General features: G+C 49.0%; 3 protein-coding genes across 5 annotated transcripts in view; 2 read left to right on the top strand and 1 right to left on the bottom strand.

The window, feature by feature from the left end:
* The first annotated feature begins 71723 nt into the window (after nt 1–71723).
* ARL13B (ARF like GTPase 13B) lies at nt 71724–212533 on the top strand. 2 transcript variants are annotated; one of them, XM_075335121.1, is made up of 11 exons: nt 71724–71819; nt 73223–73403; nt 78244–78314; nt 88625–88874; nt 137560–137665; nt 152208–152410; nt 153355–153466; nt 153804–154047; nt 187335–187451; nt 189157–189225; nt 211219–212533. In XM_075335121.1, the coding sequence occupies exons 2-11, from the start codon at nt 73342–73344 to the stop codon at nt 211293–211295; spliced, it is 1311 nt and encodes a 436-aa protein (XP_075191236.1). In that variant the 5' UTR covers nt 71724–71819; nt 73223–73341; the 3' UTR covers nt 211296–212533. The 2 variants fall into 2 exon arrangements, with proteins under 2 accessions (XP_075191236.1, XP_075191237.1); XM_075335122.1 differs by having other exon boundaries at nt 211373–212533.
* On the bottom strand, nt 105453–131315 carry STX19 (syntaxin 19). Of its 2 annotated transcripts, none has more exons than XM_075335123.1 (2): nt 131139–131315; nt 105453–107538 (listed from the first exon to the last, which is right to left on the bottom strand). In XM_075335123.1, the coding sequence occupies exon 2, from the start codon at nt 107500–107502 to the stop codon at nt 106636–106638; it is 867 nt and encodes a 288-aa protein (XP_075191238.1). In that variant the 5' UTR covers nt 107503–107538; nt 131139–131315; the 3' UTR covers nt 105453–106635. The 2 variants fall into 2 exon arrangements, with proteins under 2 accessions (XP_075191238.1, XP_075191239.1); XM_075335124.1 differs by lacking the exon at nt 131139–131315 and adding an exon at nt 125787–125808.
* Nucleotides 212534–235265: 22732 nt separating the features above from the next.
* Nucleotides 235266–268666, top strand: part of NSUN3 (NOP2/Sun RNA methyltransferase 3) — a 76881-nt gene continuing 43480 nt past the window's right edge. The window contains exons 1-3 of the mRNA XM_075333097.1: nt 235266–235418; nt 242983–243093; nt 248065–248399. Of these exons, the coding sequence (XP_075189212.1) occupies nt 242999–243093; nt 248065–248399 (430 nt within the window). The 5' untranslated portion in view covers nt 235266–235418; nt 242983–242998. The remainder of the gene's footprint in view (nt 235419–242982; nt 243094–248064; nt 248400–268666) is intronic.

Raw genomic sequence — 268666 nt, forward strand, 5'->3', positions numbered from 1 at the left:
TGTGGCTCGTGGCTGTCTGGCAGCTCAGTGTAATAGCACCAGGTCCAGCAAACAGCTATGAAGAGCAGGTATCCAGATGGAGACTTTTGTGAAATGTGCAGAGAACAGCGGGTATGGATGCGCATATACTGGCCTAGGGGGTGGAGAGATAAATTAAGTAAGGTAATCTGCTGGAGATAGAATTGTGGCGCCCCAGGACCTGGTCGCCACAACAGCATTGCCCTTCCAAAGGGTTAATGCTGAGCCTGGAGGTAATTGGGAGGTCCATTGGCCAGCAAGTTTAACATCCAACGCAGTTCTCCCTCCGGCCAGCAGGGGGAGCTCTGAACCTGGAATTCCAGGGAGCCTTCCTCAAGTCTGACCTGAGGGAGGAAGTAGTGGTCAGTCTGTAGAGAGAGGTGATAGTGAGCAGACGCAGAGTGAGCTGTCCTGTGGATCTGGGGCCTAGAGCTAGAGTAGCTTGACCCAGGGAAGCAGGAGTAGCAGAGAGGCAGCGAAGAGACTCGGACATTGGAGTCTGTGGCCACCAGGGCTTAAAATACCCCTGGTAGCCGAATCCGAAGGGCAGGAGAGCTGCAAGCACCTGGCCCATATACATCCCGAACACACAGCTGCAGCATCAGGGCCCGGTGTGGACTCCAGCAGAGAAGCACCAGAGGGGGCCTGCGCAGCCTGCTACAAAGGGAAAGGGACGTACCTCCGGTCCCAGCAGCAAAGAGGGCCATTGCTGGATTCAGAGAAGCAAGGTCCTATCATAACAAAGAAAAGCACAGGAGTAGGCCTCATACTCAGCTGGCCAGAAAGATCACCCCAAGTACTTCCAGGCCGTCCGGATCTTCATCACCACCTGTAACGGTCTCCCAGGGCTGGACTGTTCCTAAAGTAAAAGAGGAAAAGGTAAAGAGACTGTTGTTTGTGCCTGGTTCTTTCATTGCCTGTCGGTCCTGCACCGTGTTAGCCACACAACACCATAGACTTTCACGAGCACCAACAGTGTCCCCGGGGCTCCGCTCCACCTGTGGGGAGCAGTACCACCATCGCTGCTATATCATCACCCCGGAGGCCTCACACAGCAGCGGCGGCTTAATAACCGCAGACCACAGGTGGCGTCACGAACACAAACTTTAATTCAAGCCACATATTTTACTGACACCCACCAGGGCCACGGAGCCGGGCCCAGCCACCACTGACTACCTCCGGACTAGTCTGGCCCGGCACCGGGTGTCCCATAGCCATGGGGTGGGCGAGTCAACTTTGGCGTCACGAACAGGATTTCGTGCCCGGTTTCACCGGGTACTGTGCGCCTGCAGAAACTGTGCTTAAAAGACTGTGTTACTGTTTGCAAACTGCCGCCGCCATTAGCCTCGCCGAGCGCAGGAAGAAGGGGGGCGTCGTGCCTGACAAAGAGCGCGAAGGGAGCGCGCCATCAGATCAGAGCGCTGTTAACCCCGCGCGACCCAGAAGGGAATTTGAAAAGTGAACGGAGCCTGGTAAGGTTCACTAAGGGGGAGGAAGATGTCCGACTCAGAGGGAGAGCAGGTGGCTGCCATAGCCCGAGGCGCCGCAGCACCGGCCGAAGCAATCCCAGTCGCCGCCGCCCCAGCCCCCGCTGTAGCGCCGGTAATGCCGATCACAATGCCGTACATCCCGGGAGCAGAATGGCTGCCGCAGTACTCCGGGGAGTCCCATGCCTTGAGCGACTTCAGAGAAAGCCTGCACAGCTTGTTCCGGGTGTATCCGCTGACTGAGAGCCAGAAGGTGGGCATATTAATGGGGCAGCTAGCCGGCGCAGCCCAGCGTGAAGTGAAGTCCTGGCCTGATACAGATAAAGGGACAGTAACCCAGATACTGGCCAAGCTGAAGAGTACTTTTGACACCCGCACCGCAGCAGAAATAAAGATGAGATTCTTTGGGTGTAAGCAGCGGGCCACAGACAGCATAAGGGACTATGCCTTAAACTTGCAGGAGGCCCTGAAAGCAGTTAAACAGGTGGACCCAGAGAGTGTATGAGAAGGAGACAAACTCCTAACTGAGCAGTTCATAGAAGGGCTCCTGTCAGACGCCCACAGGACCCAGCTGCGTATCATGGTCCTGCAGAACCCTGCTCTGGACTTTGCAAAGTTTAAGGACCAGGCCATCCGGGTACTGAGAGAATCTACACCGAATGACCCAGTACCCCTGCGGCCTCTTGCTATCACGTACCCCGGGGTGGTGCCTGCAACACAAGCTGCTGCAGGGGCCGAGGCGCAGTCCCTGGATAAGGATCCCACTGCAGAGCTCAGACAGCAGGTCCAGGAGCTGACCAAGACTGTAGCTGCCCTTGCCAAGACCGTGCAGTCTCTACAAGTGACCCCATCGCCTGCAAGAATCGAGTTGGCCTCCAGCCCAGATGACGTCCCATGGATGCGACAGAGGAGGATTCCGCCGACCCGAGGAAAAGACACAGACCGGTATGATTCAACAGGACAACCGATCTGCCGCCACTGCAGCCAGGCGGGCCACATTGCACGACACTGTCCTTTAAATGGCCCGAGCCTGGGGCCAGGAGCCAACCCCCAGGTGTAAGGAAGCCCGGCTCAACCCCCAGCCGCAGCAAGTATGTGGGAGGACGACCGGTCCTTCCTATTGTGCTGGATGGGATCCCTTTGAATGCCCTCTTGGACACGGGGTCCCAGGTAACAACCATCCCCTATAAACTGTACAAAAGATATTGGGCTGATTCAGACATTGACCATAGCCCAGATGATGATTTAACAATTGTGGCCAGTAATGGTCAGCCCTTACCTCAAATTGGGTACAAAGAAGTAACCATTAAAGTGGGGCGGGTAGAATTGCCATTTCAGGGGATGATAATTGTAGATATTGATCGCAAAGAATCTGACCCACTGCTAACCATTGGTACAAATGTGATAGAAAATTGTATTGCCGAAGTGATAATTTTGTTGCAACAGGCGTCTGAAACTGCCAGCTCCGGGCAGCAGCGTGCCCTACAGAGGGAGATCAGAGCCCTGGTGAGGAGGCAGCAGGGAAAGATGGCCGGAGGAGAAATTGGCAGTGTGAGGGTAAGTGACCCCCTCCCCATTGCAATACCCCCAAGAAGTGAAATGTTGATATGGTGTCGGGCAGCAATAGGCCTCAAGGGTCAGGATTACCATGCCTTGGTGGAACCGGTGTATTCAGACAGTAGGCCTGGAGTCCTGGTAGCCAGAGGGGTAGCAGACGTCCGCAAGGGGAGAGTGCCCGTCCGTGTCCTGAATTGTGGGGAGGAGGAGGCCAAATTGCCCCGGTACGCCACTGTAGCAAAACTGTACACTGTCAGCAACAATACCATCAAAGCAGTGGAACCCTTGATCCCGTCTGACCAGGCGGAAGACAATGGCTCCAAGGGACGGCTGGAAGACTGGTGCCAAAATTTACATGTGGGCACCGACTCCACCCCCTCACACCAAAAGCATGGGGTTTACCGGGTGGTACAGGAGTACGAGCGGGTCTTCAGCAAACACCCCCTAGATTTTGGGCAGGTGAAAGGGGTTAAACATCAAATCCCCACGGGTGATCATCATCCCATTAAAGAGAGATACCGCCCTGTACCCCCCGCACAGTATCAGCGTGCCAAAGAGATGTTACGGGAAATGAAAGAGGCTGGGGTTATCAGAGATAGTTGTAGCCCCTGGGCAGCTCCACTAGTGCTCGTAAAGAAAAAAGATGGTACCATGAGAATGTGCGTAGATTACAGGCAAATTAACCGCATTACACATAAAGATGCTTATCCACTACCCAGAATAGAGGAGTCACTAACAGCCTTAAAGTCAGCTAACTATTTCTCCACCTTGGATCTCACCAGTGGGTATTGGCAGGTTCCCGTGGCAGAGGCGGACAAGGAGAAGACTGCATTCACGACACCAATGGGCCTCTGTGAGTTCAACTGTATGCCATTCGGGCTCTGCAACGCCCCAGGGACATTCCAAAGGTTGATGGAGTGCTGCTTGGGCCACCACAACTTTGAAACCGTGCTGTTGTACCTGGATGACATCATAGTCTACTCCAAGACTTATGAAGACCACCTGAGGCACTTAGCAGAAGTGTTTGAGTCTTTGTCGAAATATGGCCTGAAGATCAAGCCGTCCAAATGTCACCTCTTGAAGCCAAAGGTACAGTACCTGGGTCATGTGGTCAGCGCAGAAGGTGTGGCACCTGATCCAGAGAAAGTCACCGTGATCAAGGACTGGCCAAGACCCACGACGGTAAAAGAGGTGCGGCAGTTCCTTGGGCTGGTGGGCTACTACCGAAGGTTCATTGATGGTTTCACAAAGATAGCAGCGCCCCTTCAAGATCTCCTGGTGGGCCAGCCAAAGCAGGCTAAGAAGCAGAGCCCTCCATTTGAATGGAGCAGCCAAATAGAAACATCCTTTGTCCGGCTGAAAGGGGCTCTCACGGGAGAAGAAATTCTGGCCTACACTGACTACAGCCAGCCGTTTGTACTGTATACAGACGCCAGCAACGTGGGACTGGGAGCGGTTCTGTCCCAGGTGCAGGGAGGCAGAGAGAAGGTAATAGCTTACGCCAGTAGGAAGCTGCGGCCCACAGAAAGGAATCCAGAAAACTACAGTTCATTCAAGCTGGAGTTCCTCGCTATTGTTTGGGTGGTGACTGAACGCTTCAAGCACTATCTGGCATCGGCCAAGTTCACCATCTTCACGGACAACAATCCGTTGACACATCTGGCAACAGCCAAGTTAGGTGCGTTGGAACAGCGATGGATGGCCCGGCTGTCTAACTTCGACTTTACCATCAAGTACCGGGCTGGCAAGAAGAATAACAATTCTGATGCGCTGTCCAGAATGCCTCACTTACCCGAGTCTGGAGAAGACCTGGATGAGCTCGAAGAGATAGAGTTACCGGCTTTCCATCATCAGGGTGTTTCCCAGTGTGAGCATGCTGTAGGAGTGAAGCGCTCGAGCCAGCACGAGGTCTCGGTCAACCCATTACTCCACCATAATTGGGAAGAGACACAGAACGGTGACCCGGCCGTGCGATTGGTCAAAGAAAAGCTAGCACAAGCTGAGACCCATCTTGGCCCAGATGCTCCAGAAGAAGCCCAGCAGCTGTGGAAGGAGAGGGGACGACTGTTCACCTACCAAGGCAAGCTCTGCAAGAGATATGTCAACTGGCGAACGAATGAACTCGTCTGGCAGATAGTGGTCCCGCAGAGGGATGCTCCAATGGTCCTAGCAGCTTATCATGATAACGCAGGACACTTCGGGTGGAAGAAGTTGGAGACCCTACCCCGTGATCGGTTCTACTGGGTGCACATGAGAAAGACAGTCGAGAAGTGGTGCCGAGACTGTGGTCCGTGTAACCTGAGGCGGAAAGATGATGCCAGCCAGAGGTCTCCCCTACAGCCAATTGTCACGAAGCAGCCCCTGGAGTTGGTGGCCCTGGACCATGTGAAGTTAACACCAAGCCGGTCAGGCTATGTGTACGCCCTCACCATTGTGGACCATTACTCTTGTTTCCTGGTAGTAGTGCCCGTGAAGGACCAGACAGCCAGAACAGCAGCGAGAGCATTTCAGGCATACTTTTGCCGACCTCACGGTTACCCTGAAAGGGTACTGACTGATCAGGGTCCTGCATTCGAGGCAGAAGTGTTCCAAGAGTTCTGTAACATGTACGGTTGTAAGAAAATCCGAACCACACCGTACCACCCCCAAACCAATGGATTGTGCGAGAAGATGAACCATGTGGTTATTGATATGCTCAAGACTCTACCTTTGGAAGAAAGAAACCAATGGCCAGAGAAGTTACCAGATCTGGTAGACTTGTACAACCATATCCCGGTAAATTCGACCAACTGCAGCCCTGCTTACCTGATGCGAGCCAGACCTGGCAAGTTACCTGTAGACTTTGAGATGGGGACTGTGTCACCTGAGGCGGTTCAGGAAATAGAGGATTGGGATACAGAGCGGCAGCAGCAGTACCGTAAGATCCAGGAATGCGTAGAAAGGAGCCTGTCTCAAGCAAGAACGAGACAAGAGCAGCATTACAATCAGACAGCCCCCTCCAAGGTATAGAACATAGAAAATAAAATACCTAACAGAATGTAAATAGTTATGTGAAATGTCTGTAATGTTGTGTATAAAATGCTTTTTGTCTTAGGTGATTAAGTAAATGGACAACTGGGCCACTGGACTATGGGTGGCCAACACCTAAATTGTTCATAGTTAGTACCTGTGTGCTCAACACCCCTGAAGAAAAACCCGTCCGGCGTGCATAGAGTGGGGTCATCAATGCTCTGACGCACGCCCAGAGCCTACGTTGGGGGTTTGATCGCGGCGGGTCCCCCATGGAGCAGTGTAATGGACACCCGGCAGGGAGCCACACTGGACTCTTATAGTAGTGTTTAAGTTGGTAACGTTTAAGTAATGTGCCTCCCATAATGGGATGAAATGTTGTAACCTGTTTTGTTTTGTCTCTACAGTCCGGGAGTACTGAATTTAACTAAGGGGGAGTGTGGCACCCCAGGACCTGGTCGCCACAACAGCATTGCCCTTCCAAAGGGTTAATGCTGAGCCTGGAGGTAATTGGGAGGTCCATTGGCCAGCAAGTTTAACATCCAACGCAGTTCTCCCTCCGGCCAGCAGGGGGAGCTCTGAACCTGGAATTCCAGGGAGCCTTCCTCAAGTCTGACCTGAGGGAGGAAGTAGTGGTCAGTCTGTAGAGAGAGGTGATAGTGAGCAGACGCAGAGTGAGCTGTCCTGTGGATCTGGGGCCTAGAGCTAGAGTAGCTTGGCCCAGGGAAGCAGGAGTAGCAGAGAGGCAGCGAAGAGACTCGGACATCGGAGTGTGTTGCCACCAGGGCTTAAAATACCCCTGGTAGCCGAATCCGAAGGGCAGGAGAGCTGCAAGCACCTGGCCCATATACATCCCGAACACACAGCTGCAGCATCAGGGCCCAGTGTGGACTCCAGCAGAGAAGCACCAGAGAGGGCCTGCGCAGCCTGCTACAAAGGGAAAGGGACGTACCACCGGTCCCAGCAGCAAAGAGGGCCATTGCTGGATTCAGAGAAGCAAGGTCCTATCATAACAAAGAAAAGCACAGGAGTAGGCCTCATACTCAGCTGGCCAGAAAGATCACCCCAAGTACTTCCAGGCTGTCCAGATCTTCATCACCACCTGTAACGGTCTCCCAGGGCTGGACTGTTCCTAAAGTAAAAGAGGAAAAGGTAAAGAGACTGTTGTTTGTGCCTGGTTCTTTCATTGCCTGTCGGCCCTGCACCGTGTTAGCCACACAACACCATAGACTTTCACGAGCACCAACAGTGTCCCCGGGGCTCCGCTCCACCTGTGGGGAGCAGTACCACCATCGCTGCTATATCATCACCCCGGAGGCCTCACACAGCAGCGGCGGCTTAATAACCGCAGACCACAGGTGGCGTCACGAACACAAACTTTAATTCAAGCCACATATTTTACTGACACCCACCAGGGCCACGGAGCCGGGCCCAGCCACCACTGACTACCTCCGGACTAGTCCGGCCCGGCACCGGGTGTCCCATAGCACTGGGGTGGGCGAGTCAGAATGATATTGCAAGTCAGAGGCGGTGCTTGAAATTGGATACAATAGTGTGTGATGGGAGGCTTGATGAGAGAATACCCAATGGCGGTAAGATGGGAACTCATGGATAAATATACTTTCCTGCTAAGATAAGCACAGGGCTGGAGGCTGCAGTCCGTAGCCATGGACTTTATCTGTGCTGGGTATCATAATATAGGGGGACCCTACATTGTTTTATTCATTTATTTTTATACCACGATACTGACCCGCAGACAGCGCCTGTGAGTGGTTGCAGTCAGACGCTCTCACATGGGCTGGGGGCATGTCTGACTGCAACCGATCACAGATGACAGGACGGCCGGTGAGTGGGGAAAGCACTACAAATGCAATGAGCGTAATGCGCAGCACTGGAAGTGAATGCACGACCTGGAAGCAATTTGCCGTCATGACGGATCCTCAGTGAGTACAGTGCATACACTGCAATCCACCATCCCTTCTACCAACATTTCTAATCTCCGGATTCTGGTCACCATAGACTTATATGGAGACAGGATTCCAGACCGGAACCACATTTAAAACAAAAGATAACAGGAACCTGGTTATCTGCGAGTCCGCTCCTCTCTACTTATGAAACAACCACTCACACACCTAGTAAAACACATGAAAAGCCAAGTTTTTCAGCCCATTTTTTTATGCTGAAAACTCCCCCCCTGCCCTTGGCTTATACACAAATACTCCAGTCCCACAAAAAATTATTCTCACCTGTCCTCCGTTCCCACTGTGTACTCTTACCTGCTTCTTGCAGACTGCAGGCACATAGACCTTTCGGTGATCGCGGCAATGTGCATGGACCGCCACTGTTGTCAGCGCTTTACTTCACTTGAATGATTTGCAGTGTCAGCAAAAGAAGTGGCCCCATGTAGCAGCCGTGATCACTGAGGGGGTCTATATGCCTGCAGTCTGCCAGAAGCGGGTAAGAGGACACCACGGAAATGGAAGGCAGATGAGAATAATTTGTGTATTTGTTTATATGTGAACAACAGCATGATTAGGGACAAGTAGGGGACCAGAATGAGGACATTACTTAAGGATGGGCACATTACTACAGGACACAATATGGGCACATTATTACAGGGGACAATATGGGCACATATACAGTGTGGAGAAAAAGTATTTAGTCAGCCACCAATTTGTGCAAGTTCTCCAATCTAAAAAGATGCAGAGGCCTGTAATTGACATCATAGGTGACAACAACTATGAGAGACAAAATGAGAAAACAAATCCCGAAAATCACCTTGTCTGAATTGGCAAGATTTTTTTGTGAATTATGGTGGAAAATAAGTATTTGGGCAATAACAAAAGTTCATCTCAATATTTTGTTATATATCCTTTGTTGGCAATAACAGAGATCAAATGTTTTCTGTAAGTCTTCACAAGGTTGGTACACACTGTTGGTGGTAAGTTGGCTCATGACTCCATGCAGATCTCCTCTAGAGCAATGGTGTTTTGGGTCTGTCACTGGGCAACATGGACTTTCAACTCCCTCCAAAGGTTTTCTGTGGAGTTGAGATCTGGAGACTGGCTAAGCCACTCCAGGGCCTTCATATGGTTCTTACGAAGCCACTACTTCCGTGGTCTGGCAGTGTACTTGGGATCATTATTATGATGAAAGACCCAGCCACATTTCAGCTTCAATGCCCTTGCTGATAGAAGGAGGTTTGCAGTCAAAATCTTACGATACATGGCCCCATTCATTTTTTCATGTACACGGATCAATCGTCCTGCTCCCTTTGCAGAGAAACCGCCCCAAAGCATGATGTTGCCACCCCCATGCTTCACAGTAGGTATGGTGTTCTTTGGCTGCAACTCAGCATTCTGTCACCTCCAAACACGGCGAGTTGTGCTTCTACCAAACAGTTCTACTTTGGTTTCATCAGACCATATGACATTATCCTAATACTCTTCTAGATAATCCAAATGCCCTCTAGCAAACCAGACGGACCCAGACATGTACTGGCTTAACCAGGGGAACACGTCTGGCTCTACAGGATGTGAGTCCCTGGCGGCGTAGTATGTTACTGATGGTAACCTTTGTTACAGTGGTCCCAGCTCTATGCAGGTCATACACTAGGTCCCCCCGTGGGGTTCTGGGATTTTTGCTCACCGTTTTTGTGATCATTTTGACCCCACAGGGTGAGATCTTGTGTGGAGCCCCAGATTGAGGGAGATTATCTGTGGTCTTATATATCTTCTATTTTCTTATTATTGCTCCCACAGTTGATTTCATCACACCAAGTTGCCTATTGCAGAATCCGTCTTCCCAGCCTGGTGCAGGGCTACAATTTTGTTTCTGGTGTCCTTCGACAGCTCTTTGGTTGTTACAATAGTGGAATTTGGAATGTGACTGTTTGAGGTTGTGGACAGGTGTCTTTTATACCGATAAGTTCAAACAGGTGCTATTTTTACAGGTAATGAGTGGAGGACAGAGAAGCCTCTTAAGGAAGAAGTTACAGGTCTGTGAGAGCCAGAAATTTTTACATGATTAAATAATTAATTTTACACCATAATTTAAAAAAAAAAAAAAAAATCTTGCCAAATCAGACAAGGTGATTCTCTAGATTTGTTTTCTCATTTTGTCTCTCATAGTTGTAGTCTACCCATGATGTCAATTATAGGCCTCTCTTATCTTTTTTAAGTGGGAGAAATTGGTGGCTGACTAAATGCTTTTTTCCCCACTGTAATGTAGTAATGTGCCCATCCTTGTGCCCATCCTATAGTGATGCCCCCATCATTTAATAATGTGCCCATACTGTGGTATTGTGCCATCCTTCTGATCATCCTGTGGTATTGTGCCCATCCTATAGTAATGTGCCCCATTTGTGTGCCCTGTCATAATGTGGCCATCTTGTAGTATTGTGCCCATTCTTGCGCTCATCCTGTAGTAATGTCCTATTTTCAACTCCTCTTCTTGTAGCAATGCTAAAAATACAGGGAAAATACTTCATAGGTAGAATGAAATGGGGACACCTCACAAAAATATACATAAACATAAACTGTTAATTAAATCAATTGGTAAAACATGCACAGAGGTTACACTAATTGATGGAAAATCCAGCCCTATACCTGCATGTAACCAAAGAGAAACAAAGTGTACTAATAGTATAGTGAGGGGGAGCTGGAAGGAGATGTAAGTACTTATAAGTGAATCAGTATTGAAGCATATCCAGGTGTAAAAAATAAAAAAAACAAGTGGTAAAGGATGAACTACCTGAATAATGCATAGCTGGATTGCAGGAGCCCCCAAGTGCTGTGTCTCCTATGCCTGATGCGCATTTTGCAGTGGCTTGATCAACAAGGCGCACGTAACATCACAGGAAGACAAAAAATCCCAGCAGTAGTGGTCAGATGACTGCTCTGAGCCAGGGGAGATTGGCTGACAGAAGCGCTGGTAGGTACTTGCTATATACTCCCCTGCACCTATGTAGCCCAATAGTGAAATGAAAAAAAAAAAATAACCCCTTTAAGTTTCTTTAGGACAAAGTCTAAATTCTCACAGCTTTCCTGTTTCGTCACCGCCGGAGTCTGCTCCAGTAACTTCTGCTCCGATCACCAGGCGACGCTGTGTTCCTGCCAAGGATGGTGCTGGTGATGGGAGAGGAGTCGATGCCAGCGGCACCGGTGGGCACAGGCTCCGATCATTCACTGGGCTGGGATATCTTGGGATCTGCAGTACCGCTGGCTGACTGTGGGTGGCGTGTGTCTTCCAGCTGAAGTTGCCAGCGTTCAGCTACAGCCAATGGGAAGACACCACACCCTTCTTATTCCCCCTCCTGTCACATGACCACTGCCAGAGATAGTTCTGATTTCCTGGCTCCTGGTCCGCTCTATTCTGTTTGTGATTCTTGTGTGCTGACTTCTGCGTGTTTTCTGACTACCCTTCTGCCTGCAGTTTTTGTACCTCGCTACCCAATCCAGATTTGACCTCTGCTCCATTTTCTGATTACGTCCTTGTCTGCCGATTCTGTCCCTGTTCTGCTATTCCTGGTTTGACCCTGCCTGACGACTACTCTCATCGGACTGCAGCCTTCCACAGGTAGTGATCTCCAGGGCCCTGTGTAATTCCAAATCCCTGTATAGGGGTTAAAGGGTTTCAGGGTTCTGGGGGTCCTGCTTGGTGAGTGGCTTCCCTCTAGTCTGTCCATTACATCCCCCTGAGTCTGTTGATCCAGGCAGGCATTACATTTCCTTCAAGTACACAGAATGCCCTACAGGCACCAAAGCATACTTGCTACCACTGTGCAGTAGAAGCTTTCAGTCTTTTTTGGGATGAACCAATAGTCTCCACTCACTCACTTTGTACTAAATGATAATTTTTTCCATCAGCCAAGGAGCATCAGAGCAATAAACTAGAGCATCATCTTGACAAAAGTATGAAAAGAACTCTGTTTCTGTACCATGAAATACAGGTACCAGAAAACGTTTTCCAGAATGTTTAGGAAGGCACACGGCTTGGCTTGTTGGGACTAGCTTGGAAGTCTAAGTCAAAATCTTGCTCTTCATGTTTTGAGTCTTTAGTAGAGATGAGCGAACCGGTCGCGGTTCGGCTCGACATCGGTTCGCCGAACGGACGTCCCGTTCGAGTTCGGCTCGTCGAACGTTCGACGAACCGAACTCGAACTGTATAGGAAACAATGGCAGGCAATCACAAACACATAAAAACACCTAGAAAACACCCTCAAAGGTGTCCAAAAGGTGACAAACAACTCACAACACAACACAAACACATGGGAAAGTGACAAGGACATATACTCATGCGAAAACAAAAGAGCTGGACAAGAAAAAAGAGGAGGACACACAGATATAGGCATGGCACGCCCTTCTAAAATCATGTAAAACACCGCAAGGTGACTCCAAGCGGAGTCTCCCTTTTTTTCCAAAAATTGGGCCCCACACACACCCACCCATTCAGTGGCAGCACTTGTGCCCTAGATGTACACTTCACAGCTAGATTTGCATCAAGCACATTCAAAAATACGCTATTCTTAACCGTCCCCAGGATGACACCGGGGTTGGTAGCAAAGTCTTTCCTGATCCCAGCTCTGTTCATCTTGGATCATTTTTAAAAAACACAGCAAGCAAGGGTTACTCCAAGCGGAGTCTCCCTTTTTTTCCAAAAATTGGGCCCCACACAGACACCTTATCAGTGGCAGCACTTGTGCCCTAGTTGCAAACAGGATGTTTTGATTTGCATCAAGCACATTCCAAATCCACAAGCATTTACTCTCCCCAGGATGACACAGGGGTAGTAAATTCCTTCTGGATCCATGACTTGTTCATTTTGATGAACGTCAGTCTGTCCACATTGTCACTGGACAGACGCGTGCGCTTATCTGTCAGCACACACCCAGCAGCACTGAAGACACGTTCAGAGACAACGCTGGCAGCTGGACATGACAAAATCTCCAAGGCGTAACTGGAGAGCTCTGGCCATTTTTCTAGATTTGAAGCCCAAAAGGAGCAAGGCTCCATTTGCAAAATCATGGCATCGATGTTCATTTGGAGATACTCCTGTATCATCCTCTCCAGCCGTTGACTATGGGTCAGACTTGTTGTCTCTGGTGGCCTTGCAAAGGAGGGTCTAAAAAAATTATGAAAAGATTCCATAAAATTGCTGTTACCAGCACCAGATACGGTCCTACTGGTACGGGTAGACTGTTGAAGATGACGAGACCGTCCCATGTTTGTCAAGTTACAACTGGGAGAATCACTCCCTGCACCTGCACGGTTGTTTGGTGGAAAAGCCGAGCTAAGATCGAGTAACAGCTTCTGCTGATACTCCTGCATACGTGCGTCCCTTTCTATGGCTGGAATTATGTCACAAAATTTGGACTTGTACTGAGGATCTAATAGTGTGGCAATCCAGTAGTCATCATCACTTCTAATTTTGACAATACGAGGGTCATGTTGGAGGTAGTGCAACAAGAAGGCACTCATGTGTCTTGCGCAGCCATGCGGACCAAGTCCACGCTGTGTTTGTGGCATAGAGGTGCTAACCGTTCTTTCTTCCTCTGACATCTCCCCCCAACCTCTTTCAACAGAAATTTGACCAAGGTCTCCCTCATCTGCTGAGTCTTCCATGTCCATGGACAGTTCGTCCTCCATTTCTTCATGTTCTCCTGCACCTTCCTCAACATTTAGCCTGCTACTATGCGCCCTTGTTGATCCCTGTCCCCCATGGTCCCATGGCTGCTGCGTTGGTGATGATGAACGTCTGGACCTTGGTGATGTTGTTGTCCCTTGCGCATATGAATCCTCCTGTAGTTCCTCCCCTTCCTGTTGTCCCACCCCCTGACTCCGAATAGTGTTTAGTGTGTGCTCCAGCATGTAAATGACTGGAATTGTCATGCTGATAATGGCATTGTCAGCGCTAAACATATTCGTCGCCATGTCGAAACTGTGCAGAAGGGTGCATAGGTCCTTGTTCTGAGACCACTCCATCAGGGTGATCTGCCCCACCTCTGCATCTCATTGGCCCAGGCTATACGTCATGACGTATTGCACCAGGGCTCGGCGGTGCTGCCACAGTCGCTGTAACATGTGGAGAGTTGAATTCCAGCGTGTCGCCACATCGCATTTCAGGCGATGAACCGGCAGGCCGAAAGACTTCTGAAGCGATGCAAGTCGCTCAGCTGCGGCGCTTGAACGGCGGAAGTGAGCAGACAGTTTTTGTGCCCTGTTCAGAAGGCCATCTAGGCCGGGATAGTGTGTTAAAAATTGCCGGACGACAAGGTTCAACACGTGAGCCATACAAGGTACATGTGTCACCTTGCCCAGGCATAGGGCCGCACCCAGGTTTGCAGCATTGTCGCACACGGCCTTACCAGGCTGCAGGTTGAGTGGAGACAACCATTTATTAAACTCGGACCACAGAGCTGACCACAACTCCTCAGCTGTGTGACTCTTATTCCCAAGACATGTCAAGCTAAAGACCGCCTGATGCCGTTGCGCTCTGCTGCCAGCATAGTAATGAGGGGTGCGTGATTCCTTCTGCGCAGTGAGAACGCTGGTGGCCTGACCAGGCAGGCTTGGGGCAGAGGTGGAGGACCCAGATGAGGTGGAGGAGGCAGAAGCAGTGGCGGAACTTGGACAGACAGAGGATTGACACACAAGTCGTGGGGACGGCAAGACTTGTGCAGCAGACCCTTCACCATCTATCACCATAGTTACCCAGTGCCCAGTCAGCGACATGTAACGTCCCTGTCCATGCTTACTGGTCCAAGTATCGGTGGTGAAATGCACCCGTTCACACACAGAGTTTCTCAAGGAAGCGGTGATGTTTTGTGCGACATGCTGGTGTAGCGCGGGCACACCTTTCTTAGAGAAGTAGTGGCGACTAGGCATCTGGTACTGGGGCACAGCGACAGACATAAGGTCTCTAAAATCCTGTGTGTCCACTAGGCGGAAAGGCAGCATTTCGGTAGCCAAGAGCTTACAGAGGGATAGAGTCAACCTCTTAGCTTTGTCATGGGTCGCAGGAAATGGCCTTTTATTTGACCACATCTGAGGGACAGAGATCTGGCTGCTGTGTGTAGACGGTGTTGAGTAGGGTGTCCCTGGAAAAATGCAGGTTTGTGAGGAAAGTGCAGGCAGAGACATGATGTTGCCTTCATCCAACGTTGGTGCTATCGATGTCTGAGAGAGCTGTACACACTCACTTGTTTCCCCTTCCAAACCAACTGACGATCTACCAAGCAAACTGCCTGTTGCGGTTACAGTGGTGGAAGTTGTGCGTGGAAAAACAGGTGTGACAACTGTCCCCACAGTCCTAGAAGATGAAGAGCGCGCGGATGCACTGGAAGGGGCAGGCGGTGGATGGTTCGTTCCGCTAGGCCGCATTGCAGCACGGTGAGCTTTCCACCGGGACATATGATATTTATTCATGTGACGATTCATGGAAGAAGTTGTCAAACTGCTGAGGTTTTGACCTCTTCTAAGAGAACCATGACAAATTTTACAGATCACATAATTTGGGCGATCTTTTGCTATGTCAAAAAAGGACCAGGCTAGGCAAGGCTTAGAGGGCATGCGACCTGTTGATCCACCCCGACTAGTGCTCAGAGGCAGAGTGGTGGCTGAGGATGCAGTTGTAGACGTGCTACCAGTACTCCGACTCTGTCCAGGAAGGCGCAAGGTAACTTCGTCATCAGTTGCATCCTCCTCCACCACCTCTGTTGACCTCCTCGAGTGCCTGACTGTGGGTTGACAGTAGGTGGGATCTAGAACTTCATCATCAATTGTTGTGTTTGCACTCCCCTCCCCCTCAGACCGAGCCTCTTCTTGCCCTGACCGAATATTTAAGTTGTCATCCCAATCGGGTATCTGCGTCTCATCTTCATTAGTATGTTCCTCATTGTCTATAACCACAGGTATTACAGTTTGTGACAAAGGGTCAACATTATGCTCAGAAACTTGGTCCTCACGGCCTGAATCAGAGTCACAAAGGTTCTGGGCATCACTGCAGACCATTTCCTGTTCTGTACTCACTGTAGCTTGGGAGCAGACCTCTGATTCCCAGGCTATAGTGTGACTGAACAGCTCTGCAGACTCAGCCATCTCAGTTCCACCATACTGTGCAGGGCTGATGGAGACTTCAGAGCTGGGAGAAAGCAAGTTTGATTGGGATGACAACTCAGAGGACTGGTGTTTTTTGGATGCGGTACTTGAAGTGGCTGAGAGGGCACTTGTTGGACCACCTGAGATCCATTCAAGCATTTTCCTTTTTTGGCCATCATCTACCTTTGTTCCTGTTGTTCGTGTCCGTAAAAAAGGGAGCACATCGGATTCTCCACGGTAAGTAGTAGACATCTTACTTTTGCTGGTAGATGGTCTATCTTCAGCAGATGATAATGGAGCTTTGCCACCTTCCCCACGGACAAACCCTTTTTTTCCTTTTCCACCACGCCTCTTCCCCTTTCCACCAGCATCTGTCATTTTGCCACTCATGTTGATTGCGACAAGATTGTGCACTGAAAATGTGGTAGTAAAAATTGAGAGGTGGTGTAGATTGCAGCGGTGGTCTAGCTTTATTAACAGCAGAATAATAAAGAATAAATATCCCTGACAATGCAACTACGGCCCTTAAACTGGCAGCATAAATTGCTAGTATAATGGCTTAGTAACTATCAGTTTGAGTGTGCAATGCAGGCAGATGTGCTGCAAATATCTGTACACTACTGGGACTATACAGAAGTCCAATAGCCACATTTAGGATGACACTAGGTACACTCAGTGTTTGCTAGTATAATGGCTTAGTAACTATCAGTTGGAGTGTGCAATGCAGGCAGACGTGCTGCAAATATCTGTGCATAAGTGGGACTATACAGAAGTCCAACAGCCACGTTTAGGATGACACTAGGTACACTCAGTGTTTGTTAGTATAATGGCTTAGTTATAATGAGTTGGAGTGTGCAATGCAGGCAGACGTGCTGCAAATATCTGTGCACTACTGGGACTATACAGAAGTCCAACAGCCACGTTTAGGATGCCACTAGGTACACTCAGTGTTTGCTAGTATAATGGCTTAGTTATAATGAGTTGGAGTGTGCAATGCAGGCAGACGTGCTGCAAATATCTGTGCACTACTGGGACTATACAGAAGTCCAATAGCCACGTTTAGGATGACACTAGGTACACTCAGTTTTTGCTAGTATAATGGCTTAGTAACTATCAGTTTGAGTGTGCAATGCAGGCAGACGTGCTGCAAATATCTGTGCACTACTGGGACTATACAGAAGTCCAATAGCCACATTTAGGATGACACTAGGTACACTCAGTGTTTGCTAGTATAATGGCTTAGTTATAATGAGTTTGAGTGTGCAATGCAGGCAGAGGTGCTGTAAATATCTTTGCACTACTGGGACTATACAGAAGTCCAACAGCCATGTTTAGGATGCCACTAGGTACACTCAGTGTTTGCTAGTATAATGGCTTAGTAACTATCAGTTGGAGTGTGCAATGCAGGCAGACGTGCTGCAAATATCTGTGCATAAGTGGGACTATACAGAAGTCCAACAGCCACGTTTAGGATGACACTAGGTACACTCAGTGTTTGCTAGTATAATGGCTTAGTTATAATGAGTTGGAGTGTGCAATGCAGGCAGACGTGCTGCAAATATCTGTGCACTACTGGGACTATACAGAAGTCCAACAGCCACGTTTAGGATGCCACTAGGTACACTCAGTGTTTGCTAGTATAATGGCTTAGTTATAATGAGTTGGAGTGTGCAATGCAGGCAGACGTGCTGCAAATATCTGTGCACTACTGGGACTATACAGAAGTCCAATAGCCACGTTTAGGATGACACTAGGTACACTCAGTTTTTGCTAGTATAATGGCTTAGTAACTATCAGTTTGAGTGTGCAATACAGGCAGACGTGCTGCAAATATCTGTGCACTACTGGGACTATACAGAAGTCCAATAGCCACGTTTAGGATGACACTAGGTACACTCAGTGTTTGCTAGTATAATGGCTTAGTTATAATGAGTTGGAGTGTGCAGAGGACAGGAAGGTACAGTGCCAGGATTGTGGGGCTCTGGGTAGAGGAATGGAAGCCTGCCTTTCTATTCCCTCCTAATGGGGAAATGCAGCGAGGAAATCCCTGACCTTAGCTACACAGACGCTGTCTCTGTTTTCAGGACCTGTCACCTATGGCTCTGACCCTGCCGGTATAAGCCCTTAAAAGGACTGATAGAAAGTTCTATCCCTAAGCTGTCCAGCGCTGTGTATGGAGCGCATACAGCAGTATCGGCGATAGGACTCAGGACGGAGCTGCGACAGTGATGTCTGACACCAAGGACGCAGAAGAGATAATGGCGTCCGGACGGGCAGATACTCGTTTTTATAATGCAGGGACATGTGACATGGACATCCTATCACACATGCCGTTGCTTCTCTGGCTAAAAGTCCACTTAGCTGTGTGTGTGTCTGGGATTGGCTGACATGCTGGCCCGCCCCACTACACGCGCGCGCTTAGGGAAGGAAGACAAGAAAAAAAAAAAATGGCGATCGCCATTATCCATACAGCAGTGATCTGAAGGCGCTGTTCCCGCACACTATACACTGAAATTTCATAATAGTGTGAGTCACAGAGTGACTTACACTATTACAGCGGAAAGCCAGCTAGGAATTAGCTGTTTTTTTGCTGCTAGAACCGTTCTCGAACGTTTCTAGAACTATCGAGCTTTTGCAAAAAGCTCGAGTTCTAGTTCGATCTAGAACAGGCCCCAAAATCACTCGAGCCTAGAACTGGAGAACCTCGAACCGCGAACCGCGCTCAACTCTAGTCTTTAGCGGCTGTGTATGACGCACGCAACCGCATGTGACCGCATCTTGCCACGACTCAATTGGAAATGAATAGAACTAAAACGCATTTGTGATGGATCCGATTTTGCGGCAAAATACTGCTGATGTGAACGCAGCCTTAAGAAACACAGTTCACAGCAGGAAGTTGAATTTTTTACTGCAATTGTTAAAGCAAGACAAGCATTTCGATTCTAGACTGTGACAAATGGAAATTTCCGAGAAAACTTTGAAACTGAACTGTTGTGATTGAGTTTGGCACAAAGAAGCAAATTAGACCAATCATCTTGATGGAAGTTGAAGAAAATTTGTAGGTATTGTTCCATGGACTGAATGATTCTCTCAGTTTACCCATTATTTTGAGTGTCATAGGGTCAGAAGTTCATGGAATTTTTTTTAACTCTGGTAGAGTGCCATCTAGAACGTGGAAAGAAATTGCACACCGAGGTCAGACACTGCAAGTTTGGAGGACATGACGCCAGAAAATGTCTTTAAAAAACACTTGAGCCAGTTTCTGCTATTTCATGTATTCCCCTTACATAGTCACTGGTGTGCATACCTTATCTCCCCATAGTGATGTTTTTTTAGGTTTTTGCACCCAGTTCGGACTTAGAATGGTGTTCCAAACGTTATTCCTATTGGAAATTTGCTTATCTGATGTTTAGGGTCCTTATTGTCCCTCTACTATATATCTTATTAAGTGAATTATTGTTTTGTGACCACTCTTAACCCAATGACCTCCAACCTGTACATGTGATATTCTCTCTAGCCTATTGACTATAATTAGGTCTAGAATCCCCCCCCCCACCTTGTTGGGTTCTGGAACAATTGTGAAAGGTAATTGTTTTATGTTGTTATAAAAAACCTGTTTCCTTTGCTGGACCTGCAGGTTTCTGCTCCCCAATATTTCAGGGTAGTTGAAGTCCCCCATAAGACTTCTCTCTGATTTGTTGCCTTATCTATTTGCTTCATGAGGACATTTTCAGCTTTTTACAATACACTTAGAGACTTATAACAAAACCTTGCAGAATTTTATTATTTTTTCTCTTTCCCCTAATCTACACCCATAGGGACTCTACATTTTTATTAGCCTCACATATATTATGACATTGGATAGGTTTAGAGACAATTTTCAAATATTAAAATGACCTGCTCAGCAGATCATTTAACACTTGTGTGACCAGAGAGAAGAATGGGCCCAAGACAAGACTTTCCAGCAGAGTGGTTTTTGGGCAAGATAACATCTTTAAGGCTGGAGTCACACTTGCGAGTGATTTGCGTGAGTTTCGGATCCCACCACCTGGCACGGCGGCACACTCTCCTGAAAGGAGTGAGTTAGCTGCATGTATTTCTATGCAGTTGAGATGCTCCTGTCCGGAGAGCGTCAGGCCGTGCCGGGTGATGGGATGTGAGACTTGTGCAAGTCACTCGCAAGTGTGACTCCGGCCTTTGGTGAAGAATTGAGAGACGAGCAAATATACGTTTAGGTTCAATTATGTGTGATGGTCGCAACTTCAGAGGCATCTCAAGGATCAAAAGACTAAAGCGGGCTTTAAAAGCTACGATTTTGCTATAGCGATCTCGTTGGGGTCATGGAATTTGTGACGCACATCCGGCCGCTGTAGCGATCTCGTAGTGTGTGACTCCAAGGAGCGATTTTGGATCGTTGCAAAAACGTCCAAAATTGCTCCTCGCTGACATGGGGGTCCGCTCCCAATCCCAATTTTCAATACTATCGCTTTGCCGTTGTTGTTCCTCGTTCCTGAGGCAGTGCACATCGCTGTGTGTGACCCCCGTAGGAACGAGGAACATCTCCTTACCTGCCGCCGGCCACAATGCGGAAGGAAGGAGATGGGCGGGATGTTCGTCCCGCTCATCTCCGCCCCTCCGCTTTTATTGGGCGGCCACTTAGTGACGTCGTTGTGACGCCGAATGGACCGCCCCCTTAGAAAGGAGGCGGTACACCGGTCACAGCGACGTCGCTATGCAAGTAAGTATGTGTGACGCGGGTGCGCGATTTTGTGCGCGACGGGCAGCGATATGCCCATTTCACACAAAAGATGGGGGCGGGTCGCATGCTAGCGATATCGGTACTGATATCGTAGCATGTAAAGCCACCCTTAAGCGGGCTTTACACGCTACGATATATCTAACAATATGTCGTCGGGGTCACGTCGTAAGTGACGCACATCTGGCATCGTTTGATATATCGTAGCGTGTGATAGCTACTTGCGACTTTGAACGAGCAAAAATACTCACCTTATCGTTGCTCATTGACACGTCGCTCATTTTCTAAAAATGGAACGTCCGGTTGTTCACTGTTCCCAAGGCAGCAGACATCGCTCAGTGTGACACCACAGGAACGATGAACTGCAGCTTACCTGCGGCCGCCGGCAATGCAGAAGGAAGGAGGTGGGCGGGATGTTTACGTTCCGCTCATCTCCGCCCCTCCGCTTCGATTGGCCGGCCACTGTGAGACGTCGCAGTGACGCCGAACGTCCCTCCCCCTTCAGGAAGAGGATGTTCACCGCCCACAGCGAGGTCGTTTGGAAGGTAAGTGCGTGTGACGAGGTTACAACATTGTGTGACACGGGCAACAAATTGCCCGTGCCGCACAATCGATGGGGGCGGGTGCGATCGCTCATGCGATCGCTCATGAAATCGACTCGTGTAAAGCAGCCTTTAGAGAGGGCATCAGCTCTGCATTTTTTTTTAGCAGTACAGCAGGTGAGAATGAAGTCAAACTGTGAGAAGAGAAAACAATGAGCTTGGTGGAGATTCAGCCTACAGGCCGACTGAAGATATTCCAGAATTTTCTTGTCAGTAAAGATAGTCACCAGAAATTTGGCTCATTCAAGTAAATGTTGCCATTACTTTATAGATAATTTTATGGCTAAGAACTGACAATCCCCAATAGACCAATTCTGGTATGCTAGAGAGAATTTTCTAGAGAATAAGTTGCAGAGATGATTTTTTTGATTCAGAGGAATTTTGAGACAGAACTGCTCTACACCAGTAACGGAGGCATCCACTTCAAGGAAGAACAGACTATCAACATTACAATGATGTAGAACTGGAGCAGTGGAAAAACAAGATTAAAGGTCCTAGAAGGCTTGAAAAGCGGAATTTATCTAGTTCCGAGAATTGGGATCATAAGAATAGTTACCACTTGAAAGTAGTTTTTAATGAACTGTTGGTAACAATTTCCAAAGTCGAGGAGTCTTTCGAGAGTTTTGAGACCAACGGGTTGAAGCAAAACCAAAATAGCAACAGTCCAAGCTTCAATACATCCATAAACTGTAAAACTTTATTTTTCGTTTAACGCTCTATGGAACAAGCATCACTATCAGAAATAGTCCCAATTTATAAGTGCAGTACGGGTTGACGCGTTTCAAAGGAAACCTTTTTACTCATGACCTAACAATTAAATGTGGTCTTGACATGGTATATACGTGTCTCAAGTGACCACACCTTTGCACACAAGATAAATAAACAAAGGACAGATATAATTCTACAATATTGATGAGAGATGTTATATATTTTTGTTTTTATGATAACGTTGTTTTTTTTAATACTTGTATGAATATTTTTAAATAAATTAATGAAAATTATCTATCACATGCACAGGTGTGGTCACTTGAGGCAGGTATACACCACGCCAAGACATTTTATTTTTAGATTATGCGTAAGGAGGTTTCCTTTGAAACGCGTCAAAATGTTTTGCACTTATAAATTCGGACTATATTTCTGATGGTGATGCCTTGTTTTATATTTATATTTTATGGATGTGTTGGATCGACATTTGAAGCTTGGACAATTGTTGATTGTAGTTTGGATCCTTTGCAGCCTTGGAATGAAAGAGCTAATTACGCCTTTTTGTCAAACCAAAATAGCAAAAATCTTTTCTAGAAGAATACACAGATCTCTAGATGACATGATATATGCACAAAATAGCAGTTCATGATTCTCAATGAGACATTTATCTAAAGCAGGCTTTACACGCTACAACAAATCTAACAATGTGTTAGCGGGGTCACGTCGTAAGTGACGCACATCCGGCATCGTTAGTGTTGTTGTAGCGTGTGACAGCTACGAGTGATTGCGATTGAACGTAAAACCGTTCATCGCATACACGTCGTTCATTTCCATAAAATTGCACGTCGGGTTGTTCAATGTTCCCGAGGTACCACACATCGCAGTGTGTGACACCCCGGGAACGATGAACAGATCTTACCTGCGTCCTCCGGCTCCCGCCGGCAATGCGTAAAGAAGGAGGTGGGCGGGATGTTTACGTCCCGCTCATCTCCGCCCCTCCACTTCTATTGGCCGGTTGCCGCGTGACGTCGCTGTGATGCCGAACGTCCCTCCAACTCCAGGAAGTCGATGTTCGCTGCCCACATCGAGGTCGTATGGAAGGGTAAGTACGTGTGACAGCAATTAATCGTTTGTGCGACACGGTCAACAAATTGAACGTGCCGCACATACGATGGGGGCATGTCACATCGCATACGATATCGTATGCAGAATTGAAAGGTGTAACGCAGGCTTTACTTAGCATAAAGATGGTTTTGTTGCAGTTTCTTCAGAACGAAGTGGAAAAGAAATTTGTGTGAGTGTAGGTCTTTCAAGAAAATCACAATATTATAAAGAAAGACTATAGCTTATTGGTACAGGACATCACAAACGTTTTTAGTAACAAAGTGCTGGAACGCAGACATTGTATTGGATAGTTGTAAAGGTATAACTAAATATTCAGAATGATAAATGAGTGTTGAACACTGTCTTCCAATTGTTGCCTTCTTTAATGCAGACTAGGTTTAAATCTCCATAACGATCTAATTTGGTGACAATGTTAGCATCTTTCAAATAGTTTTGCGATGAGGGCCAATTGACAAAGGTGTTTCAGTGTGATTTTATTCAGCCCCTGATAGTCCATAGTTGGGCTAAGAGACCCATCTTTCTTATTTAAAAAGAAGACTCCTAAACTAGCCGCAGATGTAACTTTTGAATAACCTTGCAGCAAACTGAAGAATATGGCAGATATGTATGCAATCAGGAACTTGCAGCAGGCAAATGATTATGCCCGCGCAGCCTACCATATGGGAAAAGGGTACCACAAGTCCCAGCAGAGAGGGCCTCTGTTTTACTAATGCAGCGGGGTCCTGTAGGAGAGAAGAAGAGCGTAGTGAGAAGGCTTGAATACTCACCTGGCCAGAGAGATACCCCTCAACTGCTTCCATGCCAACCAGATCGCTACCATCACCTGTACCGGTTTCCCAGGACTTCACCGGTTGTTGCGGAGTAAAAGGAAGGAGGTAAAGAAACTGCCGTCTTTATCCGTTATTGTCCATAACCCGACCCTGCACCCTGAGGTCCAACGAGTTCCCAAAATAGACTTTCCAAATGTTGCCCCAGGGTCCCGCTCCACCTGTGGGGAGCAAAAACACCTCAGCTGCGCCATCACCATCTGCCCCGGGGAACATGCAGCGCAGTTGCGGCCCACATAGCCGCAAAACCACAGGTGGCATCACAAACTTTATTTTATTGTAAATATAACTCCCATCATCATCCCCTTTATTAGAAAAGACACCGCCAGGCCCATGGAGCCGGGCCCCGCCACCGCTGACATCCCCGGACTAGTCCGGCCCGCTTCTGAGTATCGCCTAAGGGCCTGGGGCAGGGCATGTCAAACTTAATGTGGCGCCCCTGAGGTTACCATCGCCACAGAGGTACTGCACCTCAGTCAGAGGTGTGGCGCCCGATCCTGGGTAAGAAAGAGGCCATCTACCGGTTCACGTACCAAAAACCTGCAGACACCCAGTTGTTAGCTCACACATTAAATCAGGGCCGGGGCAGGTCCAGTAATCATCGACCAGTAATCTGGTTATGGCACTCAAGCCCCATGCACTGTCGGTAAGGGGGTGGAGCTTGGCAGGAGGGGAGATGCAGGAGGAAGGCAGTTAGTTCCAGTTAGTTCGAGTTGGGTCCAGTCAGAGTCAGGAAAAAAGACAGTTAATGGTGATAGTGACAAAGAGAGTTGTGAGGAGACCGGTGAGACGTGAAGACCCTGGGGTCCTGCTCGACCCAGGTGACGCTCAAGGGAGAATCCCATAGACTTAGGGGAAGTGTGCCAGACTCCCCTATGGTCTTGTTCCACAAGCAACATCTCACGGTGAAGGGATTTGGTCGCAAACGAGGTCCCAGTCCCTAAACTAGGAAGAGACTTCAGGACTTTCTAGTAATACCGGAGGCCAGGGTGGCTGTTTGCATCTTTGGGCCACAAGCAGCAAACAAACCCTCTGGAAGGGGTCACAGAGGATCAGGAAGACAAGCAGGCAAAATTCCCTTTGAAGGTCTGTGGCCCCTGGCTCAGGGCACTGTGGAGGCGCAGGACAGGCGGGTGAGAGTCAGCGCAATTGAGATGACAAGGAAAGGCAAACAAAGGGTGTTCCCGTACTGGCCTCAGACTTACTTGGGATCGGCGGAGGCCCATCACCGGGAATCCCAGCATACTGTGGGTGGACTAAGCTGGCTGTCAACCTGGAACCGGTACAGTGAGTAAAAGGCTGTTGTTACAAAAGCCTGGTGTCGTCTCCATTCCTCCTGCATCATAACCTACCATCACAGACTTTCCAACGGTTGACCTGGGGTCCCACTCCACCTGTGGGGAGCAAGAACACCTCAGCTGCGCCATCACCACCTGCCCCGGGGATCACGCAGTGCAGCAGCGGCCCACATAGCCGCAAAACCACAGGTGGCGTCGCAAACTTTATTTTATTGTAAATATAACTTCCCTCATCATCCCCTTTATTGAAGAAAGACACCGCCAGGGTCACGGAGCCGGGCCCCACCACCGCTGACATGCCCGGACTACTCCGGCCTGGGTCTGAGTATCGCCTAAGGCCTTAGGGCTGGGCATGTCATATGCAATCAGGAACCTGCAGCAGGCAAATGATTAATGGCAGAGACTTATGAAATCAGGAACTTGCAGCATGCAGATGGTTGATGACAGAAATGTATGAAATCAGGAACTTGCAGCAACTGCAGCAAGTAAAATGCAGGATAGCAGTTATGTAAAGGTAAAGTGGCTACATATTTCCAGAGATGATTATACACAGGAATAGTAAAGAGGAATAATAATCAGGGACTTAGTTTAAAAAGACACTAGCATGAACAGCACCAGTGTTCACAAGGGTACCATGACGGAGAGTGGTCTCTCCTATTTTTGGTGTCAGGAGCCAAAGAGGAGCTAGCCTCTAGAGGGAACCTTTGAGCTGTGGATTAGGAAGTCATTTTGGGAACCACAGCATGGACCCTGTGTTGTGTTTGATCTTCCTTAATCCCTTTTAAGTTTGCCTCATTGGTTTGTTTGCTTTTAATCCTTCCTGTAGTTTGGAGTACCTTGTATGATTACTGTGGATTTTCCCCCTGTCTGTCTTTTCCTCTCTGTGTGTTTAACCTAGAGCCAGAATAATGTTCTCGCTGCACTGCACACTATACAGGGCTGTGTCCAGGGACATACAGGAATAGGAACTTGATCACCGCATGGGGTGAAAGAACTTGTCTCGGGACGTCAGGGAGCTCAGGGTTGCTTAGGGTGTCAGGGGTTGCCCCTCCCTATCCTTCCTTAGTAGCAGTGTTTCCCTGTCCCATCTCACTTTGCGCTAACCTTGGTGGAGCGTGACAACCAGGAAGTACTCTGAAGTGGTACCTGGGGCTTACTGTCAAACAAGGCCAACCACACCATCAGAGGCTCTGGTGAAGGCTGGGTAGGCACTTAGTCACGCTATGCTCAGTGTAAGCCTGGTTCTGGGATTAGTGGGTACACTTCTCTCTCTCCCCTCCATCACTGTACCGTGACAGTGGTAACCAAGCCCAGTCACCGTACCTGAAGTGGCAGGGTTGAGAGTGCAATAGCACCAGGAGTTACAGGACTGAGCTCGGAAGAAGTTGCAGATTGTGGAATAGTAGACAGGAAGTTGCTGCAGAGATGATTAGAGAACTGATGGAAGTGGATGATAAGGCAAACTCCTGTAATACACATGATATCTAAAGGATACATTTCCGGAATATTCAGACTCCACTCGCTGCCTGAGACGACCTTAAAAGAACTTGGGTGATGACGTGAGAGTTGTTTTCCGGATTACAACAGTAGCAGGGTATGGACTAGCACAGAGGAAGCTGGCCATAGGGAAAGGAAACCAGCTGGGTTAGGTGAGTAAAAAGCCAATCTGCCATTAGTAGTGCAAATTAGTCATTATGTTACACAAGCAGCAAAAGTAACTCTCCAATAGGAAAGTTAGACCAGACACTGCTGCTCTTGGGATTGACCCCCAGCGATGAGACATTTCTGTCATTTCAAACAGATAGTTGACCCCCTTTACCTGACAGCACATTCTTTTTTATACAGTATATACAAGTGCATCTCAATAAATTAGAATATCATAAAAAAGTTAATTTAATTAATTCAATGCAAAAAGGGAAACACATATTATATAGAGTCATCATACACAGCATGATCTATTTCAAGTGTTTATTCTTGTTAATGTTGATGATTATGGCTTAGAGCCAATGAAAACCCAAGAGTCATTATTTTAGAAAATTAGAATTACCACAAAAGACATGCAAAGGCTTCCTAAGCATTTAAAATGGTCCCTTAGTATGGTTCAGTATGCTACACAATCATGAGGAACACTACTGACTTGACAGATGTCCAGAAGGCAGTCATTGACACACTCCACAAGGAGGGAAAGCCACAAAAAATTCATTGCTAAAGCAGCTGGCTGTTCACAGAGTGCTGTATCCAAGCATATTAATGGAAAGTTGAGTGGAAGGAAAAAATGTGGTAGGAAAAGGTGCAGGAGCAACCGGGATAACTACAGCCTTGATAGGATTCTTAAGAAAACGTACACATATACATGTACGTGTATAGTGGAGCTGTGGGGACATTATACTGTGTATAGTGGATCTGTGGTCCCATCATACTGCGTGTAGGGGAGCTGTGGGCCCATCATACTGGGTGCAGGGGAGCGGTGGACCCATCATACTGGGTGTAGGGGAGCGGTGGGCCCATCATGCTGTGTATAGGGAAGCTGTGGTCCCATCATACGGTGTGTAGTAGGGGAGCTGTGGTCCTATCATACGGTGTGTAGTAGGGGAGCTATGACCCATCATACGGTGTGAAGGGGGCTGTATTTGAAGACTCAGGAGACATTGTTAAATGTTAAGTGGACACTTAAGAAGCATTATTTTTACAGGGGCATTCAGGGTATTGTGCACTGGGGGCATTATTACTTTCTAGGGTCAAATGTGGGCACTTTTGTAGAGCACTTGCCAAGGCAACAATATTTTACAAAGGGGCAATTTTACCATGTAGAGGGTACAAAGGAGGCATTATTACCATGTAAGGGGCACAGTGGTGGCATTACTATGTGGGGCAGTCTGATTTTGTGCCACACAGCAAGTACAGTAATAGGGGCACATATGGCAGCAGCGGCTCAGTATTAGAGTATCAACGGGATGAGGGGTTTATGCAGGTTGAAAATAGACGAGGACAGTTCTGGAAATGTGAGAAGTCAGATGGGTCTTTGTTGTAATCTATGCAGACAAGCCCTGGCGGGAGAAGTCATGTTGGTCTGTGCCAGAAAGAAAAGACGAGAAAAGTGAATGGGGCCATCAGAAAAAACATTAGCTGTAAGCCACTATCTGTAACTGTACTGTTATCTCTTACATGTACTGCAGACTGGTATTTGCCACTATATGATCACCATATGCTGGTAATATTGCTGTTGGTCTTTGTGTAGATATATTTTCAGTAACAGCGCGGTCATGTGCTGAGATTCCTGTATACCCACTGTTAAGGCGCACTACCATAGTTGTTTCCTGGTTACGAGCCCATTCAGATGTTTCGCCCCCCCTGAGCTGAACCACTAGCTACGCCTCTGACAACGCCAGAAGCGTCTTACCTGGGCCAAGGAGAAAAAGAACTGGACTGTTCTCAGTCGCCCAAGATGTTGTTTTCAGATGAAAGTAAATTTTGCATTTCATTTGGAAATCGCGGTCCCAGAGTCTGGAGGAAGTGTGGAGAGGCCACAATCCAAGCTGCTTGAGGTCTAGTGTGGAGTTTCCACAATCAGTGATGGTTTGGGGAGCCATGTCATCTGCTGGTGTAGGTCCACTGTGTTTTATCAAGACCAAAGTCAGCACAGCCATCTACCAGGAAATTTTACAGCACTTCATGCTTCCCTCTGCAGACAAGCTTTTTGGAGATGGAAATTTAATTTTCCAGCAGGACTTGGCACCTGTCCACACTGCCAAAAATACCAATACCTGGTTTACTAACCACAGTATCACTGTGCTTGATTGGCCAGCAAACTCGCCTGACCTAAACCCCATAGAGAATCTAAGGGGTACTGTCAAGAGGAAGATGAGAGACACCAGACCCAACAATGCAGACGAGCTGAAAGCTGCTATCAAAGCAACCTGGGCTTCCATAACACCTCAGCAGTGCCACAGGCTGATCGCCTCCATGCCACACCACATTGATGCAGTAATTCATGCAAAAGGAGCCCCGGCCAAGTATTGAGGTATTTACAGTACAGACTTTTCAATATGTCAACATGTCTGAGCTTAAAATCATTTGTTCAGTTGGTCTTATATGATACTAGAAATAGGCCGGAAGCTATCGCATCGGGAGTGCGGTGAAATGAACATCTGTCTATGCTTAGTGGTGCTGACAGGAGCAGTGGACACGTGTCACACTGTTTGCGCTTTCCAACATGTCTGTTGTATGCCATCCCTCTGCATTTGTGTATTGTATGTGTAGCGCCCCTGAGACCCTCAGGGCACTACAAGGAACTGCATCCTCTTGGGGATGCAGGACCTACCCCCTGGGACCTGGAGTACCAATACCGATTCCACCAAAACACGACCAAAATCCTAGTTTTCCACTCCACACTGGCCATAGAGGGTTAACCATGTAAGGGGATGGTCGCCATGGGAACGAGTCCCTGGGTATAGCCAGCCTGGTGGGAGGGGTCAGTCAGTCGGTAGTGAGGAGAGAGACTGGGAGCACACAGGAGAGGTGTGTGGACATGCCTGTGCTGGGTCCGTGTAACGGTGACCCCGGGGGCACAAGAGAGAGGTCGCCAGTACGGGTACCGGAGATACCGCTGGGACCAGAGCACACACGGGGCACAGGGCCCTAGGTCAAGTGCAAGTTTTAGACTGTTTGGAAAATACCTGCCTGGTGAGGACACCTTCACGGACTTCACTGAACCAAATAATCCGGGGGCATCAGCAGTAAACTAGAATCGGCGTTCGGACACTTACCTCCCCACAGGGTCCGCACTGCCCGCCATACAGAGAAGGAGACTTTACCCCCAAAGGGACAGTTGGGGCACCCCAAACGCTCCACGCTACGGGGACCCAATCAACTGAGAGTGCCGGGGACAGAGCAACCTGGGTCACTACATTGGCACTGGTTCTCCAAGGGACCTGAACCAGCAACCCCTGGGTCCACAGTGAGTAAAGACTGTTAAAGACAATCTGGTGTGGTCTCAGTTATTGCCCCCGTTACATCTCCCAGGCACAGCCCTCCCTTTGGAGGGCCTACCATCACAGCTGCCACTACCAACAGCCCTGGGAGTACCCACATTCAGCAGCAGCGGTTCTCCATCCTTAACCGCAACCCGCAGGTGGCGTCACCTGACCAAAAATTCTTATCTCTCCTGTAAATACCCCCCATTAACAAAAGGGGCCCAGGGCACGGAACCGGGCAACAGCCACTAGAGTGATATTCCCATTTGTTACTGCCCGGGACCGAGTACCCCATATCCCTGGGCGCTACCTATGTGTTGCGTCATTTGACCTCTTTCACCCCTGTGCACTGTCTATTCCTTGTTGTGCGCTGGATATTGGTCTTTGGTGTTGTGTTTCTTGAGCTGTGTTCACTATGTGCTGTCTCCCCTGTGTGCTGTGTGTGTGTGTTTACACTATATTGTCTCTTGTTGTGACTATAATTGGAGGTAGTACATTGTTTTGTGAAGTTTGATGTGTGTGTGATTGTTCTGCATGCCATCCTCCTCTGCATCCGCTGGACTCACACATCAGAACACATACTCACACATCTGAACACACACTCACACATCAGAACACACACATCAGATGACAAACACATCAGAAGACAAACACATCAGAACACACACATCAAAACACACATCAGAACACACACACACACACATCAGAACGCACACATCAGATTGCACACATCAGAACGCTCACACACACATCAGAATGCACACTTGTACCGCCCCTGCAGCAGTCGGATTGCTCGGATCCGGGGTTGCTGTGGCTCGAGAGTCTCCGGACCTGGGGGCTTGCGGCCACTCAAAAATGAAAGGGGGTTATTTACAGAGGATTAGTGTTCATGACGCCACCCGTGGTTCGCGGTAAGGGGAGTACCGCCGCTGCCGATGGGAGTACCCAGGGGAGATGGAGTGGGGCAGCCAGATGACATTCTCTCCACGGGTAGGGGAGGCCCCTGGACTCTGGATGGTGGAGGTGTAGGGGAAGTGTGGTGCAGGCCAGGTGGGCAGACTCAGGGGAGAGCAGCGTACTCACTCAGACCGTGTGGATGTTGGTGCGACCATTAAGCAGACTCTGACACAGGAGTAAACCAAGTGTCTGGGTGCCGCTGTCACTCTGGGGAGTTCGTCCGGGAATCCGTCCCCGTTGGTATTGCTGGTGGTCTGGAGCCTGCCTCCATGCACTAGTGTTTAGACGTTTCTGAGTAACCCCTCGGCCTGAAGCTGTCGGGGTCCCACTCCCTATGGTTAAATAGTGGAGCTGTGCTCTCGATGACTGACACTTGGGATTTCAGTGAGCCACATAAGCTGGAAAGCCCTATCCCCCTCGTTGTGTTGGTGCCTATGATCTCTGAGCTCTTGGGGAAAGCTCATAAAGAGACTATCCTCCACAGGTCTAGGGTCCAGTACCCTGCCGTGCTCGGTACCAGTCCGGTTACTAGATTTTTCGGTGCCGACCGTTCTCCAAAACTAAGGGGTACTTTACATGTTACGACATCACTAGCATCGGCTAGTGATGCCGAGCACGATAGTACCCGCCCCCGTCGCACATGCGATATGTGGTGATTGCTGCCATAGCGAACATTATCGCTACGGCAGCTTCACACGCACATACCTGGTCGGTGACGTTACTGTGACTGCTGAAATATCCCTCCTTCAAGGGGAAGGTGCGTTCGGCGTCATACCGACGCCACCACGACGTCACTAATTGGCCGGCCAATAGAAGCGGAGGGGCGGAGATGATAACATCCCGCCCACCTTCTCCCTTCCGCATTGCCGTCGGGACGCAGGTAAAGAGATGTTTGTCGCTCCTGTGGGTTTACACACAGCGATGTGTGCTGCTGCAGGAAGGACAAACAACATCGTACCTGTGGTCGACCCGACATTATGAAAATGACCGACGCTACACAGATCACCGATTGTCGACGCATTTGCGATCGTTTATCGTCGCACAAAGGATTTACACGTTGATGTCATTACCGGCGCCGGATGTGCGTCACTAACGACGTGACCCCGACGATATTTCGGATGCGATGTCGCAACGTATAAAGTCTGAGCACCCTTCTCCAATACCCTGCAACCGAGTCTCCGACTCCTCTGGTCCCAGACCACTATCTGCGACCTAACCAACGTCTCCCAGGGAGCTACAACTCCCTTACGCCGCCGAAAAACAAGCGATATCGCTGGATGTGGTGAGTGTGTGGATGCAATCTGTAGTGTGATTGTGTGTGTGTGTGTATATGATCTACTACAGTATGTGGCTACTACTTCGCGTGTGTGGGAAGAGCGGTGACGTCACCGCTACTTGCGCACGCGCAGTTCGTGCACGGAAGCCGTGGTGACATGTATGTCACTTGCACAGGAGCAATTCGAACTGCGCCTGCGCAACTGACAGTGCCACAGTGCATGCTGAAATAGGGTTACTGAAACTGATGATTATGTATGTAAAGATGACAGGAGGTGGAGGAGCAATGCTCTGCAGAGGGGTCCAGGGTGATAATCTGAAGGATATATCACTATGACAGGAGATAGGGAAGCGACGTTCTGCAGAGGGGTCCGGGGTGATAATCTGAAGGATATATCACTATGACAGGAGGTGGAGGAGTGATGCTCTGCAGAGGGGACCAGGGTGATGATGTGCAGGATATATCACTATGTCAGGAGGTGGAGGAGCGATGCTCTGCAGAAGGGTCCGGGGTGATGATTGAAGGATATATCACTATGACAGGAGATGAAAGAGTGATGCAGGGGGGTACAGGGTCAAGATCTGCAGGATATATCACCACGACAGGAGGTGGAGGAGCAATGCTCTGCAGAGGGGTCCGAGGTGGTAATTTGAAGGATATATCACTATGACAGGAGATGGAGGAGTGATGCTCTGCAGAGGGGACCTGGCTGATGATCTGCGTTTGCACACTTACCACATCCAGTGATACCACTTGCTTCTGGCCTCGTGATCATCCCGCAGGTCCTAGAAGCTCAACGCAGTGCACAGCGTTGCAGGTCCTTATGCTGCCGAGAAGCAAGTGATATCGCTGGATGTGGTGAGTGTGTGGATGCGATCTGTAGCGTGATTGTGTGTGTGATTTTTCATATATATGTGTGTGTGTTCTCATATGTGTGTGTGCTCTCATATGTGTGTGCGTGTGTGGGTGCGTGTGTTCTCGTGTGTGTGTATGTGATCTACTACAGTATGTGGCTGCTACTGCGCGTGTATGGGAAGAGCAGTGACGTCACAGACAGTGCCGCGGTGCATGCCAGAATAGGGTGACAGACACAACTGGCAATTATGTACAGTCATATGAAAACGTGTGGGCACCCCTATTAATGTTAACCTTTCTTCTTTATAACAATTTGGGTTTTTGCAACAGCTATTTCAGTTTCATATATCTAATAACTGATGGACTGAGTAATATTTCTGGATTGAAATGAGGTTTATTGTACTAACAGAACATGTGCAATCCGCATTTAAACAAAATTTGACCGGTGCAAAAGTATGGGCACCCTTATCAATGTCTTGATATGAACACTCCTAACTACTTTTTACTGACTTACTAAAGCACTAAATTGGTTTTGTAACCTCATTGAGCTTTGAACTTCATAGGTTGGTGTATCCAATCATGAGAAAAGGTATTTAAGGTGGCCACTAGCAAGTTGTTATCCTTTTGGTTCTCCGATGAAGAGTGGCATCATGGGCTCCTCACAACAACTCTCAAATGATCTGAAAACAAAGATTATTCAACATAGTTGTTCAGGGGAAGGATACAAAAAGTTGTCTCAGAGATTTCAAATGTCAGTTTCCACTGTGAGGACCATAGTAAGGAAATGGAAGAACACAGGTACAGTTCTTGTTAAGCCCAGAAGTGGCAGGCCTAGAAAAATATCAGAAAGGCAGGGAAGAAGTATGGTGAGAACAGTCAAGGACAATCCACAGACTACCTCCAAAGACCTGCAGCATCATCTTGCTGCAGATGGTGTCAATGTGCATCGGTCAACAATACAGCGCACTTTGCACAAGGAGAAGCTATATGGGAGAGTGATGCGAAAGAAGCCATTTCTGCAAGCACGCCACAAACAGAGTCGCCTGAGGTATGCAAAAGCACATTTGGACAAGTCAGTTACATTTTGGAAGAAGGTCCTGTAGACTGATAAAACAAAGATTGAGTTGTTTGGTCATACAAAAAGGCGTTATGCATGGAGGCAAAAAAACACGGCATTCCAAGAAAAGCACTTGCTACCCACAGTAAAATTTGGTGGAGGTTCATGCTTTGGGGCTGTGTGGCCAATGCCGCCACCGGGAATCTTGATAAAGTTGAGGGTCGCATGGATTCAACTCAGTATCAGCAGATTCTTGACAATAATGTGCAAGAATCAGTGATGAAGTTGAAGTTACGCAGGGGATGGATATTTCAGCAAGACAATGATCCAAAACACCGCTCCAAATCTACTCAGGCATTCATGCAGAGGAACAATTACAATGTTCTGGAATGGCCATCCCAGTCCCCAGACCTGAATATCATTGAACATCTGTGGGATGATTTGAAGCGTGCTGTCCATGCTCGGCGACCATCAAACTTAACTGAACTGGAATTGTTTTGTAAACAGGAATGGTCAAATATACCTTCATCCAGGATCCAGGAACTCATTAAAAGCTACTAGAGGCTGTTATTTTTGCAAAAGGAGGATCTACAAAATATTAATGTCACTTTTATGTTGAGGTGCCCATACTTCTGCACCTGTCAAATTTAGTTTAAATGCGGATTGCACATTTTCTGTTAGTACAATAAACCTCATTTCAATCCAGAAATATTACTGAGTCCATCAGTTATTAGATATATGAAACTGAAATAGCTGTTGCAAAACCCCAAATTGTTATAAAGAAAAAAGGTTAACATTAATAGGGGTGCCCAAACGTTTTCATATGACTGTATGTAGATTCTAATTTTCTGAGATAATGACTTTTGGGTTTTCATTGGCTGTAGCCATAATCATCAACATTAACAGAAATAAACACTTGAAATAGATCCCTCTGTGTATAATGACTGTATATAATATATGGGATTCACTTTTTGTATTAAATTACTGAAATAAATTATTTTTTTGATGATATTCTAATTTATTGAGATGCACTTGTATATAAAAAAATTGTTTACAATTATCAAGTCTTTTATATGGTGAACTCATTTGCTTTTGTCATAACGTTTCTTGCAGTAATTTCCATCTGGCATATAAATCCTATGTAAATAAAATGCAATTCACTGCGACTAGTTTAGTAAACAAATGGTATAAGTGAATGACATAATCAGGGCTGTCAGTACAATGACTGTGTTGTTAACAACCTTCTGTTATTACTACCTTGTGTTGTGTTAGGTATCACTGTAGCAGCCGGTGGAGGAAGCGACTTCACTATTCACTCACATTCTCTTCTTATATATGGTAGATGCCTGGGAAAGTAGAAAGTTACAGATAGTAATCTGACATTACACATACAGCAATCACAATCCAAAATTTAATTAAAAATCCTCCTTAAACAATCTATACAGAAATTCACAAGCTCTAAAAATCTCTAAAAGCATCCTTTCTAAAAAAAAAAAAAAAAAAAAAAAAATGAACTTTGGAACAGTGTGGTAAACACAAAGATGGCAGCAAAGAAATATTACATCTGAAAATACTGTATATCAAGCAATATGATAAAAAAAATATACAGTCATATAATAATAATAATCTTTATTTCTATAGCACCAACATATTCCGCAGCGCTTTACAATTCAGGAGGCTCATATACATATACATATCATATACATAAACATATGCAAACAAGTAACAATTATAGAAGATACAATATTTAAAAGGAAAAATGGCAACCCTGCTCGTGTGAGCTTACAATCTACAATGAGATGGGGGGAGGGGCAAGGTACAAGTGCTTATTTACAATGACAATCCAGCCAGCTCATCGGGGATAGATAAAGGCTTCCTGGACCAGTTGGCCAGAGCCTTGAGATGCATTTGGGTGCCATGGAGTTTGACGTGGGGTTATGTTCTGAGAAGTTGTAGAGGGATTAGGAGAAATTAGTTTGGCTAGGGAGTGTGATAGGCCGCCCTAAAAAGATAAGTTTTTAGGGAGCGTCTGAAGCTGAGTAAGTTGTGATTTGTCCTAACTTCTTGGGGTAGAGCGTTCCAGAGGTTTGGTGCAGCTCGGAAGAAGTCTTGGATTCGGGAGTGGGAGGTTCGAATTAGTGTGGATGTTAGTCGAAAGTCATTTGCAGAGCGTAGAGAACGGGTGGGGTGATAGACAGAGAGGAGGGTGGAGATGTAGGGGGGTGCTGCACTGTGGAGAGCTTTGTGGGTGAGAACAAGCAGTTTGAATTGGATCCTGTGATATATGGGCAGCCAGTGCAATGACTGGCAAAGAGCAGAGGCATCCGAGTAGCGGTTAGCCAGATAAGTGACCCTGGCTGCTGCATTAAGGATGGACTGTAGAGGGGAGAGTCTAGTTAGGGGGAGACCAATTAATAGAGAGTTACAGTAGTCAAGGCGAGAATGGATCAGGGCCACGGTGAGGGTTTTTGTCATTTCCATTGTGAGAAAGGGGCGGATTCTAGCGATGTTCTTGAGGTGCAAGCGGCAGGTGCGGGCAAGAGATTGTATGTGGGAGGTGAAGGAGAGATCAGTGTCAAGTATAACACCCAGACAGCCGGCCTGCAGCCTAGGACTTATCATTGTGCCACACACAGAGAGGGAGATGTCAGGTTTAGGAAGGTTGGGAGATGGAGGGAAAAGCAGAAGTTCAGTTTTGGAAAGGTTAAGTTTCAGATAGAGAGCAGACATGACATTGCAAACTGCAGTCAGGCAGTCACTTGTGTTCTGTAGTACAGCGGGGGTAAGCTCAGGGGATGAGGTGTATAGCTGTGTGTCATCAGCATAAAGATGGTACTGGAAGCCAAATCTGTTGATGGTCATTCCAATTGGGGCAGTGTAGAGGGAGAACAGAAGAGGGCCAAGGACTGAACCTTGAGGGACCCCAACAGTGAGAGGGAGAGGAGAAGATGTGGAGCCAGCAAATGATACGCTGAATGAGCGGCCAGAAAGATATGAAGAGAACCAGGAAAGAACAGTGTCCTTTAGGCCGATAGAATGGAGCATAGAGAGAAGGAGATGATGGTCAACAGTGTCGAAGGCTGCAGAGAGGTCAAGAAGAATAAGCAGAGAGTGGTCACCGTTACGTTTTGCTGTCAAAAGGTCATTGGTCACTTTGACAAGGGCAGTTTCTGTTGAGTGTAAAGGGCGGAAGCCAGACTGTAAAGGATCTAGAAGAGAGTGAGTGGAAAGGTATTGGGTGAGACGAGAGTAGACCAGGCGCTCCAAGAGTTTAGAGATGAAGGGGAGATTGGAGACTGGTCTGTAGTTGCTTGTGCAGGACGGATCAAGGGAAGGTTTTTTTAATAATGGAGTAATAATAGAGTGTTTGAGGGAGGAAGGGAAGATACCAGAAGAGAGAGAGATTAAAGATTTTAGTTAGGTGAGTGGTGACAACCGGAGAGAGTGTCTGGAGTAGGTGTGAGGGGAAGGGATCAGTAGGGCAAGTGGTGGGATGAGAAGAAGAGAGGAGCCTGGAGACTTCCTCCTCTGTGACTGGGTCAAATGTGGAAAGTGAGCTGGATGGGATATGGGGAGGGATGGGATTCACAAAGCTTGGTGACTGGGAGCTGATCTCTTGGCGGATGTTTTCTATTTTCTCTATGAAATATGAGGCCAGGTCATCAGCATGAAGGTCTGTGATAGGGGTCTGTGCTTTGGGACTGAAGAGGGAGTGAAAGGTGTCAAAGAGCTTTTTTGGATTGTTGGCTAGTGAGGAGATAAGGGTGGTGAAGTAGGTCTGTTTGGCGAGGTGAAGGGAAGAGTTGTAGGTCCTTAACATGAACTTGTAGTGGATGAAGTTTTCTGGTGTGCGGGATTTCCTCCATAAGCGCTCGGCACTCCTAGAGCATCGCTGGAGAAATCGAGTTTGTAATGTGAGCCAAGGTTGTTTTACTCGGTGTTTGGAGGTTCTGAGGGTGAGGGGTGCTACTTGGTCCAGGGTGCTTCCGAGTGTGTCATTGTAGTGCTTTACAGCCAGATTAGGACATGAAAGTGAGGAGATAGGGGACAGTGATAAGTGTAGAGAGTCTGTAAGTGTTTGAGAGTCAATGGCCTGTAGGTTTCTGAATGTGTGATAGGTGGCAGTGTGCTGGGGTGGGCGAGGGTTTGTGAGCTTGAAGGAGAGGATGTTGTGGTCAGAGAGGGGAAGAGGTGAGTTGTCAAAGTCAGAGATTGAGCAGAGGCGGAAAAAGACCAGGTCAAGGGTGTTACCATCTTCATATGTCTCAGAGGATGAGAGCTGTGAGAGGCCAAGGGAGGTGGTGAGAGATAGAAGCTGGGATGCAGATGGGGAGGAGGGGCTGTTAATGGGGATGTTGAAGTCTCCTAGGATCAGGGTTGGCAATTCAGAGGACATGAAGTGTGGCAGCCAGGCTGAAAAGTGGTCAAGGAACTGGGTGGGTGAGCCTGGTGGACGGTATATGACAGCTACTCTGAGGGGAAGGGGATGAAAGAGTCTGATGGTGTGGACCTCAAAGGATGGGAATGAGAGTGATGGAGCTGGGGCGATGACCTGGAAAGTGCATTGTGGAGACAGCAGTAAACCGACTCCACCACCCTGTCTGTTTCCAGGTCTTGGTGAATGGGTAAAGTGTAAACCACTGTGAGAGATGGCAGCAGGGGAAGCAGTGTCAGAATCCGGAATCCAGGTTTCAGTTAGGCCTAGTAAGTTAAGAGAGTTATTGAGAAAGAGGTTGTGGATGTAAGGAAGCTTGTTACATATGGACCGTGGATTCCAGAGAGCACAATTAAAAGAGGGAGGTGAGGGTGTACAGGGAATGTTAATAATATTATCAGGGTTTCTATGGGAGGTGGTGGAGGGGGTAAAGTTAGCATGGGGTGGACCGGGATTGGGAGAGATATCACCTGATAGAAGTAAGAGTAGAAGGAGAAAGGTCAGATGGTTTTTGGACGCGTGGCATGTCTTTTTGTGTGATACCCTGGAGCATGAAGGATTGAGGTTATTCAGATAGGTGAAAAGAGCCTGGGAGCTGTACATAGGAGAGGGGAGGAGAGAGGGGCTGATGTGGATGAGTGATGATGGAGGGGGGACAGGGCGGTGAAAGTGGACAGTAAAGGCATATAGGATGATAGAGAAATAATAGTCATGTTCGAAACAGAGTGTCAAGGATTAGTTTACCTGCCTCCTGCCCTGACTAACTGCCATTGAAATAACTGCCCAGCACTTAGCAACTTTGGCACTTAGCAAAAGATGTCACGCATGCAGGCACCCCTTAGAACAGCCCCAGATATATAGGGCAGACTAGAGGGGTAGGTGAGGGGGATTATGGGAGCTCAGCTTGTTAAGGACAATTAACAAATGCTGATCACACCAGGGAATGATTAAGGAATCAAAGGAAACAGAACATTTGACCCCCACCCGGACTCTAGTTTACACAGATTCACAACTTCCACCATCAGATAAGGCTGGTTTCACACTACGTCTTTTTAACATCCGTTGAAAACATTTTTTTAGCGGACAAGCGGATCCAGTGCAAATGCGTTTTCATTTCAATGCATTTGCAATGGACTCGCGTTAACATCCGTTCACCTGCGTTTGCCTGCGTTATAGTGAGGATCCAGTGACTTGCAGTTTTTTAACATGTTTCAAAAACGCTACTTGTAGCGTTTTTGAGCTCCGTCCAAATACTGCAAATTGCTGGATCCTGACTAAACAGCACGTGAACGCAGGTGAACGCTGGCGTGCTGATAGACAGGATCCTGCTTTTGTACTGAGCATGCCCAGAAAGTACTGAGCATGCCCAGAACCAGTCTCGTGTGATCTGTCTCTCCTCCTCCCTCACCCTCTCTCTCTATCTATGTCTTTCCCCCTTCCTCCCCTTCCTCTCTCCCCCGCCTGAGAGATGCGGACACTCGTAACCAAGGTAAATATCGCGTAACCACTTCTCTTAGTTACCCGATGTTTACGTTGGTAACGTGTGCAGGCAGCCCTGCTCCTAGCAGCTGCAGACACTCGTAACCAAGATAAATATCGGGTATCCAAGGCCGATGTTTACCTTGGTTACCAGCGTCTGCAGCTGTCAGAAGCCGGCTCCCAGTCTAGTTCCCCTCACTCCCGATCACATGACTCCAATGCCCGCCCCTAAACATCCAGTGCAGGATCCTGCAAAATAACAGATGCGTTTGCATACGTTATTTGCTGTAAAAGCAGGATCCGTATTTCCGCTAAAATAACGTTAAGTACGGATGTTAAATAAACGTAGTGTGAAACCAGCCTAAGATGTACAAGGAGGCAGCTACAGTCATACATCAGTGAGTATTAAACATAATGTAAAAATTATATAGCATATATCACAGCAAGCAGAGATATACAGTTAGGTCCAGAAATATTTGGACAGTGATACAAGTTTTGTTATTTTAGCTGTTTACAAAAACATGTTCAGAAATACAATTATATATATAATATGGGCTGAAAGTGCACACTCCCAGCTGCAATATGAGAGTTTTCACATCCAAATCGGAGAAAGGGTTTAGGAATCATAGCTCTGTAATGCATAGCCTCTTCTTTTTCAAGGGACCAAAAGTAATTGGACAAGGGACTCTAAGGGCTGCAATTAACTCTGAAGGCATCTCCCTCGTTAACCTGTAATCAATGAAGTAGTTAAAAGGTCTGGGGTTGATTACAGGTGTGTGGTTTTGCATTTGGAAGCTGTTGCTGTGACCAGACAACATGCGGTCTAAGGAACTCTCAATTGAGCTGAAGCAGAACATCCTAAGGCTGAAAAAAAAGAAAAAATCCATCAGAGAGATAGCAGACATGCTTGGAGTAGCAAAATCAACAGTCGGGTACATTATGAGAAAAAAGGAATTGACTGGTGAGCTTGGGAACTCAAAAAGGCCTGGGCGTCCACGGATGACAACAGTGGTGGATGATCGCCGCATGCTTTCTTTGGTGAAGAAGAACCCGTTCACAACATCAACTGAAGTCCAGAACACTCTCAGTGAAGTAGGTGTATCTGTCTCTAAGTCAACAGTAAAGAGAAGACTCCATGAAAGTAAACACAAAGGGTTCACATCTAGATGCAAACCATTCATCAATTCCAAAAATAGACAGGCCAGAGTTAAATTTGCTGAAAAACACCTCATGAAGCCAGCTCAGTTCTGGAAAAGTATTCTATGGACAGATGAGACCAAGATCAACCTGTACCAGAATGATGGGAAGAAAAGAGTTTGGAGAAGAAAGGGAACGGCACATGATCCAAGGCACACCACATCCTCTGTAAAACATGGTGGAGGCAACGTGATGACATGGGCATGCATGGCTTTCAATGGCACTGGGTCACTTGTGTTTATTGATGACATAACAGCAGACGAGTAGCCGGATGAATTCTGAAGTGTACCGGGATATACTTTCAGCCCAGATTCAGCCAAATGCCGCAAAGTTGATCGGACGGCGCTTCATAGTACAGATGGACAATGAAATAAGCATACAGCCAAAGCTACCCAGGAGTTCATGAGTGCAAAAAAGTGGAACATTCTGCAATGGCCAAGTCAATCACCAGATCTTAACCCAATTGAGCATGCATTTCACTTGCTCAAATCCAGACTTAAGACGGAAAGACCCACAAACAAGCAAGACCTGAAGGCTGCGGCTGTAAAGGCCTGGCAAAGCATTAAGAAGGAGGAAACCCAGCGTTTGGTGATGTCCATGGGTTCCAGACTTAAGGCAGTGATTGCCTCCAAAGGATTCGCAACAAAATATTGAAAATAAAAAAAAATTTTTTGGGTTTGGTTTATTTGTCCAATTACTTTTGACCTCCTAAAATGTGGAGTGTTTGTAAAGAAATGTGTACAATTCCTACAATTTCTATCAGATATTTTTGTTCAAACCTTCAAATTAAACGTTACAATCTGCACTTGAATTCTGTTGTAGAGGTTTCATTTCAAATCCAATGTGGTGGCATGCAGAGCCCAACTCGCGAAAATTGTGTCACTGTCCAAATATTTCTGGACCTAACTGTATACCAGGAGAGTGAATTCAGCAGCAGAGGGGAGCAGACATTACACTTCAGCAAACACAGATATATACCAGGAGAGTGAATTCAGCAGCAGAGGGGAGCAGACATTACACTTCAGCAAGCAGAGATATATACCAGGAGATTGAATTCAGCAGCAGAGGGGAGCAGACATTACACTTCAGCAAGCAGAGATATATACCAGGAGAGTGAATTCAGCAGCAGAGGGGAGCAGACATTACACTTCAGCAAGCAGAGATATATACCAGGAGAGTGAATTTAGCAGCAGAGGGGAGCAGACATTACACTTCAGCAAGCAGAGATATATACCAGGAGAGTGAATTCAGCAGCAGTGGGGTCAGACATTACACTTCAGCAAGCAGAGATATATACCAGGAGAGTGAATTCAGCAGCAGAGGGGAGCAGACATTACACTTCAGCAAGCAGAGATATATACCTGTGTGAAGAGAGAGAAGATGCATGTTAGTCCAATGCCATTGAAATAACTGCCCAGCACTTAGCAAAAGATGGCACGCATGCCATGTGGAAACGTTTGGGCACCCCTACTAATGTTAACCTTTTTTCTTTATAACAATTTGGGTTTTTGCAACAGCTATTTCAGTTTCATATATCTAATAACGGATGGACTGAGTAATATTTCTGGATTGAAATGAGGTTTTTTGTACTAACAGAAAATGTGCAATCCGCAATTAAACAAAATTTGACCGGTGCAAAAGTATGGGCACCCTTATCAATTTCTTGATTTGAACACTCATAACTACTTTTTACTGATGTACTAAAGTACTAAATTGGTTTTGTAACCTCATTCATGAACTTCATAGGCAGGTGTATCTAATCATGAGAAAAGGTATTTAAGGTGGCCACTTGCAAGTTGTTCTCCTATTTGAATCTCCTATGAAGAGTGGCACCATGGGCTCCTCAAAACAACTCTCAAATGATCTGAAAACAAAGATTATTCAACATAGTTGTTCAGGGGAAGGATACAAAAAGTTGTCTCAGAGATTTAAACTGTCAGTTTCCACTGTGAGGAACATAGTAAGGAAATGGAAGAACACAGGTACAGTTCTTGTTAAGCCCAGAAGTGGCAGGCCAAGAAAAATATCAGAAAGGCAGAGAAGAAGAATGGTGAGAACAGTCAAGGACAATCCACAGACCACCTCCAAAGACCTGCAGCATCATCTTGCTGCAGATGGTGTCAAGGTGCATCGGTCAACAATACAGCGCACGTTGCACAAGGAGAAGCTGTATGGGAGAGTGATGCGAAAGAAGCCGTTTCTGCAAGCACGCCACAAACAGAGTCGCCTGAGGTATGCAAAAGCACATTTGGATAAGCCAGTTACATTTTGGAAGAAGGTCCTGTGGACTGATGAAACAAAGATTGAGTTGTTTGGTCATACAAAAAGGCGTTATGCATGGAGGCAAAAAAACACGGCATTCCAAGAAAAGCACTTGCTACCCACAGTAAAATTTGGTGGAGGTTCCATCATGCTTTGGGGTTGTGTGGCCAATGCCGGCACCGGGAATCTTGTTAAAGTTGAGGGTCGCATGGATTCATCTCAGTATCAGCAGATTCTTGACAATAATGTGCAAGAATCCGTGACGAAGTTGAAGTTACGCAGAGGATGGATATTTCAGCAAGACAATGATCCAAAACACCGCTCCAAATCTACTCAGGCATTCATGCAGAGGAACAATTACAATGTTCTGGAATGGCCATCCCAGTCCCCAGATCTGAATATCATTGAACATCTGTGGGATGATTTGAAGCGTGCTGTCCATGCTCAGCGACCATCAAACTTAACTGAACTGGAATTGTTTTGTAAACAGGAATGGTCAAATATACCTTCATCCAGGATCCAGGAACTCATTAAAAGCTACAGGAAGCGACTAGAGGCTGTGATTTTTGCAAAAGGAGGATCTACAAAATATTAATATCACTTTTATGTTGAGGTGCCCATACTTTTGCACCGGTCAAATTTTGTTTAAATGACATTTTTTGTTAGTACAATAAACCTCATTTCAATCCAGAAATATTACTGAGTCCATCAGTTATTAGATATATGAAACTGAAATAGCTGTTGCAAAAACCCAAATTGTTATAAAGAAAAAAGGTTAACATTAATAGGGGTGCCCAAATATTTTCATATGACTGTAAGTGCTATAGTATAGGGAACCTGTCACATTGTACCCACAGCACAATCCATGGACAGCATGATGACAGTATGGCTGGTTTCAGACGTCCATATTTTAGGTACGTGTGACATCCGTTTTTAACACGGATGTCACACGTACCTATGTTACCCTAATGTGTACTCACACGGACCGTGTGGCCTCGCTATTTCACACGGAGATGTGTCAGTTTTTTCTCCGGCAGCACGGGTGTCACACAGACCGCACACTGATGTGATTCGTGTGACATCAGTGTGACACGGACCGGAGAAAACACGGGTTTTTAAATAAAAAGATTTTCTATATTTACCTGCTCCAGCGATGCTGTCTCCCGCTCCTGACCCCCGCTCATTATTTTCATTGATTATTCACCGCAGTGAGCAGCTGGTAGCAGGAGCATCGCGGGGACAGTGCTGGAGACAGCACCGCCGAAGACAGCATCGCTGAGGACAGTATCGCTGGGGACATCGCTAGTGACAGGTGAGTATCCTGCCAGCAGTGTGTGTGCAGGGACGTCCAGGAGGTCATCGGATTTCTCAATGAACTCTGATGACACCCTTGCGACAACTGCGCTACAGCGAGTGTCACGATGGTGACTTCAAGGGGTTCATGAGAGTTCATTGGGAACTCCGATAACCCCCTGGATGTCACTGCACAAACTGCTGTATACTGACCTGTCACCGGCGATGTCCCAGGCGGTGCTGTCCTCGGCTGTGCTGTCCTCGGCTGTGCTGTCCTCGGCGCTGTCCCCGCGATGCTCTGGCTTCCAAATCCTCGGGCAGTGAATAATCAATGAAAATAATGAGCAGGGGTTAGGAGCGGGAGGCAGCATCATCGCTGGATACAGGTAAATATAGAACATCTTTTCATTGCAGAGACACGAGTTTTACCCAGTACGTGTCACACGTATGCAAACACGTATGGCACACGTATGACACACGTGTGACCATAACTATGATAGTACATAAGGAGAAGGCTGCACATCAAAGTTAGATAATAGTATAATGCTATAAGCATATCGAAAAACATTGAAGCATACAATGAAAAATGCCACTTGCTAACTTGAAAGTGTGAATAATTAAATGCATACCTGCCATGAATATTAGGAAAAAGGAGATATTTAGCAATCGCATTGATCAATGTAACTGAGCCCCAAAACCTCGTCAAGGTATGTCTCTATATTGGGGTCCCTAGCTATATGACCCTAACTGTGTGTCATCTCATTGCAATTAAAACCTGCTGTGTGTGGAGAGAGGTAACCAAGGACTTTCTTATATAGGAGATGGAAAAAACATTGCAGAAAGGGGCGGAGCTGTGTTCACATTCAGAAAAAAACTTCATAATACTAAATAGGATAACTGAAGTGAGCACTAATATATATTATGAGTGCAAGCCAAAAAAATACATAGTACATAAAGATAAGGCTGCACATCAAAGTTAGATAATAGTATAACTATGCGTGTGACTGGTACCTGATTAAACACCGACGTCTGAAACCGGCCTATAGTGAAGGAGAAGGTGAGCAGGAGGATATAGAGGTTTGTTGGAAGAGATTCAGGAAAGGATACATTTTATTTTTTTTAAATCCCTGGTGTTAGTGTGTATATTAGTCCAGTGGGCAGTCTTGCTAGTGATTGACCGTTATCTTTCCATGCACAGTCATACAGAGAAGACTGTCAATCACTAGATCACTAGTAGGACGGCCCTCTATGTGGGTATAATAAATGGTCTCATTAATGTTTTACAGAGCAGCCTGGCCTCTTATATACAGTATTCTGGAATGCTATATACAGTTAGGTCCAGAAATATTTGGACAGTGACACAATTTTCGCGAGTTGGGCTCTGCATGCCACCACATTGGATTTGAAATGAAACCTCTACAACAGAATTCAAGTGCAGATTGTAACGTTTAATTTGAAGGTTTGAACAAAAATATCTGATAGAAATTGTAGGAATTGTACACATTTCTTTACAAACACTCCACATTTTAGGAGGTCAAAAGTAATTGGACAAATAAACCAAACCCAAACAAAATATTTTTATTTTCAATATTTTGTTACGAATCCTTTGAAGGCAATCACTGCCTTAAGTCTGGAACCCATAGACATCACCAAACGCTGGGTTTCCTCCTTCTTAATGCTTTGCCAGGCCTTTACAGCCGCAGCCTTCAGGTCTTGCTTGTTTGTGGGTCTTTCCGTCTTAAGTCTGGATTTGAGCAAGTGAAATGCATGCTCAATTGGGTTAAGATCTGGTGATTGACTTGGCCATTGCAGAATGTTCCACTTTTTTGCACTCATGAACTCCTGGGTAGCTTTGGCTGTATGCTTGGGGTCATTGTCTATCTGTACTATGAAGCGCCGTCCGATCAACTTTGCGGCATTTGGCTGAATCTGGGCTGAAAGTATATCCCGGTACACTTTAGAATTCATCCGGCTACTCTTGTCTGCTGTTATGTCATCAATAAACACAAGTGACCCAGTGCCATTGAAAGCCATGCATGCCCATGCCATCACGTTGCCTCCACCATGTTTTACAGAGGATGTGGTGTGCCTTGGATCATGTGCCGTTCCCTTTCTTCTCCAAACTTTTTTCTTCCCATCATTCTGGTACAGGTTGATCTTTGTCTCATCTGTCCATAGAATACTTTTCCAGAACTGAGCTGGCTTCATGAGGTGTTTTTCAGCAAATTTAACTCTGGCCTGTCTATTTTTGGAATTGATGAATGGTTTGCATCTAGATGTGAACCCTTTGTATTTACTTTCATGGAGTTTTCTCTTTACTGTTGACTTAGAGACAGATACACCTACTTCACTGAGAGTGTTCTAGACTTCAGTTGATGTTGTGAACGGGTTCTTCTTCACCAAAGAAAGTATGCGGTGATCATCCACCACTGTTGTCATCCGTGGACGCCCAGGCCTTTTTGAGTTCCCAAGCTCACCAGTCAATTCCTTTTTTCTCAGAATGTACCTGACTGTTGATTTTGCTACTCCAAGCATGTCTGCTATCTCTCTGATGGATTTTTTCTTTTTTTTCAGCCTCAGGATGTTCTGCTTCACCTCAATTGAGAGTTCCTTAGACCGCATGTTGTCTGGTCACAGCAACAGCTTCCAAATGCAAAACCACACACCTGTAATCAACCCCAGACCTTTTAACTACTTCATTGATTACAGGTTAACGAGGGAGACACCTTCAGAGTTAATTGCAGCCCTTAGAGTCCCTTGTCCAATTTCTTTTGGTCCCTTTAAAAAGAGGAGGCTATGCATTACAGAGCTATGATTCCTAAACCCTTTCTCCGATTTGGATGTTAAAACTCTCATATTGCAGCTGGGAGTGTGCACTTTCAGCCCATATTATATATATAATTGTATTTCTGAACATGTTTTTGTAAACAGCTAAAATAACAAAACTTGTGTCACTGTCCAAATATTTCTGGACTTAACTGTATAAGGGATTACTGGTGGTGGCCACCAAGGAAAAAACCTGGTGACATGTTCTCTTTAATTCAGTGAAAAAGTCTTTTGTGTACATAATACCAGTCAATATAAATGCCAATATAGAAAATGTTCTGTTCATCAATTTATACCAGAGCTGTCCCTGGGTAGTAGGGCTATATGAGAGCTGTCCCTGGGAAGTAGGGCTATAAGAGAGCTGTCCCTGGGTAGCAGTGCTATAAGAGATCTGTCCCTGGGTAGCAGTGCTATAAGAGAGCTGTCCCTGGGTAGTAGGGCTATAAGAGAGCTGTCCCAGGGTAGAAGGGCTATGTCAGTAAAAGAAAACAAACTGCACAAAGTCACTTATTAATATTTTTGAAAAAAATATTTCCAGGTCGTCCTTACATGACAGCACCACCGGAGGTTGCTCCCCTATCCTCTATAGGGACAGGAAACACGCAAGAGGTTAAAAGACCCTCCCATCCCCCACCTACTCAGTGTTTTTCCTGTCCCTACACAGGACAGGGGCATGCAAGAGGACGCGCGGCTTACCGGATCCAGGGAGAGGGGGGCACAGGCCTCTTGTTCCCCGTTCAAGCGGATCCTTCTGCGGCTGAAACCGATGCACTAGTCCCTCAGCCGCGCTGGTATGAGCGGGAGCTCCCAGCTTGGACCGCATCTCCCACCACGGGAGCTCTGGGTCCCCTGCTACAGCGTGCGGTGAGTTCCGGATACGAACAGCCGCACGGCACGTCATTCTCCCTCCGGGTCCACATCACTTCCGGGCGCGGCGGCGTGCGCGGGAGATTTGAACGTTGCAGCGGCAGGGTCGGACCAGGGACGCCGAGGAGACTGTATAGTATAAAGAGGGGGGGATCCGGGTGATCTGTGATTTCTATGCTGTTTTACGGCCATGGATGTTATTACCCGGCCTGACGCCCCCCTGGGGTCCCCCCTGGTTCACGTAAGTCACTTCCTGATTGCCTCACTGGATTCTCAGCTCTATGTGTCCACTGGCCTTATCCTCCCTTATGTCTATTTTAGGGCAGGAACATCTCACCTGTGCCAACGCAAAAGAGGTCGGCCGGCCTGAAGGTGCCCTCTAAGTCAAGGCGCTGCCTGGTCTGCCATGTGAAACTGGCAGACTCTTATGTTAAAGACCTATGCCCTGCCTGTATTTCCACCATAGTGACTGAGGAACAGTCTTCCATTCTGGCACAGATGAGAGGCATGATTCGGGAGGAGGTACAGGCTTCCGTGGTTTCCCTGACTTCCTCTTCCTCCACCTCCCAAGGGAAACGTAAAAGGCCACGATGGGAGTTGGACTTATCTTCCGACGAGGAGGGCTCTCGTTCGTTTTCATCTTCTGAGGACGGCGGCGACCGTTCTTCGTCTCCCACAATGGACTGGAGGAGATATGTCTTCAATGCCGGGGATTCGGATATGCTACATAAAATGGTCAGGAGCACTATGCAGGTGGATGAGCCTGAGGAAGTCGCATCAGTGCAAGATAAAATGTTTGCAGGACTTCGGTCTCGCTGCTCTAGGGTTTTCCCGGTTAATTCCCAGCTGAAAGAGATGATTCTGGAGGAATGGGAGAACACTGAGCGTGGTCTCTTCATCCCTCAAGACTTTAAATCCCGTCTCCCCTTTGATCCTGAGGATGTAGCCTTGTGGGACACGGTGCCTAGGATAGATGTCCCTATAGTCAAGTGTGAGACTGTGACCGGGGTTATCTATGACGGCCGGTATGTCTCGCCCAGGTTGTGCTCACTCCATGATAGAAAGTAAATCCACTATAGGGTTAATGCTGTTTCCCTACAGGCTTAAGGAAGGGTTAAAAGGAAACAGGAACGAGGGCAGGTGTGCCGGGTGTGGGGGAAGTGACCAGAACTTCCTGAGCCCTCTGCTGGAGAGGCACATGTATTTTGTTATGGACTTTTTGTTTGGACATTAAACACCGTGTGCTGTGAACCTTGATGCCTGGATCCCGTGTCTTCTGCTGCGCAGCCGACCGCGCTACCTCACATATGGTGGAGAATCGGCGGGCATGACAGCCGGTGAGGTGTAGCATCCATCCCTGGTGACCCAGCTGCGCATGTCCTGGATTCGAGCGGCTATACTACAGCCCAAACCCGGCGACGCCATGGAGGACATACTAAAGCATTTGGCTCAGGCTAATGCACAGCAGCAACAGGCTAATGCACAGCAGCAACAGACCAATGCACACCTGCTCCAATCCTTGCAAGTGCAGGAAAAAAAACTCCAAGAACAGTTGGATCAGGCCAATGCACGTCAGCAGCAATCCTTGCAAGTGCAGGTCAAAATGCACCAAGAACAGATGGAGCAGGCCAATGCACGTCAGCAGCAATCCTTGCAAGTGCAGGACAAAAGGCACCAAGAACAGATGGAGCAGGCCAATGCACGTCAGCAGCAAGCCTTACAATTGCAGGAAAAAAGGCACCAAGAACAGATGGTTCTCCTGGCCAAGTCGATCCGTGCCGGACCGGCAGCAACAACCCCGGGACCGGGTGACGACGGCAGCGTCCGGAAAGCGGTGAGACAAGCGTTGCAAAAGATGACCCCGGGTGATGATGTGGAAGCGTTCCTGGCGGTGTTTGAGCGGGTGGCCGAGCGGGAAAAGCTGCCGACCCCCCAGTGGGCTGAGGTATTGTCGCCCTATCTGATGGGGGAACCCCAAAAAGCGTACCTGGACCTCGGTACCGAGGACGCCATTGACTATGTGACCCTGAAAGCCGAAATACTGGCTCGGTTGGGGGTGAATACCTATGTACGGGCTCAGCGGGTAAATCAGTGGTTCTATGAGGAAGCCAAACCCGTACGCTCCCAGGCCTATGACTTATTACATCTTGTAAAAAAGTGGTTGCAGCCTGACACTCTGAGCCCGGCGCAAATGGTGGAAAGGGTAGTAGTGGATCGTTTTGTGCGCACTTTACCCGTCACCGTTCAACGGTGGGTAGGACAGGGTGACCCGAGTACCCTGGACCAATTAGTGTCCCTGGTAGAGCGGCATGTGGCTACGCAGGACTTGATACGGGACACTGAGACTTTGCGTACCGCCCGTCGGTCCGGCCCCTCCAAGCCTAGGGCCAAGGACCCACCGCCGACACCGGTACAGGAGTCCGCTACCATCCTGGCTGAGGCCGCGCCCGCCGTTCCTGAGGTCCGGAAGGCCATGTACCCTAAACGACAACTTGTCAAGGGGGTTTCCTTCCCTATTAGATGTTGGCGGTGCCAGCGGGTGGGACATATGGAAGCCCAGTGTCCACTCACCACGGAGCCCATGGATTGTGGGGTTACCCGGCGGGGTTCAATGTATGCTCAGGTGGTGTGTACCGCTGACCTGGTCTCCCCAGAGACAGAGCCCCACTTGTGCCAAATACAGGTGAATGGATGTCCGGTTACAGGATTGTTGGATTCCGGAAGCTTAGTGACCCTTGTGCGATCCACCTTGAGAGCTAAAGTAAAGGCCACAGGACGCACTGTGGGGGTGGTTTGCATACATGGGGACCGCCACGACTATCCCACGGGGATTGTCACCATCACAGCACCTTGCGGTCAGGTGCAACATGAGGTGGGACTTCTTAACACTCTTCCTTATGACGTGATCCTAGGAAGGGATCTGCCCTATTTTTGGACTTTATGGAGGGGACCCCCTAAGTCCCCTCAGATATTGGTCGGTCCGGGACCTGAGCCCTACAATCCTGAATCCGGGACACCTGCCGTAGGGGTCACGATGATAGGGACAGAGTGTGAACCCGATAGGTCACCCCTAGAGGTATTGGCAGGAGAGGCTGAGACGGTCGAGCCCATCCCGGAGTTGGAGGTGTCCCCGGATACGTTTGGGACAGCCCAACTCCAGGACCCTACGTTAATACATGCCCGGAGTCGGGTGACAGTAGTTGACGGGGTGGCACAGCTGCCCAGTGCCCAGGTAAGGTACCCCCATTTCGCTCTTAAGCAGGATTTACTCTACCGGGTAGATGAAATACGGGGCGTAGGGGTAGAACAGTTGGTGGTGCCCCAGCCGCATCGCCGGCGGGTCCTCGACTTGGCTCATAAACACCTGATGAGTGGCCACCTAGGGGTCAAGAAAACGCAGGAGCGAATATTGCAAAGGTTCTATTGGCCCGGGGTCTTTGGGGAGGTAAAACGGTTCTGCGAAACCTGCCCGGAGTGTCAGCTTACTGCACCCCTGACCCATTTTCGCAGTCCGTTGGTACCGTTACCCATTATAGAAGTCCCTTTTGAACGGATAGGGATGGATCTGGTGGGGCCCCTCGTAAAGTCCGCTCGAGGGCACCAACACATCCTAGTGATCGTTGACTATGCCACCCGGTATCCCGAGGCGATACCTCTCAGACATACTGCAGCAAAGCTTATAGCTCGGGAGTTGTTTGCTGTGTTCTGCCGGGTGGGATTGCCCAAGGAGATCCTTACGGATCAGGGGACCCCATTCATGTCTAAAGTGACCAAAGAGCTATGCCGGCTACTCCAGATCAAGCAGTTGCGTACGTCTGTGTATCATCCGCAAACGGACGGTTTAGTCGAGCGTTTCAATAAAACCCTGAAAACCATGCTAAGAAGGGTGATTTCAAAAGACGGGAAAGACTGGGATATGATGCTTCCCTATTTGATGTTTGCCATACGAGAGGTGCCACAGGCATCCACGGGGTTTTCGCCTTTTGAATTGTTATACGGGCGACATCCCCGGGGATTGTTGGACCTGGCAAAGGAAACATGGGAACAAGAGCCCACCCCCCATAAAAGTGTGATTGAACACATTTTGGGTATGCAGAACCGCATAAGCGCGGTCATGCCAATTGTGAAGGAGCACTTACAGGAGGCTCAGGCCGCGCAAAGCGGCCGCTACAATAGACAAGCCACCGTGCGGACCTTTAAACCCGGGGATCGGGTGTTGGTATTGATCCCCACGGCGGAGAGCAAATTCCTGGCTCAGTGGCAAGGCCCCTACGAGATAAAGGAAAGAGTAGGGGTGGTTAACTATAAAGTATTGCAGCCCGGTAGGCGGAAACCTGAACAAATATACCATGTCAACCTATTAAAACCTTGGCAGGAACGGGAAAGCCTGATGGCTGTTTTTTCCCCACCTCCCTCCTCTTCGGGTCGTTCACATCCGGCTCCAGCGACCTCCGGAGAGGACGAACCGGAAGTAAGGATTGGAGAAGCCCTCACCAAGCAACAGAGGCGAGAGGCCAGACGGTTGGTTCAGCAGAACCCCGATGTCTTCTCCGAGCTGCCCGGTAGGACCAGTCTGATACGACATGATATTGTCACCGAGCCCCACCTGAAGGTACGCCTGAAGTCATACCGGGTGCCGGAGGCTCGACGACAAGCCATATCGGAGGAAGTAAAGACAATGTTACGCCTGGGGGTCATCGAAAAATCCCGGAGTGAATGGGCTAGTCCGATTGTCCTAATACCAAAACCCGATGGCTCCTTAAGGTTCTGCAATGACTTTAGGAGATTGAACGAAATATCCAAGTTCGATCTCTACCCCATGCCCCGGGTGGATGAGCTGATTGATAGGCTGGGACAGGCGCGATATTTTACCACGCTCGACCTGACCAAAGGGTACTGGCAGGTGCCACTAACGGAGTCCGCCAAGGAGAAAACAGCTTTTGTTACGCCGGAGGGTCTCTTCCACTATGTTGTCTTGCCTTTTGGGTTACATGGCGCTCCGGCCACGTTCCAGAGGTTGATGGACTTAGTGCTGGAACCCCACCAGGCGTATGCATCAGCGTACCTGGATGACATCATTATTTACAGCTCCGATTGGCAGACCCACTTGGAACAGGTACAAGCGGTGGTGGACGCGCTTCGAACAGCCGGATTGACAGCCAATCCCAAGAAATGTGCATTGGGACTCACGGAAGCCCGCTACTTGGGCTACGTGATAGGCCAAGGAGTGATTAAGCCCCAAATTAACAAGGTTGAGGCGATCCAGAAGTGGCCTAGACCCCTGACCACGAAGCAGGTTAGGGCCTTCCTGGGTATCGTGGGGTACTACAGGAGGTTTGTAAAGGATTTTGCGGGACTATCAGCCCCCTTGACGGACCTTCTCAAAGGCAAGAAGTCCGTCATGGTGCGGTGGACTCCGCAGGCCGAGGACTCCTTCCGGGCCCTGAAGGGGGTCCTGTGCGGACAGCCCGTTCTGGTCAACCCTGATTTCCGGAAGGAGTTCATTGTACAGACTGACGCCTCGGAGGTCGGCCTGGGGGCAGTGCTGTCTCAGGTGGTTCAGGGGGAGGAACACCCCGTCACCTTCTTGAGTAGGAAGCTCACCCCTCCCGAGCGGAATTATAGCGTAGTGGAGAAGGAGTGCCTGGCGATCAAGTGGGCCTTGGAGTCCCTACGCTATTACCTGCTGGGACGGCAGTTTCGCTTGGTGACGGATCACTCTCCACTGGTCTGGATGAGGTCCGCCAAGGAACGGAATGCCCGGGTTACCCGGTGGTTCCTTTCTCTGCAGAACTTCCGGTTTACGGTTGAACACCGGGCCGGTAGGTTGCAGGGCAACGCCGATGCCTTGTCCCGCGGCCCGTGCTTGATGGCTGGAGTTCAACCCCGCACGCTTGAACTGAGGGGGGGGGGTATGTGAGACTGTGACCGGGGTTATCTATGACGGCCGGTATGTCTCGCCCAGGTTGTGCTCACTCCATGATAGAAAGTAAATCCACTATAGGGTTAATGCTGTTTCCCTACAGGCTTAAGGAAGGGTTAAAAGGAAACAGGAACGAGGGCAGGTGTGCCGGGTGTGGGGGAAGTGACCAGAACTTCCTGAGCCCTCTGCTGGAGAGGCACATGTATTTTGTTATGGACTTTTTGTTTGGACATTAAACACCGTGTGCTGTGAACCTTGATGCCTGGATCCCGTGTCTTCTGCTGCGCAGCCGACCGCGCTACCTCACACAAGATTGCTAAAAAGACCTCGATTCCTTTCGAGGATTCCTCGGGGCTTAAAGATGAAATGGACCGCAAGGCCGACGCATTGCTGAAAAAGTCCTGGGAAGCATCCGCCGCTACTATTAAAACCAATATTGCGGCCACATCGGTCACCAGATCAATGGGCTTCTGGCTCAATGATTTGGAGGACCACCTTAGGCAAGGTACTCCTACTGAAAGCATCATCGAGGCATTACCGCTGTTGAAGAATGCTACTGCTTTCTTGGCTGATGCATCGGCCGAATCGGTTGGATTCGCAGCCAAGAACAGCGTTCTCTCTAACACGGCCAGAAGGTCCCTCTGGCTCAGATCTTGGTCGGGTGACCTTGCGTCTAAGCAGAAGTTGTGTTCCATTCCCTTCTCAGGATTGCGGGTTTTTGGACCAGCATTAGATGAGATACTGGAAAAAGCCTCTGACAGGAAGAAGGGGTTCCCTGAGGAAAAACGCAGGTTTTTGCCATATAATAAGCCCTCCTCTTCCCGTCGGCAGTCCTTTTGAGGCAGAAGGGGGTTTACTTCATGGTCCGACAGCGGCCCAAAGCATTCAAAACCCAACCCTGATTACCGACCCAAGTCCAAGCAGCCCTGACGGTTTTCCAGTAGGGGGTCGTTTATCCCATTTTTTGGATGGGTGGAAGGGGGTGACCAGCAATCAGTGGGTTCTCTCCCAAATAGCTCTGGGTCACAGAATAGAATTCTCCCACCATCCCTCACATCGTTTCACGATTATGCGGGGGTCCCCCTCCTCCTTGACTCGTCTTTGGGCGGAGGTCGCGGACCTTTTTCAGAAAGGGGCAATTTCTCCGGTCCCTCACACCGAAAGGTTCCAGGCTCACTATTCCCGTCTATTTTCAGTCAAAAAACCTTACGGCCAGTACCGTCCATAATCGATTTGAAGCCCCTCAATCGTTGGGTCACTTACAAGAGGTTTCGCATGGAACCCATCTGTTCCTCGGTTCCTCTGAGATCCACAGGCTCATTGATGTGCACCATTGACTTGCGGGATGCTTACTACCACCTTCCCGTTCATCCCGCAAGTCGAAAGTATTTACGGTTTGCCCTTCCGAAGAGAGGGGGGTTGTTCCATTTCCAGCTCTGTTGCCTCCCTTTCGGCCTCTCCTCAGCCCCGTGCATTTGTTCAAAAATCGTGGTGGAAATGGTGGCTTACCTTCGACTGAAGACCGTACCCCTGGTCCCGTATCTGGACGATTTCCTCCTGGTGTCAGATTCCGTCCCGGCAATGGAACATCATCTTCATCTCGTTACACAAACCCTGCACGATTTAGGTTGGATAATAAATCTAGAAAAATCAGAATTACACCCTCAGCCACGACGGGTCTTCCTGGGAACTGTCCTGGATTTTACCAGCCAGTCGTCGTTTCTTCCTGCAGAAAAGGTGTCTTCAATCAGTCAGGAGATCGGACGATTTGCGCTACGGCACAGGCCCTCTATGCGGCAGGCTATGCGGATACTAGGCCTCATGACCTCCTGCATACACTGCGTGCAATGGAGTCAGTACCATTCCAGGGCACTGCAAAGAAACATTCTGGCGGTCTCCGTCGGTCACCAGCGGGACTTGGGCCTGCGATTTTCCTTAACAAAGCCAGGAGGTCTCTGGCCTGGTGGTGTGACACGAGCAATCTCCTCCATGGAGTCCAGTGGGTGTTGTCACCGTGTGTCCTGATCACCACAGACGCGAGTCGTTCCGGTTGGGGAGCCAAAGTGGACCGGCCTTTCCTGCAGGGTCCTTGGCCCTCTCGGATGTCGTTCCGGTCCTCGAACTACCGAGAACTGCGGGCTAACCTAGAGGCTCTCAGGCGGAGTCAATGGTCGATCCAGAACAACCATGTGAAGATTCTGTCCGACAACACTACAGCAGTGTCCTTTGTCCATCATCAGGGAGGTCCGTGGCACCCACCTCTACAGCGACTGGTGGACGAGATCTTCCAGCTCTTGAAGACGTCAGCCCTTTCGGTGTCTGCAGTCCACTTGAAGGGGGCAGAGAATACGGAAGCGGACTATCTCAGCCATCACCAGGTTCATCCTTCCGAATGGTGCCTGAACACAGTGGTCTTTCGGAGTCTCACCCGGAAGTGGGGACACCCGAAGATAGACCTGTTTTCTACCTGCCGGAATTCTAAACTGCCTCTCTTCTTCTCCCTCGCACCGGTGGACAGACCATTGGCGGTGGATGCTCTTTCTCAGTTCTGGTGGACTGTTCTGCATTACACCTTCCCTCCGATCCCTCTCATCCCCAGGGTCTTACGGAAGAATCAGAACCGGGCACACGTGATCATAGTAGTTCCCTTCTGGCCAAAGCGGAGTTGGTTATCCCTTCTGGAGATTCTGGCCCAGGATGCCCCGATGATTCTCCCTCTCCAGAGGGATCTCCTATCCCAGGGTCCTCTGCAGCATCAGAACCTTCCACAGCTTCGATTTTCAGCATGGATCCTGAATGGCGGGTCCTGTAGGCTCGGTGATTTTCAGATCCAGTCATAGCTACAATAATGCGCAGCAGGAAGCCGGTCACGAATGCCATCTATAGGAAAGTGTGGAAGACATTTTGTACCCATCAAGGGGCCGGTCTCTTGCCCACGGGCGAAGTCTGTATTGCCAAAGTGCTGGATTTTCTTCAAGTGGGATTTAATAACGGCCTGAAGCCTAGTACCCTGAAGGTGCAAGTGTTGCGGGCGGCGGGGCACTGCGCTCGCTAACGCTCAGGTCCGGCGCTGTGGCTGCTGCTTGGTGGCTCGAGCGGTGGGCCGGATCCGGGGACTCGAGCTGCGCTCCTCGCCCGTGAGTGAAAAGGGGGTGGTTTGTTTGGGGATTTAGTACGTGACGCCACCCACGGGTTGTGGTGAAGATGGGCACCACCGCTGCTGGTGACGGAGATCCCGGGAGCAATGGTAGGGAGCAGCTGGGATGTTGTTTTCCCCCTCCGTGGGTAGGGGTTGGTGGTCCCGGGGCCCGGTGGTGTGACGGGGAGGCAGGGTGAGATGCAGGGTTGCAGGGACAGCGCGGTGCCGGATGGCACGGGTGTACTCACTCAGCAAAAGAGGCACAAAGTCTCCGGTAAACCAAACGGCTGGATGGACGGGTCCCGCAGCAGGCTGCAGTGTCTCTCCCCGGACAGGTGATGGTGGCCGTCTCTCCCTGCACCTTTGTGTACTGTTTTGACTCCAATGGCTTCCCAACGGTAGTCCGCTCCCCGGTGTATAGATACCGGAAGAGCCCGTTTTACCCGCAGGCGCTGGCCCTTGGATTTCTAGCCATTGGCGGTGGCTGTATATCCTCACGGTGTGAGCGGTTGCCTTCAATCGGGACTTGGTTGTTAGGGAACCCCGGGGGTTCCTGTCACATTCAGATTTGACTATTGACGGCGGCTCCAAGCCTGGTCGGGGTCCGATGGCCCTGCCTGGGTGTGCTTAGCTTCACTCCGTTCCCCGGTCCGGTACCGGTGGGCCACCGCCCAGCCCTGGTCCTTACGGCTCTGTGGAGTTCCACCAACTCCTGCAGACGGCCACCACCGTCTGCCAACCTTGCTGTCAGTGTCTGGGCTCCGACCCAGACACCTCAAGTGTTCACTCCTCTCACTTCCACCTCCAAGACTGAACTGTCACTTTTCCCGCCTCCAGGCCTGTGAACTCCTCGGTGGGTGGAGCCAACCACCTGGCTCCGCCCCACCTGGTGTGGACGTCAGACCCTGGAGGGAGGCAACAAGGGTTTTGTGTCTGACTAATGTAACTGTCCAGGGGTGGGGATGTGTGTATGTTTTGTCTGTGGCTACCTGGCTAGTCCAGGGCGCCACATTCCCCCTTGGTAAAATGCAGACCGTCCGCGGGCTGCCCATCCATCACCGGTTTTATTTTTCAAACTGTAAAAATATAAATAACAGGTAAAAAGGTAAACATTTAAAACATAAGCATACTGTAGGTCTTCTTAAACGTTGCACATATAAACATTTTTATAACGTTCCGCTCTCCCACCCAAGCAACCTAGCCCTGATGCTGCCCCTAAGAAGTGGGCAGCACCCCTTTACCCCAGTCCAGGTTCAGGCTGCTCAAGCGGGAACGGGTACGGTAACTCGCACCCAACTGTCACTTCAGGGGGCCCCACGTCCAAGGGGGACCCCTGACCCCCGGAGGATCGCCACCGGTTACGGTAGTGGCGGGCCTGGGCCATCTCTTTCCTCCAGGCCCATCCTCCAAATCAGCCTCTCCGGAGGCGGCAACGGTATCCATCCCACAACATTATTTACAAACCCACTAGTTCGTGGGTGGCCTGCTAGTTCTCGGCCGTGTCCATGAGCAGTTCCTCATGCTGGTAGCAAACACACAGGGTCCCGCCGGGGAAAACTTGCCGGCAACGGCCGGGGTAATCACGGTGTATAATCGGATGAAAACTCGGTTGATTCGGATTGATTCAATTTGCTGAGGGTCCCAACGGGGGACAACAGAGTGCAACGGTGAACTGCTGCCTCTACTTTAGGTCGACCTCCTCATAGACCTTCTCCACCTCGACATCCTGGCAGCAAGGTGGGGGAGGGGACTGGGACTGCGCCTGGAAACTGCGGCCTTCCCTCACATTCACATCGAGGGCATACCAGCCGCTCTCCCCGAAGTGTCGGGTGTAGACTACCAGGTCTCCTGGAAGTAGGTTTCGGCCCGGGTGGCCCGTTGGCAGATGGGCATGTACATCCCGGTGGGCTACAAATACTTCGGCCTCCAGGCCCGGTTCGTATATGAAGCCGTACCCCCGGGGAGGGTCAAATCTCCGGACCTGCCCCTCGTACACTGGGCCTCGTACCCGGAAGGTGGCATTTTGGAGGTGGTCCTTTTCACAGATAGTACGTGGCACCATCTCGGCCCTCTGGCGCTCTCTCTCGGCGATTTCTCAGCCCAGCGGGTTCGTTTCCCTGTCCCAGTACGGGGCTTCTGCCTGCCCCCGCGCACGGGTCGGGCCTTGCGGGACTTCCTTCATGCTGCCCACAACTGGCGCCTTTCTGGAAGGTCCCGCGGTGACGCGGCCTGGGGTGCTGCCTCGCAGCGGCGACCCGGCGCAGCCTCAGACGAGGTTTGGGTTTTGGAAACAGGGGTCCTTACCGGCTGGACCTCCGCCTCCTTCTGGACCGGGCGGACTACAGGAGCCGGGACGGGCTTAGGTGCGGCCACTTCCGGTGCCGACGGCTCTTCGCGGACGGGCACCTCCCGCTGGATCTTCCATGGCAGCGGTGCGGGTCGTCCGCGGACATCGCTTGCAGGCTGGTCCTCCAGGGTGAACGGGCGGAGCTCCGCTACCGGTGGTGGGGGTAGAGGGCCTAGTGGCGGGGCAGCAGCAGCCGAGACGGATAGTGGGGGAGGCAGCAGGGTGAGCGGGCGCAGACCGGGCCCCTCAGCCGCAGCGACCGGTCCCTCGGGGACACAGGGGCGTGGGTCGCTTACCCGCTCCTCCAACTCTGTCTCCACCTCGCGTCTCCGCACGGCCGCCGCCACTTCCGCCATGTCGGCCATCCATCCTTCCAAGAGGGACTGCACTTGGGCCTGCAGGCGGCTGCACATTTGTGTGGTCCGGACCTCCACCCACGCCGCTGTTCCTGGCGTGGGCTCTGGGGTTTCAGCGGTGCCAGATGGACGGGACATCTTGTGCAGCAGTGTTCCAGGAACCAAATGGCTTGCAGAGTCCTGGCGTCCCCGCTTTTATGGCCTCCGTTACATTAGGCAGGTTTTCACCCGCCCCCTCCCTTGGTACTCTTTAGCACTTCCGCTTGTTGGGGGCGGGGCTTCGCTTTCGCGCCTTCCCTGCTCGGGGAAGACGCTCGAGCGGGAAATCTTCGCGCTAAAGATGGCGGCGCTTCAAATTTTTCGGTCGGACGCTGCCGGCGGAGACCACAAGGCGCACTTCTACCGGTAGGTAGATCGGTTCTATCCTGTTCTTGACGCCAAGTTGTCGCGGGCGGCGAGGCGCTGCGCTCGCTAATGCTCGGGTCCGGCGCTACGGCTGCTGCTCGGTGGCTCGAGCGGTGGGCCGGATCCGGGGACTCAAGCGGCGCTCCTCGCCTGTGAGTGAAAAGGGGGTGGTTTGTTTGGGGATTTAGTCCGTGACGCCACCCATGGATTGTGGTGAAGATGGGCACCACCGCTGCTGGTGACGGGAATCCCGGGAGCGATGGTAGGGAGCAGCTGGGATGTTGTTTTCCCCCTCCGTGGGTAGGGGTTGGTGGTCCCGGGGCCCGGTGGTGTGACGGGGAGGCAGGGTCGGTGAGGTGCAGGGTTGCAGGGACAGCGCGGCGCGGTGCCGGATGGCACGGGTGTACTCACTCAGCAAAAGAGGCACAAAGTCTCCGGTAAACCAAACGGCTGGATGGACGGGTCCCGCAACCGGCTGCAGTGTCTCTCCCCGGACAGGTGATGGTGGCCGTCTCTCCCTGCACCTTTGTGTACTGTTTTGACTCCAATGGCTTCCCAACGGTAGTCCGCTCCCCGGTGTATAGATACCGGAAGAGCCCGTTTTACCCGCAGGCGCTGGCCCTTGGATTTCTAGCCATTGGCGGTGGCTGTATATCCTCACGGTGTGAGCGGTTGCCTTCAATCGGGACTTGGTTGTTAGGGAACCCCGGGGGTTCCTGTCACATTCAGATTTGACTATTGACGGCGGCTCCAAGCCTGGTCGGGGTCCGATGGCCCTGCCTGGGTGTGCTTAGCTTCACTCCATTCCCCGGTTCGGTACCGGTGGGCCACCGCCCAGCCCCGGTTCTTACAGCTCTGTGTTCCACCAACTACTGCAGACGGCCACCACAGTCTGTCAACCTTGCTGTCAGTGTCTGGGCTCCGACCTAGACACCTCAAGTGTTCACTCCTCTCACTTCCACCTCCAAGACTGAACTGTCACTTTTCCCGTTTCCAGGCCTGTGAACTCCTCGGTGGGTGGAGCCAACCGCCTAGCTCCGCCCCACCTGGTGTGGACGTCAGACCCTGGAGGGAGGCAACAAGGGTTTTGTGTCTGACTAATGTAACTGTCCGGAGGTGGGTGTGTGTGTGTGTTTTGTCTGTGACTACCTGGCTAGTCCAGGGCGCCACACAAGTGTCTGCGCTCAGTGTCTACCTGGACACGCGCTTGGCGGTTCATCCTTGGGTCGCTCGTTTCATTAAGGCAACGCAACGCCTTAGACCTACGATTCGGGTTTCCTCGCCTCCTTGGGACCTGAGTCTAGTTCTGCAGTTCCTCTGTTCCCCACCGTACCAGTCGGGAGAGGCATTGTCCATTAAGAATCTCACCTACAAAGTGGTGTTCCTGGTCGCTATAACTACTGCCAAACGGATTGGCGAGATCCAGGCGCTGTCAGTATCGCAGCCTTATTTCCAGGTACGAGATGACTGCATCATTCTGAAATCCTGGTTTTTCTCCGAAAGGGGTGTCAACGGCTACCCTCAATCAAGAAATTGTTCTTCCATCCTTTTGCGCCACTCCTGCCACGCCTAGAGAACAGGAGCTTAGTTCCTTGGATGTGCGCAGCGTATTGTTGGCCTATCTGGAGGCAACTAAGAGCTGGAGACTGGACAACTGTCTGTTTATTCAGTTTCTGGGTCCTAACAAGGGCAGGAAGGCTTCCAAGGCTACCCTGGCTAGATGGGTTAAGGCCTTGATCTCTTCAGCCTATTTCGGGGTGGGTCAGGACCCTCCCTCTTCCCTTAGGGCCCATTCTACCCGGGCTATGGCCACTTCTTGGGCCTCTATGGCAGGTGCTACCTTAGCGCAGATCTGTGACGCGGCTACATGGTCTGGTCCCAGTATCTTCTGTAAACACTACAGGCTAGATCTGTCGGCTTCCGATCGTTTAGCCTTTGGTAGGAAAGTACTTCAGGCAGTCGACCCCCCCCCAAATCCGATTCCTTTGGTACTCTCCGGTGGTGCTGTCATGTAAGGACGATCTGGAAAATAAGAATTAGACCTACCGGTAATGATGTTTCCAGGAGTCCGTCATGACAGAACCCTAAAGGTACCGTCACACTAAGCAACATCGCTAGCAACATCGCTGCTGAGGCACAACTTGCTAGCGATGTTGCTGTGTGTGACATCCAGCAAGAACCTGGCCCCTGCTGTGAGGTCGTTGGTTGTTGCTGAATGTCCTGGACCATTTTTTAGTTGTTGCTCTCCCGCTGCGACGCACACATCGCTGTCTGTGACAGCGACAGAGCAACAACTGAATGTGCAGTGAGCAGGGAGCCAGCTTCTGCGTACGCTGGTAACCATGGTACACATCGGGTAACCAAGAAGCCCTTCCCTTGGTTACCCGATATTTACCTTCGTTACCAGCGTCTGCCGCTCTCAGCTGTCAGTGCCGGCTCCCTGTTCTCTGCACAGGTAGCCGGAGTACACATCGGGTAATTAACCCGATGTGTACTGTGGCTAGGAGTGCAGGGAACAGGGAGCCGGCACTGGCAGTGTGAGAGAGGCAGACGCTGGTAACAAAGGTAAATATCGGGTAACCAAGGGAAGGGCTTCTTGGTTACCCGATGTTTACCGTGGTTACCAGCGTCCACAGAAGCCGGCTCCCTGCACACGTAGCAGAGTACACATCGGGTAATTAACCCGATGTGTACTATGGCTAGGTGTGCAGGGAGCCAGCGCTAAGCGGTGTGCGCTGATAACCAAGGTAAATATCGGGTTGGTTACCCGATATTTACCTTAGTTACCAAGCGCAGCATGCTTCCATGTGTAGCGACGCTCCAGCGATCCCTGCCAGTTCAGGTTGCTGGTGGGATCGCTGGAGCGTCGCTTAGTGTGACATCTCACCAGCGACCTCCTAGCAACTTACCAGCGATCCCTATCAGGTTGTATCGTTGTTGGGATCGCTGGTAAGTTGTTTAGTGTGACTGGGCCTTTATATCCCTCCCTTTACCTGTTTTCTATTGTACTGCTTCTTGTTTTACACAGTCTTGTTCCTGTTTGTTCTAATAAAATGGCGTTGTACCCATTCTGTAGTGGTAATTGGAAAGTCACTGAGTAGGTGGGGGATGGGAGGGGCTTTTAACCTCTTGCGTGTTTCCTGTCCCTATAGAGGATAGGGGAGCAACCTCCGGTGGTGCTGTCATGACGAACTCCTGGAAACATTATTACCGGTAGGTCTAATTCTTATTTTTTTATATACAGTATATACTCTATCCTAGAAAAAAATAGTAAAGGATTATTCCCCCCAAAACTCATCACCTATCCAAAGGCTAGTGGATAACTTGTTAATCACTAGAAGTCCAATCACTGGGACCCTAAGAGATCCCAAGATTTGTGCTGCGGTACCCTGAGAACAGAGCTCTGCAGCCCCATCCTGGATGGAGCAGCGATGTACATGCCAGACCTCCACTCCATTCATTGTCAATGGGGCTGTCCAGGGGTGTCAAACTCAAGGCCTGCGTGCTAAATCTGGCTCACCACATTATTTTATGTGGCATGCGAGCTGGGTTGCCAATAAAAACAGGGTGCTTTTCTCTGACGTCCATAGCGTCCGGCAGAAAATGGCACTGGCCATGATTTTTTAAACTGTTCTCCCAGTTTGTACTTTGCATGCGCTAAAGAGGTTGGCATGCACTGTACAAATGGTAGATGCTAGAATGTATAGGGATGCCTGTGTTGGGTTTTGGGGGCCTATAATACAGGGGGATGTCTTAGTGGGATTTGTGGGGTAAATAATGAGGGGGGATGCATGTGATGGGTTTTGGGGGTGTATAATGCCGGGGGGATGCCTATAGTGGGATTTTAAAGGTCTATAATGCTGTGGGGATACCTGTGTTGGGATTTGTGTGTGTGTGCAATGCTGTATGGATGTCTTTAATAGGATTTGGGGAGATACAATACTGGCAGGACTCCTGTGATGGGATTTTAAGGGGTGCGATGTTGTAGAGACGTCTGTTGTGGGATTTTGGGGCAGGGTGCGATGCTTCGGGGGATGACTGTGGTGGGTTTTTGGGGGTCTATAATGCTGTTCGGATGCCTGTGATGGACTTTGGAGTGTGCGCAATGCTGGGCGGAAGCTTGTGGTGGTATTTACACACCAGGAAAAGTGCCCTTAGCCCTATAAGCCAGGGACAGATCCCTTAGCCCTACAATCCAGAGACAGCTCCCTTAGCCCTACAACCCAGGGACAGTACCTTAGCTTTACAACCCAGGGACAGATCCCTTAGCCCTACAACCCAGGGACAGCACCCTTAGCCCTACAACCCAGGGACAGATCCCTTAGCCCTACAACCCAGGGACAGCACCCTTAGCCCTACAACTCAGGGACAGATCCCTTAGCCCTACAATCCAGGGACAGCACCCTTAGCCCTACAACCCAGGGACAGATCCCTTAGCCTTACAATCCAGGGACAGCTCCTTTAGCTCTACAACCCAAGGACAGTTTCCTTAGCCCTACAACCCAGGGACAGTGCCTTAGCCTTACAACCCAGGGACAGCTCACATAGCCCTATAACCCAGGGACAGTGCGTTAGCCTTGGAACCCAGGGACAGCTCCCTTAGCCCTACAACCCAGGGACAGCTCCCTTAGCCCTACAACCCAGGGACAGCTCCCTAGCCCTACAACCCAGGTACAGCTCTCTAAGCCCTACAACCCAGGGACAGCTCATTTAGCCCTACAACCCAGAGACAGCTCATTTAGCCCTACAACCCAGGGACAGCTCTTAGATAGCCCTACTACCCTAGCCCTAGTACCCAGGGACAGCAGTCTTATAGTCCTTCTGCAAGTATCTAAATCCACTAATTCATTGTCTCTGTCCTTTAAACAGCCTCGCACACTGTATACATATGGTAGCTCAGTGCTTAATCTCTATGCAGCATTGCCGCTGAATATGCATTATTGCATCACATTGGAGACTATTATGCCACTGTTATTAATGGGACATTGTTCTTATATGACTAAGCTTTTTTAAGCGATCCATCAAGTGAGATGTACTAATGAGAAGCTATGGACTCCCAGGATAGTGTGCAATAAGTGAATGTTACATTTATCAGGAACTTCCGTACCTCAATAACCATGTTTGAGTGCACCTTATATACAACCAGCTCTGTCCTCACCTATTGTACCATCACCCATTCCCTGTAGACTGTGAGCCCTCGCGGGCAGGGTTCTCTCTCCTCCTATACCAGTCTGTTTTGTACTGTTAATGATTGTTGTACGTATACCCTCTTTCACTTGTAAAGCGCCATGGAATAAAGGGCGCTATAATAATAAATAATAATAATAATACAATAGAATTTGCAGTACATGCAATAATCAGCTCTGTCCTGTATCACTGTAGCAGTTGTGTCTGCCCTATGTTAGGCCTCCGACACACATCCGTTAAAACCACGCACGTGTAATACGGGCCGTTTTTCAGGTCCGTGATCCGTTTTTTTGTCTGTTTTTATGGTCCGTGTGGCCTTTGTATGACCGGCGTATGCTAGCCGTGTGTCGTGTGTAATGCCCGTGTGTGCGTGTGATTTCTAACTGACGTGTGAATGTTTTATCCGTGTGAAATGTTCCGTGTTTAATGTAAAATGTCGTGTTTGTTTACCCGCTGACAGCTGACAGAGTTGCGCGCTGAGAATGAACTCGGGTGAACTTCACCTGACTTCATTGTCATCCCGCGGCTCTGTCTGGGTGTCGCGTACTGATTAGCGGTCACCCGTGAAGGACTCACCGGTGACCGCTAATCCCCTGAGTGACTGAAGTGAGCAGCGCGAATACCGCTGCCGTCACTCAGGTTACCCGCGGCTAGCTTGAGTCCACCCCCCGTGACCGCAACTCACCTGTGACTTCATCGCTGTCACTCGGGCGACTTGCTGTCACAGTTGGAGGATCCAGTGGTGGCCGCGAGTAACCTCAGTGACAGCTCAGTTGATCGCGATACTCACCTCAGTTGCTGCGTGGATCTGACAGGAGCGGCGGTGTTCTTCTGCAGCTCCTGTCACCTTCATGTAGCAGAGCTGGAAGCGATGCGGGACCTCCGTGGATTACGCTGGACATGGATGGTTATTTGGGGCATAATAAATTGGTGAACGAGGGTTTTTTTTAGTGTTTATTATTTCAAATAAAGGATTTTTCGTTGTGTGTGTTTATTTACTAGGTGGGGTGTTTATTTACTGTAACTTACAGATTAATCATGGAAGGTATCTCGGTGAGACGCCTGCCATGATTAATCTAGGACTTATTGGCAGCTATGGGTTGCCATTAACTCCTTATTACCCCGATTGCCAACGCACCAGGGCAAATCGGGAAGAGCCGGGTAGCGTCCCAGAACTGTCGCATCGAATGGATGCAGAATTTCTGGGCGGCTGCTGGCTGATATTGTTAGGCTTGGGGGCTCCCCATAACGTGGAGCTCCCCATCCTGAGAATACCAGCCTTCAGCCGTGTGGCTTTACCCAGGCTGGTATCAAAATGGGGGGGACCGCACGTCGTTTTTAATTATTTATTTTTTTTTTTTACTGCACAGTATAGACCCGCCCACCGGTGGCTGTGATTGGTTGCAGTGAGACAGCTGTCAGTCAGCGTGTGGGCGTGTCTAACTGCAACCAATCATAGGCGCCGGTGGCCGTGGAAAGCAGGGAATACGAGATTGATTAATGAGCGGCCGGCTTTTTCAAAATAGTAAAAGCCGCCGGAGCAGTGTGAACGCCATGCAGCGCCGCGCCGGTGATTGGGGATCGGTAAGTATGAGAGAGGGGGGAGACTGACCGACGGAGAGAGGGACAGACAAGACAGAGAGAGACCGACCGACGGACTGAGGGAGATTGACCGACATAGACAGAAAAAGAAAGAATAGCCGACATCGCTACAAAAAAGCACAAAACGTACACGGAGCATACAGAGATACATCCGTGTCACGTACTTGTGCGCACCAAACCATTGACTTTCATGGTGTCCGTGTGTGCGTGTGCCGTGCAGGAAACGGACATGCTGCCGTGAAAAACGGAAACACATACGGATCACGGACACACGGACATGATGAAAAACACAAGTTTGACCACAAACATAGATTAACATTGGTGCATGTTTGTCCGTGTCTCCGGTACATACGGAAACGGACAAAACACGCATGTTTTTAACGGATATGTGTCGGAGGCCTTAATAAACTAAGTTTTCGGATTGTAAAAAAATGGAATGAAATGAGGATCTATGAGGCTAATATTCCATACTCATTTTATCAATTTACAATCTGCTGTATTACTCAATGGACAGTGACACGAGTAAAGCTTAATCTATGGATTGGCCGCACACACTGATTTGAATAAAACATAACTGTGCATAGTGTATTGGTCATGCCAAATGCTGATTTAATTAAACAAATAAAACAGATCTTCCAGAAAAACTCTTGAGTTCCCAATTGACTCCCATTATACTCGGGATCTAGAATCGAGGCCATCCGACCATTCAATAGCTTGTTACGAGTACTGAGCATGGCAGTGCTGGCTCATCACTACTCGTTACAAGCTCACGAGCATAGTAGTGCCCGCTCATCACTATGCCGCACCGATCAGTGCACTCTTGTTTCTAGTTGCATACATAGTTACATAGGTTGAAAAAAGACCTCGATCAATCTAGTTCAACCTTCCTCCACTAATTTTGTCACTAAATCACTTTTAACCGACAATGTTGTGTCCTGAGGAAATCATCCAGCCCTTTTTTAAAAGCTGTTATAGTATCTGCCATTACTACCTCTTGTGGTAGGGCATTCCACAGTCTGACTGCTCTAACTGTAAAGAACCCTTTACTTCCATTTAATGTATATGCAGCTATAGGATTATGCCGGCGTCACACGGGACGATATATCGTGTGATCGCATAAGCGATCGCACCCGCCCCCGTCGTTTCTGTGTCACGGGCAATTCATTGCCCGTGGCGCACAAAGTCGGTAACCGCCGTCACACGTACCTACCTCCTGCATGACCTCGCTGTAGGCGGCAAACATCCTCTTCTTGGAGGGGGAGGGACGTTCGGCGTCATAGCGACGTCACACAGAGGCCGGCCAATAGAAGCGGAGGGGCGGAGATGAGCGGGACGTAACATCCCGCCCACCTCCTTCCTTCCGCATTGCCGGCGGGACGCAGGTAAACTGTGTTTGTTGTTCCCGGGGTGTCACACGGATCGACGTGTGCTGCCTCTGGAACGATGAACAACTGGAGCACAGAAGGAGGACCGACATTTTGAAAATGAACGTGTCAACGAGCAACGATAAGGTGAGTATTTTTGCTCGTTCACAGTCGTTCGGAGGTGTCACACGCTACGATATGTCACACGATGCGGATGTGCGTCACTAACGACGTGACCCCGACAACATATCGCCCGATATATCGTACCGTGTGACGCCGGCTTTACTCCATCCTAGGTGCATTACTTTACATTTATTAATATTAAATCTCATTTGCCAAGTGTCAGCCCATTCTGACATCTTATCCATATCGTTTTGTAATGTTGTACCTCCAAGGTCAGTTTTTAATATCCTACATAGTTTGGTGTCATCAGCAAAACACCTTACTATCAGTCCCATCCACAAGTCATTAATTGAGAGATTAAGAAGAGTCCTAGCACATATCCCTGTGGTACCCCATGCTGACTATAGCCCATTTAGAGAATATACCATTTATGACTACTCTTTGTTGCCTATCTTTTAGCCAGTTCCTTACCCAACTGCTTATAGTTTCTCCTAGTCCTTGTCCATATCTCAGGGCAGCTAGATATACTATTCCCCTACGGAAAAGCTGGGTGACATTTCAATCAGATTTCACGTTTGTTCAGAATTTTTCCCGTTTCAGATTTTACATCAAATCTAAGATAAAGCCCCCACAAGCAGTACACCCTCCATACCCTAGCCCTATGTGCTGCACATCCTGCGTCAATTCCTTACATTTTTACCCCGCTGTGTACAGGGTTTGGTAAATTGACTTGTAATATGTTTCATATTGTTAGTCAGAGGTGTGGTATCCCATTCCTGGGTAAGGAAGAGGTCATCCACCGGTATGCACACAAAACATACAACACTCTCTTAGCAGCTCCCCACCAGGTCAGGGTTAGGGCTTGGTGCCATTAAAGCTATGTATAGCCACCACTGTTGATGGTACTTCCCTTCCCCTAATCCGACAGAGCCTGGGGTGAAGTCTAGTGAGTGAGGGAGACTGTAGTGAGTCAGAGAGTCGAGAAAGAGCAGTGGGGAGTGAAGACCTGTGGTCTGGAGCTGGTACAGCTCGGTCTAAGCACAAGTGAGCAAGGGTCCTAGAGCCCATGGGACGTGCGCCATACTCCTGTCGCCTTGTTCCACATACGACATACCGGAGTGGAGGGACTTGGCCGCAGACGGGGATCCGGTCCCTAGACTAGAGGAGAAGAACCAACGGGCTAGTAAAACCGGAGGCCTTGGTCACTTAAAGGGCCGAAGTCAAACCCACACATGAATCCGCTGGAAGGTGTCCACATAGGGCCAAGGGATAGAGCTTCAAGCCACCAGACAGGATCCGCCAGCACCGGCTCAGGGCACTGTGTGCGCAGGCGCAGTACAAGCGGGGGAGAAGTTATCACAGGAAGACGACCAGGGAAGGAACATAAGAAAGGTGCACCGGCCTTGACCTCCGAACACGGGATCAACTGGAGCCCATCACAGTGGAACCCACCACTCCAAAGGCGGTCACAGACTAGTCGTGTAACCTTGGAACCTGGTACAGTGAGGAAAAACCTTGTGACTGCATCACTGTGACGCTCCGTTATTCGCCTGCGGCCGCCATCATAGACTACTACTCCCAACTGCCCTGGGGCCCAGCTCTACCTGTGGAGAGCTACAACATGCAAGCTGCGTCAGCATCTGCCCCAGAGGTTCCATCCCGCAGCGTCAGCTCTCTGTGGCCGAGTACCACAGGTGGCGTCACGAACTACAACCATCCCCATCATTTCCCCTTTTCTGCTTTAACTGACACCGCCGGGGTCATGGAACCAGGCCTTTGCCACCACAGCGTCCCAGAAACAGAACCGCGGCCCGGTAACGAGTGCCCCACGGCCCTGGTGCGGGCGTGTCAACATCATCTGAAGATATATGAGCGATGTACCAAAACTGGTGAAAAGGAAAAGTAGCGTAGTTGTCCATGGCAACCAATCAGCTCACTGCTTTCATTTTTCAAACGGCCTCTGAAAAATGAGAGTTAGAATCTGATTGGTTCCACTTTTTTTTTCACTAGTTTTGATTCACCTAGGAGGCTGCTGGGAGTTGTAGTCTCACATGGTTCCCTGTAGAGATTACACAACAAATCCCTGCAGCTCCTATCTGTGATAACGCTACAAGCACCATCACAACGCTACGTCCCCCCTGCTAGCCAATCATCTCTCTTCTACCATCTCTTCCAAAGAATTATTTATGAGACACGTCTCGCTATTGGTAGATTGTTATCAGAATATCTATTGGCCGGGAAAGAGAGAAGGGGCGTGGCTGTGATCCACAGGAAAGTGTTTTTGGGTTACCATAGAGTCTGCAGCTTCCGGTGTGCTGTGTCTGTCTGTCCGTCTGTAGTCAGACATCACCGGCTGTGGAGGACCGGCCGCTGTCAGTTCCCGGGTCCGCGGCTCCCAAGCACGGAGGCTGTGAGGTGGGTCTGTGGACGCTGCATACACTGTCACGTGTGGTGGGTCCCTGGGAAGCTGCGGACAGTGGGAGCCTCAGATACAATGTAGATTAGTTCATAGGAACTTACTGTTATTTCCTGCACAATTGTTTAGTTTTTTTTCATGATCTCTGCCTGCAGTCATCACTTAGAGACCCTGTCTGTGATGATCACACAGCTGTGATACCAGACACTGCCTGTAGTCAGGGGAGGCGCTGTCTGACCAATACAGGCAAGTGTCTTACATCTGAGGGACTAAGGATGCCGGTCTGTGCCCACCCACACGATATCGCAGCGGTCTGTGCCCACCCACGCAATATCGCAGCGGTCTGTGCCCACCCACGCGATATCGCAGCGGTCTGTGCCCACCCACGCGATATCGCAGCGGTCTGTGCCCACCCACGCGATATCGCAGCGGTCTGTGCCCACCCACGCGATATCGCAGCGGTCTGTGCCCACCCACGCGATATCGCAGCGGTCTGTGCCCACCCACGCGATATCGCAGCGGTCTGTGGCCACCCACGCGATATCGCAGCGGTCTGTGGCCACCCACGCGATATCGCAGCGGTCTGTGGCCACCCACGCGATATCGCAGCGGTCTGTGGCCACCCACGCGATATCGCAGCGGTCTGTGGCCACCCACGCGATATCGCAGCGGTCTGTGGCCACCCACGCGATATCGCAGCGGTCTGTGGCCACCCACGCGATATCGCAGCGGTCTGTGGCCACCCACGCGATATCGCAGCGGTCTGTGGCCACCCACGCGATATCGCAGCGGTCTGTGGCCACCCACGCGATATCGCAGCGGTCTGTGGCCACCCACGCGATATCGCAGCGGTCTGTGGCCACCCACGCGATATCGCAGCGGTCTGTGGCCACCCACGCGATATCGCAGCGGTCTGTGGCCACCCACGCGATATCGCAGCGGTCTGTGGCCACCCACGCGATATCGCAGCGGTCTGTGGCCACCCACGCGATATCGCAGCGCTCTGTGGCCACCCACGCGATATCGCAGCGGTCTGTTCCCCACGGGGGCTGCTCTGTTGCCCACCCACGCGATATCGCAGCGGTCTGTTCCCCACGGGGGCTGCTCTGTTGGCCACCCACGCGATATCGCAGCGGTCTGTTCCCCTCGGGGGCTGCTCTGTTGCCCACCCACGCGATATCGCAGCGGTCTGTTCCCCACGGGGGCTGCTCTGTTGCCCACCCACGCGATATCGCAGCGGACTGTTCCCCTCGGGGGCTGCTCTGTTGCCCACCCACTGGATATCGCAGCGGACTGTTCCCCGCGGGGGCTGCTCTGTGCCCACCCATTGGACATAACCGCCCACTCTGCATGTTGTAAGGAAATCGTCATTTTATCTTGATATCATATTATCTAATTTCAGGACTCCCTTTTGGAGGAGCTCATGAAGAGGAGGAAGATGTTGGCTATCAGACGGCAGCCATGATGTTGAGGCCTTAGATCTCCGCAGCAGCACAGACGATTCCATGCTTTGTATCTCCCATGTTTAGCCTCATGGCGAATTGCTGTAGGAATTGGTTTAAACGATGGCGGCAGCCGGTGAGGTGAGATGTAGACGCACGGTGGATCTGGAGATACATAATAATGCTGCGGATATTGTGTGACAACTATGTGCGCAGCATTAAAGAGTGACCCTCGCTTTACTTCCAGTCATAAATCAGAAATATATGTGAAAATTAGAATCTTATCAGAGTAATCTGATTTTGTTTTTCTCCTTTTGGACTGATGTTTCATTCTCAAAATTCTGAGATCCTGGGTAAAATCTGTCTGCAGTGAATACAGGTTCTCCCTTTACTGAGACAGGAGATGAGTCGGTGCTTATAAAGGTCTATAAGGCTGCTTTCACACGTCCGTTTTTTCCTGTGCGGCACAATCTGGCGCTTTGCAGAAAAAACGCAACCGTTTTTTTTTTTGCCGCCGGTTGCATTTTTCTCCGCATAGACTTTCATTAGTGCCGGATTGTGCCGCATGACTTTGCGTTCGGTCCGGTTTTTGCCGGATGCGGCATATTTAGCCCATGCGGCGGCCGGATGGAACATTGCCTGGCACGTTTTTTTGTCCGGCAAAAAAAACTGCATCGCGCCGCATCCTGCCGATGCGGCGCTTTTTCCTATGGATGCCGGATGCGGCGCGATGTGGCAAAAACAGCATCCGGCCACCGCATGCGTTTTTTTTGCACTGCGCATGCTCAGTAGCGTGCCGCAACCGGCAAAAACCGGACGGGCCGCATGTAAAAACTTATGCAAAGGATGCGTTTTTTTTCGCCGCATCTGTTACATAGGTTTTAGAGACTGATTTAGCCGCACTGCTAAAACCGGATGTGTGAAAGCAGCCTAACTGGTTTCAGGAGAACTTGCAGCAGAATGTCTGTCGCCTCCAGCTCCTCCCTCTGCCTCTCCATAGAATTTTTCAAGCACCAACTGCCATCTCCTATCTCAGTAATGGAAAGTGTTCACTGCATTCAGATACTACCTGTTAATTGAGAGTGAAAGATTAAATTCAGGAGGAGAAGTAAGCAGATTTCTCTTATAAAAAATATTACAGTTGTTGCTTATTTTCATGGGTACTACTGATATTTTTTTATTTTATATATTTTAACTCCTCTGGTTTCTGAAATATGGGCCTCTGATTTAGTTTGCTTATTTAAAGGTGTTATGGGTCATATTGTTTGGGTCCGGTAAACCCACAGATCTGTGGCTTCTCAGTACCCAGCAGTGGCCAGATGTAGACATGAACGGAGTTGCAGTACAACGCTCCACTCATGGTGTAGCGGCCATTGCCGGTTTTTGCAGATCAGCTCCTGAAGAGCAGCGGATCAATGGGGTGATGGGATGTGTCATCAGTATCTTATGACCAGAACACCCATTTAATGCAAGTATTTGAGTCTGTACTGTAGATTGATACAAGTGCACACACCCTGATTCACTCACTAGGTTCACAGTAAACTGGTCCCTAAAACACAGGACAGGTTGTATATTACCGGGAATTTTCTGAGCTTTCCTTTATGGCTCATGTCCACTTGCGATTTTCATGTGCAAATTCGATCCAATAAAACATCGGATTGCACTCGCACCAGTGTTAATCTATGGGGCAGTGTCCTCTTGCTTATTTTTCTACGACACAAATCGGGCTCTTGGTGCAATCGCAGCATGTTGCGTGTTGCACCGAGTGTCAGCTCACTCACCCCCAACATCGCACTTCACTTGCATGTTATGCGACTGCAGTGTGGTGCACGCAGAGACAGGCAGCGGAGGAGATGAGGAGAAAGTGTTCCCTCCCTCTTCTCCGTAGCTGTGATGCGATCGCAAGATTACATCAGTCACATGACCCTCGGCTGACACCACAGCAGAGGGTCATTAGCATATCGCTTCCGATGCGAGAGCAAGTGGATATGAGCCCGTATGCGGATCCTCTAGCCACAGTCATCCCTTGTCATACGGAGTGATCATCAATCGTTCAGACCATATGTAGTCAGTTCAGTTTCTGGATGTGACCGGCCGGCTAAATGGGAGCTGTCCCTACACAATGGCTTCTGTTCTGACTTCTGCAGGGCGGCTCCCCAGAAGTGATCAGACGCAATCTGACTTTGATAGATTTAAGGGGTATTCCTCCTATCTCTGCTATTGCTGGTGTATCGCCATTCGTGCTCAATAGATGCCCTGCACTGCCGACCACCACTACATGACTGGAGGAAGGCAGCCACCTCCCTGGATGGGACAGAGCCAAGTCTGGTGACTGCAGATAAGTATAACTGTGTGCTATTACAGCTTAAAGGGGTTGGTTTTCTACTAATAATGGGGACCTCCTCTTATTTGTCATAACTCTTCCTGAATCTTTTCCAATAGACTTCTTTACCTACCCTGATCCTATAAGCTGACCTCTCTGTGGCTCCTACTGTATATTGATATGTTGTTGTCTGAAGACTGGAATCAGACCAACTGAGCAGGGCATGTTACTGGAGGGGGCGAGGCTGCCTCTCTGTGAGCGACAGCAGTCTGGGCACGCACGCCCGGATCACAGGTCACGATGCTCTCAGCCTGCTTTATAGTGAGGTGCTTATATCTGATAACCCCCTACAAAATGCTGATCATTAGATAGGACATCACATCACACAATCTGTACATCACATCGCTTGTCACATGAAAGCACTGCAATGTAAGGCAAGCTGAGAGGAGAGCGCAGTGTGATCTGGGCATGAGTGCCCACCCTGCTATCAATCAAAACGACTGCTGGAACATCATTGCAAACGTGAACAGGGTGCTAGTTGAAAAATACACAATCTGTATGAAGTGAAAGTTGCACACCAAATTCAGAGAAATATGAATAAGCATATCTGCTCTATAGTACATAAAGAAATGAAAAACACAATTAGCCATACGAAAAATTTGAAAAATGTAACATTGCATAACTGCTGAAGATTATTTAAAAAAAAAAACAACAAAACCCAGATATTTAGCTAATGTATTGATCAGTTCATTACTGCCCGATAACCACTTCACGGTAATCTCTTATTTATCTGGTCCCTAACCAAATGTTACCTCTATATGTGGTTGAAACCTGCTTGTGTATGGGAAGCCAGGGACCTGGCTATATAGGAAATTGAATAAACATGGCTAAAGGGTGGGACTGGGTTTCCAAACAGACAATAAATTGCATAACAATCAAAAAGACTGCCCAGATAAATAGGGACCCGATAAATACGAGATTACCGTGAAGTGGTTATCGGGCAGTAATGAATTGATTGATACATTCGCTAAATATCTCTTTTTTTAAAATAATCCTCAGCAGTCATGCAATGTCACATTTTTCAATTTTTTTATTTTTCATATGGCTAATTGTGTTTTTCATTTCTTTATGTATTATAGAGCAGTTATGCGTTTTCATATTTCTTTGAATTTGGTGTGCAGCTTTCACTTTATATACACCCTGCCATCAGTCACAGAGAGACAGCCCTGTCCCCACCAGTGACCTGCTCTGCTGAGGTGGTCCTGTTCCAGTCTCTAGACTGGAAGGATCAAAGCAAAAATATCAACATAGGAATATTCGTGCCACAGAGAGATACGCTTGGAGGAGCAGAGTAGGTAGCAGACATATATTAGGGAAGTGTTAGGAAAAGTTAGGACAAATTAAAGAGGGTCACCTTAGTAGTGGAAACCCCTTTAAATAATTGAGCTTGTGTTGCTAATGAACCAGACCTTTAGCGGTTCAGATTGTACAGTCTCTACTTGAGGCCATGCAATGCTCCCTGGGAAATCATATTCAAATAAGCTCCTCTGCCATGAAAATAAGCTGGCTCCGGCTTTCTACATATGAAAGGTACTTACCCCATATGCCCCAACATCTATAGAGCATTGCCTTGTCTGAGCCTCCCTGCACCAGGGGGAAGAGCTCAAAGAATATTTTTTTTGTTTAACACCCATCTTATCAGCACCTGCTTTCCAAGAATATTCAGGTGTGCTAGGTGGTACCACTGTGCACCTAGCACACCTGAATATTGCGCTGTGCGTTTATACATCCCCGCCACTGCAGGCTGTGTTTAGTCTCCCTTGATGAACTCTCTGTTCAGATTTGAGGGGGAAACGCGTTGGGAGGGCCCTTATCTATTTAGGGTAGTTGCCATACGTGTGTGCTGCCCTCCTCAGGGCGGAAGCAACTGCATGGGGCACAACAGGGGTTAGGACCTCACATTTTATCTGGATCCTGCCTCTGAGCAACCCTCTAATCCGCCTGTAACCTCATCCGAATTGGTGGCGTTTGGTCTGCCCATGGTGAAGATCCATCCTTTTATTGTATATAATTTGTGTTTTTGGAGATCATGTACCCCACTTTGGCCTTGCCCTCACTGACATGTGACTGGTTGTAGAGCACCGGCCTCTGTATTTCCAGTCTCCTGATAATCTCACTCTCGGGTAATCTGTATGATCCGGTGAATTAAGGTGTCAGCACATTGCTAGAGCCCCGGATAGTGAAAGGTGATGGTGGAAAATCAGCCACGTTGTAATTGCATTTGCGAGGATAAGGTTGGTTTCGCTCCTATGTCATAAGAGTGGATTGTATTTGGTAAAGGTGGAAGAGCCTCCTAAGTCAGTAATTTCTGGCCATTCATGAGGGTGCAGCTATACTGGGGCTGGGGTCCGTCACACCCACTCCCTGGTGCAACACAAGGCTTGGGTATTAGAAAAGACACCATAGGTGAGTGACGTATTATAGATTAGCCACATTTAACAGGTAGACATGACCGCTCCTTTGCGAATAAGTAATGAGATTATAATATATTTTTTTTTATATATATAATATATAATTTATTTATTTATTTTTTTTGTAAATATAGTGTGAAAGGTATTTGTGTGTTTCAGTTCTCCATCTTGTGTTCCTTTTTTACAGAAAAGTGACTCTGGTTATGGTGGGTTTGGATAATGCTGGCAAAACTGCAACTGTAAAAGGCATCCAAGGCGGTAAGTCGTGGGATGTGCCCAGCCCATAATATACACTTCTTTTATGTTACCCTTCTACTCTTGTGAACTTCTTTTGCATGTTTTAGCTGTGTAAAATATCATGGCTTCAGTAACGCAAGGTTTGGCAGCGCTGCAAATGTAGGCGACACAAGCTACCGAGTTCAGTGATTGACTGCAGCTCAGTCGATGCTAAGTCACCACTGCTGGCGATCCTCAATAGTAATGTTGGAGAGACAGTGATGTAGACAATGAGGCTAAGTAAAGATCGGCTTGTTGTTTTATACATCGGTGAGAATAGTTTTCAGAAGACAACTCCTTTTAAAGCATCATTTATCCCATAGGATGAGGTATAAATTCGGAGTCATTCAGGGTCCTATGCTGAGATCTTTACCGATCCTCATAGGAAACATGAAACCCAAGGAACAGCTGAAGTCAGATAAGTGGAGATGCTGTGTCTGGGAGTGACACTTGCTGCTCTCAATCTGCCCATTGTGGCTTGATTGTTTTCTCTGAGGACCAGGTATGTTGCCCAAGCCTCTCTGGAGACCTGTGCATGCACCTCTGATACTTATTTCATGCACATGCACCTCGGAGAGTACACCATGCGTAACTGCACATACCGGGACTGGGCATGCACTGGAGTTCAGCAAGGCCGGGTATGTATGACGTGCCTAATCCTCAGGGATGTCACCTAAGCAATATTGCGCAGATTAAGGACACAGTTTTGACTTCTGGACACAGTAGAATTTATCGAGCCCCCAACATTACTTTTCTGTTACAAAAAAAATTGTAAATTCTAGAAGTTGCCATATTTATACTATATTTTACAACTTATCACTTTTTTTTTTCCTTCTCATGGCACTTTTCTAAAATGCAAGCAAAGCTCGGTGGAATCCGTGGGGCCATGGAGATTCCCAGAAATGAACAATAATTTACTCCCCAAAGTGGCATACATGATAGTGCAGGAGATTGCTGAGTAGATATCCTCTCCTGGCACATGCATAGAGGCGCGCTAGATTCATGGATGTGGACTTGTACCTCACTTCCATTGTTTTAAATCAGTCAGGTCTATCGTTGCGACACAACAACGGATCCATCGTTTTTAAAGGTCAACTGATGCAACGGATGTGTTATTTCACAGGAATCTTGTGAAAAAACTGATCTGTCGCGTCCCTTACATCTGCTGTGTGTCTTATTTTATGGCTCCATCGTGATCCGTTTGTGTTTGGGACAGCCCAATGGGTGTGCCAAATATGCTGGGCATGCTCAGTAGAGCGTGACAGAATCCAGCACTGGATTCCGTTGTGTGACGGATTACGGTGGAATCCAGCACCATAGACATCCATTATACCTCTTTATGGATTGCGAATGAATCCTGTGGAGTATGTTTGTTTTTTTTTGTGTTTGCCGCTCCAAAAAAAACATTACATTATGCTTTCATACCGCCCGACGGTCAGTCATTCCACGACTGGTACGTCATGCGGCAGATGCAACTCAGGGCCATCAGTCGCAATCCTTCGTTAATATAAGTCTATGTGGGAAAAAATGGATTCCTGCAAAATATTTTGCAGGATACTGTAGTTCCTCAAGGCGACGGATTGTGACTGATGCAAAACAACGGACGTGTGAATGTAGCCTTAGTAAATGAGGTGCATCTCACGCCAGTGCTTTTTTTTTTTTTTTTTTTTTTTTTTTTTTTTTTAAGTCTGCAGTCTTCTGAATCCCTACAGCTTGTGCATGACATGCTGTCGGGCTTTTCCAGTATTGCTGGCAGTCAAGTGACTGCAGATATGCAATTTACTTCCAGCACATTCTAACTAAGACTTTCTCTGCTGCACTCATTTCACTTTTGCACGCTGTAAGGCAATGTGCTCAAGGGAGATCGTACCCGTGGACTTTTCTGCAGGTATTTCCGCAGGTTCACGCAGCAGCTCCCCGGAATCCGCAGCTATCCATTGCTGCGGTGTATCTGCGGAGTTGTTGCGGTAAACCTGCGGAAACAGTGTGGAATTCCTGCAGGGCTGTGGAGTCGGTAAGCCAAACCTTCGACTCCGACTCCTCAATTTCTCTTGCACCGACTCCGGCTCCGACTTCTACATATATTGCTTATAGTTAGGTGAAAAATGTATTGTAGTACATGAACATGTGTATGTGAACATCAGACATTTTAATAATTTCTTTATCGTTCCTATGGGAGACCCAGACCATGGGGTGTATAGCTACTGCCTCCGGAGGACACACAAAGTTACTACACTCAAAACGTGTAGCTCCTCCCTCCCAGTATATACACCCCCTGCTAGCCAGTCCTAGCCGTTTTTTTGCTTTGTGTCAGGAGGATCACAACACACACATGCATCTTCTTCTTTTTTTTTTTTTTTTTTTTTTTTTTTTCTTCATTTTCATTTTTTCTACAGATTTGGAACAAAAGCGGGTCCACTGGACCCCCGGCATGTCCCTTCACACCCCCCTGGCGGCGGTGCTGTTAAGGTTGATTCAGGGCAAGAGCCCTTCATGCCGCGCTCCTTCACCATCCCATGCTGGGGCTCTGGCTTGAAGTGGGAGCCAACACGGTTCTCACTGCTTTGCAGGAGACCGGCCTCCATCCGCAGCCCTTTGACAGGACCCTGCTGGACGGAGCACTGGACCCCCACCCTACCAGGGACTGGACCCTGCGTCTCAAAGCTAAGTATAGAGACGTTATTCAGAGGGTCCTTCTGCAATGTGGGGCACTTTATTAGGGGGACAGTGTTTGACTTTGATAATGCTGCTTGTACTGTGTTTCCGGCCGGTTCCACTGTTTTTTTCTGTGTACCGCGCCGATGATGCCTGATTTTCGGCCGCATGTTTAACTCTAGGCCCCGGCTTCGGCCGCGGCCTAGTTTCGTCTCGTTCCCCTGCATGTCAGTCATGCAGGGGGACGCTGCAGCACCGCCCGCCGGCCGCTCTGCACAGGGGAGGACACTCCTTGTTGAGGAGATGATTCCCTCCCCTGTACATTTCTTAGCCCTCCGATTCCCGCTCCTGGGTTAACCCCCGCCCTCCCCCCTCACTCTGGCGCCATTTTCTCAGCGTTCTTAGTACGCTGATCGGCGCTGGCTGCTCTGCAGTGCAGAGGGAGTGAATACCTGGCTGGGGGTCCAGGCTTGGAACCTGGGGGGGCACTCACAGCGGCCTGACAAGTCACAACCTCTGGTTGTGCACTTTTATATACTATCAGGGCATCGTGAAGGAGTTAATTCTTTATTATAGAACCTCCTCCTCAGCAGCATGTCTCACTAGGAGCAGAGCTCCAAGGCTGTACACTACATGTTCTGCATGTAAGCTCATATTGCCTGAACCGGCACAGACCCATACTGTCATGGTTCTTAGGTGGTGGTGCCTCAGCCTGGAGTCTCCCCAGGCTGAACCCCTGTCTTGTGTTTTCTACACATTCTAGACCGAGCCCCCCACCTCTGCAGCAGGTCTCACAGAGCGAGGTTGCAGGCTGTTTTTTATTATCCACTGCTGGTAGTCTCGTACGGCTGTACCGAGCTCATAACCGCTGTGGCCCCTCAGCTTGGAGCCTCATGCATGGTCCCTCCAGCTGCTCCGGGTTCGGTGGCTGACCCCTGGGGGAATCTCTTTTTCCAGGGGTCGGCTGTCCCGGCATCCCCTGAGCATGCAACCCCCTTCTCAGGGCGTTTTCTGCTTGCTCAGCAAAGCTCACAGACCCCGTCCTCCTGACAGGGAGACGCAGGGTCCCCTGTCCTCCCCGTCCCGCAGCTCCGATACGAGCTGACCCACTGGACGAGGAGGATGTCTCTATCAGGGGCTCGGACGCTGCTTTACGTACTTTGATCCATCCGTAGATGACGGGGATGCGAATGATTAGATTGCGTCCATTATATTGGACCTCCATCCGCCTGTATCAGGGGAGTATTCCCCGCTGGCAAAAAGGCATCAGTATACCTTTAACAAGACGAGGAGTGTGTTCCTTAACCACTCCAGTTTTCAACCCGCTGCGTCCAAGCCCGCAGCCTGTCCTGCAGATCCCACAGCGGGGTTCTGCTGCCTGTCTCCCCCTCCCATCAGAGGTGGTCAAGGAGTGTACTCATTCGCCAAGCGTGGCCACTCCGGTGTCCAGACTTTCAGCCCGGATAGTTGTATCAGTGGCTGACGGCACCTCTATAAGGATCCCACGGTACATTAGCTTTGTACTGGACCTCAATCCGCCGGAGTTACCTTATCTAGGTGAACACAACGTGTGTTCCTTAACCACGCCAGTTGTCAGGCCCCTGTAACCAGCCCAGGGTCCGCTCTGACAGTCGCTTCCCATGAAGCGTGATTCTGAGGACTGGGTTTCCCCCGTCCACCAATGATGGTCAAGAGGTGGGCTCATTCACCTCAGGTGGCTCAGCCCGGACCGTTATGTCAGTGGCTGATGGCTCCTCAGAGGAGATGCATTCCCTCACAGGGACTCTATGCCCAAGACGGTTGCCTGAACTTCCAGACTTCAGTCTTTCCATCCTCTGCCTAGGTCTGCCATGCTGGACACCGCACAGCGGTGGTTTTGGCTACTTTCCTCGCTATCCGCAGGTGTGGCTTCGGCAATGGAAGGCAGATGCCTCTATAGAGGTTCCTTGCTGGGCTCCCCTTTGGTGGGACCAGTCTCTTCGGACCCAACTAGATGAAATTTAGGAAGCTCTCGGCGACGAGAGTTCTTCCTTGCCACAAACCTAAACCAGGGCAGGAATCAGTTGAGGTTTTGGTGGTTTCCGTTCCTCCTTCTGATCGTCCTCTTGCTCGGCCTTAGTTCATAGAACCAAATGGCTTGAAGCTGCGTCTTCAGAAGACCGCAGGAGATGCTACCTCGGAGTCAGCTTCCTCCGAGCTATCTGGCCACGCCAACCACCTCCTTGGTCGGTGGCAGGCTCTCTCCACTTGGCGACGTATGGTTCTACCACGTCTCCGTTCAGTGGGGGCGAGTTTATATCTCCCATGGCTACAGGATGGAATTCTGTCCACCCGCCAAACAGATTTTTCTGTCAACTCCTCCCGGCTCCAAGGCCGCCGCCTTCTCACAGGCCGTGGCATTTCTTGCAGGCCAACGGAGTAATTGTTCCGGTTCCCGACTGGGAACGGTTCTGAGATTTTTGCTTAAATCTATTTCTAGTCCCCGAAGAGGGCGGTGCCTTCCGACCTGGATCTTTAGCTTTTCAAGCATGGTCAGGTGTGGCGTTTTCACATGGAGTCTCGGTCTTGTTCCGTGTGTTTTTCACCGGATCAATCAAGAACCCAAGGAGATTCCCTAGCAGCCATCGGCATCAGGGATGCCTTTCGGCAAGGATCAATCGCAGTTTCACACCAGCGTTGACTACGTTTTGCCATCGGAGTGGTCCAATTCGTGGCTCTTCCCTTTGGGTTAGCCACGGCCCCTCGAGTATTCTCTTTGGGGCTGCTGTGATTAGGGTCCTGCACCCCTAGGGGTTGGCAGTGATCGTTTGCCCTGGACGGTTTTCTTCTCGGGGTTTCATCCAGCGCAGACTCTTAGTAGAGTACTTCGCTTACTCTCGCCACTCTAATCTATTCGGGTGGCTTGTCATTCTGTCCAGGTCCACTCTGACTTCGCACCAGAGGTTTTCAGGGACGCAATTCGAGACTGTCGGCACTTGTGAAGCTGCTCTTAGTCGATCAGTAGTCCCTCCGGGTCGACGTCGTTCTATCAGACACCAAATAAGGTGCTGGTCAGACGGTGGCGTCAATGGAAGCGATTCCTTGCCCAGTTTCTCCTGCGTCCTCTGAGACTGGAGGGTTTCCGCTGTACACGCGACCTCCCTCCTTCTCGGAGTGGTGGCTTCGCCACTGACCAGGGGCTCCTTGCAGTGGTGGTTTCGGCCACTCTGTCTCAGGGATGCTCCTTCCTAGCCCCGTCCCGGGTGATCCTCACCAGGGTGCTGGTCTTTCCGCCTTGGGAGCAGTATATCTCCACCGTGGAGCGCAGGGCGCTTGGACTCTGTCCGATTCAGCCCTCTGGTTCAATGTGCTGGAAATCAGAGCTGTATTTCTAGCTCTCTAAGCCTTCACCATCTGTTGGCGGGTAGGCACATTCGAGTCCAGTCGGACAACGTGACAGCGTTTTCCTACATCAACTTCCAGGGCGGGACATTCAGCCGTCTGGCAATCTTGGCGGCTCATCATTCTTCAGTGGACAAGGGACTCCTAGTCCACCATATCCGCAGCCCACATCCTAGATGTGAAAACTGCGAGGCAGACTATTTCAGCTGTCCAACCGTGGTCCATTGCGGTAGGCACACTGGTTCATGTTTGATCCCAGCTTCGTCTCTACCTCTTGCCCAGAGTCCTGCGCAAGATCAGTTAAGGGGGCCGTCGGGTCATTCTCATTCTCCAGACTGACCCAGGCAGGCTTGGTACCCTAACCTGCTCCTTCTGTCCGTTGGATTGCCATGGCATCTTCCGGACCGTTCAGACCTTTTCTCAAAAGGGTCCGTTTTTTCCGTCAGAATTCTGGATTCTCAGATTGACGGCGTAGATCTTGAGTCCTGGATCTTGGCGACTTCTGGTATCCTTCCTGAAGTCATCTCCGCTATGACTCGAGCTTCAAAGTGTCCTTTGACCTTTTTAGCCTTGCCGACCCTCCTGTCTGTTTCACAGTCCGGTTTACAGCTAGGACTATCCCTCATAAGGGACAGGTCTCGGCTCTGTCAGTATGTGCCAGCGGCGTATCGTCCGGCTGGCTCCGGTGCGCTCCTTTCAGGGCGCATCTCACATTATTCCGCCTTTCCTGCGGCCTATGGAGCCCTGGGACCTTAATCCGGTCCTCCCGGTTCCCGGAAACCCCCCTTTGCGCCTCTTAGGGAGGTTTCTTTGTTTCATCTTTCACAGAAAGTAGTCTTCTAGTGGCTATAATTTCCCGCCAGAGAGTTCTAGCTGTACTCTCTCGGAGTCACCCCCTTCTTGGCCTTTTGCATCAAGACAAGGTGGTCTCCGTCCGACTCCGGACTTTTTTCCCTGAGGTGGTTACTGCTTCCACCTTATCCGGGGCAATTTTCCTGCCTTCCTTTTGTCCGGCTCCTGTTCATCGTTTGAGAAAGCGTTGCATATCCTGGATCTGGTGCGGGCGCTCCGGATCTATGTGTCTTGCACCGCCGTTATTAGGCAGTGCACCTCTCTCTGGTGCTGACCGCTAGTCAGCGTAGCGGTCTCTCGGCATCTAAGCCGACCCTGGGTCGTTGGCTTAGGTCGGCCATTTCCGAGGACTCAAGTGCCTTCCCCGCCGGGGATCAGAGCACATTTGATCAGACCTGTCGGTGCCTTTTGGGCTTTCAGGCTCCAGGCTACGGCTCAGTAGGTCTGTCAGACTGCAGCTCGAATTAGTCTGCATACTTTTTTCGAAGCTCTATCCAAGCCATGCTTATGCTTTGGCAGACGCGGGCTTAGGCAGACGCATCTTTCAGGCGTCTGTCGCCCATTTGTGAAGTTAGGTTTTGCCTGCTTCTCAGTTGTCTGTTCATTCCCACCCATGGACTGCTTTGTAACGTCCCATGGTCTGGGTCTCCCATAGGAACGATAAAGAAAAAGAGAATTTTGTTTACTTACCGTAAATTCTTTTTCTTATAGTTCCGTCATGGGAGACCCAGCACCCTCCCTATTGCCTGTTGGCAGGTTTCTTGTTCCGGTGTCTTCACCGGCTGTTATTGTTGTAGACAGAGGTTCCGGTTCTTCCGGTTTTTACTCTGTCTCTTCTTGTGGGTGGATGTCCTCCTTCAGCTTTTGCACTAAACTGGCTAGGACTGGCTAGCAGGGGGTGTATATACTGGGAGGGAGGAGCTACACGTTTTGAGTGTAGTAACTTTGTGTGTCCTCCGGAGGCAGTAGCTATACACCCCATGGTCTGGGTCTCCCATGACGGAACTATAAGAAAAAGAATTTACGGTAAGTAAACAAAATTCTCTTTTTTTATGATCCAATAATCAAGATATTTGGATAGAACATAAAATATTTATTGGAATACAACTTTAGAACACAAAAAACTAATAAATTGTAAATATGTAATACACTATGTAATATACAGTAGATTACAAATATATCGTGTGTGTGTGTGTGTGTGTAATATATATATATATATATATATATATATATATATATATATATATAATATATATATACACACACACGATATATTTGTAATCTACTGTATATTACATAGTGTATTACATATTTACAATTTATTAGTTTTTTGTGTTCTAAAGTTGTATTCCAATAAATATTTTATGTTCTATCCAAATATCTTGATTATTGTATCATAAAAATGATTAAATGTCTGATGTTCACATTGTACTACAATAAATTTTTCACTTAAATATAAGCATTATACTAAATATTATTTAGTAAAATATTCAGCACATTCTGCATTGCACTACTGTCCCCAATTTATTATATATTTTAGGAGTCGGAGTCGGTGCATTTTATACCGACTCCGACTCCACCAAAATGAGCTCCGACTCCGACTCCACAGCCCTGAATTCCTGCGGTATCTCCATAGTGGAGGAGCGGGAATTCTGCATGAATAATTGACATGCAGTTACGTACGGCTGTGGGACATCCGGAGCATTTTCCACAGCCACAAATGCCGCAACATTGATACAGCACTCCCCAAATCCCATAGGATAACATGGGAAGTGTCTGTACTTGCGTAAACCTACAGATTTATCTGGAAAATCTAGAAAATCCACGGGTTTTCTGCGGCAAAATCCGCAGTTACTTTCTCCCGTAGCCACAGGGCCTAAGGATTCAGCAGCCTACAGTGACATAAGGTGACTGCAGACTTTTATCAGAATATCGGACAACCCATTTAATAACGATAGTCCCAATAAGTGCCCCCAGCGCCTGCACCTCCTTTACTGCAGACTCTTTGATTTGCATCCAACTTTTTTTTTTTTTTTTTTTTTTTAGCAATAGAAGAGCACTAGAAGCATCTCAATACACAATAGCTGTTGCCTGTCTCTGCCACATCTATAGAGAGGCCAGCGCCACCCTTCACTGGATTGTCAATAAACCTTTACATTATCTACCCATGTTCCTTCTTTAAGGCCATGCTCATTACTGGAGTCATAGAGCAGAGATGAATGGGGGGGGTGTGGGCACCAAAAACACCTAATGGGTTTCCAGTATTGGAAAGGTTTTAGATGTCCGATCTGTGATTTGATGCAGTAAGGTCTGGATCAGAGCTGCAGGGACTGTACAGACGGGGCCACAGTGTGTACGTCCTGACTCCACCTCTTTCTGCAGTATATACATGGCTTTCTTTTACACTGTGTATATAGTTGTTAAAGGGGCTGTCCATTACCTATAAAGCCTTTTATAAATCCTTACCTTTAAGCCCTAACCACTTTTTTTTAATCAGAATAACTATTAATATTCCATATACTTCTCCCTATCCTGCGATTTCCTACTTGTGTTTTTTTTTTTTTTGTTTTTTTTTACTTCCTGTGACGTTTCATTTGTGAGAAGTCTCAAGCGAGCGGTCACAGGAGGCTGGGGCTGCAGTCACTCCTCTGCAGCATGTATCACCCCTCATGAAGCAGGATGTCATTGTGGAAAGGGGGGGGGGAGAACAGGCAGTCATTTACCAGGGCTATTGTTACCTTTGTCCTATGATAACATCCTAGTTCAGTAGAGATGATCGAAAAGTGACTGCATTTTCAGTCTCCACTGCCACCAGTCACAGCTTCAAACAGAGCAGTCTCTTTCCCTGAAGTCAATTGTTACCAGGGAGCGGTGATAGAAGCAGTGTGAGTGACCGCAGCACTACCCTATGATGACCGTTCCTTTGAGGACGGTGATAGAAGCAGGGCGAGTGACTGACAGCCATGACTGAAGAGGCAGTCGCTTTTTGATCACCTCTACTGAGCCAGGATGTTATTAGTTGACAGCGGTGACCGAATCTGTGGTAAGTGACCACCTCACTGTTCTCTAATGATGTTTCATGAGGGGTGATAGATGCTGCAGAGAAGTAATTGCAGCCCCAGCCTCCTGTTTAGGGATTTAATTAGAGGGCAAATTGCAAAAGTGGTTAGGGCTTAAAAATAGGACTACTCCTTTTATGTTTACTGAAGAGCTTGTCAAATGTTTTACTATAGTGACAATGGCAATGAAAGTGTTAAACATTTTATAGAGACAAAACTAAAGTCCAGCAGGAGACCTTGTTCTGTCAACATTTCCCGCGGCTAGCCGAGACGTCCCGTGTCCTCATGATGTGTTGTTCCTGGAACTCGGGGTCTGCATTCTTGACCATTGCTCTTTTGTAACAGAATCTCCACAAGACGTGGCCCCGACGGTGGGCTTCTCCAAGGCCGACATTCGACAGGGCAGATTTGACATCACTATGTTTGATCTCGGCGGTGGCAAGCAGATCCGTGGCATTTGGAAGAACTATTACGCCGAGTCCTATGGAGTGGTGTTTGTTATTGATTCCAGTGATGTCGACAGGATGGAAGAAACCAAGGAGACTGTGGCGGAGGTTCTCCGACATCCCAGGATCGCAGGGAAACCAGTATTAGTGTGAGTAAAGCATCGGTTTATGGTGTTTAATCCTTGTCCCCCTGGAATTTTTGTAGTAGCTGGTTACCATCTTGTGTAAATACTTTTTTGTATAAAATGGTCAGACTTTCTCAGACCTGCTTCATAGATAGCAATAGACAACAATGGACCGATCCACTTAAATGTTTACTAGGGGTGAGCGAACCCGAAGTTTGGTTTTCAGCCGAACACAGACTTTTAGGAAAGCCCCTTCCCCAAAAAAACCCCAAAACTCCAGAGTTCGGGTTCTGGTCCTTTACGCATGAACTTCACTTATGCGAGCATCGCTGTGCTCAGGTGCACTCTGTGCTCAGCCAAGTGCGAGCCGCTTGCAGTGTTTGATCGGCTTGTACTGAGGGTAACAGCAGGATTGGCTGTTGTGTGCGCCAAAAACAAAGGAAAAAAAAACAGCCCCGTAAGTGCTGCTCTTAGGCTGTTTTCACACTTCCGTTGTTTTGTATCAGTTGTGTGACTGATGCAACGGATGCATTGCAGATAGTAGCAAAACTGATGTGACTGTTTAACCGGCGGCCGGCTTTTGTGAGCCGTCAGCTGATTGCCCGGCGGCCGGCTTTTGTGAGCCGTCAGCTGATTGCCCGGCGGCCGGCTTTTGTGAGCCGTCAGCTGATTGCCCGGCGGCCGGCTTTTGTGAGCCGTCAGCTGTTTGCCCGGCGGCCGGCTTTTGTGAGCCGTCAGCTGTTTGCCTGGCTTTTGTGAGCCGTCAGCTGATTGCCCGGCGGCCGGCTTTTGTGAGCCGTCAGCTGTTTGCCCGGCGGCCGGCTTTTGTGAGCCGTCAGCTGATCATTCTGGCCACTGGAACTGAATTTACAGTCCATCAGGGTTTCTTACTGTGCGCATGCTCACAGTAGAAAAACGATCCACTGCACACAAAAAACGTTAATGTGCGTTCCTACCACCTGACATTCAGTCAGTAAACGACTGATCCATCACGCGGCGGTCACAATCTGTCGCTAATGGAAGACTAGGAGGAAAAAACAGATTTCTGCAAAATATTTTGCAGGATACCGTAATTCCTCAAGGCGATGGATTGTAACTGATGCAAAACAATGGAAGTGTGAAAGCAGCCTTATGGCTGGCTCTATGTGGGCCGAGACCCGCACTGCCAATCAGTGATTTCCATTGTAGTTTGTGCCAAATACAAGGTACGGTTCAGCTGCACGTGCAGAACCGCTTTTCCATGGGTTCATGCATCTTCAGTGTTTACTACAGAATTCTGGTGTAGAACATCCTAAGCCACAAAATGTTTGTGCAATTTGCTCAAAAATATTGCGACACTTCATGCCAGTTCTAACCCACTATGCCAATATGACTGTGCAGCACAGGAAGGGGTCAATGCTTTGCCCCGCATGTCAAAGTAATGAAACGTCATAACACTTTAATGGTGTAACGTATTCCAGCTGACCAGATGAGGGAACCCATAGAAGTTCAGTGCGGCGGGTTCATGGGCTTGACCTCTACCCCATTGGAAGTCACTAATTGGGCAGTTCGGATCTCCGCCCACAAGACGTCAGCCATAATAGAATAATTCCGTGGTAGTGGAGTGTTTTTTTTTTTTTTAATTTGGTGCACGCTACATCCGATCATGCTGTTGTTACCCACAGCGCAAGCCGTTCAAATATTGCAGGCGGCTTGCACTGGGCCGAGCACCGAGTGTACCCGAGCACTGCGTTGCTCGCTCAAGTGGTTTGCATACGTAAAGCCTCGAAACTATGAACTCGAGCGCTGATTTGCATGTAAGGTTTGTGTTCGGTGCAAACAGTGAACTTCACTGTTCGGGTTCGCTCGTCTCTATTGCTGACCTGGCTGCCAGAGGCGCACAGCAGTTTGTGAGATGCACCCGCCACTTAATAAATAAGGTGCCTTTCAATGGGGTTTCTTTAAGAATATGATAAAATGGCCCCATCATGTAATTCAGACAGCAGCCGGTCCTACTCGCCTGTCAGGACGGGCTTCATAGTGAAGAATCACAGCTCCTGAGACCTGTGTCCCAACTGTCAGAGCAGCTGTACTGTAATCACATACTGGTGAGGTGTCAGAGCTGTGACCGGAGGAAAGATTATTCTCAGCTCACCGAGGCTAGAGAAGAAATCCTGTGTGCTCAGTGGGCTAAAGAGTGTGAGTGTATGTGTGTGATATATATATATATATATATATATATATAATGTGTGCTTATGATACTGCCACGTATGATTTTTTTTTTTGTCTTCAGGGCCAGTTTTAATACAAACTTGGAAATCCCTTTTAATGAGTGAGGCACATGTTACTCCAGCGATCCTGTCCATTTTTAATGTATCAATGAAATTTAATAAACTCCGCGTTGCCTGATCCAAGAGCCATATTCCCTTCCGGCTTTCTCCTTCTTTGTAACTTATATTCGGCAGGCCAGCAAAAAGAAGGGGCCTATGGAAAGGAGTATGACCATAGTCAGGCTACACAGGGTTAGGTTGTAGTCGTCTACTAAGGATAGACTGGTCAGCATACGACCTATAGACAAAATGTGTTGCCATGGCAACAAGCTACATCCTAACCCTGTGCAGGCTGACCCTATACTCCTACGCCCTTCCACAGACCCCTTGTGTTCGAAAGAGGAGAGTATGGCTTTGGCTCCGGAACCACACAGGGTTTATCTGTAGTTGTGACACACAAGTCTGCATACGAGCTTAATGATGGTGAGGGTTGATGACCACCTCTCTGCAGCGACTGTCTCCACAATCGCTAGTTGACCATCTGGGAATTCTGGTCCTGGGAGATTCCCTTAACACCAGCACCAAAAGATATGGTAACTGGGAAATTTTTATTTATTTGTTTTCTCCCTCCAATTACCTTGTTTGAGTGGAGTGTCAAACATTAAGTCACAGTAGGCTGGGGCTGCACTTGCCTCTCTGCAGCATCTACTGCTCCTCCTGGAACAGGATGTCGTCAGGGATGGTGCTGCAGTTGTTTACTACAGTTACTTACATCGCTGCCTTCTAAAGACATCCTAGATCCTGGGTGATAGATTTTGTGGTAGAGGTGAGTGCAGTGTCAGCACTCTGGTTTTTTTTTCATCAGGGGGTGATGGATGCACTGAGTGACACTAGCGTGACCCCCTAAGCTTCGATCTCCACCCTCAAATGAATCCTCATCCGAGGGTGTTGCTAGGTACTGTGGGACAGCGTTGCTGTCACTCACTATTTCCATCTCCACTCCCTGATGACATATTACACAGAAGATGCGGCTGTGGATATAGAAGCTGGTAGCTGGCGCTGCACACGCCTCTCTCCCACAGCTTCTATCACATGGACCAGAGACACAAGAAGCTATAGTAAGTATATGCAGCGCTACCTCCTAATGACGTCCTGTTTTAGAAGGGGTGATGGACGCTGCGGGGAAGTGAGTGCAGCCCCAGCCTCCTGTGACGTCGCACTTGAGACTGCTCTCAAGCAAAATGTCACAGGAAGTACAGTAAAATAAAAAAAATGTCAAGGGATTAACAGGATATAGGGAGGGACAAGTTTAGGTTATTTTATAATATAGCTAATTACAAAAGTGTTTAAGGTGTAATGAAAAATTGAGAATGGACATTTTATATCCTAGACCATCAGTTTAAGGCAATCCTCCATATACCCTATGGTATGAGCCTCTTGTCATAATCTTCTACTATTACCTAGCAGTTTGTGAAGTGCAAATTTAAAAATATATTTCTTTGTCGCTCCATTGGGAGACCCAGACAATTGGGTGTATAGCTATGCCTCCGGAGGCCACACAAAGTATTACACTAAAAGTGTAAAGCCCCTCCCCTTCTGCCTATACACCCCCCGTGCTCACGGGCTCCTCAGTTTTTATGCTTTGTGCGAAGGAGGCAGACATCCACGCATAGCTCCACAGCTTGGTCGGCAGTAGCTGCTGACCAGGTCGGATGGAAGAAAAGAGGGCCCATAACAGGGCCCCCAGCATGCTCCCTTCTCACCCCACTTTGTCGGCGGTGTTGTTAAGGTTGAGGTACCCATTGCGGGTACACAGGCAGGAGCCACATGCTGTTTTCCTTCCCCATCCCTTAGGGCTCTGGGTGAAGTGGGATCCAGGACCGGTCTCTAGGCACTGGGACCGTGCTCCCTCCGCAGCCCCTGGGAATCTGCAGGATAGGAGCTGAGTATCGTCAGGGACAAGGCCCTGCTACTATGAGGTACTCTGTGTCCCCGTGGGGACCGCGCATGGAGCGCTGGTGCCAGTCACATTACAGCACGGCTGGGTGTGTTAGTGCGCCGGACATGCAGCGCCTGTGCCAGACACTTTCCAGCACTGCTGGGTGTGTTAGTGCGCCGGACATGGAGCGCTTATACCAGACACTTTCCAGCACGGCTGGGTGTGTTAGTGCGCCGGACATGGAGCGCTTGTGCCAGACACTTTCCAGCACTGCTGGGTGTGTTTGTGCGCCGGGGGACTACCGCGCGGCCGCGCTTACTGCCGGCCGCGCTTATAACTTTAGTCCCCGGCTTCTGCGGCCTAGTGTCGTTTATTCCCGCCCACAGGCCTGCCAGTCAGGGAAGGGGCGGGACGCTGCACGGATCGTCAGCGGAGGGCTGGAGCATACATTAGTATCCTCCTCCCTCATCACTCAGTACAGTGGGGCACTGGATTCCCGCACTTTTCTTGGGCACGCCCACGATCTCCTCCTCCCCACAGAACGCCGGCAGCCATTCCTGTCAGCGATTCAGACGCTGGAGAGGAGAGACAACACAGGGAGACCCAGGCAGGGAATCCGGTGACCACACAACTGCTTTGAGCGGTCGGTAAGCAGCACCTATGGTGCTGGCCCCACTGAGTACCGAAGTGTGTGTGTATATATATATATATATATATATTATATATATATATATATTATATACATACTTATAGGCTATACATTGCACTGTACGGTCGCTCTGTTGATTTTTGGCTATATACCCTCCTGGTTGTTCTCAGAGGAGACAACATGTCATCTGCAAAAAGCAAGGGTGCCAAAGCACAGGCGTACTTTGCAACTTGTACCTCATGTACAGCTGTACTACCGGCAGGTTCCACTGACCCTCATTGTGTGCAATGCTCGGCCCCTGTGGCACTTACTCAGCCGGAGCCTCTGCGACTGGTGGCCCAGGTGGATCCACCTGCTACCACTGTCCAGGTGACAGGGACGGAGTTTGCAGCCTTTGCTGACAAACTGTCTGAGACTATGGATAAATGGTCTGCTAAAATACTGGAAGCATTGCAGTCCAGACCGGTGATTCAGGCCCCGGGCTCTATCCAATCCTTGACCCCTGGTCCCCCTCAATTGGAACAGCAAAGTGCCCCTGGGGTATCCCATAGGTCCCAGGATGAGGTCTCTCACACGGACCGCAGTCCCAGGCCGACCAAGCGGGGTCGCTGGGAAGATCCCTCCACCTCATCACACTGTTCAGGGTCCCAACAGGGGGACTCTCTGGAGGATGAAGCGGAGGTATCAGATCAGGATTCTGATCCTGAAGCCGCTCTCAACCTAGATACGCCTGAAGGTGACGCAGTAGTGAATGACCTTATAGCGACCATCAATCAGGTGTTGGATATTTCTCCCCCAGCTCCTACAATTGAGGAGTCTGCTTCTCAGGAGAAATTCCGTTTCAGGTTTCCAAAGCGTACATTAAATATGTTTCTGGATCACTCTGACTTCAGAGAGGCAATCCAGAAAAACCGAGACTGTCCAGACAAGCGTTTTTCCAAGCGTCTTAAGGACACACGTTATCCCTTCCCCCCCCGAGGTTGTCAAGGGCTGGACTCAGTGTCCTAAGGTGGATCCTCCAATCTCCAGACTGGCGGCTAGATCCATAGTTGCAGTGGAAGATGGGGCTTCACTCAAAGATGCCACTGACAGACAGATGGAACTATGGTTGAAATCCATCTATGAAGCTATAGGCGCGTCTTTTGCCCCAGCATTCGCTGCCGTATGGGCACTCCAAGCTATCTCAGCTTGTCAGGCGCAGATTAATGCAGTAACACGTACATCTGTCCCGCAAGTGGTGTCCTTAACCAATCAGGCGTCGGCGTTTGCGTCCTACGCCATTAATGCTATCCTGGACTCTGCGAGCCGTACGGCGGTGGCATCCGCCAACTCGGTGGTACTCCGCAGGGCCATGTGGCTACGCGAATGGAAGGCAGACTCTGCTTCCAAAAAGTTCTTAACCGGTTTGCCATTGGCTGGCGACCGCTTGTTTGGTGAGCGATTGGATGAAATCATTAAACAATCCAAGGGAAAGGATTCATCCTTACCCCAGTCCAAACCAAACAGACCTCAACCACGGAAGGTACAATCGAGGTTTCGGTCCTTTCGGACTGCGGGCAGATCTCAATTTTCCTCGTCCAAAAGGCCTCAGAAAGATCAGAGGAACTCCGATGCATGGCGGTCTAAGTCACGTCCTAAGAAGACCGCCGGAGGAACCGCTCCCAAAGCGGCCTCCTCATGACTTTCGGCCTCCTCAAACCGCATCCTCGGTCGGTGGCAGGCTCTCCCGCTTTTGCGACGCCTGGCTGCCACAAGTAAAAGACCGATGGGTGAGAGACATTCTATCTCACGGTTACAGGATAGAGTTCAACTCTCGTCCTCCGACGCGTTTCTTCAGAACATCTCCACCCCCCGACAGAGCCGAGGCTCTTATGCAGGCGGTGGGCACCCTGAAGGAGGAAGGAGTGGTGATCCCGGTTCCTCTTCAGCAACGGGGTCACGGTTTTTACTCCAACTTGTTCGTGGTGCCAAAAAAGGACGGATCCTCCCGTCCCGTTCTGGACCTAAAGCTGCTCAACAAGCATGTGAAAACCAGGCGGTTCCGGATGGAATCGCTCCGCTCCGTCATCGCCTCAATGTCCCAAGGAGATTTCCTGGCATCAATAGACATCAAGGATGCTTATCTCCACGTACCGATTGCGCCAGAGCATCAGCGCTTCCTGCGCTTCGCCATAGGGGACGAACACCTTCAGTTCGTGGCACTACCTTTTGGCCTGGCAACAGCCCCACGGGTTTTCACCAAGGTCATGGCAACAGTGGTGGCAATCCTACACTCTCAGGGACACTCGGTGATCCCTTACTTAGACGATCTACTTGTCAAGGCACCCTCTCAAGGGGCATGCCAACACAGCCTGAACATTGCTCTGGAAACTCTCCAGAGTTTCGGGTGGATCATCAATTTTCCAAAGTCAAATCTGACACCGGCCCAATCACTGACATATCTTGGCATGGAGTTTCATACTCTCTCAGCGATAGTGAAGCTTCCGCTGAACAAACAGCGTTCACTACAGACAGGGGTGCAATCTCTCCTTTATGGTCAGTCACACCCCCTGAGGCGCCTCATGCACTTCCTAGGGAAGATGGTGGCAGCAATGGAGGCAGTTCCTTTTGCGCAGTTTCATCTGCGCCCACTTCAATGGGACATTTTCCGCAAATGGGACAGGAAGTCGACGTCCCTCGACAGGAACGTCTCCCTTTCTCGGGCAGCCAAAGCTTCCCTTCAGTGGTGGCTTCTTCCCACTTCTCTGTCGGAGGGGAAATCCTTCCTGCCCCCATCCTGGGCTGTGGTCACGACGGACGCGAGCCTGTCAGGGTGGGGAGCGGTCTTTCTCCACCACAGGGCTCAGGGGACTTGGACTCAGACAGAGTCCTCCCTTCAGATCAATGTTCTGGAGATAAGGGCAGTGTATCTTGCCCTAAAGGCGTTCCAGCCGTGGCTGGAAGGCAAACAGATCCGAATTCAGTCGGACAACTCCACAGCGGTGGCATACATCAACCACCAAGGCGGGACACGCAGTCGGCAAGCCTTCCAGGAAGTTCGGCGGATTCTGCTGTGGGTGGAAGCCACAGCCTCGACCATATCCGCAGTTCACATCCCGGGCGTAGAAAACTGGGAAGCAGACTTTCTCAGTCGCCAGGGCATGGATGCAGGGGAATGGTCCCTTCACCCGGACGTGTTTCAGGAGATCTGTTGCCGCTGGGGGATGCCGGACGTCGACCTAATGGCGTCCCGGCACAACAACAAGGTCCCGACGTTCATGGCACGGTCTCAAGATCACAGAGCTCTGGCGGCAGACGCCTTAGTTCAGGATTGGTCGCAGTTTCAACTCCCTTATGTGTTTCCTCCTCTGGCACTGTTGCCCAGAGTGTTACGCAAGATCAGGGCCGACTGCCGCCGCGCCATCCTCGTCGCTCCAGACTGGCCGAGGAGGTCGTGGTACCCGGATCTGTGGCATCTCACGGTCGGCCAACCGTGGGTACTACCAGACCGACCAGACTTGCTGTCTCAAGGGCCGTTTTTCCATCTGAATTCTGCGGCCCTGAACCTGACTGTGTGGCCATTGAGTCCTGGATCCTAGCGTCTTCAGGATTATCTCAAGAGGTCATTGCTACCATGAGACAGGCTAGGAAACCAACGTCCGCCAAGATCTACCACAGGACGTGGAAAATATTCCTGGCGGGGTGCTCTGTTCAGGGTGTTTCTCCCTGGCCGTTTACCTTGCCCACTTTTCTGGCCTTCCTTCAATCCGGATTAGAAAAGGGTTTGTCACTAGGCTCCCTTAAGGGACAAGTCTCTGCGCTCTCTGTGTTTTTCCAGAAGCGCCTAGCCAGACTTCCAAAGGTGCGCACCTTCCTGCAGGGGGTTTGTCACATCGTACCTCCTTACAAGCGTCCGTTAGAACCCTGGGATCTGAACAGGGTGCTGATGGTTCTTCAGAAACCACCGTTCGAGCCAATGAGGGATATCTCTCTCTCTCACGCCTTTCGCAGAAAGTGGTTTTCCTAGTAGCAGTCACTTCGCTTCGGAGAGTGTCTGAGCTAGCAGCGCTGTCATGCAAAGCCCCCTTCCTGGTTTTTCACCAGGACAAGGTGGTGCTGCGTCCGGTTCCGGAATTTCTCCCTAAGGTGGTATCCCCCTTTCATCTCAATCAGGATATCTCCTTACCCTCTTTTTGTCCTCATCCAGTTCACCAATGTGAAAAGGATTTGCACTTGTTAGATCTGGTGAGAGCACTCAGATTCTACATTTCTCGTACAGCGCCTCTGCGCCGCTCGGATGCACTCTTTGTCCTTGTCGCTGGCCAGCGTAAAGGGACACAAGCTTCCAAGTCAACCCTGGCTCGGTGGATCAAGGAACCAATTCTCGAGGCTTATCGTTCCTCCGGGCTTCCGGTTCCCTCAGGGCTGAAGGCCCATTCTACCAGGGCCGTGGGAGCGTCCTGGGCTTTGCGGCACCAGGCTACGGCTCAGCAGGTGTGTCAGGCGGCTACCTGGTCGAGCCTGCACACTTTTACAAAACACTATCAGGTGCATACCTATGCTTCGGCAGATGCCAGCCTAGGTAGGCGAGTCCTTCAGGCGGCGGTTGCCCACCTGTAGGACGGAGCCGGTTACGGCTCTATTATGAGGTATTCTTTTACCCACCCAGGGACTGCTTTTGGACGTCCCAATTGTCTGGGTCTCCCAATGGAGCGACAAAGAAGAAGGGAATTTTGTTTACTTACCGTAAATTCCTTTTCTTCTAGCTCCAATTGGGAGACCCAGCACCCGCCCCTGTTTTTTGTATACACATGTTGTTCATGTTGAATGGTTTCAGTTCTCCGATATTCCTTCGGATTGAAGTTACTTTAAACCAATTATAATTTTTTCCTCCTTCTTGCTTTTGCACCAAAACTGAGGAGCCCGTGAGCACGGGGGGTGTATAGGCAGAAGGGGAGGGGCTTTACACTTAGTGTAATACTTTGTGTGGCCTCCGGAGGCATAGCTATACACCCAATTGTCTGGGTCTCCCAATTGGAGCTAGAAGAAAAGGAATTTACGGTAAGTAAACAAAATTCCCTTCATCGCCTCCATGTGTTAATCAGGAGGCTGTAGAACAGTAAATGGCATTCTCTGAGGCCTGGATCGCAGCGTTGAGGCAGTATATTGGTGTTGATGACTATGGGGGACTTACCACTGTTTAGCAAGAGTGTATATACTATAGTGGACAGGTAACAACCCCTCATATAGCAATGCTTTCCTGACTATGGCATCTATGTCACAGAGGATTTATAGCACTATAGAGCAGCGTTCTTTCTTGTCCTGTTTTTCTTGGCCATGACCAGGCATTAGGAAACTATACAGAACAATACAAGCTTATATCCGTTTGTTAAAGACCTGCAATGTATGGTGGCTAATTAGTGCACAACTTTTATGTACCATTTTCTTGCACTTATTTATTTTTTTTTTTATGCTTTGAGGAATCATGGATAGGACAATATTTGTCTGCTTATTTATTTACCAATGATAGATACATACAGTGCTTTAAATAAAGTATTCATACCCTGTGAGCTTTTCCACTCTTTTCACATTATAGCCACAAAAGTACCGTAAATGTATTTTATGTGATGTACCTACACGAAGTAGCAGCAGGTTTTTGTGAAGTGTGAAGGATTGATGAAGCCTCCCCACAGCATGATGCTGTCACCACCATGTGTGACTGTGGGGATGGTGTTTTCAGGGTGATGAGCAGTGTTGGGTTTCTTTCACACATAGCGTTTTGCATTTAGCTTAAAAAGTTCTACTTTGGTCTCATCTGACCAGAGCAGCTTCTTCAACTTGCTCGCTGTGTCCCCTACATGGCTTTTTGCAAACTGCATATGGGACTTCTTATGGCTTGTTTTCAAAAATGGCTTTCTTCTTGCCTCTCTTCTAGAGACCAGATTTGTGGAGTATACGACTAAGGCCCTGTTCTCATTAGCATATTACATCCGATATCTGCTGCGAGTGTGCACTGTTGGAGATCTAGCCTTTACAGTTTCATAGAATTAGCGGCAGTCTTTTTTTTTTATTTTTTTTTTTTTTCCTTTCTAAATTCACATTACATCTTTTTTTTAAAATACTGTGTTCAGGAGTTGGGTGTAACTAGCCTTACAATTTTTGTGCTGATTTTTGCTGTGTTTTCAGGTCAAGCACGGCATGTTGCATATTTCATATAGGCTTCAGTATTGTAAAATGTTCCTAAAGATTTGAAACCATAAAAATTAGAATATTGAACGCTCAGATCTCTACACTATATAATTACACGTCATCAACACGTTGTGCTGCAGGAAAATGCCTGATCCAAGAGGTCCTGCCGATTAGTCAACAACATGGCAGTCAGATCATTGGTACTGAGTAAGGTGACCAGACCACATTGTCTCAGGGCCTTGTGGTTCTCCGGGCGTGGGATTATTATAGCAGGGGTAAGGGTATGTGCACACGTTGCTTTTTTTTCCGCGCGGAAAAAAACGCACCCTCTGGCAGAGGGGAGAATTGTAAACAATGCTTTTTGAGAAACAACGCATCGAAAACGCATGCGTTTTTCATGCGTTTTTCATGCGTTTTTCATGCGTTTTTCATGCGTTTTTCTAGGTGCGTTTTTTAAGACTTGTCAGTGATAATAAAGTTGGTTGAACACAGACCTTTGGAAAAAAAAACCTGTGATGTCATTTCCTTCTCCACATTCTGTTTGGATAAATGGGAGGGCTTGGAATGGAAGGAGCACCATTTGAATTTTGGAAAAGTTGAAATAAACTTCGCGCACCAAGCCCCTTAGGTACCTATACGTCAGAAAACCCCCACAAGTGACCCCATTTTGGAATCTGCACCCATCAAGGATTTTATTCAGGAGTATATTAAGCATTTTGAATCCACAGCTACTTCACCCAAAATGTTGCTGTAGCAACAATATTCTCACTTTTAGGCCCGTTTCACACGTCAGTGAAAACACTGACGTTTTTCACTGGCGTGTAAAACACGCACATGTCCCTCCGTGTGCCGTGAATCACGGCACACGTGGGTTGTCTAAGTGCAATCCGGGCTCCGTTCTCCGTGGCCCGTGATTGCACTTAGAGATTAACTCACCTGCGCCCGCTCCCGCTCTCCATGGTGCTGATCGCTCCCGCGGTGCAGCATCCGGCCGGCGCTGACCCCCGCAGCAGCTGGTTCCGGGTTGGCTGTGTCGTGCATCATGAATATGCGCGACAATAATGAGCCGGCTCAGAAGCAGCAGGGAGAACGGGCTGCAGAGGACATCGCTGGACGCCGGGAGAGTAAAAATGTTTTTTATTTTAAAAGCACGTTTTTTTCTGGCACGTGTTTCACGGATCACACCACTGCGTGGTCCGTGGGACATCAGTGATGCCAGAAAAAAATGGACATGTCTCCGTGCGGCAATCACGCACACGCGGGTACGCCGCATGGAGACACGTGCAGTGAAAAATCACTGATGTGTGAGCAGACCCATTCATTATAATGGGTCTGCGTATGTCAGTGATTCTGGTACGTTTAAAAAAAAGCACAAACGTCCCAGAATCACTGACGTGTGAAAGGGGCCTAAGGCTATGTGGCCATGATCCAGCGACACGGCGTCTAGTACACAGTGTCAGCCTTCCTGCAGCTGCCCATGCCCACGATTTGGGTTCAGGCTGCTGTGGACTTTAGCTCTATTCTACCTGCAGAGAACACTCGTCTCCGCAGCATAAATTGACATGCTGAGGCTCGGGAAGCCACGCTACCGGTCAGTTTATGCTGCGGAGAAAAGAAGCACAGTGGGCATGGGATCTCCAAAAATCCTTCCACTGTGCTTCTACTGCACAACGCAGCGTTATGGACGCAGGGAAAACACTCAGCGCCCATAACGCTGCAAACCCTGATTGTGGACACACAGCCTAAAAAGCGTCAATGGATGAAGGGATGTCAAATATATAGAACGTCCTACCCCCGCCAGCATATTCTAAGCTGGCACCTTTAGTACCTTTCATGTGGCACTAAAGGGTGCCTAGCTTAGTATTTATCCAATAAAAAAAAAAAAAAAAAATGAAAAAAATGGCGTGGGGTCCCCCCTATTTTTGATAGCCAGTCAGGGTAAAGCAGACAGCTGTAGCCTGCAAACCACAGCTGGCAGCTTCATCTTGGCTGGTGATCAATTTGGAGGGCTCCCCATGTTTTTTTTTTTATTTATAAATAAAGAATAAAAAAAAAAATAACATGGGGTCCCCCCAAATTAGATCACCAGCCAAGGTGAAGCTGACAGCTGGGGTCTGGTATTCTCAGGGTGGGAAGAGCCATGGTTATTGGACTCTTCCCAGCCTAAAAATAGCAGGCCGCAGCCGCCCCAGAAGTGGCGCATCCATTAGATGCGCCAATCCTGGCGCTTCGCCCCAACTCATCCCGCGCCCTGGTGCGTTGGCTAACGGGGTAATAAATGGGGTTGATACCAGATGTGTAATGTCACCTGGCATCAAGCCCAGCAATTAGTGATGTCACGGCGTCTATCAGACACCCGACATAACTAATTGACAGTAAACAAAAGCAAAAAAAGACAACAAAAAATGTTTTATTAGAAAAAACACTCCCCAAATCATTCCCTTGTTCTCCAATTTAATAAAAAAAAATGGGTCCGCAGAAATCCATATGGATGTCCCACGTCGCCTCTGGACCTTCTAGAATATGGGGGCACGTTCAGGAAACGTATCCCCCATTTTCTAGGAGGGCAGACCCTCCATTTGAGGAGAGTGGGTGCAAAAATCTGCACCCACTCTCCCCGGGTCACAGCTGCAGAGTGCGAGCAGCCAGCACAGCTCACACTGAACACTGTGCTGGCTGTCAGCTGCTCTGCTCATGTGACCGGCCAGCGTGCACTGTGAAGGAGGAGGGGGCCGCGGGGGATCAGCGCTGCGACCGGACAGGTATGTATGACACCGGGGGGAATAGGGGGTGAACGGGCAGGGCCTGGGGAACAGTTTTCTGTCGCATGTGTTATTGCACATGCGACAGAAATCATAGGAGCAGGGCGGCCGGTGCGCTACTGTGCGCGCGGCCATGTTGGATTTTCGGGAGGGGGGTCGGGGGTCGGGGGTCGGGGCGGGCACTTTGGCGACACCGGGGGCTTTGCCAGGAAGTGAGGTCAACAGGAAGCCTCTTGACCTCACTTCCAGGTAAATGCCTGCGTTCTGGCGTGCCGACAAAGGCCGCGGACCGCAACAAAAAAGCAGGTCCATGCGTTGTAGCTGCGTTCTGACCCCACATCATTGATTTCAATGGGGGAAGAGAACGCAGCCACAACGCACAAAAGAAGTGACATGCTGCTTTTCTTTCCGCACCGATTTTTGGCATCCAAAACGCTGCGGAAAGAAACGCAGCATGTGCACTGATTTTTCAGCTTTCCCATACACTTTGCTGGGAAAGCTGAACGCATGCAATTTGCCACTGAAACGCTGCGGTTCAAAACGCAGCGTTTCCGCGGTAAAAAACGCATCGTGTGCACACAGCCTAATAGTTTGTTAATGCAGAGCATCGCAATAAGGGATCCTTGAGAACTTGATGATATAACGCTCTCCTGATAAATTACAATTTTTGCCGATTATCTTGATGTTCAAATAGGGGGTACGCTGGACCTGATACACTCATGTGGCATCCTTTAGGAGATTTTGGCAGGTAAATATCACAATAGATATGTTCATGCTTCTTGTTCATACGCTGTTTGATACTAAATAATATTGTTTAGGGCGGGGGTCTCAAACTCAGCTGGGGGAATGGGCCGTACATAGAAAAAAAAGATTGAGGGGTGGTTGCTGCATTCCTTGCAGGACAAAGTGACATTGTTAATGACTCCATGTTGTGTGTTTTTGTTTTTTTTTGTTTTTTTTTCTTCTTCATATACATTTTTTGGATCACTATTTTCAACATTTTTTTGCATGATTGATTATAACAAACCTGCACTTTTTTTGTTTAGGTGTGTGTGTGTGTGTGTGTGTGTGTGTGTGTGTGTGTGTGTGTGATTTGCTCCTCCTGCACCTGTGATGCCTCCACTTAGTGGGGGTTTAGCTGCATCCTGCTAGAGCACTAGTTTTTGGCCTGGGCGATGTACAACTCTTGCCCTTCTTCGCTGTAAGTAATACTTAATTTTTGGAGGATGTTTATTCTTTGTTGCTACTTTACTACCATTTTACAGCACACAAGTTCAGGTCTCCATTGACTTATAAGGGGGTCTAGGGTCAAGTTCGAGTCCCAACCAAACTTTTGTTTAAAAATATCTGGCCAAACCCCACAAGCCTGAACATCCTCAGATCTGCTTATCACTAGAGGTGAGGAAAAGAAAATGTAATTCTGGTATGATAGGTGGAGTTCTGACCTGTAAGACAGCTTACCCATGCGGTGAATGAAGGGTTCGCAGAGTCGGCTCAGCCATTTTTCCCGCCTTCATTTTATTTTTTGTTTCCCTCTTTGGGTTTTCCTGTACATAACTCTTGAGTATGACAGCAGTACAGTCCCCTCTGCATTGGACGGCCAGGGCTTCACTGTGCAAGGACAATGTTACTCCCTATGCCCTGGAGAAGATCGGGGTCACAGACCTTCTCTGTTACACAAGTGTGTGGTGCGTGAGAAGGCAGAGGACTGTCAGCGACTCCAAGCAGGAAGTTTTCTTTCCCACCCTTCCGGCTGTAACATTCCCCATGGAGCCGCACTTGGATTCTTCTTTGGTCTGATCTCTTACCTGAACAAGAAGAATAACACTATGAAGTGCCCTTTAATATTATGCTTAAAGGGAATCTGTCAGCAAAAATTTCGCTCAAAACCTAAAAGATTCCCCCTCTGCAGCTCCTGGGCTGCATTCTGGAAAGGTTCTTGTTGTTATTCTGCCCCATGTGAGACCAAAATAAATACTTTATAAAGTCTTACCTTTTCCTATGCAAATCTTCTTTTTTTATAGTCATGGGGACGGGCTTTCTGGCGTCCGTTATTTTCCCTCCTGGTCCTAATTGCCGTCCCCCATCGCTCCTTTCCATAGCTGATGACACCGCCCAGTGCTCCTGCTGTCCCCGCGCGTGCCCAGTGCCAGTCTCACGGGACTGAGCACTTAGCACAGTGTGACCGCTGGTGACGTGTGCGCAGGCAAGAGATTATGGGCGGCGCTGTGATTGTCATCAGCAAGTACCCGCCCATAATCTCGTGCTCACGCTTTCCCCTCTGCCTCCACCATTCTGCGCAAGCGCTGGCCAGATGACCTCACGTCACCTCTTACCCATCTTTCCCAAATAGATGGGAGGTGACGTGGGGTCATATGGCCAGCGCTTGCGCAGAACGGTGGAGGCAGAGAGGAAAGCGCGAGCACGAGATTATGGATAATCTCTTGCCTGCGCACAGGTCACCAGCGGTCACACTGTGCTAAGTGCTCAGTCCCGTGAGACTGGCACTGGGCACATGCGGGGACCGCAGGAGCACTGGGCGGTGTCATCAGCTATGGAAAGGAGCGATGGGGGACGGCAATAAGGACCAGGAGGGAGAATAACGGATGCCAGAAAGCCCGCCCCATGACTATAAAAAAAAAAAAAAAGATTTGGATAGGAAAAGGTACCACTTTATAAAGTCTTTATTTTGGTCAGAAAGGGGGCACAAGAACAACAGGAACATTGCTAGAATGCAGCCCAGGAGCTGCAGAGGGGGAATCTTTTAGGTTTTGGGCGAAATTTCTGCTGACAGGTTCCCTTTAATAAATGGGAAATGCAGGCACAAATTGAGCAAAAGCTCTCGTGAATAGTGTCTTATTCCTGGTCAGCGGACACACATCTTGGTTAAACATTATTTTTATTCTATGACAAACTTTGTAAAAATATATGTGGCAAAAAATGGCCTATGAAAACATTAAATAAAGTAACAATAAAAAAGACAACAGTCCTGAGCAATTGATGGGTTTCTCCCAGGTTTCTAGAATGAGTGAGCTATCTTTAGGAAAGGCTATCCACATCGGATCAGTGGCAGGCATACTCCCAGTGATGAGCCATTCACATCCAGGGTATGTGCTCAGTCTTTTGTTGAGCTTTTAGAGTGGAAGTTTTTGTGGAAGCTTCTGCTCCAACAACCCCTTTAAAAAGCAGTGTGAACGTCCCCTGAAGGGGTTTTCTGGAGGTTTTTTTTTTTTTTTTTTTTAAAGACTTCTGAGGTGGTGCTCGATGAAAATAACAGGCTCTACAATCATCCTTCCCTGCTCCAATGCTGCTTCTCTGCCGCAGTTGCCCTCTTTGATGGCATCAGTGATGCCACACGACTGGCTGCAGTGCTCACATGTGCTGTAATCACTGGGTGGTGATGCCGATATGCATGGCACAAGCCACTGATACCAGTGATTATGCACATGTGACCACTGCAGCCAATCATGGGGATCAGTGGCTCGTGCCATGGATATCCGCATCACCACCCAGCGATTACACGCATGTGACCACTGCAGCCAATCACTGGCTGGTGATGCTGATATGCATGGCCCAAGCCACTTACCACAGTGATTGGCTGTAGTGGTCACACGCACTGTAATCACTGGGTGGTGATGCCAATATGCATGGCACGAGCCACTGATCCTAGTGATTGGCTGCAGTGGTCATGTACACTGTAGTCTTGATGTCATCACTGCAACAAGGAGTGGAGCAGAAGACTGAGATGCACATGCACAACTGGAGTAGGGGGAGGGTCAGTAACCTATAAGCTTGATATTTTATAATTAATGAAAAAAAAAATTATTCCTAAAAACCCCCTTTTTTATTGGAAAACTTTAACAACCTACACAGCTGCTTCTAAGCATCTGATAATGTGCGGGGGCATACAGAACTATGCGGCAGCATTCTCCGGAGCAGATCCGCGGGGTTGATGCGAATCAGCCCACCACTAATCTGGCACAAGTAGCCTATCCTAAGGTGATCCTGGAACCCCATTTTAACAACCTGGACAACAGCAGCAGAACAGCTTCTTGCATGGGTTTCTCTTCTTGTATTTTACAGCTAGCTTAATCTTTTCGTTGGTCTTCTGGATATACTCCTCCGCGTTCATTACAACCCTTTCTATGTTGTTTAAAGTCTCTCCTTGTTCTTCTACTAAAATAAAAACTTGGAGAAATATGTCTCTTAAATCCTTGATCTGATTCTCCAAAGTAATCAGTTCTTTGTGTCTCTGCTCAATCTCATTGAGTTTCCCTTTGGTAATTTTGACCTCGTGGAGGTGGTTCTCATTAAAGATGTCCCATCTTCCCTGTTCCATCATGTTGTCCAGCTCCACCTCACCGACTTCTTTGCCAGCAACCTCTAGTTGCCGTACGATGAATTTTTTACAATTTGCCTGCTTGCTGATAATTGCCTCGTTATAGCGGATCATTACGGATTGAAAGCTTTGGAACAAGACGGCATGGTGAATTTTTAGGACCCTGGTAACACTGGATGATGGTCCTCTCTCGGTCTCTGTCTTCTGCACCTCCTGTAATAACGTGTCCAAGTGCTTCTTTATTCCCTCGGCTTGGACCTTGATTTCTTGCGTAATGTTGGAGTCCTTTTTTAGGACACTGAATCTTCTCATAGTGGAGACCAGAACTTTTTGTTGTTGTCCAAACTTAGTCACGTGTTCTGATAGATCTTTGATCTCATTTTGAAGTTTCCTTATTTCTTGCAGGTAGACCTCAATGATGGGCTCTCGCTCAAAGACCACAGCTTGTGGCCGGATAACTACATTGCCTTCTCTTTCATCCTCTTTTGCCTTAGACTCTTCCAGGTGTTTCGCTTTTTGCAAAAACTCGGGAAGACGATCCTTCATCTTAAATACTTTTTTGTTTTCTAAAGGGCCTGAGTTCTAGAAAACACCAAAAGCAAAAAAAAAGTTAATACATGTGGCTGGCATCAAAGCCTTGGCTTTTTTTTAAAGTTTTATCATTGTCACATTAGAGGCTGTCAGTGTTAAGAAAATCCACCTGTGTTTGACCCATGTACTTTTTGTATTAAAAAGTGAGTCTACTAATCTATTTCATACCATAGAAATGTAAACCAATGATGGTGCCTCCTCTCTTTCTCTGGCCCGGCGCCTTCGCTCGCTCTCTCGCTCGCCCTGTCTCTCGCTCGCCCTGTCTCTCGCTCGCCCTGTCTCTCGCTCGCCCTGTCTCTCGCTCGCCCTGTCGCTCGCTACGCAATGAAACCACCTATAGCGCCACCTGGTGGAAAACAACGGAGGTAGCATTTTTATCTCGAAAATAGAATGAGATAGAGAGAAAAAAAGTGAATTACAAAGTTGCAGGGCATCAGCAATTCAATACGAATCCACACCTTGCATACAGAAATGCTATGATATGAAACCCATGACACCCCCCCCTCCCCAAAACATTGAATGCTGGTCACGCATATGGCGCTCATTTAACTTTGATGCTCAAAGTGGCCCCCGTCAGCTGCAATGCACATCTGGCCTCTGGACAGCATACTGTATCTTGCGGCACGTTGTGCCATGTGGTAGGTTACACGTTTGCACAGGCATCTGTGATACGTCGTCGTAGGTCCTGCAATGTTGGTGGAGGGGTCGCATACACCTGCTGTTTGATGTGACCTCACAGAAAGAAGTCCAATGGGGTCAGGTCAGGTGAGCATGGAGGCCTCTCCATGCAGCCACCATACCCAATAACTTGTAGGAAGGTCTCCATGAGGTGTCGGTTCACATCCGCAGCCTTGTGAGTTTTACATGTTCTAATCATAGCATTTCTGTATGCAAGGTGTCGATTCGTATTGAATTGATGATGCCCTACAATTTTTTAATTCACTTTTTTTCTATCTCATTCCATTTTCGAGATAAAAATGCTAACTCCGTTGTTTTCCACCATGTGACGCTATAGGTGGTTTCATTGCGTAGTGCATGGCTACTTTACTATACCTAGACACCACTACTATGCCTATAGCTGCCGCCATTCTCAAGTTAATGGCGGTGACAGGATATGGGTGGACACACTGTATAGGGGCCATTTCCCCTACAAGGCCTATATGCTTAGTTTATATCGTCACTGCTGAGTAACAGACTTCTTTTTAAATCCTGTTTTAATCAGGAATACTATTAGGCCCTGTGCGCACGCTGCGGATTTACCGTGGATTTTGCATCGGATTTGCTGCAGAAAATGTGTCTAACATTGCTGCAGTCAATTCCCCAGCAAAACCTATGTGTTTTTTCCAAAAAATTCTGTGTGCACACTGCATTTTTTTTTTTTTTTTTTATACCCGCGGATTTACCCGTGGAATTTCCTTTGCGGAATTAATGAGCATGTCACTTCTTTTTTGCCATAGATGATGGTAAAAATCCGTTGGGACCAATTTGCGGAAAATCCGCGGCAAAAACGTGGGTGCGGGATTCCTTCAGAGGGTCCGTTTTTTCTTAAGAAAAAGTCACTTTCTAGTGCGCACATAGCCTTAACGTCAATGATAAATGCTCCTACAGAGCTTTTTTTCCACTGCATTTTTTTTTTTTTTTCCCCAGCCTGGATCAAATCCATTTTCTCATCCAAAAAACTTTCCCATATACAAAAACAGCACCTATTTCATTTATTTATATATATATATATATATATATATATATATATATATATATATATATATATATATATATATAATCTATCTATATCTTTGTCGCTCCTTATTGGGAGACCCAGACAATTGAGACAATTGGGTGTATAGCTATGCCTCCGGAGGCCACACAAAGTATTACACTAAAAGTGTAACGCCCCTCCCCTTCAGCCTATACACCCCCCGTGCTGCCACGGGCTCATCAGTTTTTATGCTTTGTGCGAAGGAGGTCAGACATGCACGCATAGCTCCACAGCTTAGTCAGCAGCAGATGCTGACTATGTCGGATGGAAGAAAAGAGGGCCCATAACAGGGCCCCCAGCATGCTCCCTTCTCACCCCACTCTTGTCGGCGGTGTTGTTAAGGTTGAGGTATCCATTGCGGGTACGGAGGCTGGAGCCCACATGCTGCTTTCCTTCCCCATCCCTCAATTAGGGCTCTGGGTGAAGTGGGATCCTTTCGGTCTCCAGGCACAGGAGACCGTGCTCCATCCACAGCTCCTGAGGACCATGCTGGATAGGAGCCGAGTATCGTTCAGGGACATGGCCCTGCTACTTTGAGGTACTCTGTGTCCCCGTGGGGACCGCGCATAGCAACACTCCAGCATTGCTGGGTGTGCTAGTGCACCGGGGACAGCAGCGCTGACTGCGTTTGTGCCATTACACACTTCAGCGTCGCTGAGTGTGTTCGTGTAGGGGGACTGCCGCGCTGACCGCCGCTGCCATGGTTATCACTGCGGCGCGGCTGGGACTGTTAGTGCGCCGGGGACTTCCGCGTCGACCGCGCTTATACGGCGGCCGCGCTTATAACTCGAGTCCCCGGCTTTTGCGGCCTAGTCTCGTTTTCTTCCCGCCCCCAGCCCTGCCAGTCAGGGGAAGGGCGGGACGCTGTACAGGACGGCAGCACTGAGGGCTGGAGCATGCTTTGCATACTCCACCCCCCTCACTCTGCACAGTGGGGCACCAGTTCCCGCACTTTTCTGGGTCACGCCCACGGCTCCCTCCTCTCCTCAGGACGCCGGCAGCCATTCCTCTCAGCTCTGCTAACGCTGGAGAGGAGAGACAAGCTCAGGGAGACCCAGGCAGGATTTCTGGTGCCCACACAACCGCTTTGCGCAGGCGGTAAGCAGCACCTGTGGTGCTGGCCCCACTAGTGCAGAAGTGTACTTATAGATTATATGATATAGACTATACTTTACACTGTATGGTGCACTGTTGATTTTTGTCTATATACCCTCCTGTATTGCTCAGAGGAGACAACAGCATGTCGTCCACAAATAGCAAGGGTGCCAAAGCACAGACTTACTATGCTGCCTGTGCAGCATGTACGGCTATACTGCCGGCAGGTTCCACTGACCCTCATTGTGTGCAATGCTCGGCCCCTGTGGCACTTTCTCAGCCGGAGCCTCTGCTAAGGGTGGCCCAGGGAGAACCACCTGTTAACACTGTCCAGGTGACAGGGACGGAGTTTGCAGTTTTTACTGAAAGACTTTCTGAGACTATGGCTAAGATATTAGAAGCCTTGCAGTCCAGGCCGGCATCTCAAGCCAGGGGCACTGTGGAATCATTGCCCCCTGGTCCCCCTCAGTTGGAACAGCAATGTCCTCCCGGGGTGTCTCATGGATCCCAGGGTGAGGTCTCTGACACGGACCGCAGCCCCAGACCGATTAAGCGAGCTCGCTATGATATCCCCTCGACATCATCACAATGTTCAGGGTCTCAGCGAGAGGACTCTCTGTATGATGAAGCGGAGGTAGCTGATCAGGATTCTGATCCTGAAGCCGCTCTCAACCTTGATACTCCTGATGGGGACGCCATAGTGAATGATCTTATTGCGTCCATCAATGAAATGTTGGATATTTCTCCCTCAGCTCCTCCAGTGGAGGAGTCAGCCTCTCAGCAGGAGAAATTCCGTTTCAGGTTTCCCAAGCGTACAAAGAGTATGTTTCTGGACCACTCTGACTTCAGAGAGGCAGTCCAGAAACACCGAGCTTGTCCAGATAAGCGTTTTTCCAAGCGCCTTAAGGATACACGTTACCCTTTCCCCCCTGACTTGGTCAAGGGCTGGACTCAGTGTCCCAAGGTGGATCCTCCAATCTCCAGACTGGCGGCTAGATCCATAGTTGCAGTGGAAGATGGAGCTTCACTCAAGGATGCCACTGACAGACAGATGGAGCTCTGGTTGAAATCCATCTATGAAGCTATCGGCGCGTCTTTTGCTCCAGCATTCGCAGCCGTATGGACACTCCAAGCTATCTCAGCTGGTCAGGCGCAAATTGACGCACTCACACGTACGTCTGCGCCGCAGGTGGCGTCCATAACCTCTCAAACGTCGGCATTTGCGTCCTACGCTATTAATGCTGTCCTGGACTCTGCGAGCCGTACGGCGGTTGCAGCCGACAATTCGGTGGCAATACGCAGGGCCTTGTGGCTGCGGGAATGGAAGGCAGATTCGGCTTCCAAAAAGTGCTTAACTGGATTGCCATTTTCTGGCGACCGTTTGTTTGGTGAGAGATTGGATGAAATCATCAAACAATCCAAGGGAAAGGAAACATCCTTACCCCAGGCCAAACCAAAAACACCCCAACAGAGGAGGGGACAGTCGAGGTTTCGGTCCTTTCGGGGTGCGGGCAGGTCCCAATTCTCCTCGTCCAAAAGGCCGCAGAAGGATCAGAGGAACTCCGACGCATGGCGGTCTAAATCACGCCCTAAAAAGACCGCCGGAGGTGCCGCTACTAAGGCGGCTTCCTCATGACTTACGGCCTCCTCACACCGCATCCTCGGTCGGTGGCAGGCTCTCCCGCTTTTGCGACACCTGGCTGCCACAAGTAAAAGACCGTTGGGTGAGAGACATTTTGTCTCACGGTTACAGGATAGAGTTCAGCTCTCGTCCTCCGACTCGATTCTTCAGAACATCTCCGCCTCCCGAGCGAGCCGAGGCTCTTCTGCAGGCGGTGGGCATTCTGAAGGCAGAAGGAGAGGTGGTCCCGGTTCCTCTTCAGCAACAGGGTCACGGTTTCTACTCCAACCTGTTTGTGGTTCCAAAGAAGGACGGGTCCTTCCGTCCGGTTTTGGACCTGAAACTGCTCAACAAACACGTAAGGACCAGGCGGTTCCGGATGGAATCCCTCCGCTCCGTCATCGCCTCAATGTCCCAAGGAGATTTCCTAGCATCGATCGATATCAAGGATGCTTATCTCCACGTACCAATTGCTCCAGAGCATCAGCGCTTCTTGCGCTTCGCCATAGGAGACGAACACCTTCAGTTCGCGGCACTGCCGTTCGGCCTGGCGACAGCCCCAAGGGTTTTCACCAAGGTCATGGCTACAGTAGTTGCGGTCCTCCACTCTCAGGGTCACTCAGTGATACCTTACTTAGACGATCTGCTGGTCAAGGCACCCTCTCAAGAGGCATGCCAACACAGCATCAACGTTACTCTGGAGATTCTCCAGAGTTTCGGGTGGATCATCAATTTTCCAAAGTCAAATCTGACACCGGTCCAATCGCTGACATATCTTGGCATGGAGTTTCATACTCTTCCAGCGATAGTGAAGCTTCCGCTGGACAAACAGCGTTCACTACAGACAGGGGTGCAATCTCTCCTTCAAGGTCGGTCACACCCCTTGAGGCGCCTCATGCACTTCCTGGGGAAGATGGTGGCAGCAATGGAAGCAGTCCCTTTCGCGCAGTTTCACCTGCGTCCACTTCAATGGGACATCCTACGCAAGTGGGACAGGATGCCGACGTCCCTAGACAGGAACGTCTCCCTCTCTCAGGCAACCAAAGCTTCCCTTCGGTGGTGGCTTCTTCCCACCTCATTATCGAAGGGGAAATCCTTCCTACCCCCATCCTGGGCGGTGGTCACGACGGACGCGAGTCTGTCAGGGTGGTGAGCAGTTTTTCTCCACCACAGGGCTCAGGGTACGTGGACTCAGCAAGAGTCCTCACTTCAGATCAATGTTCTGGAGATCAGGGCAGTGTATCTTGCCCTAAAAGCGTTCCAGCAGTGGCTGGAAGGCAAGCAGATCCGAATTCAGTCGGACAACTCCACAGCGGTGGCTTACATCAACCACCAAGGTGGGACACGCAGTCGGCAAGCCTTCCAGGAAGTCCGGCGGATTCTGCTGTGGGTGGAAGCCACAGCATCCACCATATCCGCAGTTCACATCCCGGGCGTAGAAAACTGGGAAGCAGACTTTCTCAGTCGCCAGGGCATGGACGCAGGGGAATGGTCCCTTCACCCGGACGTGTTTCAGGAGATCTGTTGCCGCTGGGGGATGCCGGACGTCGACCTAATGGCGTCACGGCACAACAACAAGGTCCCAACATTCATGGCTCGATCTCTAGATCACAGAGCTCTGGCGGCAGACGCCTTAGTTCAGGATTGGTCGCAGTTTCGGCTTCCTTATGTGTTTCCTCCTCTGGCACTGTTGCCCAGAGTGTTACGCAAGATCAGGGCCGACTGCCGCCGCGTCATCCTCGTCGCTCCAGACTGGCCGAGGAGGTCGTGGTACCCGGATCTGTGGCATCTCACGGTCGGCGAACCGTGGGCACTGCCAGACCGACCAGATTTGCTGTCTCAAGGGCCGTTTTTCCATCTGAATTCTGCGGCCCTCAGCCTGACTGTGTGGCCATTGAGTCCTGGATCCTAGCGTCTTCAGGATTATCTGAAGAGGTCATTGCCACTATGAGACAGGCTAGGAAACCAACGTCCGCCAAGATCTACCACAGGACGTGGAAAATATTCCTGTCGTGGTGCTCTGCTCAGGGGTTTTCTCCCTGGCCATTTGCCTTGCCCACTTTTCTGTCCTTTCTTCAATCCGGATTGGAAAAGGGTTTGTCGCTAGGCTCCCTTAAGGGACAAGTCTCTGCGCTCTCTGTGTTTTTTCAGAAGCGCTTGGCCAGACTCCCACAGGTACGCACGTTCCTGCAAGGGGTTTGTCACATCGTCCCTCCTTACAAGCGTCCGTTAGAACCCTGGGATCTGAACAGGGTGCTGATGGTTCTTCAGAAACCACCGTTCGAGCCAATGAGGGATATTTCGCTCGCACGCCTTTCGCAGAAAGTGGTTTTTCTAGTAGCAGTCACCTCACTTCGGAGAGTGTCTGAGTTGGCAGCGTTATCATGCAAAGCTCTTTTCCTGGTGTTTCACCAGGACAAGGTGGTTCTGCGTCCGGTTCCGGAATTCCTCCCTAAGGTGGTATCCCCTTTTCATCTCAATCAGGACATCTCCTTACCCTCGTTTTGTCCTCATCCAGTTCACCAATGTGAAAAGGATTTGCACTTGTTAGATCTGGTGAGAGCACTCAGACTCTACATTTCTCGTACGGCGCCCCTGCGCCGCTCGGATGCACTCTTTGTCCTTGTCGCTGGCCAGCGTAAAGGGACACAAGCTTCCAAGTCAACCCTGGCTCGGTGGATCAAGGAACCAATTCTCGAAGCTTACCGTTCCTCGGGGCTTCCGGTTCCCTCAGGACTGAAGGCCCATTCTACCAGGGCCGTGGGAGCGTCCTGGGCCTTGCGACACCAGGCTACGGCTCAGCAGGTGTGTCAGGCAGCTACCTGGTCGAGCCTGCACACTTTCACGAAACACTATCAGGTGCATACCTATGCTTCGGCAGATGCCAGCCTAGGTAGGCGAGTCCTTCAGGCGGCAGTTGACCACCTGTAGGACGGAGCCGTTACGGCTCTATTATGAGGTATTATTTACCCACCCAGGGACTGCTTTTGGACGTCCCAATTGTCTGGGTCTCCCAATAAGGAGCGACAAAGAAGAAGGGAATTTTGTTTACTTACCGTAAATTCCTTTTCTTCTAGCTCCAATTGGGAGACCCAGCACCCGCCCCTGTTTTTGTATACACATGTTGTTCATGTTAAATGGTTTCAGTTCTCCGATATTCCTTCGGATTGATTTTACTTTAAACCAGTTTATAATTTTTTCCTCCTTCGGGCTTTTGCACCAAAACTGATGAGCCCGTGGCAGCACGGGGGGTGTATAGGCTGAAGGGGAGGGGCGTTACACTTTTAGTGTAATACTTTGTGTGGCCTCCGGAGGCATAGCTATACACCCAATTGTCTCAATTGTCTGGGTCTCCCAATTGGAGCTAGAAGAAAAGGAATTTACGGTAAGTAAACAAAATTCCCTTCATTATATTATATTATATTATATTTATTTTCTTTGTCGCTCCATTGGGAGACCCAGACAATTGGGGTGTATAGCTTCTGCCTCTGGAGGCCACACAAAGTATTACACTTTTAAAAAAGTGTAACCCCTCCCCTCTGCCTATACACCCTCCCGTGGATCACGGGCTCCTCAGTTTTATGCTTTGTGTGGAAGGAGGCACACATCCACTCATGCATTCTCATACATAGTTATGACGGATGGAAGAAAAGAGGACCCCGATGGGGTCCCCGGCATGCTCCCTTCTCACCCCACTATGTCGGCGGTGTTGTTAAGGTTGAGGTACCCATTGCGGGTACGGAGGCTGGAGCCACATGCCGTCTCCTTCACCATCCCTTATGCTGCTCTGGGAGAAGTGGGATCCTAAGCGGTCATCCACGTGCTGGGACCGTGCTCCAATCCGCAGCCCCTGGTGGAACCTGCTGGTCCGGAGCTTCTTCACCCCCGGGGACCGGGCCCTGCAACTGGAAGGTACTCTGTGTCCCCATGTGTGGACTGTACAGGGAGGGAGGTCACTCCTTCTCCCCGGAAGCCGCGGTAGTTCCGTCAGTTGTTTTTTCGGCGGACCTCCGCGCCGACCGTGCCTGCTAGTCGGGCACGGCCTTAAATTTAGTCCCCGGCTTCGCCGCGGCCTAGTCGCGCAAAATCCCGCCCCCGGGCCTGCCTGTCAGGGGTAAGGGCGGGATTACCGACATGACGTCGGCTCTGAGGGCTGGAGCATCTTTGCATGTCTCCCCCCACCCTCATTGACCACTTTGGGACTCCAGATTCCCGCTCTTTGCTGGCGCCGCCCTCGGCTCCACGCCCCCCCTGTGAGCTCAGGCAACCAATTTTAGCATTCTGCCGGTGGATGCTACTCAGCGGCACAGCTCTGCAGCTCTGGGGGACCCAAGACAGGGAATCTGGAGGACACGCTCCGCTCGTTAGTGGTCGGTAAGCCACACCGGTCACCCGGTGTTGGTCCCCCTAGGGTGCTGGGATATATATATAGATATATTTATCTGTTCGGAACGGCTATATACCCTTTTCCCATATACCCTCAGTGGACACTCCTAAGAGACAACAGCATGTCGTCCACAAGGAGCAAAGCTACTAAGGCACAGACTTTTTCGCGGCCTGTACCTCTTGTGGGGCTATGTTGCCTGCGGGATCCACCTACCCCCACTGTGATCAATGCTCGACTCCTGCCACGCTTGCTCAGCCGGAGCCTCGGGCACTTGTGGGCCCCTTTGCTCAGGTAGACCCCCCCCCCCCCCTGCTCCCCCTGAGCAGTCTGCAGGGACAGAGTCACCGTTGTTGGCCTCTTTCGCTGAGACACTCTCCCAGTCACTTTCTCAATCCATTGCAAAGTCTATGGACAAATGGTCATCTAAACTCCTGGAGGCATTGCAGTCCAGACCGGGCCCTTCACAGGCCCCGGCCCCTGTTAGTTTGTCTCCTCCAGGCCCCTCTCGGTCCACGCCGCAGCGCGCTCCCAGGATAGCCCCTAGGTCCCAGACGTAGGACTCCTGCCCGGATCGCAGCCCCAGGCCGGCTAAGCGGCCTCTCTGGGACTCTTCCCCGGCCTCCTCACGCTGCTCTGGATCCCAGCCTGATGACTCTCAGGAAGACGAGGCGGACGTGGGAGCTCAGGGCTCTGACCCTGACTTCACCCTTAACCTTGATGCCCCTGAGGGGGACGCCTTGGTAAATGATCTTATCTCGTCCATCAACCAGGTGTTGGATCTCTCACCCCCACCTCCTCCCGTAGAGGAGCCGGCTTCTCAGCAGGAGAAACACCAATTTCGATTCCCCAAACGTACGCGCAATACGTTTTCTGATCACTCTAACTTCAGGGACGCTGTCCAGAAGCCCAGAGCGGTCCCGGACAAGCGTTTTGCTAAACGGCACACAGACACGCGTTATCCCTTTTCATCTGAAGTTAAGGGCTGGGCACACTCCCCCAAGGTGGATCCTCCAGTCTCTAGATTGGCTGCTAGGTCCGTTGTGTCTGTTGCCGATGGCTCATCCCTGAAGGATGCCACTGACAGACAGATAGAGCTCTTGGTGAAATCTATTTATGAGGCCACGGGCGCGTCTTTTGCCCCGGCCTTTGCGGCCGTGTGGGCTCTCCAAGCAATCTCGGCTTGTCTGACTGAGATTAATGCCGTCACACGGAATTCTGCTCCGCAGGTTTCTTCCTTGACCTCTCAGGCGTCAGCATTTTCGTCCTACGCCATGAACGCCGTCCTGGACTCCGCTAGCCGTACGGCTGTGGCTTCCGCTAACTCCAATAGAATCGTCCCTTCAGATCAATATCCTGGAGATAAGGGCAGTATATCTAGCCCTATTGGCTTTCCATCGGTGGCTGGAGGGCAGGCAGATCCGAATCCAGTCGGACAACGCCACTGCCGTCGCCTACATCAACCACCAAGGCGGCACTCGCAGTCGTCAAGCCTTCCAGGAAGTCGGGCGGATTCTGCAGTGGGTGGAAGACACAGACTCCACCATCTCCGCAGTTCACATCCCGGGCGTAGAAAACTGGGAAGAAGATTTTCTCAGTCGTCAGGGCATGGACGCGGGGGAATGGTCTCTTCACCCAGACGTGTTTCGAGAGATCTGTTGCCGCTGGGGATTGCCGGACGTCGATCTCATGGTGTCACGACACAACCACAAGGTCCCGGCCTTCATGGCACGGTCCCAGGATCACAGAGCTCTGGCAGCGGACGCTTTGGTCCAGGATTGGTCGCAATTTTGACTGCCATACGTGTTTCCCCCTCTGGCGATGCTGCCCAGGGTACTACGCAAAATCTGGTCCGAATGCTGTCGCGCCATTCTCGTCGCTCCAGACTGGCCGAGGCGGTCGTGGTATCCGGATCTGTGGCATCTCACGGTGGGTCAACCGTGGGCACTTCCAGACCGCCCAGACTTGCTGTCACAAGGCCCGTTTTTCCATCTGAATTCTGTGGCCCTCAACCTGACTTTGTGGCCATTGAGTCCTGGCTCCTAGCGTCTTCAGGGTTATCTCAGGATGTCATTGTCACCATGAGACAAGCCAGGAAACCAACGTCCGCCAAGATCTATCACAGGACTTGGCAAATCTTCTTATCCTGGTGCTCTGATAACGGTTTTCCTCCATGGCCGTTTGCATTACCCACATTTCTTTCATTCCTACAATCTGGAATGGACAAGGGTTTGTCCCTCGGCTCTCTCAAGGGCCAAGTGTCGGCGCTCTCCGTGTTTTTTCAAACGCGTCTAGCCAGGCTTCCGCAGATCCGCACGTTCCTGCAGGGGGTTTGCCACATGGTTCCACCTTACAAACGTCCGTTGGAACCTTGGGATCTTAACAGGGTCCTGATGGCTCTTCAAAAGCCGCCTTTTGAACCGCTGCGGGATGTCTCTCTCTCCCGTCTTTCTCAGAAGATGGCCTTCCTGGTGGCAGTCACATCACTTCGCAGAGTTTCTGAGCTTGCAGCGCTGTCATGCAAAGCTCCCTTCCTGGTTTTCCACCAGGATAAGGTGGTTCTGCGTCCTGTCCCGGAATTTCTCCCTAAGGTGGTATCCCCTTTTCATCTAAATCAGGATATCTCCTTGCCTTCCTTTTTGCCCTAATCCAATTCACCAGTGTGAAAAGGATTTGCACTCTTTGGATCTAGTGAGAGCACTCCGGTTCTACGTGTCTCGCACGGCGCCCCTGCGCCGTTCAGATGCGCTCTTTGTCCTTGTCGCTGGCCAGCGTAAGGGATCTCAGGCCTCCAAGTCAACCTTGGCTCGGTGGATCAAGGAACGGATTCTCGAGGCCTACCGTACTTCTGGGCTTCCGCTCCCTTCAGGGTTGAAAGCCCATTCTACCAGAGCCGTTGGTGTGACCTGGGCTTTGCGGCACCGGGCGACGGCTCAGCAGGTGTGTCAGGCAGCTATGTGGTCTAGTCTACACACTTTCACGAAGCACTATCAAGTGCATACCTATGCTTCGGCAGACGCCAGTCTAGGTAGGCGAGTCCTCCAGGCGGCGGTTGCCCACATGGAGCGACAAAGAAAAAGGGAATTTTGTTTACTTACCGTAAATTCCTTTTCTTCTAGCTCCTATTGGGAGACCCAGCACCCGCCCCTGTTCCCTTCGGGCTGGTTGTTCTTTTGTGTACACATGTTGTTGATGTTGATTTGTTCTTGGGTTCATGGTCTTCAGTTCCCCGAACATCCTTCGGATTGAATTTACCCTAGACCAATTATAAGTTTTCTCCTTCCTGCTTTTGCACCAAAACTGAGGAGCCCGTGGTCCACGGGAGGGTGTATAGGCAGAGGGGAGGGGTTACACTTTTTTAAAAGTGTAATGCTTTGTGTGGCCTCCAGAGGCAGAAGCTATACACCCCAATTGTCTGGGTCTCCCAATAGGAGCTAGAAGAAAAGGAATTTATGGTAAGTAAACAAAATTCCCTTTTTTTTATTTTTGCAGACTTTTATTCCACTCTCCACAACAAGTGACATGTTGGTTTATGTTATCCTGGCGGGCGCTGGCGACTTAGAATAAAGTTCAGTTGAAGGGCATGTGAAAGTAAACTTGTCAGATATTCTAACTTCACTATGCCAGATACAAGCACAGTCTTCTGCCAAAATACCTAAAGCTCCAGCTGCGAGACCTCATATCCCTTACTGGGCCTCCGACAGGCATTTTAAAGAGACCCTCTCGTGAGCTTCATGTGCCCTAATTACAGCATGAAATGCACCCAAAAATAAGTTTTAAAGGTCTCTGTCAGCACAGGATGAGTGTTCAGACCCAGTGCAGATGATTAGAGCACCAAGACAAGGCAGATCCGCGCATGATCACAACCACCTACTGGTTTTCCATTGATCTACACCCTTCTCTGGCTCTGTAAAGCCAGAGCTGTCAACCAAACTAAGGTCTCGTGCGCGCGTTGCGTCGTGTCAGTGCAGAAAATTCTGCAGCGATTTGACAGCTCATGTGCGATTCAAATCACTGCAGAAACACTGCATAATGGATGCAGTGTTTCTGCAGAAAGAAAAGCCGATTTCATACACTCTGGATGCTGCCCCCACCAGACAGAGTGGGAGCTGCATCCAAAGCGCAAGGAATAATTGACATGCTGCATTTTTAACCCTAGAACGCGCGACCATAAAAATCTACAATAGAAAACAAGTAACCCAGCAGGTCTGCGAGGCCCCAGGTATGCGTTCTAGGGTTAAACGCATTGATTTTGTCAAATTTTTGACATTCAAATCACTGCGTTCAAAAAAGCATCGTGCGCATGGATTATGCACAATCTTGATCGATTGTGCTAAGGACGCAGGACGCATGCGCTTACGCTGCAGTGCTAAACGCAGCGTAAACGTATGAAATTATGCAACATGCGCACGAGCCCTATGGATGGGGGGTGGATATAGAGGGGGAAAACAAGCAGATGGTAAGGTGCACTTAATCGTTTGCCTCCGCCATGATGCACTGGTTGCTTGTACTTACAGAATGATTGTTCAGACCACCTTTAAGCTGGTTCCACGCATCAGACAGCCTGAATAAGGTTCTACTGGAGTGAACTCTGCCACCTCATCTATGCCTATAAGGCTGCTGAGCTTGTATGAGGAGGCCCGCAGCAGGTGCAGACCTTGCTGTCTGTATTCAGACTGAATAATTGCCCTTAGGCCTAAGCCACACGGCGAGAAAAACGTACGAGTGGAGTGCGATAAAACATCGCATTCCCCTCGTACCAATTCTAGCCTGTGTGATAGCTCACATGAGCGATTATTTTCTCAGCCCGAATCGGACCGAGAAAACAATCGCAGCATGGTGCGATTTATAATGCGAGACTCTTTCTCTCGCACCCATTCAAGTGAATGGGGCGAGAGAAAAATCGCACTGCACTCGCGGTACACCGGTGTACCGCTAGTGCAGTGCGAGAATGGCAATAGCCGGCTATGCAGGAGAGAGGGAGAGAAATCCCTCCCACCCCTCCTCAGAGCCGGCCCGCCCTCCGCAGCTGAGGTCTGCTCGCACGAACGGACCTCAGTTGCAAGGGCACACGCATGACACTCGGCTCTGCTGTACTGCCAACACAAGCCGAGTGTCATGCAAGTGGATCGCAGTAGTCCCCGTGTGGCCCCAGCCTTAGGCTATGTGCACATGGTGCGTTTTTGAGAAATCTGCACTAAAATCTGCATGCCTATCCTGAAGCCAGCAAAGTCTGAGATTTCGAAAGTGCTGTGCAAACGTTGCTTTTTTTTTTTTTTTTTCCTCCTTGCAGATTTGGTGTAGAAGAAAAAAAATCTGCAGAATGTCAAATGTTAGGAAAGATTTTCCTGCATTTTTTTTTTAAACCCTTCAAGGCATTGACTTAATTGTAAAAAAAAAAAAAAAAAAAGAAATTAAAAACAAAAATATGCATAAAAACTGCATGTGTTTTTTAGTGTGGTTTTTCTGGCAGAAAGTGCAGATTTGATGCAGAAAATTTCTGCACCACATCTACAGCGTGTATGCTCATACCCTTATGGTTCCCATTCACACTAAAGTCCTGTAAACCTGCCCAAGGATCTAAGGCGCCCGCGGGCAGGGACCTCTATCCTCCTGTACCTGTCTGTGCCTTGTATTGCTTATGATTATTGTACTTGTCCCGATTTATGTATACCCCTTTCACATGTAAAGTGCCACAGAATAAATGGCGCTATCTATATATATATATATATATATATATATATATATATATATATATATATATATATAATTGTGTCTGTCTGTCTGTCTGTCTGTCTGTCTGTCTGTCTGTCTGTCTGTCTGTCTGTCTGTCTGTCTGTCTGTCTGTCTGTCTGTCTGTCTGTCTGTCTGTCTGTCTGTCTGTCTGTCTGTCTGTCTGTCTGTCTGTCTTGCTCCAAAATTGTGTCCTTACGGTGACACAAAGCTGATTGGCCGCTGGGCTCGCCATGGCCCCCCCTCCCCGCACGGATTGGCCGCTCGCCCAGGCAACTCGTCCACGCCCCGCCCCCCTCACGCAATGCACGCTTGCTCTGGCCCCGCACGCATTCCCCGAACCGACCGACACGGAGCCACGACTCCCAGGTGAGTACTGTACCGCCGGGAGCCCACATCAGCGTACGCCGCCAACCCAGCCGACACATACCCTCGCATTGCTGGGGTTGCCGCCGTATGCTGGTGTGGGCTCCCGTGCGACCGGGGGACGGGATACGCTGGTAACCATGGTAGCATAGTTACCAGCGCATCAAGGTCCTGCAGCGGCGGAGCATACACACACGCACGCACACACACACACACATCAGATCACACTCACTCTCACACACACATCACACACACATCACATCGCATCCACACACTCACAACATCCTGGGATATCGCTTGCTTCTCGGCGGCGATACTGTGCGTGCAGTGAACTTCCAGGACCTGCCGGAGGATCACATGGCCAGAAGCATGTGGTATCTCCGGATGTTGAGTGTGAGCGCGTATGTGCAATATCGTAAATGTGTGTGTGCGTGAGTGTATGCGATCGGGTGTGTGTGTGTGTGTGTGTGTGTGTATGTGTGTGTGTGTGTGTATGCGATCGGGTGTGTGTGTGTGTGTGTGTGTGTGTGTGTGTGTATATGCGATCGGATCTGTGTCGGCAGAGGAGCACGGCGTGCTGGAGGAGGCTGGGAGGAGAGAGGCTGATCCTGGGGAAGGCTGGGAGGGGGAGGCTGAGAGAAGAGAGGCTGATGCTGGGGGAGGCTGAGGCTGGGGTAGGCTGGGAGGAGAGAGGCTGATGCTAGGGACAGAAAAGGCTGATGCTGGGAGGAGAGAGGCTGATGCTGGGGGCAGAGAGGCTGATGCTGGGGGCAGAGAGGCTGATGCTGGGGGCAGAGAGGCTGATGCTGGGGGCAGAGAGGCTGATGCTGGGGGCAGAGAGGCTGATGCTGGGGGCAGAGAGGCTGATGCTGGGGGCAGAGAGGCTGATGCTGGGGGCAGAGAGGCTGATGCTGGGGGCAGAGAGGCTGATGCTGGGGGCAGAGAGGCTGATGCTGGGGGCAGAGAGGCTGATGCTGGGAGGAGAGAGGCTGATGCTGGGAGGAGAGAGGCTGATGCTGGGAGGAGAGAGGCTGATGCTGGGAGGAGAGAGGCTGATGCTGGGAGGAGAGAGGCTGATGCTGGGAGGAGAGAGGCTGATGCTGGGAGGAGAGAGGCTGATGCTGGGAGGAGAGAGGCTGATGCTGGGAGGAGAGAGGCTGATGCTGGGAGGAGAGAGGCTGATGCTGGGAGGAGAGAGGCTGATGCTGGGAGGAGAGAGGCTGATGCTGGGAGGAGAGAGGCTGATGCTGGGAGGAGAGAGGCTGATGCTGGGAGGAGAGAGGCTGATGCTGGGAGGAGAGAGGCTGATGCTGGGAGGAGAGAGGCTGATGCTGGGAGGAGAGAGGCTGATGCTGCGGGCAGAGAGGCTGATGCTGCGGGCAGAGAGGCTGATGCTGCGGGCAGAGAGGCTGATGCTGCGGGCAGAGAGGCTGATGCTGCGGGCAGAGAGGCTGATGCTGGTGCAGCATGGGGGATGGAGCACGATGGGGGGTGCGCAGCATGGGGGATGGAGCACGTTTGGGAGTGCGCAGCATGGCGGATGGAGCACGTTTGGGATTGCGCAGCATGGCGGATGGAGCACGTTTGGGAGTGCGCAGCATGGCGGATGGAGCACGTTTGGGAGTGCGCAGCATGGCGGATGGAGCACGTTTGGGAGTGCGCAGCATGGCGGATGGAGCACGTTTGGGAGTGCGCAGCATGGCGGATGGAGCACGTTTGGGAGTGCGCAGCATGAAGGATGGTGCACGATGGGGAGTGCGCAGCATGGCGGATGGTGCACGATGGGGAGTGCGCAGCATGGGGGATGGAGCACGATGGGAGGTGCACACCTCCCCCCAACACACACACACACACACACACACACACACACACACACACTGGGAACCACAAACACCGCCCTACACAGACACCCACACACACAGACAACGCTGCACACACACAACACCCAACACACAAACACCGCGGCATACATAAATATACGCACATACCGCACAACATACCTCCCCCCAAAACACACCACACACACACAAACCGCGCAACACACACACACACAACGCTACAGACACACAGCGCTCCACAAACAACGCAACACACGCAACACACATACAACACCGCTCTCACCCCCCGCCACACCCAGACAACACCCAGAACATGTACAGCCCCTACACAAACACTTGGTAAGTACACACAACAACATCTATATATATATATATATATATATATATATATATATATATATATATATATATATATATATATAACAAAAATCATACATGAACTACACAATACATAAATTCTAGAATACCCGATGCGTAGAATCGGGCCACCTTCTAGTAATAATAATAAGGCCAAACTTAACCGTCCATAAAACACATTCCTTGTATGGAGGAGGCTGTTGAGTTCGGGTCAGGCCATGAATCGCTATTCATTCTCTGACAATGGTATATGGATATTCGATTTCAGGCAAATTTATATGGGGGCCTTCCTGGCTATTCCCCAAATATTGCTGTTGGGGAAGAAAAGGAACCATCCTGCTGAAGCTCCGCAGCTGATCCATTATTCCCATAGCAGATGAGTCTGGCAGTGGAAGTGGAAGCCGGCGGTGCCTCACCCAGCGGAGGCCGGCGGACCCCACCCCCACCCCCCACCCAGCGGAGGCCGGCGGACCCGACCCCCCCCCCACCCCACCCCACTCCCCCTGCGGAGGCCGGCGGACACCCCTCTTCCCCCCCCCCCCCCACCCAGTGGAGGCCGGCGGACCCCCCCACCCAGCGGAGGCCGGCGGACCCCCCCAGCCAACAGACACTTCTCCCTGCACCTGACGGTTTCTCACACAATCATGTTATTGTTGCCTATAGCAACCAATCACATCACAGCTTTTTAGTTTAGTGCGTATGAAAAAAATGAAAGCTGTACCATGATTGGTTGCCATGGGCAACTAACACCATATATATTTCCTCTGATACCCTTCAGAGCATAACCTCATGCTTTGTAAGGAGGGATCCTGTCAGACTACAATCACCGTATCGGACCCGCTGGCAGCCATGTTGCTTCCTCTAGGCCCTGGCAGGCAGTGCTGAGGTGACCACTGTGTGGAGCGATGTGAGGTGTGGTCCCTGCTTCTGAGGCCGCACAGCAGACCCCCGTACACAGACATTGTGTCATTATTACTAATGTACCCCTGCTATCTGTAGAATATCCCAGCAGCTTATTCTCTAGAATAACGTCTAACAAAAGGGGCTGGTGCTATAGAGACACACGACATATCAGGAGCGCGATCCCACCTGCCCAACAGAAATAGTGTCTCTTGCCCCTAGTAACCAATCACAGGCCAGCTTGTATGTTTTAAACTGGTCTGGAAAAATGAAAGCTGCGCTGTGATTGGTTGTTATAGGCAATGAAGCAAAGTTGGTATTTGTTGTATTTTTCTTTCACCGCACAATGTATTATTACTTATGGGGAGAGGAGAGTGGTCCGGTGTGTGGTGTGCTCGCCCAACTGGCACCAGCAGCAGCACATGATCATTTGTATGGACACAGGGACATACGGTGGGCTAAAATTGGTCATCTTAATATCATTATGGAGTTTGAGTGTTGCCAGCAGCACGGTGTTGTTGCTTTGTAGGCAAAGCCCTGTACACATCGGAGTATAACCTGCGCTATGTTATCTAGTACCGGCTGTGTTATACAGCAGGCATCTTCCTCTAACGGCAGAGAATAGAGCAAGCTCTGATCATTGCTGTCTAACCCTTTTAAAGGGAATCTGTCAGCAGGTTTTTGCAACCAAATCTAAGCGCAATTTAATATAGACAGCCCCTGATTCAACAATGTCACTAAGGCCTCTTTCACACATCAGTTTTTTGCCATCAGTCGCAATCTGTTGTTTTGTGGGAAAAAAAAATGGATCCAGCACTGGATCCGTTTTTTTTTTTTTTTTTTTTCCTCATTGATTTGTATTAGCGACGGATTGCAACAGACGGCCTCACGTTTCATACATCGTGCAACGGATCTGTTGCAAAATGGTTGTCCTGTCAACGTCCGCATGAACGTTTTTAGTCTGCATTGAAAAAACGGAGAGCGACTGATCCGACTGATATAATGGATGCCTATGGGCGCAGGATCCGTTGCAATCTATCAATCCGTTTTTTTTCAACCAAGCATGATCAGATGAGGTGTAAATGAGGTTTCTGGTCAGAAAAAAGTGGTACGACGGATCCATGTTTTTACAGGATCCGTTGCATCAGTTTTACCACAATCTGCGACAGATCGGTCGCATCTGTCACAAAACTAATATTGACTGGTGTCAAAAAACTGATGTGTGAAAGAGGCCATACTGGGCTGTTTAGTGTAGTTTAAAATAAATAATTAAATAACATACCGTTTTTTATCAGCAGAAGATTATCACTACAGGACTAGTAAACCTGCTGCCAAGTAGTCCAGCATATTAATCACCTCTGTATTACTGTGTCCCCACCACTGATTAGCAGCTTTCTGTGTAAACTGTGCATAGGCAGAGAGTGACTAATGAGTGGTGTGTGTGGGGTTATATAAAGCTCAGTATTCAGGTAGATCAGCAGCAGAGAAAACTGGGATTGTATTAAAACTGCAGCGACCAACTCAGTAAGTGACACATTGCTAGAATCAGGGTTTCTGTCTCTTATAGGGTAGCAAAAACCTGGTGACAGATTCCCTTTAGGAGCAGAAATTGCTCATCTAATGGGCTTTTAGTTTTGTAAACAAAGTTCACGGAGTACAGACCTCCCCCCTATAGAGTAAAGGCCCCTTTACACACTGCAGCATAGTTAGCGATAACGCTGTAACGTCACCGGTTTTGTGATGTAATAGCGACCTCCCCAGCGACATTGCGGAGTGTGACACGCATCAGCGACCTGGCCCGCACTGTGAGGTCGCTGATCGCAACAAATTGATCAGGAACATTTTTTTGGTCTTGTTTCCTGCTGCGCAGCTTGCATCGGTGTGTTTGACACCGTTACAACGATACCGTTAGCGACTTAGCACCCAGCCCATAGGCGAGCTATAGCGTTCCCTTTCCCGCCTGCTTACCTCCGATTGGTGGTCGCTGTTGCGTTCTGACTGGGCCGCTTTCACTGAAAAGAAGACAACTTAGCGCCTCCGTCCTTTTGTTTAAAAGCTACCTTATTCCTGAGCATGCTGGTTTGCGGATCATTAGAAAGTTCTCCAGTCTGCAATACTATAAAGCCTATATATATTACGGTAAGCATCATTTGGGCGTATCAAATTCTGGTCTTTGCAGCGATCAAATTCTGATCTTTGCAGCGATCCCACTCTGATCTTTGCAGCGATCCCACTCTGATCTTTTTGCAGCGATCCCACTCATATTTTTTTGCGTTTCCATTTTTATTTTATGACCTGTGCAATCATAAGTCACCAATAAGAACGCACTAGCCATCACCAATCGGAGCTGAGGGGAGCGTGTAAAAAGAACACCTAGGTGGCTTCAGCTCCTAACATAGGTGTGAGTCGTCAAATAGCTGCGGTGTGACACGTCCCCAGCGAGCAGCGAGGTCGTTCTGCGGGTCCGTAGCGCTGCTGCGTCGTTGGCCAGATCTGCCGGTTTGTCAGTTCACCAGCGACTGTTTAGAGACTTTAGGGAGGTCGCTATTACGTCACTAAACCAGGGACGTTACAGCGATGTCGCTAGCGATGTTGCAGTGTGTAAAGGGGTCTTAACTCTGGCATTGTGGTGTACGGTATGGACCCCAGTGCCGTCATAGTCATGAGACAATACATTGCATGCTTTGGCTGTGGAGGATAGTTATACAAAAGTAGCTCATTATCGATTTATTTCTAAATAAGTGCAGCCTGAGTAACCTGAGCCGCCGAATACACGAACATCCACCCTGTGCACAAGCCATATTCTCCTAAAGTGCAATAGTAATGGGCTGCCATGCTGTATACTATTATTTACTTTTATAAGTCTTTTGTATGGAATTAAAAGGAACCAGTCAGGTCCTGTGTGCCCCAAATCCACGAGCAGTCCTGCGTGTATATTGCTAATCCCTGCCTAACCGTCCCTGTATACACTAGAATAGATAGAGATCTATAGAAAAAGTATTTCTGAAGATCCTATAGGATATGCTAATGAGGCCAGAGACTAGTCGCAAGGGCGTTACTTCCCTTGGCTAGTCTGTCCCCTTAGTATGTAAGCATACACATGTGGGTGTGCAATCATGCTAATGAATGTGCAGCGTCAGAGGATGGTTGCGCTCACCTCGCCACTGCCATAATGTCCAACTTCTGGATTTTGGCTCAGTGTGCATGATCCCGGACTTTAGGTTATGCGCACTATGAAGCCAGGTGTACGCGTCCTGGCTTAAAACTTGGGTAGTGTACATGATCGAAAGTCCGGGGTCATGCACACTGAGCGTCGGACGCAATGGCAGCAGAGAGGTGAGCATGACTGTCATCTGACGCTGCGTATTCTTTAGCATGTTAGCATGGTCACAGGGGCGTACTAACATGATAATGGAGCTGACTAGCTAGGGGAACTAACGCCCAGGGGACTAGTCCCTGGCCTCATTAGCATAGCATATATTGGATCCATAGAAATACTTTTTCTAAAGATGTCTTTATCTATGCTACTAGATACAGGGACAGTTAGGCGGGGATCAGCAATATGCACCCAGAATGGCTTGTGGCTCCGGAACGGCTTGTGGCTCCGGAACGGCTTGTGGCTCCGGAACGGCTTGTGGCTCCGGAACGGCTTGTGGCTCCGGAACGGCTTGTGGTTCCGGAACGGCTTTTGGTTCCAGGTGCATACTGAACCTTACTGGATCTTTTTAATGCGTAACAAAAATAAATGATGCAAAGCGAATAGATTCACAAAAAGAGCAGAGGAGGGGTAAGAAAAGGACTTAACAAAACAAAAACAAATGGGGTTTGGGGCAATAAAACGTTCACACTTGTCTCGGCTCATTAAGGGTTCACTCTCTCGGCTCAGATTTTGTGTTTGTATGCCCCTTTCGGTCACCGCCTCTGCTGTTTTTGTGAACATATTTGGTTTCTTCAGATTCGTACTCTTCCTGATGAATGCTCAGCAATCTCAAAAGCTTGCTGTGTAAATTGTAACATCCCTCGTTTTATTTTTGTTAGGCATTACAGCCACAAGATTATTATTTTGTTTCTCCCACTGAAGGCAATTGGCAATCCCGATAACCTTCCATAGCAAAACAAAAAAGAAAAAGAATACTAACATATAATGATCCCAGAGACAATATGGATATGCTTTTAAATGATAGAGCCCTATGTATATACTCAGGGTACACGCAGCGTAGTGCTTAAAAGGAATCTGTCACCAGGTTTTTGATCCCCCATCTGAGATCAGCATAACGTAGAGACAGAGACCCTGATTCCAGCAATGTGTCACTTATTGAGCTGTTTACTGTCATTTTGATAAAATCAATGTTTTTTTTCTGCTGCAGCTTTAGCAGTTAGGCCCTGTGCCCACGGGAGAAAGTAACTGCGGATTTTTCTGCGGCAAACTCTGTGATTTTCAACATTTTCCAGATAAATCCTCAGGCTTACACAAGTACAGACACTCCCCATGTTATCCTATGGTATTTGGGGATTGCTGTATCTATGCTGCGGTATTTGCGGAAAATGCTGCGGATGTCCTGCAGCCGCACATAACTCCATGTCAATTATTCATGCGGAATTCCTTCCTTTCCACTATGGAGGTACAGGGCAGGAATTCCACACGAAATCCACACTGTTTCCGCAACAACTCCGCAGATACACCGCAGCAATGGATAGCTGTGGATTCCGTGGAGTTGCTGCCCGAACCTGAGGAAATACCTGCAGAAAAGTGCGCAGGTACGATCTGCCGTGGGCACATGGCCTTATACAGAGCTCATGTATATGCTGGACTACCTGCAGCACACAAAGTAGTCCCGTAATGATAATCTACTGCTGATTACACAGTCATATTTACAAAACTACACTAAGCAGCCCAATAAGTGACACATGACTGGAATCAGGATCTCTGCCACTACGTTCTGCTGCTCTCAGATTAGGTGTGAGCGTGGATTGATTGCTCTCAGTCGGAGAAACACAATAATTACCTTGTAGTTGTGATACCTTTAAATGGCTGTGATATACAACATCCAAAGTACGATGCATATTGTAAGCTACAGGCCCCCCCCCAGTGGTCCACAACCTTCACCACTCCAGCTACAGCTGCCAGCATTCCCTAACAGCTGCGGGCGGTGGAGGCATGTTGGGAGTGGTAGTTTTGCAGCTGGAGTGCACTTTGCATATGGTATTATATTAATATGATCCGGTCACAGGGACTCTCCTGACCTGCCCTCCTCACCTGCCCCTCAGTGGTGACTTACAGCAGACGTCTGCTACAGTGTAGGTTATAAGGATGATGTCTCTGGAAGTTCTCAGAACTGGAGACAAGTTGGTGATTATGGGCCAGGATAGTGTACACTAGTCACCCTTAAGTGGCTGATAAAAGCGGACAATCGATGTGTTGCACATGGGTGTAGTTCTAGTTCTCTGCGCTTGCACCTCCAGGGATACATGTAGTATTCTCTCTTCTGCAGATTGTGCCCTATATTACATCCAGCAGGTATACACAGACGCCTGGCTTACCTCCGTCGTCCTCACTCTGTGTATGGGCAGTCCACATTGTCCGTCACGGTCTCCCTTTGGTGCCTCTGGGTCCCGGGCCGGTGGTGTCCATCAGGCGCAGATCATACAGCGGCAGCTATGTGTGTGACATATTCACGTTACTCCAAGGAGTCTTGTAAGAGCTGAGCTGGGTATATGGAGGAGTGGCAGCCGGACACAGCCAGTCAGCGCTCAGCCATCAGGAGGAATGCTGCTGTGCTGCTCCCATAATCACCACTACATGGAGTATCTGCTCACTTGTTTGTACACAGCGCACAGCTCATGGGGGAGTCATGATGTGAGCTAAGCCCAGGACTGCAGAGAAGTCGGTGGCTGATACGTGGTGCGTTCTTTATTTCACTGTACGTGGCACTTATTTGTGGCATATGTGATGTGTCCATTGTACTGTAAAAAAAAAAAGTATTAAAACAGATATACTTGTATTTACAGAGAAGACAATGGGAAGAACATATGTCATATTGGCTCCTATTTGCCATATGTCTGAGCAGATATCTTTTTATGAGCTTTTTTTTTTTTTCCAGGATGGAAAAAACCTCATAAAGTGAATGTCAGCAAGTGTTTGCTCCCCCATAGAGACCCTGATTCCAGGGATGTGTCACTTACTGAGCTGTTTGCTGTTATTTTGATAAAATCACTGTTTTCTCTGCTGCAGATCTAGCAGGTATACAGAGCTCAGTAATATGCTGGACTACCTGCAGCACGCCATGTATTCCTCTAATGATAAGCTGCTGCTGATTAACTAGTGATTTTATAAAAACTACACTAAGCAGCCCAGTAAGTGACACATCACTGGAATCAGGATCTCTGCCTCTACATTATGCTGCTCTCGGCAAAAACCTGGTGAGAGATTCCCTTTAACTGCTTGCACAACATATGTAAAGGTACATTTTCCAACATGGCAGATCTCAGGTCTTGTGGCAATCAGAGCAGGATTCTGAGAGTGTCCTCCGGTGCCAGTATCAGGGGGCATCTCTGGTGTCTTATGAGGCCCCTGCAAGGTCATGGCAGTTGTTGCAAGGGCCTTGTAAATGCCAGGGGCGTCCAGGAGCCGGCAGTGGAGGGCAGGCTGAGGACGCTCCCCCCGTGTGATGCTGGAGCAGGTTCAGCTCTGCTACATCTGTACTGTATCTCTCAAACGATGCTTATGGAAGTGTAAAGCGTCTCACTTTTTTTGCACTTGTCTGTAATGGTTCCCGGCCATGTCTCCGGAGCAGCAGATACAGCAGACCGGTTGTGCTGGTTTGTGCATGGACAGTTATAGGTTAGGATGAGAACAGAGGCAGTGTTTGTGCCCCGAGTTGGCTCAGATGCTATTAACCGCATGGAAATTCACATCTGAAGTAGGTGCGATATGGGGGTGTACTAATAATTGTTACCCTTCACATGGCCGTGTTTCTGGTACGTGTGGCATCCATTTTTTTTTTCTTAGATGCCACATCGGTGTAGCGTCCCTGTGCGGTCGGTGTGGCGTCCCTGTGCGGTCGGTGTGGCGTCCCTGTGCGGTCGGTGTGGCGTCCCTGTGCGGTCGGTGTGGCGTCCCTGTGCGGTCGGTGTGGCGTCCCTGTGCGGTCGGTGTGGCGTCCCTGTGCGGTCGGTGTGGCGTCCCTGTGCGGTCGGTGTGGCGTCCCTGTGCGGTCGGTGTGGCGTCCCTGTGCGGTCGGTGTGGCGTCCCTGTGCGGTCGGTGGGGCGTCCCTGTGCGGTCGGTGCGGCGTCCCTGTGCGGTCGGTGCGGCGTCCCTGTGCGGTCGGTGCGGCGTCCCTGTGCGGTCGGTGCGGCGTCCCTGTGCGGTCGGTGCGGCGTCCCTGTGCGGTCGGTGCGGCGTCCCTGTGCGGTCGGTGGGGCGTCCCTGTGCGGTCGGTGGGGCGTCCCTGTGCGGTCGGTGGGGCGTCCCTGTGCGGTCGGTGGGGCGTCCCTGGGCGGTCGGTGCGGCGTCCCTGGGCGGTCGGTGCGGCGTCCCTGGGCGGTCGGTGCGGCGTCCCTGGGCGGTCGGTGGGGCGTCCCTGTGCGGTCGGTGGGGCGTCCCTGGGCGGTCGGTGCGGCGTCCCTGGGCGGTCGGTGCGGCGTCCCTGGGCGGTCGGTGCGGCGTCCCTGGGCGGTCGGTGCGGCGTCCCTGGGCGGTCGGTGCGGCGTCCCTGGGCGGTCGGTGCGGCGTCCCTGTGTGGTCGGTGCGGCGTCCCTGTGCGGTCGGTGCGGCGTCCCTGGGCGGTCGGTGTGGCGTCCCTGGGCGGTCGGTGTGGCGTCCCTGGGCGGTCGGTGCGGCGTCCCTGTGCGGCGTCCCTGTGCGGTCGGTGCGGCGTCCCTGTGCGGTCGGTGCGGCGTCCCTGTGCTGTATGTGGCTAATGTTGAAAGTACAGGAGAAGCTTTGTAATTTCATTTTCAGCATCCTTACCGGAAAAACACAGATGACACACGGGGGTGATACAAATTAACACTGGTCAGAATTCACTGTGCCACACACATTTTATACTGATGTATGAAGGGGGCCTTATATAGCGCTATTAATTTCCACTGCACTTTACAAACATCACCATCACTGCCCCCATCGGGGATCACAATTCTCATTTCCTATCAGTATGTCTGTGCAGTGTGGGAGGAAAAAATCACCTATACGTGAGGAGAACATATAGGCTCCTTGCAGATGTTGTCCTTGATGGGATTTGAACCCAGGACCCCAGCGCTGCAAAGCAACAGTGATAGTCACTGAGCCATCATGAGCAACAGTGTTAACCACTGAGCCATCATGAGCAACAGTGTTAACCATTGAGTCACTGTGAGCAACAATGCTAATCTCTGAACTACTCTGAGCAACAGTGCTAACCACTGAGCCGCCATAAGCAACAGTGCTAACAACTGAGCCACTGTGAGCAACAGTGCTAACCACTGAGCCACCTTGCCACCAGTTTTATAAAAAAAAAAATCAAACCGCACATGTACATATATATATATATATATATATATATATATATATATATATATATATATATATATATATATATATATATATATATATATATATATATATATGAAGTCTGATGCATATGGAAACATGTACACACACATGTAAAGCAATACAAATACTGTGTACATATATACCCCCTGCTATACACCTGTACACACGCAGACATACGCGGACAGCAGATGCGTGTTACCAGAGCAGCGCTCTTGGCCCGCTATCGCTGTGCGATCCTACAGACGCCGTGTCCCCATATCTACACTGCCTCTCTGTGCTTCAGCCTTGTCCCAGGAACATTTCTTAGGACATTGACGTAGATGATGATGATGAGGATCCACTCTGTGTCCTTAAGACAAGGCCGCACTTGTCAGGAGCAGGAGAGCAAATGTTTGGGTTTTTTTCCATGTTTTTTTCTGTACACTTTGGTATTTTATGAGAGGAGGGAGACAGAGTGCGGCAGTGATTCTTTCTCTCCATATTTTGCGGTGTTATAGGGGGACGCTGTGCATGTCTGGTAGTGGGGGCTGTCACTGATCTAATGGGGCTGCTGTCCCCCACACTCCGCGCCGTTCATCCCGCAGCCCCCTCTGATCTGTGTGCTGCCCTCCTGTGCGGCCTCTGCACGGCTCTATGTAATCATTGTGCTAGTAATGCAGACTCCGTGCTAGAGGTGTGCTATGTTTATAGCATGTGATGTGATGTGAGGGCGTCCTGTCATAGATTTATCATGATTGAGGTTGAATATTGTTTTGAGCTGCCATGGTATGTGTCGGTGCTATCAGTGCTGTGGACAGAGGCCGCCCTGGACCTGGGGGCAGCTTTGTATTTGTTATCAGGCGTTTGGTGGCATTACCTGTGTCCTGCCCTCTCCTGTGACATTGTGCGGATCCGCTGTAGGCAGGCTGGTATATAGGGGTAAATGACATGCGTGCTGCTCTCACATCCTCCTTACATTACTGTACCTGCTGTTTTTGAGCATTGATGTCTGTGCTGTGGTTTCTGGGCTGAGTGTGTGTGAGGTGACCGGGCTGGTCACTGTATGAATGAAGGCTCAGGAATGAGGACAGTGTCATTCTCCATCATGAACACACACGGAGTGAGAAAACAAACATTGCTTTGTCACACTGTGCCGTCTGCACATGATGCCTGTGTGCCTGGTGTGTGCCATGAATACACGGTAAGCCCACGTATGTACACATTACCCATGATGAGGAACAGGCCACAGCTATCCAAGTAACCAGAGACCAGGGTTGTGACACTGCCTACTGGAGAAACAAGACTGCGGCTCATTTTATAAGTGTTCATGTATTGTAATAGGTGAACCCCCAACTGTAAAATTTCGGTCCGTGCATGGACCTCAAACACTGACTTCTCAGGGAAGTCAGTGTTACTGTTTGGGTTTGGCTACCCAGATAAAACAACAAAAAAAGGTGAAAGGAAGCAAAATAGAGATTAAAACAGGAGCGTTGGGCTATGTGCCCACGCTGCGGAAAATGCGCGGATTTTGCCGCGGATTTCTCGCGGAAAAGCCGCGGATTTTCCGAAAATCTGCAGCAGCGGCACTTCCAAGCCATTTCAATGGCATTTTGGAAATGCTGTGTCCATGCTGCGGATTTTTCCACAGCGGATTTGCCACGGATTTTGATCTGGAAAAATCTGCAGCATGTCAATTATTGTTGTGGATTTTGGTGCGGATTTTGGCTATAGAATGGGGAAAAAAAAAAAAATCCGCGGCAATTTCGCGGTAAATCCGCGGCAAAAAAAAGGTGTGGATTCTACCACACCCATTCTCTGTGACAACATCTGTGATTGGTTGCATGCTGTCATCAAGCCCGAAGTTGGTAATGGGGAGGATTCAATGAGACCCCCCCCCCCCCCCTCATTATTAACCCTGTAAGTAATAAGAAATAAATCCAACACACAGAAAAAAAGAATTTTATTTTTTTTTTTTTTTTTTACAAATTATGGCTGTCATTAACCCATTATATTACCCTTATTGCTGCTGTACCAGGGCAATTGAGATTGGCCAGGTAAAGTTCCGGAATTGTTGCATCTAATGGATGCTACAATTCCAGGACGGTTGCAGGCTGCCATTTTTTGGCTGGGGGGAGGCCTAATAACCATGGAATGCCAACTCCCAGCTGTCTACTTTATCTTGGCTGGGTATCAAAATTGGGAGGGGGGGAAGGGGAGGGGGGATCGCATACTATTTTTTTACAATTATTCATTTAAATAATTAAAAAAAAAAAGCCATACGGGGTGCCTGTTGTTTTAATACATGGCCAAGATAACGCACATAGCTGGAGGCTGCAGCCTGTCGAAGTCTGCTTTATCTGTGCGGAGTATCAATAGACGGGGGACCCTGTGTCATTTTTCCAATTATTTATTTATTTTTACACTCCGCTACCAATCAGACGCCAGCAGTCTGACTGCAACCAATCACAGATGCTATCACAGAGGGTGGGCGGGGGAAGCAGTGCATATACATGAGAGTTAATGATCGGACCCGGAAGCAGTGTGATAGTTGCGGGTTCGCCCATCTCTATTCATGTGATGTCCACTTCTGAAAATAAACGGATAACTTGTCACTGTCAGATTGGTGAGGACCGACCTCTGCCACCCTCTAAGGGACTGAGAGGTCAGTGGTGCCTTAACCAGCAGGCCCTCTTGTGTTTTTTACCTGGCCCAGCGCTCTAGTGGCTTCATCTGGTAATGCAGCTCAGTCCTATTCAAGTGAATGTGACTGAACTGCAATCTCAGGCACAACCACTACAGAATATACAGCGCTGTGTCTGCTAAACAATGGAACACCATAGGCCCTGCAATAACCTGATGGATGGTGGGGCTCAGGGGCAACTCCATATTGATGACTATAAAATAAATATATCAAAGTCCTGGAGAGGCCCCTTATTAATAGTCTGAACGCTGTATATTCTAACGTCCATTATATTTAATGGCTACATAAAGCTCGCTACCTGCAGCCGCCATGAGCGAGAGCTGAGCCGCTAACTACACGTACTTCGCCTGCGCACCGCTCCTGTGCTCCCTCTAGTGGTGAAAATACAGAAAATACAACAGCACAGACTTGTAGCGCTAATAAATCATCCGGATTGATGCTGGAGAGCTATAACAGAAGCGGTGTGGTCAGATGTGACTGTAAGCACCGGAGGATAAGCACCGCACTCTCATATGAAAACAAGGTCATTACATTAAAATCTGGCCTGCAACAAAGAAATGTGGATTTCTTCATTCTTCACCTTTTCGTATTGTTCTGTTTTTTTTTTTTTTTTTTTTTCCCTGAATTTACTGACACCATATACTCTATAGTCATAGTTTTGAGTTATTTATTGGGTCTTTTATTGTGAAAATACGCATTTCTGGAATATAATTCACCAAGCACTTTTTTTTTTTTCTTCTTAACCCTACAGATTGGCAAATAAGCAGGATCAGGAGGGTGCGATGGCAGAAGCCGACATCATAGAGTTTCTTTCACTGGAAAAATTGGTGAACGACAACAAGTGCTTATGTCAAATCGTGAGTGTCACTTCATGCTGTATATACACAAATGTGGCCTCAGTCTTGTGATACGCGCCAGTCCTAGAGGTGGGACCTATAACTTACAGACCATTATGGTATCGCATGTGGACATGATAAAAATAGTAGAGATGAGCCACCCCCCCTTAGTGTTCGAGTTCGGTTCGGCAGACATTCGACCCTCATTAAAAACAATGGCAGGCAAACACAAACACACAGAAAACACCTTCTAAGGTGTCCAAAAGGTGACAAACAACTCCCGAGACACCACAAACACATGGAAAGTGACAAGGACATATACTCATGCGAAAACAAAAGAGCCGGACGAGTAAAAGGAGGAGGAGACACAGAGGCATGTCATGCCCTTCTAAAATCATGTAAAACCCAGCATGGGGACTCCTTCCAGAGTCTCCCTTTCTTCCAAAAATTGAACCACAGACACCCCATCAGTGGCAGCACTTGTGCCCTAGTTGCAAACTTGACATGTTGATTTGCATGAAGCACAAATTAAAATCCACAAGCATTTACTCTCCCCAGGATGACACAGTGGTAGTAAATTCCTGGTGGATCTATGACTTGTTCATTTTGATGAACGTCAGTCTGTCCACATTGTCACTGGACAGACGCGTGCGCTTATCTGACAGCACACACCCAGCAGCACTGAAGACACGTTCAGAGACAACGCTGGCAGCTGGACACGACAAAATCTCCAAGGCGGAAGTGGAGAGCTCTGGCCATTTTTCTAGATTTGAAGCCCAAAAGGAGCAAGGCTCCAGGTGCAAAGTCATGGCATCGATGTTCATTTGGAGATACTCCTGTATCATCCTCTGCAGCCGTTGACTGTGTCAGACTTCTTGTGTCTTGTGGACTTGCAAAGGGGGGTCTAAAAAATTAATGAAACGATTCCATAAAATTGCTGTTACCACCAGATACGGTCCTACTGGTACGGTTTGACTGATGATGACTCGACAGTCCCATGGTTGGCAAGTTACAACTGTGAGATTCACTCTCTGCACCACTGGTGTTTAGTGGAAAAGCCGAGCTAAGATTGCATAACAGCTTCTGCTGATACTCCTGTATACGTGCGTCCCTTTCTATGGCTGGAATTATTTGACCAAATTGTCTCGTACCTGGGATCTAAGAGTGTGGCAAGCCAGTAGTCATCATCACTTCTAATTCTGACAATCCGAGGGTCATGTTGGAGGTAGTGCAGCAAGAAGGCGCTCATGTGTCTTGCGCATCCAGGAGGACCAAGTGCACGCTGAGTTTGTGGCGGCGATGTGAGAATCATGCTTCCTTCCTCTGCCCTCTCCCCCCAACCTTGAACAACAGAAATGTGATCAAGGTCTCCCTCAACTGCTGAGTCTTCCATGCCCATCACCAGTTCGTCCTCCATTTTTTCATGTTCTCCTGCACCTTCCTCAACAGTTTGAGTGCTACCATGCGCCCTTGTTAATCCCTCTCCCCCACCGTCCCATGCCTGCCGCATTGGTGATGCTGGTATCTCTTCCGCATATGAATCATCCTGTAGTTCCTCCCCTTCCTCTTGTCCTACCACCTGACTCCGAATAGTGTTTAGCGTGTGCTCCAGCATGTAAATGACTGGAATTGTCATGCTGATAATGGCATTGTCAGCGCTAAACATCTTCATCGCCATGTCGAAACTGTGCAGAAGGGTGCATAGGTGCTTGACCTGAGACCACTGAATCAGCGTGATCTGCCCCACCTCTGCATCTCGTTGGCCCAGGCTATACGTCATAACGCATTGCACCAGGGCTCGGCGGTGCTGCAACATGAGGAGAGTCAAATACCAGCGTGTTGACACATCGCATTTCAGGCGGTGAACCGGCAGGCCGAAAGACTTCTGGACCAATGAAAGTCGTTCAGCTGCGCCGTGTGAACGGTGGAAGTGAGCACATAGTGACCGTGCCTTGTGCAGAAGCCCATCTAGGCCGGGATAATGGGTTAAAAATTGATGGACAACAAGGTTCAACACGTGAGCCATACAAGGCACGTGTGTCACCTTTCCCCGGCGAAGGGCCGCACCCAGGTTTGCAGCATTGTCGCACACGGCCTTCGATGGCTGCAGGTTGAGTGGAGACAACCATTGCTGAAACTCGGTTTCCAGAGCTGACTACAACTCCTCCGCTGTGTGATTCTCATTTCCCAGACATTTCAACGTAAAGACCGCCTGATGCCGTTTAGCTCTGCTGTCAGCCTAGTAAGGAGGTGTGCGGGATTCCTTGTGCGCAGTTACAATGCGGGTGGCCTGACCAGACAGGCTTTGGGCGGAGGTGTAGGACCCAGACGAGGTGGAAGAGGCAGAAGCAGTTGAGGAACTTCTACATACAGAGGATTGACGCACAACTCGTTGGGACGGCAAGACTTGTACAGCAGACCCTTCTCCATCTGTGGTGAAATGCACCCTGTCACACACAGAGTTTCTCAAGGAAGCGGTGATGTTGTGTGTGACATGCTGGTGTAGCGCAGGCACACCTTTCTTGGAGAAGTAGTGGCGACTGGGCATCTGGTACGGGGCACTGCGACGGACATAAGGTCTCGAAAATCCTCTGTCCACCAGGTGGAAAGGCAGCATTTCTGTAGCCAACAGCTTGCAGATGGTGAAAGTCAACCTCTTAGCTTTGTCATGGCTAGGAGGAAATGGTCATTTACTTGTCCACATCTGAGGGACAGAGATCTGGCTGCTGTGCTGAGACAGCGTTGAGTAGGGTGTCCCTGGAAAACTGCTGGTCTGTGAGGAAAGTGCAGGAGGAGACATAATGTTGCCTTCATCCAAAGGTGTGCTCTCGATGTCTGAGACAGCTCAATACCAGCACTTGTTTCCACTTCCAAAACAACTGACGACCTGCCAATCAAACTGCCTGTTGCGGATAAAGAGGTGGAAGGTCTGCATCGAAAAGCATGTGTGACTGCTGTCCCCACAGTCATAGAGGATGAAGAGCACGCGGATGCACTTGAAGGGGCAGACTGTGGTTAGCCCGCTCCGCTAGGCCATATTGTAGCACAGTGAGCTTCCCACTGTGACTTATGCTTCATATCCATGTGACGGTTCATGGACGAAGTAGTGAAACTAGTGAGGTTTTGGCCTCTACTTAGAGATTGGCGACAAATCTTACAGATGACATGAGTTGGGAGATCCTTTGCGATGCCAAAAAAGGACCAGGCTAGGCAAGGCTTATAGCCCATGCGACCTGCAGAGCCACCCTGACTTGTGCTCAGAGGCAGAGTGGTGGCTGAGGATGCAGTTCTTGACATGCTTCTAGTACTCAGTCTGTGTCCATGAAGGCGCAAGGTCGTCAGTCGCATCCTCCTCCACCACCTCTGGTGACCTCTGGTGACCTCCTCGAGTGCCTGACTGTGGGTTGACAGTAAGTGGGATCTACAACCTCATCATCACCCTGTGTGTTTGCACTCCCCTCATCCTCAGAGCCAACCTCTTCCTGCCCTTACTGAATAGTTAAGTTGTCATTCCAATCAGGTATCTGAGTCTCATCGTCATCAGTATGTTCCTCATTGTCTCCACCAGCAGGTGTTACAGTTTGGGAATGAGGGTCTACATTATGCTCAGAACCTTCTTCATCTGGGCCTGAATCTGAGTCACCAAGCTTGTGGGCATCACTGCAGATCATTTCCTTGTCTGGACGCACTGTAGCTTTGGAGCAGACCTCTGATTCCCAGGCTATAGTGTGACTGAACAGCTCTGCAGACTCACCCATCTCTGTTACCCCATACTCTGCAGGGTGGGTGGAGACTTGAGAGCTGGGAGAAAGCAAGTGTGATTGGAGTGTCAACTCTGAATACTGGAGTCTTTGGGATGTTGAAGTAGAGGTGGAGGAGAGGGCACCTGATGGAGCACTTGAGATCCATTCAAGCATCTGCTGTTTTTGTCCTCATCTACTTTTGGTAGCAATGGTCGTTTCCGTAACAAAGGGAGCACATCAGATTGTACACAAAAATTAGTAGACATCTTACTTTTGCTGGAAGATGGCCTTTCTTCAGCAGATGTTACTGTTGCTTTATCACCTACCCCACGGACACAAACTTTTTTTCCCTTTCCAACACGCCTGTTCCGCTTTCCACCAGCATCTGCCCTTTTGCCACTCATTTTGTTTGTGAACAAATTGGACACTATTGGACATAAAATTGCGTAGCAAAAATGGAGACGTGGTGTACAATGCAGAGGTGGTATAGCTTTCTTGTCAGCAGAGGAACCCTGACTTACTATCCCTGACAATAAAACTATGCCCAAGGAATTTTTCTGAGCTGATTTAGCCAGACGCTGTGATAAACGCTTGCACAGCGCTGGCACAGACCTGCTTAGCAAAAATGGTTATGAACGGCTGTAATGTAGCCCTGAAAAGGGCTGAAATCACAAGTAGTCCCTAATCCCTAAACCAATGTGTAGATTGCACTGTATATCTATAGCGCACTCAGCAGCAGTGGGAGCAGTGACTGTCACCCACCCACAGCACTGAGATAATGGCGGCGATGGGGAAAATGGCTGGGTCTTATAGGGCAAGGACATGTGACATGCACAGCCAATGACACATGCCCTTGCTTGTCTGGCAAAAATCCACTTTGCTGTGTGTGTGTCTGTGATTGGCTGATAGCCTGGCCCGCCCCACTGTACGCGTGGTTAGGGAAAAAAAAAAATGGCAATCGCAATTCTTACAGCACTCAGCAGCACTGATCTAAACCCCGTCCACCCCTGCACACTATACGCTGAATATTGATAATATCATTATTAACAGTGACTGACAGTATTACAGTGAAAAGCCAGCTAGTAACTAGCTACGCTTTTGGTGATCGACCCGTTATTGCACGGTAACTCTAACTGTCGAACTTGAAGCAAATCGAACACCTCCCAAAATCACTCGAATTTGAAATTGGCGAACGGTTTGATTCGAACATTGCTCATCTCTAATAAATAGATAATCCCTTTAATGAGTGGTTTATGACGCAAACTTAGGAGCTGAGCCTGCTGGATATGTGGCAGACGCTGGCTGTGTTACACACTCTGCATCTACCTGTAACCTGTATCCGCTCTGATTGCTGCTGTTAACCATTTATGTGCCACTGCCAGTAATTTGTGATTGCAAAGAGAACTTTGGTTGACATCAGAGCAAAGGGCCTGCTGAACGCTCCCGTGGCCGCCATATTAAGTCTTCCTATGCAGCCCCTGTTTGGGCTGGGCTGAGCTTCAAAGAAGAGCGTCAGTCATCCTATTTGCTTCAATACAGTAGTAATACAATACAATAGTATTGCAGCATCTAGTATGAGTGATGAAACAATTGTAAGTTCAAGTCCTGTAAATGGGCTGAAAAGTAAAGTACAAATAAAAAATGAAGGAAAAAAAGTTAAAATATTTTTTCTTTATCGTTCCTATGGGAGACCCAGACCATGGGTGTTTAGCTTCTGCCTCCGGAAGACACACACAGTACTACACTTAAAAGTGTAGCTCCTCCCTCTGAGCTTATACACCCCCTGATGAGCAGACTCAGCCAGTTTATCGCTTTGTGTCAGGAGGCATACATCCACACATGCATTCTCATCTGATTTGTTTGATTTTTGGAAAGAGTTTGAAGAAAAGCGGGTCCATGTCTGGACTCCCGGCATGTCCCTTCTCACCCCACTGTGGCGGTGTTGTTAAGGTTGATTTCCAAGGCTGGAGCCTTACATGCCACGCTCCTTCACCATCCCTCATGGGCTCTGGCTTGAAGTGGTAGCCAGCACGGTCTCTATGCCTTGCAGGAGACCGGTCTCCATCCGCAGCCCTTCAGGACCCTGCTGGACCGGAGCACTCATCCCCAGGGACCTGGCCCTGCGTCTCGGCAGCTAAGTACCTGAGACGTTTATGTATGGGGGTCCCTGTGCTTTATTGTTTGGGGAGAGTGTGTTTGCTGTGTTGTGTTTTTTGTTTTTTTTTTTTTTTTTTTTTTGACATTGCCGGCGGGTTCTCTAGCTGTCGCACGAGAACCGCGCCGATGGTGCCTGCTCGTCGGCTTCGCCGCTCAAATTTAGGCCCCGGCTTCGCCGGAGGCCTAGTTTCTGTTTCACTGCCCTCGCATGTCACTCATGCAGAGGGACAGGCTCGGCTCCGCCCGGCAGCTGTTCTGCAGCCGTTCTGCACAGGGGAGGGACACTCCCCACTGCTGTGCGTGTCTCCTCCCCTGTAGGTTTCTATGGCCCTCCATATCCCGCTCTCAGATTCACTCAGACGCCGGTCTGCGCTCTGCATCCCTGCTGGGTGCTGTGTTTGGAGGTCCGGGCTTTGGGATCTGGAGGGCACACAAACCGCTTCAGCGGTCTGGTAAGCCACAACCTCTGGTTGTGGACCTCTGTATATACTCTCTGGGGTTCATTCTCTTGCAGAGCCCCCACTCCAGCAGCATGTCTCACACGAGGAGCTAGGCTCCAAAGCTGTATTCAGTATGCACTGCATGTAAGCTCCTGCTGCCTGAACCGAGCATATTCCCACATTGTGATGCCTGCTCTAACCTGGCGGTGCCACAGCCTGGAGTCTCACCCCCATTGGTCTCTCAGGCTTCTCAGGCTGCTCCGGCTCCTGTGGCTGAACCCCCGGCTTGGGTAGAATCCCTTTCTAGGTCTATCTCCCAGTCTTTTGCTGAGTCCATGGGACTTCTGTCCAGGACTTTGCTGAACATGCATCAGCCCCCTTCACAGGGTGCCTCTGCTGCTAGGGGTCTCTCAGGACCGGAGCTCACAGAGGATTCATCATCTGGTCCCAGACCCCGTCCTCCTGAGAAGAGACGCAGGGTTCCCTCTCCTTCCTCGTCCCGCGGCTCTGATTCAGGAGCTGACTCGCAGGATGAGGAGGATGCTTTTACGGGGGGCTCGGAGGTTAACTCCATGTACCCCATTGATCTGTCCGAAAGTGACTCAGATGTTAGTGATTTGATTGCTTCCATTAATTCTGTACTGGATCTCAATCCGCCAGTATCAGAGGAGCAACCCTCTCTGGCAGAAAAGCACCAGTTTACCTCGCCTAAGAGAGCAAAGAGTGTGTTCTTTTAACCACTCCAGTTTTCAGGCCGCTCTGACAAAGCCCAGGGCCTGTCCTGACAAACGCTTCCCAAAGCGTGGTTCTGATGACCGCTTTCCCTTTCCACCTGAGGTGGTCAAGGAGTGGGCTCATTCCCCAAAGGTAGACCCCCCGGTGTCTAGACTCTCAGCCCGGACCGTTGTGTCGGTGGCTGATGGCACCTCCCTTAAGGATTCCACTGACTGCCAGATTGACCTTCTGGCCAAATCCGTATATGAAGCGGCGGGGGCCTCGTTCTCCCCGACTTTTGCAGCAGTGTGGGCTCTCAAAGCCATCTCTGCTTCTCTAGAGGGGATGCATTCCCTCGCCAGGGAATCTATGCCCGAAATGGTTGCCTTAACTTTCCAAGCTTCAGCTTTTTCATCCTATGCCATGTCTGCCATGCTGGAGGCTTCTCACCGCACTGCGGTGGCTTCGGCTAATTCCCTCGCTATCCGCAGGATCTTGTGGCTTCGAGAGTGGAAGGCAGATGCTTCTTCAAAGAAGTACCTTGCTGGGCTCCCCTTTGCTGGGTCCCGGCTGTTCGGTGAACAGCTGGATGAAATTATTAAGGAAGCTACTGGCGGGAAGATTACTTCCATGCCACAAGCCAAAACCAGGAAACCTGTCCAGGGTAGGAATCAGTCGAGGTTTCGCTCCTTTCGTTCCTCCAACTGGTCGTCCTCTAAGCCCTCGGCCTCGTCCACTAACTCAGCCAAGGACCAGAAATCCAACTGGCGCCCAAAAGCGCGTCCACAGAAGACCGCAGGAGGTGCTGCCGCTAAGGCAGCCTCCTCGCGACTATCTGTCCACGCCAGCAACGTCCTTAGTCGGTGGCAGGCTCTCCCACTTTGGCGACGCGTGGTTTCAACACGTCTCCGATCTGTGGGTGAGGGATATCATCTCCCACGGCTACAGGATAGAATTCTCTTCCAGCCCGCCAAACAGATTTTTTCTCTCAACTCCCCCCTGCTCCAAAGCCGCCGCCTTCTCACAGGCTGTGGCATCCTTGCAGGCCAACGGAGTAATTGTACCGGTTCCCGCCCAGGAACGGTTCAGAGATTTCTACTCAAATCTCTTCCTAGTCCCCAAAAAGGAGGGTTCCTTCCGGCCCATCCTGGATCTCAAGCTTCTCAAGCATGTTCAGGTGCGGCACTTTCGCATGGAGTCTCTGCGATCAGTCATTGCTTCAATGACCCAAGGGGATTTCCTGGCATCCATCGACATCAGAGATGTCTATCTGCATGTGCCAATTGCAGTTTCACACCAGCGTTGGCTACGTTTTGCAATCGGAGAAGATCATTTCCAATTCGTGGCTCTCCCCTTCGGGTTGGCCACAGCTCCTCGGGTATTCACCAAGGTCATGGCAGCAGTGATTGCGGTCCTGCACCTACAGGGGTTGGCAGTGATTCCTTACCTGGATGACCTTCTAGTCAAGGCTTCATCCAGCGCGGACTGTCAGCGGAGTGTCTCGCTCACTCTCGCCACTCTAGCCCAGTTCGGGTGGCTTGTCAATCTTCCCAAATCCACTCTGACTCCGACGAAGAGTCTCACGTACCTAGGGATGCAGTTCGAGACTTTGCCGGCACTTGTGAAGTTGCCCTTAGTCAAACAGCAGTCCCTCCAACTGGCGGTGCGCTCTCTGCTGAGGCCCCGCCGTTATACCCTCAGGCGCCTGATGCAGGTGCTGGGTCAAATGGTGGCGTCAATGGAGGCTGTTCCCTTTTGCCCAATTCCATCTGCGTCCGTTGCAGCTGGACATTCTCCGCTGTTGGGACAAGCGGCCTTCTTCCTTGCACAGGTTAGTGGCTCTGTCGCCACAGACCAGGAGCTCTCTTCAGTGATGGCTTCGGCCCCTCTCTCTTCCCAGGGGCGCTCCTTCCTGGCCCCGTCCTGGGTGATTCTCACCACGGATGCCAGTCTATCCGGCTGGGGAGCGGTATGTCTCCACCACAGAGCGCAGGGCACTTGGACTCCGTCCGAGTCAGCCCTTTCGATCAATGTGCTGGAAACCAGAGCCGTGCTTCTGGCTCTCCTAGCTTTTCACCACCTGTTGGCGGGCAGGCACATCCGAGTCCAGTCAGACAACGCGACAGCGGTTGCCTACATCAATCACCAAGGCGGGACTCGCAGCCGCCTGGCAATGTTGGAGGTACAACGCATCCTTCAATGGGCGGAGGACTCCAAGTCCACCATATCCGCAGTCCACATACCAGGCGTGGAAAACTGGGAGGCAGATTATCTCAGCCGTCAAACCGTGGACAGTGGCGAGTGGTCCCTGCACCCGGCAGTGTTTCAGTCAATCTGCCGCAAATGGGGCACTCCGGACGTGGACCTAATGGCATCCCGTCTCAACAACAAGGTTCCTGTTTACGTGGCTCGCTCTCACGATCCTCAGGCATTCGCCGCGGACACTCTGGTTCAAGACTGGTCCCAGTTTCGTCTGTCCTACGTGTTTCCCCCTCTAGCTCTCTTGCCCAGAGTCCTGCGCAAGATCAGAATGGAGGGCCGTTGAGTCATCCTCATTGCTCCGGACTGGCCCAGGCGAGCTTGGTACCCAGACCTGCTCCATCTGTCCGTAGAGGTGCCGTGGCATCTCCCGGACCGTCCAGACCTTCTCTCACAAGGTCCGTTTTTCCGCCTGAATTCTGCGGCTCTCAAACTGACGGCGTGGCTCTTGAGTCCTGGATCTTGACGGCTTCTGGTATTCCTCCTGAAGTCATCTCCACTATGACTCGGGCCCGTAAGTCTTCCTCCGCCAAGATCTATCACAGAAAAGATAGCTGTGGAAAAACAAGCGCAATAGGGTCTTACCCCAATATGTAAGGGGTGGGGATAGGGGAGTCAAACTACTCACCAAATGTAGTTGTGAGAAGCCACAACTACTATAATCGCATATATCAACCGATCCAGGGCTGCAGCCACCAATATGGTAGATAACAGAGAGCACAAGAGAGAGGTGTTCAATGCCGCGCCAATGGATCACTTCAGAAGATGTTCAGATCAGTGTCACTTTATTGTCATTCAGGTCGACGCGTTTCTGGGGCATCTGCCCCCTTCATCAGGACCACCAGAAAAAGAAATAACATCCAATCTGTCCAGTTTAGACAGTGCATACAATATATAGACATAGTGACGTCATAGGAACATCCCTCAAGAAAAAAAAACGATTGTGTATCTTTCACCCGGAAAATGAAAATACAGGTGCTGTGCAATAAAGAAAAAATGGAACATTATGAAGAACCGCTTCTGATCAGTGAATTCAGACCGCAGTTCAACCAAGGGCAAGACCGTGGGAAAAAATAGAAAGGAGCATGCGCCGGAGCCCAGTCCAGATAATGAGCCGGCACAAGTTCACGGGAGGGCAAGAGCGTGGGAACCAAACCCACTACGCATGCTCGGCCCCTATGGGTATCTTCATAATGTTCCATTTTTTCTTTATTGCACAGCACCTGTATTTTCATGGTGAAAGATACACAATCACTTGTGGCGGCAGGTTATAATGCCGTGTCTTCACTACATATGATGTGAAATAAACATATAAGGTTGAGGGTTCTTCTCCCTTCTCTGGGAGACAGCTCACTTGTCTGCACATGAAGCGAGTCAGATTCTCACGGGTCTATACGTACAGAAATGTGATTCTCACGTATAGAGGCAAATGTTTTTTACACACCGGTTTGTTTTTTTTTCTTTTTGTATAAATATGAAAAATAGTTTGTGTCCTTTTACAAGGAAATATGTGTTCATCATCAACTAATATATGCTACATTCAGATGATTTTTTGTATTTTTATGTTAAGGGTAGATAGGACGTCACAGCCTGCAACGTGGCATCCTTTCCCGCTCGTTTTTTTTTTTTTGTTTTTTTTCTTGAGGGATGTTCCTATGACGTCACTATGTCTATATATTGTATGCACTGTCTAAACTGGACAGATTGGATGTTATTTCTTTTTCTGGTGGTCCTGATGAAGGGGGCAGATGCCCCAGAAACGCGTCGACCTGAATGACAATAAAGTGACACTGATCTGAACATCTTCTGAAGTGATCCATTGGCGCGGCATTGAACACCTCTCTCTTGTGCTCTCTAAGATCTATCACAGGACATGGAAAATTTTCCTGTCCTGGTGTCGCTCTTCCGGCCATCCTCCTTGGCCATCCTCCTTGGCCATTCTCCTTGCCGACCCTTCTGTCCTTTCTACAGACCGGTCTGCAGCTAGGACTGTCCTTCAACTCTCTCAAGGGACAAGTCTCCGCTCTGTCAGTGCTGTTCCAGCGGCGTCTCGCCCGGCTGGCTCAGGTCCGCACCTTCATGCAGGGCGCGTCTCACATCATTCCGCCTTACCGGCGGCCCTTGGATCCCTGGGACCTTAATTTGGTTCTCACGGTTTTGCAGAAACCCCCCTTTGAGCCTCTTAGGGAGGTTTCTTTTGTTTCGTCTTTCACAGAAAGTGGCCTTTCTGGTGGCCATAACTTCCCTCAGGAGAGTCTCCGATTTGGCTGCGCTGTCTTCGGAGTCACCTTTTTTGGTTTTTCATCAAGACAAGGTGGTTCTCCGTCCGTCTCCGGACTTTCTTCCTAAGGTGGTCTCTCCCTTCCACCTTAACCAGGACATTACCCTACCTTCCTTTTGTCCGGCTCCTGTTCATCGCTTTGAAAAAGCGCTGCATACTCTGGATCTGGTGCGTGCTCTCCGGATCTATCTGTCTCGCGCCGCTGCTCTTAGGCGGTGCACTTCTCTTTTTGTGCTAACCACAGGTCGGCGCAAGGGCCTCTCTGCTGCTAAGCCGACCATAGCCCATTGGATTAGGTCAACCATTTCGGACGCCTACCAGTGTTCTCAGGTGCCTCCCCCGCCGGGGATCAAGGCACACTCGACCAGAGCTGTCGGTGCCTCTTGGGCTTTCAGGCACCAGGCTACGGCTCAACAAGTCTGTCAGGCTGCCACTTGGACTAGCCTGCATACCTTTTCAAAGCACTACCAAGTGCATGCTCATGCTTCGGCAGATGCGAGCTTTTTGCAGACGCATCCTTCAGGCGGCTGTCGCCCATTTTTGAAGTTGGGTTCTGCCTACTTCTTAGTTTTTCTGTTTATTTCCCACCCAGGGACAGCTTTGAGATGTCCCATGGTCTGGGTCTCCCAAAGGAACGATATAGAAAAAGAGAATTTTGTTTACTTACTGTAAATTCTTTTTCTTATAGTTCCGTATTGGGAGACCCAGCTCCCTCCCTGTTGCCTGTTGGCAATTTCTTGTTCCGCGTGTTATCACCGGCTGTTGTCGTAGACAGAGTCTCCGTTTGTTCCGGTTCCTTCTCTGTTTTTACTTGTGGGTGGCTATTCTCCTTCAGCTTTTGCACTAAACTGGCTAGATCTGGTTCTCCAGGGGGTGTATAAGCTCAGAGGGAGGAGCTACACTTTTAAGTGTAGTACTTTGTGTGTCCTCCGGAGGCAGAAGCTAAACACCCATGGTCTGGGTCTCCCAATACGGAACTATAAGAAAAAGCATTTACGGTAAGTAAACAAAATTCTCTTTTTTTCTTTTTTTCAACCTCTTCTTTCTCAGCTCAGAAATTAAGAAATTCTACAATATTTTAATAAAATAAATACATACTTGGTATAATTATGTCTATAAAAGTCCAATCTAGTTGAAACACTAAAAGGTGGGAAACTGCTGTTGTCAGTCATTAGGGGGCCTGCACCCAGCTCTCTCCCCGCTACTATTATCTGCACTTTACCATGAAATAAAGCACCTTGGAATATTGGATGGTGTATGCCGTGGCTTTCTACTCCTTGGACATTTGATATTATAGCCAATTGGTGCTGCAGTTACTTACAGCTGATCATTAGGGGTTCCAGGTGTTAGGCTATGTTCACACTAGAAAAATGATTTTTCTTAAGAAATTTCTTGAGAGTGAAGGATTAGTTCACCTGCGTTAAAAAACGCACCAAAAACGCACCTGCGTTTTTGGCGCGTTTTCGGTGCATTTTTGGTGCATTTTTGGTGCGTTTTTACCGCTGGTTGCTCCCTGCGTTATTGTGCCAATTATCTATGGCAAATAACGCAGTTAGCTGCAGAAAAGAAGTGACACGCTCATTCTTTTTCTTAAGAAAATCTACTGAAAGAATTTTCTTAAGAAAAAAACGCAGTGTGTGCACAGCTAATTTTGTTTGCCATAGGTTTTGCTGGGGAATGTCTGCAGAAAGGTTACAAGAATTTCTCAAGAAATTTCTGCAGCAAAAACGGACCAAAAACGCAGGTAAAAAACGCAGTGTGTGAACATAGCCTTAGGCTTTGTGCGCACTAGACCGCTTTACCCGCGGATTTGCTGCGGAAATTTCTTGAGAAAGGTGTTAAATCTTTCTGCAGACATTTCCCAGCAAAACCTATGAAAAAAAAAATAGCTGTGCGCACGCTGCGGATTTTTCTCAAGGAAAGTTTCTTGAGAAAATGTTCTCGAGAAACTTTCTTGAGAAAATGAGCATGTTCATTATTTCCTGCGGATTACCCCCGGATTTGCACTTATCCATTCATAAAAATCCGCAGGTAATTCGCGGCAAAAACGCATGCGTTTTTTTTTTTTTCCGCAGATGCAAGAATCTTCAGGTCCCAGAATGTCTCTCAAAGTTTCTTGAGAAACATGACATTTCTAGTGCGCAAAGAGCCTTAGACCCCCAGGTCATCCATAGCACATGATGAGACCACTCTATATAAAAGGAATCTGTAAGCAGGATCTCATCCAGCTAACTGGTTATATGTGTGTGTAGCTCTTTCAAAGACAAGTCCAGCAATACCTGTACATTGCCAGTACATTCCTCCATTACTGAGAAATCAATGTTTGAATTGATTTGCAAATACGGCTGAAGTGCTATTTGTAGATCTGAAGCCTCTGTCACTTCAGCTCCATCCAGTGCTGCCGCCTCCTGATTGGCTTACAGCTCTTTTGCCTGAAATTACAGTGTAGCAGTCATCAGTCAGGCAGGAGGAGGCGGTGCTGGGCGGGGAATAGAGCTGGAGTGACCGAGGCTTCAGATCTACAGATAGTTCTCCGGCTTCAATTCAAACTGTGATTTCTCAGTAATGGAGGAACAGACTGGCCATGTACAGGTATTGCCGGACTTGTCTTTGAAAGCACAATATGTGCATATAAATAGTCTGGGGGTAAAATTCTCTTGACAGATTCGCTTTTAAGTAGTGTTTCTGAATATGGCGTAATCTATGTGGACCCACACCTTTCTTTTTGGGTGTCAGTGGCGCACACTGGTTTCCAGTCTGTTCAGAGCTTTGATGCTGGGTGATGAGTGCACTGATCTGCTCATGGCTCTAATCCCGGAGTCTGAGACCTGTGAACAGTTTTGTACGTTTTGGTAAGTAAATGACTTGTTTACTGCATTTGTTTCACTGATTAATTGATGAATTGATTTTTCAGGTTGAAAATCCAGCAAATTATTTATTTATTTTTTCTCCCCTTTCTTCATGTGTAGGAGCCGTGTTCAGCAGTTCTAGGCTATGGGAAAAAAATTGACTCTCATATAAGAAAAGGTCTTAACTGGTTGCTAGAAGTCATAGCAAAGGATTTTGAAGCACTACACGAACGCGTCCAGAAGGAGACGACAGAACAGCGAGCCCAGGAGGAACAGGACAAGCAGAAAATAGCCGAACGGGTCAAGAGGCTACGGGAGGAACGGTAATGTGCTCCATAGTGCAAGTATACTGTAGTTTTTGTTTTTATGAGATGCACCGGATTATAAGATGCACCCCAAACTTAGAGAAAAAAGTGTGTGTGTGTGTGTAGGGTTAAGACTGTCGGGTCAGTCTTATAATCTGGTGCTGTCTTCCCGGAGGTGTTGCGGGCGGTGGTGGAGCGGGGGTCACAGGAGGCAGGGGCGGTGGTGGAGCTGGGTCACAGGAGGCAGGGGCGGTGGTGGAGCGAGGTCTCAGTAGGCAGGGGCGGTGGTGGAGCGAGGTCTCAGTAGGGAGGGGCGGTGGTGGAGCGAGGTCTCAGTAGGCAGGGGTGGTGTTGGAGCGAGGTCACAGGAGGCAGGGGCGGTGGTGGAGCGAGGTCACAGGAGGCAGGGGCGGTGGTGGAGCAAGGTCACAGGAGGCAGGGGCGGTGGTGGAGCAAGGTCACTGGAGGCAGGGGCGGTGGTGAAGTGCGGCAATGGTGCAGGCAGTGCAGCAGGAGTCCCAGATGCTCTCTGCGGGCACGGTGAGACAGGAGGCGCATCCAGAAACCTTTGGCAGTTCGGGCTTCAAAGAAATAGTCCCCGGATTCGGCGCACGAGCATGACATGACCCACTCAGAGCTGTGAGCTCAGTGATGCGCTGCACACCATAACTGACACCGGGTGCGGCAGTGGAGAATTGGTGCTGGATCCGGGGAAGGTGAGTAAAGCATAGGTTTGTTTTTTATTACAGCAGCCAGGGAACATGTGTTCAATAGGCTGCAAGATGTATATACATGAGCGATCTCCTAATCCAGCTCCTCCCAATGACAGAGCACTCCGATCCATGCAGTTCTGTGATACCTCTTCATTACATGGGATCCTGCTTATGATGGCATACAATCAGTGATGGCAGATCCAGCAGCGCTTGTGTCAGATCATTAATGTCTCATTCATTCTCCTACAGAGAAGAAAGGGAAAAGGAAGAAGCCGAGCGAGAGGGGAGGCAGCCAGTTGATGAAGACACATCTGTTCCTATGGTCAATCCATTCCAGCCTATATCGGCCGTTATCATCGAGGTATGGCATTATTTACAGGGTGTGTAATCTTTCTGCTGCGCTGGACTTTGATCTGGTTTTATGATAAGACGCCATTTTTAGCCTGATTCACAGAACATTCATTGATAGGAACTTGGCAGCGCACAGCAGACGGAGGCTAGGTTTATAGCCGGAGCCGGGATAGCGGTTATATAGGCACACCTGTCCTGCTGAGCACAGTATATACTGTATATATCCCACTGCCTTTTTATCTAACATACGGCAGCTGCACACACAGTATTGCACTTTTTGGATCGCCCTATGTCAGCTCATCACCAATATCCTCTGAAATTTTCCCCCTTCTATTTTCATTTATTAGAATGAAGAGAAAATCAGGAAGGAAAAAGAGAAAAAGCGTCAAAAAATGGTGAATGGACAAAATGGGGTGAACCTTGCACTGGAGCCTAAGGCACACGACGAGGAGATGGAGTCTGGGAGTGACGGCAGTGAGAGCGGCCGGGCATCGCAGGACGGACACTTGGTGGAATCCTACAGGGATGCTCTGGCCCAGAAGCTGGAGCAGGACGACACCAGTGCGGATGCCTCTGAACGGAGGGAATCCGGTACATTAGTTTTCCTATTTATTGTCAGCTTTACAGCCTATATGGACATAGTAAAGGGCCAGCGGGATAACAGTAATGTTCCCAAGTCATATATTTATGGCAACTCCACGGGATGTATATACTACATGCAGGGCTCAAAAACAGGCTATGTCGTGCACCCCTGTATGTGAGCTATCCACTGAAAGCCGCACACGCCGGGGCGCTGTTGTCTTGACACCTGCTGGTACTATTAGTGGCACATACGGCGGATACACCATAATTGTGGAAGATGTGAATACCCCTTTAAAACACCACTCCAGTGTTTTTTGGTTTTTTTTTTGTTTTTTTTGTCACAGCTAGAGTGGTGCCTTAAATCTAAGGTCTTTGATCCTACTCTTATACTTTACCGTCCGCCGTCTTCACCTGCTATCACACTGCTTCCATTGGTCTTCTCCAATTTGTGACCTGCTGGCAGCTCTAGTGTTTCATGGAGCACGCTGGAGGTCACTACTCAATACATGTCTATGAGAGCCTTGTTCTGGCTCTCATAGACGTGTATTGAGAGCTTGTGATGTAACATCTGACTCCCGGCTAGTAAGGCATTAGTCACAAGATTGCACCCTGGGATCGGAGCGATGGTGATAATAGGTGAAGGTGCTGGAGGGTGAGTTATAAGACTGGGGGACAGGGGACTTAGATTTAAAGCACCACTATAGTGCTGCAGAAAAAAGAACAACTCTGAAGTGGTGCTTTATTGACGGCTCTTTTACTGCGGGTGGCCTGGAAATGACCGGATGCCAGAGCATACACAAGGGGTTTCTGGCTACGTGCCACCCATGGAGGTTTTCACTTTTCAGCAGAAGGTGTCCTGTCTTTTTGGCTGAATTCTATAATTATCTATTGACTTTTTTTTTTTTTTTTTTTTTTTTAGGGGGCTCATGAATGCCGGTGGCACTGCTCTAGAGAACTCTCTGTAAAATGAGGAATCAGAAGTTTCATTTACTAAAAACACATTGGCCCCGATTTTCCCCCCCATTGTACACCAGTCTAGATGAACTGTGTGCTTAAGAGGCACGTCTTAAAGGGAACCTGTCACCAGTTTTTTGCCTTATAAGCTGCGGCCACCACCAGTGGGCTCTTATACAGTATACAGCATTCTAATATGCTGTATATAAGCGTGCAGTCTGGTGGTATAACATAAAAAGCACCTTATAATACTCACCTAAACCGGTCGCTGATGGCCAGATGGGAGGCGCTGTTCTCCGGGACCGGCGCCTCCTCTTCTGGCCATCTTGCTACTCCGTGTTCTGAAGCCGTGGTGCAGAACGCGTCTACGTCATACACACTCGCCGGCACTGAGGTCCTGCGCAGGAGCACTTTGATCTGCCCTACTCAGGACCTCAGTACTGGGGAGTGTGTATGACATAGACGCGTCATGCACCACGGCTTCAGAAGACTGAGGAGCAAGATGGCTGAAAGAGGGGGCGCCGGTATAAAGTGTTTATGTTCTACTAGAAGGTGGTCCGATTCTACACATCGGGTATTCTAGAATTTACGTATTGTGTAGTTCATGTATGATTTTTGTTATAATATAATATATATATATATATATATATATATATATATATATATATATATATATATATTGTTGTGTGTAGTTACCAAGTGTTTGTGTAGGGCGCTGTACATGTTCTGAGTGTTGTCTGGGTGTGGCGGGGGGTGAGAGCGGTGTTGTTTGTGTGTTGCTGTGTTGCGTTGTTTGTGGAGCGCTGTGTGTCTGTAGCGTTGTGTGTGTGTGCTGCGCGGTGTGTTTTGGGGGGAGGTATGTTTTGTGCAATGTGTGTTGTGCGGTATGTGCGTATATTTGTGTGTGGGTGTCTGTGTAGGGCAGTTGTTTGTGGTTCCCAGTGTATGTGTGTGGTGTGTTGTGCAGTGCGCGCGCGCGTGTGTGTGTGTTGGGGGGGGTGTGCACTCCCCATCGTGCTCCATCCCCTATGCTGCGCACCCCCCATCATGCTAAATCTCCCATCCTGCGCACTCCCAAACGTGCTCCATCCGCCATGCTGCGCACTCCCAAACGTGCTCCATCCGCCATGCTGCGCACTCCCCATCGTGCTCCATCCCCCATGCTGCGCACTCCCAAACGTGCTCCATCCCCCATGCTGCGCACTCCCAAACGTGCTCCATCCGCCATACTCCGCACTCCCCATCGTGCTCCATCCCCCATGCAGCGCACTCCCCATCGTGCTCTATCCCCTATGCTGCGCACCCCCCATCGTGCTCCATCTCCCATGCTGCGCACTCCCAAACGTGCTCCATCCGCCATGCTGCGCACTCCCAAACGTGCTCCATCCGCCATGCTGCGCACTCCCAAACGTGGTCCATCCGCCATGCTGCGCACTCCCAAACGTGCTCCATCCGCCATACTCCGCACTCCCCATCGTGCTCCATCTCCCATGCTGCGCACTCCCCATCGTGCTCCATCCGCCATGCTGCGCACTCCCAAACGTGCTCCATCCGCCATGCTGCGCACTCCCCATCGTGCTCCATCCCCCATGCAGCGCACTCCCCATCGTGCTCCATCCCCCATGCAGCGCACTCCCCATCGTGCTCCATCCCCTATGCTGCGCACTCCCAAACGTGCTCCATCCGCCATGCTGCGCACTCCCCATCGTGCTCCATCTCCCATGCTGCGCACTCCCCATCGTGCTCCATCCGCCATGCTGCGCACTCCCAAACGTGCTCCATCCGCCATGCAGCGCACTCCCCATCGTGCTCCATCCCCCATGCAGCGCACTCCCCATCGTGCTCCATCCCCCATGCAGCGCACTCCCCATCGTGCTCCATCCCCTATGCTGCGCACCCCCCATCGTGCTCCATCCGTAATGCTGCGCACTCCCAAACGTGGTCCATCCGCCATGCTGCGCACTCCCAAACATGCTCCATCCGCCATACTCCGCACTCCCCATCGTGCTGCATCCCCCATGCTGCGCACTCCCAAACGTGCTCCATCCGCCATGCTGCGCACTCCCAAACGTGCTCCATCCGCCATGCTGCGCACTGCCAAACGTGCTCCATCCAAACGTGCTCCATCCGCCATGCTGCGCACTCCCAAACGTGCTCCATCCGCCATACTGCGCACTCCCAAACGTGCTCCATCCGCCATGCTGCGCCAGCATCAGCCTCTCTACCCGCAGCATCAGCCTCTCTGCCCGCAGCATCAGCCTCTCTGCCCGCAGCATCAGCCTCTCTGTCCCCAGCATCAGCCTCTCTGTCCCCAGCATCAGCCTCTCTCCCCGCAGCATCAGCCTCTCTGTCCCCTGCATCAGCCTCTCTGTCCCCTGCATCAGCCTCTCTGTCCCCTGCATCAGCCTCTCTGTCCCCAGCATCAGCCTCTCTGTCCCCAGCATCAGCCTCTCTGTCCCCAGCATCAGCCTCTCTGTCCCCAGCATCAGCCTCTCTGTCCCCAGCATCAGCCTCTCTGTCCCCAGCATCAGCCTCTCTGTCCCCAGCATCAGCCTCTCTGTCCCCAGCATCAGCCTCTCTGTCCCCAGCATCAGCCTCTCTGTCCCCAGCATCAGCCTCTCTGTCCCCAGCATCAGCCTCTCTGTCCCCAGCATCAGCCTCTCTGTCCCCAGCATCAGCCTCTCTGTCCCCAGCATCAGCCTCTCTGTCCCCAGCATCAGCCTCTCTGTCCCCAGCATCAGCCTCTCTCCTCCCAGCCTCCTCCAGCACACCATGCTCCTCTGCCGACACTCACACACCCGATCGCATACACTCACGCACACTCACATTGACGATATTGCACATACGCGCTCATAATCACAACATCCGGAGATACCACATGCTTCTGGCCATGTGATCCTCCGACAGGTCCTGGAAGGTCACAACAGCACAGTTTCGCCGCCGAGAAGCAAGCGATATCTCCGGATGCTGTGAGTGTGTGGATGCGATGTGATGTATGTGTGAGGTGTGTGTGAGAGTGAGTGTGAGCCGGTGTACACTGTTAACTATGATACACATCAGGTAACCAAGGGACCTTAGTTACCCGATGTGTATAATGGTTAACAGTGTTCACGGGCTCCGTGAAGATCCCAGCATCGCAAGGTTATGTCTGGCGCTGCTGGGATCGTGACGGAGCCGGTGTAGAAGCAAGCGATATCCCAGGATGTTGTGAGTGTGTGGATGTGATGTGTGAGAGTGAGTGTGATCTGATGTGTGTGTGTGTGTGTGTGTGTGTACTTACCTGGTAGTCGGAGCTCCGTGTCAGTTGGGCAAGAGCGAGCGTGCATTGCGTGAGGGGGGCGGGGCCTGCAGAGAGCCGGGGCGAGAGGCCAATCTGTGGGGGGGGGGGGCGGGGCCATGGCGAGCCCAGCGGCCAATCAGCTTTGTGTCACCGTAAGGACACAATTTTGGAGACAGACAGACAGACAGACAGACAGACAGACAGACAGACAGACAGACAGACAGACAGACAGACAGACAGACAGAATAAGGCAATTACATATATAGATAGTTTAATTAATCAACAAAACACCTGACCATCTATTCATGCCACTAAATTCAACTGGACCAACACAAGCAATTGTCCCCAATCAGGAAACAAGTCAGTGGTTCATGGTTAAAAAATTAATTTTATTACATTTAAATAACACACGTTAAAAAACAGAAAAAATCCCGTAGGGACACTATTGATTCCCAGAAACCATGTTACATCCAGACATGAGTGGAGCTATATAACAGGTGCTTCCATAGATATGGCAGAATACCATTACAACAGTGCTGCTAGTAAAACCATACATGCACTAGTATACATATTACATCCATGAGGCTGCCCACAAATATACACAGAGTCTGAAAGCTGCAAAGTATACAATGCCCTGTTATAGCAAGCACAGACAGACAAAAATCAGGCTAATAGTGCTGCTAGTAAACCATACACGCACTAAAACTAACATTCTGTTCATAAACTGCCTATATGTATGAGTCTGAGAAATGCACTGCCCTGCTATAACAGACACAGATAAAGCTATGTGCTCTAATAACAGGTTCTCTCATAGGTGGAATAGAATAGCATAAGACAGTGCTGCTAGTGAGACCATACATGCACTCATATTCATATTAAATCCAAAGACCACCCATAGACAGAACCTGATAGATACACAGTATACCGTGCCCTGTTTAACCATAAAGAACTAAGAGCCAAGCAGTATTCACTGTCCCGCTGTAACAAAAAGGTCATCCCAAGGCTGAAGCCACAATAGCTACCTGATAAGCCTGGATCTGGGTAAAGCGTCCCTGCACCCCAACGCCGTTTCGCCCTTGCTTCTTCCGGGGGCGTGTCTAATTGGGGAAAGGGCTGTCTATTTATAGTGACGCCAATGGGTTAAGTCACTTCACCTGGCCGCTCCCCTGTGATGCTCATTGCAGAGGGTGTATCCCGGCTGCAGACGCTGATCATCGGTCACTCCCACAGGAACCACTCAAGCCGCGCGCGTGGAACGCAAGCTTGAACCGCAAGCTGCGCTCCCATGTGCGCGCGACCGGAAGTTCGGAGGTCCGTGATCCGAGTCTGCGCACAACCATCTGCAAGGACATACGCTCCATATAGTGAGCAAGTAACGATCCCAAAGCTCTATATACAGCTCACTATAGAATTAATAATGAGAAACAACCACTATCGATCCCATTTCATATATAGCCCTATAGATATAAATATAAAACCACTTTCTATATGGACCACTTACATAAAATGACCAATTACTTACAGTTTAAAAATGAACTAGATAAATGGCAAATAGATTGATATCTCCGTCTAAACCAATACATATAAACATGAAATCCACCCTATCAAATATATTATCAATATTATAAGATACAGAATACAAAATGACACATATATGAGTGCAATGATGGATAATAATGTACAAAATACGTGAAAGTCGATGATTAACAATATGTGAACCTAATTAAATAGTATATTAACCCCTTAAGGACGAAGCCAGTTTTGTCCTTAATGCCCAGGCCATTTTTTGCAATTCTGACCAGTGTCACTTTATGAGGTCATAACTCTGGAACGCTTCAACGGATCCCGGTGATTCTGACATTGTTTTTTCGTGACATATTGTACTTCATGATAGTTATAAATTTAGAACGATATTTTTTGCTTTTATTTGTGAAAAAATCGGAAATTTGATGAAAATTTTGAAAATTTTGCAATTTTCAAACTTTTAATTTTTATGCCCTTAACCCAGAGAGTTATGTCACACAAAACAGTTAATAAATAACATTTCCCACATGTCTACTTTACATTAGCGCAATTTCTGAAACAAAATGTTTTGGGGTTAGGAAGTTAGAAGGGGTCAAAGTTCATCTGCAATTTCCCATTTTTTCAACAAAATTCACAAAACCATTTTTTTAGGGACCACATCACATTTGAAGTGACTTTGAGAGGCCTAAGTGACAGAAAATACCTAAAAGTGACACCATTCTCAAAACAGCACCCCTCAAAGTACTCAAAACCACATCCAAGAAGTTTATTAACCCTTCAGGTGCTTCACAGGAACTAAAGCAAAGTGGAATGAAAAAAAGCAAAAAATAAAATTTTACCTAAAATGTTGCTCTACCCCAAATTTATTCACTTTTAGAAGAAATAACACAACAAAATGAACCCCAAAACTTGTTCCCCACTTTCTTATGAGCGCGCCAATACCCCACATGTGGTCAGAAACCTTTGTTTGGACAAATGGGAGGGCTCGGAACAGAAGGAGCAATATTTGAATTTTGGAAAGCAAATTTGGCTGAAATAGATTGCGGGCACCATGTTGCATTTACATGTCCGCTAAGGTACCTAAACAGCAGAAACCCCTCACAAGTGACACCATTTTGGAAACTAGACCCCTTAAGGCTTCTATCTAGGGGTATAGTGAGCATTTTGGATCCACAAGTACTTCACAGATTTTGATAACGTTACGTTGTCACATTGAAAATTTTCATTTTTTTCTCAAAAATGTTGCTTTAGCATCAATTTTTTCACTTTTTCAAGAGGTAATTCCAAAAATTTGACCCCAACGTTTGTTACCCACTTTTTTATGAGCGCGGTGATACCTCACTTGTGGTCTGAAACCTTTGTTTGGAGAAATGGGAGGGCTTGGAACGGAAGGAGCAATATTTGAATTTTGGAAAGGAAATTTGGCTGAAAAAGATTGCAGGCACCATGTCGCATTTGGAGGACCCCTAAGGTACGTAAACAGCAAAAAAACACCACAAGTGACCCCATATTGGAAACTAGGCCCCTCAAGGAATTTATCTTGATGTTTGGTGAGTACCCTGAACCTCCAGGTGCTTTACAGAAGTTTATAACGTTGAGCCATGAAAATAAAAAAATAAAATTTTACCACAAAATTGTTACTTCAACCAGGTAGCTTTTTTTTTCACAAGGGTAACAGGAAATAAATCACCATGAAATTTATTGCGCAATTTCTCCTGAGTTTGTTGATATCTTGTATGTGGTGGAAATCAACTGTTTGGGCACACTACAGGGCTCAGAAGAGAAGGAGTGCAGTTTGACTGCAAAATTGGCTGGAATCAATAGCGGACGCCATGTTGCATTAGGAGAGCCCCTGAGGTGCCTAAGCAGTGGAGGTCCCCCACAAGTGACCCCATTCTGGAAATAAGACCCCTCAAGGCTTTAATCTAGGTGTATATTGAGCATTTTGAATCCACGAATACTTCACAGAATTTGATAAGCTTAGGTTGCCATATTGAAATTTTCATTTTTTTCACAAAAATGTTGATTTAGCGACACATTTTTCACTTTTTCAAGAGGCAACAACAAAACGTGTACCCCACAGGTTGTTATCTAATTTCTTGTGAGTGCAGGGATACCACACATGTGGCCAAAAACCTTTGTTTGGATAAATGGGAGGGCTTGGAATGGAAGGAGCACCATTTGAATTTTGGAAAAGTTGAAGTAAATTGCACGCACCATGTCACATTAGCAGGGCCCCTTGGGTACCTATACATCAGAAACCCCCCACAAGTGACCTCATTTTGGAAACTGGACCCCTCAAGGATTTTATTCAGGAGTATAGTAAGCATTTTGAATCCACAGGTACTTCACAAAAATGTTGCTGTAGCAACAAATTTCTCACTGTTAAGGGGGCTTTACACGCTGCGACATCGCTAATGCGGAGTCGTTAGGGTCACGGAATTGGTGACGCACATCCGGCCGCATTAGCGATGTTGCTGCGTGTGACACCGATGAGCGATTTTGCATCGTTGCAAAAACGTGCAAAATCGCTCATCGGTGACATGGGGGTCCATTCTCGATTATCGTTACTGCAGCAGTAACGATGTAGTTCGTCGCTCCTGCGGCAGCACACATCGCTATGTGTGACGCCGCAGGAACGAGGAACCTCTCCTTACCTGCCTCCCGGCCGCTATGAGGAAGGAAGGAGGTGGGCGGGATGTTCCGGCCACTCATCTCCGCCCCTCCGCTTCTATTGGGCGGCCGCTCAGTGATGTCACTGTGACGCCACACGGACCGCCCCCTTAGAAAGGAGGCGGTTCGCCGGTCACAGCGACGTCGCCGGGCAGGTAAGTATGTGTGATGCGTCTGCGCGATGTTGTGCGGCACGGGCAGCGATTTGCCCGTGTCGCACAACAGATGGGGGCGGGTACCCACACTAGCGATATCGGGACCGATATCGCAGCGTGTAAAGTAGCCTTTAGGCTATGTGGCCATGATCCAGCGACACGGCGTCTAGTACACAGTGTCAGCCTCCTGCAGAAATGTGAGTGTTGTCCACGGGAGAACGCAGCTGCCCATGCCCACGATTTGGGTTCAGGCTGCTGTGGACTTTAGTTTTATTCTACCTGCAAAGAACACTCATCTCCGCAGCATAAATTGACATGCTGAGGCTCGGGAAGCTGCGCCACAGGTCGGTTTATGCTGCGGAGAAAAGAAACACAGTGGGCACGGGATTTCTAAAAATCCTGCCACTGTGCTTCTACTGCACAACGCAGCGCTATGGACGCAGGGAAAACACTCTGCGCCCAAAACGCTGCAAACCCTGATTGTGGGCACACAGCGTAAAATGCTACAGTGGATGAATGGATAGATGTCAAACATATATAACGTCCCACCCCCCTGCATATTCTAAGCTGGCGCCCTTTAGTGCCTTTCATGTGACACTAAAGGATGCCTAGCCTTGTATTTAGCCCAAAAAAAAAAAAAAAAATTAAAATAAATGACGTGGGGTCCCCCCTATTTTTGATAGCCAGCTAGGGTAAAGCAGACAGCTGTAGCCTGCAAACCACAGCTGACAGCTTCATCTTGTCTGGTGATCAATTTGGAGGGCTCCCCAAGCTGTTTTTTTTTTTAATTATTTATAAATAAATAATTAAAAAAAACAAACAAACGTGGGGTCCCCCCAAATTAGATCACCAGCCAAGGTGAAGCTGACAGCTGGGGTCTGGTATTTTCAGGATGGGAAGAGCCATGGTTATTGGACTCTTCCCAGCCTAAAAATAGCAGGCCGCAGCCGCCCCAGAAGTGGCGCATCCATTAGATGCGCCAATTCTGGCGCTTCGCCCCAGCTCATCCCGCGCCCTGGTGCGTTGGCTAACGGGGTAATGAATGGGGTTGATACCAGGTGTGTAATGTCACCTGGCATCAAGCCCAGCAATTAGTTATGTCACGGCGTCTATCAGATACCCGACATAACTAATTGACAGTAATAAGAAAAAAAATTGACAACAAAAAAAAATTTATTTGAAAAAACACTCCCCAAAACATTCCCTGATTGACCAATTTATTGAAAAGAAAAAAAAAATCCACTATAATCCATTTGGATGTCCCACGTCGCCTCTGGACCTTCTAGAATATGGGGGACACGTTCAGGGAACGTATCCCCCATTTTCTAGGAGGGCAGACCCTCCATTTGAGGAGAGTGGGTGCAAAAAGCTGCACCCACCCTCCCCGGGTCACAGCTGCACAGTGCTGAGCAGCAGCCAGCGCTCACACTGAACACAGGAAGCTGTCATCTGCTCGGCACATGTGACCGGCGTCTGCAGAGAAGGAGGAGGGGGCCGCGGGGATCAGCGCTCCGGTATGTATGACACCGGGGGACACCGGGGGACACCAGGGGGGGGGTAGGGGGGGACCCGGCAGGGCCTAGGGAGCAGGTTTCTGTCGTATGTGTTATGGCACATACGACAGAAACCATAGGAACAGTGGAAATGCGGCCGGCGCGCTGCTGTGCTCTCCGATGCGCGCGGCCATCTTGGATTTTCGGGAGGGGGTTGGGGGTCGGGGGGGGCACTTTGGGGATACCGAGGGGACCGGAGGGAACCGGGAAAAAGATTTATCTCCCATCTGGCATGTTTGATCATGCCAGATGGGAGATAAATGATTTTTTACCGGCGCGGTCATTTACTATAACTTGATGATCGGTATACGGTGTATACCGGTCATCAGGTGAGCGGGGACCGGAAAAACCGGCCCGAATCATGATCTCCAGGGTCTCAGCTACCCCCGGCAGCTGAGACCCCGGAAATTTTCTGACTCTGGGGGGCGCTAGACCCTTTTTTCCGACCGCCGTTTTAAAACGGCAGAAAGGAATAAGTACCCTTTTTTAGTGCCGTTTTAAAACGTAACGCGGTCGTAATGGGGTTAAATATATTTTCTCATTTTTATGTTTTATGTATATATATAATAATGTGCATCAAATGCACCCAAAACACAAAAATAGTGATCAAAAAACTTGATTCTCTATGGGATGATTATGTGCAACTTACACAACCGCACACAATCAACCCATATAGTATGTGTAATTAATGTGTAAATATGTGAAATAATAAATGTAAATATATGTATACAAAAACCATACGTAAAATATGTGCATATCAATACATAAAACATGAAGGAATAGATCAATGTAGTTTCATTCATCTTCATATTTCTTGGTACGATTCCAAAGCAGATGATCCCAGCATCTAGTCAAAGGGAACGACCTAGGTGAAAAGAGCCACCAGCAACAAAAACTAAAAATATGAAATAAATACAATTAATACATAATTAAAACCGTATAACACAAACCAAACAACCCACCCCTAAAAGAGACGAAGATAAATTATAAGAACATTCAAAATTAAAAAGAGTAGTAAGAACATAGCCATATAAATGCCTACAAAAAAGACCTACAGTCACGGAATGGCTTACAAAAAGGAGCCAAAACCTAGGTTTTCATTTAGACCTTGAGGTGCGAGAGTACCTAACCTGAAAATCCACCGGCTCTCTGTCTGAGCCAGGACTTTCCCCAAATCACCTCCTCTGGAACCCATTGACACCTGATCTATACCCTTGAATATAATCTCATTAGATCTACATGAGTGATAGATCTTGAAATGTCTGGCTATAGTTTTGAGTAATGAGATATCCTCAACATCCTTAGCATTCTCGATGTCTCTAATATGCTCTCGTACGCAAATCTTCAGTTCGCGTGTTGTCAATCCTATATAGACTTTATTACACGTGCATTGAGCATGGTAGATGACACCTTTGGATGCGCAATTCAGTAGCCTACGAATTTCGAAATTTCTAGATCCATCAAAGTTGCTAAACGTCTTAGCCCTCTTCATATTTTTGCAGGCCTTACACATGCCACACGGAAAAAAGCCTTGGATTGAATTGTTGCGATTATTACCGACTGTTGAGGTCTCATAATGACTTTTAACCAGAAGGTCACGCAAGTTTCTTGACCTTCGTGCCACCATAAGGGGACGATCTGGTAATACCTTTTTGAGAATAGGGTCCATCATTAGAACACCCCAATGTTTTTGTAAAATGGATTTTATTTCACTCCATTGAGAACTAAAGGTAGTAATAAACCTCAATTCATTATCCATTTTCTTCATCGTTCCTTATGGGAGACCCAAACCATGGGTGTATAGCTTCTGCCTCCGGAGGACACACAAAGTACTACACTCAAACGTGTAGCTCCTCCCTCCGGGCTATATACACCCCCTGGATGACAATCTAACCAGTTCAATGCTTTGTGTTCAGGAGGTCACACACACATGCATTCTCTGATTTTTTCATTTTTATTTTGATTTTAAAGATTTGGAAGAAAAGCGGGTCCAGTCTGGACTCCCGGCATGTCCCTTCTCACCCCACTGTGTCGGCGGTGCTGTTAAGGTTGACTTTACAAGGCTGGAGCCTTCACATGCCGCGCTCCTTCACATCCTCTGAGAGGCTCTGGGTTGAAGTGGGAGCCATCACGGTTCTCTCTGCTTGCAGGAGACCGGTCTCCATCCGCAGCCCTGTCTGGTTCCTGCTGGAAGGAGCGTTTAACCCCCCCTCAGGGACTGGCACTGCGTCTCAAAAAGCTAAGTATTGAGACGTTTTTCAGGGGTCCCGGGTACTTTTATTAAGGGGAAAGTATGTTTTTTATCTTTACTGTAAATTCCGGCCGGTTCTGGGGGTTTCCCCTGAGAACCGCGCCGAGGGTGCCTGCTCCTCTGCCGCATGTTAAAATCTAGGCCCCGGCTTCTGTTTGGGCCTAGTTTCGGTTTCATCTTCCTCTGCATGTCATTCATGCAGGGGATTAGAGTGGCGCCGCCCACCGGCCATCCAGCAGAGGGGAGGACACTCCTCTCTGAGGAGATGTTTCCCTCCCCTGCATCTCTCCTTGGCCCTCCGGTTTCCCGCTCCTGGGCTAATCTCCGCCCCCCTCCTCCTCCCAGCGCCATTTTCTCAGCGTTTATCACACTGATCGGCGCTGGCTGCAGAACCTGCTGCTTCTAGGAAGGCTGACGCTTTACTGGGGGTCCGAGCTGTGGAATCCGGAGGGCACACAGAGAGCGGTCTGGTAAGCCACAACCTCTGGTTGTGGGCTTTATTATACACTCTCAGGACATTCTATACGAGTGTATTCTTACTGCAGAGCTTCCACCTCAGCAGCATGTCTGTCACCCGGAGCAAGAAGACTGCTAAGCTGTACGCTATATGCACTGCATGTAAGCTCATTCTGCCAGAGCCAAGCACATACCCACATTGTGATGCCTGTGCTAACATGGTGGAGCCTCAGCCTGGAGCCTCCTCAGGTGTCCCTCCGGCTGCTCCGGCCCCGGTGGCTGAACCCCCGGCTTGGGTAGCATCTTTTTCCAAAGCTATTTCCCAGTCTTTTGCCGACTCCATGGGGCAGCTGTCCCGGACACTGCTGACCATGCATCAGCCCTCTTCTCAGGGTGCCTCTGCTGCTCCGAGCTCTGCAGAGCCCTCAGAGCATGTTCTAGGACCCCGTCCCCCTAAACGGAGACGCAGGGACCCTTCTCCTTCCTCGTCCCACGGCTCTGATTCACGAGCCGAGGTGCAGGGCGAGGAGGATTCGTTTACTGTGGGCTCAGACGCTACCTCTATGTACCCCATTGACTTGTCTGAGGGTGATGCGGATGTTAGTGACTTGATTGCGTCCATTAACTCCGTACTGAACCTCAACCCACAAGAGTCAGAGGAACAAGCCTCTCTGGTAGAGATACACCAGTTTACCTCACCTAAGAGAGCAAGGAGTATGTTTTTTAACCACTCCAGTTTTCAGACCACTGTTACCAATCCCAGGGCCTGTCCTGACAAACGTTTTCCCAAGCGTAGTTCTGATGACCGTTTTCCTTTTCCACCAGAGGTGGTTAAGGAATGGGCCGAGTCTCCAAAGGTAGACCCTCCGGTGTCCAGAATCTCAGCCCGCACAGTCGTAGCTGTGGCTGATGGCACTTCTCTTAAGGATCCCACTGACCGCCAGGTTGACCTTCTGGCCAAGTCTGTTTATGAGGCGGCAGGAGCCTCGTTCTCCCCGTCTTTTGCGGCAGTGTGGGCTCTTAAAGCAGTCTCTGCCTCTCTGGCGGAGATGCATTCCCTTACCAGGGACTCTATACCTGAGATGGATGCCTTAACTTCTCAAGCTTCGGCTTTTTCATCCTACACCATGTCTGCCATCCTGGAGGCTTCTCACCGCACAGCGGTGGCCTCCGCTAACTCCCTCGCGATCCGTAGGATCTTGTGGCTTCGAGAGTGGAAAGCAGACGCTTCCTCTAAGAAGTTCCTTGCGAGTCTCCCTTTTACTGGGTCCCGGCTGTTTGGTGAACAACTGGACGAAATAATTAAGGAAGCTACTGGCGGGAAGAGTACTTCCTTGCCACAAACTAAAACCAATAAACCTGTCCAGGGCAGGAACCAATCGAGGTTTCGTTCCTTTCGTTCCTCTAACTGGCCATCCTCTAAGCCCTCGACCTCGTCCACTACCGCAGCCAAGGATCGTAAACCCAACTGGCGCGCGAAGCCGCGTCCTCAAAAGACCGGAGGAGCCGCTGCCACTAAGGCAGCCTCCTCTTGACTGTCTGGCTGCGCCAGCAACGTCCTTGGTCGGTGGCAGGCTCTCCCACTTTGGCGACGTGTGGTTTCAACACGTCTCCGATCAGTGGGTGCGAGATATCATCTCCCACGGCTACAGGATAGAATTTTCTTCCAGCCCGCCAAACAGATTTTTTCTGTCTACCCCCCCCTGCTCCAAAGCCGCCGCCTTCTCTCAGGCCGTGGCATCCCTGCAGGCCAACGGTGTAATTGTTCCGGTTCCCGCCCGGGAACGGTTCAGCGGTTTTTACTCAAACCTCTTTCTAGTCCCCAAGAAGGACGGTTCCTTCCGGCCCATCCTGGATCTCAAGCTTCTCAACAAGCATGTTCAGGTGCGGCACTTTCGCATGGAATCTCTGAGATCGGTCATTGCCTCAATGACCCAAGGAGATTTTCTGGCATCCATCGACATCAGAGATGCCTATCTGCATGTGCCTATTGCGGTTTCACACCAGCGTTGGCTACGCTTTGCAATCGGAGAGGAACATTTCCAATTCGTGGCTCTCCCCTTCGGCTTAGCCACGGCCCCTCGAGTATTCACCAAGGTCATGGCAGCAGTGGTTGCGGTTCTGCACCTCCAGGGGTTGGCAGTGATTCCTTACCTGGACGACCTTCTAGTCAAGGCCTCATCCAGTGCAGACTGCCAGCGGAGTGTCTCACTCACTCTCGCCACGCTCGTTCAGTTCGGGTGGCTTGTCAACCTGCCCAAGTCCACTCTGACCCCGACCCAGGTGCTTCTTTACCTTGGGATGCAATTCGAGACTCTGCCGGCACTTGTCAAGTTGCCCTTAGTCAAACAGCAGTCCCTTCGTCTGGCGGTGCGCTCTCTGCTGAGGCACCGCCGTCATTCCATCAGACACCTCATGCAGATGCTAGGTCAGATGGTGGCGTCAATGGAAGCGGTTCCCTTTGCCCAGTTCCATCTGCGTCCCCTGCAGCTGGACATTCTCCGCTGTTGGGACAAGCGGATCTCTTCCTTGCACAGGCTGGTGGCTCTGTCGTCACAGACCAGGAGCTCCCTTCAGTGGTGGCTTCGGCCCCTCTGTCACAGGGACGCTCCTTCCTGACTCCGTCCTGGGTGATCCTCACCACGGATGCCAGCCTCTCCGGTTGGGGAGCAGTATTTCTCCATCACCGAGCACAGGGCACTTGGACTCCGTCCGAATCAGCCCTCTCGATCAATGTGCTGGAGATCAGAGCTGTGTTTCTAGCTCTCCTAGCCTTTCACCACCTGTTGGCGGGCAGGCACATTCGAGTTCAGTCGGACAACGCGACAGCGGTTGCCTACATCAATCACCAGGGCGGGACTCACAGCCGTCTGGCGATGTTGGAGGTTCAACGAATCCTCCAGTGGACGGAGGACTCCAAGTCCACCATATCTGCAGTCCACATCCCAGGCGTGGAAAACTGGGAGGCCGATTATCTCAGCCGTCAAACCGTGGACAGCGGCGAGTGGCCCCTGCATCCGTCAGTGTTCAGATCAATCTGCCGCAAGTGGGGCACTCCGGAAGTGGATCTAATGGCTTCCCGGCACAACAACAAGGTTCCGGTTTACGTGGCTCGCTCCCACGATCCTCAAGCCTTCGCAGCGGACGCACTGGTTCAAGATTGGTCTCAGTTCCGTCTGGCCTATGTGTTTCCCCCTCTAGCTCTCTTGCCCAGGGTTCTGCGCAAGATTGGAATGGAGGGCCGTCGAGTCATAATCATTGCTCCGGACTGGCCCAGGCGAGCTTGGTACCCAGACCTGCTCCGTCTGTCCGTAGGGGTGCCGTGGCACCTCCCGGACAGCCCAGACCTTCTCTCTCAAGGTCCGTCGTTCCGCCAGAATTCTGCGTCTCTCAGATTGACGGCGTGGCTCTTGAGTCCTGGATCCTGACGGCTTCAGGCATTCCCTCTGAGGTCATCTCCACTATGACTCAGGCTCGGAAGTCTTCCTCGGCCAAGATTTACCACAGGACTTGGAGGATTTTCCTGTCCTGGTGTCGCTCTTCCGACCATGCTCCTTGGCCGTTCTCCTTGCCGACCATCCTGTCTTTTCTACAGTCCAGTCTACAGCTAGGACTGTCCCTCAATTCCCTCAAGGGACAGGTGTCTGCTCTGTCGGTATTATTCCAGCGGCGTATCGCCCGACTGGCTCAGGTGCGCACCTTCATGCAGGGCGCATCTCACATCATTCCTCCTTACCGGCGGCCCTTGGATCCCTGGGACCTTAATCTGGTCCTCACGGCCTTACAGAAACCCCCCTTTGAGCCTCTCAGGGAGGTTCCTTTGTTTAGACTTTCACAGAAAGTTGTTTTTCTAGTAGCCATAACTTCTCTCAGGAGAGTTTCTGATTTGGCTGCGCTTTCTTCGGAATCCCCCTTTTTGGTGTTTCACCAAGACAAGGTGGTTCTTCGTCCGACTCCGGACTTTCTCCCTAAGGTGGTGTCTCCTTTCCACCTTAACCAGGACATTTCATTGCCTTCTCTTTGTCCGGCCCCTGTGCATCGCTTTGAGAAGGCGTTGCATTCCTTAGATTCGGAGCGCCCGCACCAAATCTATGTGTCACGCACCGCCGTTTTTAGGCGGTGCACCTCACTTTTTGTGCTAACCACTGGTCAGCGCAAGGGTCTCGCTGCTTCTAAACCGACCCTATCTCGTTGGATCAGGTCGGCTATCACCGATGCCTACCAGTGTTCTCAGGTGCCTCCTCCGCCAGGGATTAAGGAGCACTCGACCAGAGCTGTCGGTGCCTCCTGGGCTTTCAGGCACCAGGCTACGGCTCAGCAGGTTTGTCAGGCTGCCACGTGGTCCAGTCTGCACACCTTTTCGAAGCACTACCAAGTGCATGCTCATGCTTCGGCAGATGCGAGCTTGGGCAGACGCATTCTTCAGGCGGCTGTCACCCATTTGTGAAGTTAGGTTTTGCCTACTTCTCAGTTTGGTTTATTTCCCACCCATGGACTGCTTTGGAACGTCCCATGGTTTGGGTCTCCCATAAGGAACGATGAAGAAAAAGAGAATTTTGTTTACTTACCGTAAATTCTTTTTCTTATAGTTCCGACATGGGAGACCCAGCACCCTCCCTGTTGCCTGTTGGCAGTTTTTTGTTCCGTGTGTTTTCACCGGCTGTTGTTAGACAGAGTTCCGGTCTTTCCGAGTTTTACTCTATCTCTACTTATGGGTGGATGTCCTCCTTCAGCTTTTGCACTGAACTGGTTAGATTGTCATCCAGGGGGTGTATATAGCCCGGAGGGAGGAGCTACACGTTTGAGTGTAGTACTTTGTGTGTCCTCCGGAGGCAGAAGCTATACACCCATGGTTTGGGTCTCCCATGTCCGAACTATAAGAAAAAGAATTTACGGTAAGTAAACAAAATTCTCTTTTTTTGGGGTGTTTTTTTTACCAAAAAGCAGATCATTTCTGTCTGCCTTAAATGCTCGCTTGAAGCCCTTGTTGATATTACGACGGCTATAGCCTCTTTCTTCAAATCTTTCTGCTAGATCTCTGGATTGATCTAGGAAAGCAGAGTTTTCAGAGCAAATTCTCTTAGCTCGTAAGAACTGGCCAACTGGAATGCCCCGTTTGGTAGATTCTGGGTGCGACGAAAAGGCATGGAGGAAGGAATTTGTGGAAGTGGGTTTTCTGTACATGTTAGTAATCAACTGACCATCTTCAGAAACATTGATTTTAATATCCAAAAATTCAACACTACGCCCATACTTATAAGTAAGCTTAATATTCAAATTATTATCATTGAGCGCAGTGATGAATGAATCAAGATGTTCAATTGATCCCTCCCAGATAAACCACACGTCATCTATAAACCTCATCCATTCCTTAAAGGGAACCAATCATCAGGATTTTCGTGTATAAGCTGCAGCCAGTGCAGTACTGGCACTATCGGGCACATTGTGTACATACCATTGGGGGGCAGCTCGGGTGTTTAGGCAGTGAAATTCATCTTTATAAAGTTTGAAATTTCGTGCACTTTTTGATTTGACGTGTGCACCTCTCTGTTAATGTCCGGGCGGGTTATGCAGGAGTTCCCCGCCCCCCCACCAGCCTGTTCCTCCCTCTCTCCTGATGTCCGGGCGGGTTATGCACGTGTTCCCCGCGCCGCCTGTTCCTCCCTCCCTCCCTCTGGCTGTATGTAAATATCTAATCTTCAGAAACATGGCGCCGGAGTGGGCCTCTGCGCACAGCGCTTATCTCCGGCGCCATGTTTCTGAAGCCCGCATTACAGCTTGGTGTCTGCAGACTGCAGAACAGCTGATCGGAGGACGCGATCAGCTGTAGCTTTGATGACGTGCCGCCTCAGGACACCGGGCCAGGACAGCAGCCTTCCAGCGACATCGGGGGTCAGGTGAGGTAAGTTCACAATGGACTCACATGACCCTGTGACGGCAGTGCTGCGAGACCCGGTCACGGTAGTGATATCGCGTCCTCCGATCAGCTGTTCTGCAGTCTGCAGACACCAAGCTGTGTAATGCGGGGGCTTCAGAAACATGGCGCCGGAGATAAGCGCTGTGCGCAGAGGCCCACTCCGGCGCCATGTTTCTGAAGATTAGATATTTACATACAGCCGGAGGGAGGGAGGAACAGGCGGCGCGGGGGGGCGGGGAACACGTGCATAACCAGCCCGGAGAGAGGGAGGAACAGGCGGCGCGGGGGGGCGGGGAACTCCTGCATAACCCGCCCGGACATCAGGAGAGAGGGAGGAACAGGCTGGTGGGGGGGGCGGGGAACTCCTGCATAACCCGCCCGGACATTAACAGAGAGGTGCACACGTCAATCAAAAAGTGCACGAAATTTCAAACTTTATAAAGATGAATTTCACTGCCTAAACACCCGAGCTGCCCCCTGATGGTATGTACACACTGTGCCTGATAGTGCCAGTACAGCACTGGCTGCAGCTTATACACGAAAATCCTGATGATTGGTTCCCTTTAACATGTATGATGTCCGATATTATCTCATTCAAAAAAATGTCTCGCTCCCAGGCACCCAAGAAAAGGTTGGCATATGAGGGGGCACATGATGCCCCCATAGCCGTACCTTGGGCTTGTAGATAGTATTTCTTTTTAAATAAAAACACATTATGTGTAAGTAAGAATTCCAGTAGTGTAAGAAGTAACTTAATCAGCGGCTTGTCCGAACTACTCATATTTAAAAATAAAGCTGTAGCTCTCAAACCATCTTCATGTCTGATGGAAGTATAAAGGGACTCCACATCTGCCGTAACCATAATCATATCTTCATTAAGATTAACCTGGTTAAGTCTTTGTAAGGCAGATGTGGAGTCCCTCAGATATGACGGCAAGGATGTCACGAGAGGCTTCAAGTAAAAATCAATTAGAACACCAATGTGTTCACACAGACCCCCATTACCAGATATAATTGGTCTACCCGGAGGGTCCTGGGGGTCCTTGTGAATCTTTGGGATAAGGTAGAGTGTGGGCGTACGTGGATGCAAATTAATGACAAACTCCAGGCATTTCTTTAGGACTATGCCTTCTTCAAAGGCTTTTTCCAAAATCCTAATCAAGTCCTCTTTAAAAGATGGAATAGGATTGTTCCACAATTTCTTATAGCACCTCTGATCATTTAAGTAGTTTGAATGCCTGCTTTTCGTACATTTCCGATGGCCAAACTACCAAATTTCCACCTTTTGTCTGCCGGTTTAAACAAAATATTTTCCAAATTTTTTAACTTTTCAAGAACTTTACGTTCTTGCCAATTTAAATTGGACACACCTTTTGTATGATTTGGTAAAAATTCCAAATCTGCTGTTACTAATTTAGTAAATATGTCTACGGCAGGACACAAATTGAACGAGGGAAAAGTCCTGGATTTTGTGAAAAGCTGTGTAGGAAACTTACTTGTTTCTTGTGACGCACTTTCCTCAGATAGCTCTTCCAATATTTCCAAAGCCGTCTGTTCTTCCTTGGTTTGAAAAATTTCCTGACAATCAGTCTTATGGTGAAGGCGTTTCAAAATCATTTTTCTGGCAAACAGATGTGTATCTTTCACCGACGTGAATACATCTGCATAATGAGATGGGGAAAAGGTAAGTCCCTTTTCCAATATTCTTAATTCAATATCAGAAAAACAATATTCAGACAGGTTGATCACCTTGAATTGGTCCGCCCGCTTATAATTTCTATTTTTGGAGAATATCTCGGGAAACTTTTTTTCCTTTGTTCTGATTTCTTGTTCTCCGCGAAATTTCCCCATTGTCCTCCACGTCACTGGATGATCTATATTGGTCAGACTGGTAAGTGTGACCCCTGCTAGATGGACTCTCGGGATTGCCCAGTACAGCATTTTTCTTAATCTTATTTTTCTGTTGCCAACGAAAAATCTTTCCTACCTCATCGCCAACATCTCTCTGAAACTTTTTGCCCTTATTAAAGCTGATGTCACTTTCCCATTTATCTACATCCCTATCGTTGTCCTCCAAAAATTTTTCTAGTTTTTTAGGATCATATTCTTTCTTGATTAATTCAAATAATCTCTCTATCTCCAAATCAAGTTTGGTCAAGGCCAATGAATTATTCTCAATAATGATTTCAATGAATGCAAGTGAACATGAGCTAGCAGCCCTGCTCCATTTATCAACCAAACTGTCGTTATCAAGGTCAAATGAAGGAAAGAGGTGGATCCGAAGTCCCCTAGGTACAATATTTTGTTTGTGATAATTCTCAAGGGACAATCGGTTCCACCACAACCTAGTCTTTTTCTGTAAGGCATTTCTATATTGGCGTATTAGTTCATTCTTATCTGTAGAGGTCTCAGACGAAACACCGGGATTATTCTGTTTAAACAAGTCAATAGCTTTATCATGCCAAGACTTTTCTTTAGCCTTGAAATCCATGTAAATGGTGTACACTGTTAAGAAAACAGCAAAAGTATAATTAATTAACAAAACACCTGACCATCTATTCATGCAACTAAATTCAACTGGACCAACACAAGCAATTGTCCCCAATCAGGAAACAAGTCAGTGGTTCATGGTTAAAAAATTAATTTTATTACATTTAAATAACACACGTTAAAAAACAGAAAAAATCCCGTAGGGACACTATTGATTCCCAGAAACCATGTTACATCCAGACATGAGTGGAGCTATATAACAGGTGCTTCCATAGATATGGCAGAATACCATTACAACAGTGCTGCTAGTAAAACCATACATGCACTAGTATACATATTACATCCATGAGGCTGCCCACAAATATACACAGAGTCTGAAAGCTGCAAAGTATACAATGCCCTGTTATAGCAAGCACAGACAGACAAAAATCAGGCTAATAGTGCTGCTAGTAAACCATACACGCACTAAAACTAACATTCTGTTCATAAACTGCCTATATGTATGAGTCTGAGAAATGCACTGCCCTGCTATAACAGACACAGATAAAGCTATGTGCTCTAATAACAGGTTCTCTCATAGGTGGAATAGAATAGCATAAGACAGTGCTGCTAGTGAGACCATACATGCACTCATATTCATATTAAATCCAAAGACCACCCATAGACAGAACCTGATAGATACACAGTATACCGTGCCCTGTTTAACCATAAAGAACTAAGAGCCAAGCAGTATTCACTGTCCCGCTGTAACAAAAAGGTCATCCCAAGGCTGAAGCCACAATAGCTACCTGATAAGCCTGGATCTGGGTAAAGCGTCCCTGCACCCCAACGCCGTTTCGCCCTTGCTTCTTCCGGGGGCGTGTCTAATTGGGGAAAGGGCTGTCTATTTATAGTGACGCCAATGGGTTAAGTCACTTCACCTGGCCGCTCCCCTGTGATGCTCATTGCAGAGGGTGTATCCCGGCTGCAGACGCTGATCATCGGTCACTCCCACAGGAACCACTCAAGCCGCGCGCGTGGAACACAAGCTTGAACCGCAAGCTGCGCTCGACCGGAAGTTCGGAGGTCCGTGATCAGAGTCTGCGCACAACCATCTGCAAGGACATACGCTCCATATAGTGAGCAAGTAACCATCCCAAAGCTCTATATACAGCTCACTATAGAATTAATAATGAGAAACAACCACTATCGATCCCATTTCATATATAGCCCTATAGATATAAATATAAAACCACTTTCTATATGGACCACTTACATAAAATGACCAATTACTTACAGTTTAAAAATGAACTAGATAAATGGCAAATAGATTGATCTCTCCGTCTAAACCAATACATATAAACATGAAATCCACCCTATCAAATATATTATCAATATTATAAGATACAGAATACAAAATGACACATATATGAGTGCAATGATGGATAATAATGTACAAAATACGTGAAAGTCGATGATTAACAATATGTGAACCTAATTAAATAGTATATTAAATATATTTTCTCATTTTTATTTTTTATGTATATATATAATAATGTGCATCAAATGCAATATTTTGGGTGCATTTGATGCACATTATTATATATACATAAAAAATAAAAATGAGAAAATATATTTAATATACTATTTAATTAGGTTCACATATTGTTAATCATCGACTTTCACGTATTTTGTACATTATTATCCATCATTGCACTCATATATGTGTCATTTTGTATTCTGTATCTTATAATATTGATAATATATTTGATAGGTTGGATTTCATGTTTATATGTATTGGTTTAGACGGAGAGATCAATCTATTTGCCATTTATCTAGTTCATTTTTAAACTGTAAGTAATTGGTCATTTTATATAAGTGGTCCATATAGAAAGTGGTTTTATATTTATATCTATAGGGCTATATATGAAATGGGATCGATAGTGGTTGTTTCTCATTATTAATTCTATAGTGAGCTGTATATAGAGCTTTGGGATGGTTACTTGCTCACTATATGGAGCGTATGTCCTTGCAGATGGTTGTGCGCAGACTCGGATCACGGACCTCCGAACGTCCGGTCGCGCGCACATGGGAGCGCAGCTTGCGGTTCAAGCTTGCGTTCCACGCGCACGGCTTGAGTGGTTCCTGTGGGAGTGACCGATGATCAGCGTCTGCAGCCGGGATACACCCTCTGCAATGAGCATCACAGGGGAGCGGCCAGGTGAAGTGACTTAACCCATTGGCGTCACTATAAATAGACAGCCCTTTCCCCAATTAGACACGCCCCCGGAAGAAGCAAGGGCGAAACGGCGTTGGGGTGCAGGGACGCTTTACCCAGATCCAGGCTTATCAGGTAGCTATTGTGGCTTCAGCCTTGGGATGACCTTTTTGTTACAGCGGGACAGTGAATACTGCTTGGCTCTTAGTTCTTTATGGTTAAACAGGGCACGGTATACTGTGTATCTATCAGGTTCTGTCTATGGGTGGTCTTTGGATTTAATATGAATATGAGTGCATGTATGGTCTCACTAGCAGCACTGACTTATGCTATTCTATTCCACCTATGAGAGAACCTGTTATTAGAGCACATAGCTTTATCTGTGTCTGTTATAGCAGGGCAGTGCATTTCTCAGACTCATACATATAGGCAGTTTATGAACAGAATGTTAGTTTTAGTGCGTGTATGGTTTACTAGCAGCACTATTAGCCTGATTTTTGTCTGTCTGTGCTTGCTATAACAGGGCATTGTATACTTTGCAGCTTTCAGACTCTGTGTATATTTGTGGGCAGCCTCATGGATGTAATATGTATACTAGTGCATGTATGGTTTTACTAGCAGCACTGTTGTAATGGTATTCTGCCATATCTATGGAAGCACCTGTTATATAGCTCCACTCATGTCTGGATGTAACATGGTTTCTGGGAATCAATAGTGTCCCTACGGGATTTTTTCTGTTTTTTAACGTGTGTTATTTAAATGTAATAAAATTATTTTTTTAACCATGAACCACTGACTTGTTTCCTGATTGGGGACAATTGCTTGTGTTGGTCCAGTTGAATTTAGTGGCATGAATAGATGGTCAGGTGTTTTGTTGATTAATTATACTTTTGCTGTTTTCTTAACAGTGTACACCATTTACATGGATTTCAAGGCTAAAGAAAAGTCTTGGCATGATAAAGCTATTGACTTGTTTAAACAGAATAATCCCGGTGTTTCGTCTGAGACCTCTACAGATAAGAATGAACTAATACGCCAATATAGAAATGCCTTACAGAAAAAGACTAGGTTGTGGTGGAACCGATTGTCCCTTGAGAATTATCACAAACAAAATATTGTACCTAGGGGACTTCGGATCCACCTCTTTCCTTCATTTGACCTTGATAACGACAGTTTGGTTGATAAATGGAGCAGGGCTGCTAGCTCATGTTCACTTGCATTCATTGAAATCATTATTGAGAATAATTCATTGGCCTTGACCAAACTTGATTTGGAGATAGAGAGATTATTTGAATTAATCAAGAAAGAATATGATCCTAAAAAACTAGAAAAATTTTTGGAGGACAACGATAGGGATGTAGATAAATGGGAAAGTGACATCAGCTTTAATAAGGGCAAAACAGAAAAATGATTTTGAAACGCCTTCACCATAAGACTGATTGTCAGGAAATTTTTCAAACCAAGGAAGAACAGACGGCTTTGGAAATATTGGAAGAGCTATCTGAGGAAAGTGCGTGACAAGAAACAAGTAAGTTTCCTACACAGCTTTTCACAAAATCCAGGACTTTTCCCTCGTTCAATTTGTGTCCTGCCGTAGACATATTTACTAAATTAGTAACAGCAGATTTGGAATTTTTACCAAATCATACAAAAGGTGTGTCCAATTTAAATTGGCAAGAACGTAAAGTTCTTGAAAAGTTAAAAAATTTGGAAAATATTTTGTTTAAACCGGCAGACAAAAGGTGGAAATTTGGTAGTTTGGCCATCGGAAATGTACGAAAAGCAGGCATTCAAACTACTTAATGATCAGAGGTGCTATAAGAAATTGTGGAACAATCCTATTCCATCTTTTAAAGAGGACTTGATTAGGATTTTGGAAAAAGCCTTTGAAGAAGGCATAGTCCTAAAGAAATGCCTGGAGTTTGTCATTAATTTGCATCCACGTACGCCCACACTCTACCTTATCCCAAAGATTCACAAGGACCCCCAGGACCCTCCGGGTAGACCAATTATATCTGGTAATGGGGGTCTGTGTGAACACATTGGTGTTCTGATTGATTTTTACTTGAAGCCTCTCGTGACATCCTTGCCGTCATATCTGAGGGACTCCACATCTGCCTTACAAAGACTTAACCAGGTTAATCTTAATGAAGATATGATTATGGTTACGGCAGATGTGGAGTCCCTTTATACTTCCATCAGACATGAAGATGGTTTGAGAGCTACAGCTTTATTTTTAAATATGAGTAGTTTGGACAAGCCGCTGATTAAGTTACTTCTTACACTACTGGAATTCTTACTTACACATAATGTGTTTTTATTTAAAAAGAAATACTATCTACAAGCCCAAGGTACGGCTATGGGGGCATCATGTGCCCCCTCATATGCCAACCTTTTCTTGGGTGCCTGGGAGCGAGACATTTTTTTGAATGAGATAATATCGGACATCATACATGTTAAGGAATGGATGAGGTTTATAGATGACGTGTGGTTTATCTGGGAGGGATCAATTGAACATCTTGATTCATTCATCACTGCGCTCAATGATAATAATTTGAATATTATGCTTACTTATAAGTATGGGCGTAGTGTTGAATTTTTGGATATTAAAATCAATGTTTCTGAAGATGGTCAGTTGATTACTAACATGTACAGAAAACCCACGTCCACAAATTCCTTCCTCCATGCCTTTTCGTCGCACCCAGAATCTACCAAACGGGGCATTCCAGTTGGCCAGTTCTTACGAGCTAAGAGAATTTGCTCTGAAAACTCTGCTTTCCTAGATCAATCCAGAGATCTAGCAGAAAGATTTGAAGAAAGAGGCTATAGCCGTCGTAATATCAACAAGGGCTTCAAGCGAGCATTTAAGGCAGACAGAAATGATCTGCTTTTTGGTAAAAAAAACACCCCAAAAAATGGATAATGAATTGAGGTTTATTACTACCTTTAGTTCTCAATGGAGTGAAATCAAATCCATTTTACAAAAACATTGGGGTGTTCTAATGATGGACCCTATTCTCAAAAAGGTATTACCAGATCGTCCCCTTATGGTGGCACGAAGGTCAAGAAACTTGCGTGACCTTCTGGTTAAAAGTCATTATGAGACCTCAACAGTCGGTAATAATCGCAACAATTCAATCCAAGGCTTTTTTCCGTGTGGCATGTGTAAGGCCTGCAAAAATATGAAGAGGGCTAAGACGTTTAGCAACTTTGATGGATCTAGAAATTTCGAAATTCGTAGGCTACTGAATTGCGCATCCAAAGGTGTCATCTACCATGCTCAATGCACGTGTAATAAAGTCTATATAGGATTGACAACACGCGAACTGAAGATTCGCGTACGAGAGCATATTAGAGACATCGAGAATGCTAAGGATGTTGAGGATATCTCATTACTCAAAACTATAGCCAGACATTTCAAGATCTATCACTCATGTAGATCTAATGAGATTATATTCAAGGGTATAGATCAGGTGTCAATGGGTTCCAGAGGAGGTGATTTGGGGAAAGTCCTGGCTCAGACAGAGAGCCGGTGGATTTTCAGGTTAGGTACTCTCGCACCTCAAGGTCTAAATGAAAACCTAGGTTTTGGCTCCTTTTTGTAAGCCATTCCGTGACTGTAGGTCTTTTTTGTAGGCATTTATATGGCTATGTTCTTAATACTCTTTTTAATTTTGAATGTTCTTATAATTTATCTTGGTCTCTTTTAGGGGTGGGTTGTTTGGTTTGTGTTATACGGTTTTAATTATGTATTAATTGTATTTATTTCATATTTTTAGTTTTTGTTGCTGGTGGCTCTTTTCACCTAGGTCGTTCCCTTTGACTAGATGCTGGGATCATCTGCTTTGGAATCGTTCCAAGAAATATGAAGATGAATGAAACTACATTGATCTATTCCTTCATGTTTTATGTATTGATATGCACATATTTTACGTATGGTTTTTGTATACATATATTTACATTTATTATTTCACATATTTACACATTAATTACACATACTATATGGGTTGATTGTGTGCGGTTGTGTAAGTTGCACATAATCATCCCATAGAGAATCAAGTTTTTTGATCACTATTTTTGTGTTTTGGGTGCATTTGATGCACATTATCTATATATATAATTGCCTTATTCTGTCTGTCTATCTGTCTGTCTGTCTGTCATGCTCCGAAATTGTGTCCTTACGGTGACACAAAGCTGATTGGCCGCTGGGCTCGCCATGGCCCCGCCCCCCCACACGGATTGGCCTCTCGCCCCGGCTCTCTGCAGGCCCCGCCCCCCTCACGCAATGCACGCTCGCTCTGGCCCAACTGACACGGAGCCGCGACTCCCAGGTGAGTACACACACACATCAGATCACACTCACTCTCACACTCACTCTCACACTCACTCTCACACTCACTCTCACACACACCTCACACATCACAACATGCTGGGATATCGCTTGCTTCTACACCGGCTGCGTCAGGATCCCGGCAGCGCCAGACATAACCTTGCGATGCTGGGATCTTAACGGAGGCCGTGAAAGCTGGTAACCATTATACACATCAGGTAACTAAGGTCCCTTAGTTACCCGATGTGTATCATAGTTACCAGTGTACACCGGCTCACACTCACTCTCTCACACACCTCACACACACATCACATCGCATCCACACATCAAGGTCCTGCAGCGGCGGAACATACAGACACATAACAGCACACACACATAACAGCACACACATACACACACACAAATCAGATCACACTCACTCTCACACACACACATCACATCGCATCCACATACTCACAACATCCTGGGATATCGCTTGCTTCTCGGCGGCGGTACTGTGCTGTTAGCTTCCAGGACCTGCGGGAGGATCACATGGCCAGAAGCATGTGATACCTCCGGATGTTGTGAGTATAAGCGCGTATGTGCGATATCGTCAGTGTCTGTGTGTGTGAGTGGATGCGATCGGGTGTGTGTGAGTGGATGCGATCGGGTGTGTGTGAGTGGATGCGATCGGGTGTGTGTGAGTGGATGCGATCGGGTGTGTGTGAGTGGATGCGATCGGGTGTGTGTGAGTGGATGCGATCGGGTGTGTGTGAGTGGATGCGATCGGGTGTGTGTGAGTGGATGCGATCGGGTGTGTGTGAGTGGATGCGATCGGGTGTGTGAGTGTCGGCAGAGGAGCACGGCGTGCTGGAGGAGGCTGGGAGCAGAGAGGCTGATCATGGGGAAGGCTGGGAGGAGAGAGGCTGATGCTGGGGGAGGCTGGGAGGGGGAGGCTGGGACGAGGGAGGCTGATGCTGGTGGAGGCTGATGCTTGGGGAGGCTGATGCTGGGGGAGGCTGGAAGGAGAGAGGCTAATGCTGGTGGAGGCTAATGCTGGTGGAGGCTGATGCTTGGGGAGGCTGATGCTGGGGGAGACTGGGAGGGGAAGGCTAATGCTGAGGGAGGCTGGGAGGAAGGAGGCTGGGAGGAGAGAGGCTGATCCTGGGGAAGGCTGGGAACGGGAGGCTGATGCTGAGGGAGGCTGGAAGGAGAGAGGCTGATGCTGGGGGAGGCTGGAAGGAGAGAGGCTGATGCTGGTGGAGGCTGATGCTTGGGGAGGCTGATGCTGGGGGAGACTGGGAGCGGAAGGCTGATGCTGAGGGAGGCTGGGAGGGGGAGGCTGGGAGGAAGGAGGCTGGGAGGAGAGAGGCTGATCCTGGGGAAGGCTGGGAAGGGGAGGCTGATGCTGAGGGAAGCTGGAAGGAGAGAGGCTGATGCTGGGGGAGGCTGGAAGGAGAGAGGCTGAGGCTGGGAGGAGAGAGGCTGATGCTGGGGAAGGCTGATGCTGAGGGAGGCTGGGAGGGGAAAGCTGATGCTGGGGAAGGCTGGGAGGACGGAGGCTGGGAGGAGAGAGGCTGATCCTGGGGAAGGCTGGGAGAGGGAGGCTGATGCTGGAGGAGGCTGGAAGGAGAGAGGCTGATGCTGGCGGAGGCTGACGCTGGGGGAGGCTGGAAGGAGAGAGGCTGATGCTGGTGGAGGCTGATGCTTGGGGAGGCTGGGAGAGGGAGGCTGATGCTGAGGGAGGCTGGGAGGAGGGAGGCTGGGAGAGGTAGGCTGAGAGAAGAGAGGCTGATGCACACACACACACACACACACGCACGTGCGCGCACTGCACAACACACCACACACACACACACACACACACACACACACACACACACACACACACACACACTGGGAACCACAAACAACTGCCCTACACAGACACCCACACACACAGACAACGCTGCACACACACAACACCCAACACACAAACACCGCGGCACACACAAATATACGCACATACCGCACAACACACATTGCACAAAACATACCTCCCCCCAAAACACACCACACACACACAAACCGCGCAACACACACACACAACGCTACAGACACACAGCGCTCCACAAACAACGCAACACACGCAACACACATACAACACCGCTCTCACCCCCCGCCACACCCAGACAACACCCAGAACATGTACAGCGCCTACACAAACACTTGGTAACTACACACAACAACATCTCTCTCTCTATATATATATATATATATATATATATATAACAAAAATCATACATGAACTACACAATACGTAAATTCTAGAATACCCGATGCGTAGAATCGGGCCACCTTCTAGTTATATATATATATATATATATATATATATATATATATATACATAAAAAATAAAAATGAGAAAATATATTTAATATACTATTTAATTAGGTTCACATATTGTTAATCATCGACTTTCACGTATTTTGTACATTATTATCCATCATTGCACTCATATATGTGTCATTTTGTATTCTGTATCTTATAATATTGATAATATATTTGATAGGGTGGATTTCATGTTTATATGTATTGGTTTAGACGGAGAGATCAATCTATTTGCCATTTATCTAGTTCATTTTTAAACTGTAAGTAATTGGTCATTTTATGTAAGTGGTCCATATAGAAAGTGGTTTTATATTTATATCTATAGGGCTATATATGAAATGGGATCGATAGTGGTTGTTTCTCATTATTAATTCTATAGTGAGCTGTATATAGAGCTTTGGGATGGTTACTTGCTCACCTATATGGAGCGTATGTCCTTGCAGATGGTTGTGCGCAGACTCTGATCACGAACCTCCGAACTTCCGGTCGCGCGCACATGGGAGCGCAGCTTGCGGTTCAAGCTTGCGTTCCACGCGCGCGGCTTGAGTGGTTCCTGTGGGAGTGACCGATGATCAGCGTCTGCAGCCGGGATACACCCTCTGCAATGAGCATCACAGGGGAGCGGCCAGGTGAAGTGACTTAACCCATTGGCGTCACTATAAATAGACAGCCCTTTCCCCAATTAGACACGCCCCCGGAAGAAGCAAGGGCGAAACGGCGTTGGGGTGCAGGGACGCTTTACCCAGATCCAGGCTTATCAGGTAGCTATTGTGGCTTCAGCCTTGGGATGACCTTTTTGTTACAGCGGGACAGTGAATACTGCTTGGCTCTTAGTTCTTTATGGTTAAACAGGGCACGGTATACTGTGTATCTATCAGGTTCTGTCTATGGGTGGTCTTTGGATTTAATATGAATATGAGTGCATGTATGGTCTCACTAGCAGCACTGTCTTATGCTATTCTATTCCACCTATGACAGAACCTGTTATTAGAGCACATAGCTTTATCTGTGTCTGTTATAGCAGGGCAGTGCATTTCTCAGACTCATACATATAGGCAGTTTATGAACAGAATGTTAGTTTTAGTGCGTGTATGGTTTACTAGCAGCACTATTAGCCTGATTTTTGTCTGTCTGTGCTTGCTATAACAGGGCATTGTATACTTTGTAGCTTTCAGACTCCTTCTATATTTATGGGCAGCCTCATGGATGTAATATGTGTACTAGTGCATGTATGGTTTTACTAGCAGCACTGTTGTAATGGTATTCTGCCATATCTATGGAAGCACCTGTTATATAGCTCCACTCATGTCTGGATGTAACATGGTTTCTGGGAATCAATAGTGTCCCTACGGGATTTTTTCTGTTTTTTAACGTGTGTTATTTAAATGTAATAAAATTAATTTTTTAAGCATGAACCACTGACTTGTTTCCTGATTGGGGACAATTGCTTGTGTTGGTCCAGTTCTATAGTTTAGCCTGGGCTCTTATATACAGCATGTTAGAATGCTGTATATCAGAGCCCGGTGGTGGTGGCCGCAGCTTATAGGTCAAAAAAGTGGTGACAGGTTCCCTTTAATACATTTTGGGCACCTTCAACCACCAGGCACCTCTGTCAGAAATGGCACCCAAACCATGCACTAGAGTAAAATACTTTTTTATTGGAAATTAGGGTGAATTTATCGGGCTCACTTGGTCATACTCTACTCTCCCGAGCTTTTCTAAAAGTTGGAAGAACATTAAAACGTGTACATTTTTTGCATACATTCACATTGCGCAAAAAGTTGACATTTCAAGGAATTTTAAGCCAGAAAACTGTCAAAACTGTTTGAATCGGAGCCATCATTTTTCTTGTGCAGACATGTGTTTTAGGCGCTATTTACTCTATAGATCCTAACACCACAGGAGATAAAATGGCTACTTGTTTGTTGACCATGCTGCAAAAGTTGCCAAAAAAGGTTAATTTTACCAGAGTACACTCAAGTCATTGTCTAACCTCTTACATATATTCTGTGCAGATTACATGTAAGTCCTAAGACACACGGCATGAAAATTGGAGCGAATGCAGTGCGATAAAACATCACATTCCCCTCGGACCAATATTAGCCTTTGTGTCAGCACCCATGAGCGATTATTTTCTCAGCCCTAATCGGACTGAGAAAACAATCGCAGCATGCTGCAGGTGCAATGCGATCCTTGTTTCTCTCGCACCCATGCAAGTCTATGCGGCGAGAGCAAAATCACACTGTAGGGCGAGAATGGTAATAGCCGGCTACAGAGGAGAAAGGGAGATAAATCCCTCCCACCCCTCTTGGGCGCCGGCCCTTCCCTCTGGACATTTGGGTAGAGTGCCGGTAAAAACAAGGTGCTGTATTTTCCTGATTATAAGACGCACGTTTTTCCCCTCAAAACTTTGGGTAAAATGGGGTGCATCTTACAATCTTGATATGACTTACCAGGGCAGCGATGGTGGATCAGGGGTCATAGGAGGCAGGGTTAGTGATACGGAGGGCTCGGAGGAGCAGTGGAGTGGCTCAGGAAGGTCAGAGGACAGGGTGTCTCGGTGTTGGGTGCATTGATCTGACTGCGGACTCCCATTGAATCACACGCGGTTGACACAGTGGACTTCAAGAAAATGGTTGCGGAGGCGGCGTGTGCGCAGATTGATGCGATGGCCTTCAAGAAAATGGCCACAGAATCCTATCTGAGCATGTGCCGCTTCCACGACCATTTTCTTGAAGACCATCTCTTCAACCTCGGGCCATTCAAGGGAGCCCGCAGTCAGATCAGTGGCCCCTGCCTCACTGCCTCAGAGACCCCCAGTCCTGTGACCCTCCTGAGTCGCTTCACTGCAGTGACACACCCGCAGCCCACCAGCAGATCAATGGTGCCAGCCGCCGCAATACCCCCGAGCCCGAGGTATCACTGACCATCCTGAGCTGCATCGCTGATCCTGCCTCCTGTGACCCTCCTGAGCCGCTCCCCCCTGATGAGCATTAGGATTAAGACGCACTGAGATTAGACTGACCCTCATTTTAACAATAAAAATTATTTTTTCTTATTTTTCTAATCTAAATTTGGGTTGCTTCATATAAGCCGGGGCATCTTTTTTATAATCCACGTCCTATAATAATGTTGGTGTTGTATTTTTTTCTTTTTTTCTTTAAAAGCTCAAAGCAAAAAGAAGACGAAAAAATTAAAAATGAAAAGAAATAACAAAATCGAGCCTTTATGTGCTGAAGAGTCGGATTTAAAGAGCCCGGCCACACCGCCGCCTCAACTACCCGGTGAGTAAAGAAGTGCGCCCCCTGCTGGCCGATATCCAAGCAAATCACAGACTGTTACTGAAGACAAATATTGTGTATCTTGCTATAACGCCTGGACATTGACAATCTCCATCAGAGCTTCATAGAAAGGTTCAGATGGAAATATCTTAATAATACAACCATGCACTACAGAAAATTGCAATAAAATGTAATTTTTAGCTTTTATTTTTTTATCAGAAAACGCTTTTAATATTTTGTATGTTGTTAATGTAATATTATTATTGTAGATTTTCACAGTGTAATATTTTGTTAGGTTTTCCCATAGATGACTTTTATGACATGTCCAGGCAGCCGGAATCCCTTCTGATGAAGTGAGAGAATGGGCCGGGTCCCTGAATTTATTAGAGATGATTGATGTACGGCCTCCTTATGACATCCAATTTTTCCTTAAGTTGTCTTAATTCAATTTTTAGCTTGTAAAAGAAAAGTCTAACTCACCGGTAGTATCACCAGGAGGCATATTGGATTCAAAAGAGCTCCAGCTTCACAAACTTGTGCTCTCCTTTATTCATGATAATTCTTCCAATAACCGCATTGCCCAAGTTTCAGTCGTTAATTATTTATCCATGCATTTCAAATGTCGCAGCATCCTTAATCACGATTGAGGATGCTGCGACATCTGAAATGCATGGATAATTATCTACTGAAACTTGCTGTTATTGGAAGAATTCTCATGACTGAAAGAGAGCACAAGTTTTTTAACAAGATTGAAAAAATTCCAGTACCGGATCCTGCTCCACAAGATGGTCTGTCTGGTCTGTCTGTCTTTTAAAAGTCCATTTTACTAAAAAAAAAATATTAAAAATCACACATGTAAAAAAATTGATCCAAGTGGCAAGCAGGCACGGGTGGATCGCGCATCCACCCGCGCCTGATAGGCCCACATATGTACTGATCAAATCAGCAGACTTGTGCAGGGATCACCACCGGCTCACTGCAGCAGTTGGTGGTGATTACTACGACGCGACCAATGACGTACCAAAACGTTGTTGGTTGTGAAGGAGTTAATGGGCAAATTTGATTTGTGCCTTATAAAAAAAACACTGCTTGTTCTTCTTTTTTTTTTTTTTTTTTTTTTTTTTTTTTGCATTCCAATTGTTTACTGAAAAAGGATCTGTTTCTAACCTGTCACTGAATCAGTGACAAAAACTGAGCTGACACGCCTGGCATCTGTTTTATCCAATGTCCGTTTTTCCCCTGATTAATGGGTTGAAGGACCTGTAATTTTGCATTTTGCAAATGAGAAAAATGGTAAAAATAGACGATTGATTTAAAATTTGGATCCAGCGCACTGAGATAAAATTATTCCTTTTTATTAAAAGAAAACCCCAAGATCCTGAATGAGGCCTAACACTTATTAATACCTGGGTGCAGGAGCGGTTTGTCCTTCACATGTGATGATGACCCCCATCTGTCGGACCACCAAAGCCTTGTGACGTGTCATAAAAGCACTGTGGGCTCAGTATATCTCGGTTTATCGTTTTTTCACTGTAAATTGTATAATTTAAACAGTAAATTATTGTAAAGTTTTATACAAATTCTGTGTGACTATTATCTGTGTCTAGGACCGTTCCAGGCTTGTACTATATATTGTTTTTTTTTTCTCTCAACCATTTTTTTTTTTTTTTTTTTAATTTAAGTGAAATTCTGTTTGCTTTCCCTGTAGTTGGCTGGGGAACCCCAAAAGTTACTAGACTTCCAAAACTTGAGCCTCTTGGAGAAACACATCATAATGGTAATTGTAGAATGCCTTTATCTTCTGTTTCTTCGCATGCAAACTCCATTCTCCATTAACACATCTCTTCATTCATGTGTGGCTGTCTCCAAACAGGCATGGCATGGGGCGGCAGTCTTTTCCGGTTTTTATTTTTTTGATTTCTTGCATCTTCTTCTTCTTCTTCTTTTTTTTTTTTTTTTAATTTTTTTTAATATTTATATAACCAATATTTTATTTATTTATTTTTTTTTCTTTTCAAATACTAACCGCGTGAATCTCAATTAAGGTGAGGTCGGTATAATCGTCACCTCTAACGAGGGATCACTCAATACAGGCTGAAATACATAACGCTACTAAAGTAAAGGTGGTAAAATGTCTCCCAATTTCCCTGACCAGTCATACGAAAACATTCTTTAAAGTCGTAGTGTTCTCATTACTTTCAAAAGAATTAGAGGGATCATTCATTCACTTCTTCTTTATTAAAACATCCAAAATACTTACCAATAATATAGCATACTCCCCTTCCAGATTTCCCCACCAACCTCTGTACTTTCTGTTCTGGATGACCAGATATGTGACCTCTGCTGCCAATCACTGCCTGCAGCAGGGGTACATTTGCCTGACCAGTACAGGCTGTACAGAGACCACCTATATATTTTCTTCTCAGCCCAGATATGTGACCATTGCAACCAGTGATTGACTGCAACGGTCACATACAAGTGCATCTCAATAAATTAGAATGTCGTCAAAAAGTTAATTTACTCCAGTAATTCAATACAAAAAGAGAAACACATATTTCTTTGTCGCTCCATTGGGAGACCCAGACAATTGGGTGTATAGCTTCTGCCTCCGGAGGCCACACAAAGTATTACACTTTAAAAAGTGTAACCCCTCCCCTCTGCTATACACCCTCCCGTGCATCACGGGCCCATCAGTTTTTATGCTTTGTGTTGAAGGAGGCACACATGCACGCAAGCTCCACAAGTTAGTCGGCAGCAGCTGCTGACTATATCGGATGGAAGAAAAGAGGGCCCATTACAGGGCTCCCGGCATGCTCCCTTCTCACCCCACTCTGAGTCGGCGGTGCTGTTAAGGTTGAGGTACCCATTGCGGGTACACAGGCAGGAGCCACATGCCGTTTTCCTTCCCCATCCCTTACAGGGCTCTGGGTGAAGTGGGATCCTAGCCGGTCACCAGGCACTGGGACCGCGCTCCCTCCGCAGCCCCTGGGGGAATCTGCTGGACAGGAGCCCGGGTATCGTCAGGGACATGGCCCTGCTACTCTGAGGTACTCTGTGTCCCCTTGGGGACGGCGCATAGAGCGCCTGTTTGATACACGCTGCAGCCCCAGGCCAGCTAAGCGGGCTCGCCGGGAGCTTCCCTCGACTTCATCACAGTGTTCAGGGTCTCAGCATGAGGAATCTCTGGAAGATGAAGCGGAGGTGGCAGATCAGGGCTCTGATTCTGACGCCGCTCTCAACCTTGATACACCTGAAGGGGACGCCATAGTAAATGACCTTATAGCGTCCATCAATCAGGTGTTAGATCTTTCTCCTCCAACTCCTCAGATTGAGGAGTCAGCTTCTCAGCAGGAGAAATTCCATTTTAGGTTTCCTAAACGAGCACGGAGTGCATTTCTTGATCACTCCGACTTCAGAGATACAGTCCAGAAACACCGAGCTTTTCCAGATAAGCGCTTTACTAAGCGCCTTAATGACACACGTTATCCCTTTCCCCCTGACGTAGTCAAGGGTTGGGCTCAGTGTCCCAAGGTGGATCCTCCAGACTCCAGACTGGCGGCTAGATCCATAGTTCCAGTGGCAGATGGTGCATCACTCAAGGATGCCACTGACAGGCAGATAGAGCTCCTGATGAAATCCATCTATGAGGCTATAGGCGCGTCTTTTGCTCCGGCATTTGCAGCCGTATGGGCACTCCAAGCTATCTCAGCTTGTCAGTCTGAGATTAATGCAGTTACACGTGCCTCTACTCCACAGGTTGTGTCCTTAACCTCTCAGGCGTCGGCGTTTGCGTCCTACGCCATGAATGCTGTCCTGGACTCTGCGAGCCGTACGGCGGTAGCATCCGACAATTCAGTGGCAGTCCGCAGGGCTATGTGGCTACGTGAATGGAAGGCAGACTCTGCTTCCAAGAAGTTCTTAACCGGTTTGCCATTTTCTGCGACCGCCTGTTTGGCGAGCAATTGGATGAAATCATTAAACAATCCAAGGGAAAGGAATCGTCCTTGCCCCAGTCCAAACCCAACAGACCTCCACAAAGGAAGGTACAATCGAGATTTCGGTCCTTTCGGACCTCAGCCAAGTCTCAATTCTCCTCGTCCAACAGGCCACAGAAGGATCAGAGGAACTCTGACTCATGGCGGTCTAAGTTACGTCCTAAAAAGACCGCCGGAGGAACCGCTCCCAAAGCGGCCTCCTCATGACTTTCGGCCTCCCCAAACCGCATCCTCGGTCGGTGGCAGGCTCTCCCGCTTTTGCGACGCCTGGTTGCCACATGTCCAAGACCGATGGGTGAGAGACATTCTGTCTCACGGTTACAGCCACTGGGGGAAGCCGGACGTCGACCTAATGGCGTCCCGGCACAACAACAAGGTCCCGGCATTCATGGCACGGTCTCAAGATCACAAAGCTCTGGCAGCAGACGCCTTAGTTCAGGATTGGTCGCAGTTTCGACTGCCTTATGTATTTCCTCCTCTGGCCCTACTGCCCAGAGTATTACGCAAGATCAGGTCCGACTGCAGCCACGCCATCCTCATCGCCCCAGACTGGCCGAGGAGGTCGTGGTACCCAGATCTGTGGCATCTCACGGTGGGTCAACCGTGGGCACTGCCAGACCGTCCAGACTTACTGTCTCAAGGGCCATTTTTCCATCTGAATTCTGCGGCCCTCAACCTGACTGTGTGGCCATTGAGTCCTGGATCCTAGCGTCTTCAGGGTTATCTCAAGAGGTCATTGCCACTATGAGACAGGGCAGGAAACCAACGTCCGCCAAGATCTACCACAGGACGTGGAGAATCTTCTTATCCTGGTGCTCTGATCAGGGTTTTTCTCCCTGGCCATTTGCCTTGCCCACTTTTCTGTCCTTCCTTCAATCCGGACTGGAAAAGGGTTTGTCTCTCGGCTCCCTTAAGGGACAAGTATCGGCGCGATCTGTGTTTTTTCAAAAGCGTCTAGCCAGGCTTCCGCAGGTCCGCACGTTCCTGCAGGGAGTTTGTCACATAGTCCCTCCTTACAAGCGTCCGCTAGAACCTTGGGATCTGAACAGGGTGCTAACGGCTCTTCAGAAACCACCTTTCGAGCCAATGAGAGAGATTTCTCTTTCACGCCTTTCACAAAAGGTGGTCTTCCTAGTGGCAGTCACATCACTTCGGAGAGTGTCGGAGCTGGCTGCACTGTCATGCAAAGCCCCCTTCCTGGTGTTCCACCAGGACAAGGTGGTTCTGCGTCCGGTTCCGGAATTTCTCCCTAAGGTGGTATCCCCTTTTCATCTTAATCAGGATATCTCCTTATCTTCTTTTTGCCCTCATCCAGTTCACCAATGTGAAAAGGATTTGCACTTGTTAGATCTCGTGAGAGCACTCAGGCTCTACATTTCACGCACGGCGCCCCTGCGCCGTTCTGATGCACTCTTTTGTCCTTGTCGCTGGCCAGCGTAAGGAGTCGCAGGCTTCCAAGTCAACCTTGGCTAGATGGATCAAGGAACCGATTCTTGAAGCCTACCGTTCCTCTGGGCTTCCGATTCCTTCAGGGCTGAAAGCCCATTCTACCAGAGCCGTAGGTGCGTCCTGGGCATTGCGGCACCAGGCTACGGCTCAGCAGGTGTGTCAGGCGGCTACCTGGTCGAGTCTGCACACTTTTACAAAACACTATCAGGTGCATGCATATGCTTCGGCAGATGCCGCCCTAGGTAGGCGAGTCCTTCAGGCGGCAGTTGCACACCTGTAAGAAGAGGCCGTTTTCTTCAGCGCTCTATTGGGAGACCCAGACGATTGGGATATAGCTACTGCCCTCCGGAGGCCACACAAAGCACTACACTAAAAAGTGCAAGGCCCCTCCCCTTCTGGCTATACCCCCCCGTGGTATCACGGGTACTCCAGTTTTCAAGCTTTGTGCGAAGGAGGTCAGACATTCCATGCATAGCTCCACAGATTTTAGTCAGCAGTAGCTGCTGACTATTTCGGATGGAAGAAAAGAGGGCCCATATAGGGTTCCCAGCATGCTCCCTTCTCACCCGTAGATGGTGTTGTAAGGTTGAGGTACCTATTGCTGGTACAGGGGCTGGAGCCCCACATGCTGTTTTCCTTCCACATCCCCTTGTAGGGCTCTGTGGAAGTGGGATCCTGCCGGCCTCAAAGCTCTGACGCCGGGCTCCATCCACAGACCCATAGCACCTGGTGGATGCCGAGCAGGAGTACCATCAGGGACAAGGCCCTGCATCATACAGGTACTCTGTGTCCCCGGCAGGCACAGACACACTCCGGGCTGGCTGGGTGTTGTAGTGCGCCGGGGACCGTAACGCTAGAGCTAGTGTTCCTACAGTTTAACTGGGGGACTTTTTTCTGTGTTGTGGGAACGCAGCGCCGACCCCCGCTGGACCGGCGGCGCTGCTGTGACTTTTAGTTCGCCGGGGACACGCCGACCGCGCTTTTACGGCGGTGGCGTTTATAAATCTAGTCCCCGGCTTTTGCGGCCTAGGACGCCGGCAGCTCCGATTCGTTCCCGCCCCCACCCTGTCAATCAGGGTAGGGGAGAGACGCTGTTTCACGGCAGCGACGAGGGCTGGAGCCTGATTTACATGCTCCAGCCCTCTCACTAGGCACAGAGGGAAGCAGGCTTCCCGCTCTTAGTCAGGAACGCCCAGGGCCCGCCCCCCCTCCTCTCTCAGGACGCCGGCAGCCATTACATGCATGTCTGGCTGGAGGAAGGACGCAAGGCTCTGGGAGACCTGGACTAGGGGGCTTTGGAGATCACACACCCGCTCTTAAGCGGGCGGTAAGCGGCTTTTCAGCTGGCCCCTCTAGTGCCTCAGTGTGTTTTAGTGTACTGTGTCACTGGACATATATACATTTCCTTATTGCTTGCACTGTGAGGTCGCTTCCTGGCTGTATACCCAGATCGCTCTGAGGAGGCAGCAACATGTCATCCACAAAACGCAAGGCTGCCAAGGCTAGGGCTGTGTACACTGCGTGTGCTGCATGTGGGGCTGCTCTACCAGCAGGCTCCAAGGACCCCCATTGTGTGCAATGCTCAGATCCGGTGCTGCTTCGCCAGCCGGAGTCAGGAGAGATAGTGACCCAGGCTGAGACGCCTGTAAGTCCTGCCCCGGTGTCAGGGACAGACTTTGCAGTTTTTGCTGATAATATGTCTGTGACTATGGCAAAAATCCTTGAAACTTTGCAATCCATGCCTGGGGCTCAGTCTATGGACACGGCGAGGTCTCTGTCCTCTAATCCCCCTCAGTTGGATTTAATCCAGACTGCAAGGGGGTCCCCGGCTTCACAGGCTGAGTATTATGACTCAGATGATAGCCCCAGCCACCCTAAGCGGGCTCGCTGGGAAAGACCCTCAACGTCATCACACTGCTCAGGGTCTCAGCGCAATCAGTCGCTCTGTGATGCGTCTGATGAGAGTGATCAGGAGTCTTATCCTGGAACCCCTCTCAATCTGGATACCCCGGATGGGGACGCCATGGTAAACGAGCTTATCTCAGCCATCAATAGACTGTTGGATATTTCTCCCCCAGCCCCTTCTGCAGAGGAGGCAGCCGCAGAGCAGGAGAAGTTTCGTTTTCTCTATCCCAAGCGTAAATTAAGTGCTTTCTTGGATCACTCTGACTTCAGAGAGTCAATCCAGAAACACGACGCTCATCCAGAAAGGCGTTTCTCTAAACGTTCTAAGGATACACGTTTTCCTTTCCCCCCTGATGTGGTCAAGCGCTGGACCCAGTGTCCAAAAGTTGACCCCCCGATTTCCAAACTTGCAGCTAGATCCATAGTTGCAGTGGAGGATGGCGCTTCACTTAAGGATGCCAATGACAGACAGATGGACCTCTGGTTAAAATCTGTCTATGAAGCTATCGGCGCGTCGTTTGCTCCAGCATTCGCAGCCGTATGGGCACTTCAAGCTATTTCAGCAGGGTTAGCAAAAGTGGATGCTATCTTACATCCAGCGGTGCCGCAAGTGGCGTCCCTTACCTCGCAGATGTCCGCGTTTGCGTCTTACGCTATCAATGCGGTCCTAGAATCTACCAGCCGCACCTCAATGGCGTCCGCCAATTCGGTAGTTTTGCGCAGAGCCTTGTGGTTAAAGGACTGGAAAGCAGATGCTGGTTCCAAAAAATGTTTAACCAGCCTGCCTTTATCTAGAGATAGACTGTTTGGCGAGCCATTGGCTGACATCATTAAACAGTCCAAGGGTAAAGACTCTTCTTTGCCCCAGCCCAGATCAAGCAAACCTCAGCAGAAAAAATGGCAGCAGAGGTTTCAGTCCTTTCGAGGTTCGGGCAAGACACAATTCTCCTCGTCCAAAGGGACTCAGAGGACGCAAAGAAGCTCAGATTCCTGGCGGGCTCACGCGCGCTCCAAGAAAGCAAATGGAGGAACCGCTTCCAAAGCGGCTACCTCATGACTTCCAGCTCCCCCCCTCCGCATCTCCGGTCAGGGGCAGGCTCTCCCGCTTTTCCGTTATTTGGATGTCACAGGTCAAAGACCGGTGGGTGACAGACATTTTGTCTCGCGGGTACAGAATCGAGTTCAGTTCTCGTCCTCCAGCTCGGTTCTTCAGAACCTCCCCACATCCAGACCGAGCAGATGCCCTGCTGCAGGCGGTGGACTCCCTAAGAGCGGAAGGAGTAGTGGTTCCTGTACCGCCTCAGGAACAAGGGAGAGGGTTTTACTCCAATCTCTTTGTGGTTCCAAAAAAGGACGGCTCGTTCCGTCCTGTTCTGGATCTAAAGCTGCTCAACAAACATGTGCACGCCAGGCGGTTCCGGATGGAAACCCTCCGCTCTGTCGTGGCCTCAATGTCTCAAGGAGACTTCCTTGCCTCAATAGACATCAAAGATGCTTATCTCCACGTGCCAATTGCTACAGAACATCAACGTTTTCTACGTTTTGTGATAGGAAACGAACATCTTCAGTTCGTAGCTCTGCCATTCGGTCTGGCGACAGCCCCACGGGTTTTCACCAAGGTCATGGCGGCAGTGGTAGCGGTCTTGCACTCTCAGGGACACTCGGTGATCCCTTACCTAGACGATCTACTTGTCAAGGCACCCTCTCAAGAGGCATGCCAACTCAGTCTACATGCTACACTGGAGACTCTACAGACGTTCGGATGGATCATCAACTTTCCAAAGTCGAATCTGTCTCCGACACAGTCACTAACGTATCTTGGCATGGAGTTCCATACTCGAGCAGCGAGAGTGAAGCTTACGCTGAACAAGCAGCGGTCACTACAGACAGGGGTGCAATCCCTCCTTCAGGGCCAGTCGCACCCCTTACGGCGCCTCATGCACTTCCTCGGGAAGATGGTGGCAGCCATGGAAGCAGTTCCCTTTGCGCAGTTTCATCTGCGTCCACTTCAATGGGACATTCTCCGCCAATGGGACGGGAAGTCAACGTCCCTGGACAGGAAAGTCTCTCTTTCCCAGACGGCCAAGGACTCTCTACAATGGTGGCTCCTTCCCACCTCATTGTCTCAGGGAAGATCCTTCCTGCCCCCATCCTGGGCAGTGGTCACGACAGATGCGAGTCTGTCAGGGTGGGGAGCAGTGTTTCTCCACCACAGGGCTCAGGGGACGTGGACTCCGCAGGAGTCCACCCTTCAGATCAATGTTCTGGAAATCAGAGCAGTGTATCTTGCCCTACTAGCCTTCCAGCAGTGGCTGGAAGGAAGGCAGATCCGAATTCAGTCGGACAACTCCACAGCGGTGGCATACATCAACCACCAAGGGGGGACACGCAGTCGGCAAGCCTTCCAGGAAGTCCGGCGGATTCTGATGTGGGTGGAAGCCACGGCCTCCACCATATCCGCAGTTCACATCCCCGGCGTAGAAAACTGGGAAGCAGACTTCCTCAGTCGCCAGGGCATGGACGCAGGGGAATGGTCCCTTCACCCGGACGTGTTTCAGGAAATCTGTCGCCGATGGGGAGTGCCGGACGTCGACCTAATGGCGTCCCGGCACAACAACAAGGTCCCGGCATTCATGGCGAGGTCGCGCGATCAAAGAGCTCTGGCGGCAGACGCATTGGTTCAAGATTGGTCGCAGTTCCGGCTCCCATACGTCTTTCCACCTCTGGCACTCTTGCCCAGAGTGTTACGCAAGATCAGATCCGATTGCAGCCGCGTCATACTCGTCGCCCCAGACTGGCCGAGGAGATCGTGGTATCCGGATCTGTGGCATCTCACGGTCGGTCGACCGTGGTCACTGCCAGACCGACCAGACTTACTGTCCCAAGGGCCGTTTTTCCATCAGAATTCTGCGGCCCTGAACCTGACTGTGTGGCCATTGAGTCCTGGATCCTAGCGTCTGCAGGATTATCTCAAGGAGTCGTAGCCACAATGAGACAAGCTAGGAAGTCAACGTCTGCTAAGATCTACCACAGAACGTGGAAGATTTTCTTATCTTGGTGCTCTGCACAGAGAGTATCCCCTTGGCCATTTGCATTGCCCACCTTTCTTTCCTTCCTGCAATCGGGGTTGGAAAAGGGCTTGTCGCTCAGCTCCCTTAAAGGGCAAGTCTCGGCACTGTCGGTGTTTTTTCAGAAGCGTCTAGCACGTCTTCCTAAGGTACGCACGTTCCTACAGGGGGTCTGTCATATTGTGCCCCCGTACAAGCGGCCGTTAGATCCATGGGATCTGAACAGAGTACTTGTTGCTCTGCAAAAGCCGCCCTTCGAGCCTCTAAAGGACGTTTCCTTTTCTCGCCTGTCACAGAAAGTGGCGTTTCTTGTCGCGATCACATCGCTTCGGCGAGTGTCCGAGCTGGCAGCTTTGTCATCCAAGGCTCCTTTCCTGGTGTTCCACCAGGACAAGGTAGTGCTGCGCCCCATTCCGGAGTTTCTCCCTAAGGTCGTATCCTCGTTTCATCTTAATCAGGATATATCCTTGCCTTCCTTTTACCCTCATCCGGTTCACCGGTATGAAAAGGACTTACGTTTGCTAGATCTGGTGAGAGCACTCAGAATCTACATTTCCCGAACGGCGCCCATGCGCCGTTCCGATGCTCTTTTTGTCCTTGTCGCTGGTCCGCGCAAGGGATTGCAGGCTTCTAAAGCCACCCTGGCTCGATGGATCAAAGAACCAATTCTAGAGGCCTACCGCTCTGCGGGGCTTCCGGTTCCTTCAGGGCTAAAAGCCCACTCAACCAGAGCCGTGGGTGCGTCCTGGGCATTACGACACCAGGCTTCGGCTCAACAGGTGTGCCAGGCAGCAACCTGGTCCAGTCTGCACACTTTCACCAAGCATTATCAGGTGCATACCTATGCTTCGGCGGATGCCAGCTTAGGTAGAAGAGTCCTGCAGGCGGCAGTGACATCCCCGTAGGGGAGGGCTGTTTTTTTTTTTGCAGCTCTAACATGAGGTATTTCTTTACCCACCCAGGGACAGCTTTTGGACGTCCCAATCGTCTGGGTCTCCCAATAGAGCGCTGAAGAAGAAGGGAATTTTGTTACTTACCGTAAATTCCTTTTCTTCTAGCTCTTATTGGGAGACCCAGCACCCGCCCTGTTGTCCTTCGGGATTTTTTTGTTGTTTGCGGGTACACATGTTGTTCATGTTGAACGGTTTTTTCGGTTCTCCGATGTTTCTCGGAGTTAATTTGTTTAAACCAGTTATTGGCTTCCTCCTTCTTGCTTTGGCACTAAAACTGGAGTACCCGTGATACCACGGGGGGGTATAGCCAGAAGGGGAGGGGCCTTGCACTTTTTAGTGTAGTGCTTTGTGTGGCCTCCGGAGGGCAGTAGCTATACCCCAATCGTCTGGGTCTCCCAATAAGAGCTAGAAGAAAAGGAATTTACGGTAAGTAACAAAATTCCCTTCTTTTCGGCTCTTTTTATCGAGGTATTCTTTTACCCACCCAGGGATTGCTTTTGGACATCCCAATTGTCTGGGTCTCCCAATGGAGCGACAAAGAAGAAGGGAATTTTGTTTACTTACCGTAAATTCCTTTTCTTCTAGCTCCTATTGGGAGACCCAGCACCCGCCCCTGTTCCCTTCGGGCTGTTGTTTTTTTTTGTGTACACATGTTGTTCATGTTCATTGTTCTTTGGTTCATGGTTCAGTTCTCCGAACATCCTTCGGATTGAATTTACCTTAGACCAATTTATAAGTTTCCTCCTTCCTGCTTTGGCACCAAAACTGATGGGCCCGTGATGCACGGGAGGGTGTATAGTTAGAGGGGAGGGGTTACACTTTTTAAAGTGTAATACTTTGTGTGGCCTCCGGAGGCAGAAGCTATACACCCAATTGTCTGGGTCTCCCAATAGGAGCTAGAAGAAAAGGAATTTACGGTAAGTAAACAAAATTCCCTTCATTATTATATAGAGTCATTACACACAGAGTGATCTATTCCTATATATTATATAGAGTCATTACACACAGAGTGATCTATTTCAAGTGTTTATTTCTGTTAATGTTGATGATTATGGCTTACAGCCAATGAAAACCCAAAAGTCATTATCTCAGAAAATTAGAATATTATATAAGAACTGAAAAAAAATTTTTAAACTCAGAAATGTTGTCCTACTGAAAAGTCTGTGCAGTAAATGCCTCAATACTTGGTCGGGGCTCCTTTTGCATGAATTACTGCATCGATGTGGCGTAGCATGGAGGCGATCAGCCTGTGACACTGCTGAGGTGTTATGGAAGCCCAGGTTGCTTTGATAGCAGCCTTCAGCTCATCTGCATTGTTGGGTCTGGTGTCTCTCGTCTTCCTCTTGATAATACCCCATAGCTTCTCTATGGGGTTTAGGTCAGGTGAGTTTGCTGGCCAATCAAGCACAGTGATACTGTGGTTATTAAACCAGGTATTGGTACTTTTAGCAGTGTGGACAGGTGCCAAGTCCTGCTGGAAAATGAAATCTCCAAAAAGCTTGTCGGTAGAGGGAAGTATGAAGTGCTCTAAAATTTCCTGGTAGATGGCTGCGCTGACTTTGGTCTTGATAAACCACAGTGGAGCTACACCAGCAGATGACATGGCTCCCCAAACCATCACTGATTGTGGACACTTCACACTAGACCTCAGCAGCTTGGATTGTGGCCTCTCCACTCTTCCTCCAGACTCTGGGAACTTTATTTCCAAATGAAATGCAAAATTTACATTCATCTGAAAACACCTTGGACCACTGAGAACAGTCCAGTTATTTTACTTTGTCGCTCTATTGGGAGACCCAGACAATTGGGTGTATAGCTACTGCCTCCGGAGGCCACACAAAGTATTACACTTAAAAGTGTAAGGCCCCTCCCCTACTGCCTATACACCCCCCGTGGGATCACTGGTTCCTCAGTTTTCATGCTTTGTGCGAAGGAGGCTAACATCCACGCATAGCTCCACTGTTTAGTCAGCAGCAGCTGCTGACTTTGTCGGATGGAAGAAAAGAGGGCCCATACTAGGGCCCCCAGCATGCTCCCTTCTCACCCCACTTTTGTCGGAGGTGTTTGTTAAGGTTGAGGTACCCATTGCGGGTACGGAGGCTGGAGCCCACATGCTGCTTTCCTTCCCCATCCCCTTAGGGCTCTGGGTGAAGTGGGATCCCATCGGTCTCCAGGCACAGGAGACCGTGCTCCGTCCACAGCCCTGGGGATCTGCTGGACATGGAGCTGAGTATCGTCAGGGACAGGGCCCTGCTACATTAAGGTACTCTGTGTCCCCGTACAAATCGCGCACACACACACCAGCATTGCTGGGTGTGTTAGTGCGCCGGGGGCAGCAGCGCGGCGCGCTTGTGCTATACTCACTGCAGCTTGCTGAGTGAGTTTATGTGTTAGGAACTACCGCACCGGCCGCTGATGGCGGTTTTTACAGCAGCGCTGCGGCGCGGCTGGGACTTGTGGTGCGCCGGGGACTTCCGCGCTGGCCGCGCTTATACGGCGGCCGCGCTTATAAATCGAGTCCCCGGCTTTTGCGGCCTAGTTCCGTTTCGTTCCCGCCCCCAGGCCTGCCAGTCAGGGGAAGGGCGGGACGCTGTGCTGAACTTCAGCGCCGAGGGCTGGAGTCTGCTTAGCATACTCCAACCCCCCTCACTGGGCACAGTGGGACGCCAGTTTCCCGCACTTTGTCTGGGGCACGCCCACGGCCCGCCCCGCTTCACAGGACGCTGGCAGCCATTCCTGTTTGCAGTCTCAGTGGAGAAGGGAGACAAGCTCTGGGAGACCCAGACACGTGATTCTGGCGACCACACACCGGCTTGGAGCGGGCGGTAAGCGGCACCTCGGGTGCTGACACCACTTGTGCCGAAGTGTTCATTTGTATATGCTTGTATTCTATACATTGCACTGTACGGTCGCTATTCTTGGCTATATACCCTCCTAGATTGCTAGACAACATGTCGTCCGCAAAAAGCAAGGGGGCCAAGACACAGGCTTTCTATGCTACCTGTACCGCATGTGCGGCTGTTCTACCGGCTGGTGCCACTGACCCCCATTGTGTGCAATGTTCGGCCCCTGTGGCACTTGCTCAGCCGGGGCCTCTGCTAGAGGTGGCCCAAGGAGAACCACCTGTGAACACTGTCCAGGTGACAGGGACGGAGTTTGCAGTTTTTGCTGATAGATTGTCGGTGACTATGACTAAAATCCTTCAGACTTTGCAGTCCAGACCGGTAACTCAGACCATGGGCACTGTTGATTCAATGCTCCCTGGCCCCCCTCATTTGGAACAAATCCGTGCTCCGGGGGGGTCCCATGCATCCCGGGGTGATGGCTCTGACACGGACGACAGTCCCAGACAGCCTAAGCGAGCTCGCTATGAGCGGCCCTCGACTTCATCACACTGGTCAGGGTCCCAGCAGGAGGACTCTCTGTATGATGAGGCAGAGGTAGCTGATCAGGATTCTGATCCTGAGACCGCTCTCAATCTGGATACACCTGATGGGGACGCAATAGTGAATGATCTCATAGCGTCCATCAATAAAATGTTGGATATTTCTCCCCTAGCTCCTCCAGTGGAGGAGTCGGCTTCACAGCAGGAGAAATTCCATTTCAGGTATCCCAAGCGTAAATTGAGTACTTTTCTGGACCACTCTGACTTTAGAGGGTCAGTCCAGAAACACCACGCTTATCCGGATAAGCGTTTCTCAAAACGTCTTAAGGATACACGTTATCCCTTTCCCCCTGATGTGGTCAAGAGCTGGACCCAGTGTCCAAAGGTGGATCCCCCAATCTCCAGGCTTGCGGCTAGATCCATAGTGGCAGTGGAAGATGGGGCTTCACTTAAAGATGCCACTGACAGACAGATGGAACTCTGGTTGAAATCCATCTATGAAGCTATCGGCGCGTCGTTTGCTCCAGCATTCGCAGCCGTATGGGCACTCCAAGCTATTTCAGCTGGTCTTGCGCAGGTTGACACTGTCACACGTACATCTGGTCCGCAAGTAGCGTCCTTAACCTCTCAAATGTCTGCATTTGCGTCTTACGCTATTAATGCTGTCCTAGACTCTACGAGCCGTACGGCAGTGGCGTCCGCCAACTCCGTGGTTTTACGCAGAGCCTTGTGGTTAAGGGAATGGAAGGCAGATTCTGCTTCCAAGAAGTGCTTAACCAGTTTGCCATTTTCTGGTGACAGACTGTTTGGTGAGAGATTGGATGAAATCATTAAACAGTCCAAGGGTAAGGATTCATCCTTACCTCAGCCCAGACCAAATAAACCCCAACAGAGAAGGGGACAGTCGAGGTTCCGGTCCTTTCGAGGCTCGGGCAGGTCCCAATTCTCCTCGTCCAAAAGGACTCAAAAGGATCAGAGGAGCTCAGATTCTTGGCGGGCTCAGTCACGCCCAAAGAAAGCAGCCGGAGGAACCGCTACCAAGGCGGCTTCCTCATGACTTTCGGTCTCCTCTCTCCGCATCCTCGGTCGGTGGCAGGCTCTCCCGCTTTGGCGACATTTGGCTGCCACATGTCAAAGACTGTTGGGTGAGAGACATTCTGTCTCACGGGTACAGGATAGAGTTCAGTTCTCGTCCTCCAACTCGATTCTTCAGAACTTCTCCGCCTCCCGACCGAGCCGATGCTCTTCTGCAGGCGGTGTGCTCTTTAAAGGCAGAAGGAGTGGTGATCCCTGTTCCTCTTCAGGAGCAAGGTCACGGCTTTTACTCCAATTTGTTTGTGGTACCAAAAAAGGACGGGTCTTTCCGTCCTGTTCTGGACCTAAAACTGCTCAACAAGCATGTGAAAACCAGGCGGTTCCGGATGGAATCCCTCCGCTCCGTCATCGCCTCAATGTCTCAAGGAGATTTCCTAGCATCAATAGACATCAAAGATGCTTATCTCCACGTGCCGATTGCTCCAGAGCACCAGCGTTTTCTACGCTTCGTTATAGGAGACGAACACCTTCAGTTCGTAGCCCTGCCTTTCGGTCTGGCGACAGCCCCAAGGGTCTTCATCAAGGTCATGGCAGCAGTAGTAGCAGTCCTGCACTCTCAGGGTCACTCTGTGATCCCTTACTTGGACGATCTACTTGTCAAGGCACCCTCTCAAGAGGCATGCCAACACAGCCTGAACGTTGCGCTGGAGACTCTCCAGAGTTTCGGGTGGATCATCAACTTTGCAAAGTCAAATCTGACCCCAACCCAATCAATAACATACCTTGGCATGGAGTTTCATACTCTCTCAGCGATAGTGATGCTTCCGCTGAACAAACAGCGTTCACTACAGACAGGGGTGCAATCTCTCCTTCAGGGCCAGTCGCACCCCTTGAGACGCCTCATGCACTTCTTGGGGAAGATGGTAGCAGCAATGGAGGCAGTCCCTTTCGCGCAGTTTCATCTGCGTCCACTACAATGGGACATTTTCCGCCAATGGGACGGGAAGTCGACGTCCCTAGACAGGAACGTCTCCCTTTCTCAGGCGGCCAAGGATTCTCTTCAGTGGTGGCTTCTTCCCACCTCATTGTCAATAGGAAAGTCTTTCCTACCCCCATCCTGGGCGGTGGTCACAACGGACGCGAGTATCAGGGTGGGGAGCAGTTTTTCTCCACCACAGGGCTCAAGGTACGTGGACTCAGCAAGAGTCCACCCTTCAGATCAATGTTCTGGAGATCAGGGCAGTGTATCTTGCCCTACAAGCCTTCCAGCAGTGGCTGGAAGGCAAGCAGATCCGAATTCAGTCGGACAACTCCACAGCGGTGGCATACATCAACCACCAAGGAGGGACACGCAGTCGGCAAGCCTTTCAGGAAGTCCGGCGGATTCTAACGTGGGTGGAAGACACGGCATCCACCATATCCGCAGTTCACATCCCGGGCGTAGAAAACTGGGAAGCAGATTTCCTCAGTCGCCAGGGTATGGACGCAGGGGAATGGTCTCTTCACCCGGACGTGTTTCAGGAAATTTGTCGCCGCTGGGGGAGGCCGGACGTCGACCTAATGGCGTCCCGGCACAACAACAAGGTCCCGGCCTTCATGGCACGGTCTCACGATCTCAGAGCTCTGGCGGCGGACGCCTTAGTTCAAGATTGGTCGCAGTTCCGGCTGCCTTATGTGTTCCCACCTCTGGCGCTGTTGCCCAGAGTGCTACGCAAGATCAGGTCCGACTGCCGCCGCGCCATCCTCGTCGCTCCAGACTGGCCAAGGAGGTCGTGGTACCCGGATCTGTGGCATCTCACGGTAGGACAACCGTGGGCACTACCAGACCGGCCAGACTTGCTGTCTCAAGGGCCGTTTTTCCATCAGAATTCTGCGGCCCTGAGCCTGACTGTGTGGCCATTGAGTCCTGGATCCTAGCGTCTTCAGGATTATCTCAAGAGGTCATTGCCACCATGAGACAGGCTAGGAAACTAACCTCTGCCAAGATCTACCACAGGACGTGGAAGATATTCTTAACTTGGTGCTCTGCTCAGGAAGTTTCTCCCTGGCCATTTGCTTTGCCTACTTTTCTTTCCTTCCTGCAATCCGGGTTGGAAAAAGGTCTGTCGCTCGGCTCCCTTAAGGGACAAGTCTCTGCGCTATCTGTATTTTTTCAGAAGCGCCTAGCACGACTTCCTCAGGTACGCACGTTCCTGCAAGGGGTTTGTCATATCGTCCCTCCTTACAAGCGGCCGTTAGAGCCCTGGGATCTGAACAGGGTTCTAATTGCTCTTCAGAAGCCGCCTTTCGAGCCTATGAGGGATGTTTCCCTGTCTCGCCTTTCTCAGAAAGTGGCTTTTCTAGTAGCGGTCACGTCTCTTCGGAGAGTGTCCGAGCTAGCAGCGCTGTCATGCAAATCTCCCTTCCTGGTATTTCACCAGGATAAGGTGGTGCTGCGCCCGATTCCGGAGTTTCTCCCTAAGGTGGTATCCCCCTTTCATCTCAATCAGGATATCTCCTTACCTTCTTTGTGTCCTCGTCCAGTTCATCAATGTGAAAAGGATTTGCATAGGTTGGATCTGGTGAGAGCACTTAGAATCTACATTTCCCGCACGGCTCCTCTGCGCCGCTCGGATGCACTCTTTGTCCTTGTCGCTGGCCAGCGTAAAGGGTCGCAAGCTTCCAAATCCACCCTGGCTCGGTGGATCAAGGAACCAATTCTTGAAGCCTACCGTTCTGCGGGGCTTCCAGTTCCCTCAGGGCTGAGAGCCCATTCTACCAGAGCCGTGGGTGCGTCCTGGGCATTACGGCACCAGGCTACGGCTCAGCAGGTGTGCCAGGCGGCTACCTGGTCGAGTCTGCACACTTTTACCAAGCATTATCAGGTGCATACCTATGCTTCGGCGGACGCCAGCCTAGGTAGACAAGTCCTTCAGGCGGCGATTGCCCACCTGTAGGAAAGGGTCGTTTTTACGGCCCTATCATGAGGTATTATTTTACCCACCCAGGGATTGCTTTTGGACATCCCAATTGTCTGGGTCTCCCAATAGAGCGACAAAGAAGGGAATTTTGTTTACTTACCGTAAATTCCTTTTCTTCTAGCTCTAATTGGGAGACCCAGCACCCGCCCCTGTTTTTTTGTATACACATGTTGTTCAGGTTGAATGGTTTCAGTTCTCCGATATTCCTTCGGATTGAATTTACTTAAACCAGTTTATTGGCTTTCCTCCTTCTTGCTTTTGCACTAAAACTGAGGAACCCGTGATCCCACGGGGGGTGTATAGGCAGTAGGGGAGGGGCCTTACACTTTTAAGTGTAATACTTTGTGTGGCCTCCGGAGGCAGTAGCTATACACCCAATTGTCTGGGTCTCCCAATTAGAGCTAGAAGAAAAGGAATTTACGGTAAGTAAACAAAATTCCCTTCTTCTCCTTGTCCCAGGTAAGACGCTTCTAGCGTTGTCTATTGGTCATGAGTGGCTTCACACAAGGAATGTGATAGTTGTAGCCCACGTCCTGGATATGTCTGTGTGTGGTGGCTCTTGAAGCACTGACTCCAACAGCGTCCACTCCTTGTGAATCTTTCCAAAATGTTTTAATGGCCTTTCTTAACAATCCTATCAAGGCTGGAGTTATCCTGGTTGATTTTTGCACCTCTTTCTACCACATTTTTTTCTTTTCACTCAACATTACATTAATATTCTTGGATACAGCCCTCTGTAAACAGCCAGCGTCTTTACCAATGACCTTTTGTGGCTTACCCTCCTTGTGGAGTGTGTCAATATCTGCCTTCTGGACATCTGCCAAGTCAGCAGTCTTCCCCATGATTATGTAGCCTACTGGACCAGACTAAGGGACCACTTTAAATGCTTTTGAAGCCTTTGCAGGTGTTTTGTGGTAATTGTTCTAATTTTCTGAGATAATGACTATTTTTGGTTTTCATTGGCTGTAAGCCATAATCATTAACATTAACAGAAATAAACACTTGAAATAGATCCCTCTGTGTGTAATGACTCTATATAATATATGCATTTCCCTTTTTTGTTTTGAATCACTGAAATTTACTTTTTGACTATATTCTAATTTATTGAGATGCACTTGTACATGATCAGAACAGGTAGTAATGAGCCAGGCAAGGACCTACCGCATCGTGTGCATGTCAACGGGGAATTAGTAAGGTGACTGTAATACTTTTATTTTTAAGTATTCTTGATATTCCTTATGAAATAACCACAGTGGAGCGTTGTGTCTGACACTAAACATTTACCAGTCTCACAGAATGATCTTGTCCCCTCTGATCTGAAGGTGCACGGCCCCATTGACCTTAGAAATGGTAAGTTCTCATTGTCAGGTTATTCTTGCCTATACAGGAGGAATAACAGTAACACAGAGAGATGTTCCAGGAATATTTAAAGAGTGAAGGCCCCGTTACACGCTACGATATATCTAACGATATGTCATCGGGGTCACGTGGTAAGTGACGCACATCCGGCATCGTATGACATATCGTAGATTGTGACAGCTACGAGCAACTGTGAACGAGCAAAAATACTCACCTTATCGGTGCTCGTTTACACGTCGCTCATTTTCAAAAAATCGATCATCCTTCTACGCGCCGGTTGTTCATCGTTCCCGAGGCAGCACACGTCGCTCTGTGTGACACCCCGGGAATTATGAACTGCAGCTTACCTGCATCCTGCCGGCAATGCCTAAGGAAGGAGGTGGGCGGGATGTTACGTCCCGCTCATCTCCGCCCCTCCACTTCTATTGGCCGCCTCTGTGTGACGGCGCTGTGACGCCGAACGTCCCTCCCCCTTCAGGAAGAGGATGTTTGCCGCCCACAGCGACGTCGTTTGGGAGGTAAGTACGTGTGACGGGAGGTTACCGACTTTGTGCGACACTGGCAACAAATTGCCTGAAACGCACAAACTATGGGGGCGGGTGCGATCGCACATGCGAACGCACAATATATCGAGGCGTGTAAAGCCGCCTTTATTCCTGAATTAAAAGATGGGCAGGGTAGGAAAATCAAGCCATTTTACTATTTATTAAAATTTGTTAATTTCCCTGTTATCTATTTATTTTTTTCGTTTTTATTGTTTATTGCTCATTGCCAAGAACATCCGCCACGTCCACACGTCCACAGTGTAGCACAGGTGGCCAAAGCTGTGGAATGCTTGGAAACTCTTTCCTAGTGAGTTTGTAAGCGCTGCACAAAGTCTTAGCATCACTGAAGCATGCTGGGAGCTCTTCATCCCGGCTTTTAGTTCCCTGCATTTCTGATGGAGGTAAAGCTGCCTCATATTAGGAGCGACAGTCCAGGACAGCGGCGCTGCAATGCTGCTGGTGTGAACTGTCAATCGAGGAGTGCACCAGCCTCCAGCAGCAAGGACGTCCGGAGGCAGAGGAGCAGCGGGCACGCTTCTTACAAAAGATAGCAATAACCCTTTCATAAGGATTGCATTGCTTCATACATTTTGCAAGTTAAGAGATGACCAAATCCCCTTTAAATAATTGGAGAAAACAAAAAAGTGATCCCTACTATGACATTCACTCTTCAACACACTACAATATAGAAAACAAACAAAAAAACGTATTACTCCCAAGCTTTGGCCATGTGAGGACTGTATAGTGCACGCCAGTTTGGCAGGATAACCAGTGACGTGACTAGTATGATAGATCCAATCTCATCACCTCTGCTGGCCAGGCGGAGGGGTCTTCCAAAACTCACAACAGGGACCTGGTTACAAATGTGCTTACATCGTTCATTCCTACATGAATGTGCCCCCAGATGGAGGAGAACGTCATTAATCTAATAAAGATGTCAGAATAATAAATCTATATTTTTCTATATATTTTGTTGCACTTTATACTTAATAAATCATTGTCCAGCCTCTGTCTTTTGTGACCTTCATTTACCTGCCTTTCTACCTTATTCTCGAACTCTTTTTAATTTTTTATTTTTTTTTTGTTTTTAATTCTTTTCATTCTTTTATGACTTGAACTGACCTTGCTGCCAGCATGGGGCAGTAGACCCATAATCCATGTCGGGCTTTGCAGCTATAATACGGATGCTAACCTGTGCCTGCATTCTGGCCATCTGCATTCTCACGACCTGTGTCCACACTAGTCCTGGCTTCTAATATAGAACCGTGATGTCGAGAAGAAATCTGGTCTAACTAATGCTGATAGCCCTTGTAGACCTACTATAGGGTACTATATATCACTGCTGATTCAACTATTCTAGGCCTCAATTTTTGGTAGTAATCATAGAAAAGGAAAGCTGTAGGGGTTACTACGCTTTCTTTAAAAGGTCCTATGGGGATGCAAAAACAGTAGACAGATTGGTTGCAGTTGTGATAATTTTTACCCACTGCCACTGTTTCTCCTCCCCAGTTTTTGTTTTCTTTTTGTACCAGTCTCCAATGCTTCATTATTAAAGGAAACCTGTCACCACTTTTTTGGTGGTAGAGGTTGTCCTCTACTAAATGACTACTCTACTTCTCTCCAACACCAGCACCGCCCCTCTCTTCTATCAGTGATCTTGTCACATAAACAATGTCAAGTGAGCGCTGCAGCCTGTCAGGAGATCGCGAGCGGGTACAGAGCTCAGAGCGGAGCAGAGGCACCGGTACGGGAAGTATGGCCTTGGAGACATTTCTTTCTTTAGAGGGAACCTGTCACCACTTTTTTGGCATATAAGCTGCGGCCACCACCACCGGGCTCTTATATACAGCATGTTAGAATTCTCTATATAACAGCCCAGGCCGGGGGTATAACATAAAAAACACTTTATAATACTTACCTAACGGTCGCACTATGGGCCTAATGGGTGTCTCCGTCATCCGGTCCCGGGGCCACCTCTTTTGGCCATCTTCATCCTTTTTCTGAAGCCTGGGTGCATGACGCGGCTACGTTATACTCACTTGCCGATCCTGCACAGGCGCGACCGTTAGGTAAGTATTATAAAGTGTTTTTTATGTTCTACCCCCGGCCTGGGCTTTTATATACAGCATTCAAACATGCTGTATTATAAGAGCCCGGTGGTGGTGGCCGTAACTTATAGGCCAAAAAAGTGGTGACAGGTTCCCTTTTAAAGAAAGAAATGGCTCCAAGGCCATACTTACGTCCCGTACCGGTGCCGCTGCTCCACTCTGAGCTCTGTACCCGCTCGTGATCTCCTGACAGGCTGCAGCGCTTACTTGACATTGTTTATGTGACAAGATCACTGGCAGAAGAGAGGAGTGGTGCTGGTCTTGGATAGAAGTAGAGTAGTCATTTAGCAGAGGACAACCCCTTTTAAACAAAAAATCTGTTCAGGATTCAAGGCATACTACAGATTTTCAATGCAGCAGCGTGCCCATTCTGTTGCCAAAACGCTGCCCATTTTACATGCGGATTGTACAGTCGATCTCTGGTGGATCAATCTATGGGTTGCAGACTGTTCCTAATGGGCAGAGCTAGTCAATGTGAAGAAGAAAATGTAGTATCTAAGCTCCAAAACTCAAGGCATGTCTAGATTTATTTAAAGGGGAGCTTCACCTTTTAGCCATTTGAGCCTGAAGAAGAGACCTGAATAGTCTCGACAGCTTGCTATTATTACCATCTTTTCAGTTAGCCATTAAAAGGTATCCACCACTGAGGACTTCAGTTCTTTTAAACAATTTTTTATCTCTACTGGCTAACACGGTACAAAGATATATTTTACCTGTATCAGCCATTTTCTATAAATTCATAGAGACATATGGGAAGGCAGCAACAGTGGGGCGGCATGAATTGGGACTGCAGTACCCTTTAAAACACCCCAGCTAAAGCTTTCTCCAGTTTGATGTTTCACCACCTAACACTCATCGATTCCTTCTCCATTCAGCACTGGTTTTGACGATCAGTCCTAAACATCATCATCCTCATTCCGCATGCGCTGCCTATAAGGATCTGAGTATTGCACCCTATCGTACTAATTGGAGCATTCTTTCTTATGTTTTGCTGTTTGTCTGACTTAGATTTTTATGGAAAGCCACTCCCGCCATTGACAATGAGGCAAAGACCCAACAGTGACACACATGACGTTATCTCTTGAGATGCACAACAGGGAATGGTGATTGTGTGTCCTTGCGCTGGTGACCGCACTATGACATCAGTATTTTATACTTACAGAACTAGAGGCATCTAATGCTTGGAACTGATGTGGCCAAGTGGGTTCTGTCACCAGTCAGTGGTCCACCGGTAAGTTGGCCGATTCTGGGTTACTGGACATTGTGGATCGCGCTGAAGAACAACTGATGTGAAATTGGCATGTGTCAGCTTTAACAACGTGGGACGCTACCGCCTACCTGAATGTCTCATCTATTCTGCTCCAGTGTTAACCTTTTCTTATTGTTTTCTCTCAAATTTCATATTGAACATTTTACAGTTTTTAAACTTTTTTCTTAAGAGGTCAGCAAGAAAAGCACAATGCCTGCTAAAAATGTTATATTTGGTTAAAGGGGTTGTATCAACCCCCATCACAAAATCAGTGATCAGTTGATGATTGCCTCAAACCCTACTTTTGCAGTATCCAGGTGGCCACCAAAGGGGGAGGGTCTAGTATTACAAGGCCACACATTGACAAGAATGGTCATCTATGTTATAAAGGAGCCCACGAGAATGGAAGCTTTTTGTAAAAAGTCCACCTTTTTGGGTCATGGAGGGGCTGCTGAGCATATTATCTCCATATATCTTAAGGTTTACAAGAGACAATCCCTTTAAGAATGGCCTCACTTGCTGCTGAATTGATACAGATATATTACTGCTGATTTAACTCCATGAACGTTCGCTTTTACATTTCCTGATGTGTCATGGGGGCACGATCGCATTACTAGTAATCTGTGTGACTTGGAATCTCAATGTTACAATTTTTATCACCAGACCCTGGTAACCCTGCGTTTTTATCACCAGACCCTGGTAACCCTGCGTTTTTATCACCAGACCCTGGTAACCCTGCGTTTTTATCACCAGACCCTGGTAACCCTGCGTTTTTATCACCAGACCCTGGTAACCGTGCGTTTTTAATGTTTTTTTTTTTTTTTTTTTAATACTACAGCAAACCTTTCTTCTGCATTTAAAAATGCAACTTTTTTTTTTTTTGCTTTCATTTTTTTCAGGCTCCACAAAGCAACAAACTGCACTGATCACATCCACTTTGCTTGGACATTTATGCCGTGTTCACATAAAATGTGTAAATGCTGAGTTTTTGGGGGGTTTTTTGCACACATTCTGTTGTATTTAAAGGGAACCTGTCACCACTTTTTTTGGCTATAAGCTGTGGCCACCACCATAGGGCTCTTATATACAGCATTCTAACATACTGTATATAAGAGCCCAGGCCGCTGTGAGAACTTAAAAAACAGTTTATAATACTCATCTAATGGTCGCGCTGCGATGGAATTGGGTCACGGAGGAGTCTCCGTTGTCCGGTGCCGGCGTTGCCTCTTCGGTGCATGACGCGTCCGACGTCATCCACACTCGCCGGCATTCAGGTCCTGAGCAGGGCACATCAGAGTATTGTAGTGCGCCTGCGCAGGACTGGCGAGTGTGTGTGACGTAGACGCGTCATGCACACAGGCTTCAGAAAGAGGCCGAAGATGGCCGAAAGATGCGGCGCTGGCACCGGAGAACGGAGACTCCTCCGTGACCCAATTCCACCGCAGCGCGACCGTTAGATGAGTATTATAAACTGTTTTTTCTTTGTTGCTCCATTGGGAGACCCAGACAATTGGGTGTATAGCTTCTGCCTCCGGAGGCCACACAAAGTATTACACTGAAAAGTGTAACCCCTCCCCTCTGCCTATACACCCTCCCGTGCATCACGGGCTCCTCAGTTTTATGCTTTGTGTGGAAGGAGGCACACATCCACTCATGCATTCCCATTTTAGTCAGCAGCAGCTGCTGATTTTATCGGTTGGAAGAAAAGTGGGCCCCCACAGGGCCCCCGGCATGCTCCCTTCTCACCCCACTACGTCGGCGGTGCTGTTAAGGTTGAGGTACCCATTGCGGGTACAGAGGCTGGAGCCACATGCCGTTTTCCTTCACCATCCCTTAGAGGCTCTGGGAGAAGTGGGATCCTGACCGGTCATCCATTCACTGGGACCGGGCTCCCTCCGCAGCCCCTGTGGGAATCTGCCGGACAGGAGTCTATGTATCCTCAGGGACAGGGCCCTGCATCTAAAGGTACTCTGTGTCCCCATGGGGACTGTGCATGGAGCGCTTGTTTCACAGACGCTGCAGCAGCTGCTGGTTTGTGAAGACCGGGACTTCCGCGCCGACCGAGCCTGTTTGTCGGCCGCGGTATTAAATTTAGTCCCCGGCTTCATTGCGGCCTAGTACCATAACTCCCGCCCCCGGGCCTGCCAGTCAGGGGTAAGGGCGGGACGGTCGACCTGACGTCGGCAGTGAGGGCTGGAGCATACTTTAGGTTTCCTCCCCCCCCTCACTGATCACTGTGGGGCCCCAGATTTCCGCACTTTACTAGTCGCCGCCCACGGCTCCCTCCTCCCCTGAGAGCTCCGGCAGCCACCCAATCCTCCTCGTCCAACAGGCCAGAGAAAGGCCAGAGGAACTCCTATGCGTGGCGGTCTAAGTCACGCCCCCAAAAAAACCGCCGGAGGCACTGCCTCCAAGGCGGCCTCATGACTTTCGGCCTCCCCGAACCGCATCCTCGGTCGGTGGCAGGCTCTCCCGCTTTTGCGACGCCTGGTGGCCACATGTCCAAGACCGATGGGTGAGAGACATTCTGTCTCACGGTTACAGGATAGAGCTCAGCTCTCGTCCTCCGACTCGTTTCTTCAGAACATCTCCGCCCCCATCTCGGGCCGGCGCACTTTTTCAGGCTGTGGGCGTTCTGAAGACAGAAGGAGTGGTGATTCCCGTTCCCCCTCAGGAACATGGTCACGGCTTCTACTCCAACTTGTTCGTGGTGACAAAGAAGGACGGATCATTCCGTCCCGTTCTGGACCTCAAACTGCTCAACAGGCATGTGAGCACCAGAAGGTTTCGGATGGAATCTCTCCGCTCGGTCATCGCTTCGATGTCACAAGGAGACTTCCTAGCATCAATCGACATCAAGGATGCTTATCTCAATGTGCCGATCGCACCCGAACATCAACGCTTCCTGCGTTTCGCCATCGGGGACGAACACCTTCAGTTCGTGGCACTGCCTTTCGGCCTGGCGACAGCCCCACGGGTCTTCACCAAGGTCATGGCATCCGTTGTGGCGGTCCTACACTCTCAGGGACACTCGGTGATCCCTTACTTAGACGATCTCCTAGTCAGGGCACCCTCCCGGGTGGCATGTCAACACAGCCTGACCGTCGCTCTGGCGACTCTCCAGCAGTTTGGGTGGCTCATCAACTTCCCAAAGTCCAAGTTGACACCAACCCAATCACTGACTTACCTCGGGATGGAGTTTCATACTCACTCAGCGGTAGTCAAGCTACCGCTGGACAAACCGCTTTCGCTGCAGACAGGGGTGCAATCTCTTCTTCGGGGTCAGTCACACCCCTTGAGGCGCCTCATGCACTTCCTGGGGAAGATGGTGGCAGCAATGGAGGCAGTGCCCTTCGCGCAGTTCCATCTGCGCCCACTCCAATGGGACATTCTCCGCAAATGGGACAGGAGGTCGACGTCCCTCGACAGGAACGTCTCTCTTTCCCTTGCAACCAAGACGTCACTTCAGTGGTGGCTCCTTCCCAACTCTCTGTCGCAGGGAAAATCCTTCCTACCCCCAACCTGGGCTGTGGTCATGACGGACGCGAGCCTGTCAGGGTGGGGAGCGGTTTTTCTCCACCACAGGGCTCAGGGAGCTCAGAGTCTTCCCTTCAGATCAATGTTCTGGAGATAAGGGCAGTGTATCTAGCCCTAAAGGCGTTCCATCGGTGGCTGGAGGGCAGGCAGATCCGCATACAGTCGGACAACGCCACGGCGGTTGCGTACATCAACCACCAGGGCGGCACGCGCAGCCGTCAAGCCTTCCAGGAAGTCCGGCGGATTCTGCTGTGGGCGGAAGCCACAGCCTCCACCATCTCCGCAGTTCACATCCCGGGCGTAGAAAACTGGGAAGCAGATTTTCTCAGTCGTCAAGGCATGGATGCGGGGGAATGGGGGAATGGTCTCTTCACCCAGACGTGTTTCGAGAGATCTGTCGCCGCTGGGGAACACCGGACGTCGATCTCATGGCGTCACGGCACAACAACAAGGTCCCGGCCTTCATGGCACGGTCTCAAGATCACAGAGCTCTGGCGGCGGACGCGTTAGTTCAGGATTGGTCGCAGTTTCGACTGCCATACATGTTTCCTCCTCTGGCGGTGTTGCCCAGAGTGTTACGCAAGATCAGATCCGACTGTCGTCGCGCCATTCTCGTCGCTCCAGATTGGCCGAGGCGGTCGTGGTACCCGGATCTGTGGCATCTCACGGTGGGTCAGCCGTGGGCGCTTCCAGACCGCACAGACCTGCTGTCACAAGGGCCGTTTTTCCATCTGAATTCTGCGGCCCTCAACCTGACTGTGTGGCCATTGAGTCCTGGCTCCTAGCGTCGTCGGGTTTATCTCAGGATGTCATTGCCACTATGAGACAGGCCAGGAAACCAACGTCCGCCAAGATCTATTACAGGTCGTGGCGGATCTTCTTGTCCTGGTGCTCTGATAAGGGTTTTACTCCCTGGCCTTTTGCCTTACCTATTTTTCTTTCATTCCTTCAATCCGGAATGGACAAGGGTTTGTCACTCGGCTCTCTCAAGGGACAAGTATCGGCGCTCTCAGTATTTTTTCAAAAGCGCCTGGCAAGGCTTCCGCAGGTCCGCACGTTCCTGCAGGGAGTTTGCCACATAGTTCCACCCTACAAGCGTCCGCTGGAACCCTGGGACCTTAACAGGGTGTTAATGGCTCTTCAAAAACCACCTTTCGAGCCGCTGAGGGATGTGTCTTTATCACGTCTTGCTTGCAGCGCTGTCATGCAAATCCCCTTTCCTGGTTTTTCACCAGGATAAGGTGGTTCTGCGTCCTGTCCCGGAGTTTCTCCCTAAGGTGGTATCTCCTTTTCATCTCAATCAGGATATCTCCTTACCGTCATTTTGCCCTCATCCAGTTCACCAGTGTGAAAAGGATTTGCATTCATTAGATCTAGTGAGAGCACTCCGGCTCTACGTGTCTCGCACGGCGCCCCTGCGCCGTTCAGATGCGCTCTTTGTCCTGGTCGCTGGCCAGCGTAAGGGTTCGCAGGCTTCCAAGTCAACCTTGGCTCGGTGGATCAAGGAACCGATTCTTGAAGCCTACCGTTCTTCGGAGCTTCCTCTTCCTTCGGGCCTGAAAGCCCATTCTACCAGAGCCGTGGGTGCGTCCTGGGCTTTGCGACACCGGGCTACGGCTCAGCAGGTGTGTCAGGCAGCTACCTGGTCTAGTCTGCACACCTTCACAAAACACTATCAAGTGCATACCTATGCTTCGGCAGATGCCAGTCTAGGTAGGCGAGTCCTTCAGGCGGCGGTTGCCCACCTGTAGGAAGGGGTCGTTTTCGGCTCTCTTTTATTGAGGTATTCTTTTACCCACCCAGGGACTGCTTTTGGACGTCCCAATTGTCTGGGTCTCCCAATGGAGCGACAAAGAAGAAGGGAATTTTGTTTACTTACCGTAAATTCCTTTTCTTCTAGCTCCTATTGGGAGACCCAGCACCCGCCCCTGTTCCCTTCGGCTGGTTGTTCTTTTCTGTACACATGTTGTTCATGTTGAATTGTTCTTTTGGTTATGGTTTCAGTTCTCCGAACATCCTTCGGATTGAATTTACCCCAGACCAATTTATAAGTTTCCTCCTTCCTGCTTTTGCACCAAAACTGAGGAGCCCGTGATGCACGGGAGGGTGTATAGGCAGAGGGGAGGGGTTACACTTTTCAGTGTAATACTTTGTGTGGCCTCCGGAGGCAGAAGCTATACACCCAATTGTCTGGGTCTCCCAATAGGAGCTAGAAGAAAAGGAATTTACGGTAAGTAAACAAAATTCCCTTCTTTAAGTTCTCACAGCGGCCTGGGCTCTTATATACAGCATTCTAACATGCTGTATATAAGAGCCCTGGTGGTTGTGGTCGCAGCTTATAGCCAAAAAAAGTGGCGACCGGTTCCCTTTAACTGTCCAAGCAAAGTGGATGTGATTTCATGACAACTTCACCCACTGAGAGCCTAAAGAAGTGGCTGAACTCTGCGGATTAGATCTGCACTCTGTGAATGAGTGCTATTCTTGGTCGTAGCAACCAATCAGATCACTTCTTTTATTATAAAATATGCTTTGATTTGATATAAGCAGGAGTCTGATTGGTTGCTCTGGTGCAGCAGACACTGGTTTGTTTTTTTAGAGCCTACAGTCTGTGGACAATTGGGAAGCACTTCGGAGATGGAGTAAAGGCCAAATCCTTCGCCTAATTTCCAGAAACAGTTTCTGTAAATGTCATGTAAATTTTTTTGTGGGAAATGTTGTCCTCCCCCTTTTTTTTTTTTTTTTTTTTTTCCTTCAAGCGTTTTTGGAAGGAGAGCTGCTTTAATAAACTATTTGAAACCTCCATTTGCACGTACCCTAAGGCCCCTTTCACAGTGCGTTCTTTCCCATGTTCAGCTTGCATCTGAACCCCACTTCCTTACAAAACTGGATTGGGGTGTATGTGACATCAGGGCCATAATGATATGGTCACCACGTGCTCTACCATGCTTCATTCTAATCCCGATTTAGAGGAAGACCATCATCCACAGATAGTATATTAAAACCTTTGCTTTATTCTTCCAAAAGTTAAAACATAGACACCGTCCAGTCTACACATTTCGAACAAAAAATGTTCTTACTCATGATTAAGAACATTTTTTTGTTCGAAACGCGTACACCGGACGGTGTCTATGTTTTAACTTTTGGAAGAATAAAGCAAAGGTTTTAATATACTATCTGCGGATGATGGTCTTCCTCTAATCTGGATTGCTTCTGTTCAGGAACCGGCCTGATATTTTCCGTGCACCGCACCATCTGAGATATCCTATCTACTCTGGTGAGCTGAACTGGTCTCTTGTTTCTGTGTTGGATGCTTCATTCTAAGGCCACTGTCGCACTGCATTCCTCTTCCCATTCAGTGCTCTCGTCGAGGCTTCCGTCCGAACCCCCTGCAAAACAGGTTTCAAATGCATAAGCTTACGGGGCCATTGACTATAATGGTGCAGACGGAATCACCGTGTGCTCTGTCGTGCACCATTTTTGGGAGTATACGCCTATAGCAGGCAGACCCCAGATGTAGTAGACTGCGTCTGGCTGTCCGCCTCCAGAAAGCATATACTCCCGAAAATGATGTATGACAGAGCACATTTTGACTCTGTCTGCACCATTCTAGTCAGTGGCCCCATTGGCTCATACGTCCGAAACACGTTTTGTGGGGGGTTCGGACAGAATCCCCGATGGGACCAGTGAACGGGAAGAGGAACGCAATGTGAAAGCAGCCTTAGCTGCATAATGCTTCTTTTGGAGGTGTACAGTTGGTGTCCAATAGGCGTATACGGCAGACACTGGACCACTGAATGCGGGGAAGAACGCAGTTGAAAGGGGCATAATACACTATATATCAAAATACATGGGAGCATCACAATTTACACACAGTCATCAAAAACGGGGTCTCTGCTTTTGGCCATGAGGGGACTGCAGCTCCGGGTCATGGGAGGAGCATCTACCACCCCATATGATTCCAGTATTCCTGGCCTCTCACTGTATTTATGCAGCCACTCTCTTTCTACTGCTGAGTATGATCTTCAATGGTACTGTATATAACAATTGTATATAATTTTATGAATCTTATTGGTACACTACAAAACCTGAAGTAAAGTTACGTGAATATCACAAAGTGCTCTGTGTTTATTTCTCCTTTTTGGTTTTGCGGCAAAACATTGACTTGTGGCTGAAGATTGTCCCACGGCCACAGTCACAAGGAATAATGGTGAATGGGGTTCACTTTCTGCCAACAGTGTAATCGCAACCACTTACAGGTCACAACACATCCCATTTACTGATTACTGTCAATATGGCTTTGCCATGTCACCACGCAGCCTTAGGTTTTGTTCACACAGGGCGTTTTTGGGGGTCAGCAAAACTTGATCTCTTGGTAGTAAAGAATCTACATTTTTTGCTGTGTATTTGGTGTCATTTGTCTACAGTACATGTTTAAGTAAAGTTAGTTTCATTTACTAAAAAAGCAGCTGCGGTTCTTTATCACTCAATGCTTTCAATGGTGAAAAAAGCAGCAAAAGCGCTGAAAGAACTGACATTCTGCTTCTATCAAAAACAAAGAAAAAATGAAGAATTTTACCATTTCATTCAGGGAAAAAAAAACGTGTGTGTATGAGATTTCTGGAATCTTATAGGATTTGCTGGTGCTGTAAGGCCCTGTGCGCACTAGAAAAAGGAATTTTCTTAAGAAAATTCGGGAGGCTCAGTACGATGTCCGCACCTGCGGGAAAATACCGCACCGAAATCCGCATCCAAATCCGTTTGTTGCGTTTTGCTGCGGAAATGCAGCCAGCGCCGGACTGGCTACTGGAGGAATCTCCAGTAATACCAGGCCTGGATTCAGTTACCTGCACTGAACTCCGGAGCTGTCACCTGAGCTCCGGAGTGCAGCCTAGACTAAACTGCGAGCGCCGAGTGATTGATTCCCCGGCGATTGCAGTTTAGTTCAGGCCGGGCTAATCTCCGGAGCTCAGGTGACGGCTCCGGAGTGCAGCCCGGCCTCTCTACAGCTGTCACCTGAGCTCCGGAGATCAGCCCGGCCTGAATTAAACTGCAATTGCCGGGGAATCAATCACTCGGCGCTCACAGTTTAGTCTACGCTGCACTCCGGAGCTCAGGTGACAGCTCCGGAGTTCAGGGCAGGTAACTGAATCCAGGCCTGGCATGACTGGAGATGTCTCCGGTAGCCAGTCCCGCAGCTACCTGCGGAAAATAAGTGACATGCAATTCTTTTTGCTGCGGGAATCCCGGCGCAAAACATGCAGCTGTCAAAATCTGCCTAGTGCGCACAGCATTTTTTTTTTTCTATAGGATTTGCTGGTGAATCACTGCAGAGATGTTATGAACATGTTTTGCAGCGAAACATGCAGCAAATCCGCGGGAAATTCCGTTTAGTGTGCACAAGGCCTAAAAAGCCGCTTTTTATTAGCATGGATTTGCATAAAACCATTGAAAAAACATGTAAAAAAACACCCTGTGTGAACATAGACTTATTGTGTGTTTTATAGTATATCCAAGAGGTGATGGGTGAAAAAACAACTCCAGCCTCATAACCTTACATTATGTCATGAAACCCAGGTGGATAGCATCATTTCTAAGAGTGACCAATGTGGACCTCACATGAGCAGTCAGAGGACAGCGTGGAATACACAGGGCTGTGGAGTTGGTAAGCCGAACCTCCGACTAAATTTCCCTGACTCTTACTCTGATAAATTTACTGTAGTAAAATGGTAACATCAGCATTTTAATCATTATTATGATTCAATAATCAAGCTGTTGAGAGAACATAAAATATACTGCACAAAAAAATAAAGAACACAAAATACCATTGTGTTCCCTTTATTTTTTTGAGCAGTATATATTTATTGGAATACAAGTTTAGAACACAAACTTTAATAAATTGGAAATATGCAATACACTGTGCAGTAAGTGGGAAAAACAGTTTGCACAAATATTATTCCATACAATCTTGTTAATGTATGAAATTGTTCTGAGAAATAGAATTGCCTCCATCAGATCCTCCTTCATAGATAATAATAATAATAATAATAATAATTTTATTCATTTATATAGCGCTATTAATTCCACAGAGCTTTACATACATTTGCAACACTGTCCCCATTGGGGCTCACAATCTAGAGTCCCTATCTGTATGTCTTTGGAGTGTGGGAGAAAACCGGAGTACCCAGAGGAAACCCACACAAACACGGGGAGAACATACAAACTCCTTGCAGATAGTGTCCTTGGTGGGATTTTTATACCCTGAGATTGTTAGTGATGTTGCCCATGTGGCCACTACTTTGCCACCAACCCAACTTAAGATGACCTCAAATTTTACCTAATTATTTTAAGGCTGGAGAACAACCTCTCTACACTAACTTGGGTTGGTGGCAAAGTGGTGGCCACATGGGCAACATCACTAACAATCTCAGGGAATAAAATAGGGGAATCTCAGGGAATAAAAGAATTGCCTCATGTACAGTTTTGATTAACGGTTGAACTCTTCTACTTCTTTGACCACATTTCAGAAACATTTTTCACTTCATGTCAGTCTGTTTGCTATGGGAGTGGAATATTTTTCCCTGTGGTAACACATTGCCTGTTCCATGTTGTCCAACTACTTTTCAAAATTAAACTCATCTGATGAGGCTGAAGATACGGCAGCAGTAGCACTGGCAGGATCAAAGTCCTCTTGCTCTTGGCATTGCTGTAGACACCTCCTAATTGCTACCTCAACCAGAGCTTATTTCCCTGCTGTTGGTCATCTAGCAATATACAATGACTTGAGTCATTAAATAAGTACTGCCCCACTGAGTGGCTTGATCGACAATTGCCCCTTTTCCAGCATGTCTCATCAAGATGGAATCAGTTTTAGGGGTTCTGGCAGCAATAACCAATTTTCTCACTTTGCCAATCAGATTTCCACCATGTCCCTCTTGCAGACTCTCTCATTGCCAGCTGCAGCGTGTGCACAACACAGCGCATGTGATAAATAGGAGAGATGTGAAGTAGTTTCAACAAGATCTAATTTTAAAGGATCATTTTGCTGTTCATTGAAAGTTTCGAGTTGCTTTAAGGCTAGAATCACACTTGCGAGTGTAAAATCGGTCCGATTCTCATTCCAGAAAGTCGGACTATTTTAGTTCACGTTTCATCAGTGTGCTGTCAGTGTGCAATCAGTTTTTACCCTCAGCAGCTGCTACTCATGTACTGTTATGTACAGGAGCATTTACATTATTCTCTACTACTTGCTAGAAATCTATTGAGAAAAATGGATGTCACTAGGATGGTCCGTGTGACATCCGTTTTTTTTTTCACGTACCCATAGACTTGCATTGAAGAGACTTGTGCGAGAAACTCACCAAAACACAGCATGCTGCGATTTTTTTTCTCAGTCCGATTTGGACTGAGAAAAAAATAGCAGATGGGAGCTGTCTCATTGATTAACATGGGTCAGAGTGCAATGTGAGATTTTCTCTCATTGCACTCGTGCAAGTTAATCGCAAGTGTGAAGCCGGCCTAAGAAGAACTTACCTTAATCCTACTTTCCTGTTCACGCTAGTGTTTATAGCATTACTGAGATGATTGCAGGCATTCTTTGTCTTTGTTTTTACCTTTTATCTGTAGAGAAGGAGCTTCACTACTTATATTATGTAGCTCAAGCGCAGCACAGATTCATCTCAACTAAGAGCCGAGCTTCTCAGATCCAGAATAGAAGACATTTGATAACTTTACCAAATTCTTATGAAAAAATATTAATCTTATTCTGCATTGAACTGCTGTAGACCAATTTATTATATATTTTAGGAATCTGAGTCAATCCATTTAATACCAACTTTCATGCCCTGGTAGAACAGAATAGTGATATCACAACGGCCTTACACTATGTTCACACTTTTGTTTGGACAGTCTTTCCCTTCTTAGGGGAAAGGTCTCTGCAATACTGATGACATCAGAACTAGAGGAGGTCAGTGACTATTAATGGTGTCAGTCTGAGTTGTGTTCCGGTATCAGATTTTTAGGATGGCAGAAAACGTTTGGCACGCTGCACTCTATCAGATACAGAACAAGCCAGACCCCATAATAATAAGCGCGGACCCTCTGCTATAGTTTGCATCATTTTTGTAACAAAACCATGTCTGACATTTAGGCTGGTTTCAGACGTCCGTGTTTTAGGTACGTGTGACATCCGTATTTTACACGGATGTCACACGTACCCATGTTACCCTATTGTGCACTTTCACACGGACCGTGTGGCCCTGCTATTTCACACGGAGACGTGTCCTTTTTTTTCTCCAGCAGCACGGATGTGATCCGTGTGACACGGACCGGAGAAAACACGGGTTTTTAAATAAAAAGATTTTCTATATTTAACTGCATCCAGTGATGCGGTTTCCGGCTCTGCTGCCTCCCGCTCCTGACCCCAGCTCATTATTTTCATCGATTATTCACCGCAGTGAGCAGCTGAGAGCAGGGGCATCGCGGTGACAGCCCTGAAGACAGCACTGCCGAGGACAGCATCACTGAGGACATCGCTAGTGACAGGTGAGTAATCTGCCAGCAGTGTGTGTGCAGGGATGTCATCGGATTTCCCAATGAACTCTGATGACCTCCTGATGACACCCCTGCGACAACTGCGCTACAGCGAGTGTCACGATGGTGACTTCCAGGGGTTCATGAGAGTTCATTGGGAACCCTGATGAGTCTCTGGATGTCACTGCACAAACTGCTGTATACTCACCGGCGATGTCCCCGGCGGTGCTGTCTCCAGCCTGTCCCTGCGATGCTCCGGCATCCAAATCCTCGGGCAGTGAATAATTAATGAAAATAATGAGCGGGGATCAGGAGCGGGACGCAGCAGAGCCGGAGACAGCGTCGCTGGATACAGGTAAATATAGAACATCTTTTCATTACAGAGACACGTGTTTTACCTGGTACGTGTCACACGTGTGCAAACACGGATGTCACACGTATCACACACATATGACCATAACCATGCGTGTGACTGGTACCTGATTAAACACGGACGTCTGAAACCAGCCTTAGGCAGGGGTCACACTGGTGTAAAGCCTCTGAAGCGAGAGAATCTGATGCTATATGTAATGACACTTTGCTCAAACTCTGCTGTGAGCGTGAGCCGAGTGTCATTCACTGTGACCTGATTCTCTCACATGCAAGAATTAAAGCTCAGGTGCAGAGAAGAAAGATTAATTTCTCCATTGCCTGCCTCTGTGTCTATTGGCCAGTACTCTGATGACATCAGTGCAGTCCAATGTGTCACACTCACCCATAGACTTGTATAGGTGCGCGAGATCTGATATATCGTGCTGAATCTGCAATACAAAAGAAAATGTTGATCTGCACTGTCCCACAGTAGAACATTGGAGGGAGGGCTGTTGGATAAAACATCAAATAGCACTTGTCCGAGTTATACGGTGATATGAGCGAGCCCTTTGGCTGAGGCTTCACTACGACATGTAACATCTTGCAACTTGTCTGTGACATGGCATCACACACATACTTTAGAGCTCTGATTTTGCTGGAAAGATAAGACGCAAACAAATTGCAGGTCACATGTGATTTGTATTGAAGTCTATGGCAAGAGTGTTGAGTGCAACATACAAACTCCTTCCAGATGTTATCCTTGGTGGGATTTGAATCCAGGGCCTGAGCGCTGCAAGACTGCAGTGCTAACCACTGAGCCACCGTGCCGCATACAATTGTTTGGTCAACAGCGCTCTCTCCTATACAGGAAGGCTCAGCCAAATGGTATTGTGCTCTCTACTAGAGGCAGATATCGGGCTTCTCTGGTGGAGGGTTATCTTCAGAGAGAACACAAAAGTCAGCTATTGGAATTCCAACAACAGATCTTTCCCTTCCTTGACATTATTGAGGGAGAGGTGGGAAGTCCCCCATACACATCAGATTGTTGGCTGATCATGCAGCAGCTGGAGCTTTTAGCTCAAGATCTCATCTGCGCACGTGCCACCTCTGGGCACCATTTTCCTTAAGTCCGCTGCTGGGAGATCAGTGGGCCGGAGGTGGCGCGTGCGCAGATGAGATCTTGAGCCGATAGCTCCATCTGCGCACATGCCAACTCTGGGCGCCATTATTTGAACTCTGCCAAAACTTTAATCTATGAAGGCAAAAGGAGGAAAGGATCCAGCACAAGATACCTCTGAATAAAATGTCGGAGCTTTATTGGCAAGTATTAAAAAGGTTCCATCCGTGTAAACAAAAGGAGGGAGTTATCCCATGGAAACTTTATGCGTTTCGGACTTCCATATTAAAAGCAAAGAGTCCTTAATCATAAGTAATCCATGTACACCACTCAGCTGCTAAAATAGACTAACTCATTACATGGACACAGAAGAAAAAGCTGGTCACCACTGATAGCAATCAGCCGGCGGTGGGTGTAAACCTTCACATAAAGTTGCAAAAGGTAAGCAGGCAGGACAATGCATGGTTAAAGAGAAAAAAAAAAAAAAAAGAAGAGATTATATATATACATATGCAGCAGCAACAACAATGAAAAAAGGGGGGTCAGTGATCCAACCGCTTTAAGTAACAGAATCATATAAACATACCAAAAAATATGTCAATATATATATGAGTAGACAACTTATGTTAAACCCCATCATCAGGTGGGCAAGAGTTCTGATGAGAATGCATGTGTATATCACAAAAGAGAAAATTCCCAACTATAAGCACAAGAACCCCAAAATGTTCACAATTTACATAAAATTGCATATATAAAAAAATATACCTATTTATTATCTTATTTTTATTCACTAATGCCCTTGTACTTATTTTATTACTTCATTTTCTCGTTCAATCAAAATCATCAATTTATATTTATCCATACATATCTATGTCCATATATGTGTAGTAGATTACATAATTGTCCCAAATAGGAAAAATATATATGTCAAAGTACAAATTAATCTCAAACCACATGCATTCCCATTTACATAACATGCCCCCTTGGAGTATTTGAAAAAAAATAAATTTAATTTAGATGTAGCATATATCAATTTAGTTCTATATACAAGGCCAAACCCCAATTTATGTACTCTCCCATAGAGGAAAAACTACCCCTGAAAGCAAGGAAAACACCAATTATCGTCCGCTAATAAGGAATTTCTAGGAAAGCCTGAATCAAAAAATATATCGCAAATCCGAGCGGTAATTAAAACCGCCTGGGTATCTCGAATCTAGCCGCAAGATCCATTTGGCCTCAGCCAGCAACAGAGCCTGAAACCAGTCCCCCCCGCGGGGGGGTCTAGGTACAGATTCCACACCTGTAATCCTCAAAGACGAAAAGTCTGCAGAATGACATTCAATATAATGCCTAGTGAGACCAGATAACGAACGCTTTTTAACCAACGCCACATAATTTAAAGAATTAGGGTATGTGCGCACGTTGCTTTTTACCTGCTTTTTTGCTGCTTTTTCTTCTGCGCTGTTTAATGCCAAAATGGATGTGTTCTTCTATTCAAGCAAAGTCTATGGGAATTTGGGTTTCTTGTTCACACTATGTTGTTCAAAATGCTGCCTTTTTGAGGCAGAACTTTGGTCAAAAACTCAGCTTTTCAAAGAAGCAACATGTCAATTGTTTTTGCCATTTGGGTTTTGCACTGCAAAGCTGAGTTTTTGACCAAAGTTCTGCCACAAAAAGGCAGCATTTTGAACAACATAGTGTGAACAAGAAACCCAAATTCCCATAGACTTTGCTTGAATAGAAGAACACATCCATTTTGGCATTAAACAGCGCAGAAGAAAAAGCAGCAAAAAAGCAGGTAAAAAGCAGGTAAAAAGCAACGTGCGCACATACCCTTACTATCCAGGGCTGCAGAAGGAATCCGAACATGCTCAGAGATCCTAGCTCTCAAAGCTCTTGAGGTGCAACCTACATAATTCTTAACGCATAGTGTGCATGTGGCTACATAAACCACATGTGTCGAGGCACAATTAATGAAGGATCTTATATTAAAAGAGTTTTCACCACCGATCAAAAGAGATTTGTTATTACCCATAAAACGACAAAGACCACAGCGGTTAGATCCACACTTATATGAGCCAGTAACACTCAACCAGGTTTTATTGGCTCTTTTAGAGGAAAATAAGCTAGGAGCCACTAAATTACCTATAGTACTAGCTCTTCTGGCCACAATATTAACCCCTGAATGGAGAATCTTATCTAAAACCGCATCCTGCCGTAAAAGAGGAATAAAACGCTGAACAATCCGTTTTATTTGAAAAAAAGAGAATTTTGTTTACTTACCGTAAATTCTTTTTCTTATAGTTCCGTCATGGGAGACCCAGCCCATGGGTGTATAGCTACTGCCTCCGGAGGACACACAAAGTTACTACACTCAAAACGTGTAGCTCCTCCCTCCTAGCATATACACCCCCTGCTAGCCAGTCCTAGCCAGTTTAGTGCAAAAGCTGAAGGAGGACATCCACCCACAAGTAGAGACAGAGTAAAACCCGGAATAACCGGAGCCTCTGTCTACAACAGCCGGTGAAGACACACGGAACAAGAAACTTGCCAACAGGCAATAGGGAGGGTGCTGGGTCTCCCATGACGGAACTATAAGAAAAAGAATTTACAGTAAGTAAACAAAATTCTCTTTTTCTTTATCGTTCCTATGGGAGACCCAGACCATGGGACGTCCCAAAGCAGTCCATGGGTGGGAATAAACAGACAACTGAGAAGCAGGAAAACCCAACTTCACAAATGGGCGACAGACACCTGAAAGATGCGTCTGCCGAAGCCCGCGTCTGCCAAAGCAAGAGCATGCCTTGGATAGAGCTTCGAAAAAGTATGCAGACTAATTCGAGCTGCCGTCTGACAGACCTACTGAGCCATAGCCTGAAAGCCGAAAAGGCACCGACAGGTCTGATCAAATGTGCTCTGATCCCCAGCGGGGAAGGCACTTGAGTACACTTGTAGGCCTCGGAAATGGCCGACCTAAGCTAACGAACAAGGGTCGGCTTAGATGCAGAGAGACCGCTATGCTGACTAGCAGTCAGTACTAGAGAGAGGTGCACCGCCTAATAACGGCGGTGCGAGACACCTAGATCCGGGGCGCCCGCACCAGGTCCAGGATATGCAACGCTTTCTCAAGCGATGAAGAGGAGCCGGACAAAAGGAAGGCAGGAAAATTGCCCCGGATAAGGTGGAAGCAGTAACCACCTTAGGGAAAAAAGTCCGGAGTCGGACGGAGACCACCTTGTCTTGATGCAAAAGACCAAAAAAGGGGGTGACTCAGAGAGAGTGCCGCCAGAACTCCCTGGCAGGAAATTATAGCCACTAGAAAGACTACTTTCTGTGAAAGATGAAACAAAGAAACCTCCCTAAGAAGCGCAAAGGGGGGTTTCCGGGAACCGGGAGGACCGGATTAAGGTCCCAGGGCTCCATAGACCGCCGGAAAGGCGGAATGATGTGAGACGCGCCCTTAAAGGAGCGCACCGGAGCCAGCCGGACGATACGCCGCTGGCACATACCGACAGAACGGAGACCTGTCCCTTAATGAGGGATAGTCCTAGCTGTAGACCGGACTGTGGAAGGGACAGGAGGGTCGGCAAGGCTAAAAAGGTCCAAGGACACCTTGGAGCTCGAGTCATAGCGGAGATGACTTCAGGAAGGATACCAGAAGTCGCCAAGATCCAGGACTCAATAGCTACGCCGTCAATCCGAGAATCCAGAATTCTGACGGAAAAAACGGACCTTCTGAGAAAAGGTCTGGACGGACCGGAAGATGCCATGGCAATCCAACGGACAGAAAGAGCAGGTCAGGATACGAAGCCTGCCTGGGTCAGTCTGTAAGAGAATGACCCGACGGCCCCCTTCCCTGATCTTGTGCAGGGCTCTGGGCAAGAGGTAGAGACGAAGCTGGGATCAAACATGAACCAGTGTGTCTACCGCAAAACCTGAGGATTGTGGACCACGGTTGGACAGCTGAAATAATCTGCCCGCAGTTTTGACATCTAGGATGTGGGCTGCGGATACAGTGGACTAGGAGTCCCTTGTCCAGTGAAGAATGTTGAGGCGCCAAGATTGCCAGGCGGCTGAGTGTCCCGATCTGGAAATTGATGTAGGAAAACGCTGTAACGTTATCCGACTGAACTCGAATGTGCCTAGCCGCCAACAAATGGAGAAGGCTTAGAGAGCTAGAATACAGCTCTGATTTCTAGCCCATTGATCTAGAGGGCTGATTCGGACAGAGTCCAAGCGCCCTGCGCTCCGCGGTGGAGATATAATGCTCCCAAGGCGGAAGGACCAGCACCCTGGTGAGAATCACCTGGGACGGGGCCAGGAAGGAGCGTCCCTGAGACAGAGTGGTCGAAACCACCCCTGAAAACGAGCCCCAGGTCAGTGGCAAAGCCACCACCCCGTGGAAGGAGGGAGTTCGCGTGTACAGCGGACAACATCCAGTCTCAGAGGGCACAGGAGAAACTGGGCAAGGAATCGCTTCCATTGACGCCACCGTCTGACCAGCACCTGTATTTGGTGTCTGATAGAACGACGTCGACCGCCAGCGGAGGGACTACTTATCGACTAAGAGTGGCTTCACAAGAGCCGACAGTCTCGAATTGCGTCCTTGAGAGCCTCTGGTTCGAAGTCAGAGTGGACTTGAACAGAATGACAAGCCACCCGAATAGGTTAGAGTGGCGAGAGTAAGCGAAGTACTCTGCTAAGAGTCTGCACTGGAAGAAGGCCTGTCTAGGGCAAACGATCACTGTCAATCCCTAGGGGTGCAGGACCCTAATCACAGCAGCCCCAATGAGAATACTCGAGGGGCCGTGGCCAACCCCAAGGGAAGAGCCACGAATTGGACCACTCTGATGGCAAAACGCAGTCAACGCTGGTGTGAAACTGCGATTGACCGTTGCAGAAAAGCATCTCTGATGCCGAAGGCTGCGAGGGAATCTCCTTGGGTTCTTGATTGATCCGGTGAAAAAAACACACGGAACAAGACCGAGACTCCATGTGAAAACGCCACACCTGACCATGCTTGAAAAGCTAAAGATCCAGGTCGGAAGGCACTGCCCTCTTCGGGGCCTAGAAATAGATTTAAACAAAAATCTCAGAACTGTTCCCAGTCGGGATTCAGTACAATTACTCCATTGGCCTGCAAGAAATGCCACGGCTTATGAGAAGGCGGCGGCCTTGGAGCCGGGAGGAGGTAACAGAAAAAATCTGTTTGGCGGGTGGACAGAACTCCATCTTGTAGCCATGGGAGATATAATCCCGCCCCCACTGAACGGAGACGTGTTAGAACCATACGTCGCCAAGTGGAGGGAGCCTGCCACCGACTAGGAGGAGGTTGGCGTGGCTAGATAGCTCGGAGGAAGCTGACTAAGTGGCAGCATCTCCTGCGGTCTTCTGAAGACGCAGCTTCAAGCCAATTGGTTCTATGAACCTAGGCCGAGCTAGAGGACGATCAGATGGAGGAACGGAAACCACCGAAACCTCAACTGATTCCTGCCCTGGACAGGTTCCCTGGTTTAGGTTTGTGGCAAGGAAGAACTCTCCCCGCCAAGAGCTTCCTAAATTTCATCCAGTCGGTTCCGAAGAGACTGGTCCCACCAAAGAGGAGCCCAGCAAGGAACCTCTATAGAGGCATCTGCCCTCCATTTCCGAAGCCACAGGAGCCTGCGGACAGCGAGGAAAGTAGCCAAGACCACCGCCGTGCGGTGTCCAGCATGGCAGACCTAGGCAGAGGATGAAAAGACTGAAGTCTGGAAGTTCAGGCAACCGTTTTGGGCATAGGGTCCCTGTGAGGGAATGCATCTCCTCTGAGGAGCCATCAGCCACTGACATAACGGTCCGGGCAGAGCCACCTGAGGTGAATGAGCCCACTTCTTGACCACTATTGGTGGACAGGGGAAACACAGTCCTCAGAATCACGCTTCATGGGAAGCGACTGTCAGAGCGGACCCTGGGCTGGTCACAGGGACCTGAAAACCGGAGTGGTTAAGGAACACACGTTGTGTTCACCTAGATAAGGTAACTCCGGCGGATTGAGGTCCAGTACAAAATTAATGTACCTTGGGATCCTTATAGAGGTGCCGTCAGCCACTGATACAACTATCCGGGCTGAAAGTCTAGACACCGGAGTGGCCACCCTTGGCGAATGAGTACACTCCTTGACCACCTCTGATGGGAGGGGGAGACAGACAGCAGAACCCCGTTGTGGGATCTGCAGGACAGGCTGTGGGCTTGGACGCCTGAAAACTGGAGTGGTTAAGGAACACACTCCTCGTCTTGTTAAAGGTATACTGATGCCTTACTGCCAGCGGGGAATACTCCCCTGATACAGGCGGATGGAGGTCCAATACAAGTATAATGGACGCAATCCAATCAGTCGCATCCGCGTCACCTACGGACGGATCAAAGTACCTAAAGTAGCGTCCGTGACATCCTCCTCGTCCAATGAGTCAGCTCGTAATCGGAGCTGCGGGACGGGGAGGACAGGGGACACTGCGTCTCCCTGTCAGGAGGACGGGGTCTGAGAGCTTTGCTGAGCGAGCAGAAAACGCCCTGAGAAGGGGGCTGCATGCTCAGCAGATGCCGGGACAGGCCGACCCCTGGAAAAAAGATTCCCCCAGGGGTCAGCCATCGACCGGAGCAGCTGGAGGGACCCTGAATGAGCCTCCAAGCTGAGGGGCCACAGTGGTTATGAGCTCGGTACAGCCGTACGAGACTACCAGCAGTGGATACTAAAAACAGCCTGCAGCCTCGCTCTGTGAGACATGCTGCAGAGGTGGGGGGCTATGTCTAGAATGTCTAGAATACCCAAGACAGGGGTCAGCCTGGGGAGACTCCAGGCAGAGGCACCACATAAGGACCATTACAGTGTGGGTCCGTGCCGGTTCAGGCAATATGAGTTTACATGCAGAACATGTAGTATACAGCCTTGGAGCTTTGCTCCTAGTGTGAGACATGCTGCTGAGGAGGTTCTATAATAAAGAATTAACTCCCTCAGAATGCCGTGATCGTGTATAAAAGTGCACAGCCAGAGGTTGTGACTTATCAGGCCGCTATTGTGAGTGCCCCCTCAGGTTCCAAGCCTGGACCCCCAGCCATATATCCACTCCCTCTGCTGCAGAGCAGCCAGCGCCGATCAGCGTACTAAGAACGCTGAGAAAATGGCGCCAGAGTGAGAGGGGGGGGCGGGGGTTAACCTAGGAGCGGGAATCGGAGGGCTAAGGCATGTACAGGGGAGGGAATCATCTCCTAAAACGGAGTGTCGTCCCCTGTGCAGAGCGGCCGGCGGGCGGCGCTGCAGTGTCCCCTTGCATGAGTAACATGCAGGGGAACAAAACGAAACTAGGCCGCGGCTGAAGCCGGGGCCTAGAGTTATACATGCGGCCGAAAATCAGGCATCATCGGCGCGGTACTCAGTAAAAACTGAGAAACCGGCCTTAAAAACTGTAAAAAGCAGCATTATCAACATAAATCACTGTCCCCTCAATAAATCCACATTGTAGAAGGACCCTTGAACAACGTCTCTATACTTAGCTTTGAGACGCAGGGTCCAATCCCTGGTGGGGTGGGGGTCCAGTGCTCCGTCCAGCAGGGTCCTGCCAAAGGGCTGCGGATGGAGACCGGTCTCCTGCAAGGCAGTGAGAACCGTGTTGGCTCTAACTTCAAGCCAGAGCCCATAAGGGATAGTGAAGGAGCGCGGCATGAAGGGATTTCTGCCCTGAAGTCAACCTTAACAGCACTGCCGCCAGGGGAGTGTGAAGGGACATGCCGGGGGTCCAGTGGACCCGCTTTTCTTCCAAATCCTTAGAAAAAATGAAAAATCAAAAAAGGATGCATGTGTGTGTGATCCTCCTGACACAAAGCTTGAAACTGGCTAGGACTGGCTAGCAGGGGGTGTATATGCTAGGAGGGAGGAGCTACACGTTTTGAGTGTAGTAACTTTGTGTGTCCTCCGGAGGCAGTAGCTATACACCCATGGTCTGGGTCTCCCATAGGAACGATAAAGAAAAGTCGGTACTAAAGGGGGTAGAAAAAGTAACCCGGTTCTTAGTAGTAGGCATAACTATATGATCCTTCAACAAATCAGATCTACATCTACCAGCCGCTATAGAGGTCGCTCTATTAAGAGTACGGTTAGAATACCCTCTCTCACTAAGTCTATGTTTGATATGTGCCGCCTCAGTATTATAGGATTCCTCTAATGTACATGCACGTTTCGCTCTTAAAAACTCCCCCACTGGTAAATTAAGCAATGTGTGGGGCATATGACAACTGTCAGCGTGAAGAGAAGTGTTCCCACAAATAGGCTTTCTATAAAGGGAAGAATGTATAACCCCAGATACCGCATCGCCAGACAGCAGGTGGATCCCAGGCACCCGCAGGGACTGGCAGCCCGAGGAACAGGTGAGCTGAGGATACCCTCTTCCAAACTTTAATCTGCCCATTTCCAGCCTTAGGCCCGTTTCACACGTCAGTGAAAAACAGTGACGTTTTTCACTGGCGTGTAAAACACGCACATGTCCCTGCGTGTGCCGTGAATCACGGCACACGTGGGTTGTCTAAGTGCAATCCGGGCTCCGTTCTCCGTGATTGCACTTAGAAAACAACTCACCTGTGCACGCTCCCGCTGTCCATGGTGCTGATCACTCCCGCGGTGCAGCATCCGGCCGGCGGTGACCCCCGCAGTAGCTGCTTCCAGGTCGGCTGTGTCGCGCATAATGAATATGCGCGACAATAATGAGCCGGCTCAGAAGCAGCAGGGAGAACGGGCTGCAGAGAGCGCGGCTGAAGCCGGGTGAGTTAAAATGTTTTTTATTTTAAAAGCACGTTTTTTTCTGGCACGTGTTTCACGGACCACACCACTGCGTGGTCCGTGGGACATCAGTGATGCCAGAAAAAAATGGACATGTCTCCGTGCGGCAATCACGCACACGCGGGTACGCTGCACGGAGACACATGCAGTGAAAAATCACTGACGTGTGAGCAGACCCATTCATTATAATGGGTCTGCGTATGTCAGTGATTCTGGTACGTTTTAAAAAAAGCACAAACGTACCAGAATCACTGACGTGTGAAAGGGGCCTTACTGAAGCATCCCCAGATCATCACCCATCCTCCACCAAATTTCACAGTGGGTGCAAACCACTGTGGCTTGTCATTGCCATTAGATGACCAGGTGTTGGGCAAAGCTGAAAATTAGGCTCATCAGAGAAGATTACCTTACTCTAGAACTTGAGCAGGAATTGGGAAGATTAAACTTTGCGAAGGCTGTATGACTCAAGCCGCATTCAAGGTTATCCTGGAAAAACAGTTGCTTCCTTCTGCTCAGGCAATGTTCCCCAACTCTGAGGACTGTTTTTTCTAGCAGGACAATCCACCATGCCACACAGCTGGGTCAATCAATGTGGGGATGAAGGACAACCACATCAAAACCCTGTCATGGCCAGCCCTATCTCCAGACCTGAACCCCATTGAAAACCTCTGGAATGTAATCAAGAGGAAGATGGATAGTCACAAGCCATCAAACAAAGAAGAACTGCTTAAATTTTTGCACCAGGAGTGGCATAAGGTCACCCAAAAGCAGTGTGAAAGACTGGTGGAAAGCATGCCAAGATGCATGAAAGCTGTGATTAAAAATCATGGTTATTCCACAAAATATTGATTTCTGAATCTTCCTGAGATAAAACCTTAGTATTGTTGTTTCTAAATGAGTATGAACTTGTTTTCTTTGCATTATTTGAGGTGTGAAAGCAATGCATTGTTTTGTTATTTTGACCATTTCTCATTTTCAGAAAATAAATACAAAATGTATTGCTTAGAAATTCGGGGACCTGTTGTCAGCAGTTTATAGAATAAAAGAGCAATTTACATTTTACACAAAAATATACCTGTAAAGAGAAAAATCAGAAAAACTGAAAATTTTTGTAGTGATCTTGTGTATGCATGTATGTAGGTGTACGTACACACACGCACTAGCTTTATAAATGTAGAGGCACATGTTATTATATATCTCAGCCCGTGGTGTGCTGTCTTTGTTCCCGGGCTCGGTATCCGTCTCCTCTGCAGGAGCTCCGGTGGCGTCAGTGAGGGGCCGGACAGAGGTGCAGCTGCTCCACTCCAGCCCCTCCAGGACGGGGCCGTGCCGGGAGACCGAGGAGAGCCGCACTGGTGACCGGCCGGAGTGCAGGTGCGGGAAGGCGGTCACTGGCAGTCAAAACACTACTAAACTACAGATCCCAGCATGCACCTCTCCCGGAAGTGACGTTGCCCTGTCAGCAGTCACGTGATCACTGCTTCTCTCGCTTGTTTTCTTTGACCCTTTCGGCTCCGGAGTGTTTCCGCTTCCTTTAGTTACTACACGTGGTTACGGAATGATTTCGCTCTGTCTGTGATTATATCACGACACTACTGGCTATCGCAGCATGCTGGGTGAGTAATTACGTAATATACCCGACTTCCCATTACTTGGCTTCGTACATGCGGGTTTGTTGCCTTCCTCATGGTCTGCTCCTCCAGATCTTCTCTGCACACCTGTGTCTGTACGTGACCAGCAGCAGCTGTGATACACAGGTCAGGGAGCAACAGACCAGGCGTGCTGCTAATTATTGTGTGGTGTATGGGCACAATCATCAGACGATTTACACATTACAGAGCTCATTCCTAACCACGCCCACAACAAGCAAGACACGCCCACAATACCCCCCCCTGCCAATCAATAAACAAGGCACGCCCACAATAACTACCAATCAATAAACAAGGCACACCCATAATAACCCTCCCTGCCAATCAATAAACAAGGCACGCCCACAATATCCCTCTCTGCCAATCAATAAACAAGGCACACCCATAATAACCCTCCCTGCCAATCAATAAACAAGGCGCACACACACAATAACCCTCCCTGCCAATCAATAAACAAGGCACGCCCATAATAACCCTCTCTGCCAATCAATAAACAAGGCACGCCCATAATAACCCTCTCTGCCAATCAATAAACAAGGCACGCCCACAATATCCCTCTCTGCCAATCAATAAACAAGGCACGCCCATAATAACCCTCTCTGCCAATCAATAAAGGCACGCCCACAATATCCCTCTCTGCCAATCAATAAACAAGGCACGCCCATAATAACCCTCTCTGCCAATCAATAAAGGCACGCCCACAATATCCCTCTCTGCCAATCAATAAACAAGGCACGCCCACAATATCCCTCTCTGCCAATCAATAAACAAGGCACGCCCACAATATCCCTCTCTGCCAATCAATAAACAAGGCACACACACAATAACCCTCCCTGCTAATCAATAAACAAGGCACACCCAAAATTATGCTCCTGCCAATCAATAAACAAGGCATGCCCATAATAACCCTCCTTACCAATCAATAAACAAGAGACGCGCACAATAACACTCCCAGACAATCAATAAACAAGGCACACCCCTTCAGTAAGTAAACCCCTCCTACAGTAGGCAGGGCCCCCTACAGAATCCTGGATTAGGCCCTGATTCCTCCAGTTGGTGCCTTTATATGAGGGCCATTGGTTCAGGATCGTGTGTCAGAGAGAATTCCAGAGACTTTGCAACCACAGGAGATGAGTCCAGAGCATCTCCAACCACAGGAGATGAGTCCAGAGCATCTCCAACCACGGGAGATGAGTCCAGAGCATCTCCAACCACGGGAGATGAGTCCAGAGCATCCCCAACCACGGGAGATGAGTCCAGAGCATCTCCAACCACAGGAGATGAGTCCAGAGCATCTCCAACCACGGGAGATGAGTCCAGAGCATCTCCAACCACGGGAGATGAGTCCAGAGCATCCCCAACCACGGGAGATGAGTCCAGAGCATCTCCAACCACAGGAGATGAGTCCAGAGCATCTCCAACCACGGGAGATGAGTCCAGAGCATCTCCAACCACGGGAGATGAGTCCAGAGCATCTCCAACCACGGGAGATGAGTCCAGAGCATCCCCAACCACGGGAGATGAGTCCAGAGCATCTCCAACCACGGGAGATGAGTCCAGAGCATCTCCAACCACGGGAGATGAGTCCAGAGCATCTCCAACCACGGGAGATGAGTCCAGAGCATCTCCAACCACGGGAGATGAGTCCAGAGCATCTCCAACCACGGGAGATGAGTCCAGAGCATCTCCAACCACGGGAGATGAGTCCAGAGCATCCCCAACCACGGGAGATGAGTCCAGAGCATCTCCAACCCCGGGAGATGAGTCCAGAGCATCCCCAACCACGGGAGATGAGTCCAGAGCATCTCCAACCACGGGAGATGAGTCCAGAGCATCTCCAACCACGGGAGATGAGTCCAGAGCATCTCCAACCACGGGAGATGAGTCCAGAGCATCTCCAACCACGGGAGATGAGTCCAGAGCATCTCCAACCACGGGAGATGAGTCCAGAGCATCTCCAACCACGGGAGATGAGTCCAGAGCATCTCCAACCACGGGAGATGAGTCCAGAGCATCTCCAACCACGGGAGATGAGTCCAGAGCATCTCCAACCACGGGAGATGAGTCCAGAGCATCTCCAACCACGGGAGATGAGTCCAGAGCATCCCCAACCACGGGAGATGAGTCCAGAGCATCCCCAACCACGGGAGATGAGTCCAGAGCATCTCCAACCACGGGAGATGAGTCCAGAGCATCTCCAACCACGGGAGATGAGTCCAGAGCATCTCCAACCACGGGAGATGAGTCCAGAGCATCCCCAACCACGGGAGATGAGTCCAGAGCATCTCCAACCACGGGAGATGAGTCCAGAGCATCTCCAACCACGGGAGATGAGTCCAGAGCATCTCCAACCACGGGAGATGAGTCCAGAGCATCTCCAACCACGGGAGATGAGTCCAGAGCATCTCCAACCACAGGAAACAATTCCAGAAACGCTGCAGCCATTGTAGCACATTAAAGCCATGCAGCCTGCTCACAGTAGCACAAGCAACATGTGGTGTTGTTGTGCTGAAAAACATCCGGGACACTTTGGAGAAATGGCGACTGGTTCCACAACCTAATTAATGTAACATTGAGCTCTTAGTGCACCTGGAATGAAGTCTATAGCGTCCGGCCGCCTTAGGCTACATGCGCACGCTGCAGTTTTTTCTGCACACAAACTGCAACCAAAACTGCTCCTTATCAGAGAGAGCCTGGAAATGTCCCAAAAAACGGTTGTAACACTGGCGCATTTTGGGTGTGTTTTTGACATTGCGTTTTTTTAAAGGAGAAACAAAATATGATAGGATAGGATAATGGATAGATAGCTAGAAGAGATAATAGAAAGAATAGCTAGATGGATAGATACATAATAAGAACATATAGATTAGATAATAAGAAAGAACAGAAAGAATACATAGAAAGAAATAATAAAATAGCTTGATAGAAGGATAGCCAGCTTGGTTAGCTTTTTTTTTAATTTTTTTGGGGTAAAAAAAAATAACATGGCCCCCCCCCATTTTTCATATCCAGCACAGGAACAGCAGCAGCTGCAGGCTGCAACCCTCAGCTCTCTGCTGTACCTTGGCTGGTTATGAAAAATAGAGGGGATCCCACACTTTTTGTTTTATTATATGATTTATTAAAAAAAAAATGATGTGGGATCCCCTCATTTTTCTAATACCAGCCAAGGTACAGCAGACAACTGGGGGCTAATATTATTAGGGTGGGAAGGGCCATAGTTATTTGGCCCTTTCCAGCCTAAGAATAGCAGCCCAGAGCTGCCCCAGAAGTGGCGCATCCATAAGATGCGCCAATTCTGGCGCTGGACCCGGCTCTTCCCATTGCTCTGGTGCCGTGGCAATCAGGGTAATAAGGAGTTATATTGTCCATATACTACAGGAGACCATGGGACCACAGTAATTAGTGCAGATGGCCCTTGCTGGGTATGTGGCTCTTACCACATAATATGTGGCTACCTTTGATGCTTATGTAAAAATGTTTTCTTTTACGTACAGTACAGACCAAAAGTTTGGACACACATTCTCATCTCTAGAACAACTATTAAGAGGAGACTTTGTGGATCAGCAGGCCTTCATGGTAAAATAGCTGCTAGGAAACCACTGCTAAGGACAGGCAACAAGCAGAAGAGACTTGTTTGGGCTAAAGAACACAGTGAATGGACATTAGACCAGTGGAAATCTGTGCTTTGGTCTGATGAGTCCAAATTTGAGATCTTTGGATCCAATCACCGTGTCTTTGTAGAAAAGCTGAACGGATGGACTCTACATGCCTGGTTCCCACCGTGAAGCATGGAGGAGGAGGTGTGATGGTGTGGGGGTGCTTTGCTGGTGACACTGTTGGGGATTTTTTCAAAATTGAAGGCATACAGAACCAGCATGGCTACCACAGCATCTTGCAGCGGTGTGCTATTCCATCCGGTTTGCGTTTAGTTGGACCATCATTTATTTTTCAACAGGACAATGACCCCAAACACACCTCCAGGCTGTGTAAGGGCTATTTAACTAAGAAGGAGAGTGATGGGGTGCTATGACAGATGACCTGGTCTCCACAGTCACCAGACCTGAACCCAATCGAGATGGTTTGGGGTGAGCTGGACTGCAGAGTGAAGGCAAAAGGGCCAACAAGTGCTAAGCATCTCTGGGAACTCCTTCAAGACTGTTGTAAAACCATTTCCGGAGACTACCTCTTGAAGCTCATCAAGAGAATGCCAAGAGCGTGCAAAGCAGTAATCAAAGCAAAAGGTGGCTACTCTGAAGAACCTAGAATATAAGACATATTTTCAGTTGTTTCACACTTTTTTAAGTATTTCAATCCATGTTTTTATTCATAGTTTTGATGTCTTTAATGTGAGTCTACAATTTTTAGAGTCATGAAAATAAAGAAAACTCTTTGAATGAGAAGGTGTGTCCAAACCTTTGGTCTGTACTGTACATTTTTGGTGGCCGTGTTTTGACCATACACGTTTCGCATACATTTGTAATGCTAAGGCCACGTTTTTTACCTCCTGTATTTGTAGCCAAAACCAGGAGATTGTTATAAATCCAGCAGTGGTACTTGTGTTTCTATTGTACTTTTCCTCTGATAATTCCACTCCTGGTTTTGTCTACAAATACTGAGGTAAAAACCTCACCAAATATTCAACGTGTGCACAGGCCCTTAGATAACCACATTGATTCCGTATTGACCGCTGTCCCCCATATGCTGGCCTCATGTGAGTGCTTCCTTGCCCCGTCTCTTCCATGTCGAATATATAGGTTTTGCTGCAGTCTTTTCTTCTGATTTTCTCTGGATGGATGAACGTTCCTTATGTTCTCAAATCTTCATTTGTTCAGTTTTATGGAGAATTGGAAATCCCATTAATTAGGAAGAACAAAGCCCTTCACAAATGAGACTGAATACCCGACCTTTTCTCGTCAATAAACTTTAGCCTTTTTTACAATTTGGTTTTCTACTCTTCTAAACCTTGTAGTCACAATTCTCATAGTGCAGTTATACAGTCTTCAGGTGGTGGCCACCTGGGAGCTAGGGCTAGACGGTGCCTCTTGGTGCTTCGTAGGTCTTGTGGCCAAAGATCTTTGTGTCCTGCTGCTATATTGCCGTGTAATTGTGGGCACTTGGTACATCTCAACCACTAGAAGTTGCAAAAAGTTGGAACCAGTTGGATTTTATGCGACTTGCTTCTTGGTGACCTGAGCGATGATTGACCGAACAATCTGTGTTACCATGAAGCCCCAGCCCGATACAGCGGAGGTGGGACTGGTCCGGTTGGATCGGGGTCTTTGTTTCTCTGCTAAATTCTCAGTCACATCTCAGGCCAAGTTGTTGTCTGATCCGTCCTGGTTCTCGTGTTCAAGGCTCACAATTCACTGCACATGTTGCCAGTCTATTACATATTTATTTATGGCCACATGCAATGTGAGATAAGCATCTGTCTTCTGAGGAGAGGGCACCATATGGCCCACGTTGTCTATGGGCTTCTTGTTTGGTGCTGTAGTGGCATTGCAAGGAAGTCTGCAGAGGTCATAATCCAAAAATATCTAGTGATAGCAGAGAAGAGGGAAATGCTTATTCACTCCGGAACGTGAGAATAATAAAATGGAAAATGCCGGGTCTCATTGGAGTTTCACTTCAACACCTTTCAGACACTAAAGTGTGGCTGTCATGGCCGTGTCCAGTATCTATAGTCAGAAGTGGTGGCTGACAAATCCAAAATTGTCATGTGCTACCTACAGTTATGGACATTCCCTCTTGGCAGAGATCTCACTTGATCATCCAGCAGTCAGTATGTAGTTATGGAAAGTTTCTTGGAGCTGGATGATGTCTTCCAGAAGAATAAGGAAGATCCTTCACTTTTATAAGCCTGTACCCAGGAACCAGGCTGCTGTTGGGCATCTGGATCACTGGGCAGCTTTCTGGAAGTGGTGATAGCCAAGCAGTGTTGCACTTAATAGAGTGCAAGAGAGGGGAGCCAGCACAATCTGAAAATGGCATGCATCATATAAAAAGTGCAAATTCACAGATTTATTCCAACTGTACTGTAATATAAATGAGATTTTTAGCAAATAATTGATCAATTCTTTGAGCCACCCCTGCCAACGTCACGGCAAATCTCAATAGGGGGGTCCTACACTATATTCTGTATTTCATGTGCCATGCGGCCTCAATTCTGGTGACTGACCATCACCATACCATGCACGCCTGATTTTGGTTTGCAATGTATTCCTCCTGTTGGTAGCTGTTCAGATTCAGTTACCTCACCCCTTTCCACAGGCATTGCTAATTAAGCACCATTCTTGGATCTGGTCCGCCTTTATCAATGGTTGCTGTCTGGCACTGGGAGGGTCAGTTCTGATATAGTCCTGGTATGTGTAGAGCTTGCTCCACATGCTGGGACCTGGGCTGGTCTCTATCCACAATTGCCTTTTTTGCAACATGGAAGCGGCTATACACAGGTTACAGGTATGTGTGCTCCATTATGGTTCTGCTTTTAACTTATCTAGGAGGCCGCATGGCACATGAAATACAGAATGTAGAGTAGGACCCCCCTATTGAGATTTGCCGTGACGTTGGCAGGGGTGGCTCAAAAAAATGATCAATTATTTGCTAAAAATCTCATTTTTTTTATTATAGTACAGTTGGAATAAATCTGTGAATTTGCACTTTTTATATGATGCATGCCAATTTCAGATCGTGCTGGCTCCTTTTTCTCTTAATAGAGTGCAAGTAGGGACCCATCTAAAAGGAACCTGTGTTCTTCTAAAACGCTATATGCCTGCAGATATAGGGGTATTCTGTAGTCAAATCACTATTGAGTCATGTCTGCCAGCTTCCTGGAGCAGCTGTTGCAGAGAGAAAATAAAGTTATGTTCTCCCTGCAGCCACTCTTTTTCTGTCAACAGGCCAGTGCTGGGGGGTTTAGTCACTACACAGTGAGCACACTGTAATCACATTGATGGGCAGCAGGTTGTCAGTGCCTGTGAGTGATTTCAGCACTCTCACTGTACAGTGTGTGATTACTGTGACTGCTTCTTGCCACACCCTAATGACTAGAAGCAAGCGGCTGCAGGGAGGACATAAGTTCATTTTCCCCCCAGTGTCCGCTGCACTAGTAAGCCAGCCAGGAATGATTGTGAGCACCTGCAGATTACCACATGATGAGATCGTGGACTTATACATTTTGATTAAAATACTTTGTCAGAGCTGAATGTTCACGATTGAAAATGTTGCTTACCTGCAGTAGCTGAATGTATAATATTTGGTTGTGACGTCCGTATCTTTTTGTCTACAGTGTTGATTTACCAACAACTTAGGTTTAGAGCCTGCACCATCATAAATCACAGACTACATCAAATGCAGATTAGCACAGTAGTCCATAGTGAAATACATGGGCACAACTCCTCCACTGCACCCCATCTCCTTACTATCAAATCATTCGGTAGAGATGGCGGCCGTCAGTACGGCCATGGCACCACTTATTCGTTAGATCCACTTTGCCTTAAACCTAAATTGTACCTCTTTCTGTTTCCAGGGTCCTGTACAAATAGATGGCGCGGCTGAGGAGACAGATTTGTCGTGTGGTGCTGGATTACTTTGATAAAACCTATGCGGCCGAGCTGGGGGATCAGTGGCAAACGGTCAGGTGAGGTTAATGCTGAAGATACAAAATCTTTACGACATATTGGAACATACTTGGCAGCTTTCTTAAAGCACCACACCAGCGATTGTTTTATTTTACCGCTGAAGTGGCGCTTTTAATCCAAGGTCCCTGCCCCTGGTCGTATAGTGGCCCTCCGGTGGTATCACCATTTACCGGCACTGATCCACTCAGTCTCTACCATCCCCCCCCCATCTCACAGTGGCTCTAGCAGTTTCAGGCAGGTTGGAAGTATTGACGTCCTGGCCAACCACGAGTCGCCTGACAATTAATGGCCTCATCAGTCAGATCACTGGTGGTCTTGACTTCTTCACCTCCAAAGCACCAGAGACTGTTGGTGACCTATTTGTGACCTGCCGGCTTCTCCAGTGTTTCATGAAGGTAACAACACAAAAAAAGTCTATGAGAGCCTCGTTCTGGCTCTCATAGACTTGCATTGAGCGCCTGTGACATAACTTCTTACTTCCGGTTGGTCAGAAATTACAGTCACAAGATGGCACTGTAGGACCAGTGCAAGGCTGAAAAACGTGAAGACGCTGGAGGATGACCATAAGACCGGTGGCAGGAGACTTAGTGTCATGATCCAGCTCTGGCCTGGTCATGTCAGGGGTTAACTTCCTTTACCTTGTTCTGGATCCCAGGACACTATATCTTGTCTCTTCACCTATGGTTCAATGGCAGTGATATTCTGCCTTGTAGCATGTATACTGGCTCTGGTGAGTGTTCCCGATCTGTCCTGCCTCCCTGCTACTGTGTCTTGACTTGTACCCTCCCCCGTTCATCTGTGCACGGTGCCTGACTTCCCCTCCTATCTGTTGTTTTTTGTGTTTCCCGCAGCATTCCTGATCTCCCTGCTTCTGACTGTTGTGTTTTCTGACTTGATTGTGATACTCCTCTTGCAGTGACTTGGCTTTCCTGGCCAGACCCTGACTGTTTAACTACTCTATTGCCCCCTGGTGGTTCGCCTGTTAACTGCCTGCTGAAGTTACGCTGCTGTACTTCAGCTGCCTTTCTGTTAGTGTGACTTAAGGCCGCTTTACACGCTTCCAGGGTCACAGAATTTGTGACGCACATCCGGCTGCGTTAGCGATGCCGTTGCGTGTGACACCTATGAGCGATTTTGAATCGTCGCAAAAACGTTCAAAATCGCTCATCTGTGACATGCCCCCCTATTCTCGATTATCGTTGCTGCTGCATGTACGATGTTGCTCGTCGTTCCTGCGGCAGCACACATCACTATGTGTGACACCGCAGGAACGAGGAAACTCACCTTACCTGCGGCCGCTGGCAATGCGGAAGGAAGGAGGTGGGCGGGATGTTCCGGCTGCTCATCTCCTCCCCTCCTTTTCTATTGGGCAGCGGTTCAGTGATGCTGCAGCGATGTCGCTGAGCAGGTATGTGCGTGTGCCGCTGCCGTAGCGATAATGTTCGCTACGACAGCGATCACCACATATTGGCCGTACGACGGGGGCGGGTGCTATCGCGCTCATTATCGCCTGCAAATGCTAGCAATGTCGCAGCGTGTAAAGCGATCTTTAGTCTCTCCTTCACTACTCTGCTGCCACCTAGTGGGGAATATCCTGTACTAGGTCTTACTAGCCCTTTATACAGCATGACACTAAAGCCCCCTTTACACACAACGACATCGCTAACGAGATTTCATTGGGGGTCGCGGAATTCGTGACGCACATCCGGCCTTATTAGCGACTAGTGATGAGCGAGTACTAAAAAGCTCGGGTGCTCGAGGCTCGGGCCGAGCCTCCCAAGATACTCGTGTACTCGGCCCGAGCACCGAGCCCAATGTTATCCTATGGGGGACCCGAGTATTTTTGTGAAATGACCAGCGGCAGCATGTAGAAACCATAAAACTGTAAATTAATAAAAAAAACGTACGTGTGTGTGTAAGCGTGCATATATATATACACGCGGAGTGGAGTGCGGGAGGGGCCGTAGCCGAGCGGGGAAGTGTCGGGCTAAAGGCTGGTCATGCTGTGAGGGCCGGCCAATCACTGCAATTCCACAACAGGGCTGTGGCATTGCAGTGGTCTGCCAGCCAATCCCTGCATAAGGGCTGGCCCTAAAAAGAGCGCCAACATGCAGGACCACGAGTACAGCACGAGTTTCGCGAAATTACTCGGTTCCCGCCGAGTAGCCCGAGTACAGTGATACTCGTGCGAGTACCGAGTAGTAACAAGCATACTCGCTCATCACTATTAGCGACGTTGTTGCATGGGACACCTATGAGCGATCGCTAATGATCAAAAATACTCACCTTATCGTTGATTGTTGACACGTTGTTCATTTTCATAAAATCGTTGCTGGTTCAGGACGCAGGTTGTTTGTCGTTCTTGAGGCAGCACACATCGCTACGTGTGATACCCCGGGAACAACAAACAGCAACGTACCTGCGTCCTGTCGGCAACGAGGTGGGCGTGACTTTCATGCGGCTGCTCTCCGCCCCTCCGCATCTATTGGACGCCTGCCGTGTGACGTCGCTGTGACGCAGCACGAACTGCCCCCTAAGAAAGGAGGCTGTTCACCGGCCACAGCGACGTCGCTAGGAAGGTAAGTATGTGTGACCCGTCCTAGTGATTTTGTCCGCCACGAGCAGTGATTTGCCCGTGACACACAAACGACGGGGGCGGGTGCTTTCACGAGCGACATCGCTAGCGATGTCGCAGCGTGTAAAGCAGCCTTTAGATTAAAAGCACCACTCCAGTGCTGAAAAAACCCAAAACGTTAGAGTGGTGGTTTAAGGGTTTGTACAGAAGACCACATTGTGCTGAGAAATTATATTCTGTGCCCTTTCCCTTTTCTGAATCCAACGTCCTTTCTTCTTCATTTTTTGTGCCCCTAAATGTGTATTTGGAGGCCCGGTCACCATCTGTCTAAATATAAATCACCCCAGGACCCTGCTCAGGTGGCTGCCTTAGGTGGGCTTTGCACGTTGCGACATCGCTACTGATATATCGTCGGGGTCACGTTGTTAGTGACGCACATCCGGCGCCGGTAGCGACATTGCAATATGTAAAGCCTAGGTGCAACGATGAACGAGCGCAAAAGTGTACAATATCGCTGATCTGTGTCACGTCGTTCATTTCCGTAATGTCATTGCTGCAGCAGGTATGATGTTGTTCGTCGTTCCTGCAGCTCCATACATCGCTGTGTGTGACACCGCAGGAGCGACAAACATCTCCTTACCTGTGTCCACCGGCAATTCGGAAGGAAGGAGGTGTGTGGGATGTTATGTCCCGCTCATCTCCGCCCCTCCGCTTCTATTGGCTGGCCGATTAGTGACGTCGCAGTGACGCCGAACGCACCTCCCCCTTGAAGGAGGGATTGTTCGGCGGTCACAGCGACGTCGCCGTCCAGGTGTGTGCGTGTGACGCTGCCGTAGCGATAATGTTCGCTACGGCAGCAAGCACCAGATACCGCATGTACGACGGGTTGGGTGCTATCGCTCTCGACATCGCTAGCAATTGCTAGCGATGTAGCAACGTGTAAAGCCCGCCTTAGTATTGTGCACACAATATCTTTTTCAGGCGGATTCTGACTGGTAATCACATAAAGTGCTGGAAAACCACCACAAAAAATGAGCATAGTGTACAGAAATGTAAAAGCGACATTGCTGTGCACATGTTCAGGGCTTTTTTTACTGCCTGAGGGCTCGAAACTGTCCAACAGCTAAATAAAGTTGTAAAGGAGAGAAAAAAAATATTAAAGGCCCCGTCACACACAGAGATAAATCTTTGGCAGATCTGTGGTTGCAGTGAAATCATGGACATATTGTTCCATTTGTACTCAGCAACAAACCTGGCACTGATTGTCCACAATTTCACTGCAACCACAGATCTACCACAGATCTACCACAGATCTACCACAGATCTACCACAGATCTACCACAGATCTACCACAGATCTACCACAGATCTACCACAGATCTGCCACAGTTTTATCTCTGTGTGTAAAGTGGCCTTAAGGCAAAAATGACAGCAAAGCCGCTAGAAAAAAACACTTCAGGTAAAAGACCGCTGGCTTATTCCTGAAGCTGCGTCACCTGGGAATTATGTGGTGGGTCCGCTGAGGTCTAAAAGATGTGTGCACTTCATATTGCAGAAGGTTTCTCCGTTTTTCTGACCTTGCAAACATTACACAAGACTATTATTTATGTATTAAAGGGAATCTGTTTTTGCTACCTCATCTGAGAGCAGCATAATGTAGGCAAAGAGACCCTGAATCCAATGGTGTATCACTTAGATTGCTGGGTGCACTGTGCTGAGTTTTTAGATTTATCATGGAGCAGAGCTCAGAAAGCTGCCCTGCCCACATCAGGCTTTCTGTGTACAATGTCTATACACAGTGAGCTGCTAATCACAGCAAGGGGGCAATGATTATCTCCTGAAGCTAAAACAAATAGTGCAGGTATACAACAGCACACAGTGTGATAAGAGACACTTTGCTGAATTCTGTGTGTTAACCCCTACCACATGCTGACTTCAGATTACATAGGAAAAACCTGCTGACAGATTCCCTTTAACTCAGCTTCTGAGAGAAAGAGTCCATTTATCGTCTCCCTCTGTTGGCACAACGCCACAACATCAGAAGCTGCCACACAGTGCCACAATAATCTGGGCCGATCTGATGTCTTCCTGGCTCAGCTTCCTTTTCCCCCCTCATGTCATTGATAACTGCAGCTGCACCTCCCCCCCTCCCCATCTAGATTATTTTGATAACGTTACACTGTCGACCGACAGCTGTTCTGTATGATTTCACTAAATGAATGCACACTCAGTTCTTCTGAGCGTGCATGTGTTCTGAATGGGGCGAGAAAGCCACCGCCAAACCTTTACTAATGATTGACCATAGTCTACCACATTTTTAGATAAAAGGGGTCTAATAAAAATCTAAAAATGCTTTGAAGTCTATGTGCATGTAATTATCTGTCCGTTATGTGCAGGGAGGTGCTGACGACGCCCGGCCTCTGGCAGTACGCAGTCTTACTGAATCATTTCCAGCACAGTTTGGAGGCTGAAACGCGTCTATCATTGTGCGGTTACCACCAGCTCAATCATCAGACCTTTCCACAATCATTGAAGTGCTACATCAACAGGAATCCCGGAAAGTTTCCTTCACAGCCCCATCAACCAGGGAAGATTAAAGAGTATTACATCCTGAACGCTTCTTCCCTCCTGCCAGTACTGGCATTGGATGTGCAGCACGGAGAGAGAGTCCTGGATATGTGCGCTGCCCCCGGTGGCAAGTCAGTGGCACTGCTGCAGTGTGCCGTACCAGGTAACTGGCTGTCATATGCCTCTGCTTTATGCTCCATAGGATTTGTTTCTTTGTTGTTAACGTTACTAGTGAGAAGCCATACTAAGGGTCTGTGCGCACTGGGAAATTTGTGTTTCTTAAGAAAAATTCGCACCTTCTGGCAGAATTCCGCACCCGCAGCAAAAAATGCACCCGGAATCCACATGCGATTTTACCGTGGTTTGTTGCAGTTTTAGGCCCTGTGCGCACTTGCCGGTTTTTGCCGCGGATTTCCTGCATGTTTCGCTGCATGTTATGTTCATAACATCTCTGCAGTGATTCACCAGCAATACCTATGGGAAAAAAATGCTGTGCACACTAGGCGGATTTTGACAGCTGCATGTTTTGCTGCTGGATTCCCGCAGCAAAAACAATTGCATGTCACTTCTTTTCCGCACGTCGCTGCGGCATTTCACTCCATTGACTGCCATGTAATCGTGAAATCCCGCAGGGAAAAACGCAGGCAGCAAATTCTGTGCGGTTCATTGCGATTTCCTGCGTTATTCCCTCCGGTATTTCGTGGTTTCGGGACATAATGTTCAGCACTGCCTGCCAGGGAAGTGATGTCATTATGACAGGAAGAGGAAGCGGAGCAGAGAGTAAACACACACACACACATCACAGACATAGAATATACACACATCACACTCACACACAGACACGGACATATAGAATACACATACAAATCAAACGGACATATATAAAAAAAACCACTTGGGCTCCGCCATATTTTTACCTTTTAGCCGAGGTAAACTCACAGCGGCGGCCCGGTATTCTAAGACTGGGGAGGGCCAGGGTTAATGCTCTCCCCCTCCCACAGCCGAGAATATCAGCCCGCAGCTGCCCTGGGACTGTCGCATCCATTATGCGGCAGTACTGGAGTGTCCCCGGCTCTTCCTGTTGCCGTGATGCGGTGGCAATCAGGGTAATATCAAGAGTTAATGGCGGTGGATCGCCGCTGTATAGCCCCACAAGTGTTGTGTCGGTGCATTACCTTCAGGGACTCCACGTGGATGGAACAGTCTGGTCACAGGTAGGGAACCTTCTTCTAGGATTGTCGTGACGCCACTCTCAGAATTGCGGTCAGTGGAGACCGCCACTGCAGGTTAGGGATGCCTGGGGCTGATGGTGGGTGCAGTCAGTTGTAATAGCCTCCTGAGAGTGAGGCATGCCCCAGGGCCCCGGGTAGGTGTGTAGAACTACAAGTCGCAGAATGACTCACACGCACTAGCAGAATGTCTTTCAGGGGTTTTACTCACTGATGGTGGCAGGGTGAGTAATCCGGGCGTAGCTGGGATGAACCAGGCTGGAACCAGGTGTCCTTCAGGCTGACTGATGAGGGTGGCTACCGACTCGCCTTCCTTAGCCCTTTGCGTTTTGGGGTAACCCCTGCTTGAAGCCCTGCTGGGGTCGCCCAGGGAAGTTGCTGGTGCCTCTCTCCCCTTCCTTTTGGCCCGTTTGCTTGTAGCCTGGACCAGATCACTCCGGCTGCTTGCCTCCTGTGAGCTATGGGCCCTCACTTTGCTACGTGGCTGCGGACTCTGTGGTGTTGTCTTGGGGGTGTAAAGTGCCCCCTCATGCAGGTTTGGCAAAGGACAGGTGGATCTATCCCTGCACTGGGACCTGTTACCCGTTTGGGCCTGGTATCTCCCTGACAGTCTCCTTACTCTCCACTCCGTTGCTCTCTCTTTAGCCGTGGGTGGATTTCGGGCAGCACTCCCAGGTGACCGTTCTCCCCCGTCGGTAGTCACTGCGCGTACGTTGTCAGAATCGTGTAGAGCTACAGGGTCTGCTTCTGCTCTCCCTGAACTTCACCACTCAACTGTCTTCGGCTCACTGTTCCCTCCTCTCCTGTTCTTGCCTACGTCACCTAGCAACCAGGCTCTCTACCACACCCCTTGAGTGGAGATGGAGGCTTCGCCCCCTCCTGGGATCCCCAGGGGTCCTCCCAAAGGTACATGTGTGAGACCTGATCACTATGCGCCTGTGTAGTCACACCTCGGTCAGCCTTCTGGATTACCTGTTTTGTACTGTCCCCAGCATGGGTGCAGTACTCAGTGGTGCCTGACCAGGTCAGGGGCGCCACATTCCCCCTTAGTTATCACCAGCACGTCCTCGGGCTGCAAGACAACATTTTAAAATGCGTAAAACAGTAAAACAAGGTAAAACATTTTTAAAACCACCAGGTACCATACATCACCACCCTCCACCCACAAGTCCGTTAACCCACCCTAAACCCTCTCAGGCGGCAGGTCACCGGTTTCTTTTGGTAGCCAGATCTGGGCCATCAGCTTCCCCAGACCGTTCCTCCAATCTGCCTCTCCCGTTGGCCGCGCCTTCAGCCACTTCTGGCAGGATGTAGAGGCGGCTTTCATGGTCTGGTGGTTTCAGGGTATACCTGGCCTGGTGGAGCCGCACCTTCAGCCTCTTCTGGCAGGATGCAGGGGCGGCCTCCACAGTTGGTGCTGACCAGGTACCCTCTTTGTGGTGGAGAGCCAGGCCCCATAAACAGGCGTGCTCCCTGGTTGCAGGCGAGCCAGACCCCTAAACAGGCTGGCTCTGGTGGTGGTACCTCTGGGGTAACTATTTACACTGCGAGAGTTTGTGGCTATAGCCAGTTCATAGCCTTAAGGTTCAATTTTCAAAGTGCAAAAAGAGGTTTCTCACATTAGTTCATGTGGGCACATTTCTTGAACATGTAAACGTTGCAAAACTTGTCAAAACTTGTAACTTCTGTACTTTACTTTACATGAACTTTGCTCCTTCTTCCTCCTCACCAGGGCTTGGGCCTGTAGGGCTGCGGCACCTGTTGCTTTCTCCATCTCTATCATCATCTGTAGTGGTCTCATCAATGGGTTCTTTGTCTTTTCTTTCCTCTTCTTCTGTGTCTGTTTCTTTTTCTCCTTCTTTATCTTGTAGTATTGAGACAGCAGGTTTACTGTAGGGATTTCTGGGACATGGTGTAACATCTAGTGCGTACCATCCGCGTTCTCCTTGGTGCTTTGTGAATTCTACTGAGTCTCCTATCTGTAGGTTTCTTCCTGGATGTCCTCTAGGTAAATGTGCTCTTACATCCCTTCTGTTCACAAAGATGCCCTCCTTTACACCAGGTGCTACTATAAAGCCATATCCTGATTTCAAGCTGAAGTCTTCTACAACTCCTCGACAAAGTGGGCCTCTGACCTGGGATTTGGCTCTTCTCAAGGACCGCTTTTCCTCTAAGTCTCTGGCCGTGACCTCGTCCTTCTTCTCGGGAGACTGCTGTGCAGGGGGATCCCTTGTCCTGCTGCGGCGCCGTGTCCTGCGGGCTGGGTCCTGCCTGGCTGCTATCTCACCGCTTGCAGGCTCCCAGGTGATGTATCTGGACAGATCTTCCTCAGCGGAGGATGTCGGGCCCTCTTCATCCCAGCGGGAGTACGGCAGCATCTCTGGCTCTTGGACGGGTGCTTCATCCACTGCTGATGGCTCTGGGGTCAGCTTCTCAGCTTCCTGGCCTCCCCTCCCCCTTAGTTCTTCTGGGCACTCCTCTTGTGGCAGCGCTAGGGATGGATTTTCATCAGCAGGCCAGGGCGGGGGACTCTTTGGCATGAATGTTGCAGGAGTCTTCCTGTGAGTATGCGGAGGGAGCAGATACCGGTCCACCATCTCCTTTGGGAAGTGGGCCTCTAGATCAGCCTTCAGCTTCCAGTATTCGGGGTCCTCCCCCAGCAGGGACTTCCCAGCAGGGACTTCCTTGGACTGGGGAGCGGTGTCTGCTCTGGCCTTGCAGGCCGGGGTAAATAACTGTACAGTCTTGTCTTGGCGGGCCGAGCCTGGCGTGGCAGCGGCCTGGTCTTGGCGGGCCGGGCTGGGCGTCGCTCCTGCGGCCTGGGTTGGAGTCGCTGCAGGGACCGGATCTTGGCGGGCCGGGCTGGGCGCTTCTGCGGCCTGGATTGGCGTCGCGGTTGCAGCCGGTCCTTGGCGGGCCGCGCTGGGCGTCGCTGCAGCGATTTGGGCTTGGCGGGCCGCACCTGGCGTGGCTGCGGCCTGGTTCAGCACCTCACTTGCGGCGCGGACGAGCGTCGCTGCTGCGGTGGAGTCTTGGCGGGCCGGGCCTAGCATGGCGGCGGCCTGGGTCAGCGTCACACCTGCGGCGTGGAGGAGGGTCGCGGTGGCAGCCGGATCTTTGCGGGCCGGGCAGGGCATCGTTGCGGCGGCCTGGGCTCGGCGGGCCGCACCTGGCGTGGCTGCGGCCTGATTCAGCGTCGCCGCGCCGGGCATCTCTCCAGGGACCGCGGGCACGGCAGCAGGGGTCGGGGCACTCGCGCCGGCAGGGGCAATATAGGACTCACCCATCGGTGCCACCATCGGGACCTGAGCCGTCCTGTGGGGCACCCATCGCGCGGCTCTCTCCTCATAGGCCTCAACTGCCTCAGCGATTTCCTGCAGCTCCGCACGTCCCTCTCGGATCTGCTGCACGATCCTCGCTTCCAGTCGGTTACTGAACTGGGCAAGCTCCCAGGACCACCAGGCAGCGGAACCCGGCTCTGGGCTCCTATCTTCAGACGCCATCTTCACCGCGTCGTCGCTGCTTTGCAGATCTTTTCTCAGCAGCAGGCCTCCGACTCTTCCTTGCAGCCTCAGTGCCAGTTCCTTCACCGCCTTGAACTCTTCACCCAACAGCAGGCTTATCAGTTTCTGCTCTGCCTTTTCCAGCAGCAGGCTTCTGGCTCCCTTTCTTTCCCGACGTCTCTGAACGCCTCCGCTCTCCTCACTTGCGAGGTCAGGACTCTGCAGGGGATCTCTGGGTAGCCACACCTCTTCGTGGGCGGTAACTTCTCCCAGCGCGGGCTGCTGTTGTTTTTCAGCGCGCTTTTCATGGTGGCAATATGGCGGCGCTTCCAATTTTCCAAGCGGACCGCCCAGGCACATGGTCACCTGTCTGAACAGGTCTAGTCCTTATCCTGTTCACAGCGCCAGATGTATAGCCCCACAAGTGTTGTGTCGGTGCATTACCTTCAGGGACTCCACGTGGATGGAACAGTCTGGTCACAGGTAGGGAACCTTCTTCTAGGATTGTCGTGACGCCACTCTCAGAATTGCGGTCAGTGGAGACCGCCACTGCAGGTTAGGGATGCCTGGGGCTGATGGTGGGTGCAGTCAGTTGTAATAGCCTCCTGAGAGTGAGGCATGCCCCAGGGCCCCGGGTAGGTGTGTAGAACTACAAGTCGCAGAATGACTCACACGCACTAGCAGAATGTCTTTCAGGGGTTTTACTCACTGATGGTGGCAGGGTGAGTAACCCGGGCGTAGCTGGGATGAACCAGGCTGGAACCAGGTGTCCTTCAGGCTGACTGATGAGGGTGGCTACCGACTCGCCTTCCTTAGCCCTTTGCGTTTTGGGGTAACCCCTGCTTGAAGCCCTGCTGGGGTCGCCCAGGGAAGTTGCTGGTGCCTCTCTCCCCTTCCTTTTGGCCCGTTTGCTTGTAGCCTGGACCAGATCACTCCGGCTGCTTGCCTCCTGTGAGCTATGGGCCCTCACTTTGCTACGTGGCTGCGGACTCTGTGGTGTTGTCTTGGGGGTGTAAAGTGCCCCCTCATGCAGGTTTGGCAAAGGACAGGTGGATCTATCCCTGCACTGGGACCTGTTACCCGTTTGGGCCTGGTATCTCCCTGACAGTCTCCTTACTCTCCACTCCGTTGCTCTCTCTTTAGCCGTGGGTGGATTTCGGGCAGCACTCCCAGGTGACCGTTCTCCCCCGTCGGTAGTCACTGCGCGTACGTTGTCAGAATTGTGTAGAGCTACAGGGTCTGCTTCTGCTCTCCCTGAACTTCACCACTCAACTGTCTTCGGCTCACTGTTCCCTCCTCTCCTGTTCTTGCCTACGTCACCTAGCAACCAGGCTCTCTACCACACCCCTTGAGTGGAGATGGAGGCTTCGCCCCCTCCTGGGATCCCCAGGGGTCCTCCCAAAGGTACATGTGTGAGACCTGATCACTATGCGCCTGTGTAGTCACACCTCGGTCAGCCTTCTGGATTACCTGTTTTGTACTGTCCCCAGCATGGGTGCAGTACTCAGTGGTGCCTGACCAGGTCAGGGGCGCCACACCGCCACTAAGTCCAGGCTTGATCATGGCAGCGTCTATGTGACAGCTGACATGATCAACCCGTGAGTAAAGTGAAAAAAAACACACACACCGAAAAATCCTTTATTTTAAATAAAACACAAAAAAGCCTCTGGTTCACCATTTTATTAACCCCTCCCAAACACACCGCTCCGACGTAATCCACGTCCTGCGATGCTTGCATCCAGCCACGACTGACACAGTGCTGAATGCAGCCTCGTACCGAGACAGCAGAGGTAACCACAGGTCATTTCCCACGGCCGGTAATGTGAACAACACATTACCGCTCGGGAGAAATGCAGCGTGTGCTCACAGGGATTCTATCTATCTATCTATCCCTCTATCTATCCTTCTATCTGTCTATTTATCTAACTACTATCTATCTCAGAAGGAAATGACTTTTTTTTTTTTCTTCAATGTGCTTTATTGCATTGAATGCATTAAAGTACATGTACCAACCCGCACGCGGCAAAACCGCGACAATATCGCGAACAATATCGCGGTAAAACCGCGGCAAACCGGATGCGGTTTGCCACGTTTTTTTTATCGCGGGTGCGGTAATCTTTCAGACCCTGCGGAATTTTCTTAAGAAAATTCTGTTTTCCAGTGCGCACAGGTCCTTAGTGCAGTTTTGGTGCGGTTTTTCCGCAGGTGGGTCCCTGCGGTTTTTAACCAATATCTTTGGAAAAAACGCGGGAAAAAAAGTGACATGCTGCTTCTTTTTGCTGCAGAAATTCTGCAACAAAACCTGTAGGGAAAAGAAAAGCAGTGTGCTCACAACATTTTGGACTTCCCATAGATTTTGCTGGGAAAGGACTGCAGGAAGGTTATGAAGAAAAACTGCACCTTTTCTGCAGCAAAAACCGCAGCAAATTTGCTGCAAAAAATGCAGTGTGCGCACAGGGCCTAATACAGGAAAAAAACCGTACTGACTATGGGCATCCGCCCCTCCTCCTTGCGGTTCCAGCAGGTTCAGACACATTGGAAGTATTGACGTCCTGGCTGACCATGAGTTGCCAGACCCTGCAGCCCATTAATGGCCTCATCGGTCAGATCACTGGTGATATTGACTCCTTCACCTTTGGACCACCGGAGATTGTTGGTGCAGCAGCATAGGATATGGGGGACTCTTGTGGAGTGTATGGCTCATTTTTCTTTTATAGGGATGACATCCCTCTGGTAACCCATAATAATGCAGCTGAAAAGCCTTTAAAGGGTTATTCCCATCTCCAAGATCCTATCCCAATATGTAGTAGGTGTAATAATAATAATAATAATATTAGCAAATACCTCCAATTAGAAATGTAGTATAGCTCTATTGATTAGCTATGTGTAGTACTTCATGTGCAGGGTATTGCATCTTAGGTATCCATGGTTACAACCACTCATATAGTGACAGTTTATTGCTCATATTCATGGATACCTTAGCTGCAATGCCCTGCACATGAGGTGAGAGACATGGCTATATCAGGAGAACTATACTACATTTCTAATTGGAGGAATTTGATAATATTATTATTATTCGGCCTACTACATATTGGGATAGAAATAACTCTTTAAGTGATAATGAGTTAAACCTAAATCTTTTCATGGTGAAAAGTAAATGTTTTTGTGGTCAACAGTTTTCAGATCCGCTGTTATTAAAGAGACCAGGAGGTGATGGGCAGCCCCCGGCAGCGGCTCTGAGCTGTGTGACGGAGCTGTGCTGTTCTGCCCCATACAATGTTTACATCCGGCTGTCACCTCTGGTGGTAAGAGCTTATCAGTCGGGGTGTCGGGTGTTCCCCCCACCAATCTTTTATTGGTAATGTATCTTGTGGATTTCTTTTTGACCATGTTCACACGTAGCATAAATGCTGCGTATTTTCAGCTATGTATTTTTGTGCAGAAAATCTTCTGTATTTAACAGGGAAAGCAAAGGGGATGTGACTTCATGAAAACTCATGCAAACTGTGCGTTTAAACTCCCTGTTTAACTGCATTTTTTTTGTGTTTGTCCTATATAGCCTGAAGCACGGGCGTAAAAAACGCAGTGGCGGTTCAGGAGCAGAATCTTTACTGAAAAAATCCCTTGATAACGAAGGAGGAGCTAAATAGAGCAGGAGGAGCTAGGAAAGCTCCGCCCTTCCTCCTTTGCCTGTCTACATAGAATCTCATTAGCACCAACCGCCATCTCTTAGCTCCATAATGGGAAAGACTTCACTGAACACAGGTTTTACCTCAGAATTGAGAATTTGATATCCCCACAATTAATTCCTCCACATGCACTGTCACAATACTGGTGATAATAGCTGGAGCCCAATGGCGGGAACCAGGGACAATGCTGGAAGCAGCAAGTACACTGACAAGAGGGAGCTCAGGTACAGTCTGAGACTTGTAGTTCCACGGCAGGTGCAGACGATAAACAGGTTGCTGACAGGCATGCGGGATACAGATTAGTAGGAAGGAATGATCTGGAAAGAGATGGTTCCAGCAAGAGAACTACAAGCAGGAGCTTTACACAATACTCAAGCAATGAGTGTTCATCCAGGCTGGATACTTAAGACAAACAAGTGGTGAGGGAGGAGCTTATTGGAAGCATGCTCCACCATCTTGGCTGAGGGCAAGGTTAAGGGCGGGGTAACCATAGCATTCCTGACATGCACACAGTATAATGGCTCCCCCATAGCCCTCCAAACAGTATAATGGCTACCCCATAGTCCTCCAAACATAATAATGTCCCCACATAACCCTCCAACAAAATATACTGGCCCCCATATACCCCTGCAAACAGTATAATGTCCCCCGCAAAGCCCCCCAAACAGTATAATGGCCTCCACATAGTGCTGAAAACTATGTAGTGGTCCCCACATAGCCCATCAAATAGTATAATAGCCCCCACATAGCACTCCAAACAATATAAAAATCCACATAGCCCTCAAACTGTATTATTGCCCCAACATAGTTCTGAAAACAGTATAATTGCCCACACATAGCCCTCCAAACAGTATAATGGCCCCCATATAACCCATCACACAGTATCCTGGATCTCATACAAACCTCCACTCTGCATAATTGCCCGCTTACAATGTTAGGGTCCACAATGGCCCTTCAAACAGTATAATGGCCTCCACATAGCCCTGCAAACACTATAATGGTCCAACCATGTATAATGGCTCCCTCATTACCCTCTAAATATTATAATGGAACACACATAGCTCTTTAAATATAAAGGCTTCCATATAGCCCTCCAAACAGTATAATGCCCCCTACATAGTCATGCAAACTGTAGAGTGGCCCCGACATAGTCCTTCAAATACTATAATGGCCCTCATGTAGCCTTCCAAACAATATAAAAACCCAAATAGCCCTCAAAACATTATAATTGCCCATACATAGCCGTCCAAACAGTATCATGGATCCCACACAAACCTCCACACTGTATAATTGCCCGCTTACAATGTTAGTGGCTACAATAGCCCTTCCAACAGTATAATGGCCTCCCCATAGCCCTGCAAACACTATAATGGTCCAATGGCTCCCACATTGCCCTCCATATATTATAATGGCCCACACATAGCTCTTTAAATATAAAGGCTCCCATATAGCCCTCCAAACAGTATTATTGCCCACACTGGCCTTCCAAACAATATAATGGCCTCCTCCATGTACTCATTGATTAAAATAAACACTCACTTCTCCTCGTTCCCCCGCTGCTCCAGTCTCTGCAGTGTGTGCACTGAAGCTCTGCAGAGCGGGAGTGCTGTAGTGACATCATCGCTCCCGCCGCCCTGAGACGTCAGACACAGAGGGAGAATGATGCTTTGAATGTACATCGCCAGCATCGGGCCCCCCTGACTCACGGGCCTCATAGTGCCCTTGTGGTCTGCCACTATTGATATGTAATATGTGATATATTGATAGGCCACTAGTGATATGTAACTAAAGGGAATAAACAATTTTCGTAAAGATAATTTATCCCCCACATAGTTTACACAACGTGTGTGATCGCTCCATCTAAATAAAACTATAAATGTCATTTGTTACCTTTTTCGGTTAGAAAATCTGTTTTCTGAAAAAATAATCTGTTTTAAAGGACCCTCTGGCTGCGTTCACATCATGTTGTGCGGTATACGGGCGCTGTGCGGCTTACCTGTGACCCTAATGCAGGCTACTTTGTAGCTTTAGAAGTCTGATGAAGTGCCTTTATTTCTGTGACAGCCGCGTAAGGATTGTGGCTAAGATCTGACAAGGCGATGTGCGGGAGGATGCAGGGGGCTTTATCAGAATGTTTTGTTGCTTCTCTCCTTTAGATCAGTACAGATTATTCAGCCGCTCGTTGTCACATCTCTGTCGTCTTTACTTTTCAGCAAGTCTCTGTGCTGTCATCCATAACCGGATTTATGAGCGACATCACATTCTTATTACTTCTCTGATCTCTTTCTGTCATCGTTATTGTCCAGGTCTTACCTATCTGTAAACCACTACAAGCCTAAAAATTGAGGGTCTGGCATAGACGAGCGGACACATGAAGACCACAGTTATGGTATATACCCAGGCTGTGGTCTCTTGAGATGCTGTCAGTGCAAGGCCTAAGGGTACCTTCACACTTAGCGATGCAGCAGCGATCCGACCAGCGATCTGACCTGGTCAGGATCGCTGCTGCATCGCTACATGGTCGCTGGTGAGCTGTCAAACAGGCAGATCTCACCAGCGACCAGTGAACAGCCCCCAGCCAGCAGCGACGTGCAAGCGACGCTGCGCTTGCACGGAGCCGCCGTCTGGAAGCTGCGGACACTGGTAACTAAGGTAAACATCGGGTATGGTTACCCGATGTTTACATTAGTTACCATTGCACACCGCTTAGCTGTGTGTGCAGGGAGCAGGGAGCCGCGCACACTGAGCGCTGGCTCCTTGCTCTCCTAGCTACAGTACACATCGGGTTAATTAACCCGATGTGTACTGCAGCTACATGTGCAGAGAGCAGGGAGCCGCGCACACTGCTTAGCGCTGGCTCCTTGCTCTCCTAGCTGCTGTACACATCGGGTTAATTAACCCGATGTGTACAGCAGCTACATGTGCAGAGAGCCGGAGCCGGCAGCACAGGCAGCGTGAGAGCTGCAGAGGCTGGTAACTAAGGTAAATATCGGGTAACCACCTTGGTTACCCGATGTTTATCTTGGTTACAAGCTTACCTCAGCTGTCAGACGCCGGCTCCTGCTCCCTGCTCGCTTCATTTGTCGCTCTCTCGCTGTCACACACAGCGATCTGTGTGTCACAGTGGGAGAGCGCCTTTGAAGAAAACGAACCAGGGCTGTGTGTAACGAGCAGCGATCTCGCAGCAGGGGCCAGATCGCTGCTCATTGTCACACACAGCGAGATCGCTAATGAGGTCACTGCTGCGTCACAAAAAACGTGACTCAGCAGCGATCTCGGCAGTGAGCTCGCTGTGTGTGAAGCACCCCTAAGACACACCCGGCATGAAAATCAGAGCGAGTGGAATGCGATAAAACATCGCATTCCAGTCGTACCAATATTGTACCAGCACACATGAACGATTATTTTCTCGGCCCCAATCGGACTGAGAAAACAGTCGCAGTATGCTGCGGGTGCAAAGCGAGACTCTTTCTCTCTCGCACCCATTCAAGTGTATGGAGCGAGAGAAAAATCGCACTGCACTCGCGGTACACCGGTGCATGGCGAGTGCAGAGTGAGAATGGCAATAGCCGGTAATGGAGGAGAGAAGGAGATAAATCCCTCCCCTCCGCAGCGCTGGCCCGTCCCTCCTCAGTGCCAGCCTTCCGCTCCTCACAGCCAGCCCTCCCCTCCGCAGCGCTGGCCCGCCCCTCCTCAGTGCCAGCCTTCCGCTCCTCACAGCCAGCCCTCCCCTCCGCAGCGCTGGCCAGCCCCTCCTCAGTGCCAGCCTTCCGCTCATCACAGCCAGCCCTCCCCTCCGCAGCGCTGGCCCGCCCCTCCTCAGTGCCAGCCTTCCGCTCCTCACAGCCAGCCCTCCCCTCCGCAGCGCTGGCCCGCCCCTCCTCAATGCCAGCCTTCCGCTCCTCACAGCCAGCCCTACCCTCCTCAGCGCTGGCCCTCCCCTACTCAGAGCCAGCCCGTCCCCCGCAGCTGAGGTGCGATCGCTTGATCGGACCTCAGTCACAGTGACACTCGCATGATACTCGGCTCATGCTGTGCTGCCAGCGTGAGCCGAGTGTCATGCGAGGATCGCCTTAGTCTCCGTGTGGCCCCTGCCTAATAATAATAATCTTTATTTTTATATAGCGCCAACATATTCTGCAGCGCTTTATATGCATCATCATCATCGCTTTCCCCATTGGGACTCACAATCTAAATATCCCATCAATTTTTCTTTGTAGTGTAGGAGGAAACCAGTGGAAACACACTCAAACACTTGGAGAACATACAAACTCCTTGTAGATGTTGACCTTGGTGGGATTTCAACCCGGGACCCCAGCACTACAAGACTGCAGTGCTAACCACTGAGCCACTGTGCCGCCCTAAAGATTGTAACATGATAAGCAGTTGTTCGAGCGCCACACACAATTTGAAAGTGGTAGGGACCTTCAAAAATAATGAACCCCATGATGCCACAGTAATAGATTACTCTGGTGGTGTCTGCCAGGGGAGGAGGCAATAATGGTCATCTGTTTGCTCAGTCCTGTGCCAGTATATATGCATCTAAACCTGCTCTTCTGTGTGGGACTACTCAAAAAGTCACCATCCTGTAGCTGTTTGCTTGACATGGTGCTAATGTATCAAGTCCACAGACAGTCGCAACCACACATTATGATCCAGCGAGCTACATGTGGCTCCCAAGCTACAGGTTGGGGATCCCTGCCATAGTGGTTCACATGTAGAACGTTTTTGTCCAGTCTCTAAATTTTACAATATATTTTTGCATAACCTCATGTCACACTAGGTACAGGGAAGTACCAAAGGAACGATAAAAGGGACGGAAAACCCTGTGTCTAGGGAAAGGGGAGATGGTCACTTCTGACCAAGCCTACCGCTGGGTCCTGGCTTCCTTCACTGTTCTAAACAGGTTCCACACCTATGCGCCGAACCAGATACCTGACCCTGGCTGACTCTGAAGTAGGCAGAAGGTAGGGACCGGATGGGATGAGCGCTTAGTCAACCCCACTAAGCTCTAAATAAGACACAGGAAGAACAAACAGGGGGAAAGTAAACAAATAACTTATCTCTAGATAATTCAAGAAAAGGAACTGCAATAACAACAAAGCTTCTCCAGATATATACAAGCTGACTGCTTACACTGAAGACTTGTTAAGGGTATAAGAGCTATCACCAACACAAAGTAAAAGGAAATGGAGGTATAAAAAGACACCAAGGGAAGTGCTGATGAAAAGCAGCTGAAGGGCTGAGGAACTCAGCAGGGTTCTAAAGGGAAAAGGAGGAAAACCAAGCAGAAATAATAGGTCAGGGAGCAGTTTGCGCAGCCAAATGCTGTGACCTTCCATAGCCAAAACCACAGGTCTGTCTGTCACCATCAATTCCCAAAAAGTTTGGATATTTGGTAAGATGTAAAGAAAACTGGAATGCAATGATGTGTGAAGCAATTATTCTCACTTCCGAGATGTAGCACTGGAGTGCCTGAACTGCTCTGCCTCTCCCCATCAGAGCAGTTCACTTAAGGCTCTGGCTGTATTGTTCCCTGCCTCACTGCCCCGTGGTCCTCCACGTGTGTCTCCCCTGCCTTCTGCTCCTGAGACCTATGCATGCCACACTTTTAAAGGGCCAGTGCACCTATTTTTGGAACTACCTCTGTCTGTGGTTAAGGCCTAAAACACACTTCCGCAAAAAAAACGTACGTGTCTTACGGTCCGTTTTTCGGGTCTGTGTTCCGTTTTTTTGGGGCGTCTCTCCGGTACGTATGGCATCCGTGTGATGGCGTATGTGAGCCATGTGTACTTGTAAAATGTCCGTGTTTGTGTGTAAAATGCCCGTGTATGTGTACGTGGAATGTCCGTGTGAAATGTCTGTTTGTGTGTTGCACAATGTCATTGATACATGTCGACTGACAGCAGACAGAGTTGCGCGATGAGAATGAACTCGGGTGAACTTCACCCGACTTCATTGTCATGCCGCGGCTCTGTCTGTGTGCCGCTTACTGATTAGCGGTCACCTGTGAAGGATTCACAGTGACCGCTAATCCCCCGAGTGACTGAAGTGAGCAGCCCTCTCTCATACTTACCGCTCCCCGATCACCAGCGCGGCGAGGAACAGCTGTGCAGAGAATACGCGGCAACAATTACTTTGAAAATTCCGGCCACTCATTAATCAATCTCGTATTCCCTGCCATGTCAGGCGTCTCCCCGAGATACCTTCCATGATTAATCTGTAAGTGACAGACACCGCCGCTCCTGTCAGCTCCACGCAGCTAATGAAGGCAATAGCGCGATCAGCTGTATTCAGCATTGGCCGCAAGTAACCTCAGTGACAGCTCAGCTGATCGCGCTATTGCCTTCATTAGCTGCGTGGAGCTGACAGGAGCGGCGGTGTCTTCTGCAGCTCCGGTCCCCTCCATGCAGCAGAGCTGGAAGCGACGCTGGACCATCCTGGATTACGCCGGACATGGAGGGCTTTTTCGGGCTTATTAAAGTGGTGAACCAGGGTATATGTTTGTGTGTTTTATTTCTAATAAAGGATTTTTTTGGGTGTGTGTGTGTTTATTTACTGTCACTTACAGATTAATCATGGAAGGTATCTCGGGGAGACGCCTGACATGATTAATCTAGGACTTATTGGCAGCTATGGGCTGCCAAAAACTCCTTATTACCCCGATTTGCCAACGCACCAGGGCAAATCGGGAAGAGCCGGGTACAGTCCCAGAAGTGTCGCATATAATGTATGCGGCAATTCTGGGCGGCAGCTGACTGATATTGTTAGGCTGGGGGGCTCCCCATAACGTGGAGCTCCCCATCCTGAGAATACCAGCCTTTAGCCGTATGGCTTTATCTGGCTGGTATTAAAATGGGGGGGAACCGCATGCCGGGTTTTTTTAATTATTTATTTATTTATTTTACTGCACAGTATAGACACGCCCACCGGCTGCTGTGATTGGGTGCAGTGAGACAGCTGTCACTCAGTGTGGGGGGCGTGTCTGACTGCAACCAATCATAGGCGCCGGTGGGTGGGGAAAGCAGGGAATACGAGATTGATTGATTAATGAGCGGCCGGCATTTTCAAAGTAATTGTTGCCGCGTATTCTCTGCACAGCTGTTCCTCGCCGCGCTGGTGATCGGGGAGCGGTATGAGCCAGGGGAAGAAAAAAAACAAGCGCCAATGTAAGTATGACTGAGAACATCAGAAAAAAGGTAAGTATACTGAATTTAATTTAAAAAAAAAAAAAAATAAGATCGCTAGTGTAAAAACGCACACGCACGAAACGTGCTGAACACGGACATACTCCGTGTGCGGTCCGTGCAGGCACGGACCCATAGACTTTAGCGGGTCCGTGCCTGCGTGATGCCGGCCAAAAACGGACATGTTGTCCGTGTAGAAAAGCGCACACACGTACTTATCACACGGACACACGTTCCGTGTGATTTTACGTGTGTGTGCCATCTACCATAGAACAACATGGGTCTCCGTGTGTACGTGTCTCCGGTACGTGCAAATACGTACCGCACACGTACAAATTAAACGGATGTGTGTTGCGGGTCTAAGAGGCACTAGGTGCATAAGGCTTCCTTGCACTATGGGAGGTGCCTGAGCAACATGGTCAGTTAGTCTGCTAATGTCCTTCCAGCTAGATAGTTGACAGGTTCTGTTTGTCCACTACCCATACCTGTGTGCCATACTTGTCAGTGTCTGCTTTCCTGTTGTTTTTACTATTTACACAACGGCCCACCTTTTTTATTGGAATTGGGGTTGTTGGATGTGAGCAATGTTTCATGTTCCTAGCACAAAAGCTCAGCGTTTGGACCGATTCCTCAGTAATTATCCAGAATTAGTCTACCGGACCCGTGCTTTTTATGGTAATCTGATGAGGTGGTTGTTTGGTTGACCGGGTAGGTCAACGTTTTCAGAATTAAACCTTATTATAAATCAGCTCTTATGTTCGGCGTCTTTCTGCAATCACGATCATTTGTGTATCACGGAAGGAGCTCATTATCTGCATTTAATGCTCGAACGCTGCAATTTTTCAGCCGTTTCCATAATTTATCTTTCGCGGTTGTGAAGATGACGCTTCTCTACCTGCTACTCTTCGGCTACGCGGACATATTGCAATCTGAGAAATGACATTTTAGAGAGCGATCTGGTGGAGTCAGCCGGGCGCAGGGGAGACAATAGTCCTTATCTAGCTGCCAAGATCATCTCACTTGTCAGACTCTTTGCTCTGCAGCGACGCGGCCGCTGATAGCTGCATCTGAAGTGCATCTCTGCGGCAGTGATTAATGTTACACAGTGTCAGGCAGGAACTGCTTAGTAGGACGTTACGGGGAAATCGGCTGAAAGAGACATGACCACTTTCAGCAACCGCATCAGCACTTTCCATATTTCTGCTCCGTAATTATATACCAGTAAGTTCCTAAGCATTTTACCTCCAGCTAATTGTTTTCGGTTGTCTTTTGTTTTGTTTCGAGGTGTATTGATAGGTCTCCCGCTGGCTCCAAAGTTCTTTGCATTTCATAAAAAAAAAATTCAATGTCATCAGAATTGTATTAGACGCCTCGCATCAGCTAATTATTAATATTAAGTACTGATATCAGTCCTTTTGAAGTTTTTATAACCCCTTCATGACCAGGTCTTTTTTTTTTTCTATTTCCAAAGACTGTAATGATTTTGTTCAGAACTTTGTAAAAAAATAAATGTGGTTTGTATCACCACCTTGTGAGAACTACCGTATTTTCCAGTGTATAAGACGACCCCTAAATTTTCCAGTTAAAACGTAGAGTTTGGGATCTACCGTATATACTCGAGAATAAGCCGACCCGAGTAATGTGCCCATTGTTTAGTAATGTCTCCCGCAGTAATGTCCCCATTGTTTAGTAATGTCTCCTGCAGTAATGTCCCCATTGTTTAGTAATGCCTCCTGCAGTAATGTCCCCATTGTTTAGTAATGCCTGCTGCAGTAATGTCCCCATTGTTTAGTAATGTCTCCTACAGTAATGTCCCCATTGTTTAGTAATGTCTCCCGCAGTAATGTCCCCATTGTTTAGTAATGTCTCCTGCAGTAATGTCCCCATTGTTTAGTAATGTCTCCTGCAGTAATGTCCCCATTGTTTAGTAATGTCTCCTGCAGTAATGTCCCCATTGTTTAGTAATGTCTCCTGCAGTGATGTCCCCATTGTTTAGTAATGTCTCCTGCAGTAATGTCCCCATTGTTTAGTAATGCCTGCTGCAGTAATGTCCCCATTGTTTAGTAATGTCTCCTGCAGTAATGTCCCCATTGTTTAGTAATGTCTCCTACAGTAATGTCCCCATTGTTTAGTAATGTCTCCCGCAGTAATGTCCCCATTGTTTAGTAATGTCTCCTGCAGTAATGTGCCCATTGTTTAGTAATGGTCTCCTTCTTGTCTCCTATTATGCCGTTGTTTACACACAATAAAAATTCTTCTCACCTCTCCTCCATTCCCGCAGTGTCCTCAGCTGCTTCTTGCAGACTGCAGGCACATAGACCCCCTCAGTGATTTTGTCCGGTGCACGGAGCCGCTGCAGCGTTGTAAGGGGTACTTCACACACAGCGAGATCGCTACTGAGATCGCTGCTGAGTCACGTTTTTTGTGACGCAGCAGTGACCTCATTAGTGATCTCGCTGTGTGTGACACTGAGCAGCGATCTGGCCCCTGCTGTGAGATCGCTGCTCGTTAGACACAGCCCTGGTTCGTTTTTTTATTGTTGCTCTCCCGCTGATAAGCACACATCGCTGTGTGTGACAGCGAGAGAGCAACAATCTGAATGTGCAGGGAGCAGGAGCCGGCGTCTGACAGCCTGCGGTAAGCTGTAACCAAGGTAAACATCGGGTAACCAAGGTGGTTCCCCGATATTTACCTTCGTTACCAGCCTCCGCAGCTCTCACGCTGCCAGTGTCGGCTCCCTGCTCCCTGCACACGCTAAGCTAAGCGGTGTGCGCTGGTAACTAAGGTAAACATCGGGTAACCATACCCGATGTTTACTTTAGTTACCAGTATCCGCAGCTTCCAGACGCCGGCTCCGTGGAAGCGCAGAGTCGCTTGCACGTCGCTGCTGGCTGGGAGCTGGTCACTGGTCGCTGGTGAGATCTGCCTGTTTGACAGCTCACCAGCGACCATGTAGCGATGCAGCAGCGATCCTGACCAGGTCAGATCGCTGGTGGGATCGCTGCTGCATCGCTAAAGTGTGACGGTACCCTAAATCATGCAACTGCATTAAAGCGCTGACAGCAGCGGCGGCCCCGTGTATGGGATGCGATCATGGAGGAGTGCTTCTTACGGACCACAGGCATATAGACCCCTCCATGATCACAGGGCCGCCGCTGCTGTCAGCGGTTTACTGCAGTTGAATGCTTTGCAGCACCGCCGCCGCCATAAAGCATTCAACTGCAATAAAGCCATGATGGCAGACAGCAGCCCTGTACAACACCGTATAAGACAATATCTGGCGTATAAAACGACCCCTGACTTATGAGAAGATTTCCAGGGGTTAAAAAGTCATCTTATAGGCAGGAAAATACGGTTTTGCATTTTTTAAAATATTTTTTGTCAACTGAACTGTGTGAGTGCTTCTTTTTTCCTTTGTGCAGCAAGTATTTTTTATCGGTGCCATTTAGAAATACATAAAAAGCCCAATTCATCATGGCTGGAGTTGTTCACAGACTTGTCGATGTGGCGGCATGCTGCTGGAGTCGCCTGATTAATGGAATGGTGTACGCCTCTTCTTGAATCAGAGCCTCTGATAAGTTGCGGGAGCCTTCATGCGCCGCAACAGAAATCGGACTCCAGTCAGGTCCCGGAGTAAGATCTCTGCTGTGGGAATGCCACGGCTTGTCACAAATTATATAAGCTGGAACATCAAGCCCCGTCCCATCTCATCTCCAACAATTGGGTCGGAGCTCGGAGAAACTGACGTTAAATTATGCCTGAAGTCCGAGAACTCCAAGTGGTGACTAAATTTTTCATCTCTTCAAAGTTTTTACTCTAGATTTCCGGCATGCAAGATTTGATGAAATGGGCCCAAAATGTCTAGATTTCTTTGTATAACACTTTTTGGAGGCGGTAAGGTGACTAAAAAACAGTAATTTTGGTATTTAAATTTTTTTTTTATTATGGCATTTACTATCTGCCTTTAATACTTTTTAGAATTTCATAGAGCGGACTTTAACGGCAATGGCGATAGCACACGTTTTTATAAAATTAAGTATTTCGTATGAAGCTCCCTCTGTGGCTGAGATTTTTGGGAGTACAAAGACAGCATGGACCCCGGCTATCATGCCAACTCATCAGCATAGGCACGTCACTCTGGGGGCAAATGGGCACCTTAGTGGACACAGCAAGTGAGCACTTTACATATTTAGTCAGCAGTGATCAGACCCTGCTGGGATCATTGCTGTTAAAGGCAGGTGCCATCTGTATAGTACTGTTGGCACCCGCTGTGTGTAGAGCCTGCTCAGCTCCTGAGGTCGGTCCATAAACCCCTGACACATATATAATGCATTAGCTGTACTACCATGAATTTCCCGGGATAGTACCGTGTTTCCCCGAAAGTAAGGCCCTGTCTTACATTAATTTTACCCCCAAAAGTCCCACCCTGCCTTACTTTCGGGGGAGGCCTTACATTGGAAAAAAAAATAACCTCCCCATTGTTTCACAGTCCGGCATCCAACCCAACCTCCCCCCTGCAGCCTCCCCATTGTTTGAGAGTCCGGCATCCACCCCATCCTCCCCCCTGCAGCCTCCCCATTGTTTGAGAGTCCGGCATCCACCCCATCCTCCCCCCTGCAGCCTCCCCATTGTTTGAGAGTCCGGCATCTACCCCATCCTCCCCCCTGCAGCCTCCCCATTGTTTGAGAGTCCGGCATCCACCCCATCCTCCCCCCTGCAGCCTCCCCATACAGTGGTTCTGCCCCCCACTCTGCCACCACACACACTGACACATACGGTACCGGTACAGCCCCACACGGCACCCACACACATATCGTACCGG

This window comes from Anomaloglossus baeobatrachus, chromosome 2 (genome assembly GCF_048569485.1).
Source record: "Anomaloglossus baeobatrachus isolate aAnoBae1 chromosome 2, aAnoBae1.hap1, whole genome shotgun sequence".
NCBI classification, from domain to species: Eukaryota; Metazoa; Chordata; class Amphibia; order Anura; family Aromobatidae; genus Anomaloglossus; species Anomaloglossus baeobatrachus.

Bases quoted from the DNA above. Each gene is read 5' to 3' on its own strand.
- STX19 (XM_075335123.1), bottom strand. From the start codon at position 107,502: ATGAAGGATCGTCTTCCCGAGTTTTTGCAAAAAGCGAAACACCTGGAA.
- ARL13B (XM_075335121.1), top strand. From the start codon at position 73,342: ATGTTTAGCCTCATGGCGAATTGCTGTAGGAATTGGTTTAAACGATGG. The intron at 73,404-78,243 runs GTGAGATGTAGA...CCTTTTTTACAG, and splicing joins CGATGGCGGCAGCCGGTGAG to AAAAGTGACTCTGGTTATGG. The intron at 154,048-187,334 runs GTACATTAGTTT...TTTCTTTAAAAG, and splicing joins CTCTGAACGGAGGGAATCCG to CTCAAAGCAAAAAGAAGACG.